The sequence below is a fragment of the Wyeomyia smithii genome, chromosome 3 (assembly GCF_029784165.1).
Source record: "Wyeomyia smithii strain HCP4-BCI-WySm-NY-G18 chromosome 3, ASM2978416v1, whole genome shotgun sequence".
In the NCBI taxonomy this organism is placed as follows: domain Eukaryota; kingdom Metazoa; phylum Arthropoda; class Insecta; order Diptera; family Culicidae; genus Wyeomyia; species Wyeomyia smithii.
The window spans coordinates 82,134,172-82,373,526 of record NC_073696.1 but is presented as its reverse complement, the minus strand read 5'-3'; the positions used below and the strand labels follow the sequence as shown (position 1 = coordinate 82,373,526).

General features: G+C 38.6%; 1 protein-coding gene across 2 annotated transcripts; it reads right to left on the bottom strand.

The window, feature by feature from the left end:
• Positions 1–594: 594 nt before the first annotated feature.
• On the bottom strand, positions 595–180,054 carry LOC129731926 (protein apterous). Of its 2 annotated transcripts, XR_008729122.1 has the most exons (9): positions 178,775–180,054; positions 135,489–135,691; positions 135,201–135,414; positions 134,536–134,675; positions 55,019–55,192; positions 54,662–54,915; positions 13,437–13,633; positions 3,386–13,253; positions 595–3,211 (listed from the first exon to the last, which is right to left on the bottom strand). XR_008729122.1 is itself a non-coding variant. In XM_055692315.1 (8 exons), the coding sequence occupies exons 1-8, from the start codon at positions 178,811–178,813 to the stop codon at positions 13,083–13,085; spliced, it is 1,392 nt and encodes a 463-aa protein (XP_055548290.1). In that variant the 5' UTR covers positions 178,814–180,054; the 3' UTR covers positions 595–13,082. The 2 variants fall into 2 exon arrangements, 1 of the variants encoding a protein (XP_055548290.1); XM_055692315.1 differs by having other exon boundaries at positions 595–13,253.
• Positions 180,055–239,355: the final 59,301 nt, after the last annotated feature.

Sequence of the window (239,355 nt, the reverse complement as noted above, 5' to 3'; positions counted from 1 at the left end):
CCGCCGCAGTTCGAAATTTTAAGCTTACGGAGAATTTACCGCCAATCTTTGCACAAAACATCGCGGTGCATGCGTCGCGTCCCGTCTATCAAAAAGTAGACACGTGGCCTGCGCTCATTAGCACACGGGTGTAACACGATATGTCGTTCGGGAGCTGGCCGCGCGCGGGTTACAATCTACCTCAACAGTTTACAAGCGGTGTTTTTAAAATTAAGGTCAGTTTTGAAAACCTTTTCAACAACAGTCCTGCACTTTGGTGGCACGATGTCAAGTACATTTTGCATGAACTGACATCGAAATAGGACAATACAGTTATAGGAGATTACGTCATGTTCGGAAGTTCAATGGAAATGACATGAATAAAATTCTGGGATTCGCCTAACTTTAAAGGGACTATGTATTTCAGTATTTTAAGAAGCAATAAAATTTGATTTTGGGAGGAGCTTTTGTCCTTGGAAACGTAAAATAGTACGACGCCCCCCATAGTCCTTAATCCCCACTCTAAGAGGTACTCCCACAGATTTGCAGGTTTTCGAGAAATTTCGAGAATATTTCGATAAAAATTGTGATATAAGAGAACAAAAACAAATGACGTCGCAAGTTTCAAAACATTTATTAATAATTAATTTATATAAATAAACGTGAACCGATCACGGTCGATTACTTCCTACCGGCATTCTTATCGATGCATTCACTCGCTTAATTGATCTACACTCTGTTCACCGATCGCTGCTCCCGTTAAACCGCAAATAAAGCAAAAACTTATTTCCAGTCCTACCGTTCATTTCTACTGCTACGCTAAATTTTCCTACCGTCAAATCTGATTGAGCAGCATTCGAAAACAGTACGTTCTTGTTGCATCCTAATTAGTATCCTACACTGCTATCGTAAACCTTCTAATGCTAATAATCTTAACTTTCACGGGCGAAAATTAAGTTTCCTGTCTAGCCTGTTTATTGTTTCGTACAATCTCAAAGAACATTGAAGAGCTATTTTTCATATGTAGATGGACGAAATTTGCTAAGTATCTGCACTGAAATTAAACAACTCCGTAGGGTATGGTATTTGTGACTGTTAATATCATTGAGTTACCACTGAAATGGTTGTGGGAATTAGATGCATACTTAGTACAATTGCTGTTTAGTTTATAATTTTGTGCGTTAAAACTATGGTTTTATTTTACTTGCATATCTACACAGAAAAATCATACACTATGATTTGTATTTCACATTGTTTTGTTACTTTTAGTACGTATACAATTTTTGGGGTACTTGACGGTTCACCTATTCTCTCATCACCAGCAAGCCGTCACAACAATCGGCCGTAGGAGTTCGCATTCGTCAAATTTGAAATTCAATTTCAGTTCAATGTATCGTTTTGCCTTCTCTTGCTACGCATATCTTTACAATTGCTCTTACTCGTATACCCGCAGTGCTACTCTGCTGCCGCTACACCAGCAGTGGGTGGAAACACTCATAATATTCGCATATTCATTCAATCATGCATCAATGCCCGCCTGTCAGCAACGACCCGGCCGTGCGCGCGGTTCAAGCGATTCTTCAAGTAAACTTTCTGCGAAAACTATCAACAGTCTGCAACCTGCGAGAAAACCGTGCCCGGAACGAGACAACGTTGAAATGTCACGGATGGACGGACAGATGGATGGCCAACGACAACGACCGTGGGACGTACCCCACAACGGGTTTCGGTGGTTCGAACGAGAACCGAGCACCCGCAAGAATAGAATGCTGCCGTTTTGCGGTATATTTCCTACTGCTACACATCGGCCCTGCTGGCCGGTGATGATAATGATGCTGGCGTTTCGATCTTTTCATCTTTCAATCAATGCTCTCTGTTTGCACGAGTGTGTGTGTGAGTGTACCGGCATTTGCTCGCCTGCGGCCCGCCTCCTAGCGAGCAATGTTCGATCGCCGAAAGCCGTATTAACCTGTCCTCCTGACGTACATATATATGAGGGGCTTTGGAAGAATGAAAATTATAAACATCGATACTTGATGCGTTTACAATGGAGCACAAGATGAAATGAGAAATCAGAGCGAACAGAAGGGAGGCCGTTACGTGGTGCGAAGTTGAACGGTTTTTTATAGCAGGTTTTATGATCAGGTCCTGAAACTACCATGTCCTTTGAAGCGAATATACACGCAAAGTTGGATAGTGTGAAATCACATGCGAAATCAAAGAAAATTCAGATATGGTTTGAAACTTAGATGGCGAATGTTCTTAGATGTGACGCAGTTCTTGCTCTTCTAGATCGACAAATTTTATCACGAAAAAAAGCTGTAGATCGTGTGATTAAACGTTACTACGAGACTTTGAGCATCAAACGGAAGGAGAAATACGGTAAGAATGGCTGTTCTATTAGAGATCAGGATCACAAGTGTGAAAGCGTTTAAGCGGAGCCTCAATGCTTTGGTCAGAGATGTGACCAAAAAGTTAAATCTGTACAAGTCTATGGTTCAGAGAGCCAGAGAAAGTCACGGGCTCGATAGCTATAAATCCAGATGCTAACGAAGCCTCATTGTCTCGTCATGGATAATGAGACTTACGTCAAAGTGGACTTCCGGCAACTTTCGGAGAAACTGTTCTTCACTGCCCAGCACAAGTTTGTTGTTCCGGAGAAAGTAGAAATTTTCAAAATTTGCCAAGAAATACAAATTTTGGCAAGCGATCTGCTCATGTGGCAAACGGAGTCCGTTGTTCGTGACTAATGAGACTGTAAGCGGGAAGATCTATCTCAAAGAATGTCCACAGACGCGGTTGCTTCTGCTGCTGCAGCAACACTAAAGTCATGTGAGTGTCTGGCCGGATCTAAGTTCGTGCAACTATTTTAGTTATGTCCTGTTGTGGTACGAAGTCTACGGGGTAACTTTTGTACCAAAGGCTAAGGCCCATCGAAAAATACTGAGCTGTTATGAAGCAGGCACTACGGGAGCATCCCCAATCTGAGGAAAGCATGAAGAAAAAGTGAGTATCCTTATCAGAGTCTGACAAAGTCATTTTCATTTGACATTCATAAGGTTTTAGTGACGCTGTGACCTGTCGTTTTAAAGTAAAAAACATTTGTTTCATTTTCGAGCACAACGAAAGAAAACTGCTCGAGTGCTCTTGCTTTGATTTTGACAGCTTAAGGGCTTGAAAAGGAAAGAAATAGTTTTTAATTGAAAGAGAAGATTAACGGCGTCACTATCACCTAGCGAACCTATATATTAGAGAAATGACAAGACACTCACCGTTAAGGCAACTGTCAACATCAAAACGGGCGAGCTGTATAAATTTGCATTGCCGTTATCCGTTCTGATGTTGACAGTTGCCTTAACGGTGAGTGTCTTGTCATTTCTCTAATGTATAGGTTCGCTACTATCACCTGAGGAAAGTCAAGTGGAAAAGACAATGAGCGCTGACGGATATAGGGGGAATCATGATGATATGAAACGGAGCACTCTAATACCAGTTCCACAACCCTAAGTGACAGTAGGGCGCCAGTGATCAACAGCAAAAAATCAAAGGAGGGTTGTGTGCAAAGCCACGACCGCAAGGATGAAGTAGAATACTTTTACAAGAAAACCCGGCTGCTTGCGTGTCAGTCATTTTTTAATTTGTTGTTCAATTCAATATCGGATAAGATACCGATCACATCTTGGCGTTATCACTGACAGTGCGAATAAAGTATTCCTTGTGATAAAATAAACAGTGAAAAGCTGATTTAACACTCAAAACTAGACGGTTCATGTGTTGTCAAAATGAGACTTTTCATTGAATGCATTCACTAGTGCCCGCTACCGCACAAAGACTGCATTTCACTAAAGTGCCTCACTGCATCAGCCGCTATCGATGCTAAGATCCGCTGCGACTAGTGCGCTATCCATAGCCATGCCACAGTTGTGGCCGCTATACACTGCCATTGGTATCCACAGTCCCTGCATCAGCTGGCCCAGCTGCTATCGTTGCTGGGATCCACTGCAACTAGTGCGCTATCAATTGCTACGCCACAGCTGTGGCCGCTTTCCGCCATCGCTGGTATCCACTGCACTGCTAGTGCTGCTGCTAAGGGAGGACGACTGCTGTTGTCGCTGTCTAAAACTGTTGTGAGCGGCTTCGGCTGAAACAGGCTCTTATATAGGGATAAAAAACCTATCGATAGTAGTAGGAAATCATCGATAACTATCGATAGCCATTTCAGTCGATATTTTTCATCTTATACAGACAAATAGCAAATTTAAAATGACAAGGTCTATGATTCTGTCGACCGTGCTTGAAAAGCAATAATATTAACGACTAATCAGATCAGTCGAATTTTGCGCTTCAACAAGGATTGACCATTCTCAATAATAGTTGCTTGTCATGATTTGGACTTGATAATTTTTGAATTTTAATTATGCGAAAAAAAATTTTTAATGCCGATAATGAAAGCTTTTCGGATGTTGTGCTCATGACTGAAGGAAAAGATAATTCAGTACGTTCTGAGACACGGAGATGAAATCAAATATATATCTGTTACAAATTTCTTGAAAGTGTAAATTGATTTAAGAGAAAATATTAACTCTCCAATCAGGTTTTTGTTTCATCCTGAAAAGGACAATTTGTTGTTTAATTCAATGTCTGATAAGATGCCGATCACATCTTTGCGTTATCACTGGCAGTGCAAATAAAGTATTTATTGGGGGAAAATAAACACTTCTCAAGTTTTTCAGAACGTTCTTTTCATTGGATGCATTTGCTAGTGTGCCTGCTATCGCTCAGAGACAGCATTTCACTAAAATGCCACACTGCATCAGCTGGCCCTGCTTATATTGATGCTGAGACCAACGTCAACCGCTGCGCTATCCCCGTTGCCACAGTAGTGGACGCTTCCGTTGCCATTGGTATCTGCTGCCCTTCATCACCTGGTTCTGCTATCGATGCTTAGACACGCTCCGCTATCCGTTGCCATACCACATCTGTGGTCATTATCCGCTGCACTGCTACTGCTGCTATATCCACTGCACTGCTACTGCTGCTGCTAAGGGAGGACTGCTGTTGTCGTAGTCTAGAATTATAATGAGCGGCTTCGGGTAAAACAGGCTCTTATATAGACATCGATAGTCATATAAGTCGATATTTCCCATCCTTACTCTTATACAGACAAATATCAAATTTAAAATGACAAGGTCTATGATTCTGTCGACCAGCCTTGGGAAGCAATCATATTAACGACTAATCAGATCAGTCGAATTTTGCGCTCAACAAGGATTGACCATTCTCAATAATAGAGTTGCTTATCATGTTTGGACTTAATAATTTTCGAATTTTAATTATGCGAAAAATTATTTTTTGTGCTGATTTTCGGATGCTTTTCGGATGTTGTGCTCATGACTGAAGGAAAAGATGATTCAGTACGTTCTGAGTCACGGAGATGAAATCAAATATATATCTGTTACAAATTTCTTGGAAGTGTAAATTGATTTAAGAGAAAATATTAACTCTCCAATTAGGTTTTTATTTCATCCTGAAAAGGACAATTTGTTGTTTGATTCAATGTCTGATAAGATGCCGATCACATCTTTGCGTTATCACTGGCAGTGCAAATAAAGTATTCCTTGGGGGAAAATAAACACTGAATAGTTTTTCAGAACGTTCTTTTCATTGGATGCATTTGCTAGTGTGCCTGCTATCGCTCAGAGACAGCATTTCACTAAAATGCCACACTGCATCAGCTGGACCTATAGATGCTGAGACCAACGTCAACCGCTGCGCTATCCCCGTTGCCACAGTAGTGGACGCTTCTGTTGCCATTGGTATCCGCTGCCCTGCATCACCTGGTCCTGCTATCGATGCTAAGACGCGCTCCGCTATCCGTTGCCATACCGCAGCTGTGCTTGTTGTCCGCTGCACTGCTACTGCTGCTGTATCCACTGCTGCTGCTGAGGGAAGACTGCTGTTGTTGAAGTCTAGAATTATAATGAGCAGCTTCGGGTGAAACAGGCTCTTATATAGGCCTAATAGCACATTTAAAATGGCAAGGTCTATGATTCTGTCGACCGTGCTTGGGAAGCAATCATATATCGACCAATCAGAGGCCGAAGTTTTCGTTTTGACAAGGCTTGACTATTTTCAATAGTACAATCGTTCGAAAAATAAAATTACAATTATCTGCATTTGGGAAGAATCTTAGAAGATTTTCCAATCTATTGCTGCAAGAACGAAGGAAATCCATCGAATACTAACCGATTTACTAGCATTTGAAATTGGACATATTTTTCACTTTTTTCGGTTTTAGATTTTCATTTCACATCCCTATGTAGCCGAACTTCCTGAGAGAAGTATTCTACTTCAAAAAATGTTCGAAATCGTGTTTGGAACTTGCGTGACGTATTTATTGAATACCATTGACGTTGCAATTGGGTGAAATCAATATGCACCAAGTTTACTATAGCCCATTAGTAAGCATTAGTTATTTGTCTGAAAGTTTGAAAACAATCGGTCAACTAGGCAATTCTCTACAGTGTTTTTCTGCGACGCCATTTGATGTACGACTTCCATTAACATCCTAAATACTTAAAAAATGTAACGAAAACTGTCAAATTAGCTGCAAGCTCTTCAATTGCACTCGCTGGATAATCATCGTGTTATGTTTAACGCACAAATTTTGCGTAATGTTCGAACTATTGCATGCAGCCGAAAGCCAAGAAAACAGCAACATTCAATTTCAAAAGCTATGATATAAAGTTATTCAATGTTGCATTTATTAAAAAAAGGTTATTTCAAATATCCTATTCATTATTATTATCATTTGTACATAAGCTGATTGAGTTAGACATCTCAATATCTCAATCTCTAGATGACAAAGTAGAAAATTACAAATTTAGCGATTTTAACCAAACGGAGTTTATTAGTTTAGTTTGCAACATCCTACCAAATTTCAGTGAAACCTTTTGAGTTTGATGACATCGAAATACTCGCAAATATTGTATAAATAAAGTCGCAACTGAAATCTAAATGTTGTCCTAACTGCCATAAAAAATACTTGATATTTCTTACATACTTCCACTAATTGTTGCTGAGAGTTCGACTTTGGAAGTTATTTGAGCGTTAGATGTATTCTCGGCTGAGCAATCTCAAAAAAGAAGAACGACTTTTGTTTTTTACTGTCCAACGTTTCGGCACCGATCAGTGACATCTTCAAGGAAAAACAAGCTTTCGTTCTACTTTTTTGAGACTTCCTTGATATCATAGAAATTGCAATTATGTTTGATGAAAAAGCTACAATTTCTAATAAACCTCAGTCTGTGTGGGAACAATTTAAGATATAATTTAGAAATTGAATTGCATTATTCCACACGAAAGAAAGCCATGTGACACAACTGATAAGCCTCTTGAACGATGAAGAAGAAGGCAAATCTTGCTGAAGATAATAGGGATAATAAAGCAAAGTTATGCACGATTAAAATAAACAACACACTCGTAACCAGCAATTATAACCATAACCAGCAACAAAGTGTCCTCATGAAAAAACAACAATCAGTGTTTTGCAGTGATGTAGCCAGAAATTTCGTCCGGGGGAGGTCTCGATGAAAAAAAAATTGAATTTTAAGGGAATTGAAGAGAGAGGCAGTTTGAGAGACAAGGTATAACCTAAATCAAATACTATCATGTTACAAAACGGCATTAGAAAACAGTGGTTTGGCGCGCTAACATCACCTACTTTCAATACAAGTTACGTTGCAGTGGAGGAATGAGTGCAAGAGATTATTGAAGAGAGAGAATAGGCGAGAACAACTTAGAAAGTGAATTGTTTTTATGCTGTCAATAGCGATGCCGCTTACCGTGCAACGCACCTTCTGCTTTAATTGACCGTTGCGTAGTTCAGTCAACGATCAATTCTGAAACAACCTTCAAACAACTTTTGGCATTTTGTTTAGCAGTTGGTTTGAAAAGTTTCGTCTTTTCGAAAAAGTCCCCATGTAAAATTTCAACTCAATCGTGCAGCAGCCTCTTTCTCAGAGGTACAATCACAAAATTCCATTTCCATATACAGACAGTTGATGCAACCTTGCATAGTCTTAAATAGCATATTTTCATGACATTTCTACTCAAGAATTGAGTGCTGATACTAGACACCTTGTTTTCCACAGGAGAAACAACGACGACCGCGCATGGCAGCGCAATGATTAGGTAACAAAAAAGTATAGCAATAAAGTTTTCAAAACCGAGAAATAAAAAGTTATAAAAGGACAGGTGGAAAATTTGGATAAGAAGATAACTTTTCTCTCAGAGGTTCAGTAAATTTTTTTTAATGAAATCAATCTAGCAAGATTCTCGAATCCAGGCGGTTTTTATTTTTTCCGCACGTATACAGAATATTGTATTACAGGTCCCTGACGAAGGTTTAAAATTTAGCCTTGAAATCGAACTTCCGAATCGAAGTCGTGCCTCAAAGCGGCCAAAGTTTTTTTTTGTCGGGGGAATATAATTACGCTATCCAACGGTGTGAATATTTGTAAGAAAATTTTTGATATCGAAAAAGTTGTTTATTCCAAATTTCTTAGAAATGAATGGATCGTCGAGTCAGTAGGTTTTCGATCTGGAACACAAAAAGTCGATTTTTCTGAATTTTGTATTGAAACTGTACCAAACCTCGAAGTTTCATGCATTGCTATAACATTTAGTTTCAAAAAAAATCGGAATCGATAATTTCATATCGAAATTTTTTTGTCGATCATAGTGAAACTTTAATCACACCTCGAAGTCCCATTAACCCGAAATTTTGCACGGGGACCCCTTTCGAAAAGACGAAGCATTTCAATCTCACTGCTGAAGGAATGCATAGCACTAAAAATAAAAAAAAACGCCACTGGTTTTTTGGTATCTAAAGCTTTATCGAGTATTTTGACCGTTACCTTAGCTTTTGAGTGAATTTTTATTATCACTTTTTTTGTCGTTGTTTAAAAAACTTTTTTTTTTGTAAAAAAAAGATATCTTGTAATACGGTTTGTTATTCTTCTCAATATGTGTAAGAGCAGAACCTTCACCGCTCACTTCTTGTCCAGCATGAGCGGTGCGTGAAACAATTTAGTGCATCATGTTTTTTGCTTCTGCTTAGTGCTGCGTTTCTGCTACTACAGTTGCTGTTTACACCCCAGCTGAGCGAAACAAGAATGGTGAATCACTCTAGTGAGAATACACAGAAGTGCTGAGATAAATTCGATAGCATTCGTAGAGCAAACATGAGTGACGGGGGTTTGGATTTTTTTTCAGTTTCGAGACGCGAAGCAAAAACGAAATCTACTTCCTCACCTAGAGGCTCTCCTTGTTTGATGTATGCTTAGAGACACACAGTAGAAGCACTGCAGTGAGCTTTGCTGTGTAGTTATTGAGCCTAATGTCCTTTCGTAAGAAAAAGCTCACACCAGTTTATTTCCTTTCTGATGAAATATTTCAAATTTCACCACTGTGTTTTTTGGCCTGCTTCTCAGATACACGTGTTTCGCAACTCTCTTCAAGCAAGTGCGTAGGTTTGCCCAACAGTGTGAGAGCAATTGTTTTCGCAGTGAAAGATATTCTCCTGCACGCTAGTGATTCTCTAAGGAGAAAGGGTGAGCCTGTTTGTAAAACAGTTCTGTGAAGAATGCATTTTAGTTGCTGAATTCAATCTGGTTTAGTGAACAAATTCTTCAAAACGAACGTAACATAATTTGATCAATTTTCAACATTCATTATTGTAGGTTTTATAGTTCAATGGCACCACTCGGTGACATCGCTAAATTAAAATCACCCAGTGGCGGAATTGTTCAATAAGGATCCATGTTAAACGTGAGAACAGCTTGCTTTGGTATAAGGAGTTACTTACCAAGCCATTTCCAAGCGATTATATGCTTTGGGAATGATTCAAAGTACGGAACATGGCACAGTGTTTTGTTTTGCCGTTTTCGTGCGATTAACTAAATAGCGTTTCAAATGTTGGTTATAGCCATAATGTATATTCGAAAAAAATTCAAGATATTCAAAAATACATCTTAAGATGAAGAAAGATTAGTGATCAATCCACCTAGAAGTGAGATAGAAAATTAAATTTTTTTTATCAGATTGAGATAGATGCATGGTGTCTTCGGCAAAATTTTAGGTAATCTCAAAACAATAAACTTTTCCGAAGACATCATGTTTCTATCTTTCATATATTACGGGCAACATAAAGTTTTCTATGAAGAGGTACTGAAAATCACAATTTTCGTTATAACTTTTTTCTCAAGTTTTTCCCAATTTCCAAATCTTCTACAAAGTTATCAGTCATCCCAATATGCACGTTTATGCTGAACATTGTTATCTTTTATCTCCTTAAATAAAAAAGTTATTTGACATATTTTGATATTTTTGGGGATTGTAAGTATTGTAAGCGTGGATTCAAATAGTAGCTTTTTTCTCAGTGGACTGCTCCTAAGTCGTCGACTCAGTTTAATACATACGAAGGTTATGGAGAGTATTTGGTGAAATCAGGTCGGTGTTATTTATTATGAGCCACTGAAATTGAACGAAACCATCACTGAGAAACGTTATCGGTTCGATTCGATCACAATACGAGCAGCCGCCCCGAAAAGTGATTCTGCTGCATGACAACGCTCGGTCTCATTCTACCAAAGCCGTTATAGCTTACATAGATACGCTTGAATGAGAAGTCCTCGTACTCGCCATATTCGCGAGATATTACACCGTTCGATTTAAAATATTTTTTGCTGCGTAAAAAGTTTGAAAAATAGGACTACAAATTCAAACAATTCAATTACCCTCATTTTATTATTTGACCAATATTTTAGAAATTTTATCAAAAAAACTAAAAAAATGTGTTCAAGGAATCCTTATTCTGTGTAAAAGTATCCACCCTGAAATATATCGCTCTTGAAAAAAGTATATTTTGAGTTCAACGCCGCTTTTTCAGAGTAAATGTTTTTAAACACAATGTATTTTTTGATAAAAATTCTAACAGCCAATGCAATATTCTTTAAATTTTCGAAATCACCCAATTCAAAAAGTTTCACTGAAACTTGAGAGAGTATTAACAATGTCTGGATTGGAAAATTACTATGAAATCCCTCAATATGAAAAGCCGTCAAAAAAGGAAAAAAAATCTTAAGGAAAATTTCGAGCTTAATCTTGATGTCCGCACATTTCATTGTTGCTGCTATGTGATAATTCTGAGTTGGTGAAGTTGCCTAAGAAAAGGCTTGAAGCGAAAACAGACACACCACAATAGATCTAAGTACTGCTCGCAGCGATACAGTAACACCAACAGGGGGAAAAATATTGAAGTTTCATGAAGAACCACTTACAGATGGCTACTTAGGATTAATAAACCATCTTCAATGTACAACAATTTAGTAGCTTCTGCTTTTGGTTAAGAACGATAACGGCACCGGCTACGTCCTTTTGATCAGTTAGGGAAGGAAGGCGAGTTTATCTCTGCATCTCTAACGACTGTGACGGAAACGAAGGTACTTTGTCACCGTAGTAAGTGACGGATATGATTCAAAACTTTTACCCGTCTCTCCGCGCATAACTCTACTACTCTTCTTTACCGAGCCTCTTTAGTTACTCCTACCATGTATCGGCAATTATAATGGCCTGGAGTGGTTTTATCTCCATTTAACTGTGTGTCAGGTCAGACTTTTTTTTTAATTCTGAGTGAAGTTCTAGGTTATGGGATGGAGAGGAGCCAGAGAATAAACCTATGCGTAAAAGTCCCTCTAACACCAAACGATGTGATACTACTAAGATTCGATCTTATAACCATTTTTTTACAAAGCAGGTTCTGTGATCCTCAAGCTACGAGCTCCCTTAAAAAAATTTAGGGAAAATTTTGCAAATTACAGTCATAAAAGCACGGATACAAACACAGTTTTATAAAGAAAACACTCAAAAAAGCCTATCAAAAAGCTGATTGATTATTTTTTCTAACTGTTCCTAATCTAACACCCGAAAAAGTTACAGTTTCGTTGCATCCTTCCATCCGGCTGTTGAAAAAGTAAACCCGATGCATCATGATGGCCTCTTCGCACCATCGAACGGCAAAACGTGGAAACGTTTACCGGAACGACGGACCTGTCTTTCGTGCGGTGCAAGAGCTGACACGCAACGGCAGCACCGGCTTCGTAAAAAAGGAAAAAAACTCAACACACATTGGCGCAATCGCTGGCCTGCCAGCCAAGCCAGACCAGAATCATGCAATGTCGACAGTTCAACGAGAGACAGAGAGCCGTCGATGCCGGTGACCGGGAGTGGCGGCGGTGGTGGCGGCATTGGCAAATCTAGCAAGAGTAGCAAATAACGAATAAGAGCTAAAACTTAACATAACAAAATCATAAGTATGCAGCATACCTGGTAATCATATGTGCATACGTTATTATTATACCCCGCGCGTCGGTTTTTTTTTTCTTCTTATGAGCTCTCTTTCATACCCCATCATGACGAGTCTCGGTTCTGGCTACTTGTGGCTATTCTCTTGTCGTGCATTTCTGGGTGCCTGTTTTTTTACATCTTTTTACATATATGCAAGCTTTAAAAAAAAAAACAACCGAACTCCGCCAAAAAGTAAATTTTCGAGGGGAGTCTCTAACTTAGATTATTCGAATGTGATTCCTGTAGGTTTTATGGGCGAGCCGGCTGTTACACTCAGAATATGAGCAGTGGCAAAACAGAAATTTGAATATAATGTAATCATTGTCTTTGCACAAATGGTAATAAGCAGGGCGCTTAAACGCAGGTTCGTTTCCGTTTTAGGGCTGCTGCAGGCTTCAGTTTTATTTGCTGAGGGTCTGCGGGCTGCATTACACGCCCAATTAACTTTCGCTGGTAGCTTCCAGAGAAAAAGAGATAGAAATTTGTTGATTTAAATTTCCTTCCAGTCAACTATTCGTTGCAAAATTGGCGGACCCCTGGCTGTTTGCGTTCACCATCCTTGGCTGCCCTGTTTGATGACAAAGCTGTTTCTGCTGCTGCTGCTGCTCCCGCAGGTCATCCTGCCGGCGGGGCTGCTGTTGGCAATGGTAGCGCTCCTGTTGCAGCATCCGCCGAACAGTGACCGCCATCCGGCACTAGTCCAGCGAGGCAGGACTGCCAGGGCCGCCCATGATGTACGACCCGGGGCTATGGGACACGTACCCGTCCAGATCGAGTGAGCCATCACCCTTGTCTGAGTCGATAATTTTGCCCTCCTGCTTCATCATCATCCGGCGCCATTTTGCGCGTGCGTTCTGGAACCAAACCTGCGGAAAAGCGTGGGGCGAAATTGTAAAGATAATCATGAAAATCGATTAAACTGTGAGGTTGGGGGAGAAAGCATGGCGAAAGGAAGTCTCTCTGATTTGATTGTGATGAAGGCAAACAACTCCGTCAAATTATTGGGTATTACTTATGAGAGCATTTCATAGAAAGAGCAAACAACTAACCTGTAACACTCGCTTCGGAAGGCCAGTTTTCTGCGACAGTTGCTTCAAATCTTTCGCGTCCGGATTGTGATTGATGGCGAAATAGGACTTCATGGTGCGCAGCTGGTGATGCTTGAATGATGTTCGCATTCGTTTGGCCCGCGACGACGAACCAAGGCCTCGGCTGAAGCCCAAATCTAGGTACTCGGTGTTGAGGTCTGTAATGTAAGATAGGAGGGAGAAAAAAAATAATACAACAACCATATGACGTTAGAAGTTCGGATCTAAAAGACATGTCATAGCTATAATAGTTCGCTGACTAAAAAGGGTAAAACGTCGACAGGGCAACACAAGGCAATACTTTTTCCTCTCATGACAAAACATGCGCCAGGGATTATGTGCTCAGATCTGCGCTGGATGTGTATAAAAGGCCATGCTCCCAGCACAAGCTTGCAAGCCGTACCGCCTAAGAACACGTGAACGGCTGGAGCCAAAGGGCGGTAATGAACTTCTGCCAAGTGCTTATCCGAAAAAAGCACCAACATGAGTTCAGTACGCTGGAGAACGGTTTACAGACACGGCTGGACGAAATCTGCTCTGAGCACTTTTGCCAATAGTAATAATCGTAAAAGTAATAAGATGTCTTCATCATCAAAAACACGAACCGTGCTGCACTAAGAGAGCGCGAAACCTGGATGCTGTTGGTTGTTGGGGCAACTGCGACAGAGGAAGCTTGTTTTATGGCCGAAAATGTCGCTGTCTACTGAACGACGACGACTACGACGACGGGCGCAGATTTGAGTGTCAGTGGCTTGGAACAACCTGGGAACCGCACTCGCACAACCGGCTACAACAGCTCGTGAAAAAGAGCGGTAATGGTCGTTTGCAACCGGAGATGGGTGATGATCTTGAAGGTCGCTTAAGCAGGAATTTATTGCCGGTTCAGGGGGTCATTTCGGAGTGCGACAAGTGGATACTTTTGGGCAATAAAATTCATGATATTTTTCCCTGTTTATTGGTGCTTGCTTTCGGGTAGAATTTATTGCACCAACTCATGGATATGGCGGAGAGCGGGTCGAGTTCTATGCGTCCGGGAAACAGTTTCGACGGGTGGAGTTGATTATGAAACATAATGCAAATCAAAAGGTAGAAAAATTATGAACTCCATTTTGTTTAAGCAAATTCTATGAGATGTTCGAATGCGCTTTCAGCTTTTTGTACAATATTTTGATGAAAAAAATCAAAAAATATGTTTTTTGACATACTTAAATTTAAAATAAACTAACTGTCATGAGCATCTCTTCAAGCAAGAGTTGATCAGGACCTGTATTGCATCGGAAACCACAAGGTATTTTTTTGGGTAGAGTCAATAATTACCATGCATAGATTTCACGATACCTCCTATTATGTAGAATATAACTCAAAATATCAAACAAATCTAGCGTTTCCAAACGATTTATGCGCTAAGATTGAATGATTATTACTTTATTTCTGTACCCCAACGAATTCAAAATTATCCCAGGAAACGAAATATTTAAAGTCTTCTCAAACTATTTTCGGATTAAGATTTGGATGCTATACTTATCTAATGTCCTTGACTATATATTTTAAAATTCTCTGATTACTTACTTCCCCCATCGCATAGAATATGTAGCTAATCTGGCAATTTTACTAATTATATCGAAACCTAGCTAGTTATTATCTCGATGAGCTACAGAACAAAATCTACAGATGCAAAGAAACGTTTGGCACTGGGAGTAAGGAAAACGTTTCGAATATCAAATTCTTAGCATAACAGTACGAACAACAAATTACTGTCGGTGCGGCCAAAAATTGCAATAACACTGTCTTTTGATGGCATATCAGTCGTCTGTTGCCTTCATTTCTCTATATTTCTCAAGTAAAATGATAAGTTAATGTGACTGTTATGAAATTTTGGGCATCCACCCCAGACGGAACAAGTTGCACTTGCGAAAAATTTTAAAAAAGACTCAACAGCAGCGTCACTTCGTTATTTCGTTATTCCGATGAAAAAAGTATCGTTTTCGTAGTAAATGTCTATCGTCCGGTCGGTTTTAGCCGCCCTCCCGCTATGTGTGATGTTCACAATTCACTAACATTTTTTTTAAAGTTAGGCTGATACAAATTTTGAATAGTTTTTACGTCCACGGTTATCAAAGTTAACTAAAGTGAGGGCAAAAAATAAATAACATTGAGAAGGAAAAAAGGAATAGCTTTCATAAAAAATTAAGTGCAAATTACGACGCTTGTGACTTGCATGCAAACGTGTGTTGAAATATATCACATTATTATCATTATGAATCATTTGGTTTGCCTTTTGATGACACCTTCACTGTCACTGGACACTGGACAGAACGGCTTGAACTTTTTTTCTTCCCCTTCCAATTTTCAACATTTTTGAAGGGGGGGGGGGATGACATTAAATGAAAATGAAATCTGTATCGGTCTAAGTCGTGTTCCAAAAAATTAAACCAATAGTACAAGATGGTATCTTTCGCCTAAAGAAACGTCTATGCAAAGTTTCATCCAAATCAAAACTGGTCGATTAAATTGGTTGCCCGTTTTTTGTGAAATTGCTCAATACTGCTATTGAGGAAAGTGGCATGCTAATTACTAATCCGTGCATGTGTGCACTATAATTTACCCTTTTTTTTACACGCTTACTGCTCTTCTATACCGAGCCTCGGTTATCCTGCCAAATATCGCAATTATATTAAGCAACACGATACAACGTTGCGTGGCTGAGAGCTCTATTAGTCCGAATCCATTGTTTGTCCACACTAAATGACATTCTTTTTCAAGTACTCTTGATGTATACGGAAATATTTTTTCGGATCTTGCGAAACTGAGAAAATTACAAATCTTTAAAAAGGCAGGGCCACTTACAACAAGGGTATAAAAAACATCGCGAAGTGAGGTGAATATTCTTATCGAGTAGTTTCAATTTTAATTGATTAAAATCCGTTGCAGAAACGCTGCCTTGTAATATTCAAAACCCGATATCACTGTGCAATATACAGTCAGTTTTTTACGCTGTTTTCCGCGGATTTTTTTACGAGGATTTTTCACGCAGTTCATCGAATTACGCGGTTTTTACGCGGATTTTAGAATAACTGCGAAACGTCTGAAAGACTTAGCCAAAAATAAACCTCCGTTCTTCGCTACTGGTCGTATGCATGTAGACATTAGAGATGGTCGGGTACGGGTATTTTTACCCGATACCCGTACCCGACGGGTTCGGGTCGGGTTTCGGGTAACGCCAAAAAATATTTTTCGGGTTCGGGTCGGGTACGGGTTTGAAAAATTCTCAATTGGTCGGGCACGGGTCGGGTACGGGTAATTTGATTTTCGTGCATTATGAGAATTTAATTATTAACTTTGCTTGCCTAGGTGTTTTAGCATAGTCTTGGTCTGGGAGGGAGAAACGGATACGAAGCAGCACGAAGTTGCATCGGTAACGGTATCATTGATTTCTATAGAAGAGTGATTGCATTTTTCTTGACCGTGGACTTATTCGAAAAATACTTATTATGATACTATAACTCCATCATAAGTAAAGCGAATAGCATGCTGGGCTTTGCTAAGCGGTTCAGCCACAGTCTTCAAGAGCCCAAACTATTGTATATTACATATGTTAGACCTATTGTAGAATGTTGTAATCTCATATAGATCAGTCCAAAAACAATTCCTTCTTTACGCGCTTCGCAACTTGAATTGGACTGCATTTCCTCTGCCATCGTATGAAACAGGTTGCATGCTCATTAATCCTTCACGGCATCTTAGAACGAGAGAACTTTTTTTCATAAAAACATTGTAGAACTTATTATGCGAAAAATGGTCCCATAAATCGAATGATGTGTCAGTATAATCTACATAAAACCATTGGCGTAACAATGTCAAAAAAAAACAAATCAAAAAGTGTCTGAAATACACTAGAAATATTTAGCTCGTAACAAGAACATTGTAAACACTATAAATAATAACTGTAATGAAATATTTATGTAGTGTACATTTGCTTGACGAAATAAATAAACAATTAAACATAAAAAAAACATCCACACAAGCAATGAAATCAACAAAATTTTCTGAAACATAATATTTCTGTCCTTTGGTAAGCTACGAGCTTTGAAAGTTTGCCGATTTTTTTAAAAGCATTTTTGTTGTTTAAACGTGTAAGCAATGTTTGCAAATAAACTCTTTTCGGCAGACCTCCTACGTAATTATTACTCGGATATAAAAAAAAGTCGTTTGGTAACGGCTTCGAACTATGCACTTAATCACGTTTGAGTCTTGATTTTTGTTCCACAAAATAGTGAGGTATGAAATTGTAAAATTATTGCAACACTGCGCAAGTCTACGTAAATATAAATAAACTCAAAAATCTGAAGAAACTGACTCGAAAAATCTGTGTTTTGCATACAAATTTGCACATTTAGTATTCGTGATGTTCGAGACATACTCGAGTTACAGCAGGAAGATAGTTACACGCTATCAAAAAACGACGAATGTGCGTGTCATCTGTTTCGATAATTTTTTAATGTAGTATTCGTTTCTCCATCCCAGGTCTTGGTTTGCACTGTGACCAGGGATGCTGCATGTACAGAAATATCTGTGTTATACCGAATTTTAGATTCCTGATTGCTATGATGTGCACATAAAACTCTACGCTTAAGGGGTTATATACCTTTTTAGTTGTCAAAAAACCGGAAAATTTTTTATTGTATTATCTTCAAATACAACATCTTGAGAACATTTTCACAAATTTTCATAAAGATCTGAGCAATAGGAAGAAAGTTAGAGCGATTTGCAGCGTGCCTCGCCACGGCCGCATAAGCTAAACTTGAAACTTTACACGCGATTATCTCGGAATAGTGTTTTCCGAAAAATGGCTTTGCCGTGATTCTGATTGCGGGAAAACTACTGAACCGATTTCCTTCATTTTTTTTTTTTAATTTTCGTTATTAAATTCGCCGGTCCTTGAACGATCGATTTTCGAAACATACAGTTACATTTTGCCGCAAAAATAATTTTAATGCAATTTTTAGCGCTCAAACGTGCAAAACGTGCTAGTGAAATAATATGAGTTTTTTTATTTCGGTTGACCCGCTGAGTCTCTATCAGGATCACCGCAAGCCTCTGCAAAAAAAAAAAAAACACGGCCATTACTCCAGTAATAATTGGTATATCTCCATTTGTTTTTTCATTTTGTTGTTGTTGATAAACTGTACTTTCAGAAAAATACCCCTTTGATGCAATGAAAATGTTGCTATGCACTTAAAAATAGATTCAAACTCCCCTCATTTTTCTCGACCAAAAAGGTATATAACCCCTTAATTTAAACTCTACCAGACATGCATTTTTCACCATTCTCCGTGTTGTCCTAGTAGGGCAAATTAACAAAATAAAATTTTTCAGCGGTTTATATGAATCATACGTATGCATACAAAGTTAATAATTGAAATCCCTGATCAATTTTAATATGAGGTAACTAACGGAACTCAAATTATCCGTACACAGTTATGAAAAGATATTTTGCTGCGTGATAAAAAATGATCAAATTTTTCAACGTCAGACGAGCGGACGTTCTCAGTGACAGATGTTACGCTGGATTCTGGGAGCACCAATACATCGCCTGGAACTCTGGTTCATTAACATTCGTTCACATGAACACTCGAGTCTAGCCCAACTCCGGCCATCATCTCGAGAAACCACATGTGACAATTAGTGCATAAAATGTGCGAGGTAATCAGGTATTTAAAAAAATAATAAAATAAAATAAAAATCCAGGACGGGTCGGGTACCGGCAATTTCGGGGTAATTTTCTTTCGGGTACGGGTCGGGTACGGGTAGTTAAAAACAAAAATTTTCGGGTTCGGGTCGGGTACGGGTATTTCAAACAAACTCGACTTCGGGTTCGGGTCGGGTACGGGTTTGAAAATTCTCGATTAGTCGGGTACGGGTCGGGTACGGGTAACAAATTTCCCATACCCGACCATCTCTAGTAGACATGCAGTCACCGTGACATGGTTTACATCGGACAAACTAAACGTAACCTAGGGATACGTTTCGAAGAACATTTCGCAGAAGAGACAAAAGCAAGTAGAGTTTCAAAAAATGCCCCACCACACCTTTTCAAATCAAAAGTGGCTGAACATATTTTTAACGAGGAACATCCACTAACTTCGGATAACATTCATCTGCTCCGCCCCGTTAATAATTTATGGAAATTAGACGTATCTGAAAGTTTAGAAATTTATAACCAACACTCATGCACGCTTCTCAACAAAGACGCAGGTCATCACCGACCGCATAATTCCCTACCTAACGCCAATTAAGAGTGCTAAATTTTCATTTTTACCTGCTACAAATAAAAAACAGGATTTACTCTTTGCTCTTTACCAGTTCACATAAGCACTGAGGATGACTGTATGTCACAGTCGAAATATATATTTGCTCGGACTGAATTTCAAAATTTATTTCCCAAATTTCCAGTAGAGTCTAACGGGAACCGATAGTTACTTCTTTTGATTTCTTAAATCACTCTGCTAAGACGCTCGGTATAGATTTTCCAAATACATGTGCAATGTTTCATTTAAATAAAACATGTTGATTGAACTTTTACATATTTTCAGACCATTTTGGCAGAAAGCGCTTATTATGTTGATATCAAATAAAAAAATTGAAAAGGTTGAGTATAAGACACGACCGCATGTTCAAGTTGGAATTACTATAGCCTGTCTTATGTCAATGGATTTCTCGCAAGAGGATAGGGAATACACTCAATTGTGTTAATTCAATTTGTGATATAAAGCATGAACTTACAGTACTTTTTTTTAGTTTCTTCTCTTTGCAAATGACTTGTAAATTGATTTCGAAAATACTCATTGGGGTGACAATGACTGTATGGAAAAAAATTCATCATCGAATTCGAAGAAACGACCATGAAAATTTTGTTTATTGGCCCAAAACAATGACCTGTGCCAAATTTCAGCTCAATCGAACATGGTTGAGGCACCCAAAGCACTCAAAGTTGTGATATTTTGACCCTCGAAAATCTTTTAAGGGTGGAGTACATGAAATTGGGAAAATTTAAAATTCGTTTTCAAAGCATTTTTAAGTCACTTGGTATCGAAAACAAATTTTCGATTTTCCCGATTGATTGCACAAGGAGTAAATTTCCAAAAATCAAATAATCACAACTTTAAGCGCGTCGAGGCACCCTAAACCATGTCTGATAGAACTAAAATATTGCAGAGGTACTATTTTGGACCAATAAACAAAATGTATATGGTCGGTTTTTGAAATTTGTCATGACACTTTTGCTGTCACCTTTACACTCATATTACGTGATATTTGACCATTTTAGGATGTTTTACGTAAACTGAATGGCCAAATATTGGATTCATGACGTCTAGTGTCAATTTAGGAACCCTTCGTTAATCCGAAAATATCTGTATTTCAAATTTCCGAGAACTGGAAGTTACAACAATGGATTTCAATTCGGTGTCTATTGTTTATTTTCGGCCTCTAAGCATTATTTCGATCTTAGAAATACTTATATTAAGTGGAATTTAATCAATTAAACGCTGTTAGTTGGAATGACTTCTCAGTGTGAGAGATAGAAACGTGCCAGTAAGTTGCCATCTCTACCAGCAGCAACATCGACTGGCACGTTTCTATCTCTCACACTGAGAAGTCATTCCAACTTTCACTGAGGGTGTTGAAACAATAGCCAGCTATAAATAATAGTCTCTACTGAGTAAATGTACGAAGTGCGAGAATTGGATAAGCGATACAAAACTCGATTCTAGAACTACGTCTTTAACGTTCTGCGGTGGTGTAACGGGATTGGAAGCTGACCGGAGATTGGAAGTTGTGGGTTCGAGTCCCACCTGCTGAACTATATTTTTCGTAGTTTCTACAATCATATTTTCAGTTAGTTTAATTTTCTATCTTCATTACTACATTTACTCCTTAAATTAAAATTAAAAATAGCATGACTTTGCTTAGAGTCGAAAAAAGAAAAGTTAAATAGTAGAGTGCCAATAAAAATCGTATTTGTAAGACATACGGCATCAAAAAAAATGTACAATGAGACAATTTCATGTGCTCATTCCGCGTCGAACACTCGACAGAAACGGACGTGCAAAGTGGTCGTTCTATTACAATCCGGTCCGTGTGTACGAATAGCCAAACAAAAAAATGTATTATTCGCGCTAAAGGCCAACTAGATTGTGAGTTGTGTCGATACGTTCTGTACCCGGCTCACAACTTTGGCTGTATTGGTGCAAAATACCAGCTGCAGTTTTGATCTGTGCACCGTGAATAGAGCTTTTTAATCCAAGCCCATGAGTTGACAGTCGAGTCCGTGTCGCTGTGCTGAGTGATCTCACACCCGGCTCACTGCTGGTGGCTGTATTGGTGCTGCTGTACTGGTGCTGCTGGCTGCTTTGGGTGCAGCTTTGAACGATCGGACAACCACTGCTGGAAGGAAGAAGTAAAGAGGTACGTGTTCTTGTCGGCGCTAGTGCGCTAGTGCGCTACATTTAGCGCAATGGATATAGATCCCTCGCCTCCCGTGCCACCATCCCCGAACCCCCCTGACCCTGACCCTTCTGTTACCCCCTCCCCTGTTCATTCTCCAGTCCCCCCTCGCCCCAGGCTTTACCCGGACGGATCTCAACAGGGCAGCTATACTGTTTATTTTCGTCCAAAGGCAGGAGTGAATTCAAAGCGTTTAAACATACTGCAAATTGCTAAAGACCTGACGAAGGGGTACAAGGCCGTGACCGAAATTTCCAAGGTTCGACCAATGCTATCGCTTGCTCTGAGCTCTTCACACGCGAGTATCGCGTCTACATACCCGCACGAGACGTGGAGATCGACGGTGTCATAACCGATTCGAGTCTGTCTGTCGAGTGTATCCTAAAAAGCGCAACCGGTTGCTTCAAAAATACCGAAACACAGGCGAAGATTTTGGATTGTAAGCAATTGCGGTCCATGTCTCTCGTCGGCGGTAAAAAAGTTTACACTCCGTCAGACTCGTTTCGCGTTACGTTTGCCGGATCTGCACTCCCTAGCCACGTCTCGATCGACCGGGTTCGTCTGCCTGTGCGATTGTATGTACCCCGTGTTATGAATTGCACCAATTGCAAGCAGTTAGGCCACACAGCCACCTACTGCTGCAATAAGGCACGATGTAGCAAGTGTGGGGAGACTCATGCGGAAGATTCTTGCAGTGTTAATGCTGAAAAATGTATTCACTGTGGGGAAAACCAGCATGAGCTCTCCACATGCCCGGTGTACATGCAGCGCAGAGATAAAATCAAGCGGTCACTTAAGGAGCGTTCAAAGCGTTCTTACGCTGAGATGCTGAAGAAGACCGTGACCACTTCTACCATAACATCGAACCCCTTTGATCTGTTGCCCTCTGATGAAACCGATTCTGACGATTCATCAGCGGGAACGTCTTATGCCAATCCTGGGGAGTCTAGGAAGAGGAAAAATGTTTCTTCTCCTAAACTTCCCCGTAAAGGTCCTAAGATTTCCCAAAGTGTAATGAAAAGTACGAACAAACCAAACAGTGCTGCGGAAAAACCGAAGCAAACTCCTCCTGGGCTTGCAAATTTAAAGTCCCAGAAGGAGTTCCCAGCACTGCCAGGAACATCTAAAACCCCAGTTGTTCCTTTTGCACATCCAGTTGAGGAAACAAACTCTGGATTAGTGAAATTTTCTGACATTGTGGACTGGATTTTTGAAACTTTCAATGTACCCGATCCAATTAAAATTTTTCTTACAGCATTCCTCCCAACAGTTAGATCATTTTTGAAGCAGCCCAATGGCCCCTCCTTGCAGCGATTGTATCCTTCGATGCCTAATTCAACTGCGTATATGAAGGATTCTATCTCTGTCTTACAGTGGAATTGTAGAAGTATTTTACCAAAAATTGATTCGTTTGAAGTTTTGATAAATAAAAACAAATGCGATGCATTTTCCCTTTGTGAAACTTGGCTTACTTCAAATATTGATCTCAACTTCCATGATTTTAATATTATTCGCCTTGATCGAGACACCCCATATGGAGGAGTACTTTTAGGGATTAAAAAGTGCTATTCTTTCTATCGTATTAACCTCCCCTCGATTCCAGGCATCGAAGTTGTCGCATGTCAAATGACAATACAAGGTAAAGAGCTTTGTATTGCCTCAATATATATTCCTCCCAGAGCACAGGTTGGGCAACGGCTGCTCTTTGATTTAATAGAACTTCTTCCCTCGCCACGTTTGATTTTGGGAGACTTCAACTCTCATGGCGTGGCTTGGGGTTCCCCATACAATGATAACCGCTCCTCTTTAATCTATAACCTTTGCGATGACTTCGACATGACTATTTTAAACAACGGTGAAATGACACGTATCCCGAAACCTCCAGCGCGCCCAAGCGCTTTGGATCTATCCTTATGTTCGACGTCGCTACGGTTGGATTGCACATGGAAGGTAATCCTTGATCCTCACGGTAGCGACCATTTGCCTATTCTTATTTCAATTAATAACGGGTCAACTCGCATGCGACCAATTGACATTCCGTATGACCTCACACGGAATGTCGATTGGAAGTTATACGAGGAAATGATTTCAAAAGCGGTCGAGTCGATTCAACATCATCCACCACTTGAAGAATACAACCTCCTCGCGGGCTTGATTCTCGACGCCGCGTTGCAAGCCCAAACGAAGAAATATCCCGGCGTAACGATCAAAGAACGGCCTCCCACTCCGTGGTGGGACCAAGAGTGCTCCGATGTCTACACGCAAAGATCCTACGCGTATCTGACCTTCCGGGATACAGACGATGCCGACGACTTTAAACGTTATTCGGAGCTTGATACCAAGTTTAAAAGCTTGACTAAGGCAAAGAAACGCGGATATTGGCGTCGGTTCGTAAACGAGACGTCGAGGGAGACATCAATGAGCACTCTTTGGAACACAGCCCGAAGAATGCGGAATCGCGTAACGGTCAACGAAAGCGAGGAGTCTTCAAGTCGGTGGATATTTGATTTTGCCAGGAAAGTATGTCCGGACTCTGTTCCTGAGCAAAACATTGTTCGCGATGCGTCTCCGGGCCACGACGCGATTGAATCACCTTTTACGATGGCAGAATTTTCAGTTGCCCTCCTGTCCTGTAACAATAACGCGCCTGGGTGAGATAGAATCAAATTCAACTTGTTGAAGAATCTACCCGGCAATGCCAAGAGGCGCTTGTTGAACTTGTTCAATAAGTTTCTGGAGCAAAATATTGTACCGCAGGATTGGAGGCAAGTGAAGGTGATCGCCATCCAAAAACCAGGGAAACCAGCTTCTGATCACAACTCTTATAGGCCGATTGCAATGCTATCCTGTATCTGGAAATTGATGGAAAAAATGATACTCCGTCGTTTAGACCATTGGGTCGAATCAAATGGTCTACTATCAGATACTCAATTTGGCTTCCGCCGTGCCAAAGGGACGAATGATTGTCTTGCGTTGCTTTCAACAGATATTCAGCTGGCGTATGCTCGCAAAGAACAAATGGCGTCTGCGTTCTTGGACATTAAGGGGGCTTTTGATTCCGTTTCTATTGACATTCTTTCGGGTAAACTTCACCGACAAGGATTTTCTCCAATTTTGAACAATTTTTTGCACAATTTGTTGTCCGAAAAGCACATGCATTTTACGCACGGCGATTTGGCAACTTTTCGCATTAGCTACATGGGTCTTCCCCAGGGCTCATGTTTAAGCCCCCTTCTTTACAACTTTTATGTAAATGACATCGACGAATGTCTGGCAAACTCATGCACGATAAGACAACTTGCAGACGACAGTGTAATCTCTGTTACAGGAGCCAAAGCTGCCGATTTGCAAGGACCATTGCAAGATACCTTGGACAATTTGTCTGCTTGGGCTTTACAGCTAGGTATCGAATTCTCTCCGGAGAAGACTGAGATAGTAGTTTTTTCTAGGAAGCATGAACCTGCTCAGCTTCAAACACAATTAATGGGTAAAACGATTTCTCAGGTTTTGGTACACAAATATCTTGGTGTCTGGTTCGACTCTAAAGGCACCTGGGGTTGTCACGTGAGGTATCTGATGAAAAAATGTCAACAAAGAGTGAATTTTCTTCGTACAATAACCGGACAATGGTGGGGAGCCCACCCAGGAGACCTTATAAGGCTTTACCAAACAACGATATTGTCTGTTATTGAATACGGGTGTTTCTGCTTCCGCTCCGCAGCAAACACACATTTGATCAAACTGGAGCGAATACAATATCGTTGTTTGCGTATCGCCTTAGGTTGCATGCAGTCGACCCATACGATGAGTTTGGAGATCTTAGCTGGAGTACTACCATTGAAAAACCGCTTCTGGAGCCTGTCTTCTCGTATTCTTATCAAATGTGAGGTCTTGAACCGTCCCGTGATTGAAAATTTTGAAGGGTTAATCGAACTTAATTCTCAAACCCGTTTTATGACATTGTATTTCAATCACATGTCCCAAAATATTAACCCTTCTTCGAATATTCCAAATCGTGTCGACTTATCAAATACTTCTGATTCTACTGTGTTTTTCGATACATCCATGATAGAAGAAACTCGTGGATCATTTACGCGTGCAGCAGATCCCCAAAATTTTTTCCAATAAATATCGAAACATCAACTGCGACAATATGTACTACACTGACGGATCACTTCTTGATGGGTCCACTGGCTTCGGTATCTTCAATAACAATTTAACCGTCTCCCATAAGCTCGATAATCCTGCTTCTGTTTACGTCGCAGAATTAGCTGCAATTCAGTACAACCTAGGGATTATCGAAAAAATGCCCACGGACCATTATTTCATCTTTACGGACAGTCTCAGTTCCATTGAGGCTCTCCGATCGATGAAAGATGTTAAGCACTCTCCGTATTTCCTGGGGAAAATACGGGAACATCTGAGCGCTTTATCCGAAAAATCTACTCAAATTACCTTAGCGTGGGTCCCTTCTCACTGCTCGATACCGGGTAATGAGAAAGCGGACTTTTTGGCTAAGGTGGGCGCAACAAACGGTGATATTAATGAAAGACCAATTGCCTTTAATGAATTTTTCGCATTTGTACGTCAGAATACGATCATCAGTTGGCAAAATTCTTGGACCAAGGGGGAACTGGGAAGGTGGTTACATTCCATAATCCCCAAGGTATCGACGAACCCGTGGTTCAAGGGGTTGGATGTAGGTCGGGATTTCATTTGCGTGATGTCCCGGCTTATGTCCAATCACTATAGATTTGACGCGCATCTCCGTCGTGTTGGGCTCGGGGAGAGTGGTATCTGTGCCTGTGGTGAAGGTTATCACGACATAGAGCACGTTGTTTGGTCATGCCCTGTACACCGTGACGCCAGGTCTAGATTAGTAGCTTCCCTGCAGGCCGAAGGTAGGCAGCCGGCTGTTCCTGTTCGTGATGTCTTGGCGAGCCGTGACCTATCCTACATGTCCCTTATATACGTTTTCCTGAAATCCATCCACGCCCCAGTTTAGTCCTATCCCCTTCCGCCTACATCCAACCAAACGACAAGAACACGTTAAGACCCCGGATCCGGAAACAGCAACTAGACCCGCACGATACTCTCAGGCCCTGAGGGAGACAACCCAATATGCCAGTCCGTGATATCTTGGCCCAGCAGCGGAACATATTCAATATGCTGCTTACCTATGGCGATGGAAAACCATCACACAACAAATCAGTGCTTTTCATGCAAAACATTCTAGCTTAAGTTAGATTTAGTTTCAGCTCGTAGTCGGCAGCGAGGATAAAAAATTTGCTTTTAGTTATTAAGATACTTTAGAAAGTAAGCTACCAGATATAATTGGCGCCGTTAAACATTGAATTGTATTTGTGCCGTGTCAAATAAACTATAGATGAGGAAAAAAAAAAATTTTATGTGCTTTTTTTTCATCGATATTTTTCGTGAAATTTGTCCGCTTTGAGGCACGTGTTTCCGATGTTAGATCGAGCTGAACGATTTTTTTTTTTCATACATCTCATTGGTACTCTATTAAATAGCAATAAAGTTCTTGTCCAGTAAAGTAACAACACAACACTGTCATATGTGTTGCAAGACTGTTAATTTTAAAGAAACACTGGGGAACGAAACAGTGGTGTTTATAATTAGACATTTGAGGCTGACAGGTGAGATTCTGCTTATTTGTGAATAGAAAGGGGACAGGAATAAACCTGATCGTTGCATCAATTCAAATGCAGCGAGTGAAGTCTTTATAACACATGCGTCGCGGTTCTTGGTTGTATGTTCTCCTGCACAAACACATACCAGCGTGTAGCCGTCGTATATTTTGTTACCTTTTGGTTATTACTTTTTGTGCCTAATGCGCGGTAATGAGACACAAAAAGTAATAAAATATTGCTCAAAAGTAACAAAATCTTCCCCGTTTGTGTTGGGTGTAATGACAATAAATACAATAAAAATGTTATATTATACACTAAAAACAAAGTGTCAGCTGATTGAGAGTTATATGAAACCTAGGTATATTAAACTTAATTTGAAACGTTCGTTCGAAGGCCATTCGTTATAAATTTACACTTGTAAACTCAAAGTTTCTTAGCATGATTCTATTATTGCCAATAATTTTCAATTCACACTCATAGTCAGATATGTCAACCGTTGATATCTAGAAAACATGGACTTTTTTAAAAAGAACACATGCCCATTTTATACAAAACATTTACAATTATACATATCTAAAACGGACAAAGGTGTAGTTATGTCGTTATCAAATTATATTGCTAAGGTTGCGTTGAAAATAAAATATGTTTAGCAAATCATTTGAAATGCACGGCTGCCAACTCTATCGGTATATACACCATTTGATGCTTCCTAATCTAGTTATGTTCATGAACCCAAGGATATATTCTGACTCCTCTCATCACCGGCACTGCTTCTTTCAAAGGATTAGATGTATACTATAACAAACTGAGTAATGATTCATAAGTCATATCACAACGACAAATTGTTCGAGATCACACCAGACAGAAACCGTACAGTGCAACTTCTGAGTCTAGGCGGTTTTCCTCGTTCCTTTGACAGCCAGCCAAACATTGACACAACCGTTTAGTGGCGTTGCTGTTGTTCGGCTCGAAACTTTGAAGTGCGTTTAAAGGGTAGCTGCCTATACGCGAGATTACTCCGAGAGACATTATGCCGATCGGAAGCTGTTTAATGTTCAGCACTTGACCGGGAATGGGTCTTAAAAAGTCATAAGCAATCCGACAGGTCGGACGGCGAGCTCCAGCTTCGCTGTTTTCCGCCTGCTTTATATTAATATGTTTAACACTCACCCGTTAACAGCACAGATAATAAAGGAGTCATAAAATCCGTACAAATAATAAAAGAATCGTTAAAGTCCAACCGCGCCGTTTCTGGAAGGTACACAACGGAAGACTTTGCCTAAGAAGGGTGCTCCTTGGACAGGACCGGGATTTTTTGTACTCCAAGAGATTCGATTCTCGGAAACCTGTTTATTTGTACTTTTATTGTACCTTTGCAGCGGTGGTTCATTTTTCCTCTGCCTTCGTTTTTTGTTTTCAAATAAAACTTTTCTGATTCGGAGCAATGCGTGCATCCAACAGGCACTGCCTGAGGGCTTTTTTCGTCTGCTGATTTCGTTTGACCGATGTATTTCCGCGTGTTCATCTGCGCAATGACACGATGTCGATCACAATTTCCTGGAGGAAATACCTAGGTTGCCATGCAATTGCGGCGCCACGTTAGGTACTCAACGAATTGTAAACTAGTTCGTGAGCTCAATTCTATTTTATTGTTGGTTCGAACGAGCTAACTTTTTTAATACTTTTGAAATTTAGTGCACAATATGTGGCAAATGAATATCACCCTTAAACAGAGCCTGAAGCTGGAACCTGCCACAATTGAAGCCCTCGACTCATGGCTCCGATTGCCTACTTTACGATCACCTAAATATACACCATAAAATAAAGATCGGCCGCCGTCGACCGGACCATAAAATCTTCGAAATGAAATTTCGACAGAGTCATGCTCATAAAATTGAAAGAATAACAACGACGGATGGATCGATGAGGCACGTCCCCTGTAATCATCGTGCAGCCACCGTTTGCTCGAGCAGCAGAGGCTTCCGAGAGGGATGAACCTGGCAACCGGCAACCGACTGCACTCACAAAAGACTCGAATATATGTTCTAAATTAAATAATAGAACCGTAAGCCGTTCTGTCCTGTCCTGAGAAAAAGGAAGCGGATCGAGGCTTATCGTTTCGAAATCTCTAATCCTTACGTATGTGTGGAGGTTTGGACTTGTGGCCATACCGTAAATTAGCGAATAATGAACCCCTGCCGTACGGGGACGACCTTCTATTTCTCCCGAAAAGTTTCTTCTCCTTTCCTTTTCTTTTGTTTCGAGTCAGTAGCTGATAGAGATCTTCACCAAAGACAGCAGGCTCGATCCTCGGAGTGTGTGGGATTTCGTAGGCTGTACAGATGGAAAGATAAGGTTTTCTGTTCTTTCTTTTGCGTTTGCCTATGCTGTTTACTGTTCGACTATGAAAGGCCATTGAAGTGTTTTTATGATATGTTTATTAACTTTTTGACTTTGCACAAGGTGCGAAACTTGAAAAAGCAGAAACAGTTTGGAGTAGAGTAGCGATTATCTTCTACTAGATGGGCAGTTACTGTGTTTGGTCCTTATGAAGATAAACGACCGTTAGTTTTGACTGTGTTTTTAGTTTGGAATCGGGACGGACGACAGCAGCGGTTTCCTTGATAGAGTATCATCAAAATAGCACGGATCGTTCTAGACTACCGTTAGCTCGGGTTCATGAACAAATTTCAATCCCCTATAAAGGGACGTCGATTAATATTTTTAAAACGCAAACTGTGACCGGAATTGGCACATTTCTCCGCTACCGAGTTGACCCTGCGTCCTGGGATGAGTTATGCCTTCAGGGTTTTCCTAACTTGTTAAGTAGCACGCAGGTACAATAAAAGTACAAGCGATTTGGTTTGGAATGATCAATGAACTTCAAGATACAAACAAATGTTTATGGGATATTATCATAAGCACCGAAGCTAAAACACGTACATATCAGTTCCAAGCGGTACTGAAGAGCTAGCTTCGATCAAAATGTAGTAATCCTTACATTTTCAATTTCTCATTACATCTTTTGATAGATTAAATTGTAAATTATTAGATAGATTGGAAGTTAATGTATTAAACAGAAAGTATCAGTAATTATTATATAATCTTTTTCCAGCTAAACTGATGATAAATGAACATGGAAGATCGCTTCTAAAATGCTGGATAATAACTGTTCAGTGCGATGGTGTTCGATTACACCTAATTTTTGCTTCAACCTCTATGAACATTTCTGAAACTCTTCTGTTTATCAAAAGAAGTGAAAAGTTCGGCGTTCGATCGACTTCGTTCCTTCAAAAAAATCCCAGCACTAACCAGCAAGGCAAACAGCCTTCCCCGGGTACAAAGCAGCGCCAAAGAATCCCGGACTTGGATTGTTTGCGATTGCCGTTAACGCCTCCCGGTGCTGGTCGTGGCTCCAGTAACCTACACCACGACAGCCGCCTGCCACGTACCACAGTCGGAAGCCCTCGGGGGGCAGTTTCAGAGTATCATTGCGTCTGGCCGATCACTCATTTGTGTGTGCCGCACTACGCGAAGGCCGGTTATTATTTATCTTGAACGGGCGAAATTCCCCGCACCGCCTCTGGCTAGACAGTGTCAGTGCTACCGAATTTCAGCACTCTTCGGTTGATCACACTACCGCCGCCGCCTCCGCATGCCTGTACTGGTGCTTGTGCTTGCCGCCACCATCCGCTGCGAGGGAGTAACCAACAGACTCTGTGTTTAACCAGCCTAGCGATGATCCCAACCTTCTAACATCGTCCTGTATAATTTTTCAACTCTTCATACTGATCGTTTTCTGTTCTTCTACAATGTTGCTAACCTAAGCTATTGAAAAGGTTTTTTTTCTTTCAAATTGCTTCATACGATCTCGGATTCTGAACAAAAAATCACCTCCTTTTTTCTATTTTCCATTCTTGGGTCCCACTCGGTCAGTGGCTACTGGATTCCGACTTTGCTGACTCCAAGGAGAAGCAGCCGAAAAACCGTGGGAACGATCGGCATCGGCTATATATCTCTGGCGGGTGCGACTATAAAATAGCACTAGAGAAAAAAAAACTGTTGGTTACCATTCGCTCCCAAAGCACATTCACCATCGGATAGCAAAGCTTTCTTTAAATCTGAATGAAACGGGATGGAGCCAACGAACGGGGGCAGCCGTTTCTTAGCTCGTCCGCTAGCGATAAACTTTTGTTTTTAGCCGGAATGGTGAATGAAAGTTTTACGTTGGGACATTAAAACGATGAGTGATGTGCTGCCGAGAGCCGAGGTGGTGGTAACAGGTTGTATCAGCAGAATTGTGCGTGGGACTGAACCGTGCGGGCTGTGTGTAGAAGCTGGGAAATCGTCAGCGGCATTTCCGGTAGGGGAGACACTAGGCACTAATTTTTGGAATGACACCGAAGCCATAATCTGACAGTGAGTTCGTGAAACGAAGTACCGTTTCTAGCTTAAAATTTCTATAATGTGCGATATAGAGTTGCGAAATTTGACCTGATAACCTTTTCGCAAGACATCCCCATTTGCAAGTACCTATCTCAAAATATAAAAGGTTTTTCTGTTCAACCAACGCGTTTATGTGTTTGATAATGGTTATGCTTCGACGAAATAAGTCGTGGTTATGTAGCGTCACTCAGAGAAAACTTGCGAAGGTGTTAAAATAATGGCCCCTCAAGCCTCGACCTCTTTTGTGTCTGATACGTAGTTTATTCGGGTGGTCACGACCCTAAAATATGAAATAAACTTCTGAATTTAACTTGGAATCAGAAGAACATGTCCCTCAAATGAACCCTTCATCACAAAAAGGCTCCTTTTGAAGCTTGGAATCGCATCATTCGGGAAGTTTCGTTCGATACAATCGCAGTTAATGCGCTGGCAGCTTTGCGAGGTATCCAGATTTCTTTGGATTATCCAGATTTTTATACTTATATCCAGATAGACAGATTTAAGGTCCAATTACCCAGATTTATCGTAAATGATTTAAATGTTTTTTTTCTGTTTCGCAAAAAGGTCATCATTTCAAATTTTGCGCAAAATTTTGCAATTTTGTCATTTCAAATGTTGCGTACATAATAAATTTAATCCGAAAAAAATACCTGTTGTCACACGAAATGACTGCCAGATTTTTTTTAGATTTTTTTTTTTTGCTTTTTTTGGTCTTTTTTTCAAATCTTTCTTTATTAAAATTGATTATACATAGTCATATAGAATTCTAAATTTTGTACATTTAGGCAATCTATAGGAGTTTCACTAACAAAAATTATGTATCTAACAAACAATCGCAGTATTCTATTAAGTATACGTCTGTTAACTCCTTGTAGTTCCGGAATTTGCAGCCTTTTGAAGAGTGGGTCTCCCCGCATCCCAAGAGAGACAATTGTAACTGCTATACGATTCCACAATGGTTCTATGATTGGACATGTCGAATATTTGTGCTGTATTGTTTCTTCTTCATTACATTAGTCACATGCTGATGTTGCTGCTCGGTTTTCTCTGAATCTAAGAGAGTTATGATCCAACTTTTCGTTGCATAGTAGATAGTACGTGCTCTTCTCTTCCTGTGAAAGAGTATAAACAGAGCCTGAAGCTGGAACCTGCCACAATCTCTTGAAAAAATTTATCTGTCAACGCAGCTCGCAGATGATGAGAGCATCTCTACAGACTGTTCCGAAAATTATAAATACATTTTCTTTCTTGAATAAAACAAAAAATACAGGATTTTTCGGGTCATTTTATTCTGAAATATGGATAACAAGTGTTTTCTTTCCAGTTTCAATTCAAGTTGGGATTATTTTTCGTAGGATACGCGAGCTCTCCAACTTTTCTCTTAACACTACTCATAAGCTTTTGCACAGTGTGTTCTCCGATTTCTTTTGCCACTTTAAGCCAATCTTTTTTAAATTTTTCAACATTGTCCGCTGGTTTGACATATTTCCTCAGCTTTGCCTTGGTCGAAGCCCAAAAAGTTTCAATAGGGCGAATTTCAGGGCAGTTTGGAGGATTCATCTTCTTTAGGACACATGTGACATTATTTGTTTTATACCACCCTAGTGCATTCTTAGAGTAATGGCAGGAAGCAAGATCGGGCCAAAAGATTGGAGGATTGTTATGCTGCTTAACCATGGGTAACAACCTTTTCTGCAAACTTTCTTTCACGTAAATTTTACCATTCATTGTGTCATTTGTAATGAATGGACGAGATATTTTCTCACATGCACAAATGACCTGCCAAACCATTACCTTCTTGCCGAATTTCTCGGTGTAAATGGCTTTCACTGGTCCAGGGACATCCTTTCCCTTCGGTGATATATAAAATTGCGGTCCTAGCAGAGTCTTATAGTCCAGTTTTATGTAGGTTTCGTCATCCATGAAAACACACCCCATTTTTTTGGTCAGAAGTTTGTCATAATGCTTCCGAGCTCTCGGTTTCACAGATTCAGCTTGTTTTGTATTTCGTTTTGGCTGCTTCTGCTTCCGACGGGTCTGCAGACCCATTCTTCCCTTGGCACGCATAACGTTACTCGCCGAGGCTCCAAGCATTTTCGCCACATCTCGTACTGATACTGAAGGATGCCGCTTGTAGTATTCCTTAACCTTTTTGTCCATTGTGGGATCAACAGGCCCAGGTTTTCTAACACGTCCTGGGGCATCAGTAAATGTGCACTCTTCACAATACTTCCGCAATGCGGTTTGAACTGCTCCGACACTTATACCTTCTTCTCTGGCTAATTTTTTTATAGAAAGACCACTCACGGTGCCCCATTGTGCACAATTCGCTTTCTTTGCTCGGGAGAAAGGCCACGCATTTTCAAAATTTCGCACTAAATGTTAGAAAAAATGACAGCATCTGTTTCTTTTGGATGTAAACAACAGGATGCAGCCAACGTTTGGTTGAATACTGCACGTTATTTGAAATGACGGTTAATCGTAAGTGTATTCATAATTATCGGAACGGTCTATACTAAAAGACGTTACCTATTATCAAGTTGAATTAGTCCAAATCTGAAAATTTTCAAAATTCGTAGCCAATTTGATACGCTTTGTGACTTTCGACGTAGAACCACGTCTCTCAAGAAGTTTAACTATATAGGGATGTAGAGTAAAAATTTGAAACGAGGTAGGGAAAATATGTCCAATTTCAAATGCTAATAAGTTGGTTGGTTTTATTAAATTTCTTTCTTTATCATAGCGATCGATTGGAAAATCATCTGTGCATCTGCCCAAATGCAGAAAACTGTAATTTGATTATTCAAAATATTGTACGCAGATTTAAATTTCTTTAATTTTCTTTTTGTATTTCTTTTCTATTTTCTTTTAATTTCCTGTAGTTTTGACCTCTGATTGGTAGCTTAATGCTTTCTTTTCCTACGTGGTTGACAGAATCATATACACTAAAGTTTTTAACGCATAAACTCCGAAATTCGCGTAAATACCGCATAAATTCTGCGAAATCCACGTGAAGGAACTTCATACGCTAAACGCTTTCAATCGTTTCTACTAAATATTCTCGAAAAAAAAAACCTATAGCAGTGTTGTTTCCACCTGCTATTTGAGAGCCTGTCTTTGCTCAAACCAATCATTTTACTAGTAGATGGCGACTAGGATGGTCCTAACTAATAAGCAGCGGATAGCAGCAGCGGTAGCGGGTATCAGCAGCGTCAACAATAGGGGAAGTGGCACTACATCTTTCTTTAGCAAAAAGCTGCCCTTCGTAATGGCAGCTAAGCAATAGGTACCCCGGCCAGCACTTTCTCCAATAGAAAGCTCTACCGTATTTTGGCAACACACAAACGTTTTTGAGATCAAGAATTGTGTTATCAGGAAAATGTCTTTTCCACTGTCCCCCACATTCCCACCATCGAGGATAACACAAAGATGCGATCAGCATCCTATCTGATGATCAATTGTACAATAAAGTGTTCCTTTAAGAACAAATTAAATACTCAATTGAAGAGGAAATGTTTTCGGGTACCAGTAGGTACCAGCGGTAGGTATGGTAACAGCGTAAGCGGTGGGTGCAACGGCACTTTTTACTAAAAAGCACTTCCTTAAGGGGTTATATACCTTCTAGGTGAGAAAAATGAAGGAAGTTTGAACTTATTTTTAAGTGCATAGCACAATTTTCATTGTATCAAAGTGGTATTTTTCTGAAAGTACAGTTTACAAACAACAACAAAAAAAGTTTGATTTTGAGATATACCAATTATTACTGGAGTAATGGCCGTTTCAAAAAACTCATATTATTTCATTAGTTTAGAAGTGTGCCGGGTCCTTGAACGATCGCTTCTATGAGTATTTTGTTTTCAGTGCAAATGGGAACGTTTTTCCCAAAAAATGTACCTTTTGAGCGCTAAAAATTGCATTAAAAAGCGATCGTTCAAGGACCGGTGAATTTAATAACGAAAATTTAAAAAAAAAATGAAGGAAATCGGTTCAGTAGTTTTCCCGCAATCAGGATCACGGCAAAGTCATTTTTCGGAAAATACTATTCCGAGATAATCGCGTGTAAAGTTTCAAGTTTAGCTTATGCGGCCGTGGCGAGGCGCGCTGCAAATCGCTCTAACTTTCTTCCTATTGCTCAGATCTTTATGAAAATTTGTGAAAATGTTCTCAAGATGTTGTATTTGAAAATAATGCCATAAAATTTTTTTCGGTTTTTTGAAAACCAAAAAGGTATATAACCCCTAATTTAAAAGCTTTTTCGTTTTTTTTTGGTAATACACAAATGTTTTTGGGATGCTGGCCATCATAATCTGCTGGCCGTGTCTAGTTTCCAGTGTAAAAACAGCCTGCCACTTGTTATCAGAGTGTCTGAGATTTGATAATTTTATTTGAATCAAATGTTTACAAGATTTTGAAATATTTTGCTTCCTTCCATCCTATTAAACAGATGATTCGATGACTTTGTCATACCAAAATCCACCATAACTCGCGCTATCGGGATAGCACAGAGATCAACCAGCGTCATATCCGATTTTAAATTGAACAACTAGCTGTCCATTTTAGGACAACCAAACCAATGAATTGAAGATTAATATTTTCTCGTCATGCGCTAGAATTAAAAGTGAATTCATTTTTCATTTTTTTTTCATTTTTCATTTAACACAAAAGTCTTTATTTAATTATTTTACAATAACTTGCACTTCCAGTGAGCAAAAAAACACTTCAAATAACTAACTTCAACAAAAATAAGGTAAACATATTAATCTATGGTGATTTGTCCAGAGAATCACGACTGGGTCAGAGCCAACAGGGGCCCTCATAGTGCCTTGTTGTATACGTCCCGGTTGAACTAAGATGGCTGATCGATGGAATTGGAGCTGCTGGACTTGAAGGCGGATCCATTTACACGGTTCTGGAGGTACTGAAACTCTGACAGCTGATAAGGTGGCCAGTGGTGTAGAGGTACTAGATTATCGCGCATGTCGGTTTCCAATTATATATCGATGAATCTTCGTACGTAATATAGATTTTACAGTTTCCTTGAATTTTTTCGCGTTTTTCTCCGATTTCAGTTCTCTGGGTAGAGAGTTGAAACACCCCCTGCTGAAATGTGAAACCGATCTCTTCGCCATTTCTGTTTGTATTGGCCGCATAGGTAGAACTGTAGGGTTTCTTAGTGAATATCTGTGTGATGGCCGTTCCAAATTTTGATTATGATGCGCTTTCTGGTTGTGCAGATTATTGTGAAGCTGGAGCAAACATTGGAGCTCTCGCAAGGCAAGAAATGGTAGCACTGACGGAGGACTAGCATTGTACAAATCCAGAGTTGAGTATAACCTCGGCTTTTTAAGGATGGCTTTCAGGTAGCAGTTTTGGATGGTTTGCTGGGGTTTCAAGCGGGTTTTTGTTGCAGCTCCTCAGATAGAGACTAGATATTGTAGCCTCGATTGGATAAACGCATGGTACAATGTTATTATAGTTCTGGATGGTACAATCTTGGAGACCTTCCATAGTATGCAAAACATTGCTGTGGTGTTTCGCTGCAACGATTTCACATGATCACTCCATGTTAATTTTGAATCCATTATTAAACCGGGATGTTTGAAACTTTCAACTTTATCGATCGTTGTTGATTCAACTACTAGATCATTTTGTAGTGGCATGCTATAACGTGGCGAGTGCAATAACATGTATTTTGTTTTGGATAAATTCAATGAGAGCAGATTTTCTTTAAAGAATGCTTGGAGTATAACCAAATCTTCCTTCATTCGACGTAATATATTCTCAGGGTTTGCTTCCTCGTACGATAACGAAGTATCGTCAGCAAATAACCGGGACTTTCCATGTAGATTGAGTTTGGGTAAATCATTTACGTAGAGGAGAAATAATAGTGGCCCAAGGTTGCTACCTTGCGGAACGCCAACCTTCACTGGGCGAAGTGAGCTGTTTATCCCGTTTACGCAGACGAAATGACTTCTCCCCGAGAGATAGCTACGAATCAGGTCATTTGCCTTTTTTAAGTCCAGGTAGAGAACTTCCGAGAGTTTCTTAGAATCTAATGCCAAGTATATCTCATCAACTAACTCACTAGCTGCAATTTGTGTACTGGAGCCCGTCTTGAATCCATATTGATGACTATACAGGATTTTGTGATCATTCAAAAAGTTCTGCAGCCTAGTTGCGAGCATTTTTCTACAATTTTACTCAAGGTCGATAGTACAGATATTGGTCTGTAATTGTTAACGTCGGTTTTGGACCCAGACTTATGAATAGGAGTTACTCGTGCTACTTTCAAATAGTTCGGAAAGGTACCTGCACATATTGATTGATTGAAAACGTCTCTAATCAATGTTGAGAAAGTCTGGTGATGGTCTTGGATGAATTTTGCAGATATGCCATCTGGCCCACAGCTTATATTTGTGTTTAGGTTTTTTATCTCTATAACAACCTTTTGTTCCGTCGCGAGTCGTAGAATAAACGAGGTATTAAGTGGCGAAGGCGTATTGTATTTGTTGATTTCTCGGCGACTGTTGAATGCATCCGCAACCGACCTTTACATTTATCCTTAACTTTTTGCACCATCCTGAAAACGTGCGTCAGGAGCTCTCTGGGTCTTCTTTCAGACGGTCGTCGCTTACAGCTTGCCAGTGCATTTTCTTTGATGCGTAGAAGCTTCCAGATGTCAAAACTCATCCACGGGCAGTGGCTCTTAATCCTCGCCCGTACAGTAACTTTCTTAGAAAATTTTTCTTTCAAAGCGCAATGTAAATCAATCACTTTGCGCAACCGATCTTCAGCGGATACGTATGTAATTTATCGAACTGCAACCTTGAAGGCTTCATTAAGTTTGTGGAAATTAACAATAGTCTTCTCTAGCGTGCGTTTCTGTATTGTCCTACCCAGGCTGAAGGTCGATAAAATTGGGTAGTGGTCACTTATATCCGTCAATATGGTTTCGTTAATGACGTTACGCTGAATCGCATCGGAACAAACTACATGGTTCAGGATATTATTACTTGCCGGTCGCGTGGTATAGGAATTTGTAACTTCAAAATTGTAACAGCCTAATATACTACAGTACTTAATGACAGAGGGATTGCTTTGTTGATTCACCGGAACATTTAAATCGCCTACGATCACACAGGATGTATCTATTCCTTGCGCCGTTAGTATTGAGTCCATCTTTGACAAAAAACGTCCAAAATCATAGGATGGAGGCCTATACACTGCATGAACATGTATGGGCAAAGCATTTGCACGAACCTTCAAGTAAACATGATGCAAACCATCGTCATGTTCAATTTTTCCCAGATTTGACTTAATAGCTTCATTTACATAGACAGCCGAATAAGAACGACAAGAAAAGAAACTACGGAATCCTCGAATATTATAAAGACTCGTGCGATCCTGTTTAAGCCATGTTTCACCAATCACGATAATGTCTATATTCACCGTATACATTGAGAGAACGTCCTTGATTCTATCAAATTTTTCCAAACAATTCATTCCTCTGATATTTATTTGCAAAATTCTTAGCTTGTTATCATTGCAACTCACGTTTAAATTTTTATTTAAATCAGAGATAGTAAATTGTTACTGATTATTTACTAACTAATGTCATACTTCTATGTGCAAATTTTAATTCGGTAGCACTTCAATTTCTCTTTTTCATTAGAAGAATCAGGCCATTCGGTGTCAAAGAAGGACTTAGAACATGGTTTTATTCTCAGGCTCCCCCTCAACTTACCCTTCCTTTACACCTAATTCTTTAATCCCTTGGAATTATACTTAGCGATATTTAGCAGGAGGAACGAGACTCAGTACAGTAAAGTAGTAAGCGTGTGAAAGGGAGGATAAAACACACACACATACACACACACACACACACACACACACACACACACACACACACACAAATAATAACAATACCACCTTCACTTCAGATCTTCCTCATTTGCCTCCAGGATGCACAAAGTCATTGTTCTGCGATGACACAAGCATTTCCGTAAAACGAAGAAGTCTTCGTGTCATATGCAGTCGATTGCAGAAAAGTTTAGATATTTTTTCTTCCTACTTGCAAAAGTGGAAAATCTCTCCCAATGCTTCTAAAACTCAAATGATAATTTTTTCCCATAAGACTAGGGCTTCTTTCCTCAAGCCAAACAATAATCACGTTGTCAAGATGAATGGGGTTATTTTAAGTTGGTCTGACAAGGTTAAGTACTTGGGAATAATTTACGATAAAAAAACTTATTTTCAAAGAGCACATTGAGAGTATACAAGCCAAGTGTATCAAATATAAGAGATGTGTATATCCTCTCATTAATAGAAATTCCAAACTTAAAGAATAAACTTTTGATTTACAAACAAATTTTCAGACCAGCAATGCTTTATGCTGTACCGATCTGGTCAAGTAGTTGTTTAACAAGGAAGAAAACGCTTCAAAGGATTCAGAATACAATTCTGTAAATGATTTTGAAGCGTCCTCCTTAGGTACACTCGAATTACAGAGACTTACTGGTGTTAAAACATTAGAGGCTATGTCAAATAAAATTATTAACAATTTTCGACAAAAATCGTTGCAATCCTCAATTGCTACGATAAGCTCTCTTTATAGCCAATAAGTTAGCAATTAAGTTAGTTGTAAGTTTACTTCCCTCTCAATTGCGGTATTCCTAACAATAAACGTGTGGGATACAGCCGACACCCGGGCAACAACAAATCTCACAACAGATCTACGATTCTGGTCGCAGTGAGCAAGTCCATACAGGAATAAAAAGCTCTCCCAGTACACTTAAAATATATTTCACGTTATAATTACCGGAAAAGTTATGTGAATATTTTCCACTGTCATTTTCACGTAGATTTTACGAGATTGTCATTTGAGTTCATCATGAATTGGTGAGATGATTTATCCTGTGAATCTTATTCAACAGACATATGCATTTCATGTGAGTTTCACGTAAAATTCAACTGCGGGTAAAGTGAAAAGCATTTGATTATCTGATAGCTAACAACGTATAATTTTTAAATGTGGTTTCCCCAATTCTGAAGAGACAGAAAATAATTTTCAGCAATCAGCGAAATATGTTGCTTGATAAATCGTACGGACATGCATAATCGTCAATTCGTAAATGAATTAAACGACATAAAAACTGATAAATATTACGATATTTGGCGACCATTCACTGTTAGCTGCAACTGTTCATGTTCAGGTAACTCCTTGACCTTTGAACTATGTCTGTATGAAATCCGTAAGCTCAAGACTCGATGTCAAATTCTTCTGGTTTTTCAAAACCTTACTTATTGGCAAGCCATCGGGAAATTCGATTTTATGTTCGTCTGATTCAGTCAGACAACAATGCCAACTTCGCCATTTTGATTTCTATATCTTCGTACAGAGAGTTTACGCGATTGACGTTGACGTTTGACGTTGCCAAGTTCACGTAGATGCTACGTGATTAAACATTTCACGTAGATGTTATGTATGTCACATAAATCATGTAAAATGACAGAAAATGAATACGTACAGGAAATTTTACGTAACATTAATGTGAAAAATATTTTGAGTGAACTTGAGTCTCTTATTCGCGACTATAAATTTGAAAGAGATTTTAAAGGCTGTTGGCACCTAGGCGAACTCTCATATGCAATTGTCAAAATGTGTGTGATGACAAAAGCAATAATATTCCCTTCCTTCTTTTTCTCATGCGAAAACCAAACAAATATCAGCACCTCCGTAGTCACGAATTACTAGAGAGATACTAGTTATGTAACGAAATATAACAAAAACAAGATTTCTATTTTAAAAAATTTGTTAATTTCATCAATTGACGTCATTCATTCGTTGTTTTGCTTTCGTCTTGATTAGACGCAAATTGTTTATCTCCGTTTGATTCGCAAAATAACAATACACGAGTTATCGTACGGGTGTTTTTTTTTCGATTAGTTCTTGTGTGCGATAACAATAGCCTGCAATATATCGGCAGAAACATCTTCTGCACACTGGTAGGGGCAGGCTACCCCGCCAGTGATCCGATACGCAGCTGATATATCAGCAAGAATAATTCTCCCGCACCGCTGTTACCCCGCTAGCCCCCCGCTAGGACCACCATACGATCGAGCGAGTGGAAGTCAACTACAAGTGGCATCTACAAGGTCGCGTGTAGGATACGGCCACTGTGTCACAACACGAAGCTGGATCGTCATTGTTTGTTCTGCGGAGACGCTCGATTAATCCTACTATCAGCCGTGAGGTCGTGACTTAGACGTTCGGTGAAGTATTCACTTTAGAATTTTTATCATTATTATTAATAGTATTATTATTATTGTTATTATTATTACTATTATTACTATTATTATCATTATTATTATTATTATTATTATTATTATTATTATTATTATTATTATTATTATTATTATTACTATTGTTATTAGTATTAGTATTACTGCCTTTTTTTTTATTTTGATCCATTGTAGTTTGAAAAATTGTTTTTAAAATTTAATAGCAACTACTTGACCCCCCCTCACATTCGAATATTTATCGTTTGTGTGCGGTAGAGCGTAACGCTCCCGCAAAATGGACGACATGCAGGTGCAACTATTCCTGGATGTGGAAACAACTGGGGAAGAGATTGAGATCTCCCCCATCAATTCCCCTCTACCTTCCCCGCTACCTAGCCCCGTACCAAGGGTACCGGCAACACGGGTGAAAGCTTACCCAGATGCTTCGAAAGGTCCGTTCGTAGTTTACTTCAGGCCCATAAAGAAGCCTCTAAATATAATTCAAATCGGCAAGGACCTGGCAAAACAGTTTTCGGACGTAACCGAAATTACAAAGGTTAGACCGAACAAACTGCGAGTTGTTGTGAGTAGCTTGAAGCAAGCAAACGCAATTGCTAGCTACGAGCTCTTCACGAGAGAGTACCGCGTGTACATCCCTGCCAAGGACGTGGAGATCGACGGTGTGGTTACCGAAGGAAGCCTCACGGTCGATGACATTTTGCGTCACGGGGTTGGCTGCTTCAAGAACCCCCTGATTCAAGATGTAAAGATACTGGATGTCAAGCAATTGCATTCAGTATCCATCGAAGAAGGGAAGAAGAAATTCTTCCCTTCGGATTCCTTCCGTGTAACATTCGCCGGATCCGCACTGCCGAACTACATCTCTTTGGACAGGGTTCGTCTGCCTGTACGCCTGTTCGTACCGCGGGTCATGCATTGCCAAAACTGCAAGCAGTTAGGTCATACAGCCACCTACTGCTGCAACAAGGCACGCTGCAGCAAGTGCGGAGGCAATCATGCTGAGACCGCTTGCAGTGAGGATACTGAAAAGTGTCTTTACTGCGAGGGAACTCGGCATGACCTTTCGGCGTGTCCCGCGTACAAACAGCGCGAGGAAAAAATAAAGCGTTCCCTCAAGGAACGATCAAAGCGCTCTTTCGCAGAAATGCTGAAGAGTGCTGAGCCACCTTCGACAGGAAACATCTTTTCCTTTTTGCCAACCGATGAGGGTACATCTGACGATCCCCTCGAAGGGTGTTCTTATGCCATGCCAGAAGGATCTAGGAAGAGGAGAATGATCAACTCTCCTAATCTTTCTCGCAAAGGTCGCAAGATAACCCCTAGCGGAATGACCAATAAGCCAACACAAAAAGGAAGCGGTGAAGAAAAACCGAAGCAAGTACCTCCCGGTTTTAATTTTAAATCAAACCAGGAGTACCCACCGCTTCCTGGGGCACCAAAAACCCCTCGTGCACCCATTTCTCGATCAGAAGATAAAAAAGAAACAGGGTTCATAAAATTTTCTGATATTGTGGACTGGATATTTAAAACATTCAACATACCAGATCCCCTACAAAATATTCTTCTTGCCCTTCTTCCTACAGTGAAAACCTTTTTGATGCAACTAGCAGCAACTTGGCCCCTCATTTCAGCTATCATATCTTTCGATGACTAATACGGCGAAAGAGGTTAGGAATTTTATCACTGTATTACAGTGGAATTGCAGAAGTATCATCCCCAAATTCGATCTATTTTCTCATTTAATAAATACATACAATTGTGACGCATTTGCGCTCTGTGAAACCTTTCTCAATTCAAACGATCAACTCAATTTCCACGATTTTAACATTATTCGTCGAGATCGAGACTCACACGGTGGAGGGGTACTTTTAGGGATTAAAAAGTGCTATTCCTTCTTCCGAATCGACCTCCCCTCGATCTCGAATATTGAAGTCGTTGCCATTCAAACGAATATGAATGGAAAAGACCTATGCCTTGTTTCGTTATATATGCCTCCATCCGCGCGGATTGAACAGAAGCATCTCACTGATATAGCAGAGTTGCTTCCCGCGCCTTTTTTGATATTGGGAGATTTTAATTCTCACTGTTCGCTATGGGGGTCGCTGTACGACGACAACCGATCTTCTTTAATCTGTAACTTGATCGACGACTTCAATATGACAGTTTTGAATACTGGGGAAGCGACACGTGTACCTAATCCTCCAGCACGTGAAAGCGTGCTTGACCTATCCCTTTGCTCGACATCACTAGCGTTAGATTGCCGGTGGAAAGTAATCAACGATCCCCACGGTAGTGATCATCTTCCAATCGTTATATCAATTGCTAATGGTTCAACTTCCCCGAACCCAATCAATATTTCCTACGACCTTACACGTAATATTGATTGGAAGTGTTATGAGTCTATTATAGCGCAATCTATCGAGACTCACGAGGAACTTCCTCCGGAGGCAGAATACGCGTTCTTAGCTGGCTTGATAATCGACGCCGCGACTCAAGCTCAGACGAAACCGATACCCGGGGTAACGATTAGACAGCGCCCTCCCAACAAATGGTGGGACAAAGAGTGCTCTGAGCTGTACGCGCGAAGGTCCGCGGCGTATAAGGACTACCGGGAGTACGGCACTGTCAACCTGCTTCGAAAGTACGAGGCACTGGGCAGGCAGATGAAGAGCTTAGTAAAGGCGAAAAAACGCGGGTACTGGCGGCGGTTCGTAAACGCGTTGTCCAGGGAAACAGCGATGAGCACTCTTTGGGATACCGCCAGGCGCATGCGGAACCGTGACGTTTCGAATGAAAGTGAGGAGTATTCAAATCGCTGGATACTCGATTTTGCCAAAAAGGTCTGTCCGGACTCTGTACCGGAGCAGAAAACCTTTCGCGACGCGTTATTAGTAACTACGGAAGAGCCTCCATTTTCGATGTTGGAATTTTCAATGGCTCTCCTGTCGTGCAACAATAAGGCTCCAGGGTTAGATAGAATAAAATTCAACCTGTTGAAGAATCTACCCGACTCTGCAAAAAGACGCTTGTTGAATTTGTTCAACAAGTTTCTTGAGCTAAATATTGTTCCGCATGACTGGAGGGAGGTAAAAGTCATTGCTATTCGGAAACCCGGGAAACCTGCCTCTGATCACAATTCATATAGGCCGATTGCGATGCTCTCTTGCCTCCGGAAATTAATGGAGAAAATGATCCTCTTACGGTTAGACAAATGGGTCGAAACAAACGGGTTACTTTCAGATACTCAATTTGGCTTTCGCCGGGGCAAAGGGACGAACGATTGCCTAGCGTTGCTTTCTACTGAAATTCAACTTGCCTTTGCTCGAAAAGAGCAAATGGCTTCTGCGTTCATGGATATTAAGGGGGCTTTTGACTCTGTCTCTGTAGAAGTTTTAAGCGCGAAACTTCATTCGCAGGGACTTTCACCAAATTTGAATAACTTTTTGCTCAATTTGTTGTCAGAAAAGCATATGTATTTCTCACATGGCGATTCGACAACTTCCCGAATTAGTTACATGGGCCTCCCCCAGGGCTCATGTTTAAGTCCTCTCTTATATAATTTTTACGTCAATGACATCGATGAATGTCTTGCAAATTCATGCACGCTAAGGCAACTTGCAGACGATAGCGTTGTATCCATTACTGGTGGCAAGGCTAGCGATCTGCAAGGACCATTGCAAGATACCTTAGACAATTTGTCTGAATGGGCTCTTAAGCTGGGTATCGAATTCTCTCCGGAGAAAACTGAGCTGGTCGTTTTTTCTAGGAAGCATAACCCAGCTCAGCTGCAGCTCCTACTAACGGGTAAAACGATCTCTCAGGTTTTAGTCGCTAAATATCTCGGGGTCTGGTTCGACTCTAAATGCACCTGGGCTTGTCATATTAGGTATCTGACACAAAAATGCCAACAGAGGATTAATTTTCTTCGTACGATTACCGGAACTTGGTGGGGTGCTCACCCAGGAGACCTTCTAAGGTTATACCAAACAACGATATTGTCAGTTCTTGAGTACGGCTGTTTCTGCTTTCGCTCCGCCGCGAACACGCACATTATAAAATTAGAGAGAATACAATATCGTTGTTTGCGTATTGCCTTGGGTTGCATGCAGTCGACCCATACGATGAGTCTTGAAGTGTTAGCGGGTATTCTTCCGTTGAAACATCGTTTTTGGAATCTCTCTTACCGGTTGCTAATTCGATGCACAGTTATGAACCCATTAGTAAATGAAAATTTCGAGAGGTTGGTCGACCTTCAATCTCAATCCAGATTTATGACTTTATATTTTGACTATATGGCTCAAGATATTAATCCTTCTTCATACGATTCCTCCAATGTCGCACTTTTAGCTACTTCTAATAATGCTATATTCTTCGACACCACCATGAAACAAGACATTTCTGGTATCCCGGATCAATTGCGACCCCAAGAGATCCCTAAGATTTTTTCCAATAAGTTTAAACATGTTAGTTATGATAAAAGCTTTTACACTGACGGATCTAATCTAGATGAGTCCACTGGCTTCGGTGTTTTCCACGAAAATTTTACCGCCTCCTACAAACTCGATGCTCCTGCTTCCGTGTACGTCGCAGAACTTGCTGCTATTCAGTACTCTCTTGGAATCATCGAAACCCTACCCATAGACCACTACTTCATCTTCACAGATAGTCTCAGTGCCATTGAGGCTCTGCGATCAATGAAGCCTGTGAAGCACACCCCGTATTTCCTGGGGAAAATACGGCGGTTTTTAAGTGCTTTAACAGATAAAAATTACCGGGTTACCTTAGCGTGGGTCCCTTCTCATTGCTCGATCCCGGGTAACGAAAAGGCTGACTCTTTAGCTAAGGTGGGTGCTATTGACGGCGATATTTATGAAAGACCATTTGCTTATGATGAATTTTATAGCATTTTGCGTCAGAGAACACTCAACAGTTGGCAATCATCATGGAACTCAGATGAACTGGGACGGTGGCTACATTCCATTTTTCCTAAGGTATCGACGAAAGCATGGTTCAAGGGGTTGGATGTAGGTCGGGACTTCATTCGCGTGATGTCCAGACTTATGTCCAATCACTACACGTTAAACACGCATCTCTTTCGTATAGGGCTTGTAGACAGTAATCACTGCGTTTGTGGCGATGGCTACCATGACATCGAGCATGTTGTTTGGTCGTGTACCGAATACTGTGGTGTTAGGTCTGAGCTTATAGATTCCCTTCGGGCCCGAGGAAAACAACCGAACGTACCCGTTAGAGACATTCTGGGAAGCGGTGATCTCCAGTACATGACACAACTATACGGGTTTATAAAAAATGCTGGCATTAAAATTTGATTTCTTTTATCTATTTGCTAGAATACAATTTCTGTCACAAACTGAAAGAGAATGATACACCCGGCTGGAGACACTAAAATGAAGACTCGGCATCTCTATGTTTACGCAGACACCTCAGACCAAAACTGCTCAAACAGAACATCACTGGTTAGCCACGTACAAATGAATACATTCTGTAATATAAAATAATTAAAAACAAAATTGTAACACCCCTCCTCTCACCTTAAATCCCCACTAGCTCGTAGTCGGCCGCGAGAATAAAGAAAAGGCCTCCCTCTTTTCCCTGCTAATTTAGAATTTAAAAAAAAATGTACTTAGCTCAGTTAAACATAAATTGTATCGTGCCGTGTCAAATAAACTATTTAAAACTAAAAAAAAATTGACGTCATTCCAATTGCAATTGTTATTATTGCAATTTTGCAATCAAAAATGAGCGAAATATTTTAACGTAGACCTATGCCTTTTAGCATACTTCGAAAATTCAAAATAGGAACATGTAATAAATTTTGTTAAATTTCAAATGCATATAACTCGGTTAATTTTCAACGTATTTTCTACATTTTTTTAGCAATTGATTGGGGAATCATTATAATTTGAAAATGTTAACTATTATATCGTAGAATTGTAAGCTGTCGAGCCTAGTTTTTAACAGACACAACCAACAAATATTACTTAATACGCGTATTTCCGGAACCGACCCAGAAATCGAACCCAGATGTAATTTTTTATTTTAAGATTGCCTACTTCCTGAACCCAGGTGATGCCCAGAAACCAAAAATTAACTCAAGACGCCATTTTGAATTTCAAGGTGGCAACTTTCGGTGACTGGAAAACAACCAAGAATGGCCAAATACCTCTCAACATAAGTATATCCCTAATGCCTAGATCCAGGCCAGGCTGATGTCAGGCATCAGCTCCAAATGCGATTTTAAAATTCAAAATAGTGGCTTCGGGTTTCTAGAAAACAGTCAAAAACTGCAAAATACTACCCGATATGGTGATTTCCGGAACCAGAATGATACCCAGAGACCAGAATCCGTCACCAGAGACCATTTTGGAATTCAGGACAAGAGGAAAAGTTTGCTTCAAACGTATCACTTGCGATTACTGGCAAAAACAATGCATTGTAGCAATGCAAGTATTGCAAAAAACAGTTTTCTGTAGTTCTACGTCGTCAACCTTGCGGTCGTGACTTTCGACACAACTCTTCTTATGTAATTTGATCCACTTTATTCAACAATATTGTTAGCATTAGAACCGTTTTATACCATAACTAGCTGACCCGGCAAACTTCGTCCCACCCATTTTCGTGTTAAATTTAATAATTTTAAACATTCCAAATTCATTGATTCTTTGCGATCTGTACGAAGTCTGCAAATGCACGACGAATCGGCCATAGGATATCAGCAAAGTCAAAAGACAAATCGTTTGAAATGATTGTTTTTATCGGAATAACAACATCCTCGACTTTAGGCTTCTGACATCACCTCTAATCTGAAAATATTCTGAAAGTATCATCTCGATTACGGAAATATCCACATTGAGTAGTATTCGGTCATTTTCGGCTGTTTCCCCTGAAGTTGTCATCTTACAATTCAAAATGATGTTTAAGGTCAATTTTTAGCTCCTTGCGTCATTCTGGTTCCGGAGATACTCATATTGGGTGATACTTGGCTACTTTCCGCTGTTCGTCTGAAACTGGAAATTGCCATCTTGGCATGCTTGCTCTTCGAATGCTGTCGAACTTATCTCAGCAGTGCACACCGCGACATACTTCTATGTATTCTTTTTGGAGTGATTTACCACACTTGTCACTCAGCTATGGTGTAAACAGCAAATGTGTTAGTTTTTCTGCAAGCAGCAGAAACACAGCACAAAACAGAGAAGAAAGTGTAGTGCAAAAAAATGCTACACGCAGCTATCATGCTGGAAAAAAGCAAACGATGAATATCCACTCTGCTCTTCTCATATATTGAGGAGACTAAGACTGATGTAGAGTTCGTAAATCGATAGAAATTGAAGATTACACTGGTCAATACAGGTTCTGCCCTAGAGCTCAAACTTTGACCGTTCTTGTAAATTCTGATTTCCCTAGTCGCCTCAGACGTATGTCGAAAAGCCACAGATTCTAATCTTCCTCTTTGTCTCTAAAAATATTTGTGACATCATCAACCCACAGGAATACATTTGCAAAGTTTCTGCCAAATAAAAAATAACTGTTTAAAACAAAAAAACGGAGACATTTTTTATGTAATTCCTTCACTCGGAAAGGTTAACGATCCACTGTGAAAATGTCAAATTTTTTTAATGATGAATATAGTTTACTAATATATTATTATGACAACACACCTAAGAACATTGTTAGTGACAGTAAATGTTACTAGTATAACTGAACTAGTCTACAGGACACGTTGAAATAACTAACTTTTGAATATAAAACTATCCAAGGGGGTAGATTTAGCACAAAATCAAAGCAATTGAGTTAAAGAATAAATTAATGTTTTAATAATAGCTGAAGAGATTGTTTTGTAAGACACTTTGTAGCCGACAGCCTATATTATAGCAATGTATTTTTTTAAATCGGTTCGAGAATACACTCAACTTCTTTTTTATTATAATTTTTATTTTTATTTATTATACTTCAACTCTCTTTTTTATTATTTGATTAGAAACTTTGCAGAGAAGTGTTAATTACGGATTGCCATGTACCGATGACAGGGGATGATTGTAGTACTGTTGTTATTCTTAGCTCCGCACACACTGCTTGCAAATAAGACGTAACGATCATAAACACTTGCACACACACATATATTAGCAGTATCCGAATGGTTGAAAATAAAGAGACGCAAGAGTTTCGAACAAAATTACTAACAAGACCAGATATGTACAGTAGGGATGTTACGGATATCCGCATCCGCAAATGCGGAACATCCGCATGAAAATTGACATCAGCATTCGCATCCGCATCATACCATGCGGATATTGAAAAAAATATCGCTTCATAAAATGTTGTAGAAAAATTTTCCTTGGTTCATTAACTGCTCGCTTAAATAACTTGCACTGGGGAGGGACATGGTCATGTGAAATGAGCAAAATAAAACCCAAGGGATGCTAAGGATATGCATCCGTTATCACAAATCCGCATCCGCATCTGCAGATATCTGAAAAATCACATCCGTAACATCCCTGATGTACAGCAATGCTGTGCAGTCCACCGGTTGGTTCGTCTGCTGTGGAACGCTGTGACCGAATAAGCCACCTAAGGAATCTTTCTTCTGCAGTAATCGGTTAAACATTGAAGACTGAATTTTTGCATGCTAACTACTGAGAGGTAAACTTCAGGGAGCCTGTCCCTGTGGCTTAGAGCGAGTTAAGCGAATCGGTTATGAAGTCGAATCGTTTATATACTTTAGTGTCAGCTGTGCCAGGAGAAAAGACCCCTTTTCATTCTGTACTTTTCAATAAGATAATAGACAGCATCACGAAATCACAATTTTTGGCATTTTGTTAGGCGCAAAGCTAATTTTCCAATGGATTGCTGTAAGATTGAAGGAAACTGACTTAGTTTAGGGCATTTGAAAGTGGAACAACCAAATGAGCAACCGCAGGTCACAATATCCATATATAATATATTCCATCTCATTTTTCTTTCCTTCATTACTGAGAGGTAAAGATTCCATCCGGTGGATCATATGGTAAAAAGCAGCCATTTTTTGCTGGAAGGAATGGTTCGAAGTGCTAGGTATTACCTCTTTTGTATGCGAGAGCTTCCTAAAGATTTCGAATTCAAAGTGGTTGGAGTTTTTAACAGAAACTACATCCAAAAAAGGAAGCCTGTTGTTTTGTTCAATTTCCAAAGTAAACCTGCTGTTTTATGAATACAATTCAAAATTTCTAAAAAATTCTCTAAGTCACCCTGTTTCAAAATGTAAAAAATATCATCCACGTACCTCCACCAACGATCTGGTAAGAAGTCTTTTTCTTTTAGTTTATTTTCCAAATGTGCCATAAATAGTCACATAGGAAAGGTGAAACAGGATTCCCCATCGGTGCTCCTTTTGTTTGTTTGTAAAATTCCCCACGAAATAAAAAATAATTATTTTCCATGCAAAGTCGAGTAAACTTCAAGTAACTGCGTACTTTAGTTTTCCAAAGGTTGTCACATCGTTGGTAGAGAAGCCAATCATCCAAAAGATTTATAACTTCTTTCACTGGAACACTTGAAAAGAGTACTGTAACATCAAAAGAAACCATCATCGCGGCAGTATTGATACCCCCCGAGGATTTTAAATTTTCAACAAAATCTCCTGTGCTCTTAACAGATCGACTAGGAAATTCGAGAAACGATGTCTCTCATTTCATTACCTGGGGTGGCATTGCGCATTTCGTTTCGACTGATTTTTGTTCGTTTCGACCACATTTGACATTGCCGATTTCGATTCGAGCTCGGAACGAGTAGATGGCGTATTATTGCAGTTGATCTTCGAGCAAAACTGGCATTACGTAATGGTTTGATCGAGCATTTTTTAGCTCGAAAGTGATAAAAAATGGTCGATAGGTTGGAGACATTCGTTTGTACCTAAGTTTGTTGACTAAAACATAAATAATTTCACAAAACATCTGTGGAGCGGAAAAACATTAATTTGGTAGGGTTCACTAGCGAGTAGATTCAAAGTAGGGGCTAACTTTAACGGAGCAGGAATTGTACTAGTGCAGTTTGGAGGGAAATATTGTACTTAAAATAGGTTTGAGTGCTCCCCGCCTTATCTTGGAACGTTGACGAAACCATGAAAAAAAAATTCTTTTGCATCAGAAAATAACTAACTTTGTTTCATTTTAATGTAAGCCTAATACTCATGTCTTATTGTTTACGTCTTTGTATATTCCTATAACCATTTTCGTCACTAGAAGAATCGTAGAAAAACATTCAAAGATTAATATTTTGCTTTAAGGACACATCTTATTATAAACGTGAAAAATACCAATCTCTAGGGGCAAGACACTTTTGATATATGGTGGAATATTTCCAATATTAGCTATTACAAAGTATTTATTGTTGCACTATTAAGCGTCAGTGTGATGTCAATGTGTCGGATAAACGATAAATATCAAAATTTATCAGCCGATATCGTAAAATATTACCGAAATATTTTTCATGAAAATAAAGTTGTCCAGCCCCTAGACAAATCTGACATTTATTTTCGAGTCAATGTTTGCTCGAAATAGACTGCAATAAAATTGGGGTGTCGAAAATAATACGCAATACCAACGCCACCTCGAAACGAGTTTGATTTCTCTCGATTCGAGTTACTCGAAGCGAAATGCGCAATGTCACCCCTGGTTTATGTACTTTTGGAAGGCCCTTTTTTCTAGGGAGAGAGGTTTGAAACACGAAGACTCTTTGAAGCATCACCAAAAATGGATTGGCATTCTTTAATAGTTTTTTTTTAAATTTTTCACCATGTCGGCAAGAGGGTCTCTGTTGTCTGTATGGGTCATAATTAATTTTCTCCAACATTTGTTTATCGTAGTCATTTGTGTTCAAAATAACAATGTTGTTCCCCTTATCAGCTTTTGAATAGAAGACAGGTTTATTTGGTAATTCTTCAATTATCTGTAAATCTGTGTTATTCGACAAAACGTGGATTTTTTTTTTGAAATTATCCAAGAAGGATGTACGCACTTCACTAGCTTGTGCGGTTGAAAAATTGCAACTTTTCATCCCACTTTCAATGTCAATGATGGCTTGTTCAACATTTGGTTTAGAATAAACAGCAAAGTTAAGGCCTTTGTTCAAAAGATTTTGTTGCTGGTGTCAAAATTTGTACGAAGAACGATTGACCACAAAATTGCCTATATATTTTCCCTAATTGTCTTTTTACTACTCTTATTTCGTAACAACAATTGGTTAATCTTTTTTGCTCCCAATTTTCGTTTTCTTTCCCCCTCACACTGTTCTGCAACTTTTACTTTTTCGAAAATTCTGGGAACCCAAAGGGAAACTCTTTGGCCAATTTCAAATGAAGGGAGTAGCACTCTAAAGTGATTGAATTTAATTTACTATAGAGACGTTTTATACTATTTTTCATCCATTCCAATTCCATCTTCTTAATGAGAAAAGAAGGAGGTAAAGTTCTAGTTCTAATTTTGACCTCATGACTTTTGGAAGTCAATCGGTATTTGACACATTGCTTTAATGAAAGCTATGTCTTTATGAATTCTTGCTATTTTCTTCCTCAGCTCCAAAAACTTATTCGGTTTCATTTCACATACCTATAACTTTGTATGTGCTGTATCAAAAACTTTTGAATTCTATCTATACTTTTTTATAATATGGAAAGAATCAACATATTCTAGAATTAAAGTCTTTGTAAGAAGGAGAAAAAACACTCGATGATGATACATACCTAAATCGATTGCATGACCACCACCAGCCCGACTGTTACGCTTTCAAACCTCTACAAATACGTTATAAAGCTCCTAAACGTAAACGCTCCTAAAGTACAAATATCCCCATACGGCAAAGGTCAAATTGCCGCTGCGGAACAATTATCGATAGAAATCTACGGACGGCAAGCGGAGCCAGAAATTCCCTTCTGTCACGAACGCCACATTAAATATTTATTTATTTCCTCAGTCTCGAGCCGGCCGTATTTCACAACCTTCCACATTTTTTTTTCTGTTCAAATCGTTACTATAACCACAAACCATTCAATAAATTTGCCCATTCCGGCCGAACCAGTTTGCACTGCTCCCGGGGAACACACGACGACGGGTTCGTAATCAGCGCTCGCCGATCAGAGCGTGACTCCCGAGAGCCCCAGGGCCAGGCAGAAGCTCAACCCGCGCGATTTATTCATGCACGAAATTCACTTTCGGGGAGGTCCATGTAAATCTATTTGGCTGAGTGAGCCGAGAGAGGCCGCTAATAAAACGAAATACGCTTACTCACCTAAGCTGGCAGTCATCGCTTCGATGTCTTTCGGCTTCCGCTTCCGGGGTCGTCCCTTCTGGCGAGGCTGCTGCGGCAGGGCGGTAACGGCATGGTGAGGCGAAAAGTAACCAGCCGGCGGCATCTTGCTGCTTCCGGTCGAATCACTTGGACTCAGTGGTGCGTTTGGGGAGCTGCCATACTGGGTCGGGTACTGACACTGCATCGCCAGTGGGAGTGGCGCTCCCGGGTCCAGAGGGATGTCGATGTGGGATCTGGTGGCAGTTGGAAGAAAGATAAAAATGCGATTCCATCTCGTGAACAGATATGCAATCAGCACATAAAATGCAACCAGTGAATCACTGGAGTATATCCTACCTGCAAAGAACCGCCGAGTCCCGTATCGTAAAGTGGTCGCCCTTGTTCAGCAGGGTATTGCAGATCGCACAGCAGAAGCACCGTATGTGGAAAACTAGGTGTCGAGCTCGCATAACTAACTCGGAGGAACTAATTGAAGCCAGACATTTCGAACACCGCCGCGAGCCGAATACTCTGAAAGCACACAAACATGGTAATGGCACATTTAGAACGGAAGGGAAAAAGGCACAATAACCGAGTCATTAATCTTCATATGATTTTGGTTTTCGGGTCGTGGAGCAACAAGTGTTCCACTCCGGCATCCCATATTATTCTGGATGCCGACCTATTTAGTGTACGACGAGATGTTTTCCGAATCGTTCCGGCCGCTGCTGACATGCGGCGGGAAAAAAACGATCAAACCGAGAGGATCCCACTTCTTCACGCACATGACTACCGGGACAAGGGGGCGTTCCCGAGCGATTCATAACTATCCATATACTGAGAAGTCGGCTCCGCTCGGGACGCGCCAAACATGAAATATGAATAATTGTGTTTAAAATATGCGGTTCACATTGCGCGGGTCGAAGCAATAAATTTTCCGTGAAGACGGAATGCAAGTGATGCGTTTGTTTTTTTTATTTCCTGTTATACTTCATAAGTATCACGACAAGGACGAGCCACTTGCAGCTGGATGATACTGTGGATTGTAGCGTATGATTCGGAGTTCTGTACGCTTTTATATCGACATGTGCTATGCAATATTAGGTATAATTCAGGGTGATAAAATGTCAAGCTTATTATGTTATTAGTGACAAAAATTCAGTGATTTTTGGACAAACAAAATTGCCTAATAAAACTTTAAATATCTGTGGATAGAAATTTTATATTTCAGAATTACAGTTATTAAAAATGTAAAATGTGTTTTGTACAATAACAAAAATTTACAGCTGCAACAATCTCACAAACTTAGCGTTTATCTGTCTTATGAGGCTAAAAGATTATTGTTTATCGTATTTTCGCTTGTAAATTCACACAGTTTTTTCGCGCTTTATAAGGTAAATTGAAATCCAAACATATACATAATTGCTCAACGACCCGCATGCATTGTTAGAATTGTACGTTGTGAATAATACTGATATAATAACAGTCAGTGCAGATGAAAATCATTTTCACTAGCGAAATACTTCGGAATTTACAACCATTTTTTGCATTAGATGCACTAGATCTTCATCCTTATTAGAAGCTGTCATAACCTGATGAAATATTTCACGCGCATCGTTCACAGTCATGCAATAACATTCTGAATATTCAACCGAATGATTCTCCCCGTTCTTTTGATACAGCGAACCAACAAAACTCAAAGTATTCATTTTCAGAAACGGTAAAAATCAAACGAATACGTTTTCACAGCGATTTACGTATTACTTTACTCTTTTTTACAATGAACATTGCATGATAGTGAAGTATTTCCCTGTCGTGGTAACATTGACGTTTATGGTGGCTATTTTCACTTTCATGCAAAAGCACTGAATAATATCAGCCCTGAAAACAGCAAAGGAAACTTAACGCTAATGGGTAAACTTAAAATCAATAATTTATTGCCTAAAAACATATTCAGAGACACGCGCAAGGCGATGACTATAACAAATTCTATTATATCATCAACTTTTGATTTCATACTTCACTCCTTCAGTTCAATTAGGCCGATACAAATATCATTTTCATTTTATGTCACCCCCCCCCCCCCCTTCAAAAATGTTGAAAATTTGAAGGAGAAGAAAAAAAAAGTTCATACCGTTTTGTTAATATTATTGACTTTTCGACAGCGTATATGCTTAATTTAGCAACAAACAAGTCCAGTTACAGTGAAAGTGTCATCAAAAGACAAGCCAAATGATTAATAATGATAATGATGTGGTATTTTTCAACACACTTTTGCATACAAGTTACAAACGTCGTAACCTGCACACAATTTTGTATGAAAGCTATTGCTCCCCTTAGCTAACTTTGATAACCGTAGACATAAAAACTTTTTAAAATTTGTATCAGCTTTATTGAAAATACAAATCAGATACAAAACGTCAAAGAACTTTAAAAACACATGAGGTTTCGAAACCTTATTATTAATTAGTTAAAACAAAAATGAAGTATTATTTTTTTAAACGTGAGAAAATTTCACCCGGCAATATCTACTTCTACATTAAAACCTAACTTTTTTGGATGATAGTTATTTATATTTTTAATCATTGCTAAATATGTATTTCCAATTGGCTGTAAGGCCGTTACAAATTTTATTTTCATTTTATGTCAACCGTTCAAAGATATTTCTTTTTTTCGTCTCGGTGTTATTTATTTTTCGCCACCCCCTTTGCTAACTTTGATAACCTTGGACATAAAAAGAATTCGAAATTTGTATCAGCCTAATTTAGGAAAAATAAAACCAGTAAATAATCAAAATTATTAATGGCCATTTAATTTCTGAACGGCGACTAAACGCAAGTCTAAGTAATAAAGTTTTGTAAACTCATGTGTCGATGCATGTTGCAAACGTAAAATATATCTCAACAGTGTTAAAACTGTTTACACAATCAGACAGCTGCAGTAAAACTATTTTCCCAAAACATGTTTTCCAGCCCACAGTCACGGAGCATTTACGCCACAGCCATTCACATGTCATACGAATCTGAGCTAAATAAGACAGCAAAATGAACTGCACGACCAAATTAAAAAAAAAAACTGAAATAAATAAATAAACTTCAGCCTGAAACGTCAAATGTTTTGACAAACGTAGACACTCGGGCCGGAACTCGCCGTCGTTTCGCATTTTCGTCAAGCGTATCGCGCGCGAAGCGGAAAAATGCGCCCCGGCAGAATCAACTCGACACCCCATAATTCCACGAAAGCGCCGTTTCGACGCGGCCAATTAACATAACCGCATCCTTCGCCTGCTGGGAACAGACCCCTGCGGGTGGAGGAGGAGTTTCCGTAAAAAAAAGTACACACTTATGATTGATAAAGTTATGCATTTTAAATGAGTGCCTCTTCTGGGGCTTGCTGGAACAGTGCACTGCACAAGAGTTATTCTATCGTAATTTGAAACCTCTAGTTTATGGTTGAATTCTACCATCGGCCGGTTCTTGTACTTAATTTGAGACCTATCGATCGCTGAGAAGTCAGACCAGTAACACAACATTTAGCCCAACCCTGGCGAACGCAACAATAACATTTGAATATGTCTGCAGTCAGTAAACATAATTTACTCTTCCATTTGGATCCTCCAAATATTTAATACGATTCTCACCTCCTTTACTCCTGCAATAGTCTTCCCTTCGCCGGTTTCGACTAGCAAAAAAACGCGGACTCAAAAACCTAAAATGCAAATTTTTTACGATGATTTTAAATTCAGAATAAATCATCTTTTACGGTGGCTTCGCTGTTCAAGTCTGGCCTAGTTGGCGGAAGTCTTCTTAACCCGGCCCCGGTTTTGACTAAACCTGCCGTAATATGTGATGGCTAGATTGAGATGTAGTGCGCGTTTTCCATTCAACAAGACCATTTTCGTTTAGACGATTTTAGACTCGGTTCAGCAGGGTGAAAACGAGTTTGCTTTATTTACAAACATTTATTATTTTGCGGTTGGCTGCCGGTGGCAGTTGACGCATCCCACGAACGGCGCCGCTGCGGTTCTTGCAAGCCAGTAAAATTAAAGCATGCATCGGGTAACGCTTTTATGGCACGGGTGTCACAAGCGATGATCTCGCGGGAAACACTCTGTTCCACCTGCCTGCCGCAAGACAATTGGCCTTCACGTGGTATAACTTCGGCAATTGAACGCACGAGACGTGATTCCTATGAAATGATTTATCTGTCATAAACCGCGACTTTTACGAGGCCCGGATACAGCAAAGGTTTTAATGTGCTCTAGCGCTGCTTTCCGCCAGCTTGGCTGAACCATCCACACAAGTTTCCAGCAGTTATGACATACCAATCTGATTATTAAGGTTTGCTTTTGTTGTTATATGCAAGACACTCAATGGAAAATATTTTATCGGTTCCATGCAGTGTTGAATTGCGAAAAAATGCAGATTTGTCTCTAAGTAATGCCATTCTTTGCACGCTTCAGTGGAATTACCAATAAAATGATCGACAGTTGTGCAATCAATAGCTATGTAAAGAGAAAATTTCATCGATAATAACGAGTAACAGTGTGATAAATTACAACTATAAACCTAAAGTCTTATTCTAGAAAAATTCTCGTAATTGGCATGACATGGAACGCCAGGAATGCACTAACAATCATTACAATGCACTCAATGAGTGAAGAACATTCAAATCCATAAAAAACGATTGTTCCAATAATCCATCGGCAATACATGAAAAAGATCTTCATTTTAATTTCTATTATTCAAAAATTAATAGTTGTTTAATATTCTGCCAACAAACGTAATAACTTGGAATCTCGAAAATCAAGAGAAACACTAGTTATTACCGCGAATGCATAATTTGGCCTTGTATTTCTCTTTTACGATTCTCCAAAGCATTTATTACCGATTTCCAATCGTAAGAGGAGGTTGTTTCGTAATCATTCATCATCAAGAGCACGACTTACGCGTGTCGAACCTTTTTGCACAAATTTATTGGCTGTGATGATGGCCAAAATAGATGCATTATTACATCTGGTCCTTTGAAATGTATGTACTGCAGAATAATGACTTAATATTACACTGTGTCATTACTGACTTTGATTATATTTATAGCGTAATTTTTTCTTCATTATCGGACAAAATTTGTATTAAGCAAAAACTAATAAGCTGTTGCTCTATGCATTAAATTAACTACTTTTCAGCGTCATTGATAACATGAAAAAAAAATTCTGTATCAAAAACCAATCTTAAAAACACTTCAACGGCTTTCTCTACAAACTTTTCAAGAAGAAAAATACGGGTCGAAGAACTCCAACTAGTAACTATATGGTTGTTTCCCTAACTCATTTTTAGTTATTGAATTATAGAACTAGAGGCTGGGAGCACCCTCTTAGAATTTAATAAAACTTTGTGGATGTGCAGGCCTTACTAAATTAAGCAAATTTGCATCCTTTTTCGGAAATTTGTCAGGACTAACGTTTGAAAAGAGAGAGTTTACAAGCAACTACTTTCAGGACATCTATGATTTCGTTTTAAAATATTGAAATAATCAAATTTGAGATCCTAAAATTAAAAAAAAAAAAGATTTAATAAACAAAATGTGATTAAAACAACAGACATCTTAGGTTTCGTTTAACTTAAGTGTTTTAGTTAGATATTTTGGCTGCCTAAAACTCTTCTGAGCATTTCAAATTGAGCAACAAAATGGTATGCTCAACTAAAAACTTTACGACATTTCATATGTTAGTCTATAAAATAGCAAAGATGCTAAGTTTATTAAGGTATGAACACCCACAAAGTTCTATTAAATTCTGAGGGAGTGTCGTCAACAGCTTGGCTTGGCTTTCTTGTTTTTGTGTTTTCTTGTTTTCATGTCTTCTTGTTATTTATTTTTTGTTTTCTTGTTTCCTTCTTTTCTTGTTTTTTTATGCCCTTTATTCTCGTTCTCTCGTTTTGTTTTTTTCTTATTCAAGAAGATGTTTTGTTGTTTTCATGTTCTCGTTTTCCTGCTTTCTTGTTGTCTTGTTTTCTTATATTTTTGTTTGCTTATTTTCTCGTTTTATGTTTTCTTGTTTTCTGGTTTCCTATTTTCTTATTTTTCAACGTCTTGTTTTCTAGTTAACTTGTTTTTTTTTGTTTTCTTATTTTCTCATCTTCTTGTTTTCTTGATTTTTTTTGTTTTCTTGTGTTCTTGTTTTCTTATTATTGTGTTGTCTAATTTTTTATTTTCTTGTTCTCTTGCTTTCTCGTTTTATTATTTCATAGTTTTCTTGTTTTCTTGTTTCCTGTTTTTTGTTCGTATTGTTTTTTAGTTTCCTTGTTTTCTTGCATTCTTGTTTCCTTGTTCAGTTGTTCTTTTGTTTTTTTTTTATACTAGTAACGAACTCTGTTGATTTTTGCTGCTTGGCTATCATCTTTCTTTATCATCTGCAATTATGACTAACTTTCCTGCTTTTACAACTTCTGGTTTTCTTAATTTCTAGTTTTCTGTTTTTCATTTGTTTCCTTGTTGTCTTGTTTTCTTATTTTCTTGATTAAATGTTCATTTTCTAGTTTTATAGTTTCCTTTTTTGTTTTCATGTTCTTTTGTTTTCATGTTTTTTTGCTCTCTTTTTATTGTTCTTTGTTTGCTTCATTTTGTTATGTTCTTGCTTTTCTTGTTTTTTGTTTATTTTGCTCTCTTGTTTTCTTCTTATTTTTATTTGCTTCCTTGTATTCCTGTTTTCGTGTTTTTTGTTCTCTTCTTTGCTTTTTTTTTCTTATTTGATTCATTTTCTTATTTTCTTGTTTATTTGTTCTTTTCTTTTCATAGTTTTTTTTTATTTCATTTTCCTAATATCTTATTTTCTTTTGTTTTTTTTTTTGTTTTCTTGTTTTATTGTTTTCATATTTCCTTTTTATTTTGTTTTCTTGTTTTATTGTTTTCTTAGTATTTTTATTTGTTTCCTTGTTTTCTAGTTCCCGTGATTTTTGTTCCCTTCTTTTCTTATTTCCCCTCATCCATTTTTTCTAAGACTATATCACATCCTTAGCCCGTGTTCATTATTGGCATCCTTGAAAAATTACATACATTGCTTACTTCATATTTTCTTGTTTATTTGCTTTGAGTTTTCTTATTTTCTTGCTTTCTTGTTTCCTTATTTAATTGTTTTCTCGTTTTCTTGTTTACTTGTTTTCTTCTTTGCTGTTTTTCTTGTTTTCTTGGTTTCTTGTTTTTTTGTTTTGTTGTTGTCTTGTTTTCTTAATTTTTTTTATATTCTTGTTTTCTTGTTTTTGTGTTTTCGTATTTTCTTGTTTTCATGTCTCCGTTTTTTTTGTTTTCAATCCTTCTTTTCTTGTTTCTTTTTTGTTTACTTTTTTTATTTAAGGAGATGTTTTGTTGTTTTCATGTTCTCGTTTTTCTTGTTTTTTTTTTATTTTCTTATTTAATTTTTTCTTATTTTCTTGTTTTTTTTTGTTCTCTTGATTTCTTGTTGTTGTTTTCTTGTTTTCTTGTTTTCTTGTTTTCTTGTTTTCTTGTTTTCTTGTTTTCTTGTTTTCTTGTTTTCTTGTTTTCTTGTTTTCTTGTTTTCTTGTTTTTTTGTTTTCTTGTTTTCTTGTTTTCTTGTTTTCTTGTTTTCTTGTTTTCTTGTTTTCTTGTTTTCTTGTGTTCTTGTTTTTTTGTTTTCTTGTTTTCTTGTTTTCTTGTTTTCTTGTTTTCTTGTTTTCTTGTTTTCTTGTTTTCTTGTTTTCTTGTTTTCTTGTTTTCTTGTTTTCTTGTTTTCTTGTTTTCTTGTTTTCTTGTTTTCTTGTTTTCTTGTTTTCTTGTTTTCTTGTTTTCTTGTTTTCTTGTTTTCTTGTTTTCTTGTTTTCTTGTTTTCTTGTTTTCTTGTTTTCTTGTTTTCTTGTTTACTTGTTTTAATGTATTCTTGTTTCTTGTTTTCTTGTTTTTTTTTTTGCTCTCTTGTTTTCATGTTTTCTTGTTTTCTTGTTTTTCTTGTTTTCTTGTTTTTTTTTTGTTTTCTTGTTTTCTTGTTTTTTTTTTGTTTTCTTGTTTTCTTGTTTCCTTGTTAACTTGTTTTCTTGTTTTTTCTTTGTTTTCTTGTTTTCTTGTTTTCTTGGTTCCTTGTTTTCGCGTTTTTCTTGTTTTATTATTTCCTTATTTTTTGTTTTTTTTATTTCCTTTTGTGTTGTAGTGTTTGCTTGTTTCCATGTCTTCTTGTTTTTTTTTTGTATTTTGTTTTCTTGTTCCCTTCTTTTCTTGTTTTTTTGTTACCTTGGTTCTCGTTCTCTTGTTTTCTCATTAAAGAAGATGTTTTGTTATTTTCATGTTCGTGTTTTCCTGCTCTTTCGTTTTCTTGTTTTGCTCATTTTCTGGTTAGTTTCTGGTTTGTTGTGTTTTTTGCGCTCCTGATTTCCTAACTTCTTATTTTTTTGTTTAATTTTATTCGTTTCTCCGGTTTGTTTGTTCTGTTTTATTTTATAATATATTTTTTTTCTTAGTTTTTTGTTTTCATATTTTCATGCCTTCTCTTTAATTAGGTTCATGTATTTGTCGTTATTTTTTATTCGCTTTCTCTTTTTTCTACTGTCTTGAGCGCTTTGTTTTATTTGTCGTATGTAGCTGTTCAAGTTTCTCGTTTGCATACCTCTGCTGTTTTCATGTGTCTCCGCTTAGTTTCATTTTTCAGGTTCTCTGGATTTTCGTCTGGTTTTTCATGTATACTGTTCGAATTTCGAATTTTCGAATTTTCTTTTTTGTTCGTTTCCATATCCGTGTTTTTGTTTTTAGGTCTCTTTTGCAATGACGGATGGCAACTTCATGGAGAGTAGTTTGGATTTGAAAGTAGTCACATAGATTAGTACACACAGCACATAGATTAGTAAGTTTAGCATAGATTAGCACACACACCGCATAGACTAGTAAGTTAAAAGTATTGTTTGTTGAAAATAACTGTTGAATTATTTTTTTAATATCAATACTAGCGATGTCGACCGGCTAGCTCTCCCACACGGTTGTGATATCGGGTTCGATTCCCGATCGAGTCGAGGATCTTTTCGAGCTGGAAATTGTCTCGATTTAGCACTGGGGCACGGTGTATCGTTGTACTTATCCTACACATGCAAAATGTGCCAAAAAACCAATATCGATAACGAATTCTCTCAACTAATCTAGTTGATCGAGACCGCTATTAGCCTTAAGGCTAAGCGAGCGATATTGTTTATAGTATATACCGAAAACCGCTCCAATCAGTGTTGACAACATGCTTGAAAAACTTTCAACACTTTTTTTTTCTACTTCGCTATTTAGTTCTATCATTCTCCAAAAGCGAAAGTGATAAAAGTAAAAAGTGAAGTAGGTTAAACATCGACTGGACAAGAAACAAACAAGATATATGTAAGTCACAGATACAATAGCCACAGACATTTAGCTAGACTATATTCATTAGTTATCAAGTTTATTACGTAAAAAGCCTCTAATCGTTAATAAATCCCCACAGTTTCCCCTATGGATGTTAATGATCAGTGACGAAACGTCGGACAGTATAAAATAAATCGTTCTACTTTTATCTGACCATTCAGCACTCAAATGAATTTAAAACCAACGTACATAACATTTCAACAGTCAAAAACTCAGTAACATTTTGTCCGCAATATCACGATTTTCTTGCTTTAATCTATTACTGGTTTTTATTTACTCTTGTTCTGTTTTTGTTTTTCTGTTTTCATGTTATATTTTGCTGTTTTCAAATTTTTCTGTTTTGTTTTACTGTTATGCTGTGTTATTTTTGTTTTGCTTCCTCTTCTTCCTGTTTTCAAGTTCAAGATGTTTTGTTAAAGTATTAAACTATAACGCAAATAACGGAATGAAAAATATTGTTTACTTCATGATATTGTAAAATGCGATTAATCAATAGTAAAAGACTACTGTTACTAGTTCCACCCACTCGCCATGCTGCCGCTAACCTGGTTTCGCTTTGCAGCCATTTTCTTAAGTCACCTTCGTGTACGCGGCAAAACCTAAGCCAACAGTTCGAACCGACCACAAATAAACAATCAATGTAAAAGTAAACATAAATAAAAAGCTACTCTGCACCGATGAAGCACATAAAGAGCAACGGAGCGACCGAAAATGTAGCCGCGGAAAACAAAACGGAGGCGTACAACCATCATTGGCTGGCGAGGACTATAACATGAACGCTGAGTTGAGCTGAGAGCTACTGAATCGACCGTGTACAAACACAGCTGGGTAGCAGATCCGAAACAGATTGGTTGGAAGAAAGAAGACGGTTTTATCCATCGAACACGTACAAACCTAGCCCCGTATATAATATGAATACGTAATGAAGACGGTTAAAAAAAAATCATAAATAAACCATTCTACCGGATCTAATCGTTTGGTTGCGGTAGCTGGGATTGGATGAATAGTGGATCAACTCCCAACAGCCGTCGCGGTCGATCATCGGTTGTCGCGCGTTGAAGTCGCCATCGATTTGGCTTACAGATAGGAACTCGAAATTCGTTCGGAAACATTGGCATGTTGCACACACAATAGCTGTGAACTATTCACATCACAGATGAGATAATGATTATTTAACTTATTAGTATTAACTCCATCCTATTTGTCTGTTACCCATAATTTCAATAAAGGCGCAAAACAGTCATTTTTAGCATTATAGCAAAATAACTCAATTGTTATGAACAGGGATGGTATTCTACGCGATATTTCGGGACTCGTAAGTAATCTACGTAGAAAACTGTATTCTACGTTTTCTACGGTAGAAAACCTCTCGCGAATAGAAAACTCTCAAACACTCAAAAATTCACATTATGAGTCATAAAATGCCATTCGCTGCGCTGATTAGGTATATTTAAGTAACGGGAGAATTCTTATAACAAAAAAAAAGAAACACGAAGAAGCAAGAAAGTGTTTTTCCGGACTATTTTGTGATAATGGTGAAACAAGCAATAATAAAGAAACTCAAAAAAGCAAACAAAGTTTCCACTCAAAAATTTCAATCGTAATTCACGGTTCAACAACATATTTGTTGTCATCCAAAAATGCTAATGAAAGCAAAATCGCATGATATACGTCACATACAAAATCAGTGCAACAGCAAAGGCGCATCTAAGGCTTGTTTTCTACAGAACTATGCTATCGCGGTCAAACCTCATATATTTAGATCGTACCCAATATCTCAATGGTTCATGGTTCCCTTGGCATATATAAAAAACCCACCAAAAATTCCATGCAACTCAAAACGGTTGCAGGAAGAATTCTTTACACCCTCGAGAAAATAACTCTAAAATGAGTAAGATTTGACGCATTTTCGTAAAAAGTGGAACAACTCATAAACTGAGTAACTCCGTAAATACGCATAATTGAGAAACAAGGCGTTTTAAAACTGAGAGATTGTTACTCACTTTTTGGGTACAGTATTACTCAGTTATGAGCTAAGTTTTTTGGGTTCTGAATTGCTACTTAATTAAATTTACAAATTTATGTGAAGTTTCGAACTTTCGAAAACTTATGTTTCGAAAACTTATGAAACACATCAAAAACAAATTCAATCGATGGAGATTAAAAGCAACGATGACATTCAAATCAAATTCGTTCTCAATTCACACGAAATAATCATCACAATTAAAAATGTATAATATTTTCAAACTTAAATTTCGTTTATTCTTCATGTAATTTACCAAAAAAACCTCTTTGCAGGTTTTCGTAGAATACTCGTAGTTGGTTGGGTATTCTAGCAGAGGTATTCTACGTAGAAAACTCGTCGAAAACTACATGAGGTTTTCTACATGACATCCCTGGTTATGAAGCTTATTATTATTTGCAGACTAAGCAACGTGAATCACTTTAAAAAACAAATACAACATGCATGTGTGTGTTGATTGTTTACTCTAGCTTCAGTATTTATTCTATCAATTGCCAAATTTATTCTTAACACTGTACAACTAGCGTGGCAAATTGATTTTACCGCTGCTTGGATAACAATTTTACGCGAATCAAGCAATGTTTAACTACCTGCTCAAATATTGAACGAAACACAAAACAACATGCTCCCAAGTTAACCACGCGGGCCTCTTACAGCTGATTGATCTGCTCAATGGTCACAGTTACATGTGTCGGTAGGTAATCCCTCCACCCACTCGTACAGATCGCCGTTTGATCGTGACCCGTCCGGACACCCCGCGGAGAAAGCGTCCAACCGATGCGATGGCGCGACAGTTAGGCTCAGAAACATATTTTTACTTCTCTTGTAAGGCGCAGGTAAACTGGCCCCTGCGCGGAGTCAGATGGGAAACAGCTGATAATCCCATATAAAACTATGCTTAACACTCGATTAAATTACCATAATTGTTGCACGACTTGCTGCTTAGGTCGAATCTATTGGCAGCCGCCGAGACGAGATGAGAGATTTACGAGCTGTATCAATTTTCTATCCCCAAAGATGTTCAATAGTGTTGCCCTTCCATTGCAATCCTGTATACGTGAATCACGCAACCCTATTGGAGTTTTCGTTTGGCTCTTTAAATATAGCTTCAAAAATAAAATTAAAAAAAGTTAATTGCTTCAATCAATTTGCTTTTAGTGTTAACCATTCAATCCCATTAGCAACTTCAGCGATAAAAAAAAACTGCACGATAAGACCACGTTAATGTGTGCTTACAAATGATTTCAGTTCTAAAACTGTCACCTGGCTATTTCTGCAAAATTCCCGTTTGAGACAGAAGAATGGTTTCGACCGGCAGCCGAAAAAAATAGGGCACCCAGAATGTTAAACACCCAGAAGAGCGGACTGAGATAATTGAAGAATTATGCAAATTAAATGTTAATTTCGTTTAATCAGGCCGTAATTTATGAATATTTGGAAACATTCCCCAAACTAAAATGTTGTATCTTTTTTATTGCGCACACATTGGGTTATTCGGGTGGCTCCTCGTTGTCCGAGAACCCTGCCCAGGGTATCATGGATAATATTGCGATCATTCGGTCCGATGCAGCGACAAGAAGACCGAATTGATGCGATAGAGTCGTATTTTTTTTCGATAAAATAGAGATGGAAGGTGAGATATGCTGATAGTTGGTATTTAAAAACATTCATGTGAAGTATCTTAATTGAAAAGTTTGATCTAAGCTGAGTATAAGAACATTCCGGACATAAATTGAAATGTTTGATAAATATCAAAATTTTGTGACATTTTTATTTTTTTATATTTAGGCCTACACGAATTTCATTTTCATTTATGTCAACCTCCCTCCATTCCCCCCCTTCAAAATATTGAAAATTGGAAGGGGAAGTAAAAAACGTTCAAGCCATTTATTCGTCAAAAGCAAGCCAAATACTTAATAATAATGATAAAATGATATTTTTGAACATTCATTTGAATGCAAGTTACAAACGTCGTAACGTGCATACAAGTTTTCTTTAAAGATATTCCTTTTTTTCTTCCCGGTGTCATCAATTTTCGCGTTGATGAGCGTTATTTATTCCGATTTTGGATTCTAGCATTCCGGTGAATTAGTAGCGAAAATTCTTATTAAGGATTTTGCAATCTCGAAATAATTTTAAATCGGAGACTCTATTTTCTTGTTTCCACAGTTTGGTAACTGGAGTTTGGTTACGGAACTCGCAATTACATTTTCTAAATTGTAGTTATTAGTTCATAGTTTTACATTTCTGACTCCTGAATAAAAGTATTGAAATTCTAAAATCTAGGCTCTAGTTTCAGAACCATTTCAGCGCGCTTTGCTTTAATTTGTGGAGCCGCTGTGCTAGATTGTTAATAGGTCTGTGTTTTTTCTGTCTGTTTGAAATCACTTCATTGAATATTGCTACACTCAGTTTGAATATTGCAGCATTCCAAAAAGTTCAGCATCACCTGAAAAGCGCAGATTTATACCTCGGGATTCCTATAACTTGGAGATTTGTTATCTACAACAAAGTTGTTAACGCAGGGCTAGTGTGCATGTAGTTTTGTGTACACTAAGGTCGCTTTTTACGCGGGTTTCTTTTTACGCGGCTTTTGTACGCGGGTTGCTTTTTACGCGGCTTTTGTACGCGGATTCCGGAATTTACGCGTTTTTTACGCTGATTTCGGAATTTACGCGGTATTTTTTTTTCGCGGATTTCGGTTTTCCTTCACTCGGAATGCAGAATTAACGCTGGTTTTTTTTACGCGGATTCCGAAATTTATACGGTTTTTTACGCGTATTCCGGAATTCACGCGTTTTTTTACGCAGATTCCGGAATTTACGCGGTATTTTTTTTTTGCGCGGATTTCGGTTTCCCTTCACTCGGAATGCAGAATTAACGCTGGTTTTCTTTACGCGGATTCCGAAATTTACACGGTTTTTTACGCGTATTCCGGAATTTACGCGGTTTTTTTACGCGAATTCCTGAATTTACGCGGTTTTTTTTACGCGGCACTTATCCCCCGCGTAAAAAGCGACTTTAGTGTATTTTGAACTTGATATCGCGTAAATTCGACCACTTAGAAAGTAACCGTCTCCAGGAATGATGTTAAGGTCAAGAGCTTCTGATTGGCCAATAGCTCAGTTTAGAATGATGCCACAACGTGGTGCTAGTGTGTATGAAGTTTCCAATATTTTCTACTCTAGACGCCATTTTGAAATAATTCAAAACCATGATCAAATACCACCCAATATGGGTATTTCAGTGCTCGAGATAATGTAGAGAGGTCGAAAATCGAACCCAGACGTTATTTTGAAATCCAAAGTGACAACAGCCGCAGGGTTCAATGTGGGTGTCGTAGTGATCCTGACAAGGCTCAACACGCTTCTCACATTTTTAATGTGAGTACCAGTTCGCACAGCCTAGCTGCAAGGAATCGGACGGGTCGCAGGTTGTGAATAGGAAAACGGCGTCCAGATATGCAGGGTAAGGTGCGAATATAATGAATTAGCACCCCCGAACAAGCAACAGAAGTTAGTTAGGGCCGGGAGATACGTAGTGGGCTCTATATAATCTACTCTAATGACTCCTAAAAGCAAGTCAACGCCGCCATAAGTGTCTTAGCCCAAAAACCCGGTGCATCCGGTCTCCAGGAGGAGCGGCCCAAACAGCGCATCTACTACAGAGGAGCGGCTGAAGTAAGAAATACGGTGTCTCGTCAGCTATACTCAAGACGAAAGTCCCATCACAAAGCTAGCCATCGCCACCCTAGTAAGGTGACATAGTAAAAAACAATTTACTACGAATATTCATGAAGAAGAAACGGATTGGAACAATCCGCATCGATCTAGGCGACGAATAAAGGACAGCGAATGGAAGATCGGAACATGGAACTGTAGATCGCTGAACATCCCGGGTGGCGACAGGATGCAGAAACTTTGTCGGAAAGGAGAAAATGTACGGAGGATGTGTGGCCGCAGGACCCAGTACTACCAGAGCGGCGGCACCACAAATGAGCGGGGTACCGGCTTTATTGCCGCCCTCCCAGCTGGTCTCGAGGTACGATGCTGGCCTAACAAACCAGTCATCGTAGGTTCGAGTCTCGGCTCGGGAAAGACTGCTAGTGTCAGAAGGATCGTAGCGCTAGCCCCGCAATTGTCCTGTACACTTAACAGTAAGCTGCGAAGTCTGTGTATAATAAACAAAAGGTCGAGTACCGAATCGGAATGTAGCACCAAGGCTTTGCTTTGTTTTAACGGCTTAATTGTGTTGGGCAGGATGCAAAGTCGTGTGATCAAGTGACAAGCGATCAGCGACAGGATGTATGTATTGAGCATTAAAGGCCGGCTCTACAATAACTCCATCATCAATGTCGCTGTCCGCATGAAGGGAGACCCGATGTTTAAAAGCAAGCCTCCTACGCACAGCTGGAGGACGTCTACGACAGCTGCTCGCAGCGTAATATCGGGGATATGAACGATCAAATTGGAAGGGGACCTGTATAAACCGGTGATCGAATACGAAAGTCTGCACACCGAGACGAATAACCACGGCTGAAGATACGTAAACTTTGCAGCTTCCCGAGAATTGGTAGTCCGAAGTACATTCTTCTCCAGCAAGGACATCCACAAAACAATTTGAAAATCATCTGACCAACGAACCACAAACAAAATTGACTATGTGCTCATCGAAAGACGGTTTTTCTAGGACTTCACCAACTTACGCACCTACCGAGGGAGGGAAATTAACTCGGACCACTACTTAGTGGCGGTTTTTATGCGCAGCGCAGCTGTGGAACTTATAAGCTGTCGGAGTCTACGGGCAACAGCTTGAAGCGGCACTTCCCACGGTAGAGGAGTTCGACGCAGACACTAGGAACAGAGACACCGAGTGGCAGAAACGACTGGTATGATGGGGAATGCGAGGCAGCGATGACAGAGAAAAGCCGGACCTGGATGAATTACCTGAGTGTACGGAAAAGAGAGAACCTGGTCAAGTACAGACGGAAAAGGAACGGCATGACCACAATCCTGAGACATAAAAAGAGTCAGCAGGAGAATCGTGACCATGAAGAGCTAGAAGCGCTATTCACTGCTAATGATACGCGAAAGTTCTACAAGAAGATTAACCAATCACGTAAACTTCGAGAAACATGTGAATGTCGATGCAACAAACAGAAGCGGAACTGGAACGAACCTGGGAGTGCCAGCAGTAGATGATCGGGTATTAGCCCCCGAAATTCAGCGGGAGATTGAGAGGCTGAAGAACAACAAAGACACCGGCTAAGACGGCCTGCCTGGTGAGCTCTGCAAACATGTTGAAGAAACACTTGCTTGCAAGTATATTGTACAGAGTCATTTCCAAGATCTGGAAAGACGAAAAACCGGCGGATGGAGGCAGTCGTCTGCCTCATCTATGAGGAGAGCGACAAGCTGAAATGCTGCAACCATCTTGGCATTACGCTCTTCAATGCTGCTTATAAAATACTCTCCCAAGATCTATTCCAACTTCTAACACCTTTGACCCGGATGTTCGTATGGTAGTACTAGGCGGGTTTTATGGAAGACCGTGCCACCACAGGTCAGATATTTTCAATCCAACAGATTTTGCATAAATGTCATGAGTACATGTCCACGCTATGGCAGTTCATGCACGAGAACGAGGATGTTTTCCCGGTTAAACTGACGCGGCTGATCAGGGCTACCATGTATCGTGTTATGTGTCACGTGCGTGTTTCAGGGATACTCTCGAGTCCCTCCAAGTCATGGCGAGGATTAAGACAAGGACTGATGGACTTTCCTGTTCGCTATTCAACATCGCCCTCAAAGGTAATATACGAAGAGCAGGCATGACACGAGTGGTACGATTTGCACGAAGCAAGTTCAGCTTAAGGCTTCGCTGATGACTTCGACATCACAGCTCGAAACTTTGCGACGGTGGAGGAGACCTACACCAGACTAAAAGCAGAAGCTAAGTGTGTTGGACGGCTGATCAATGCATCAAAAACAAGGTATATGAAGGGAAGAGGCTCCAAGAAGAACAATGTTAGCCTCACATCCCGGATCATCGTAGACGGTGGTGATGAGCTTGAGGTGGTAGACGAGTTCGTGTACTGAAGATCGCTTGGAACCGCTGACAACAACACCAGCAAAGAGACCGCATTCAAGCGGGGAATCGTGCCTACTTTGTACTTCGTAAGACGCTGAGATTCAATCGAGTGCGCCGCTGAACGTAGCTGAAGCTGTACAAAACACTAGTTAGACCAGTTGTTCTCTATGGGCTAGAGACGACAACACTGCTCTCAGAGAACTTCAACGCCCTTGGATTTTTCGAACGGAAGGTACTGCGAACCATCTACGGTGTAGTACAGACTGAAGACGAAGAATGGCGTAGACGCATGAACCATGAGCTGCACGCACTGCTAGGAGAGACCTCCATTGCACATCTGGTTAAAGTTACCAGATTGCGATGGGCCGGACACGTCGCAAGGATGCCGGATGACAACCCGGTCAAAACGATTCTTTTCAGTAACCCCTCCGGCACCAGAGACAGAGGAGCACAGCGTGCACGATGGAATAAAGTGATGGGACACCGGGAAGCATGGCGCCATACAGCCCAGAACTAAGTGAAATGGCGACGAATTCTTGATACAGCACGAGCCACCCCGGCTCTAGCCTGCTAGGAGAGGTAAGGTAAGAACAGCCTATAATGGTATAATACTTCACAATATGAGTATTTCCACGATTCCACTCTCTGGGAATCATCTCCAGATACCATTTTAGCGACTGCCGTTCCCCGGAATGCAGCCAATAATGGTGTTTTCATGCTCATCAAGACTCAAGACAAAAATGGACTCAAGACGTCATTTTGAAATCCAAGATGGCAACTTCCGCCAAAACTTGCCAAATACTATCCAATATAACTAACCGGACTAATCGAAATGATACCAATAGTCCTGAAATCGACCGAAGACGTAGTTTTAAATTTCAAGATAGCGAATACTGGTTGCTGGAGAAATTACCAAATGCCGCCTGAAATAGTTATTTCCAGAACCAGGACCCAGAGACCAAAAAACGAAACCAAACGATAACCTGGAATCCAAGATGGCGACTTCCAGTTCCTGGAAAACAGACTATGTGATCAAATACCACCCAATATGGGAACTTCCATTATCGGGATAATGCAAGGGGCCCAAAATCGGCATTAAAACAGTAACGACATAACCGCCACTGGTGGCATTGGCTGAAGACCGCAACTTTCTAGTAAGGGACTATCCATTATTGATGTCACGCAAAATTTGGAAAAAAAACTCTCCCGCCTCCCCCTTGTCGCAAACTGTTACAACTTCCTTGACCCCCCCCCCACCACTTAATTACGTCACGTTTGTATACTCCCCCTCCCCCTTCTTTGGTTATAATTGACTAAAAATAGAGAAATTTGTAAAACAGGCTTTTTTATTAGAACGATTTTGCTGAAAGAAAAACTGAAACTAAAAGGAAAAGAAGATTATAAAAAATAACTAGAAAAGGCGTTTAATCCTTAGTCTAAGGGGTCTGTTGATGGAGTCGCATATCGATGACTTAGAAAGCCGAGGCAGTAACTGAAGCATCATTACTGATTTTTGAAAGACTATCCATATTCAGTTTCTCTTCTTCAATCAATCCGTACCTAAAATCTTCTCCACATGTTAGTAGGATTGAAAGATACTGAAAAATGAATGACATCGCGCTGTCATTCATAAACAAACATGCACGGTAAAACAGAACTATCAAACATTATGCAAAGAACAAAAGAAACAAAAAATTTATCATTTAATTTATCATAAGCAAATCTTCAACAAAACAAGGAATCGTCGTCTCATAAATGATTCAGAATTGAATTCTGTGGTTTAGGCATGTGTCTTCTTTCTTTATTTGTTTTATTTGAAATGTGATGTCACACTCAAGCTAAATCCCCCTCCCTCCCCCATATGTCAAAAAAATAAATAGGTAAGAATCGCGGGATAAGTTGAGGTCAAAATAGGAAGAATTGCGTGCACACTAGTGCCCCGTCACGGTGGAATTTCGTACTGAATCGTTCACCTTCTGAACAAGTTTGCTGAAGACCAAATTCAACATTCTAGAAGGTTGGAATCGTAAAATAAAGTATGGTCAATATGCGACGAGTTTTGTGCTTACTAGCGAAAAGTAGTAGTGGAATCCCGCATTGAACTGTCTACCAACTAGAAGCTGAACTGTCTTCAACCAAAAGCTTGATTTTCTAAAGAAGTTTACTGAAAACCGCAACTCTCTAGGTCGTCAGGAATACGAATTATCTACCTATTTAAGAGATGCCTAAATACTGGCAATACTCAATAAAGCGATACCCAACTTATGGCACGTAGTGTATATACAAAAAAAGTTCTCATGTCCGAACTTAGTGTAGAACTACGTTAAATTGATCACTTTCTGCAGTGGACCACCTTGGCGAAAAACTGTTGATTCTATTGACATAAGGCAACATCCATTAATTACGTAACGCAAAAAATCCCCTCTATGAGCGTTACATAATTTATGGATGCCGCCTAAGGTAAAACTACCTTGGAAGGACCACATCCTTTAGTGGACCATCGGCCAGATTAACTCAAATTATGCAAAAAAACAAAGGATTTTCAGAAAACTTTCATCGAGAAACATCTTATCCAGCTAATCGTCATCAGAATCATGAGAAACATGTTTAAATACCAATTTAGGTACGGTAAATTAACTTATGGTGAACCCTTTCCCGTAATGGACCACCCACCGCAGTTTATGCGAATAATCGAAGGATTTTCAGAAAACATCCATCGGGAAACATCTTATCCTACCAACCTGCATCAGAATCACGAGAAACATCAATAATTTGATTCAATGCTAAGAGTTAAACCGACGAGTGGTCCACTATAGGAAAGGGGTCTTCTATAGGTTAATTTACCCTATAAGAAAATAAATAGTTTTTCATCAACTGAATGAGATGGTCTATCCAAGGCAGTTCAACTCCGTGAAGCGATTCTCAATATAGAATAAACTAACCTATAGTGGACCACTCGTCAGATTACCTCAATTTCTTTAAACAATGAATTAGAGTTTATGAATTATTCTCGTGGACCACCTGCCATATTAACTAAATTTTTGCGAAAATTCGAGGGATTTTCAGAAATCTTTCATCGGGTAACATTTTAGCCAGACAATCTGCATCACAAATATTTATAAATTCCGATTTATGTTAAGAGAAATTAAGTTAATCTGGCCCACTATAGGTCTTAACATAAATCGGAATTTATGAATGTTCATGATGCAGATTGGCTGGTTAAGATGTTTCCCGATGAAAGTTTTTTAAAAATCCCTCGAGTTTTTGCAAAAATTGAGTTAATCTGAGCAGACTGAAGGACGTTGTTCATCCAAGTTAGTTACACCTTACGTTGATTAAACGCAAAAGATTATTTCTCTGTGTCGATTTCTTCACCTCGAAAAAACGAACGAAAACAAAGTACCTTTTTTGAAACTACTACCAGTAAAAAGAACCCCTTCTTTGGTAACTTTTGTTTCATAGTTCAACATTTCTGGCCTATAAAAATGTATATGAGTTCTAAATTCAAGGCTCTTATTTGAGAGTTATTTACTGTGCGTGGAGTTAATTAATTTATAGTGGACCCTTTTTCTGTATTGGACAAACTGCCAGAATAACTCATTTTATGCGAAAATTCAAGGGATTTTCAGTAAAATTCCCTCGAGAAACATCGTATCTAGCCAATCTGCATCACATACATTCATAAATCTCAATTAATGTTAAGAGAAATGAAATTAATCTGACGGGTGGTCCAATTGCCTAAATTCTGAAATGATTATGCATGTTTTGCGATCTCGTGGCTGTGAAATGTTTCAGCGAGAATCGTCATACTTGGCATGTATAGTTTTAAGAAAATAATTTTGAAGAAAATGAAAAACTTTTATATGCTCTGGTGAATAGTTGGTCAAATAATTAATGACAAAAGTAACACCACAGTAGAATTACATGGCTTTGTCTAGAAAACTACTGCTAACGACAATAACCGCAGCACTAACCCAACTTCATCAAATAAAGATCCATCAACCCAAATGTACGAATTGATGAAACACTTCACATTTAAAACGTTTGTTTCCACTCTCTCCCGTCGTCCTTTCTCGCCTCTACACAACAGAGAGACGAAGAAAACAAGTTTAAACAAATATTGTAATTATATCATTTGCTCGATGACCCTCCTGAATTTGTTCCGCTCGTTCGCCTCTCAACGGGAGTCGAGTGGCTGGCTGGGCTCGATACAAAACCGACAAACCGATCCTCGATCCTTAGGCAACCCCCCGTTGCGCACCGGTGCCCGAGCCGAGCGCCGGGTGCTTTGCCTAAAGGACAGGAAGCGAATATAGTTTTCCACAACAATCGACACCACACCCGGACGAGTGTGTCGTCATGAGCCTATCGAACTAGGCTCTGTATACACGAGGATTGCATATGCATTGCACAGAAGGGCTTTGAAAAAAAACAAGAAAATTAAGATGCGTTCGAGTGCACAGTGTGATCGTTTTCGCACCGTTGGTGACCAAAAATAAAATTATTAATTTACAAGAATGGTGTATAAAATACAAGGGACAGTATTTCGAGATGATATTATAAACGAAAGATATATTCTATGCTCGAATAAAATTATATCGTATCCATGAAATTACGATTTAAGCAAACTTCTACCACTGTGCTTCCATACATTCAATGAGCCACACATCGGAAGCATATTTTGCTCGAGTGATTAGGATATAGGATAAACGAGAACTATGCCGAAATCGCGCATTATCACAGCGGGCGATATCCATATGGTTAACGCCTCTGGCCCAAAACGGGTGCTTCCCTGTATGCTGTCTGCTGAATCCGAGTATGATGGATGGATTTCAGTGCTGTAACTGGTGGCAATGTCTTGCTATGTGGTGTTTTGTTTGTTTTGAAACCATCGCGTGTCAAATGATGGGAAAATGTTGGAATGCCTTTGTCGATCCCGCCTCGCGGCAAACAAACTCAAGCTGTTCCTAACACATACCGGCTCCCATGGACGAAAAAAAATAAATAACGCGTCTATTGAAAGAACCACGAAAGGTCGAAACTCCGGGTGGCCGCCCATCGATCGATGACATCCCGTCGAATTGGTGTTTCCCATTCTACAGAAATTCAAATCCGTACAAGCGCACATACTCACGAGAACTAGTTTCCGAACTGTTGGTTTTCGGTGAGATTTTTACGGCTTACCTGGAATGAGACGATGGAAAACAAGGACAAAATATTAGTTAGAAGCTGGTAATTTGAATAAATTTCTGATTGGGAGCCTCCGTGACGCAGCGAAGACTGTGGCATTTCCTGACGCACCGAACGACGCTTCGGTAGTAGCGATCATTTAGCATTCTAATCATGGTCCTCAGCCAATGCCAACATTAGTTTCCACTTAAGCGGGAGGCACCCTGATCGGTCAACAAGTTAGCTTAAGATATATGTGCCATCGAGTTTGTCACATTTGGACTACACTGCTATAACATCGTCGCTTTATCTTAATTCCCGATAAATTTGTACGTATCACCGTCGTCTCAGAGCGGACAGTATCAAGAAATGAGACCCCGTTTCGTGCGAGTTTTCCACTGATTCGAAGATCTCCGAACATGGGAAAAGCTATTTCGAACTAAATTAAATCATCAATTAATGACACTTGCGATATAGGATCGAATCGATAAATGTTTGCTGAGGTTGATTGTGAGGAGTTCTCACCACTCTTGGACCGTTTCCAAGAAATAATGATGATGACACTAGCGAGGTGGTTTTCTTAAACTTTTAGTAAGAGCAATTTAAGCGTTGTATGAATAATTTGATCTACAAATTGTCTCTCTTGCCTGTAACCAAACTTAACCTAAAAAAATTGAAATGAAAAACGCTGATACAACAAAGCTTTTGTCTTTTCATATTCTTATTACAATATTTTAGATGCATAACTAAATCTTCAGCAGGAACAACAAAATAATCCCTCGCGTTACAGTTCCACCAAATTTTCCACTGCCCTAGAGTACCATTCTCAAAGTTAATGCAAAACAGAATAAAATTACAGCCCTGCAGATAGTTACAGTAAATTACCACGTTAAACGACCGCTGCATACCGCCGTAATCCATTCATCATCCTTCCTGGGGCCGAAAACGTTCGAAGCGGCTAATGAAATCCGACGACAGCTCCGATCACTGCGATCTTACATACAAATGATCTCATGAATTTTGAAAAGTGGATCCCAACCTTTTCTCGGGGCACGACGAATTAGCATTTTTTTCTGCCTTTTCCAGCTGACCTGCCAGAATAGTGAGCCAACCAGTTAGGATTGTCTCCAGAAGGAGTACGGCACCCATGCGGAGGAGATTTTAAATTAAGATATTTTTTATTAATTTTATAAAATAATAATGTAAAAAACCCTAGCATTTCCTCTGCGCGAGTGTCGTACGAGGCTGTTGCGTAGCCGCACTTTTCTTTGGAAAAGATACTTTAGTCACCGTGTGAGATGGTGTGGAGAGATACAGGACAGCCCCAAGCTGACCGCCTGGCATGGCAGGTACTGATGGGTAGACAAAGCAGATTTGAAAGACACACAGCGGAAGATCGTTCGGCGATAAAACTAAACGGTTGACTCTAGGATGGCGACTGCGACTGGCAAACATCTCCTTGAGATGGAAGCTACATCGATGAGAAGCGATAGAATAAAATGAATGTTATATTGAGTTATAAATTAAGTTTATAGAATCGTTTCGATTTAATGTACGTTAAGTGTCCCAGCCAGGTTGGTGAGATTTTCCTGGGAATAATGCACCCATGCCAGTCCGGACTTTCGCTTCCCGCTCGCTAGTAGGTGTAGTGACAGCTACAAAGATGAATAGTTGTGCGTAAAACGTGTATTTTATGGGGAAGACCGAAAGCAACACGACAGCCATCAGCGGAACAATTTATTGGTTGCTCTTCGCTGGATTCAGAACAGAACGCAAAACAGCATCGTTTAATCTTCAAGCAGAAATCTGCCGAAAAACATAACCCAAGAGCCGGAGTTCTCTAATCGAACGAAAACAACTTCACTTGCCAATAAGGTGGACAGCCGATGACGATGGCATCCGTGTCTTCCCTGTCGGTGGCGGCGGAGGCTGAAATTCGATACCAAAACATTTTAAACGGCTGCAGCGGGGGATGCAAATATACTGCCGGAAGCCCCTTCTTTCGACGGCTAATAAACCATATCGCAGTGTTCGAATCGGTTGGGCTGAGAAATTTTTGCTCCAAATACAATGCCGTGATGGTCACAACGTGACTTAAGCGGAAGTTTGGAACAATGACATGATTGCTTGCTTTCAACATAAGCGAGTAAACACGGTAACGGTAGTCTGTTTTTGTGCTCAACTCTCACTCCTGAACGACGGTAGCGCATGAAAACCACAAGGAACACAATTCAAAGTATCTCCACCCCGAATCTGATCCATCATCGGCTGGAATTTGCTACCGTATGTAACAAAACGAATAGATTCATCAGTTACACACTTTTTATCCTTGAATACCGACGCAGCAATGCAGAAAAGTTGTTCCCGACACTGACTCACATCGATGCCGATGTTGCGCACGTCGTTGCGTTGGCAGCCAGCGCAAAAAGAGTTGTTCGCTGCTGTTGTCGATCGCAAAAATCAACCTTGAGGTAGATCGCAAGATCGCAACCGTTGCGGCATTTTTGCATAAAAATTCCACTATAAAATCGAGCTGCAGAGTAAACAGAGAGAGTGTGTCTGCGAACTGGTGGCTGCAGCAGTGGCATGTTTGCAGGCAGCCCTCTAGTACCCGCCGCCGGTGCAATAAAACAATTCCCAGCTCATGCCGTAAGTCGAGCCTCCCGGAGCAGAAGCGGTTGTAAATCATACTTTGTAGCTGAGCTGTGCCCCGTAGAAACACACTGGCTAAGAATGATAAAAACAAATAAAAATGCATCCCCCCGCAGTCGGCCCAAAACCGCACCAGCCCCGGGGAGTGCGAATTTTCCATATATACATGTAAATTATATTTACATATAAAAAACACTCCGTAATAATAACACATGATATATTAACATATGTTCGTATCATAACATGCAACTAAAATCTGATAAGGTATTTTCGCTTCGAGATATCAGATTACCGGGCTCAAAGACAGCGTGCGTTTGGTGTCCCCGGGCAAATAGGCAGGCATTGCTCCTGTCGGAACACGGCATCAGTGTACTGCGTTGCATATGAGTTTTCGGGCCTTTATTTGCTCGTGTTTTTTGTTTTGCCGTTATTGTGGCACAAAGTGCAAAATGCGTGATTTGCGGAATGATAGCCAAGCTAGCTCGTTGGCTGGATCGTTCGTTGACCATGTGTTTTATTGCTGGTGGTTTCCATGCCTTTCGGATGGGACGATTATGTGTGCTGATGCTGGATCAGCCGATGTCAACTGCACGATAAAACGAGATACGCTTGAGAGAAAACATAACGTGATGCGGGGAAAGTTGCTGAGTGCTCCAAGCGATGCGCGAAAGAAGTTAGTGATAGACTGCTGCGCTATTTACGAACCCCCGTTGTCATTTGTTTGTGAATACAGTAATTAATCGACGAGTAAAACTCAACCACGATTGTAACTTCAAGAGTATGCTACTCCCATCTTAATTCACAGAAAGATTTTAAGATACTCATCCGAACTTTTTATATTTACTCAATATTGCAAGGGAGCAAGATACAAAATTATGGCTTCAAGAAGCTCTCTAGCGATTCTTAGATTACATGGAATTGCTCCACTATTGAACGAAAAGTTATTTCAAATATTAACTAGTACCATCAAACAACTTCTCCAGATGATGTTTAACAAGTCTTATTAAGATTTTTAAAGTAATGTTTCCAAAAGAGCGCATAACCGTACGCGGGTGAAGGGGCATCCTGCTAAAACTCGGTCAAGACTATTGAACCAGCTGTTGACAAGAAGTCCGCTGGCCCGCGAACTCTATGCCAGAAACGAGACACCTAGGACGACAGCCACTGAGGTTAAGGAACGTCATACACAACTGTGGCCAGCACAAAAAGGTAGCGCCGAGAATCAACCAGGCGCGCAGCAGTGCAACTATGGATTGAGGGTCCACAAACAGCCGAGTAGGCCCCCGCTGACCTGACGCTCCATCCGCAAGAAGTAGAGTACGCCTTACAACAGTGCAGCAGCGCGAGCAAATGTGACGCTCTGGAGGAAGGCCCGCCTGATCATATAAAAGAGGAGGCGGGATATTCAGCAGCTACGTACCACGTAGGAGTACTTTGCTGTGTAAACCAGATATAAGATGTAGATATATTCCTATAACAAAAATTCAACTAACCCGCGGTACTTACCGGTAAAGCTCGACGCTTCACGGGAGCTCTATCATCGGAGGCGGGCATATGTAACGGCCCCACGCGTCCTGTAAAACCCTATAGGGCTCCGTCACATTAGGTGACACACTTAGAATCCAGAAAGAAGCCGGTTTTCTACCGCATTCTTTCGACGTTGGCACAGCCTTCAGCTGTGCATAAAAAGTAGGTCAGAGCTTGCTTACTGTTGAAGCCAAGTCTTCCGCTTGGCTTGGGTGACGAAAACCGGCACCCGTAAGCCCAATTAATTAAAACAAAAGCCCGCGGTTAGATACTTGATGGGCCGGTAACTCGTCGCCGCACCGCGAGGGTGAGTTACCGAAAAAAATGTGTGTAAACAAGATAAAGCGGTGAGCGCACGGCTCACCACCCTCGGTAGACTTAGACTAAGTAGGGTTAAACGCACGAAGAAATGTTCTAAAGTAGAGACAGGCCGAGAAAAGGCCATTACAGAAATAAGGATAGGCAGTGATTTCGCGAGGGGAAATTGTCTCTCGCGAAAACTCTCTAGGGTTACTAGTAAGTTCTTGTGTAACACCTTATTCAATTGGAAAGTAATAGAGATTCCGTACGATCCGTCTGACCGTACGTACAGGAATTCGGGAGATCGTTTATTTTAAATTATCACAGTTCCTGGTAGGGCAACAGGAGAATCACCTTTTTGAGCTAAGTTTTTGTCTGATTTAAGATCGTTTTTTTTTTTTTAAAGATGGATAAAAGGTGCTTATATGTGGACAAACTCTTAGAATTTTGATTTTTGGCTTTAAAACAAAATAGCGTCGAGAAAACATCGAAAATTTCTGGATTCTCAAAAATTCAATATGGTGCCATTGTTGCCCCTTAAGTTGAAATCAGGTTTTGCATCAAAATACACAAAAAAAGTATATATAGAAACCAAGCCAGAAAAAAAGACATTTTTTGTTGCACTGTGTTATGGAATCAAATATTCGAAAAATACAGTATATTTTCAGCAAAATTCTTCTATAACATCTTAACTGGATGTAGAAACACTTCTTGTGCAAAATATTTGTTTTAAAGTTGGAGATACTGGCGGCATGCGAAGGCCTATTTTGTTTTATGATCGCAACAGCTTACTTCTGAGGCTTCACCGCTTTACTTTGCTTGTGCTTGATTGATAAGGAATTTCGCGTAGGTACAATAAATGGAGAAGTTTTTGTTAGAAAAACATTTTTTTACTTGAGAGTGCCCATTTTGAAATGTTCAAAATAGTTTCAGGGAATTAATTTACTTGAGAGTGCCCATTTTATAATGTTAGAAATAGTTTTAGTTTTATGTCTACCCAAAAATACATGAATTCTAATGGATCTGAAATAAAGTGGCTGGTCGGATTGTGATACATTTTTCATTCCCCTGTTCACCCTCTTCCGAACAAGATACAAATTCTGTGATCAGATAAACGATATATTTGAATAAATTCACGTCGGATTTGCTATGAGTTATTGTTTCTGTATAATAAACAGACAAATTGCTTCGATGAACGTAATTTTATTCCATGCGATAGTAATGGTGAAAACACGACATGAAAATCTATTTATCATGAAAATAGTCTAAATTGTTCCAATCGTGATACATTACCTTAAAAACGTTCAATGGGAATTAGAGGATTATTGTGAGTTTGGCCTAAAATGGAACTTTGAAGTACTGTTCAATCCGAATAATTCTGGATTTTCCTCATTCTGAATTTAGCAATTTTCAAACTGAACTTACCAATTCTAAAATCAATTGGAGTCTTTTGCCATTATACGTCTCTTATAAACTCAGAATAAATTTCAAGACAAAAACTCTATAATCTAATTTGAAATCAAAATTCAGTTTTTTAGAAGCCTAGTTTGATAATATTAAAAATTAAATGCGTTCCCCGATAATGTTAACCCGAATAAAGTTGGATAACAAAATGATGTGATGCCTAGCTATCGAGTAAGTTAAATCCTATAACTCGATTTTCTATATTTGATATCAAAATGATATCAAAAATGCCAAGATTTGTTATTCAGATGCTCTGAGAGCTGTTATCCTACTTTACTCGGGAAGCCTTACCTGAGATTTTTTTAATTGCGTGTCTAAGAGTTCTGAACACATTTTAGGATAATTCACTTCTATAGTTTTTTTATAGGTTAGGGAAATATTTTATAAAACATCTGAGCTCAATTTGGGATCATTTTTTTTTTGTACTACCCTAAAATGCAATATCAGGCGTTTTAAACCTAATAAGGGGAAACAATTTTTTGCTTAGTTTAAGATTATTCGAAATGCTTTCTTTTCGGATGTGTAAAAATGATTTAAATTTAGGATCCTATCCGAATCATCGGTATTTCAAAGGTCAGTTTTGGAATTTTTTAGAGCGGTTATGAGTGATGTTTGACATCATTTTTTTCTTTTTCACTTGTTCCAGTCATTTAAAAATATCGATCAATCGTGGCTTAATTTGTGATTGTTTTCATTTTGAACCTCAAAGGAGTGTCCTCATCAAAGCAAAGCCTTGGTGCTACATTCCGATTCGGAGTTCGACCTTCTGTTTATTTATACACAGACTTCGTAGCCGACTGTTTAGTGTGTACAGGACAACTGCGGGGCTAACGCTTCGATCCTACTGACACCAACAGTCTCTCTCGAACTGAGACTCGAACCTCAGCCAGCTGCGGGTCGATCTAGTTTCCAGTAATCGTCCTCTTGCTGCAGTAATCGGTTATACAATGTTAACTAAATTTCTCCATACTAGCTTTTATACATGACTACTGAGAGTTAAACTTGGCGGCTTGTCTTTGTGGACTAAGGGAGTTAAACAACAACAACAACAACAATTCAGTTCTAAAGTCATATAGTTTGTATACTTTAACGTCGCCTGTGCTGGAGAAGAAGGCGCATGCGTTTAACAAGGCCTTAAATTTTTCAATAGTACAATAGTTAGCATCACATAATCATCATAATTTTTCGTATTTTGGTGGGCACACAGCTAATTTTTGAATTGATTGTTAGGAGGAATGAAAGAAATCCATTGGAAAATAACTGCTTAACGAATTTAAAGAGGATAAATTTCGTGACGCTATCGATGATTTCGGTTTTTCAATTCATGTTGAAACATTTATGTTGCCGTAAGACTTAATCTACATCAAAAAATGTAAGCGTTTACAAACAGCATTAATATGCGAAAAAAGTGCGACTCAAGACCATATTGATTTTAATTTTTTAAATTTTGATTTAATCTAGAATTTTGTAGCAGTCCTAAGCAGCCAAGGAGAAAACCTGCGAAGACCAGTGTAATCTTCGGAAAATTCGTTCAAAGTTTCAACAATTTATATGTATTTAACGGTGTTTCAAATTTTTTGCGTTTTTAGGAGTTCTAAACATAATTTGAAATCTATTCAAATTTTCCGATGCGTGGTAAATGTTTTACCAAAAAGAATTTTTTAACTCAATCATGCATCATTTTTTTTATTTTTACAATCTCAAAGAAATCTTTACGAGCAGGTGTTTTCTTCACTCTCGTTGAACACTGTTTCAGAAGAGGAGTTTTTTTTTGCTATAACGAATGCGAATTCAGTGCAGTTTTCACTTTCATGATGCAGTTGCGGTACAAAAATTATGTTTCAAAAAAAAAATTACGTGTTCAAAGGAACTAAACCCAGAAAAGTTCAGTTCGCTCCCAAGGAGAAAGTGGAAGCGGAATTGAATCGGCTAGAAGAATTAAACATCATTCCTATGGCGCCATCATCAGAAGCACACTGCTGGTCCCTTCTCCAGTTATTGATGAGATTTTTGCAGCGCTCCAGGGTGGAAAATATTTTTCGAAGCTCCCATCGAGTCACCTATCTTGGTCACATCATTGATCAGAACGGCCTACACAAGAATTTAGAGGAGGCAAAAGCGATAATTGATGTCAAAACCCCGGGAGAAGTCAAGCAAACTAAGCGTTCGTTGGTCTAGGAAATTATACTGCCAAGTTTTGTACAAGTTTGACGACATAACATGAGTTTTGAAGGACGATACAAGGTTTTCTTAGGCAGACAACCGACAGAATGCTTTCGAAGCGACAAAGAAGTTGATTTCGGAAGATACGTTTTGGCTTATTACGACCCGGAATTAACGGTGACGCATTTAATGAAGGCATCGATGCTGTGGATGTACACGATTATTCTGACAGAACTGAGTGAGAGAAATATTAAATATGATACTCGGTTGTTGATAGAGAAGCATTGGTTATCTATTACGGGATCAATAAGTTCAACAATTATCAGTATGGTCGACATTTCGAGCTCATGACAGACCACAAGCTTTTGACCAGTCTGTTCGACTCTAAGGGAGTGCCAGAAACGACGTCTGAGTGTTTGCAGAGATGGGCGGTCTTCCTGTCGTATTACTCACTTTGCTTTTCACTTTTATAGCGACAATTCGTTGAGATCCTATGCCGAATCCAGAATTCGCCTCCACGAAACTCGGTCTTGGGCTGTTCCACTCCAGTCTCCCCTTACACCTGCATCCTCCTCGACAGCACACATCCAGCGCGTGCGAGGTCTGCCTCAAAGTCCTATGTTTCTGTTCTCTGCTAAATATTATCTCCGTTGGTCGCTCATCCGCCATCCGTGCTACGTAGCCAGCCCACTATAACCTGCCTTTCGTCGACCACTTCGAAAGTATCCCCTTCCATCTCCACCACAGCCAGCGTTGCCAGGTATTCAAATTTATCTGGATTATCCAGATTTTTGAACGTCCAATGTCCAATTCCCGAGATTTTCCATAAATTAACCATATTTTTTTTTCTCTGTCGCAGGATAAGGTCATCGCTCGTCAAGAATTTTATCCGAAAAAATACCTTTTCTCCCAAGAAATGAGGTCCAGATTTTTTTTACTGTTTCAGATATTCACGAAATCGATCGCTGACCACAGCACCAACACTCGTAGAACTACCACGCTCTCTGGCAGCCACCATGTGCTTGATTTTTGCAGTTTTAATGGTGAGTCCAATGCTCGCAGCTTCCCTTCTGAGTGCCGTAAAGGCCTCCTCAACAGCTCTTAGGTTAACACCAATGATATCAATGTCGTCCGCGAAGCCGAAAAGCATGTTAGACTTCGTGATAATGGTGACGCTCCTCTGCACACCTGCCTTTCGTAATGCACTTTCTACAGCTATGTTAAACTGCAGGTTCGATAGCCCACCACCTTGCTCAGACCTTCCATCGTCACAAACGCGTCCGGAAATTCGCCCGCTATCCTGACGCTTGATGTGAAACCATATTCAAGCATAATTTGCTCGTTGCGATTCACTGTATCGTACGCCGCCTTAAGGTCTAGAAACATATGATGTGTCTGCAAATTGTATTCTTGAAACTTGTCGAGGATCTGTCTCACGGTGAACATCTGGTCCGTTGTAGATCATCTCGCTCGGAAACCGCATTGGTATTCTCATCACGTAAAAGAACTCCAAAACGCTCCAGCGGACTTTTTGTCACGATATCCTATTGGAAGCAGCGACGGTAAAGAGGACGAAGACGATTCCGTAAGTTTCTTGAATCGGAGTAGAAACTCGATTACTAGTCGAGCGAAAGCAAATTGTTATGGAAAGCCGTTGTGAGCGATTGTTGAACCATATTGTAGAATACATTTTGTCTGGTTGACAAAATGGTTAATAAACAAATTTAGGTTAAATGAGGTCCATCTATTCTTCCTCAATCATTCTCTACAACCTTTAGTAGCAAGTGTTTTCAGCCGAATATTACAAAAAAAATCTCTTTTTTTTGTTTTATTTTACATTTTAAGTGAAACACTCCATTTGAAATTTGAGTAAACAATTTCTCAGTTATGATTTTTTTCTTAGATGCTAGCAGGTCAAGAGTACACGATATCACGTCCCGAGATCCCGATCTTAACAGTAATCAAAACGGTATGTATGCAGGAGGAGCCGATTATCATGCACAAGACGTAACATTCCGAATCCGAGGTCCGCAAGTTTGTGCCTTTGCATATGTGCCCATAAAAATCGCACCTCTTCGGTGCGGTCCTCTCTTTCACCAGAAAGCCACTGCATCGGTCGCTGGAAATTCTTCGTCACATTTTCCCTGCACACCATAAATTACGGCAAATATTAATAAATCTCCGCATCGCAGCACTGCGCCGGAGGAATTACCGGCCACAAAGTGCTTATAAGTGTTTCTTCTCGACCGCGCCACCATACCGGGCTGGTGTGAATCAGGTGAAACACATCCGAACCTCTCAATCTATGCTGTTCTGGTTGTGTGGAGCCTAAGCTATAGAAACCAACTGTGAGAGATTTATTTACGCGACAATAAACCTTATGATATATGAGCTTATGTTTTGGACCGTCATACATATCCATTTTTACCCGCTCCGGATAGAATTGCTGCGGCTCAATGATTTAGAGGTCTGAGTTGAAATTGTGAGGAATCCTAGTGGAGTGTGTTTGTTCACGTGGTGAAATAAATTGCATTTTATTGCCTAGCCTACAATGTTATCATAGGTATGCATTATATGGAATCATAACAAACTTTCGAATGGATTATATTACTCCTAGCAGCAGTAAAATCCGATGAAAGCTTTCATATTTATCACCTGGTAATTAGCAACCACACTACTGGTCATAGTAATAACAATCATTCGGGCAACCGCGAATCATCCACGTGGCACGAGCTAAAGTACGTTCGGAAGGGCCTATTTACGCGTCCATCATTCACACTTTCCGCATTTCGCTCCACTACACTCGCCACTAAGTTACACTTAACATGTGGTTATGGTTTTTCAATTGAAGGTCTGTTTCCCACTATGGACCCTATATCGTGGCCGTAACAGCCGACTTGAGCTGCCGGTCAAGATGTGGTCACCCATGTACTCTGTAATTTTACACCTTACAGATACCTTTCCCGCGGCAGTCTCAAGGCTGCTAAACTGGGTCTCTGCCTCGCTCTTCGTCTGTTCGAGTTTTCGGTGTATCCGCCGAAGATCCGTTAGAATTATTATCATTATCCATAAATGAACATGTTGTGTTTCTGCTGCAGCACTTTCGAGCAGGCGGAGATTCTTCAGTGCTTTAAATGTACGCCGGCATATTTATACCAACGGTCGCGCCGGCAACTGGTCACATGGAAATGGGTTACACCGGTGACGGCTTAACCAAGTAGCACTATCAAGATGCGCCCGCCAAGCAGCGACAACACTAAAGAAAAAAACACACGGTAGCACGCGTGACATAATTAAGGTGACAAATTTGATTACGGTGATTTCCGCAGTGCCGGGTTTCTTGTTAGACTGGCATCCGCTCTCGTGGAGGCACTTGCAAACAAAGAAGGCTCTTGATGTGTTGTTTTTTTTTTCGAATATTACTATTTTTGTCTAGGATATTTACACTGACGGTATCTTACCTAGCATTTTTTTATAACTCTTTTGCTCCCATTCCGAGTTAAATATCAATGACTGATCATTAACATTTCTCCTGATTACCAACTGCCAAATTGTTTGGAGAAGACCCCCACAACCTTTCAACAAGGAACGCAAACCGCTGGGCAACAGCATGACATATGTTGCCCCCAGCTGGACATCATCGTGTGGCCAGAAAAGTAAGCGAGCGAGAGAGAGAGAAACAAAACTTTTACGATCGTGTATAAATTTCGGAAAATATTCATTCCGCTAACCTAAACCAGCAGGCAGCGAAACTCCTGCGTATACTCCGAAGCAGGCGTGTGACAGTTTGCGAGCTCCAATGGCAGCAGGCCTCAACACGCAGAAACGCGCGCGGCCCGATCGCCGCTGGAAGCTGGTTTTATGAGGATATGATTCAATCTAGACAATCGCCCGTTGGTGAGCTTCAGCAGCCTCTTCTTCCACTAGTTCCGTTTTATTACGGCACTGCAGCCGATTCTAAACACCTACAGTACGACCCAAAAAGGAGACAATTCAGATATGAAGAATGGAGGTATTGAAAATTTAAAGCATTTCATAAATAGAGACATAAAATATTGGATTTTAGTGTTATCGCCTGAGCATTTCGGAATACCCGTTGAGCCCCGCGAGCGTAGTTTACGCCATTTTTGAAATGGGGTCCTAAATGTTTTGTTTGTTGATCGTAAAAATTTCAATAATATCGGATCGCACGCGGGGGGTGACTTCGTGGCGTTTTATTATTTTGCTCGTTCGCTGCGCTTTTCTCATACCATAAGCGCCCGGCCAACATGCCGGCCGAGGCCCACGGCGCCTTGAAACTGATCAGATCTCTGACATGGAACCCCCGGCTGGTCCCGGTTTAACCGTCGAGCCCCAAGAGGAAGTACTGTTGAACGGAATATGTGGACGAATAAAAAAAAAACACACATTCGCAACTGTTTAGGAACCCGACTAGCAACGGGTCTCGCTGAGTTCTCTGATTAGCATCGCGAATGCAGCGGAATGACGATTTTCATATCCGATAGGGATCGAAACATTCGGCATGGGACAGAATTTCTCGTTGGCTGTTGTGCTGCAACTGTGGTTAGTGTTCCTTTTTGCTTCATTTGCTCTCGTATGGTGGAAGTAACAGTATCATCAACAACTCCATGGAAACACTTTGGAGCATGACAGGACACGGACGACGGCTGGATTGTGAGTGTGTATGGAGAAAATGATTGCACGTCACAGCAGCAGCGTGCGAATCGCTTCCCCAGGAATATAATTCATATGGTTTTATAAAAATGAATATTTTTAGCTCCCGGGGTGCGCTGTGATAGCTAACAAATTTACTTATTTATTAGCAAGCCGGGTATCGGATGACATATTACGGTTCTAACTGGCAGCGAATGTTTGCGTCCATCCATTTGAGATTATGTGAGGTTAGATTTCGTGCAAATTGAAAATATCTTTTCAAAATCTATGAATGACAGAATTTAGTTTTTTTTCTCCGCAGAGATAACCTTTTAGTTCGATAGTTTTGTGAGCAATTCTCGCTGAAACCAGATCGCGTGCATTGAATATTTTGAAACTTCATTCCAAAAATTCGTTCAATTATATAATTCGTTATAGCATCTTTTCTCAGTTCTCCGATGCTGGTGTCAGATCGAAAATCGGTAGTTGCGAACTGGGCCGAAAATGCATTTTTCTGATATAACCCAAGTTGGCGGCCAAATTCAAGATGGTGGCTAAAATTCTGATTGCTCCAAATGTAAGCTCTATCATTCCTCTTTACAGAGAAGTGCTTTTTGTAGTAGGTTCCATAACCAACTTCAGAGATATAACTCAAACAAAATATCAAGATTTGCCAAAACTTCAACTTTTCTAGAAACTATTTCACCCCTTGGTGACAAATTCGATCAAACAAATATGGAATTATCATTTTTTGCCTATTTCTAATAAATCTGTGCATTTATATCACATTTGAAAGGCCTTGTGCATCTAGTGGCCTGGTTTCAGTGAGAATTGCATTTACATCCTTGAGTTACTATACGTACTTAGATTACAAGCTCTTAGGTAAAAAAACTGAATAGAATAGAGAAAAATAATTTCGTCAGAAGTAAAGGATATTTTTCGAAAAATAAATAGGATCTTATGGTGAGAACCAGTAATGGCCAATAGAGTTCGAAATAAAAGTTTGAATAATGGATTAAAAAAACATCTACTAACTCTTTCCAAACCTAAGAAAGGCAGAAATATTGATTAACCCTGAATAATAACCGAAGCAGATTTACTTTTATGATTTGAATCAGTGGCGTCTCATACGTTTGGATATTGACTGTGCACTCGAGGCTGTCCCATACAAACCCCTTCCCCCTTCCCCAGTGTGCAAAATTAGACGAATTTTTGCATTTATCTCTGGTGATTTAGTATTGGTTTTTCTTGTGTGGTATTCTGTGATTAGCTATGTCGCATGTAAAATTAAATTTATTTATGAAAACAGCGTTTTCGAACACCTGATTCTTTGAAATTCTTAAGGAAGCATTTAACAATTTTAGGACAATGACAGAGTAAGCGCGAATAATGTCGCGCTCCCAGTATTTGCTCTTATTCTCATCAAGTACACTGACGGGAGTGCACGGAATCAACACTAACACATCGGTTTGTAAACCAAATCTGCGGACCACATGCGTACACGCTCTGTGCGTTATTACATGATAATACGATGTACATTTAAAAGTGCACTGGGCTGATAGGTTTTTAGTGTTTTTTTTTTTGACGTAGGACTACGTCTATTTGGAAGTTATGCGCCTGAATATGAAAATCAAGAAACTAAGCGCCTATGTTTCAGTCCATTTTAATTAGATTGTTGAGGTTTAGGCATCAATCGATCAGAAATTTTATTACGATTGAGTTTTGTAACAGAAACAACAAATTTTTTGGGACACTATTGAAAAAATTGGTAAATAACATGGATTGTCTAAATCATACCGAGCAACCAATCACAAACTTTCTTTCTCAGCACAACCAACTCTAAAGTATACAAAAAATCAGATTTTGGAACGATTTGTTATTGTTGATTCACTCGCTCTTGTGCCACGCTTACCGGAAATTTATGAAAAGTACCATTCAAACATTTAACCATCATTTTCCTTCCACACTCGTAGCATATAACATGGACGCTAAGAGATGATCGTCAAAAAGAAGAAAAGACAAAAATTTACCGTTCATCTAGTGCTGGGTTTGAATATAGAATGGATTCGAATTGGATTTGGATTGGATTTTTATTGGATTTGGATTGGATTTGGATTGGATTTTATTTGGATTTGGATTGGATTTGGATTAGATTTGGATTGGATTTGGATTGGATTTGAATTGGATTTGGATTTGGATTGGATTTGGATTGGATTTGGATTGGATTTGGATTTGGATTGGATTTGGATTGGATTTGGATTGGATTTGGATTGGATTTGGATTGGATTTGGATTGGATTTGGATTGGATTTGGATTGGATTTGGATTGGATTTGGATTTGGATTGGATTTGGAATGGATTTGGATTGGATTTGGATTGGATTTGGATTGGATTTGGATTGGATTTGGATTGGATTTGGATTGGATTGGTTTTGATTATGATTCGGATTGGATTTGAATTTGAATTTGGATTTCAATTTGATTTATTTTTATTTATTTTGAATTGGATTTCGATTGGATTCAAATTGATTTGGTTTAAATTGCATCCGATCATAATTGGAAGCAAAAATGTATTGGAATCGGATTAGATCTGGATTTGAAAAAAATTGAATTGGATTGGATTTTGATTGCACTTGAACTGGGTTTAAATAAAGTACATATGAGATGTGGATTTGACACTGGTAAACACGGGTTTTTTCTTAGAGCTCAAACTGGAAAAAAATGAAATATTATAGCTCTTCAACCTTTTTTATGAATTTTGGTGCCCCTAGCTGAGATAACTTTTTCAGATACTTGAATGAATGTTCTCGTAAGCAAACGTAAAAGGCGACGAACCCGGCGAGCAATTACTCTGCAGCCTTGAAGCGCACTTCATAAAGGGTGATTTTTTTGCTATTTTGGTTTTTCATGTATTCAGATCGGACAGTTCACGTGAGAATTCTGACAGCAGTCAAAGTCTAATGTACTCAGTTTGGTTTGCCATTTCACCATGAACAGACTTACGCCTGAATAACGCTTACAAATAATCGAATTTTATTACCAAAATTCGTCCTCTGTAAAAATGTGAAAAATGCACGGTTTTGTGCGGTTTACATGCTGGAGGCATCATTCGTCCGTACTTCTTCAAAGATGATCAAAATCGCAACGTTACGGTCAATGGCGCTCACTTTCGCGCGATGATTTCTGATTTTTTTTTGCCGGAAATGGAAGAGCTGGGTCTTGTTGACATGTGGTTTCAGCAAGGCGGAGCAACGTGTCACACATCGCGCGAATCAATGGACATTAGGGTGGGGAAAAATGATCGATTTTCCAGAACCAAGATTTTTTGGTTTCTTTTGGGGTCCCAAACAACCCTAAACTTATCTGAAGTCGATTGGTTTTGTCTCCGCTTGGCGCATTGCATTTCAAATTTGTATGAAAATTTATATGGGAAAAACTACTTTTTTGCATTTACCTTCCTAGAGAGCTCAATAATGCTCTAATAATGCACTACATTATGTTAAAGTATAGTATTTCAGATGCCTAACAACTTTGCAGAAGACACTGAAGAGCTAGAATGTCCGTAAGAAGAGCTATAGCTGTTCAAAGTTGAGTATGTCGATTTAAATGCAGAAAATCTTGTTTTCTGCCAACATTACCAATGTACTGGCGTCAGTAAGATTCCCATCAGAAGTAACCTGTCGTAAAGAGTTTATACACTCTGCTGGACCAAGCAAACAAATTTAGGTCAATATTCTAGGCGTAAATAGAATCTACAACGTGTTCAAAGGTTACTTCTGATGGAAATCTGACTGACGCCGGTACATTGGCAGTGTTGGCAGAAAAAATGATTTGCAACATAAATTTCGACATACTCAACCTTGAACAGCCCTAGTATTTTTTTGGCACACCCTAGCTCTTTAGTGTCTTCGGCCAAGCTGTTAGGCGTCAAAAAACCTACCATTTGAAGTCATGAAACCTATGGTTTGAGCCATTTTGAGCTCTTTAGAATGGAAAATGCAAAAAAGTTGGTTTTTTCATACAAATCTCCATATAAATTTGAAATGCAATGCGCCAAGCGGAGACAAAACCAATCGACTCCCAATTAATTCAGGACTGTTTGGGGCCCCAAATAGAACGAAAAAAACTTGGTTCTGGCTTTCTGCTATCAAGTTTCGTTTCTTCCATATAACGATTCCCCACCCTAATGGACATATTGCGGAATGAATTCGGTGAGCATTTCATCTCATGAAATAAACAGGTGAATTGGCCGCCTAGATCATGCGATTTAACACCGCTAGATTATTTTTTGTGGGGCTACGTTAAGTCTCTCGTCTATGCGGATAAGCCAACAACAATTCCAGCCTTGGAAGACAACATTACACGCGTTATTCGCGAGATACCAGCCGAAATGCTCGAAAAAGTGACCCGAAATGGGACTTTTCGTATGGACCATTTTAAACATAGCCGTGGCCAACATTTGAATGAAATTATCTTTGAAAAGTAAATGGCATAAACCAATTTATCGGCTCAAATAAAGATTTCATACAGTTTTGTAATTTTTATGCGTTTTTTTAAAGAAAAACCGAATTTTAAAAAAATCAGCCTTTAGTAATAATTAAGAAGTTGTAAACTTTAATTTTTTACCAGTATGAGTTTTAGGACAACTTTTTTTATTGCAGTGTAAAAGCTAAATTTGGATTAGATTCAGATTGAAATTTATTGAAAATTAGATTATATTTGAACTAAACTTATGTTGGATTTGGATTGGGTTGAACTCGCGAAAGTTGGATGGTGGGAAACCACAATAAGATTGTGCGAAATTATTTAATTAAATTGAAACCTGAAAAACTAACGTGTGAATTGATGCTTTAGCGTATTTCCTATGTATTAGGTGACTGCAAATCAACACACTTATAAAATATTACCCGATGTTGGCATCGTCATGTTGATTTGTACTGGTATTGGTATGGTTTTTAAGAACGTTACGCTACCATTGAAGCAGTGTTAGGGATGGGCGAGCAGTCTAAAATAAAATCACTCGGCTAGGCAAATTCAGATGCAAATACTCACGTTTTTTATATGAAAGCTTATAGCCGACACCGCACTCTTAATAACAAATGAGGCTATCACATTTTGACAGAAACAGACACCTCCTTAACAGAGCAAGGTGAAAAATAACTAAAAACAAACTTATCAACGAAATCAGCATTACCCGAACAAACGTCAACATCAGAGCTTGAAATGAAACATCATAACCCTCTAACCTGCTAAGCACTTACTGTAAATCTCCAACCGTCGCTCATCCGCCTATGGATCGTAGACGCGACCGTGAATGTGTCTAATAAATGCGAAGCAAATGGTTGTACCGTTTTGTTTCCGGCTAGGAACAAAACATTGAAAAATCGTATCTCTTCTGCTTTCCCGCTCAACCTGGCCGGTTGTTGTTTATATTTATTTCACCCACCTAAGCATTCATTCTGCCAAGAAGTATGCGCAGACTAGCTATGCGGTAGCCTAATCGCTTGGAATGAATAACATTGTTTATTTTTACAACTATTATATTTTTTCTCGCTGGATAGTCTGGCATTAATACTTCCTACCTAATCGTCTTTCCTCGCACTCCAGTGAGCTGCCACAAAGCGTAAAATCGCATTCCAGCTAGATATGAACTACATAGTACCAATGAGTTTTTGTTTTTCAGACAACGCAGAAAAAGTCGAACAAGCTTTTTTACTGCACAGTGCAAATCACTTTCTGATAACTCGTAAAGCTAAAGTTTACTGCAAGGTATGGTTTGGTAAACAAACATATCTGGTGAGTTTAAGAGAAAATCAGCAACTCATGCTTTATCTATAAACAACTCAAAATAGTTTTAACAATCCACTCGTGACTAAGGCAGACGGATGATGGAGCTAACGAACGGGAAGCAATCTAGATTAGGACGCTGGCTGGTTTTTCTTTTGGCGCAGGTGCAGCAAGGACCCGTCAAAAAACAACCAAACATAATTTGTCACACCAGGTTAAGCTTTGACGGACAGATATGCAGATCACATTTAATGATAACTGTCAAATACAGGAGCGAAATCGTGCTCAGTCGCGTTATGCATTGTTTGCTGGACAGCTGGAATTTTGAGACCGTTTCGAGTACAATCGAGAAATCATTCTTCCGTCGGAGGAGAGAGCTAACGCTTTGTGTTGTACGATGTGCGTATCTCTCAGTGATGTTTTTGCTCGGGGGATATCTACTCAGTTGTCGATCTCATACAAATGCAAAAACGTCAGTTAAAGTCGGTTAAGATTTCGAGCTTTGGTGTTAAGGTACGTTCATAGTCCAAATTTCCGAATACATATCCAAACGTGTAAAACCCGCAGTCATGTATCACGGTGACGATTACTGTGCGAAAGTTGCACATCACCTGTGTAACTTGATCTCCAAGCGGGTCAACCTAAACACTTGCAACCGCACAGAACCGCAGTGCAGCCTTCAGAAAGAGGTCGCTGTGTTTATGCTCCGAAGATGAGCTCGCATGGCCCGCGGCATGATGGGCTAAATGTACCGGGCCATGTCCGTCTCGAGATTCAGCAGAGCTCTCCACCGCTGAGCGGTAAGGTTATCTGAACGTTGAGACCATTAAGTTGGAAGTTTTATATCATTTCTTTAAAATTTTGCCGTAATAAAACTGTATGGGGTTCTTCGTCCGTTTGGTTCACTTGGTGCTACCTGCTTTTGTCGTGGCCCTCAAGTTGAACAAATAGGATGCACCTTTAGTACGTCACTGGGTATAAACCTCCTTCAATATATTTTTCGTCACAAAGGGCTTACGGTCTCGTCAGTCGTTTTTGATAGCTTAATAGCTATATTTGTTAACTTGTAAATTGTTGTCGATAGAAATGACCTAATGTTTGAGAAAGATTAGATCCAAATGAATTTGTGAGCAAAAATAGAAGAACTATTCGCCAAATTTCAAAAACCAAGCTCCGCAAAACATAGCGAATCTCTACAGCAATGATTTTTGATTCGCAACGGACCGACCGGGTTTCTGTTTCAAACTGCCAAGGAAAGCAGGTCACACACGACCTAAAAATAAAACATGACGAGCGAACCGATTCGATTCCTTCCCGAGATGGACGGTGATATGATTGATTTCCTCGCCATACCTGACTTGTCCTTACATTCGCGTGACACTGTCTTATAATAATAATACGTACCAAAAGCACACAGGGGAACAGAACCCATTTGCATGTCAATCTGACGGAACCAGTGACAGGTAACACAATCAACAGTAAAATAACTATCATATCATGCTTGAACGCAGGGAAAGATATGTGTCAGCATTGCGTCCTTCCCAAGCTCCCACCCCCGAGCCTGGACAGTGCGCCAACTGGTGCCACCTTTCTCACAATGTACATCCAAAGGAAACTTGTCCAACCGGAAAGCCGAACCTTCGTATCATCTCCACCTGTTTTTCCCCTCTTAGTTCGACCTCCACACTTCAAAGCAACTCAAAAGAGGTTCACCCGGGAATAATAATTTATTGCAGGCCGATTGGTACTTGTTTCTGCAAAGTTTTACACTCTTCCGTCTGGGCGTTGATGTAAGTTTGGCTCGTAACTTACACCTTTTCGCGGTAAAATTGTAATTAACCACAATATTATCACCGTTTTTTCATCGAGAAAAAGCGCAAGAAAAAAATGTGTAAAAAATAAATGAGCCTAAACGATGAGAATGTATGAACAAATTTTGCGTTTCGATTGATAACATAATTAAATGCTTGTGGACAGATAAGCCCAACGATGCCGATGCTACCAAATGGTGAAGGCTGCCTTCCCCTGGGTTAGCTATCATCATCTTCGATGGTGCCATCATCAGTACTGTAGTTTCCAGTGCTGTTGCTACTGCCACTACTTACCAACACAACCGCATTAAGGCATATATACAACACAAGATCATCATCACGTGGTGCGTAGCGTGAAAAATTTACGCATGTCAGAACCAACCTGACCGCCGCTGGCGGTAATAAACAGGTTGATAATTGCGTTTTATTGCATTAATTTTTAATTGCAACGTGAAGGAATTACTCTGTAACATAGTGGTGTGAGAAATACTTGAGAGCGTATTACAAGTTGCAATTTGTTCCCAGTTGTACGAGATAGTGGGAGTGTGTATGTGGTACGCAATAAAACTATTTGCGAGAGTTGCGAATTTAATGGAAAACTGCCATTTTATCTCTTCTTCAGTAGAGCAAAACCAATTTTTACCTCAACAAATCGCAGTTTAACTTCTATTTCTCATTAATCACAAACCACAATTACTATAAACGGTGTCTCAAAAGAAAGATCGATCTACTCTCTACAACACTTAATAACAGTTCTCTACAGTCCTTAAAACAGTACAGTCCAATACTGTTTGGACACATATTAAAATGGGATCTAATCATTGTTAAATTTTAAGCAAAACTTCTACTCAAATTCCTCCTCTCAAATTACTGAGCGACAACTGGAATGTTCTTTCGTTCCCGTTTTGTGCTGATAAACTCCGAATAAGCACTCATTTCGAGTCATAGTTTATGCAGAAAGTATTGATAAATCAATCTTGAATTCGTAACCTGCGCGGTTGCCAATTCAGCAATGAGTATGAAATTACTTTGATTTTTGTTACCGCACCACTAGCGTGTAACTTACATGACAACTACTCACCAATGTGCGCTGACCGTAATATCGTTCGCTGACCTAAATCTTGTTCACGTGAATTTGTTATTTCCAATTGATTTTTGTTTGTGAACCATTTAGTTGCGTCAAATAAGTGTAATAATTAGTCATGTTTGTGGATGAATCTCTAGGGATAGATAGGGCGTGAATTTCCTCTCACTGTTTAAAACCGGTGCTATATTGAAAGTCTCGGCGGCTTTGTTTTGGTCGGTAGTGGAGGCCGTCATCGCAGGATAGAAGTTTAGCCTCGATCATCCAAAGGGACACGAATCCCTTGCAGATTAAAGCAAAGATTGTTCCGTTGACCGTAGATCGAGTGCGTCAGTTTGGGTCTAGTCAAAATTTTCGCATAACAGAATTGATTCTATCCAGTGGTGGGCACCGCTAACCGAAAATTTAGCGACGCTAATCGCTAAGTCGCTAACCGGAAAATTTAGCTCGATAATCGCTGAACGCTAAACGCTAAACCCACATTAGCGGAACTTTCGCTAATCGCTAATCGCTAACTTTTTAATATGTAAATAGACTTATCACTATATTTATCGCTCATGTTTTGTAAGATTTGGACCACTTTGATCTGTTTTGGTTAAACAAACGAAAACAATTACTTTTTAAAGCTATTTACAGTAAGAGGTTCACGAAACGGTATTCATATTTGATTTTGTAAAAACAAGAATAACAAAAGTTATTTAGCTTGTATTGAAAATAGATACTCTTAGGAATGTTTTCATGAAAATTCAATTATTATCTGAATCGAAAAAGTAGAACCAAAGTTCTCATAATTTCAAGCGCATTGCAATTTACCAAAGTTCTTGGTGAGCCAAAAATTCAATCTAGACCCGATCAGAAGAGCATAACAAGAAAATTACAAAATTCTATCAACACGAGATACAAATAACATAATTTGACACGATTTTGTATTTTCCCATATGCTTTTGATATCAAAATATAATCTGAATGAGTTTTAAAAACAAATCCTGAAACAAAGTTGTTTTGAGACAAATCTCACATTTTTTTCGTCTCTATCAAAACCTGTAGTTTATAACAATGGTTGTTATTATACTGTTCCATATGCTATCTCATTTTGTTAGAAAGCTGATACGTTAGTAACAAAACTTGATATAGGTTTGATATTAGTAGAATATTTATTGTTATAATTTCTGTTATTTTAACACCTAACGGGGTCTAATTTGAAACACAACCTGAAAGGTTTTTTGTATAATAAACTAACAGATTCTGTTACATTTTTGTTTAGTCTTTCTGATCGGGGACCTTGTGCTTGTTCTTCAAAATGCTCCTGTGGCTTGTACGATAACTGGAACTCCATTCTAGGGTAAAAAAACTGACAAAAGTAACTTTCGCAGTAAAGTATGTTCATCTTTTGAAGTAATTTACGTACGCCATCAGCAATCCACAGTTTTTCTATATATTTCTATTGTCGCTTCTCCACAAAATTTAGCGAATTAGCGATTAGCGTTTCGAAGGCCAAAATTTTAGCGACGCTAACAGTTTCGCTAACCAGCTCAAAAATTAGCGAAATCGCTAAATCGCTAACTGAAATTTAGCGTCGCTAATTAGCGAATTAGCGAATTAGCGGAATGGTGCCCACCACTGATTCTATCCAACATGCTAATCAAACTCTCACCAAATTCCGCTAGTCTGACAGTAGATCTGCGCAGAAAATGAGCAATTTGTCAAAATACCTCGGCAAAACAAAAGGCGTCTGTTCTTTATTTAATTCAAATTCAGGTCAAACAGAAAATAATCCCTCGATATCAGGAAGCGCCCAATCTAAAGTAAGTCCATCACTCCCGTTTTGTCTATCGGTATTTTACTCCAACAACATTATCAACAATCGCCTCTACCACTGACAGTAGCACAACAGACAGCAAACTGAAACTGGTTACACAATCGAAACGATATATTTCAACATTGTGTGGCACGGCAGGGACTATCGGAGCTGGCTCCCTTCGCAGTGCGAGCATGAAAAATTAAGTCGAGCACCGCCAGCGACGTTGCACACACAGCACCTGTTGATTGCGTCCAGCCTTTTTTCTTTTTTGTTTTTTTTTTTTCTCATCCGACTGCAGCACTGTTGCGGGCTCCGAAATTTATGACCCATTTATCAGAAAATTACAAAATAATGAAGATATGAATGTATTAAGACCACAATTTATTTACTTCTCGTATGCACGAAGCCACAGACTAGGGGGTGCTACGGAGAATTTATAAGCTGTTTCAGAATATTTATAAAGTGTAGCGCGATCGTGTGCGTGCAGGAGCGGCATCCTTTCTACCAGCCACAGTGGCAGGACAGTTGTATACAATTGACTACTTTGCCAGGACCTTTTCGGGTTCGGGCCTAACAGTCATCAGCAGCAGTGACGAATGTCTTGCGAGCAAGTTCGCCATTAATCTCGATGTCCATTAAGCGAAGGACGTGATAATGATTTACGAGTGGGCATCCTTTTTTCCACCTTGTTCGGCCGATAATAAGCAGGACGATAGGATGATTTATAAGGTCTAGGAAACCACGTGGTTGCGCCCTTCGGCAGCGGAAGAACCTGTCTCGCTATCGGAACGTTGTTTGTTCTAGTTATTATTAAGACATTAATCAACTGGGAAAGACTAAGAATTTTACAAGAGAAAAATAAAGAATTTATTTTACCAAGTTAACTCTTACTATCGTCTCAGCGACTGTTATGGTTTCTTTCAACCGTATGAATTTCAGACAATTTCGGTTTATAATTTTCTATTATACTTCTGTGCTATTTGTCAATAGACGGCGCCAGCATATTTCGAAATATTTAACTCATGATAAACCAAACTGAGACATGTGGTTAACAAACCGCTTTGACACGGTAATGATTTCATTCTGGTGTCATGAAGGGTATACGGAATCAAATTGCATTATTTTCAAATGGTTGTAACTTTTTACTCATTAGGTATTTTCCATTGAACATTCGGGTGGAATTTGTTCAATGTGTTGTTGACACAGTGTAAGTAAGTTGCACTTAGCTAGTGCAATCGTTGCGAAGATGGCGTTGGGAGAACAGAAGAATCGGGAAAAAATTTTGCGCACATACCTCGCATTTTTAATCGGTACAACGAGCGTTTGACCATCGACCGGAAAGAAAAAAGTAGTCGAAATGGATCTCCATATAGTGTTAAGGATCACAAGCGGGTAGTTCAAGCTTTTAAGAGGAATCCGAACAGTTCAGTTAGAAATTTAGGTTAAAAACTGCATTCGAGTAAAACTTTCGTGCAAGATGCGAAAAAATGTGAAGGATTGACACATGTACAAAGTTCAGAAGGCGCCGAATCACAATGAACGGCAGAATACGGTGGCGAAAACACGTGCACGGAAGCTCTACACCCAGACTTGGCGAAACCATATATCCATATATAAATGGCGATACATATGTAAAAGCAGACTTCCGGCAGCTTTCGGAGCTCCATTACTTCACCGCTCATAATAAACTCGAAGTTCCTGAGGACGTTACAAAGCAGAAGGTGTCAAAGTTTACCAAAAAGGACATGGTTTGGCAAGCAATTTGCTCGTGTAGAAAGCAGAGTACCCCATTCGTGACAACCGGGGCATCCAACAGGCAGGTATACTTAAGGAAGCGTTTACTTCCACTTCGGAGGTCACACAATAATCCTACATCTTTCTGGCCGGATTAAGCCTCATGTCATTACTCGAACGATGATACTTTTCTCATGTCAGTCAAAAAGAGGTTGGTTGAAGCGCATCGAGAGTTGAAAAAAAATTACGAAAACGCTGCTCTAGGTAAAACATGCCGTGATTGGTTTCGTCGCATCAAAAACGGTAATTTCAATTACTGTTCGTGTGAAAGAAAGCCACAAACCTGCGGAGACGCGGAGTTGGAGGAGTTGCTCGGTGAGGTTCCATGCCAAACGCAGGAACAGCTTGCTTCAGTATTAGGAGCTACCCTCCGAGCCATTTCCAAGCGATTACGTACGTTAGAAAAGATTCAAAAACAAGGAACTATGGTTTCTCATGACTAGAAGCCAAAGGCGTCATTTTTTCGCTCATGTACAACTGCTTCAGCGGCAAAGAGGAAGAGTTTTCTTCATCGCATCGCGACGAATGATAAAAAATGGATCCATTACAGGTTATGTTTCTATGTCATTGGCTCAGCCGAACATACACGCTGCGAAGATAATGCTGTGTATTTGATAGGACCAAATTGGTGTTATTTATTATGAGCTGTTAAAACTGAATGGAACCATTACTGGGAAATCAATTGATGCGATTAAGCCGGACACTGCGCGAAAAACGGTTACAACATGAACAGAGGCACTGAAGTGATTCTACTGCATGACAACGCTCGGCCTCATACTGTCACGGTCATTAAAACTTACACAGAAACGATGGTACATGGTTTAGCAGTTCTATTGATATGAACACATTGAAAAATGGTTTGATTCGTGGATAGCTTCAAAAGACGAACACTTTTATCATAACGGTATTCGAGCTGTGCCAGCGCGATGGGACAAAGTTGTAGTTAGCGATTGGCAATACTTTGAATAATTCATAATTTTAAGGCACAAAAAAACAGAAGACTAAGAAGATAATTGAACCCAAATTGAACTAAGATTAGCAAGCAAACCTTGCTAGAAAAAAATGATAAAAAATAATACACCTAAAAAATGAAATTAAATGACATCAGATTGCGCCCAGATGATTAATCTGGAACTAGAAGCAAGCACATAATCCTGGATTCAATTCCGTATATCGTGCAGTTTATTTATTCTCCCTTCTTCTGCTAGTTAATTAGTGGAGTGTATACGATTACTCGTTTCTGACTATATCTCATTCAGTGTGTGAAATTCCGTTTATTCCGTTGAATTAGGTTGTATTGCAACGTGTTTTAGTGAAATTCTTTTAACATTACATCGTTAGAAGTGGGATACGAGATGGCCAACCGTTTAAACAAAGCCAAACTGATGAAGTGACTGCAGGAGAGGAATATCGAGTTTCGGAAAATTGTCTCGGAGCTGCCTTTCTGGGAAATCATGCAATCGACATAAAAGATGAATTTCCTATCAATCCAAACTTGAAGAAGTCCATCAACCTGCTTTAAACGATCATTGAAAATTACGTGGGAACATCGCCAATTCCGGCGCGGGAGCATCCTTATGCAATGAAGTAAAGGCTGACTTTCGATACACTAGTAAGTTTCGATCCGAGACGATTATCGTATTTCGATAGAGTTGAAGTTGATAACACAATGCTGAGCTGCACTGGCGTAGCCCAGGGAGGGGGGAGGGGAAGGTCCAAACAGTTCAGAAACGCTTCTACAGACCAACAAAGGCTAAACAAAGAAATGATTTTCATTCTACGCAAAACGGCGGAGACGCCAGAAAAGGCAAAAATATGATCTCAAATTAACCATGAATTAGCAAAAAAACGCTCTCGGAAGATAGAAAAGACAAAAATATGATCCCGAATAAGCACAGCCAAGCGAAAAAAGGTTATTGAAATAATATCAATTTGAGCTTAGAATTTCGAAACTGAATCCGCCGAAAAGCCTCCAAAAATAATAATTAATCTCAAATTACGGCAAAAACGATCTACGAGATATTACAAAAACGATTCTAAATTAAACTTAGAATGATAAACACTTCTAGAAGCCAAAGAAAGCCGAACGAGGAAATACTTCCAAATTGAGCTCAGAATGAAAATAGTAAGATGTTGTATCCGAGACACGACCGCATAACTGACGTAGAATACGCACGCTTCCCGACAAACAATTTTGTTGATTTATAGTTTTTAATGCTGCTTTTAAATGGGTTTCGGCTGAACAACAACTTAATAAGCTGTTATATTGTTATTATATTGTTCGTTGGGTTCATTAAATAGTCATAAAATCTATTATTATTTGTTCTAATCAAATAACTTCTCATTAAATAGCCCACATTAATTTGCAATTCGAATTTGTTGAATAACGCAAATGAAGCACAACACAGTGGACGAATCAATGATGATGTGATGTAAGAAACCCGTCGATTTGTTTTAAATACCTACGGAGAGGACTAACGCGGCAAGTGGGTGGGGCCTCGCACTCGGTATTATGGAAGAAAGTATAAAAAAGTTTGGCCTTACACTGCGCGTTTTTTTTAGGTATAAAAACGCGCAAAGTGCGTTAGTTCTCTATCACTTGTTCAACCGTCAACAAACTCGTTATTAAGATGGCATCAAAAACACAAGCGGGCCACGGACAAGCGGCAAAGCAGCCAAGTTCAGCCTCTCGTACTATTGCTGTTACCAGGAGAGCTAGCCTAGTACGCTGGGTACAAAGCTAAAGCTATAACGGAATACACTAGCTTAAAGTGCATTGTTTCGCTACTCCTGCCAACTAAAAATCACAATCGGCCTTTCTCAAGGCCAAAAAAACGTTCCTGAAGTTATGCTGGATTTCTTAACCTTGAAAGTTATGAAAAATGCAACTCTACATTTATTTCAAGCGGTTAGTGATGCCAAAATTGTTTCACACTAAATGCGATTATATTTTAACTATGGAGATATTTTGAATTATGTTTGTAGTTATTATTGAGTCGTTGAGTATGTGTAATACAAATCAAACAGCTAGATAAAAGCAACTACACAACTCGAAAAAATCGTTCTATAAATAAGCTAAAAAAAGTTTTTTTTTGGTGTGTCACAATATAAAAACAATATAGACACAGTATAAAAATAAAGACGAGGATTGGTGAAGAAATAAAAACATTTTCGATCGCTGCTTTTGATGTGTGCGGTCGAAAAATGAACACTAAGAAGAAAAACGAGATTTCAAAGTTTTTATCACTATCAAAAACGTTCTGTTGAGTGGTAGAAGAGTAATAATTCCCTACTTCAATTGGATAATTTTGATACGCTAAAAAACAAGACGCCTTCCGCCATAAACATAAAAACTGACAGCGATGAGTCGGATATGCAAGCTCTTGACAAACTTTAAACTAATGTGGTTTCGAGATAAACATCGGTGTTAACTCGGGAGCTGCCCAAACTACTGAATTAACCTGAAGTGCTGCGGCACGAGTAATCAAGAAGAACTTACGACGACTCGCAATGGAACTTTTGATCGTCAACTGCGTTTAATAACCCGAATGGCCCGGAAAGCCCAGGTTGACCCCAACATCTGCGGCTCCAAGTGCTACTGAGTAAAGCGAAAACTTCAACCCTCCGTATGCACTTCTTTGATATCAAACGTTTGCTGTGAATGACTGATGACAACTTACCATTCATTTATGCTCAGATGAACCGTTTCTATGCAGTAAAACGCAGGTATCATCAAGCAAGCATAAACGGTTGTGAACTAAATCGTTAGGCTTTTCGGAGTGCCTGCCGATATTCACTCTACCATGACCCGCGCCCACTGGTGAAGTGTAATCTGTCCGGTGTTTTAGATTTTTATTATTCTTTCTTGCGGATGTTCAAAATACCGTGCCGCCTTATCGACACAAACAAATCAGTTGCCTAATGTTGTGATAATATGACACACGAGATTTATGATTTCAACTGTGTTTTTCGCGTTGAAAGCAGTTTCCTCGCCGTTTTGCACGTTCTACCCAACAGTAAACAGCATTGTCTAAAAATAGTTCCGCCAGTGGAACGAATCGAGTCAACTGAATCCATCTACAGTGTGTCAGGTTATGTTTCAGCACTGAAGGTACGATTTATATCTGATCTAGTCGGCTGAATTAGAACGTGAACTCGTGTAAAAAATAACAGTCATCTGTATTTTCATACCTAGTTCCTAATGTTTATGACAGGTCCAAAACATTTGCTGCGATTTTAAAACTTTTCCGTGTACGTTGAAGCGAAGTTGTGGCAGCACGTTATCAATTTAGACTAATCTCTTTGGTCTTTCTATATGTTTTAAACATTTGTTTTATCTTCCTCTCTATGTGACGGAGTATAGCCAAGCAGTGGGGTTTTTCATTCCGCTCGATTCCGAATGTTGTGCTGTCGTTTGAACGGACCATGTAAAACATGCCGAATTCGTGCGTGTTGTCTGGTCCCGAGCTGGTCCCTTATCGACACCGGCTGATCTCGTTGTCTGTCTTCTATCAAAACGTTTGCCCAAAGCCCGATAGACAGCAAACAATGTGATTGCCGCATTAGGGTGCTCTTTGGCTCTAGCTTTTCCCGTGGTCTTAGTAAAGCTGAAAACTAGTTGAAAAATGAAATTCTAGTTAGGCCCTCTCTAGGCACACAAATTGTGCAATTCTGTCATGATTGCGAGCAGATAACCTGGCATACTAACGCTGCACAGATTAGCCTTTTGCCATGGTCCGGTGCCTTACGATTAGGAAAGCAAATTTTCCAGATATCTAGCCTAAACCCTGAAGTTAAAGTTAATCGAGCATGATTTGCGCCGACAGAAGTTAAATGTTATATTACTGGAATCCTAATCTGCACCGTTTATGTATCGCGGGTGTAGGAATACTTTATTGCCGATTTTTTCTTGAATAATTAGAAAATCGCCGTTTAATATATGACTGCTCGAGTCTGGGGCACTTTCCTAGATGAAGAATTCAGCGAAACATGACGAGCTTAGTAGTAGCCAACCGTTACATACTGTGTAGGTTTCAGAATAAATTTAACCCTTTCCCGCTCATGGTGACTCTAAAGCACCAAGAATTATAATCATCATATCTTGACATAAAATAGTATGTTGTGCTTACGATTGTTCCATTAACTTTTATATGCTGCCTCAGAGCATCACTGGGCATTTCCTTCAAAATACTACAGTCGACAGTAATTTTAGTTAGTCTATAAAGTGTTCAGTTTGAATTTTCTCGTGAAGCTATAAATTTTAATGATAAACCTCGTGAGCGGGAGAGGGTTAAAATAATTTGGTTTATTCACACTTTTTTAGGTACAATCGGTACAATACAAATAAACTTTCACAGCATGTTTACGCTTTACACACGCTTTTCTTTTGCCGTACCGGTCCCAAAAATAGTGTCGTCAAGCGCCGGAGTGTGCCCAACTTTCCGTCCGACGGAAACGGAATACATTTAAAAAGACTGAAGTAATTTCGCACCTGGTCGAGAAACTTTTGAAGTAATTTGCTGATCGTGACGCTAAGCTAATTGTTTTCCAGGGCCCTCCGAAGAAATGATAGCTCACAGCACTAACAGTAAATAGTTGCACTGCTGGTGAAATAACTACTTCATTAAGTTAATTTATTTACTGCGTTAATTGATCAATTATATCGGGCATCGCTGTCATTGTTGCGGTGATACCTTCTGCGGTCTCACCGTAGAGAGCACCGCCCCGCAGAGCGAGGGCGGCTTGGGGCGGTAGAGTAAACGCAGGCTGCTTACCTTCGACGATTTGACCGAAATGCAAGCATTCAGGGAAAACAAAACATGATCGCGCGTGAAACGATTGTACATCGAAATCCCTCTCTTTAAAGCCGTAGCCGCAACTGGTAGTAAGATTTGAAATATTAGAGCTACCAACTTTGTTTTTCTTGATTTTATACTTTTTTATCTGTGTGTTGAAATTTGACAGATCCTTTCCAACTGATTGTACTTACGATTCTAGTTACCAGCAGAAAATTCATGACACGCATCTTCTGCAGACACTGTTTACATGAAAAATATGCAGAGCCTTGTTTTATATTTTACCCCTAGTCAATGCATTGAAAGCTGCTAGAAATTAAAAATAAACACAAAGGCAAATGGTAGGTAGGGCCAGCGAAACGTTCGATGTTTATCTTGCGTGAAGCATGCGAGCATTAAAGGAAGAAACAATCATAAAAATTGCGCTTCTCCGGTGGACTCTGGCCGTCAAAGTGATCAGTTTGTAATCATCAGGGAAGGTAGATAAATTAAGAAATTTAACGTGACCTTTGAAGATAAAACTGAATTTATTATACTGCAGCCTGATATGAGTCGCATCGTGACGTTAATGTCCGCGCAGGAAAATGCTAACCGACAGCCAGCTCTGGAATTTCCATCTTGGTACCGGTTACGGCCGAGGCTTCCGTGAATGGGGTCACAAAACGATGGCTGGATTTTTTGTATTTCCGTTTCTTCCAACGCAACGCACGACGTACGATCGGTGACATCCATGATTATGTGGTGATAATTCTGCTGTCACTAAAGCGTGTTATTTTCCTATCATCAATTACGTTGATAATCATATCTTCTGCTGTTGCCCCGGGACGACACTCGGGGGCTTCTCACCTGGTATGCTCTAAATCAGGCGGAACCTAGCTACTGTCCAATCCCTGAAGCATCGATGCGTACCGAGTTGACTCGAACGACCCTCGGGGCTTATGCGACGAGTGCGGAGCCGTACAAACTGGGTGAACCATGCATGACAGATTCACACTTGGACAGCAGCTTGTCGCTTTATAATTAGCGCTAATTTACTAACTATTGGATTGTGGAAAGCAGTAGCTCGCCTATGACAGTTGTTGTGGTCTGATTTTCAGTTACTGGATATTCAACAGGTATTTTTGGTTAGAAGTTCCATAGACACTAAAAAAAGGAGACACTAAAAAAATGTTACTTCTGTGGACAGCCATGATGAAAGCGTAAATTATAATAACCTTCCTCCTGACACTGAACGGATTACTAAAACAGTTCTGACCTCGTGAAATGATTTGTATTTAATTGTACATTTGCGGAGAGTTGAAATTCAACAAGTTGAGCAAAATCCAACCGAACATAGGCTCGACTCCTCTTATTCACTTGCAGTAGCCTGCTGGTTTACTATGCAACTAGCAACAAAAGTTTGCGATAAATCAATCTCAAGCTGGGAGATGCAGACGGTCAGAGCGGAGCGCTCTCAGTAATGCGTTACTACAATTCGCTCTTCAGTGTTGCATCATTTAACTACCATGGACAGCAGTCTACGGGTTAGTGCTGGGACTATCCGGATTAAAATATCCGGATATCCGACCTCGGATATCGGACAAATATCCATAATCCGGATCAATCGGATATTCGGATATTATCCGACAGGATATCCGGATTTTCGGATAGTCGGATATCCGGATATTGTATCCGAACATAATTTAAAAAGAATTATGTAAATAAATACTTACGAGGGGATGGGGTATTGTGGAAAAAGCCATTTTTCGCGTTACATTTCATTCGAACGGGCCTAAAAGCTAGAAAAAAAATCCGGATATCCGGATAGTATATCCGGATATCCGACTATTCGATTATCCGTATCCGGATATCCGGACATCCGAAAAGTATTCGTTTACACATCCGTGATCCGAGCTTCGGATAACCGGATCACGAATATATCCGGTTAAAAGTCCCAGCACTACTACGGGTAAGGTTTATACAAGAACCAATTTTTATTCATTTTCATGTTGCTCACAACATGGAGTCTACTGATAAATCGTCATTTTACAGCCTGTTCAATTTTCTGAATGAAGTTGAATATTTTTAACACGAACTTTTCACTCTCAGCCGAAATCGAATTTAAATTTCGTAGGTATACAATATTGCAATTTTCATCAGAAAAATAATATTAACGGTATCAGAAAAATAATATTAACGGTATTTTCAGACCCCAGTAAGGTTTTATTATTTTATAACAATTGGTACAATTGATAGACCCACAAGCTATTATTAAAACTAAAGAACTCATGTAACTTTTCCCAGAAAACTCCAAATGGAATTTATCAGCATCATAGTACAAGGTCCAAAAGCAGTATCTAAAAAGCCCCGAGCTTTTTCAGATAAAAATATCTTTTTCATTCATATAGGGTATCTACAATCTTCGTTAATTGCTGGATTATCGGCCAAATTCAGTTTAGTTATCTCTACTGACTTCATAACTCTTGCAAAATCAATATAATTGATTGCATTTTAAACATCACTTCACAACCAATTACTTCTTTCGTAACTCAACATGTTTATTGTTTTTAAACCGGAAACGCATTTTAACTTAAACTCTTTCAGCTATTTTATGCTACTGAAAAAAACTTTCACGAAGCACATCTTCGAGGATGGCGATATTTGATCACGATTTTCTCTAAAAATATTGGAGCTTCAGAATGCATACCTGCTGGAATGGCATTTAGCTACAATAAACTGGTACTTTTTTTCGGTTCAACATATGTTGCCAAAACGAAAGGGGACTTTATTATTGTAAAACGAGCGTTAAACTTTTTTAATTCTGGTTTATGACAAGTAAAACCATAGTTTAATGTTTATTAAAATGCAAAAACTTTTACTTCAAATTTTATATTCTTGCACCAAAAAGTAGGAGGTTGCATCCAGGTAACGACCGCAAAATCGACGCAGAACTACGCACACGATTGACAAATGTATTGTTCAGAGTGTCATAAAATCTACAATTGATTGCTCAAATCAAGAAACTCTTCATTGAATAAACGCTGAGAGTCTACTGTATGAGAATAATACACGTGTTGTGTCGTGCTGAAGTACGAAATATATGTCTGTGATCGGGAACCTTCACGTGGTTATGAAAAATCTCATGCCTATCAACCTATTTCAACTAAGCAATATCCCAAATCGTCACCATGGCATCAATCTCCGTACTTTTCACATGCTATACACTTCAAATTTTTTGCCGAGTCTCGGAAATTTATTGCCAAGAACGGCATCACTGAGTGCTCGGTTAAAAAAATAACAACTGTTACGTTTTTTCGTAAATCTCGATTCAACCTAATGAAATTTCAGCACAAAATATTACCGAGCCGAAATTTCATCTAGGTGAACCGTGATTCACGAAAAAATGTTCCAGCTGTCAATATTTTTAAAACAGAGCACTCAATAGTGACGTTCTCGGCAATAAATTACCGAGACCCGGCAATAAGTGTAAGCTAGCGGTCTACCATCTAAGCTACATCCACGATGCTAGAAAAGATTTTATTATTGCTGTACTAAATGTTGTCAGCTGAACATGAATCGCAACCTTGGTGCTACCCCGACAGTGAGGGGAATATAGGCACTGTGATAACACACACTAAAAAATACCACGCTACTACTGCAATAGTGACAAACCAAGCAAATGATTTGTTTAAGCCGAAAGCAAATTCAGCGCAACCCGTTACGTTACGACTAATGCTAGAGCTCATCTTCCTCTTAAGAGTGTAACAAATTTTGCCAGCAGCACTCTTTTATAGCCGAAGGGGGCTTTGAAATCAGCCCCGCCTTTTTTTAAGTTAACCCTCTAGTGCCCAATGCCGCCATATGGCGGGCTTCAGTCAACCCTCTAAAAAGTTTTAATAAATACTTAAAAAGTGTTTATAATGATTCATAGTGATTTTACCGAAGCCCGTCTTGAAATTAATTTGGGCACTAGAGGGTTAAGTATAAATGAGAGTATGTGGTGATATCATCTCCTTTAGACGAAAGATTCCATAATACGCATATAGTTTTTGTAACCAGCGGAAAAATACCGATAATGCTCTCACACACGCAACGATATAACCCTTATGCGGCTTGAGACATGGAACCTAATGTGATTTATTTTGCTCGCTGATGCATGTTGCATCATGTTACAGCTGAGCAGCTGGAAGACGACAGAATTTTGTTAATGCTGATTGATGAATCGAATTTGAAATCTTGCTGTAAAGCCGAATTACCAGCCCGTGTTTTTTTCCTGTATGGACTTCCTCACTGCGACCAGCATCGTTGAACTTTTGTGAGATATGCCCGGGTGTCTGCTGTATCCCGCACTTCTATTACTAGCAACACCGCTATTGAGAAGTGGTATGCTTATTATTATTGTTTGATCCGTGCTTGTGTGTAATGTTGCTCTACCCTTCCTTTTACCTGCTATCGGCTATACTATCACGCAAAGGCATTATAGAACTCAGTGTAAAGGAAGGGTAAGAGTGGGGTACCCATAAACCCATACTTAAGTCCTTTTTGACATCGAACAGACCACTTGTTAACGCATTCCAAAATTTTAAACCAAAAGTTGTATTCTCGAGTTTTTGTGCAAACAAGCTGTTGGAGGACCATCGGCTTTTTAATTCGCACATATAAATATCACTGATTGAACAGAATAAGATAGCTTTTACTTCCAAAGTCTAGCGCTCGAGACCTTTGGAAATATTGATTAATCTTTAATTACTTGTTCAATTGCCTTGAGAACGACAGTCTGCTGTTCAAAATCGGATATGCTTCTGACAAATTTTGTGCTACCCCGACAGTGAGGAAATTAGGCACTCTGACAGCACACTGTAAAAGCTGTTATCGCACTTAGTAAATTAGACTCTGATTGCTAGGGTCCAGCACAGAATGCTTGCTTGTGTTGGCGCTGGAATAAGGTAATGCTCCATCGCTGGGAAGAAGGCCGAAGCCTTCAACCGGCAAATGGAAATGTTTGCAGCTACCACACTGCTGCAGAGATATGTGACCAACCGGCAAATGATTCGTTTAAGCCGAAAGCAAATTCGGAAAACCAGCTGATACTAGCGTAACCCGCTGCTTCTTTTGCCGCAATCCGCCACGATACGGCTAAATAGGTATACTTTTCTAGACCTTTTTTAAGAAAGCCAGCAAGGGACTTATCAGAAGGCGTAATTTCTGTTTGAGCAATGCTTGATATTTTTCAATAGTACAATAGTTCAGATAATCAAACAATTTTTTTCTGCATATGGGCGGATGCGTGTATATTTTTCCAATTGATTGCTTCAAGAATGAAGGGAATAAGCATTTTAAAAGGGACAAATTTCGTACCTTTCCGTTAATAAATTTCCATTTTACACCCTAGTCTAAAGAAAAACGTAGTTCTACGTAAAAAATCACACTATAAGTTGAATAAATAAAACAAACAATTTGAAAGCTTGAACATATCTAAGATAAGACAAAAAAAGAGAAGGGTACGAGTCAAGTTCGGGCTTATTAAAAAAAATATTCGGGTTCGGGATGGTAAAAAAAATATTCGGGTTTTAATCGAGTTCGGGCTTGGAAATGTCGGGTTTGGATTTGAAAAGGTCAAACAAAAATATTAGTTAAGGGCAAGGATGGTCAAAATCATATCAGATAATTATCATGAGAAAATCCTGTTGGATCACACCAAAGATGACTAGAACAAGATACCTGACTCTTGCAGAATTCATCGGACATGATTGTCGCTGCGCGTGAGCAAAAGTCAAACTAATTTATATACTGTTAATATGATGTATACTTAACGTCAAAATCAACTGACGACAAGGCCAAGACATGACTGCTGAAAGGTGAAAAATTTTTTTCAGTATCCATGTGGACGACTGTACGGTGCTGCCATCCGAAAATTGATAATAACGTGTACGAATGTTTAGTTCTTGAAACTTGGCTTGCGTCATATAAAACTGTATGTGTTGGTAGAATGGGAACCTGAGAATAAATATAACCCCTCAATATAAACTCCCACTTTGACAGTCAATTTCACACTTTTCTCTCGTACTTTGAAGTGCAAAAAATATGGCAATAGCATTAAAATGACAATATCAATAATCTGCATGTTATCTTAAGCAGAGCTGCGAATTTTCAATGTCAGCAACAGCATATCAGTTGAAATTGAAGGCTGTGAATATCGATGTCAGCACAAACGAGCTGGAAATGAAATTCCTTTCAGGTTCAATCGGTTGACAGCGGTAATACTGACTACTGCGATTTCGCACGAGCTGTGTTGTTTAAGCGATGTTTATGTGTTTGAGAATGTAGATGCTCATTTTTTTCATCGTTTTTTTTGCATAAGATTGGCTCAGATCAAATATATTCAACATATTCATATAACATATTCAATATCATTTTTTCACTGACATGATTTTCAATGAGAATTGACAAGGGTGGCACTCAATATCAGTTCCAATCTGAGAGAATGAAATTGCTGTTGTGTTTTATTCATTTCGCAGTTTCGAAATTTCGCAGCTCTGATCTTAAGCGTCGAGCTGACCAAACTGCTGAACCTTTTTCATATACAATCTTGAGCAGCTCAACTATCGATGACGGACTATGCACGATAAATCGGTTTTGCTCATAGTGACAACTTTATGAGAAGTTAAGTCATCAGATGGCAGCACTAACCGTCGAAAATCAGTCGTATGAAAAATATGGAAGTTAGGTATCTTGTTCTAGTTATCTTTAATCACACATAATACGCGATGTTTTGTATCGTCTCTCGAGAAGAGAACTTATGTGACAAATAAATTGCTGAAAGAATACGCTGTGAACTTTACAGCCTGTTGACTGTATGTGAGTTCATCGTCATACGTCTTGTTCATACTCTTTTTCGATTCTCTCTTCTGCTCCAATCGGTAATTAATTATCGTCTCCCGATCCGATCAATCATTTTGTGAGTGAGAGTGTCCCAATAAACGTATAATTGTATCGCAAACCTAAAACTCAGAGTGGGAAAAAACTGCAAGCGGTAGAACAACTAAAAAGTAGTAAAAAACAGGGGAAGCAGATTTACAGATTTGTCTGTGAAATGCAGGTTTTCAGAGTCCGTTAATTTTCAAATGTTTGTTGTTGCTTTTTGCATAGCTTGCAAACTTCTTTCCGAATCTATTTATATTTGCGCAATTTTTTTCCAAAATGTGTGCAGATTTTTACTTGCTTAAACAAAATTTTTCGACATCGACCAACACACATCAGTAAACGAACCTGCGATTCGAACCGACAATCAAAGGTACATTGAGTTGACAATGACAATAGCAAGCAACATTTTGTTAAACGATGAAAAATCTATTTAACCGTCAACACTTGCGAGTCAGAAAGAAAAGGGGATGTTTGTTCAAGCGATCGCAATAATTTCTCTTTTCCGATGATTATCGTCTCGCGGTTTTTCTTTATTGTTTTGACACTTCGTTTCTATCACCGTCCGGTGGGCACCCGGGGGTCATGGTCCCCCTGGACCACCCCCCTCCCCCCTTCTCCAATTCGGCCATGACACCAATACTTCGCAGAAATAACTAGCGAGGCTTGGTAAAGAAGATTGGAAGAGTCAAAAGTGAGGAGGGAATGGCGAAAGTATTAATATCTGTCGCCACGGGTGACAGAAGTACCTTTTTTCAATAATAGTCGTTAGAGATGCAGAGGTAAACTCGGTTTCGGGGGTGAACTAATATCAATTAGAATTCTACGGGTCACAAAAAAGGAACTACAAAATGTTCGTCGTCAAACTCACCTCAGCTCAAAAAATCAGATCTGGAAAAAAGTTTTTTTACATTTAATTTATAATTATAATTTTGTTTTTTTTTTGACGTGGGACTACGTCTTTGTTTTCTATACTGGTATGCATTCTGTAAAATTGGAAATGAAACTGGCAAATATTGCGTCAGATTTCAAACGATAATAACAGCATAACCACATGATGGATAACAATAACCAATATGTTGTTGGATAGATTAAATGTTGGACAATTATTTAATGCTCTAGTTATTACTATTAATTCATTGCTCGGCGCTGAAAATTGGTAAAAAGTTTCAAGGACAAATTTATGCGAACAAGAACCAATCACATACAAGCATTCCTAGCACAGACAACATGAATAGACACCAACCATTCCCTCTCCCTATTCTCTTTCTCAATATCAAAAGAAGAGTTTCCCCGTCCCAATAGGTCAATTTATGTTTGCTTCCATGAACATGGACAAATGTGATATCTTGGAGGTGAAAGTTTTTCGAAAAGTTTGAAACAACCCTTTTTCTTGAACAATTTCTAAATCTACTGTTAGAACGTAATAAAAACTGATGTCTTGAAAGAAAACATGCTGGTGAAAGCAACAGTACCGTACAGTATATGTGTAGCAGAGAGCCGCAGGTCTCTCGTCGTCTATGATTGCAGCGGTACACTTCTTTTCGTACATTTCAGCGGTACACCTCTATTCGAACTGCAGCGGTACTATTCGTATTGCACCTGTACACTGCTATTCGTACATTTCTATACGTGTGCGATCCAGGAAAAATTGCATTGCTGATGGTGATTAAAAGTTTATCTCAAGACTATGATTACCATCAATTACCCAACAAGAATTGTACATTTTTACAACGGTCATAAGTTAAAAGTTGTTTTTATTTCATTTTAGTTTCGATATCCACTAAATTTTGGTGATGGCTAATATCGAAAGAGTAAATATCTAAATATTCAAATTTATAGAAGAGTAAGAGCCGACGATATGAGCTGTCCTCGTAATACAGTGAATGTAATTGCTAACAAAAGAAAAAAAACTTGGCGAACAAAAGAACGAAAATGAATATTCTTGAACTTTAACTTCGTTGTAAAAAAACCTCAAATTGCAGTGTTTAGTCCCACGTCACCATTTCATACAACCCTAGGGCTGTAAACCTTCTAGTATTCTTGAAATGTTTCGTCTTACGGTGTACATATGTTTTATTCCTCGAAAAAAATATGCGATTCACAGTAGTATTCACAGTGTGGTATGAAATGAGAAATGAAATTCAACCCTACTTCAACTACTGTAGGTTTCCGAGAACTGAGTATTTCACATTCAAACATGACAAAACAGCAATTTCATTCTCTCAAATTGACCAGTGTCAATTTTCAATGAAAATCATGTCAATGAAAAAAATTATATTGTCTAGGAAGAGGTTGAAATTATTTGATCTTAGTCAATCCAATGCCTAAATTAGATTGAGTAGACACAGCGCGTACAAAATCGGTAATCAATGTTACCACTCTAAACTGATTAAAGCTGGAAGTAATTTCATTTTCAGCTCGGTCGTACTGAAATCAATATTCACAGCTTTCAATTTCAACTGATATTCTGTTGCTGACAGTGAAAATTCAAGGCAAATATAAGACATTTTCCCGTTCTGAATAAACCAACATCTATTTATATTACGAATTTTCGATGCTCGCGAATGTTACATTTCGAAGCAATAAATCACCACCATTTCCCTCAAAAACCAGTAGTCATGTAATTGTTCCAAATTCATCATTGGAATGCATTGAACGATTTTTATGTTATTTCAACAACTTAAACGCATTTTCCGATCCCATGTAAGAAACCACAAACCCACGATCCAGTAAATTATTAAATTTTGAGCAAAAACATCTAAACTAAAACAAAATTCGTTGGTTAAAAATGCGAAGAAGAAAAAATCATTACCCAAAAATGCCCAAGCGGTAACTATTTTAATTTTAATGATTTTTTATGGTTGTAATTCTGATCAATTTGAAATTCAGAGCAGCCAAACGGGCGCTGTAATCCCGACAGGTCAGTACCTACAGGCAGGCACGCTCTGTAATCGAGTTACCAGCACAGGTATCCATTGACAATCGACGAGGCTACCGAACGTAACTGCGTTTCCCCGACTTTTCAGCTTCGGTAAAATAAATAAAACTAATGCCATCAATAAATTATGTGCTTTGAAATATGCTTCACTAACTGTGCAATCCAACCAATGGTTAATTTATACAAATGTTTCACTGAGTTTTCGTTACCGTTGTGCGCTAAGGAAAAGCTTTGTGATCATTAACAAATAGAATACAAACCACCCTGGTAGCCACAACAAAACAGCTCTAACTCACTGCTACGCTGATTCATCCCAAGTGCACCGCTTTTCCAATGTTATTCAGGGTCGATCCACTGTTTCATTCATTCATAAATTGAAGCGCACGGGGAAAAGCTCCGAAACAATTCTTGCGTTTAGATCAGCGGTTCTCAACCTTTTTTTGTCCGCGTACCCCTTGGCGATATTTTTATATCGATTGTACTTCCTGGCAGGCCCGAATTTATGAGGGGAAGGCAAAAGGGGCAAATGCACCGGGCCTTCCGAAACGAGGGGCCCCTAGTCTTGGGCCAGACGGTGACGGCAGAGTGGAGACCATTTTTTTGCTCGTCACCTTCCTGTGAAGCATTAAATCGTTTCAAAATTAAAAATTTTCTTGCCTCCAAATTTTTTGAGGAAAGAGGGCCCTCCAGCATCTAAATCCAGCCCTGCCCCCTGGCCCAGAATGTTCTCGCAGAGTGGGAGAAAGTAGGGGTAGATCATATTGTGGTCGTCTAGCTCAGGTTTCAAATTGAACTATGTTTTGTTTGATTACTATAGTAATGTTCTAAGAGCACGATTGAACAACAAATGAAGTATTATTAAAAAAATTTCTTTGTCCGCCATTACTGATTTTTCTTCCGCGTACCCCCTAAAGGCTTTCGAGTACCCCCAGGGGTACGCGTACCCCAGGTTGAGAACCGCTGGTTTAGATCATCGAAAATGGGTTACCATAAATATTGTGCTAGTTGGACTGTTCCCAGCGCCTGTACGGAACGCGGTTCGCAGCGCTATCCCCCCCTCATCCCCCTCTCTCATTGTCGTAAATAGTCTTTTATTCGCCTAAATAAAGCGAATTGAAATTCAGTAGTCCTCCCAAAGCGATGTGCCACGGTGAAATATATGGAGAGCAGTTCATCCGTAGCATTCCAGCTACATGTTTTCAAATTAATTTTTCATAACTTGAAAATGTTACTCCCATCGCACTAATGAGAATTCCCGGCAGGTCGCCCAAAGCCGATGTAGTCAGTTTTGTTAGGAAGGTACAAAGTGTAAATGATATAGGTTTCTAGTAGAAGCCACACTGAGCCCGGTTAAAGCCAATGGAAATTAGGGGAATCTAGGAGAAAATTACGGCACGCCGGTAAAGGCAATCAAATGCGGAACATAGAAGCGAAGCGCCAGTCCTATGAGGAGCCGTGCAGGTTATGATCCGCGTTCGACAGCTTAGCGCCGCAAAGACATCCATCTATGGCCGGCTGCACGAAGAAATGACTTCATCGTAGTGTGGTGATAATTATATAGCTATCTGGTTTGGAATTGAACGGATAGTTGGACCGGATTAAGGAAACATGGTCTGCTCGGTATGAACAGCGATCGGGAAAAAATAAGCGGCATCATCTATAAGGTACAGCACAGTGAGCCGCCGCCACAGCTCTTGCGAGATTATTACTCGGGGGCAGGGCAGATTTATGATTCTTAATTAGAGCTTTTAAAACTCGATTCCGCAAACGTCCACTTGTACGTATCCGTTTGGCTAGTGACGAACCGGGCAGCTGCTAGCGGAGAGGCTAGGTCAAATGAGGATTTTTTTTTGTGAATTACTGAATTTCTATTGGATCTTCATTTGAAGAAGCTCCTTTATTGGAAGCATATAAGCGGAGATTATTTTTTGCGCTTTATCAATGTTCAAGGGTTAAATCGCACATTGCATTCAAGCACATTATCAAACAACACAAATGAAAAAGGATTACAAAATAATTAGAGGTGAGTTATGAACTACAAGCCATTTAAATGATTAGATTTTTTACGTTTCATTGCTACTGAAACCGGCTTTTTTTCTTCCTAGATGTTTCAAGATTTGTCTTTAATTTAGACGGCATCCATAGATTACGTAACGCTCATTGGAGGGAGGGGCAGTATCCTTGAGCGTTACAATATGTTACATAGCGGAGGGGGGGCTAAGATCAGCGTTACGTAACAAAATATCTCTGGAGAGACCTTTCAAATCGAGCGTTTCTATTAAGCAAATTCTTCTACAGCGTTACGTAATTTGTATGAGGGGGTTGGTGTTTGCGTTACGTTTCGTTACATATCGGGGAGGTGGGGGTCCAAAAAGAGGGTTTTTTTGCGTTACATCTCTCTGGTAATAAGATTGCTATTATTTATCTTATATCACATTGAATTGCACTAAAATTTTCTAAAGCTAATTGTTGTATATCAGTGAATAATAGTCAGTGTCAAATTTAGTTTACATGACATTTACATTCTGTGATTAAAAGTTATGAAAACTTTCATTCCTGATCAGGGCTAATATTCTTCAGCGCTTTTAGCATGAAAGTCAAAAATAGCCACCATGTGTTGCCTTGTCGAAGAAATATTTCATTCGGGGAAATATTTCACTCAAGGAAATATTACTCTCATTTTTCATTCGTAATAACAAAGAATGTCAAGTCATCCATCAGTCGCAGTGAGAACGCGTTCGTTTGACATTCACTGTTTCAAATATTCTGAAAATGTATTACTCTGAGTTTCTTGTGTGAACTGTAGTTTGGTAAATTCGTTTTGTGTACCGTGAACCGGGGAGACTTTGATCAGCGGGGTAACTTTGATCACTTTAGCTCTTTTTTGAGTTTGTGATAAAAAGCGCTCGTAGAGCTTGGGGTTTGTCGTAATCTTCACGGATTGTGTTTAGATATGTGTATATTGCCACTATTTATGCATTTCCTTCTATTTAAAGTTTTTTTTTTTCATGCTAAAATATAAATTGAAATTAAAGTGTATTTTGAGTGATTTTTATTGCATACAAACAATCGGGTCAAGCAGATACAAAACACCAAGCTGCGATACGTAAAGTTTTTTGATTTTGTTCCCAGATTAGTTATCAAGATAAAAAAAATATCACAACGATTTTCATAATTATTTTTGCAATTTTTTCCTCAAAGGCAATGCTGACTCCCAATAGCTGCGTATTACATGTTTTCATCTCAACAACAACCCAAGACGTCACGTAACATGCAACTGTTCAATTCATTGAAACAATGAAGTGATAAAATTCACCCCGGAATGATGATTGATGCAAATTTTTTTAACCCCTTAAGGACCAAGGGAAGCATTTTTCCCAAATATTGAATGGGTGATTTTGTTATCTCACTTCAATGTTTTGTGTAATTTTTGCATAGAAATGTGAAGTTGACGCCAGTTGCACTGAGTGAGTTGTTCGATTGATTGTGTCGTGCATTTATAATATTTTGGTGATTTTTCACATATTTTATATTATTCGGTGAGTATGATTGAGCATAGTCACAAAACATACATGATCAGATAATAATTAATACCTTATTTAGGCAAAATAAGTTTTGGGAAAAATGCTTCCTTATGGACCGTGAGTGAAATATTTGTTGACAATGAGTTACATGTTTCAGAAATGAACAGGGGAGGAGCCAGAGAATTCCACGTTCCGAATTTTAAATGGAGAAAGCATTTGACACATTCTACCGTGACGTTACAACGTTTTGACTATTCTGTTGGCATCATTTTAATTCTAACTTGTATTTTTTTCATGAAACCTTTTGATATTATTACAGATTCGGAAAGTGAACAAAATTTCCTATAAGAATGATGTATAAGATATTTGTTTACTTTGTTTATATTACCTTGAGGAGTGAAAATGTAGCGTGACGTTACAACGCGCGAGAAATTGAGGTATCGGGACTTTTCTTACAAAAGTCAAAAACTCTGCTTTGTTTGGAATTTTATAACAATTTCTTCTTCCACGATTTGATAACAAATAATAATCGAACATTTTGCCATGTTTAGAGTGCCTATAACTGGTAACATCTATATTTGAAAAGCTTTTATATTTCGTGACGTTACAACGCTCATTTTTCAGCAAGGGGTATTCTCACTCCGTTGTAACGTCACGAAAATATGAATCAGTCGATATCCATTATTTATCACATATTTCTTAGACATTTTCATAAGAAATAGTTCAATATCTGATTTTATATATTTCTACTTCTACTTTATGCATTTGGTTAGTGGGGTTATCCATAAACTACGTAACGAATTTACTTTGTCGTTTAATGTTTGGGAATGCAGAACCAAACTTAAAACTTTCAGTGAAGGAATGTGAGTTATGATCAAATCAATTCTTTTCATAAGTGACATATGTATCATAAATTTCTCAAAAGTGTCTTATATGACATTATGTGTAAAGCTAGCTTTTTTCGCTCCCGTAATATTTTCTTGACTTTTTTAAAACTCACACTACTTATTCATTTCGTTGTTTTGCTTTCGTCTCGATTAGACGCAAATTGTTTATCTCCGTTTGATTCGCAAAATAACAATACACGAGTTACGGGTACGGGTGTTTTTTTCGATTAGTTTTTTGTGCTGTGCGATAACAATAGACTGCAGTATATCGGCAGAAACATCTTCTGCACACTGGTAGGGGCAGGCTACCCCGCCAGTGATCTGATACGCAGCTGATATATCAGCAAGAATAATTCTCCCGCACCGCTGTTACCCCGCTAGCAGCACGGACCACCATACGATCGAGCGAGTGGAAGTCAACTACAAGTGGCATCTACAAGGTCGCGTGTAGGATACGGCCACTGTTTCACAACACGAAGCTGGATCGTCATTGTTTGTTCTGCGGAGACACTCGACTGATCCTACTGTCAGCCGTGAGGTCGTGACTTAGACGTTCGGTGAAGTATTCACTTTAGATTTTTTATCATTATTATTAATATTATTACTATCAATATTATTATTATTAATATTATTATTATTATTATTGTTGTTATTATTATTATAATTATTATTATTATTATTATTATTATTATTATTATTATTATTATTATTATTACTATTATTACTATTGTTATTAGTATTAGTATTACTGTCTTTTTTTTATTTTGATCCATTGTAGTTTGAAAACTTGTTTTTAAAATTTAATATCAACTATTTGATCCCCCCACACATTCGAATATTCATCGTTTGTGTGCGGTAGAGCGTATCGCTCCCGCAAAATGGACGACATGCAGGTGCAACTTTTCCTGGATGTGGAAACAAATGGGGAAGAAATTGAAATTTCCCCCAGCAGTTCTCCCTTACCTTCCCCTGTACCACCACCGCTACCTAGCCCCGTACCAAGGGTACCGGAAATACGGGTAAAAGCTTACCCAGATGCCGCTAGCGGTCCCTACGTTGTTTACTTCCGGTCCATAAAAAAAACCTTTGAATATAATTCAAATAGGCAAAGACCTGGCAAAACAGTTTTCGGCCGTAACCGAGATTACGAAGGTGAGGCCGAACAAACTGCGAGTTGTCCTGAGTAGCTTGAAGCAAGCAAACGAAATTGCTAGCTACGAGCTCTTTACAAGGGAGTACCGCGTGTACATCTCTGCCAAGGACGTGGAGATCGACGGTGTGGTTACCGAAGGAAGCCTCACGGTCGATGACATTTTGCGTCACGGGGTTGGCTGCTTCAAGAACCCCCTGATTCAAGATGTAAAGATACTGGATGTCAAGCAATTGCATTCAGTATTCATCGAAGAAGGGAAGAAGAAATTCTTCCCTTCGGATTCCTTCCGTGTAACATTCGCCGGATCCGCACTGCCGAACTACATCTCTTTGGACAGGGTTCGTCTACCTGTACGCCTGTTCGTACCGCGGGTCATGCATTGCCAAAACTGCAAGCAGTTAGGTCATACAGCCACCTACTGCTGCAACAAGGCACGCTGCAGCAAGTGCGGAGGCAATCATGCTGAGACCGCTTGCTGTGAGGATACTGAAAAGTGTCTTTACTGCGAGGGAACTCGGCATGATCTTTCGGCGTGTCCCGCGTACAAACAGCGCGAGGAAAAAATCAAGCGTTCCCTCAAGGAACGATCAAAGCGCTCTTTTGCAGAAATGCTTAAGAGGGCTGAGCCACCCTCGACAGGAAACATCTTTTCCTTTCTGCCAACCGATGAGGGTACATCTGACGATCCCGTCGAAGGGTGCTCTTATGCCATGCCAGAAGGATCTAGGAAGAGGAGATTGATCAACTCTCCTAATCTTTCTCGCAAAGGTCGTAAGATAGCCCCTAGCGGAATGACCAATAAGCCAACACAAAAAGCAAGCGGTGAAGAAAAACCGAAGCAAGTACCTCCCGGATTTAATTTTAAATCAAACCAGGAGTACCCACCGCTTCCTGGGGCACCAAAAACCCCTCGTGCACCCATTTCTCGATCAGAAGATAAAAAAGAAACAGGGTTCGTAAAATTTTCTGATATTGTGGACTGGATATTTAAAACATTCAACATACCAGATCCCCTTCAAAATATTCTTCTTGCCCTTCTTCCTACAGTGAAAACCTTTTTGAAGCAACTAGCAGCAACTTGGCCCCTCATTTCAGCTATCGTATCTTTCGATGACTAATACGGCGAAAGAGGTTAGGAGTTTTATCACTGTATTACAGTGGAATTGCAGAAGTATCATCCCCAAATTCGATCTATTTTCTCATTTAATAAATACACACAATTGTGACGCATTTGCACTCTGTGAAACTTCTCTCAATTCAAACGATCAACTCAATTTCCACGATTTTAACATTATTCGTCGAGATCGAGACTCACACGGTGGAGGGGTACTTTTAGGGATTAAAAAGTGCTATTCCTTCTTTGAAATCGACCTCCCCTCGATCTCGAATATTGAAGTCGTTGCCATTCAAACGAATATGAATGGAAAAGACCTATGCCTTGTTTCGTTATATATCCCTCCATCCGCGCGGATTGAACAGAGGCATCTCACTGATATAGCAGAGTTGCTTCCCGCGCCTTTTTTGATATTGGGAGATTTTAATACTCACTGTTCGCTATGGGGGTCGCTGTACGACGACAACCGATCTTCTTTAATCTGTAACTTAATCGACGACTTCAATATGACACTTTTGAATACTGGGGAAGCGACACGTGTACCTAATCCTCCAGCACGTGAAAGCGTGCCTGACCTATCCCTTTGCTCGACATCACTAGCGTTAGATTGCCGGTGGAAAGTAATCAACGATCCCCACGGTAGTGATCACCTACCAATCGTTATCTCAATTGCTAATGGGTCAACTCCAACGGATCCAATCAATATTGCGATATGAGACCATAATATCGCAAAGAATCGAGTCCCACGTGGAACTTTCTCCGGAGGAAGAATACGCGTTCCTTTCTGGCTTGATCATCGACGCCGCGACTCAAGCTCAGACGAAACCGATACCCGGGGTAACGATTAGACAGCGACCTCCCAACAAATGGTGGGACAAAGAGTGCTCTGAGCTGTACGCGCGAAGGTCCGCGGCGTATAAGGACTACCGGGAGTACGGCACTGTCAACCTTCTTCGAAAGTACGAGGCACTGGGCAGGCAGATGAAGAGCTTAGTAAGGGCGAAAAAACGCGGGTACTGGCGGCGGTTCGTAAACGCGTTGTCGAGGGAAACAGCGATGAGCACTCTTTGGGATACCGCCAGACGCATGCGGAATCGTAACGTTTCGAATGAGTCCGAGGAGTATTCAGATCGCTGGATACTCGATTTCGCCAAAAAGGTCTGTCCGGACTCTGTCCCCGAACAGAAGACCTTTCGCGACGCGTTTTTAGTAGTTACGGAAGAGCCTCCATTTTCGATGTTGGAATTTTCAATGGCTCTCCTCTCGTGCAACAATGAAGCTCCAGGGTTGGATAGAATCAAATTCAACTTGTTGAAGAATCTACCCGACTCTGCAAAAAGACGCTTGTTGAACTTGTTCAACAAGTTCCTTGAGCTAAACATTGTTCCGCACGACTGGAGGGAGGTAAAAGTCATTGCTATTCAAAAACCCGGAAAACCCGCCTCTGATCACAATTCTTATAGGCCGATTGCTATGCTCTCTTGCCTCCGGAAATTAATGGAGAAAATGATCCTCTTGAGGTTAGACAGATGGGTCGAAACAAATGGTTTACTTTCAGATACTCAATTTGGCTTTCGCCAGGGCAAAGGAACGAACGATTGCCTAGCGTTGCTTTCTACCGAAATTCAACTCGCCTTTGCTCGAAAAGAGCAAATGGCCTCTGCATTCTTGAACATTAAGGGGGCATTTGACTCTGTCTCTGTAGAAGTTTTAACCGAGAAACTTCATTCGCAGGGACTTTCACCAAATTTGAATAATTTTTTGCTCAATTTGTTATCAGAAAAGCATATGTATTTCTCACATGGTGATTCGACAACTTCCCGAATTAGTTACATGGGTCTTCCCCAGGGCTCATGTTTAAGCCCTCTCTTATATGATTTTTACGTCAATGACATCGATGAAAGTCTTGCAAATTCATGCACGCTAAGGCAACTTGCAGACGATAGCGTTGTATCCATTACTGGAAGCGAAACTAACGATCTGCAAGGACCATTGCAAGATACCTTAGACAACTTGTCTGAATGGGCTCTTAAGCTGGGTATCGAATTCTCTCCGGAGAAAACTGAGCTGGTCGTTTTTTCTAGGAAGCATAACCCAGCTCAGCTGCAGCTCCTACTTTCGGGTAAAACGATCACTCAGGTTTTAGTCGCTAAATATCTCGGGGTCTGGTTCGACTCTAAATGCACCTGGGCTTGTCATATTAGGTATCTGACACAAAAATGTCAACAGAGGATTAATTTTCTTCGTACGATTACCGGAACTTGGTGGGGTGCTCACCCAGGAGACCTTCTAAGGTTATACCAAACAACGATATTGTCAGTTCTTGAGTACGGCTGTTTCTGCTTTCGCTCCGCCGCGAACACGCACATTATAAAATTAGAGAGAATACAATATCGTTGTTTGCGTATTGCCTTGGGCTGCATGCAGTCGACCCATACGATGAGTCTTGAAGTGCTAGCGGGTATTCTTCCGTTGAAACATCGTTTTTGGAATCTTTCTTACCGATAGCTAATTCGATGCACAGTTATGAACCCATTAGTAATTGAAAATTTCGAGAGGTTGGTCGACCATCAATCTCAATCCAGATTTATGACTTTATATTTTGACTATATGGCTCAAGATATTAATCCTTCTTCATACGATTTCTCCAATGTCGCACTTTTAGATACTTCTAATAATGCTATATTCTTCGACACCACCATGAAAGAAGATATTATTGGTATCCTGGATCAATTGCGACCGCAAGAGATCCCTAAGATTTTTTCCAATAAGTTCAAACATGTTAGTTGTGATAAAATGTTTTACACTGACGGATCTAATCTAGATGAGTCCACTGGCTTCGGTGTTTTTCACGAAAGTTTTATCGCCTCCTACAAACTCGATGCTCCTGCTTCCGTGTACGTCGCAGAACTTGCTGCCATTCAGTACTCTCTTGGGATCATCGAAACCCTACCCATAGACCACTACTTCATCTTCACAGACAGTCTCAGTGCCATTGAGGCTCTGCGATCGATGAAGACTGTGAAGCACACCCCGTATTTCCTGGGGAAAATACGGCGGTTTTTAGGTGCTTTAACAGATAAAAAAATACCGGGTTACCTTAGCGTGGGTCCCTTCCCATTGTTCCATTCCGGGCAATGAAAAGGCTGACGCTTTAGCTAAGGTGGGTGCTATTGATGGCGATATTTATGTAAGACCAATTGCTTATGATGAATTTTATAGCATTTTGCGTCAGAGAACACTCAACAGTTGGCAATTATCATGGAACTCAGATGAACTGGGATGGTGGCTACATTCCATTTTTCTCAAGGTATCGACGAAAGCATGGTTCAAGGGGTTGGATGTAGGTCGGGATTTCATTCGCGTGATGTCCAGACTTATGTCCAATCACTACACGTTAGACACGCGTCTCTTTCGTATAGGGCTTGAAGACAGTAATCACTGCGTTTGTGGCGATGGCTACCATGACATCGAGCATGTTGTTTGGTCGTGTACCGAATACTGTGGTGTTAGGTCCGAGCTTATAGATTTTCTTCGGGCCCGAGGAAAACAACCGAACGTACCCGTTAGAGACATTCTGGGAAGCGGTGATCTCCAGTACATGACACAGCTGTACGTGTTCATAAAACACGCTGGTATTAAAATATGAAACTCTTCTATCTTTTTGTTAGATTACCATTCCCGCTACACGCTGAAAGAAGATGATACACTAAACTGGAGACACTCAAACGAAGACTAGGCATCTTTATGTTCACGCAGACACCTCAGTCCAAACTGCTCAAATAGAACATCACTGCTTAGCCATGTACAAATAAATAAATCGTATAACTCAATATAGTTAAAATCAAAATTGTAACTCCCCTCCTCTCACCTTAAATCCCCACTAGCTCGTAGTCGGCAGCGAGATATAAAAAATGTGCCTCCCTCTTTTCCCTGCTAATTTAGAATTTAAAAAAAAATGTACTTGGCTCAGTTAAACATAAATTGTATCGTGCCGTGTCAAATAAACTATTTTAAAACTAAAAAAAAACTAACACTACTTATTCAAGAAAATTCGAGTGCATTTTTGCCGCTGAAGATTTTTTCATCTAGACTTGCCCCAAAAATAAAGATCTGGCTTATTCCACGATATGGTGTTGGTCGTTCAAAAATGTTCTTCTCATCGGTAAATGTGGTGATGTCACGTCCCGTAATTGCGAAAACCATCACATTCGGAAGATTGGCTTGAGCGATGCGGACGAAGTATTCATTTCATTAGTACGGTTACCTTGCATCAATAGTTTTTCTCTTAGGGAACATTCGCATGTTACGTAACGCGGAAGTTGACAATTTTCAATCCCCCCTCACGCAATGCATTGTAATATAATATAATAGAATAATATTAGAATTTTTCAGAAAGTAACGTTACTCATGGATGACCCACAGTTTAATAATTAAAAACATTAATCCATTTTACAAAATTTATTCTCTGTTATATAACAGATGTAACGTGAACTAATTTAGACGCATCAAGTATGTTTTTAAACATAGACGAATATTATATAAGGGAAGAAAAAAATTTCGTGACGTTACAACGCAAACTAAACCCGGTTGTAACTCAAGTTGTATTCAACCTAGCTGCGATCTTTTAGAATCAAATAAAAGGTATTTTTGAGTATAAACAGAAAACAAAATATTATTTTGATTAAATGTAAGGAGTTCCCATGAAGTAAAAAACTGTACTTTTTTCGTGACGTTACAACGCTAAATTACCCCTGTTTTCATATTGGCCTAAGATCAACATATTTAAACTTTCACTTCAAAACCCTTTAGGCATCGAATAAAGCACTTATTTCACAGTCATATAACATAAAAAATGTATTATAAATACATACTCCTGATCATTTGTAACCATTCACAAAATATGCAACCAAAAACGCTTGTTTTTTGTTAATTTTGCTTGAACTTTGCAATTAGTTTTCTACAGTTTCCTAAACACTATAAATTTGACATTTACGTTTTTGGAAGGTTCAAACACTATAGAATCTAGGAAAAATATTTACATTGCTGAAATATGCAATTCAAAAATTGGTTTGTTGGTGTAGCTTCGCAGAGAATGTGTCATTTGTATATTCCGCATGCATTTCGTGATAGTGATAATGAATTTGGCCGTATAAATTTAAACCCCAATCGACATGATATATTGACACCAATGTACATTTTCGATCGAGTGTCACAATTGGATAAGTTAGTTTCTGACATTGTAGTGAAAGAAAGTATTAGATACGCACAACAAAACGGAAGAGTTTTCACGATTGATCAAGAGGAAATGAAGGCATTTTTAGGTATGAACTTTATAATGAGCTATCATATATTGCCAGCATTAGGAAGTTACTGGTCTACCGATGAAGATATGGGTGTCCCATACATTGCTAACGTTATGCCGAGAACGAGATTCGAAAAAATACGTCAAAAATTACATTTTTGTGATAATGAGAGTCAGTCACGAGCGAATGACAGAGCATACAAACTAAGACCAGTCTTACAACACTTCAATTTATGTTTTTAAAAGGCTATGAACAATACTAAGAGGCAGTCAATAGATGAACACATGATCAGGTTTAAAGGTCATAATGTTATGAAGCAGTATATCAAAAATAAACCCATAAAATGGGGCTTCAAAATGTGGTGCAGAGCCGATCCTTCCACAGGTTATCTATTTGAGTTCGATTTGTATACAGGTAAGAAAATAAATGCTGAAATTGGATTGGGAGAATCTGTCGTACTAAGCTTAACGGAGCAATTAAAAGGTCTTGGATGCGAAGTTTACTTTGACAATTTTTTTAATTCTCCATCTTTGCAATACAAGTTGATGAAACAAAATATAAAAGCCTGCGGTACTGTTCGTTTCAACTGGAAAAAATTGCCTAAATCCTTGCCTTCGGATAAAAGTATGCAGAGTGGTGACATACCGAGAGTTCAAATGGCATATCATTTGTAAAATGGAAGGACACAAAATTGGTTCACATGTTAACCAATTTTATTTCTCCGCTTCTGGGATCTGCAGAAAAATAAATGTTACATGCCCAGCTGTCATCATATCCTATAATAAGTACATGGGTAGGGTCGACCTCATGGATCAGCGTAAAGCATGCTATGAAGTTGACCGTAGAAAATCAAATACTATCTGCTAATCTTTTTTGATATATTCGACATATCACTAAATAATGCATATGTTGTATATGTGAAATTACATGAAGCACGACTCATGGAAGGACCGCTACTGACCAGCCTCGAGTTTCGTCAAAACATAGCTCGTTGCCTTATTAATAACTATACATGTCGACAACGGTCGAGAGCCACTGTAATCACTACTGACAAGAAACGTTTTGAAGACGCATTCTACCAGCACATAACATGCAAAAAACCGAACGAATGAAAAGATGTGCGAATTGTGCTAAACATTGTAAAGAAAATAGAACGTTCAATAAATGTTCTGCGTGCAACGTACATCTTTGCTTCACTGCCAAAAGAAATTGCTTTCAGGAATATCATAATCAACATATAACTTGTTTTTGTTCATTTTTGTTAAAATAAATAAGTGAATAAAAGATTTCTACTTTTACGTTCATATACGTTCATATACAATATATTACCTTTAACGACCAGTGGGAAAAATACTTCCCATAAAATTTAAGCTATACTACACATTGTAATGTTATTTTCTGGAGTTTTTCGTTTGTTTTACATCTAAACAACATAAAAATACCGAATACATACAAAAAATTACTGCCCAAAACCTTATGGTCCTTAAGGGGTTAAGCATATTTAAAAACAGCAGAATTGTTGCTAAACTTTTGAAGTAGTAACTAGATCTTGATCAATGCATACCAGTTCTCATTTTAAAAATATCAAACAATTTTGTATTCAATATATTTTCAAAATATTTAAGATATATTCAAAAAAGTGATCAAAGTCACTCTAGTTTACGGTACTGTGTTTTGTGTACAATGAAGATCATTTGGTTAGATTTTCTGTATTTTATTTTTTAAGTGACCATGAACGATGGCGTGAGATGTTCATTAGAGTATGACTGCTCGTTTGAAGGACGAAAATCTAGTGTATTTGACAGGGTGTTACGTTCATTGGATGTAAAAATTGCGAAAGATTGGTTGTAATTTTTCGAAGAATTTCGCTATTAAAATTTTTTTTTAAGTACTGTTCCTAATAAACCGCATCGAAAAATTTATTAACCCTAAGTTATTCATTTTTGCCTTTTAGATATCGTGCTCAAGATCGTTAGTAACCTATTATCACAGTCGAATAGTTCTCCCCGTACCTGTGGGCACCTCCTCGCGGAATGGCACGTTCATGCTGGAAACAATGTAACTTGTTAACGTTAGCGCACTTATGCTTGAGTCAATGTCTGCTGATTCAAAAAGTTATTTGCATAGCAACTTCTGCCTAGACTTCACACAGCAAAAAGCTGCAAATTTGTAGCACCTCACCCGTCACCTCCTTCTGCATGGGACACTGGTCTGGCGGTGTTCATTAAGACCTCCTCATGACCCCCTCGCCCGCACCCAAACGCAAATTTACCCTTTGTGGGTGATTAAAAAACAAAAGAAGCTGACGTGCTGAACTTAGCAAACCGTCCGTCCAGCAAACTTTGATGGATTTCGCTTCTTTTGCAACGCTGCTAAAGATATTCAATTTTTTAATCTGCATTTCCAAACACGCGAACTGGTTCGGAGCGTATTTCTGCTCTTTTCTTGGCTTTTTTCGGACTCAACACTTATCGGTTCTTGAACTGCGGCGTCCTTGGATAGCATTTCCTGCGCATAATATTTATTAGCAAGCCCTATCCAGCCTGTCACGTCAGCTTCAGCGGTGGGCTCCAACGAATCGTTCCGGATCACGGTTTGGATCACACGTCCCGAGACTTCTTTCATGTTTATCGATATTATCTGCCTAACCTCAGAATGTTCCGCTGAGAATAATGCCACCTCCCTTGCGCACACACAATCCATGCTGCCGACAACCTTTCACACACATTTCAGGCGCATCTCAACCGGGATATGACAGTAAAGTTTTTATTGTGTGCAAAACATTCCCAAATTCGCGCAATTTGATGCCTGCCCAATTCGCGCCCCAAGCCCGCAGCGAAAGCGTTGCAATCATGAAAACTATATAACCCGGAAAATTTCAACTCGAAACACCGAATGTCTCTCTAAGCACTCTCCCGAAGCACCAAGGTGATGGCCATAAAAATTATCGTTCGAAAATAAAAACTTGTTTCAGTCATAAATCTCGCGCTTTGAATTGCAGAAAATTTAGCCATTAGCAGGCCTTAGCGGGACAGGTCGAAATTTGCGCCACCTGCCGGAATGGGGGGATAAAACTATCCACGCATTAATTCCACCCTTTTTCTATCAATTCAATCAGCGTATACTGCGTCGGTTGTGCAATAATACATAAAAAGCAGACCGCGGGCAGTTCAGGTTAGTGCCCCTGCGAGAACCGCGAGAACCACGGTTTATGTTTCCCTCAAACCGAAACCGACTGTCATCGATTGTAAAACTTTGCCGAATTTATTCGTTTACACCTTTATAGGCGTTGATGTTTCACGATATTTCTCCGCCGAAGCCGCCATCGTCAACGCCACTTTCTGCGGGGTTTGCTTGAAGTTAAGAACACTTCCGCCACCCGTTGTGGAGATTGATTGGAGGGTTTAATTGAAGCGGCAAAATGGAAATCGGTATCATGCAGTAGAAAGGCAAAATAAAACAGATTTTCCAAACGAATAACGGACTTGTTTCGGTCCGTAATAAGCGAAAACTGAGAGCTAGAAAAAAAATTATTCGTGTTTGAACAAACTTAATATTTTTATGATGAAAATCATTGACGGTTTCTCTTGAAACCACTGGAGAAAGTATTCACAAATTTGAAACCACTGCTTGTCGTTTTAAAATTCCTCTCCAGAATGCACTCATTTATCCGAAACTCTTATTGAATTGTGCTGTCATAATCAATTATTCAAGAGTATTAAACTGCCTGAATGGCACTTTATATACGTCATAAGTATTGGAATTCTTCCTATCATAAACACCATCTCAAAGAGATGTAGTGCGCACCAGAGTAGGCAGTGTGTCTTTGCCCTCATATCCAAGTGAGTTTTAAAACTTGCTTGCACATTTATTTTCGGTTTGCACGTAAACCTTACTAACAGTGCATTACACTTGAGTTGGATTTGAGTTTTAATCCTGCATAACAACAATTGCATAAAAATCGAAATGCGATGAAATTCGCGCCGCGTCTGCTGCAACAGTTTGTTGCATTGTCCTTTGAAAGCATAAATTCGATCTAAAAAAAAACTCATCGCGTTACATCTTCGCCTGCATCGCTGGATACATCGTGCACTGCATGCATTGCACGCATTTAAACTCAATCGCTCAGAGTGTGCGGTGCAAAAAAAACTCAAACTATCGAGAGGAAGCAGATTCAAGTTGGATTCAAATCTGGAAAAGTGTTACTCAGTTCAACTTTGCACGAGTTCATGCCATCACTGGTGCGCACATAAATAATTCGACACCTAAACGAACGTTCAAGGTTCTCGGTAATAACTGCTGAACCTCTTAGAACCGTAAGACGAACAGAACAATCATTTTCGGCATCTGACACCGTGTACCAAAGAAAACCTTTTATCCCGAATATTCGGCACCTTCTAACGCCCTTCGGCAGGTTTATGATTTTTTAACACTTGCTCCCGGTTGCCGATCGCCGGCAGCCAGCCCGGTTAATGCTACCGCTGTCGGTGCATTTTTGCATTGATAATTGCATCAATTTTCCAACCTGTTGAAAAGTAGCAAAAACTAACTCACCTGTAGTAGTCTGTTTTGCAGTAGATATTGCCGTCACGTGAAAAGCAGGAGTTAGCACCTTCCAGCGTTTGCCGGCATATGCAACATTGTAGACAGGTAGCGTGCCACTTGCGCTCCACAGCTGACAGGTAGAAACGGTCCTATATTTTGCGGAATCGACGGAAAGATAGAAAACAGAGAACGGCGTTAGGTTGAGGTGTTCTTTTATCTCAAAATCAGTTTTTGCATGTTCATTGATATATTCCCCCGGAAAACCGAACAAACCGCACTCAATCACGTTAAAACAACATTTGGATTTTTGCTCAATTAGACGTGTGGTCTGGAGCTCAATCAATTCAGAACATCTCCTTGTAATGACAGTTGACTACCACTGTTGATTAGCCCAGTAAGGTCATTACATCGCAACGCATAAAGGAAACTGATATAAATCAATCCTGGTTGCGGATTGTGGTTTGCAAAATTTCAATTAAGTTCATCTGTTGTTGGAAAGTCGGTTTTCACAAGGTGGTCCCATTTAATGAGGAAAATGAGTAAGTCAATAACGAACACAATGAGAGCTGCGGTCAGACCAGCAGCTGGGCTATAATTATCAACACTTTTCTCTGAACGAAACGCATAAATACAGTCTCTGTTGAAACGGCAATCACAACCTGAACAAATCTCACCTGTATAGGCATATCACAGCCAGCGCATTCTTCTAGTCCGGAGGGAGGTAACTCACTGGAGGATTCGGGACTACTTGGACCACCCGGGGGTTCAGACTTCAGTTGTATACAGCTATTGAGCACACTACTACTAGTATCCGAGCAGTCGCTTCGGTTGAGATCGGTGTAGTAGTTGGGCCGGTCGGCTACCAGCCGATCTGGGACAGAGTCGTAACTGCGGAAACAGCAATGAAAATGGCGTTAGTTACCAACCGCACGGGCGCAGAAAGATATCGTTTTGGGACAGACCTGTGACAACTGTCATGGTAAAGATGACTGGGACCTAGATGGACTCCGCCCACGTGGTTCGCCTTAAGATTATGCTCACAGGTATCCGTGCACGATATGCACGTTCGGTGGTTGATGTTGTTATTGTTCGCGTTGATGTGGCAGGCATTGGTGAGATCTGGACTTCGCTCGCGGGGTGGACCAAGAAACCTAGCGCTCTGGTGCTGAAATTAAAGAGAATAAACATCACACTTACTAAAAATATATCAACTGACGTAGCATTCATCGCGTTTTTGTTGTTCTACTATTACTGGCGTGAGAAAGCGTTTTAGTTTTCATTTAATGTTGATGAAGGTAGAGATCCCTATACCCTACTGCTCGATTTAATCCTTGTATATCACAATTATTGAGTTCTCTTCAGAGAGTTGTGATTGTGGTGCAGTTTCGGCAGGGTAAAGGAAGGTTTCGATTGTCGATAATGTAAAATGCGGAATAACTACATAAAACACCTGGGCAATATCACAGTTATTTTTCGGAACTTCTTCAAAACTCGTGATTATCTGAGATGTTTTGAGTAGATGCTTTGGAAGTTGCTTAAGTTTTTCGATTAATGGAAAAAACGTACAAAATTTTTATCTGGTTTTTCGTGGTTTTAAGACTGCGAGGAATCCAGATTCGCGTATTAAAATTAAGAATTATCTGTAATAGCTTCCCGATCAAACGATTATAACAAACGGGTAACACAAATATATCTAAAATTGATAGAAATAACAAAGCCTGTAATATTCTTGATATGCCAGCATGATAAAAAGTATAGAATTATATCAAATTCTGTTATCATACACTTGAATGTCCAAAAGCGTTCTTTTTGAAGCATATTTATAACAAAATTTGTTGTTAAATTAATAAAATATTGTACATTCTAGCTGATTCTGATCTTTTTCTGCCAAAAACCTTACAAAACATGCTATAATTTGTAATAATTAGTGAGAAATTTCGATAGGAATTTTGATATTTTAACTATTAACGAGAACAAATTTAGAACACAAGTTGATACAAAAAGTTCGTAATAAAATATCAAGATTTGTTATAATCCTGATACTTTTGACTGATCGGGTTTCATACAATGAATTCACAATTATGTGGCAAGCATGAGACAAAAGTTTTAAGGACGAATTGAAGCCCGCTTTTGAGCTGAAGTTTTGGGTGATGAAATCAGTAATACATCGAAAAACTGGATTTTGTTATGGCAGCCTGGCTGTGAAAATGATATAAAATGACTTTCACTGTGTGAATATTTCATTTGGTGTCTTCCTGCTGACCCGTACCATTGTATATTACAGTGGGGCAAAGTGAATAATTTAGCTTTTTGGTTCCTTTCAGGGCCAAACAATTCAAAACCTACTGAAAGTCGATTGGTTTCTTCCCCGCTTGGTGCATTGCATTTCAAGTTTGTGAGCAAATTTGTGTAGGAGAATCAGCTGTTTTACATTTTCCTTTCTAGAGAGCTCAGTAATATTTCCGGAGTGATTCGCGATTACGGCGCAACTAACAAAATGTAAACAAATAGTTTTATTACACTATTGGTTTCAAAAAGACTAACGAAATTCATAGCAAGAATCCTTTCTTTTGTATAAATCGATGAAATATTCAAATCAAGCTTTTAGTGAAGGGCGATAAAGCAGTTTACCCAAAACAAAAGATACTTTGGAACTAGGCCCTTTACATTGTTTTGAAGTAACGGGCTTATTTGCGAAATATTTTGTAAACAGGCGACATTAAAGGGCGGATCAACTTTTGTTTTCAAAATAAAGGCGCATTTAAAGGGGCGCTACTGAAGAAAAAATAAAAACAAGGCGAAAGAAAGATGGGCGTATCTCGTTGTCAGAATGCTTTAAGGCGAAATAGAGGTGGGCGAATCTCGTTGTCAGAATGCTTTAAGGCTCATTAGAAAAAGGTTAGAGGAAAAGCGCATATTTAAGCCATAAATGCACAAATTTCATGTAGTATTGTTAGGAAACTATAAGCCAGGTTTATTTTACGTCGATTTTTGGTATTGATGTTAATGTCAGTCACTTCCTTTGAAATTACGATTTGAAAATGTACTTGCAAATTTTCAAACTGATATTCCCCAATGCTTATCTTTTGCCAGTTGCGCCCTTATCGCAAATCACTCCGGATTTTATTAATGCCCTACATGACGTTAAAGTTTTTTAATTTTTCAAAGCAAAATTTATATTTTTTTCGCTGTACTAGAATATTAATTAAAAATTTTGCTTAACCAAAGGCTTTTAGGGATATTTCAAACGTTCCCGTTTTTCTAGGATTGCTAGAAGTATACAATATTAATTTGGAAATCATTTTCATGTAAACGAACCGCGAAGTTAGAACGTCTGCAGAAAATTCTGTATTAATTTGTTGAAAATCACCAAAACCCATCTATGTAAGATCTGCAATAAGGTTAACCCCGTTTTTTTGTGAGAAAACATCAAAATACATTTACAACAATACTTCTTTTGAACAATCTTGCTTCCAGAATGTTATTTTTTACATTTATTCAGACATAACAATAACAATATCGCACGCTAGCCTGGGGGCTAATGCGGTCTCGATCAACTAGATTAGTTGAGAGAATTCGTTATCGATATTGCTTTCGGCACATTTTGTATGTTGTAGGATAAGTACAACGATACACCGTGCCCCAGTGCTGAGTCGAGAAAACTTCCAGCTCGAAAAGTTTCTCGACCTGATCGGGAATCGAACCCGATATCACAACCGTGTGAGAGAGCTAGCCGACCGACATCGCTAACCACAGAACCACGGGGACCATTATTCAGACATGTGAAAGCTGTATCTAGTAGAAAATATCCAGCTTCCAAATGAAACTAATAGAATTGCACTAAGTGATATGCACTCAAAGTTAGACCCACTTAATGGAACAGTATTCAAGAAATTTAAAAGTTGAATAACTGAAGTTGAAATGCGCAGAAGAGTTTTTTATCAAATATGGCCTTTTATCAATCCGAGAGTTACTCCCAACAAAAAACCAATCACCCTGCATTTATTCTCTACAATAAAAAAATATATAGACACTGTCTGGATTTAAAACCATAATACTTGATTAGATATTGATTGAAGAGTATATGCTTGGTTTCACCTTGTTTTCATGCACACAAAAATTGGATGTACGCAAAAATGTGACTCGTAATTTTAAAGGTAATAACAAAAAATTCTCCCTTTTGTAACAAATTTGTTACCTAAAAATCAATCACAGTAATAACATGTGAAAAATATATCGTTGTATACTTTGCACATGTTATTAGTTTCGTTTGGAAATTTATTGGCTTAATCATTCCGTGTATAGAATCCAAAACGATTTTTTGTTTCTTAATTCGACAGTTTCGGACTTTATTTCACTATTTTCAAGGAGTCTAAAAATATACAATACGTGTAGTTTTCCTTTTTTTGTTCTGTTTTGGTTTTTTTTTGTATGTGTTTGTTTACTTGCAGAGAAGACTATCGTTTTATTGTTAAGTGTCTCGGTGTCCAACATCGGCTGTCTGATGTGTATTGCAAATTGCGTACTACTTTGGCTATGTGTAGAAAAAAAGACAACAAACATGCTTGAACTAGACCCAGCGGTCATCGAACTACGGGAAACAAACTACTACAATCAGGTTACAACGCAACAGATTCATAAATTAGTTTAGGTACTTGAAGAAAAAACAGCATTAATGTATCACAGCATCACACAAAATCACAGATTCGATTTTCACTTAAGAAAAATTATAGATAGACACGATAAACCACACACTCTACAGTTTATCGAAATACGCCATATTACTAACACAGAAAAAAATATCAACAAACGCACAGACACTGAGTGACTCAACACTGTAAATGCTGGTATTATTCACATAATAAGAAATATCAATCAAAACAAAACCGATAAACACGACAACCATTATGCAACCACAACCTAAAGTTTTAGCGTAGCTCTCCAACACACTCACAACTAACTGTCAAGAAACAGTAGACTACAGAGGAAAACGCACAACCAATAGCTCTGAATAATTAATTACCGCTCGAAGTTTAAAAGCGCTAGAAAGAGAAGTGCTAGAAAAAAGTGTTAGCTGTTATACAATATAGTGCAGAAAATCACCACTATGGCATTCATTCACTGTCATTCGGTATAGAGTGCCAATAGCTCGACAAAAATAGACCCATATACAGTGTGTAAGGTTTGCAAAGAAACAGTCCAATTTAAATTTAAAAAAAATCTTTTTTACACATTGCCAAAGTAGGACGCCATTTGCAATACACACCAGACAACCGATGTTGAACACTATCACACTTAACAATAAAACGATAATCTTTTCTGTGAGTATACAAACACATGCAAAAAACACAAAACAGTACCAGAATAAGGAAAACTACACGTATTGTGTATTTTCAGATTCCTTGAAAAAGATGAAACGAAGTCACCTAAACTGTCGAATTAAGAAACCAAAAAATCGTGTTTGCGTTAATAACGGACTGACCAAACCAATAAATCTACAAAATAACCGCTACAGTCGACAAACAAATATGTTATTAGTTTCTCCAATTCATCTGGCATACGTGTATTAATTAATGCATATGATAACACAGTTCAACAATTTTTTTGCCTTGGCTTCTATGTATGATTTTTTGATGAAGTTTGATGCGAAAACAAATTTCCCCGAGTTTGAACATATTTCAACTTAAGGGGCAATAATGGCGCCATTTTGAATTTTTTAGAAATCGAAAATTTTCGATGTTTTTTTGAGGCCATTTTGTTATAAGATCAAATATCAAAATAATATGAGTTTGTCCACATATTAGCATCTTCATACCCATCTTTAAAAAAACAGCTCTTAAATCGGACAAAAACTGAGCTCAAAACGGTGATACTACGAAACCGGTTTTGGCATGGTTTTAGTATATTTCACAGAGCACAATAATATCGAGTATGTATGAGCATTAATTGTAATGCGCTAATATCTAAAAGTGGTAGTCAAATTATATCTTATATTGAGTGAAAAAGTCTCCGAAATCGATTGGTAGGTGTCTGATCTACGTAAAATGTCAGCAACATGTCGATTTTGCTCCAATTCCCCTACAATACTAAATTAGGTTTATCTCGACGTTGAATTAACTTATTTGATATCTGTTTAATGAAATATCAAGAGTGTAAGCGATACTCAAAGATACAATAACAATTTGGCATCACATGATCCTCGCCCTTTTGCGGGGAGGGGGTCGCATTTGACTTTATCGAAGACGCGATGATTTCATTTCATAGCTGAAGCGAGATTTTTATGTTTTGACCGGTCCTGGCCAAAAATCCAACCCCCTCCCCGCAAGAGGGGGAGGATCATGTGATGCCAAATTGTTATTGTATCTTTAAGTATCGCTTACACTCTTGAAATAACATTAAACAGATTTAAAATAACTTAATTTAACTTCGAGATAAACCTAGTTCTATATTGAAGGGAAATTGGGGCAAAATCGACATGTTGATACTGTGACACTACCACTTTTAGATATTAGCGCATCACCAATAATGCTCAGACATACTCGTCGATATTATTTTGCTCTGTGAAATATACTAAAACCATGCCAAAACCGGTTTCGTAGAATCACCGTTTTGAGCTCAGTTTTTTTCCGATTTAAGAGCTGTTTTTTCAAAGATGGGTGAGAAGATGCTAATATGTGGACAAACTCATGGAATTTTGATATTTGGTCTTAAAACAAAATGGCGTCTAAAAAACCTCAAAAATTTTCGATTTTTCAAAAATTCAAAATGGCGCTGTTGTTGCCCCTGAAGTTGAAATATGTTCAAACTCGGGGATATTTGGTTTTGCATCAAAATACACAAAAAATTATTTATAGAAATCAAGGCAGAAAAAAAGTCAATTTTTGTTGCACTGTGTAATGAATTCAACCATTCATATGCTTTTAAAACCACATTATGATCTGTAAACTCTTTCCATGAGAGAAAAACACAAGCATTTGCTCTCTTGCTAGTGGATGCAAGCCATGTTGAAAACACAGACTCATCGGTTTATGGAAACCAAACGGGTTTAAAGTTCCGCATACGCAGGGGATACGTATCACGTGAAAAAAAACCCGCGTAAATTCTGGAATCTGTATAAAAAAAAATAGTAAATTCCGAAATTCGCGTGTAAAAAATTGGAGTCAATTTACTCATCGGACACTCAAAAAAAGCGATTTGAAAATGAAATAACAGGAGCGTTGTGTGCAAAGCCACGACCGCAAGTTTGAAGTAGAATACTTTTACAAGAAAGATAACCTGGTTGCTTGCGTGTCAGTCATTTTTTCTAGTAATTAAACGTTGACTAATCAGATCAATCGAATTTTGCGCTTCAACAAGGATTGACCATTTTCAATAATATAGTAAGTTGCTTGTCATGGTTGGGGCTTGACAATTTTTAAATTTTGAGATGAAATTTTTTCGGATGTCGTGCTCATGACTGAAGGAAAAGATAATTCAGTACGTTCTGAGACACGGAAATGAAGTAAAATTTATAACTTTTACAAATTTAAAAATGTAAATTAACTCAAGAGAAAACATTAACGCTTTAATCATCAGGTTTTTATTGCATCCTGATAAGGACAATTTGTTGTTCAATTTAGTATCGGATAAGATGCCGATTACATCTTTGCGTTATCACTGACAGTGCTAACAAAGTATTCGTTGTGATAAAGTAAACAGTGAAATGCTGATATAACACTCAAAACTAGACGGCTCACGTGTTGTCAAAATGCGTCAACTTTTCATTGAATGCCCACTATCGCACAGAGACTGCATTTCACTAAAGTTCCTCAGTGCATCAGTCGCTATCGATGCTGAGATTCGCTGCAACTAGTGCGCTATCCATTGCTACGCCACAGCTGTGGCCGCTTTCCGCCATCGCCTGTATCCACTGCACTGTAGTGCTGCTGCTAAGGGAGGACGACTGCTGTTGTCGCTGTCTAGAACTATTATGAGCGGCTCCGGCTGAACAGGCTCTTTTATAGGCCAAATAGCATGTTTAAAATTGCAAGGTATATGGTCGAATTTTCGTTTGACAAGGCTTGACTATTTTCAATAGTACAATAGTGTGAATAATAAAATCACAATTATCTTCTTTTGGGAAGAATCTTAGAAGATTTTCCCATCTATTGCTGCAAGAATGAAGGAAATCCATCGGATACTAACCGATTTATTAGCATTTGAAATTGGACATATTTTTCACTTTTTTCGGTTTTAGATTTTCATTTCACATCCCTATGTAGTCGAATTTCCTGAGAGAAATATTCTACTTCAAAAGTTTTTTGCAGCGGCTTATACTCAAATGATAAAAGTCAGTTATTTCAAGAATGCTTCCAGTAGTTATCAGAAAATGTCCATAACAGTCTCTGTGCGAGTAAATTATAGGTATTTAAAAGCTTATGACTATATTTCCCATAGGTAAAGAGTATAGTTTTGTTAAGTTAAGTTCGCTGATAGTTAATCTGATCCACAGTAGACCTAAGCATTCGTTTTCCATCAATATATTAGACTATTATTAGCTGTGTATCAATGCATTTTCAATAGTAAAAATTTTTATTCTAAATAAGCTTCGATCTTTGACATGTAATAACTGTGTAAAAGGAATCTTGCATTGTATACTTTCAAAACAATTACAACCAAGAAAAAAAAATGCCAACACGACTTTTATCAACCCTAGTTGCCACAGAGGTTGTAAACGGAACCAACAAACTACAGTTGTCAGAAAAAAACAGATCTTCATTGCACTGATTTAAAAGTATAATTTGCTTACACTTCTTTGTATCTTTGTTAATTTTGTCCGGGGATAGCAAGAAAAGAACTATATTTCTTCAACATATTTACAGTTCGTCATTATCCCATGCAAATATCTTGTTTGTTTGTTTATCATTTTTTTGGTTGGTTCCCTAGCCGTAGCGTTGAGCAAACCGAGCCTTTAAAAAGTATTCATATATAATTCAACAAACCCATGCCTATTTGCATTCATACTGTCACATTAAAACGTAAACGCGAATATAATTTATGGTAATCCCGTTTCGCATTTTTTATTCCTCTTCATATCCACCTGACAACGATGCATTTCTACTCGGTGGAGCTGCTGCACACTGCATTGCAAGATTCATTATCATTTTGCAGTGTATTTACGCTCTCAGGTCCCTCAGTCTGGTTACACTAGGTCGTTTCGCCAGCCGACACCGAGGGGGAGTTTACGCTGCGTCTACCAACGTCAACCGACCAATGGCTGCACAGACTATCGATGATGCATTTGTGGCTGCCGTAACGGATCGCTGCACGGAGGTGCGAAAGAGAGAAATGAGCTGCTTCCTTTTGCGGGGTTGTGTTTTTTTGCCCGCTATTCACTCTTCCTTTGCTGCACCGGCGAGCATCGCTGCTTTAAGGTGCAATCATGCAGTACATGCCATTTACCCGCCCTTCGCGACACTCCAACCGGCCGTCGGTTGAAAGTGAGTGAAAGAGCACTGGTTCGGAACTTAGATTTGAACGTGCAATTATCTGCCGGTTGCCTCATTGCATCTTCACAGCAGTGTCGTGCAGCTGCGGCCTGACACAGGAAAGGCAACTGCCAGCAGTGCTCCGACCAACGCTTTGGGGTGGTGCATGCGTTCAAACGCTGACCTTGTCGCCTTGTGTTAAGTGGATGCTAAATCCTCCACCATGTTGCAGGACCAGACTAGGCAGACCAGTGGAACCCCTCTCGGGAAGCACAATCGCACTACTCATACATAAATCATGCGACTGTTTGCATAGGACTTCACTAAACGCTCACCTGAACGGTGCGGTTGGACAGGCCCGCACAGTGGTCATGTTCGAAAATGCATTAAATTTTCCGGTCTGCTTGTGCGGTTGAATAGGTGACAAAATACCCAGCCTTACGGTACGAGCTTCAATAGCTTTTGACGGGTGTTGAGTTGGAAGTGATAGATCGGAACCCTTGGCAGCTGTGTTTCAGTGCACAGACGAAGCGACAAGTACTATCACTCCTACTCTTGACAACATTGATTATCATCAATGGAAAACGTATCTATTCAATGTTCGCTGTAATCACAGTACCAAAAAATAAACCATATTGGACAAACAAACTTTGTCACAAATCTCAACAATCCAAATCGGCTTCCGACTTGACATTTCCGAATGTAACGAAAGCGTTTCCTTTATTCCAAGCCGCGCGGTCTCGTCATTATTTGCCTTTGCTGATGTCGAACATCTGTTTCTCAGACGAAGGGAATCTATGCGCGGCAGAACCACATACAGAAGTTGATGCATTATCGTTTGCCGACCTATGTATGATGTCGCGCATTCACTTGGCGCGGACTTCCCTTCGGCTTGCTCGGGACGCCTCGTAGATTTCCCGCAGCCCTTCCATCTCAGCGGCAGTGTAAAACAACAGCAGACAATCGTGACTCGGCGGAAAAATAACAAACAGCTCGCGACGACTGCTCGCATAAATAATTAGATGACACTTCACAAATATTTATATAGCAGTTACTGTTGTGATTTCATGGTTTCGTCTGATAGGGTTCTCCGGAAAAGGCGAGAATCAGAATCGCTCTTCCCGAGGCATGGCACAAGACAACCTTCACTGGGAACCACACTATCCTGGTATCAACAGGCGCAGAACCTGACAAATCAAAGTTAAATAAAGGGTGTCCGAAAATAATTATTCACTCCGGTCGCAGGCGTGTGCGCACAGCGTACCTTACTTGCTTGCAGCCATAAACAAACGGAGACGCTTGGTTTTCCGTACGCATGAGAACAATCGGTCTACGGAAAAGGGGGTTGGGAAGCTATCAGCATAATTTGCCAATCACTAAGTGATTATCGACGCGATCGTGGTAAACCTGATTAAGCCTATTCCCGGCGGGTGTTTGCGGTGGAACGATGGTTTATTACAGTGGTAGAAAAACAGATGGACAGAAAAGTTAATCAGAGCCATAGATTCTGCATAAAAAGTCAATCCATAATGGCTGAAATGGATTCAAATAAATTGGGTATGATAATCCGAATGAGACCAAATGAGAGGAGCATTTAAGTAAGGTAGTAGATTGCGTTTGATACGCAACTCAAAACCAAAAAAAAAATAAATCCAAGCGCCACTCCGCATCACTTTCTTGTACGAGAAAACTCAAGTTGTCTCTGAAGTATGGTCTCAGAATTCTTGCCAGAGTGATTAGCAGAGCTGTATGCCACCACGGATTGGCGCGTGGCGATCGCCGAGGTCATGCAATATGTGTGTGACCACTGACAGTACCCGATAGTACTGGACCAGCAACGAGAGATCACCTAGGGCTAGTGAGGGTCAGACACTGGGCTGTCAACTCCTCGCAAAAGCCACAGGTACCCGAAATAGGATGTCCCAAAATAACGTTTTGTCAGATAGTCTAGGAGCTCAACCCGAAAATGATTGGTTATGGTGTTACAAAAAACTTTTGTATGGCGACAACTCTGGGAAATGTTTGGTCGACGTGCTAACTTGAGTTTTATGGAAAAAATCAGTTTTTCACTTTTTTTTTATTCCAAATATTTTTTTCACATAAAAATTTTGTAAAATCGAACCCAAATATATTTTTTCCGTATTTTTTGGAGTCTAAACTAAGAGAAAAAAATGTTACGGGTTGTTGTGGCTCAAATTTCATTGTTAAAAGTTATTTAGCTGTTCTGAAAATTCCTAATTTTGGTGTTTTCCGAAATTAAACCTTAAAAAACGTACCAAACTTTACGATAGAAACCATCACATACAACCGAAAGATGGAAAATTTTTTGAGAAAAAACTTCCTACTTCCTAGAAGACACAAAAATCCTATCTTCATTCGTTGTTGAACTATTCGAGTTTTATTATGGAGAGAATATTGTAAAATGAGATAATCTACAATGTGTGCAACATCGAGTCAACCATTTTTGATTACGGTTGCTTAGCTTAGTTAGTTCGTTTGAATCTACATCAATATACATAGTAGACGCTGCAGATTAACCAGTATGTACCAACTGAACCAAGCAGAGACCTACGGTTAACAAAACGCTTTGACACGGTAGGGATTTCATTGTGACATCACTGCCGTGATACAACATTATGACGTACATCCGTTTGATCAGTTTTTCAATACGGCCCAAAATCGAACGGGTTACTTGTCACTTTTGTATTGAAATGGAGCATACGTCAATTTGTTTTCTTGCTTTTATACAACGTACGAATAAGTAACAACTAAAAAAAAGATACCAAAAGATGGGTCTTCGAATAATGAAAAAATTGGCATAAGAACCCCATATTTGACAAAATGGCGCTTACGTCAGTCTGCGAGATAACGGCAGATCATGTATTCTTAGTTGTGTGAAAATGTTTGATTTTTAGTCAATAAACGTTATTTGTTGCAACTGTCACTTTTCTCATTTCATTTAAAGAAAACGTCGGCTGAAGCGCATCGAGAGTTGAAAAAAGTTCACGAAAATGCTGCTCTGAGTGAAACAACGTGCCGGGACTAGTTTCTAGGCGCTTGAATGATAGCGCTTGATGATAGACCGCATGAGGTCAAAACCCATCGAAGACCCTTGATCAAAGGAATTGCTCAAAGAAGATCCATTCAAGCGCAGAAACTGCTTGTCTTGGTATTAGGAATCATCCGCTAGGTCATTATCAAGCGAATCCATGATATGGGAAAGATTAAAACACAAGAGACATGGGTTCCCTATGGAACGTGGAAAGCCAAAGGACGTTGAACGTCATATTTTCGCCTATGAACAACTGCTCCAGCCTCAAAAAGGAAAAATTTCCTCCATCGCATCGTGATGGGTGTTGAAAAATGGACTCATTACAGTAACCTAAAAACGAAAGTGATGGGAGTTACACGGTAATACGGTAATGGCTTGACTCGGGGATAATTTCAAAAAAACATTTTTATCTTAACGGGATTCGAGCTCTGCCAGAAAGATGGGACAAAAATGTAGCTAGCGATGGACAATACGTTGAATGATTTATAGGTTATTATCTTTTTTTTTTTCAAAAAAAAATTGCATTTCAGTTCAAAAAATAACAGCAAGAACCAGTGTTATTAGTCTCGCTCATAAACAGCATGCAACACCTCAAGTGAGGTTCTCGTTGCTACCGATATCACACACTGGAGTATTCTTCATTCAAGCTAGTTTGCGTTCTTTGCCGCTTTTTTCCTTGCTCGCATTCGCTCCCGAAATCATATGCACACACTCGCGTCTACTCTTCTACCCGCGTCTACTTTCCTACTCGCGAGCACGCCCAGCCGAAGACAGCTCTTTCAAAATACATTGCGATGATTGCGATGATTGCGAAGGGACCAAAAATATTTCGAATGGGGTATCGGACTACTTGGGCAGTGGTTTGCTTCGGCTAGTTTTGCATTAGACTGCTGTAAAAAAAATATCAAAGCAGTCCGATACCCTGCACGTTCCAGTATGCGATACTCTACAGATTCTTTGCTTCACTCTCGGCTGTCGGTGCACGAGGCAAAACCGGGTAGATGAAAAAAGCATTTTCATTTTCGAGCGCACTTTTTCAAGCATCCCTAGCCGAGCAGTTCTAGCCGAGTTCTCGCAAACAGAAACTCGCATATTTTTTATAGTCACTGTCTAACTAAACAAAAGAGTTTTTGTGTGCCGGTGCACGTTAGTTGCTGCTCCGGCGAGTGCGTAGAGAATAGTAAGCAGGCTTCGTTTTGCTCCTTTGAATCTTGAATAGAAAGCATCTCCCCTCTTAACAACTGTAAGCTTAAATTCAATGTACATCACACCATCTGCTGTAAAGAGAGAACTCAAAGTAATAGTTTCTCTGCCGAATAAACGCTCTTAATTTGACAGAGTAGAATCCCAAGGAAACTCTTGTAAATAACTCATCCCCACACGCAAAATAAGTGAAATAAATTGCTCAGCGAACATCTTAGAATTGCGTTACTATTCTTGTTGCTCTGCCCTAGTAACAATATTGGTTTTATCAAAGTTTTATAGCGCTTGATACAGCCGAAACAGCGCTATAAAACTTTGATAAAACCAGAATTGTTACTTGGGTGGGGTGTGACAAAAACAGTATGAAATCGAACGTTCTGTAGAATACGCACCCATGGTGAGTTCTGAATCTTCTTACAATGTTAAATTTAAAATCTGTTAGAATATGGCTTCAATGTGAACCTACATGTTTTGTTCTTTGGCGAACTTCTCTTTTAGTAACTGAGAAGCTAACGAAAACTGCTCCCTCTCAAACTATAAAAAAAACAATTGTAGACCCCTCACACGCGATGATTGTGAGTGGAAATGAACTCTACGACTAAATGTAGTGAGTTACTCACTCTGCGTGAGAGAAAATCTAGTTCTCCAAAACGTTTGACAGGCAGAGAACGAAATGTGAGCAAAAATCAAGAGAATGGATGAGGTCGGATAAAGAATATTTAGGAAGCGTGTGTGCAAAAGACTTAAAAAGCGTAGCGTTCTCAAGGTAGAAAGAAAGAGAAAGGTTTTGCTTCTTGTTCGCTTTGCAACGCTGACAAGAACTTAGTTGCGCACTTACATTCCCTCTACAATTATGGGTCAGTCAACGTGTTGTCTGAATGTTCAAAAATGGATATAAAATCGGAAAAATTATCAACTACGAATGTTTTACTATCTATCTCTGTGTTCTGATGTTTACTTTAGATCAGCAATTAGTTTCACTGCGGTTGATGCGTTTAAATCGGTTGAGAAGAAAAATATCACTTACATAGCAAGAAACACAATTATGGGTCACTTTTGGCATTCAAAATCATTTAGTCTATAAAATCGTCAAAATACATAACGCGAATTATTTTATTGTTGTGAAAGCTTGATAACAAGTTATTTCATTCAGTCTTGATGCATTATCATGTAAAAGTAATAAAAATTGCCAAAATATGGACTGACCCACAACTGTGCACCACAAAATGTAACAATACTACAATCACAGACTAACAGACGTAACACTGGAACCTAGCTCCATCGCCATAAAAAACGATTATTTCAAATTTCCAATCGAAAAACAGTCATCGCGCGACAACACCGTCGCTGTCATGCAATCTCATACATATTTTGTAGTTCGCTATTTGACACATGCAGTAACGCTAGTGCAGATGACGAAATACAAGACGCAGCGCGAACACGGCAGCAGATGGTGCTACTGTTACTAACGTAAAGTACTGGAATCATCAGAACGATGATTCTATTGAAGATTTGTTTGAGGTGTTATGCCTGTTAGTCTGTGCTACAATTATGGGTCGCTTCACTAATTGTTTTTAGTGACATTTTTAACTTTAAATCATTTTAATCGTATAAATAAGGTTACAAGTGTAGCTGACCCATAACTGTGGAGGCACTGTATATCGGTTTAGAAGAAAAGGTTCTAAAACATCAAGCTTTGTTTGAAGCTTAGTTAAGTAAGGCCTACACACCCAAAAAGTTTTTTTGGTTTCAAAGAGAGTGCTGCTAACATCTCGAACTGGTGCGAAATCTGTCAATATTGAGCTTATGATTTTATTAAACTTTGACTAGAAGTATTTTACGTAAACTATTCAATGTTCTCGAGTGAAATCACCATTACTTTTCAGTCTTTTTCGAAAGTATTTGGCAGACATGATTAAAAAATTTCATGTGATGAAGTTCTTATTTACGCTACGTATTCTCCGCGTAAAATGTTACTTTAGTGATATATTTTACAAAATTATGTTTGTTACCTTTTTTTTCTAGCGCCAATATTATTCTACAAAATTGGAAACATTGCAAATTGGATATATACTTATACATATTTTTATGATTTTCCGTTTCCTTCTTCTAGTTTGAATCCAAATATGTGTATTTTTACATCATGTCATCATGTTGTTCGCGTACTTCGCGTACTTTCATCCTAGCCGAATCCAACACAAGAATATTCTTGGAACGTATATTACGCAACAAAACTGTTTCAAAACTGCAGTCTAGTTATATCTTGCAATTTTTCCAAATATTTGTTTTTTTCTATTATAAATTCGAAAGAATTCTAATTAGAAGTGAAGGCACGTATTATCGAAAATAAAGACTCAATAAATCCAAACATTGTGCGATCGAACCATACTTGAATATCACGAATATAAAGTAATGACAGTAGTCGTCATTGTTCAGAAGTTTAGCAACAAATGTTGAATGCTTACTGAATCCTCCTTCGTCGAACTAGGGTGACAACCCGATTAGAAGAGCATAACTAAAAAATTACAAAATTCTATCAACGTAAGATACAAATAACATATTTTGATACAATTTTGTATTTTTCTATATAATTTTGATAACAAAATTGAATCTGAATGAGTTATAATAACAAAACGTGAAATGAAGTAGTTCTGAAACAAGTCTAACTAATTTTTCGTTTTTATCAAAATCTGTTGTTTCTAACAATGTTTGTTATTATATTGTTCTACATACTATCTTGTTTTGTTAGAAAGCTGATATATTAGTTACAAATTTTGATATGTGTTTGATACTAGTAGAATCATTTCTGTTATAATTTCTGTTATTTTAACACCTAACGGGACCAAATTGAAATCACAGCCTGTAAGGTTTTTCCCGTAACAAACTAACAACTTTTGTTACATTTTTGTTTTTTCTTTCTGATCGGGAAGAATGATTAGATTGCATCGATCTTTGTATGGGGGCAAATTCTATTGATCCGCCATGGCAAGTTTCATAGAGCAATTTGGACAAATCGTCTCTGAACTCTTTCGAATCGTAGACTCCAGGTCAGTGGATATGGAAGCCTAACTAGTGAAGCAATCCCTAAGATAGGTCGCACTGACGAGCAATATAAAGCTTTCAAGCAACACGGGGCATAGAAATTTTGGTTTTAAACCCCAACTAATGTAAATCCTTAGCAATGACGACTGATCGGTGACTGCCAAAGAAAATTTTTTTATTGAACTAGTATCACTCCCAAGTCATTATTCTCGTCAACCCTGTTGAGCCTCCATAAAAAATTATAGTTTTAGAGCATCCGCGTAAATAAGATTACATGCATCACTAAACAAAATACCGACATTATTTGAAATATAGTAAAGAGCAACAGCCCAAGCTACTTCCTTGAGGTACAAATCAATAAACGAACTTGAGATACACGCTCCCAATTTCCGTCCACTTAGTATCTCGCTTCCACTTGTGTAAAACATATAAAAATTAGTTTCGTTCAAGAGTTATTTCAGAGTTGCTCTTATTAGTAAAATTATTTTGTCAAATTTAATCAAATAATCATTCACTGTTTGTCCAGGTGGAGCTCATAGGCGTAGCCAGAGGGGGTCAGTTGCCCCCCCCTCTGAATGTTGACATTGGTGCAGAATTTTGTTTTCAATATTTCTAATAGCACAAAACGACATCTTTAGCCCATAGAAACATCTGTGTAAAGTATCAGCCAGATCAAAAATAATTGATTGAAATGCTTGCGCTATGTTGTGTGGAATTGCACAGGTTTTTCAGTTGATCCACCAAGGATATTGCAGCGGCAAAAGTACCGGGCAAATTCGCCTGCATCAACTAGCTTGGAGTATTGGAACCGAGCTGTGACAATTCCTTACCTTGATTTTCTTGTAACCTCACTGGAAACACGGTTCGATGAAAAAAGTGCAGCTGCCTACGCGTTGTCCTTGCTGCATCCCGCTAACGTAATACGCATGTCGTTGGAAGAGTTCACGCGCAAAACCGAAAATTTCGTAATCTTTTATGAAGTTGACAATTTTGTTGGAGAGGTGGAAGTTTTGTATTTACGTTGCAGCAGTATGAGAGCAGACCGTAAGAACTTGGAAGAGTTGGATCTTATAGACCTGCTAGCTAAAGCCCGTTCTTTCTTCCCTGTGACTGAGAAAGCAGTTAAAATTGCACTTGCTCTACCATGTAAACATGCACGATTGATCGTTCGTTCAGCACATTACGTCGGGTGAAAACCTGGCTGAGGTCAACAATATTTGAACAGCGGTTGAGTGCTCTCTGCTTGCTGAGTGTTCATCGGCAGATGGTCAACAACAATCGTGAAAAGACACATGAACCGCTTCCGGAACGTTTGACGTTTGATGCCCGAAGATTTTATTTAGAATCTTGACTGTGTCTTTGATCTTCACGTCCTTGGGAAGCTTTGACAGGATGTAGTTGAGATAGCGGCTGTGCTAATGGGTGTCCAGCTTCCGGAGACGTAAACGTACCTTCGCCGCATCATTCAGCTGGCCTGCATCGTTCTCGAAGAGGTCCTGGTAGCGGGTAAACAACAACGTCCGAACGTAACTCCGTTTTCTTCGTCGAAGACAAACTCGATGATGTTCCACTCTAATGTCAAGGACAACTTTTCACTGGTTGCCTTGATGTAACAATCACTAAAGACTAGTATTTATTTCTATTTTTCAAAACACACTAAAATCGCTTTTTACGCGGGGGATACGTGCCGCTTAAAAAACGCTTAAATTCCGGAATCCGCGTAAAAAACGCGTAAATTTTGAAATCCGCGTAAAAAAACGCGTTCATTCCGAAATCCACGTAAAAAAAGCAGCGTAAAAAGCGAACTTAGTGTACCATTTTTTCACTTCTAAAATTTTGAAGAGCTTGCCCCCCACCTATTTGAAATTCTGGCTACGCCCATGCTGGAGCTTGTTTAGAAACCTCAAAATCGGTAGAAAAATTTTGGAGAATTTGTTTACTAGTTTATATTTATATACAATTTAAAAACAATAATTCTTAATAAAAACAAATTAGAGGTGAAAAGTAAATAAACATATATGATTTGTCAGTTTCAGAACTGAATATTGAAAAAATATTTCATAAATAACGCGTAATTTTACTATTTAGCATGCAAAAAAAGCATACTACAAAATAATACTAATAAATAGAATTGCTTTACTAAAAGGATAAAACTTTTATGGGTCACATTTCACTGGAAACAAGCACCACGTTGTGACAAAAGAATAATTGACTATTAATGACTATTAAAGTGAAATTAGCTGGAAGCAAGCGAAACATTTTACATGTGACAATCAATTTCAGGGGTAATGAAAAAAAAGTCCAACGATCCGACAAAACCCGAACCTGACAGCATTTAATTAGTCGGCCAAACATTCCGCCGCACCATCATCAGTGTCAGCAAACGTCAACCGCAGCGACGTACATACATATGTCAGAGTTCAATTCGAACGAAACAACGCACGGTCGAACGGTAGCGGCAGAAGTGACGTACGTGCTGATGTGCGTCGTGGTAAAAAAGGTGTCTCAACTGCCTACACTGATATAGTTCGCATGTTGCGCTGTCAACTTTTGCCGCACAAAACCCAACGCGCGGCTAGGAAAATTCAATGTTTTCTCAACAGCGACGGACAAATCCGTAGGCAGCAACTCGTCAATTCGTGTTTGTGATGTATGATATTTTATTCCATTCCTAAAATGTTTCCACTTCAACCTGCCGCCTTGGGCCGAAAATGCCAAGCCACTGACAGCAAAAGGAAATCTACACCTTCGAACGTGATTACACTTATGATTGCAAGGCTGCCGCTGGTCTTAACATGTGGGCTGAAAAGCGAAGTGGAGGGGAGAAGGGTTTTGAGACGCTGACCGAAATCGGACAAAACGGGTGCAATTTTAGAGCCTTTTTTTTCAACACTCGATCCATCTAGGCCTAATCACCCAATATGGAAGCAATCGTGGCGCGTTACGCAATCCGATTGCTTCAATTCGCGGGCCGGTAAAAATGGCCCGTTTCCATTTGTGCGATGTCATGTCAGCGAAGGCCCAGGGATGGCCATAAATGTTGTCATTTTGACGGGCTTGGAATGCCAGAGTGCTTGAGTTCAGCGTCAATCCGACTAGCAGCAGCATATTGTTCAATATCTGCAGCTTGTGTTTTTGTGAAGATTTTTCTACTTTTATATAAAAAAAATTAAAATTAAAATTACTCGAGCTCCAAGATGTTGCAAAAACTGTATGGATTAGAAATTACCGCAACGAGTTTAACATTCGAAAAGCTACAAGATGAAACTTTCTCCGGATTCTCCGGCCACTAATTAGTATAATTTCTCTTCATCCACATCCAGAGCACATTCCTACGCAGATGCACTTTGCCACTCGCGACGTATTTCAGCTGAAATCATCCCAAACATTGAACTCCTGAACCTTGCCTGACATCCAAATAGAGCAACTCGTGAATGCACTCCCCAGCATGCATCCGAACCTGTGCCTCGTGATACATACATCTTGAATCGTGATCAAACGATACGCACGAAGTGAGGAAAATTCATCAAAATATGTTTTGTATTATTTTCATTCTTAAAGTATACCCGTCTCCCTCGCTCATCGCTTACCTCGACACAACAAGCAGAACGAGCAGGGCGGAATACGACCCACATTCGCAAGAAGTGAGACGCAGCCTTGCGGTAGCCGCCTAAGCGTCATTTGTGAAACGACGAAAATCTGGCACAAAACAGAAGAAGGTCAATTATATTAGCGCAGTGAGAGAGGAAGATAAACTTTTCCCGGTTTTCCAAAAGCAGGATTTTCCCCCGAACCTTGCTTCCCCTTTTGCCGTACCCACGGCCACGAGAACAACAGCAGCGGTAGAACGCAGGAGACGCAAGCTGGAACCAACCAACGACTGTAGACATAGACCCAGGGTGGTCGGTAAAAGGGAGTGGTGGGGTATTCGAAAAGGTACACAAAATTATGTCGCATCATTCATTCTTCTGGTGCTGCCTCTGTGCTGCAGCTTGGGTTGCCGTTTGCTACTGAAGCTTCTGGTGATGGGCCCAAAAATGAAATGTTTGTAATTTATTGTGTAAAAATAGACGACGGGGACGGTTTCGATTGCTTGTGGGGAATGTAGAGGGGGCATTCCGGGGTTTCATACGGTGAGAGAGCGTTCTTTGCAGACTAAGAAATCTGGGATACCGTTCCGAAGGAAGTGCGTTGTTGATGATCAGCAATCGGACTGTTAGCTAATAACTCAAGATTTATAGACTTTATGTTGTTTCATGAGCAATTGGTGATGCACAAAAAATTCCTGATTTCCATGCATTATCGTGCGAAACCACATCCATAATGTGCGAATGATGATCAAGTTTTAGTAATATTTGTGTTAGTTCGTAGATTTCGTAAAACTGTCAAAATGCTTTAAACAAGTTTAGTTGATTTACAGCATAACTTTTCACACAGTTTTTGGCGCAATCAAATGGTAATCGGAGCCAACTAGAAATACGCGTTTATCCCACGTTTAATATTACTACATTACCTCCCCCCGCAAAAAAATCGAATAAGCAGTGGGGACACAAAATGCGCCCATTTTACGCACACATGCATTCCTAGATATGCGGTATTGCGCACTTCATTTACTAACCACAGCGACTAGAATTCACAAAATGGAATTAAAAAAAGAAAAGCAATGCGTACGCAAAACGCGCTCCACGCTCACGCTGCCAGGCAAATCCGAGCGAAAATTTACGTTCCATATCCGTCAAATGCGCAGTCCATTTCACTTTGGCACATATTACTCCACTCGCGCTCATTACGAGGACACATCTCTTGACTGCTGGCCGCGTCTGGTAATCTGGTGTGGAAAACCGCGAAGGAGGTACGAAAATTGCACTGGGTCATGTCCAATTTGCCACGAGCGGTGGAAGCGTGTCGGGATTGCTTTAATGTAGCGCTTCCCCCTAAGGTAGCATGCCGTTAAACGCAAACATTTTTGCTTGCATCGCGGGACTTTTAAAACAATTGACCGTTGCCTGATTCGCTCCGACCGAGTCTATCAAACCCCGTTCTGACCTTTTCGGCTATCTGGCAGCAATAAAACGGCGCCTGTTCGCATATAGTATTATTCGAGCAAAAATAAATAAACACGTCGAACGACACTGGGGCCACCGCCACCGACCGCCCGGGCGCATAATCTGTGCGGAAACGATGACTACAGTGGTCCTCTAATGTCAGTTTGTCGTGATTACCGCCGTTATCATTCGAGTCCGAAATAGCTTGTATGGATTTTCCTCCGCCACGGATGGTGCCGCGTAAAGAGGCTATCAGCGTGACATTGTCCCGAGCAGTGAGTGACAAAGCTGGCTATTCATGAAGCGCGGAATAAAACCAATGTTCATTTTCACAGATTTGTTGATGTTTTGTGTTTTTTTATTGCTATATATACGACTGAAACTAAAAAAAATATAGATTCCGACCTTTGTATCCGTGAAGAAGCGGAAGCTTAGGCCTTATTTACATAGATGACATGCTCCAACAAAAACACACAGGCCTGTACATTCGAAGATGACCGAATTTTTTATGACACAGGATGTGAGAACACTTATATCGAATGGGAATCTGAATATTCTGGTTCTTCACCCTTAAATTCCGAGCAAATAGAAGCAGAAGAACACAAAAAATGAAGAATAACGTTTTGCTGCGACACGGCCTTTTTAGCACTCATAATTAGCCACATTCACAAATTTTGTTTCCAATTCCATTACCAGTAATGTATGTAGTTTGCGAATATCGTCCCTGTTAACCTAACCTATAACTATTAACATAGAAAATTGCTAATATTTATTCCTCTCGCCTGTTCATTGGTGAGTACGTTTAAATCGTAAAATTCTATTACCAATGTAGCGTAAATCGTTAGCAATTGTGTCCAATCCAAGTACAATTTTTTTCGTTATGACTGTTTAATAATGCAGTTTTTCTTCAATTGTGCACGCTCAACTAATCTCACATTTCTATGGTTTTACGGTTTTTGCTAATTGTTGAAAAGAAAAATATGATGTAAAATTAAACCAATTAACCCCGATTTTTTATTTTTAGTGAAATATTTACAACGCGTATTTGTTTCACATTTCATACACACTTTTCATCGGTACTGAATATAACTATGCGAAGGTAGTCCATCAAATTTTACAGATGATAAAATGTAAGATTCGAGCAGCAGACAAGCCACATGTCGTGTGTTCAAATGATGAAGCTATAGGATCGTAGCGCTTGCTCCAATTTTTTTTAGATTTAATATGGTTTATTTGACACGGCGCGATACAATTTTATGTTTAATTGAGCCAAATACAGTTTTTATTGATTCTAGATTAGCGAGAAAAGGAGGGAGGCACTTTTTTTATTTCTCGCAGCCGACTACGAGCTAGTGGGGATTAAAGGTGAGAGTGCTCTAAAATTGTCCTGTATTATTTTTTTATCATAATTATTCAGGTTACATACGATATTACTAGACTGAATTTCAAACCGACATATTTAATTCTAGCGCAGTGGAATCCTGACATATTTGGCAACACTATGTGACAAATGTTTAAAGGTGTTTGGAGAAAATAAAAGAGATGTCAAAAATAAACAAACAGCAAAACAATGTAGTGGATCGGTTGTCAATTTTCTTCGCACACGAATAAGTGTCGATATGATTATTAGAGATCAACAGTATATTCAATTCAAAAGATCTGAGGGATGGATAAAATGGCAGAGACTTGTTATAAAACTATAAGAAGAATAAAATGAAACAAACGGAAAATGGACCAGAGTTTTTGGAGAAAGAAGTGTGGCCGCCAATCCGATTCCAAACTGAAATATATCTGATGACTCTGTTTTGATATCCACTGTCATTCCTTTTCTATTTATGACTCCACTAGCTTTTGAATAATTATTTTTACTCCATAGCAAACTTTTGTTAAATATGCTAAATTTTCATAGACGCAGATCCGAAGCGGTAAAATGAAAGTGATGTTTTCAACCAGAGAGTACTGGTGTGGTTTATGGAATTTGGAGTATGGTGCATTGATGCTAGTCGAAGTCGAAATCTTATGATTCAATTTTTTCGAATTTTCTAGCTTTTGAGCGGAGGTTTTTGTATACTATGTCCCAATTATGACTAGTTTGGAATTTTGTCAACAAACTTAAGATATATATTTTAGTCAATTTGCATATCTGCACTTTTTAAACTATTGGGGCTTTGGATGCATTAAACTTTGCCAATTTTTCTATTTGACAGGCAACACTCGTCTCCGTCGATAGGCGTGGATTGAGCGGTCGTGCATAATGCTTCGGTGTAAGCGCGTCTCCGGCCCGGGAGAGTTCTGCTCATATAAATGTTTTCGAAATGTAGTGACCCAACTCTATTATATGTTAGTTAAAATCGTTCACATAGTGTAGTATAATATTTTGCGTTTCACTAGAATATACCACACACACCTTGGCGTGGCCCTAATAACTCTCTGTTGTTTATTTCTGCTTTAAATCGGTCTCAAATCAGGAAATCGCTTTTCAAGAACAGACGAACAATTTGCAAGAAACGTCGTTAGTCGACCTGTTAAGCTCAAAGCCAGATGTCCGGGTCACCGAATATCTAGAGACTTCGCGTCGATACCTTTCATGAGGTCGTATTTTCTACAGATCGGTTATAACCGTGTTATAATTTTCGGTATAAAGAGGGTCACTTCACGAAGAAGTGATAAGAGTGGCGAGGCGTTAACGTAGACTCAACTCTCGTAGCTTTCGTTACATTGTGTAGTCAGCTGAGATACATCAATGAGAGATACGATTCGGTAGTTGCATAATGACTTCATAAACAGATTTTCGAATCTTTGAGTCTGTCTTGATTGAGTCATAGGTCCGGCATCCTCGCGTGCGCTTTATTTTTGCGGTGTTACATCATCAACCGGAAAGAGTTCGGATCGCGTTATGATTTCCGTAGAAGATATAATGAACTCGTACGCGCGATATTTGTTATTATGAACCCGGTACTAGAACTCAGCGCATCGTTTACCAAAACGAAACCTGCTGCAAACCTTACCCTTTTCTCCAACATCCCAGTGATTCCTCGTGGAAGTGCAGAGGTGTTCTCGGCTTCCAATAAAGCGAGTATCACGTCAACATATTCCTATACACACTCCTTCTTTGACCTGCATTCGGATGCGGCCGGCGCTGGTATTGCCTAATATATAGATTAAGGTCACCAGTTTTTACACATTGAGGATGAATGTTAATCCCAAGCATCATCCATTGGTTCTCTGTGTAATTACAGCCGATCTGGCAATAACGGAGTAGCAACCGCAGGCGGTCAATCATGCTCATGCTCATACTCAAAGAAGTGTGGCCGCCAATCCGTGCTGACCTTATTTTTCTAGAATATTTCCTGTGATGCGTCATTGAACGATATATCAATAGAGCTCTTCACACAACAATCGCTTCTCTTGAGTCCAAAAACTCGAAGATAAAAACGTTACTAACCGCGACATGATGAATGAAGCCTGCACCAGTTTCCGGAAGCGAATAACTACAGTTATTTGTTTTATTAAAGAATGATTACTTGAATGTTTTTAGTAGCATAATTATTTAGTTTAGAAATATCACTCGCACTCTGTGTATAAACAGATATCGGGATATTTCGGCTCAGCGGTGTTTTAATTTTGGAACAAATAATTTGATTTTGTCCAACGTTTCGATACCGGTTGGTGTCTTCCCTGAGGAAAAAGTTAAAAGACCACAGGGCTGAACTGTCCCGATATCAATAATATGATCTATTTCCATTTTACATATAAAAAGAAAAAAATCTTTTTGAATTGACAATTGATTTCTGGTATTCTACTCAATTCGAATTTTTCAATTACATTTTTTGTCAAAACCACGTGCATTTTGATAAAACAGAAATTCGAGATTAAATCTCGAGATTTTCTTTCAATTTATTTGCAAAATTGCCTATCAGAATTCAATTGTAATCATTTCACTCCTAAACTCCCAATCCTGAACAACTGACATAATTGCTTAAAATATGTTTAGTAAGTTTTTTTTCTTAGTTTTAAGCAAAAACAAGAAATAGATTATCTCCATGTTCATAAAGCAGACAATGTGTGCAGCAGGGGAAGCGAAAAATAAGCGAACTGAAATATAATACAGATTTGGAAAATATACCGTATCCCGTCACACATTGTCTACTTAATGAACTTGAATGTTAACAGGTAAAAGCCGTTGTTAAAAATAGAAATTTAGTTCGAAAAATAGCTTATCTGTTTATACGAATTTCAATTCAACTATATATTTAGTTAAAGTAACGGTTCGTATTATCGTCAGGTTTGTCCTATTATCGTCTAAGGGGTCTTGTATCGATTAGAATACCCTCCGCTCTGTGAGATCCCCCTATTTGTTACAAAATAATGCATTTTTGTTCAAAACCTTTTTTTTCTTTTTCTTACAATTTACAGAAGTACGACGTCCGAAAAGCAATGATAAATGATTCCAGAAAAATATATAATTTTTGACCGGAAGTGTTGCAAGATAGTTTGTATTTATTAAACTAAACTCTTTTTTTTTTCGGCAAATGTAGCCAATTATATTCAAATTCGAAAAAAAAAGCACCTACCATTCCGAGGTATTATGACCCAATCCCGAGATATAACATTTATATGAAAATAGTTTTAAATTTTCTAATTTTCATCATATCATATTTATGTGGAAATATCTGTTAGCTTTCTAAACCAAAGAAATAAATAAGCAATGAATTTTGGTATTTTCCGGTTATACTGGAACCAACAAATAGTAGGAGGTTGTATCCAAAACACGACTGCATACCTGAAGCAGAAGAAGCACACTTTTCGATATACAATTTTATTAATTAACTAGTTGGCCCGTAGTGGCTAGCCACTTTCAAATGCGTTTTGAACTATTGAAAGTTGGTTTTTATTCTAAAATGAAAATTTTTGTTTTTGAAATATCAAATTTAAGTTCAAGATGTAACTATAACACTATCGACAATTCGATGCAGATGGCCAGCGCTGGTTTAAAACCTAATTAATTATCTGAACTGCGATAAATCCTTCGTTCAGTAGACCGTGGATTGATTGCTTACTCGAAAACGAATCTGCATCTCTCTTCTTATACGGATCCACTGCACAGCTTATTATTATTATTTTCGAAAAATTGTTTTCTAACGATTTATTTTTTTTTTAAATTACATAACTTGAATAATAGGTTATTTTCTCAATTGTTTGATGTTACATATGTAATATTCAAACTAAACTTACAAAATAACTAAAAATGAATGTGATTGAAAAAAAAACAATTTACAAAAACTATTGCTCATGAAAAAATACTGGATTGCTCAAAAAAATATTCACACATGCAAAAGTTTGTCTCTGCAATTTGTTATTAACGATAGCAAAGCTTGGAACAACGAAGTACTGCCCTCTTTTAATCATTGATGGGTAGTTCAAATCCCTCTCTAATACTCCGATATAACTTCACACATGATAAATGACGCGCATGAAACATCTGTCATCTGCGTTCCATCACAGAAACCTTTTATAGTAGCAAACAAATATTATTTGATAAAAAATAAAAAAAAGTTGGCTTAGTTGGCATTTGCAGGATAGTAGATAAACCTATGTTTAATTTTTAAAACTTTGAAAATTTTATGTCGATATATCAAAATATCTTAAATCAAAACTGTTGTTCAAATATAATGGCCAATAGCTTAACCTGATCCCGGCGCAAAGAAATCAGTTTTGACCTCAAAAAATGAACTTCAAACTCTTATTACTCATCAACTATAAACATAATTAACACAAACTGTATTGCAAATTAAAGATCAACCAAAGATTTCATCGTGAAAATTTTCAAGTATAATTGTTGAACTTGAATCAAAGTTTGAATGTCACTCGTCGGAAATGGGTTTATCTTATACTTTAAGTTTTTTTGATACAGCTGAAATTTTCACGTATCAGCAAAATCATTATCCCTTTCTCCGTACATCTTGAACGTCGTAGTATACTTAAAGAACTAATTTGGGGTACAATGGGGTAGCATGTCTTGTGTAGGTTAAATGTCTTTTCTATTTTTAAAAATATCGAAAAATAATTATATTGCTTTATCTTTGAGTACAACTTCTTGAGAACATTTTGGTATATTTTGTTAGAGCTTTAAGTAATAGGGAGAAAGTTGGGTAGATTTCAAGTGCGGGTTGTTACGCACCATAAGCTAAATTTGAATATGGTGTTTTGCATAAGAGGGCTTTGCCGAGTCACAGCCGGTTTTCTTTAATTTTTTAAATGTTCGTTATTAACGTCTTCGGTCGTAATTGATATTTTTAATAAACAAACAACTTTTTGCTATCGAATAACTGTACTATTGAAAAAATAACAATTTCAATGCATATAAAAATTGCTACACGCTTTAAAGAAACCAAACTGCTTATTTTCTCGAGCAAAAAGGTTTATAATCCCCATTATTTTCTTGACTTTTTCATAGACTATCCTCAATGAACTACAACAGGTACTGCCTTATTCCATCACTTGACAACCTAATTTTGATGGTAATGCCATGACATTACAGAGCTTATTGGACATGTAACTATAAATTAACGTTCATAGTCAACTGACAGTGGTTTGGTTAACTTAAAATATCATTTACATGCTTGATATCTTTGATACTATGTCTTTCTTACATCTTAAAACTGCCTTCCGCCCTTTATTACGTTTTTGGCGGTTTTTGCCGATGCACCTGCATCAGGACCTATACTACCTATAATCGCATATCAGTCCCATCTGGAAAATCATCGAGTTGAGAAAACAGCGCCAGAAGATATTTTCTAGTTTTGGGTATTTTACCTGTTTGGGGTGGGTTATTCTTATTTTTTCGACATGATGTTGTGAAATAGACCTTAATCATAATTTCTTCATTGAAGAATTTGCTTTTTCGTGGAAAATACAATAAAAAACAAGGAAGAGACTGATATGCGATTATTTAGGCCGTCGAGTAGCAAAATAATCGCATACCAGTCTCACTTTCAACCGCTCGGTGTAGGAATAGTCATATTTTTCTCAAGTATTTTGAATGGGCAGACGTTCATGGCCGCAGACAGCTTCCAAATATGCTGCATAAAAAATGGCGGAGACGTCCATCCATTACTTACCCCGACTTTAAGGTCGTCGTTGAAAAAGCAAATAATCAAATATAAGGTTAAAGTCTTGGATAAGCTACTGAATAATTTCTTTTCTTACGTCTTCAGTGTTTCGCAATACGTGCTGAATAAAATTATTCCGGATAAGCCCGAGCATTTAGCATATTGGAAAAGTGGTATTGAGAAAGGAAAGTTTCCAATTTCATCACAACAGTGATTTGACGGAAGACGACGGCGATGAAAAGAGGTACAAACTGTTTTTAGCTAAGCAACTGAAAGAGTTTTCTTCTGAGTTTTGACAATTTCAACTTGATCATTTGAAGTGAGCAGATCATCCGCAGGAAATAAACTCCTTACAGAAAGCAGCATTGCTCAGGCTATCATCCCTCTGATTGACGAAACCAATAACCTTTCGGGAACGAACCCTCTGAAAAAGCTGCAGTTTCAGTGTCTATTTAACATTAACTTTTGTATGGAATTTATTCGAAACAACCTTGCATTTAGTAATTATTTGATGATTTTTAACAGCAAAAAGCTTGAAAAATAGCCCCAAATATTTGTTATATGGATTGAAGGAAAAAATATGGCCATACTCAGGAAAAACACTTGGTGGGACTGATATGCGATTATTTTTAAGATGGGACAATTTTACCTCACTTTTTTCTGACTTTTTCCAAATAAAACATACTTTTTTGTTTCCTTAATCGATAGTAAAGTAAGAAATAGATGGATTCTGATATTTAACTCAAAAACGATGAAAATCCATATGGGACTGGTATGCGATTATAAGCAGTATAGCCATGTGCTAATTTAACACGTGTGCCGAATATTAGTTAAGACGCAGTTAGCTTTGATTTCCTTACGACTGGCTTCATACCAGGGGAGAAGAGGAGAGTGGAGGACTAAAAGCAAAGGTAACTTGTAGTCAGAACAGGAGTGCTTGCGTTGCTACCCACAAAAAAATAACAAACTTTAGTGTACCTCAGGTTCAGAGTTTGCTTGGGAAAAAGGTAATTTGAGTAAATTTCGTTTGTCGTGCGCGTGACTGAAAGACAAGCAAACTATATATATTCCGATAGCTGGAAAACTACTATACATTGAACGGATTTCGGCAGAACTACAGCATAATAGGTTGTTGCGTTGATATTAACAACTGCTTTGTTTACAGTGTTTCATTAATGGATCATAAAGTCTACTATTGTTTGTTCAAATCAAGTAACTCTTCATTGAATAGTCCACAAGGATGTGTGCCTCATAGGTATATGTTCACGATGCTTTTAATTGATTTTTTTAAGTGTGATTAATTCAAGAATTGCGTTGATTTTCGCTATTGATAGTAAGCTCACGTGTACTGTATAGTACTGAGATGTGAAAAATTAATTAACTGTTTCAATTAAAAGCAAGCGTTCGTGTTTCAATCTATACGATTGATATATGTAAAAACTCATTCGGAGAAGTTATAATGAAAAATATAAATTTTCAATCAAAATTTTACATTAAACGTCATCTTGTGTGAGGCAACTATGAGATTATTATTTTTAACCTTCGTTGTCTGCTTTATTGTTTGTTTCAAATTTTTTCGGTAAAGTTCATAAACTTTCTGGAATTCGTATGTTCTTATGCTTCCACATACCATTTTGAAATCTAAGACGACTTCCTGTATTATACCGAAAGTTTGAAGAATAGGTAGTCTTCTTATTAAGATATTTGGGTTCTAGATCTGTTCGGTAAAAGTAAGCTTTAAATAAATAGCATCCTTCTGACTTCTGAGCATCAATCTGATACCGGAAATACCCATATTCGGTGGTATTCGATCAGTTATTTCGATCAGTTGACTAACAGTAAAACTGGACCGATGGACCTTTCAACAACGCAACAGAATAACAAGTTGTATCGTGTTGCGGCTTGGAAAGCAAACAATCAAATTGATCTCGTGTTGGGTGGAAGCAGCGAATTGTTTTATGATTCTAATGGTCGTTTGAAATCAAAAAACTTATAATGATCGACTTTTCATACACATTCGTTTCGAAATTATTTTGAATTTATGTTTATAAAATTGGAATTAATAATAAAAATAAACCATTTCCATAAGTTATTCGTGATTCACTAGCTACAACTATAAGTTCATAGATATCATTTTAATCAATCCTCTGGCTTACAACCAGACGATTAGGCGCCGAATTCTCAAGAAAAAGGAATAGAATAAGTATATGATTAAAACATTTCTTATATTTTAAAAACTTATTTTCAAAGAGCACATTGAGAGTATAAAAGCCAAGTGCATCAAATATACGAGATGTTTATATCCTCTCATTGCAAGGAATTCTAAACTTTGTTTAAAGAACAAACTTTTGATTTACAAACAAATTTTTAGACCAGCAATGCTTTATGCTGTACCGATCTGGTCAAGTTGCTGTTCAACAAGGAAGAAAACGCTCCAAAGGATTCAGAATAAAATTCTGAAAATGATTTTGAAGCGTCCTCCTTGGTTTGGTACACTCGAATTACATAGACTTACTGGTGTTGAACCATTAGAAGCTATGTCAAATAAAATTATTAACAATTTTCGATAAAAATCGTTGCAATCCTCAATTGCTACGATAAGCTTTCTTTATAGCCAATAAGCAATTAAGTTAGTTGTAAGTTTACTTCCCTTTTTCTGACAAGTAGGTTTAAATCCCTACGAATGACAAATTTCTAACAGTGTTGAGAAGTCACCATTTGTGATTGGACACACATACTCATTATTTACTAATATTTATCATAAATACTTAAGCTACTAACAAATCCCCCCCTAAAAAAAAAAATTTCTTATATTTTCATTCTTACTTTTTGGTCATTCTGCTAGAAAACGACCAAGTAAAAGTTCAATGATAAGATCACAAGCGCTATTTTCGGTTATTTTTAAAACCAAAATGGAATGTACATTTTTTGTCTAGCATCTAAGCATACTTTCTTCTGATGTATTGATTGGCAAACTCCACAACACAATCGAAATATTCATCGGTATTTATAATGGTCTTGACTGTTTGTACTACTGTTTACGAATGTTAGCTTTTTTGTTCAATTTTTGGGAAAACTAGAATCGAAATTTGTACGAGTATGAAATAAACCAAAATCTTCAAATTTGTATTTAAAGCTTTGCCATTGTTTAAAATTATAAACAGTCGAACAACTAGCATGCTACAATATAGTACTAAGCTATTGATTAAACATAGGCAGCATGTCTCGCCAGGGTTATCAAAAGCTTTGAACCCCGCAGCTCAATGGCGATTGGAAGTGAGCTTGTGAAAATGCGTCACAATCACACAGCACAGATTACACTATTGCCTCACAAAACGGTAATTTTGTAATCAACGGGTGTTATACAATTAGTTAATTTTATTAACATCGTACGTGTACCATAAACCTGACTATTAGCAATCACTCATGAATGGCTCGTTTCCGCTTGTCATTTCAGGATGCTAATTGATCTCTCAGCGACCACCGGAAAGATTTTTCCTGCAGAGCCGCAGAAACTTTGGCCTTTTCCATTCATTTTGGCAGCGGACGCCGGATAAGATGACACTCAAGAAAAACTACTAACAATAAAACGATAACAATATTTATCGTTATCGAAACAGAGCCCTGCTCGTAGCACCGTTTTGTTCTGAAACACTAGACCTGGGAAAGGAAACATCGTCTACATACACTATATATTTTACTCTATTTAATATTTGATCGTAAATTATCGTGATCGTTAGCTGTCATACTGGCCGAAAGCTGGCGCACTCCTCTCGTAGTCCCGCAGTCAAATCAGCATCCCAGGCTACGCAAAGGGAAAGCCAAGCGGGAGAAAGGCATGAAAAATGATTATTTACGACCACAAATTATGTGTTCCGAAAACCTCAGAAAGCACCCCAGCCAAACTCGGTGCACCACATGGCATGTCTTTTGCCCAAATCTGGTGGAGACAGTCATTATCAGCGTTTGTTTGTTTTGCGTAGGTCGAAAAAGAATCGGCTATCCGAACAATCGCACAGGATCACTACTTTGCGCTTCTGGAACATCCCAACGGTTGATGACACCCGGGTTAGTGGACATTATTCTCCCCAAATGGTGGTCATCCGTTTTAAAACGAGTTAATGCTGATACCGGTCCGGCCTAATTTATTCGCTCAGCTATCTCAAATCGACCAATTTACATATCAGACGAACGCTTGCTACCTGCTGACAGAAGCCGTGATGGGATATTGATATCGCTATGAGAATTGTATGGTTGTTTTCACCAGTGAAGAAACTGTTGTTCTACTAAATTATGTAACTAGAATGAATATTCTATTTACAAGCCACGCGCTACTGTACAATATGAAAATTCTACTTGAAGCGAACAGCAATCGCGGCCAATCAACAGCAACTCGCGAATTCCAAATGCGATTGTTAAACTATCCATGTCAAAGTGCGCAAAAGCTTCAGATCGCCATCGGTGGTCCCTCGTTATCCACGAAAAGTGTTCGCCTAGACAACTTTAATTGGTTTAAATGTGTGATTTATACCAGAAAAAAAGCAATCTAATAAATTTGCCAGGTAATAATGCCAACTGAGGGGCCAGTGGCTATCAGGCTCATTAGTGAACTTAAAAATCGTAACTTTAAAGATGAATCCGCACAATACAATTCGATAAACCAACGAGAAACATTGCTTTGAAGTCATAATTTTCGCTAGCCCGAGAAAATGTAATTGTCAATTCAATGAGCGAAATAGGTGATTTCGAAGACATTTACGGTCCCGAAAATGTCCTCTTTAAATTCGTACTTCGATCTCGATCGCCATTCAAGATATGTATACTCGATATCCATCCGTAGCACCTTTCTTCATCACCAGGATTCATCAACTCACACAAAAAATGCGCGTTGACTATGCTTATGCGAGTATGTGTCTGTGGTTGATTAGGCTAGGTTGGGCGCATCAGTGCGTTCATATATATTTATATGAACCGGACATGACACGGACGGCCTGGTCACCGCTTCACTGCTCAGCAGCATTTTTCAACACCGGAAGCGTTCGCGAGATATGGAACGGCGCGAAACTGTGGTCTTCATTTGACGAAATATTCGCTTGGGTGCCGTTCCGTAGTGGCATTTTGCGATGCTGGGCGGCTAGCGAAGTGAATGTCACGCCAACAGGCTTGATTTTTACCCCGCTTTTAAGGTTTTGGTCACTGCGAGCGAGCGTATTATTATATTAGAAATGAAGTTGAAATTGCAATTGAAATGTTAAACAAACTGAAATCGCATAACTAGATGTATTGTCTTTCGATTTTATTCAGAAAGAATTTTTTTGCTGAAAAAAACATCGAGAGAGTTAAGAGCAATAATAGAACTAAACCCACGAAGTGGCCGCAATCAGATGGAGTCAAGATTACGGGTTTAAAACATTTTTGCTAGAGAAAATTTCAATCTTTAAAATCGTCTTCACGAGTCTCAGGAAAGAATCTAAACAAAACAGTTAAGAAAATTCTCTGTGACCGTATGTTATAAACTTTCGGAAGTTTTTTAAGAAAATACCTTAAATGTGGGTAACTTTAAGCGTGATAAAACTGCATGCTGGAATTAGATTTCGCGTAACATTTCAAGCAAAATCGCACTCCAAAATAATGTAATTGAAATTTAATTCCAAAAAAATGTATTGGTTCTCTCTGAGCTACTTACCAAGCAACCACTGTAAAACTTGGGTTGTAAACTAACAAACTCATTCTTAATAATTTGGCTCCAAAAATTAAACAATAAAATAAAACGAAAAGAGATAATTAATTTCTTGATAGCTGGTTAATAGCTGCTATGATTACCCATTGTTGTTGATGAATCTATTGTAAAATCTAACCACGACATTGTTTTTGTAACGAAAACCTTAAATGCGAGTAAACTAGACCGAGTTTTGTTGGGAAAGCACGCTTTTCAATATGCAATGAAACTGGTGAACTTTGTACATTCGATTTTTCCAGCGTTTTAGTTTCAATTTACTGTGATATATGATATTACACTGAGTGTCTCACACGATCTCTTCTTCTTCTTCCGTTATATAAAAACAGAATTCCGTAACGCACTTGATCTTACTGCTAATGCAGTTGATCTTATGTCATATTGTAAAATCCTAAATTTTTAAATTCACCACTAACTCAAACATGTTTTTTCTTACACTAAATTTTTGTTGATGTTTAGAAAAGAAACAAGCATAATAATAACTTTGATTGCTCAATTTGCCTTTGAATCAAAATCTTAAGCGATGACATGTAGTTTTTTTACATTAGAATGTTCGTTGATATTCAGGAAATATATCTGAGGAGAAATAATAGGTGTTTGATATTAAGCTATCAAATAGATATATAATTTGTAAAACTGCGTGTAACACGCAAATGGCCCCCAAATTGATAAACATTTCAATCACATCAAAATGTTTGAATCAAATGTGCTCATGCAGTAATGTGATGATTAAATATCCATATTTGGCGTAGTAAATAATTGTACATCATACATCTCTACCATATACGATGCTAGGCTATGTGTGCAAATGCCGTTGCTGAAGATATTGTACGTATCGTGGTTGACCCAGTTGACCTGAAGTCAAGAACGATTGAGAGAACCTAGAACATCTGTAACAGAGCCTTGACCTTGAAACTCTGATATGTACAACCTTACCTTTACTTTTACTTAAATATGTTCTTTGTACTTTATCAATTTAACGTTTGGTAATCCCAAGTAACAAAACTGGTTTTATCAAAGTTTTATAGCGCTGTTTTGGCAGTATTAAGCGATATAAAAATTTGATAAAACCAATATTGTTACTAGGGAATGGCTTCGTAGTTTTGTCAATAGTATCACATTTTATAGGATTCAGATTTGTTTTTACTTTCGCTCAAGATTTTTGAGCATGCCATTTTTTGGCTAGAGGAAGCCCACATTTCTTCGGTTCAAATATCGATTAGAAGGTGAATTAGGCATCAAAAGTTATGATTTTTTAATTCTCATGCCGTTTTGTGAATTAAAGCACAATTTTTAGTTATCAGCAAACCTTCACTTCTCCTTTCACGTGTTCCTTGAACACCAACAAACTTTTTTGTGTAAAAACGTTGTATAGGATGTACCAAAAGTGACGTAAAGAGGTTTAACTGTACACGACTGTAGAATGACCCGAATACCACCCAATATACGTATTATCGGGACTGGGATACACAATCTTGAATCACAAGATGCGGTCTCTGCAAAACAGCTCTGAATGGCCACCCTATGTTTGGTGATATACGGAATTGGCATGATTTTTAGAAACTAGCTATCAACTCCAGCCGCCATCTTTAATTCCGTAATGGCGACTTCCGTTATCAAGAAAAAAGCCCAAAGTGGTATTCGGACACTCACTTCGCAAGCCGCTCAGCACTTCCGAAAGTAGTAGATCTCCAGACGTTATTCTGAAATCCGAAATGATGACTTTCTGTTTCTGTAAAACAGCCAAAAATCACAGAATACAATCCGCTTTATGCGTTCCTAGAATTTTGATGAACGGACGTGATATTTCTGAAATGAGTTACGTTAACAAGGCAGTGAAATATAAGAAATGATTTTCAATTTTGAAACTTTTGATCCCGAGCAACGTTGGGAACGTTTTACAAGTTGTATTATAAAGTAGAACAGTTTTTGGTAAATAGTATCCACCCACAAGTTCTGTTTATAATGAGTTTTAAAAAAGGTCGTCTGAAAAACTTTGTTGACTTTGACAATCGAGTCGAATGCACAATCATGACGTTTTTTCATATGCCATTTTTTTACACTTTTTTACCCGGTTGCATTTGTAAAATGGTTTTTTTACGACGATTTTCCAAATAACGCGGCGTTTTTACTTCATTTTTTCGAATGACGCGATTTCTTTTTGGCACGATTTTTCGTCTTCGCGTAAAAAAGTTACAGTGAGTGACAGTAACAAACTATAGTAGGGTGTTTTTTTTAACAGTTACATTTTTACACGTTTTTTACACGATTTTTTATGACGTTTTTCCAAATAACGCGGTTTTTTACGTTATTTTTCCAAACAACGCGTTTTCGTGTATAAAAATACTTCACTGTGTCGCAAGTATGAGAAATATCAATAACGTTAAAATTCTAAATTTTATGAGTGAGTGGCTAAACAGCAAAGACAGTAAATGAGAAACTGATTACTGAATAAATTCGATGAATATTATACCTCAAGTAAGAACCAAAACAGCAAATCAAGACATTCTTTATATACCACATTATCTTTATAAAATCAAAGCTAAATTTTCATAACTTTTGAGCAAGATTTTCAGGCTGCAACTGTTAAAATCTATGCAAAACATTCTTTCAACTTTGACAGTGTGATATCATATTATAAGGAATTGCTGGATAGAATACCACATACACAAACATGGTGAAAACGCATAAAATCTTGCGAGTCGAATAACAGTAAGCTCGAGCTTCTTAAATCCAACTCAAACGGCACGACGTTTGAAAGAAACAAAGCGGTTAAGAACCTTTTTTTTTGGTCATGGTTAAGGCGGGACCCTACTCTGGAAGGTCGAAAAATAATGAATTTTCGTGATTTTTTTTCTCGAACGTTTAACGTATAGTGAAGTGTTCGGGTACTTTGGCTATTCATTGAAGATTTGAAGATGTATTTTGCATGTCACATGTCGTGGATGCAGATATATTGAATATTACGCTGTTGGCAGCTGGCAACGTGAATGCTTTCTCTAAATTAGTACCTAACTGGTGGTAAGTTTTTCTCAGCATCGACTGAACCGATACGGCTGAAATTTTGTCTGAGCAAGTAAAAATGGACTATCTAACTTTTTACATAGCCGTTTTTAAAAATTATAAAAATTGCCAAAATTTCGGCCATTTTAGTAAAGCTTGCTTTTTTCATGAAAAACTACTATTTAACCCTCTAGTGCCCAGTGCCGCCTTTAGACAATCTCCAGTTACACCTCTAAAAAGCTTCAATAAGAACTTAAAAAATGTTTATAAAGCTCCATAGTGATTTTTCGAAGTCCGTTTAAAAATTAATTTGGGCACTAGAGGGTTAAGAAGCCATAAAAAATTGCAAAATTCAAATATCGGAAAACGGCTATGTACAAGTTAGTTAATCCATTTTCACATGCTCAAACGAAATTTCAGCCAAATCAGTTCAGTAGATGCTGAGAAAAACTTACCACCAGTTGAAAAAACATGATTTCGAGAAAAAAATTGCCAACTGCGTAATACTTATTATATTTGCAGCCACGACATGCAAAATACATCTTTCAATATACTTTAATCAATAGCCAAAATACCCGAGTACTTTATCTTACTATAAACATCCGAAAAACAAATCAAGAAAATTGATTATTTTTCAATCTTCCAGAGCAGGGTTCCCCCTTAAGAACTTGTCCAAATATATGTGAACCGCGACGGTTTGTGTAGTGTAAATTCAAGCAAAGTATAAGAACAGAAATATAGTAAATTGAGAGCTTATTTTAATATAAATATCAAATAGATATCATCAATGATATTCATCAAAATAACTTGGCCATTTGCTATCGAGCTTTGCTCGGACATCTATAACGTGTACAACTTTTGCCACATTCCAGTAGATGTCTCTACTGGTTAGTGCTGACCGATATGAATCGTATCGATACACAATAGTCGTGGACAACAGTCAAAATTCTCGCATCGAAACATCTGTTTAAATATGATAAACTATCATAATTTGCGGGAAATGTTGTTTAATTGCTGTCAAATACTTACGATGAAGAATCTTTAAGTGAAAGAACGTGTCGCAAGTGTTTTCATTGCTTTAAGAATGGTGATTTGCGATGTCGAAGACCGGCATAGTGGTGGAAATGAGACGGTTTTCGAAGATGTCGAATTGCTACTGAACTGACCACAATACAAGAAAAGTCACAAAAAAGCCATTCTCCAGTAAGACAATAATAGACCCCGTGATCTTAGATGTTACCTCACCCAGACGTTGCCCCATCTTACCACCACCTGATCCGATCAATGGCACACGGTCTAGCTGACGAAGTCAAAATTTGGATTGATACTTGTGTCACCTCGAAAAATGAGCTGTTTTTCCGTCACGGAATTCACGTACTGCCAGCTAGATGGGCAGTAGTAGGTAACAACGGCCAGTGTTTTGAATAATATGTATGTGACGTTTTTTCTACAACAAAGCCTCAAATTAATTTCTGTGAATATCGTGATTTTATAATCTAGAAATTAATTAAAATATATAATCCATACAGGCACTGAAATACAAAGCTTTACCAGAAAATTTAACATTAATCTAGGGGTTAAAAGTCTATCTTATCTTGTAAAGCAAATCTATCAACGGATCGAATCCGAAAAGCCAGGTTTAAAATCAAATCCGCAGTAGGATCGGATAAATTCTTGAAGTCTAAAATGAAGTCAAATCATGCTTAAAAATCTTTTTTTTTTTTTTCAATTTTATAAGCATGGATCTAAAAAGTAGCAATTTCCCGTCATGTACGCATTTTGATGGAAATGTATGCAAAAACTCATCCAAAATTCGTAGCCTTTTTGTAATTTTTTTTTCAAAAAGCTTATAAGGTAATCGCCTTTTTAATCAATTTATCGTAGAATTTTACTATATTTTCAACGTAAAACTTCCAACCACTTCAAAAAACGAGAAGCAAGTAGATTTACTTTCAAAAATTTGTAGAAATTTGACGGTAAATTGGACAAATGAAAGAAATAAGCTGAATAGAGGTGCAGCTTGCTGTTGAGATTAATAATGGAGCGATTACCCTACTACATTCTACTGCATTGTAGAATTTGCGTTGCGTTTGCGTTTTGCGTTCATCCCCGATATTACTAACAATATTAACCTACTTTCTCAACACGAAATCTCAAAAGCACTCTAAAACTGAGGGCCTAGACCTGACAGAATTACTCCCATGTTTCTGAAGAATCTTTCTGAAGAACTTACAGTTCCATTAGAGCGTCTTTTCAATTTATCTTTGAAAAATATGATATTTCCTGAAGCCTGGAAATCTTCTTATTTGGTGCCTACTTTTAAACCAGGTGTAAAATCTGACGTCCGTAATTGTCGTGGAGTTGCCATTAGCTCTCGCATCCCCAAACACTGTTTTTGGTACGATTTTTATTTACACAAAATAAAATCTGTATTGAAAAATAACAAATATTTGCTTCGTCTAATACCTGCTTAAGAGACAAAATTTTTCAGCAAGTAAACAACCATATCACTAATAAAAAGCATGGTTTCTTTAAAAGCCGGTCAACATTCTCTAATGTTTTGAAATTTGTAACTTTTATTTTCAACGCAATGGATTATTGTAGACACGTAGAAGCCCTTAACACTGACTTTAGTAAATCATTTGACCGAAAATTGGTCAATTTACAGGGTGAGGAAAAATTATCCGTGTTCAATGGTTTAGTCATAACTTCATTCTTTCAATATTAAACAACAACATATTTATACAAAATGTAGATACATTAGCATGGTTTGTAATATTTACATCACGGACTCGAAATGTCCACCCTTGGCTTCAACGCACGCCTTCAATCGTTTATGAAAATAATCGACGGTGGACGATAGTTCTTCCACAGATATGGCATCCCAGGCTTTGTTTAGACTAGCTTTCAAATGATCCAATGGTTTGTGTGGTTTAGTACAGGCTCTGGATTCAAGAATAGACCAAACGGAATAGTCCATTGGATTTGAATCAAGAGAGTTTGAAGGCCATTCATCTTTAGTTAAATATCTCGGAAAAAGTCTGCTACAGAGTTCCAGTGTTTTTTCGCTCCATGCGATGGACCCCAATCTTGTTGTAATGTCCATTTAGTTTCGGTTAAAAGCAGTTGGTGAACAAATTGATTGATTTTTACACTCTTTTCAATGATTATTAAGGGGGTTTCATCGGTAGCCGTAATTCCCGCCCAAACCATCACCGAAACTGGATGATGTGATCGAGCTGCGTTCCTACGCTTAGAAGAGCCTTTAGGCAAAAGCTGACGGTCATTTTGGTGGTTATGAAATTGCTCCACAGTGAAAATTTTCGCATCGGTGAATAAAATTGTGCGATGGTGTCCATCGATAAATTCTTTCAACAGAATATGCGTAATGGACTAGACTTCTTTATGACACTTAATGCACACTGTTTCAAAGGAGATTTCATGGTTTGATTTACACATAGCCAAGGTTAAAAATTGCATAGGTAAGCTCATTTCAACATCTGTCAAATCTTAGTTATACACTGAAACAAAAAACATGGATAATTATTCCTCACCCTGTATTCTGCACTTGGTGCAATAAAAACCTACTCCAACGTAATGACAAAAAATAACATTTACTCAAAAAATTGAGACACCACATATTGTAATATCTCTCAGAAATCAGACTGTACAAAAATGACATTTTAGATCAAGAAAACTTTTTTCCCGAAAAACAGTGCAGAACAAACTATGCAAACATTAATCAGTAATTGGTTGATGAGTCACCCATTAACATAATAATGTCGAAAGAACAAATCGAAAGCTGTCTAAAATACTAAAGATATAATGCTTAGCAAGTAAGAAAAAAATTGTGAACGTTATAAATAACAACTGTAATGAAATACTGTTTGTAATCATTTACTTGACGAATTAAATTAATAAATAAAAAAATAGAAAATAATTTCAGAAAGAATTATTCGATTTCATTTCAGAGCGTCCCGCAGTGGCTGGTTACGAAACGTACGAACGCTTTCGGGATCCAGATAAGTTGTTTCAGTTTATACTAAAATATCGATTTTGATGAAAATCACAAATTTATTCAAATTTAAAAACCACAATATCCTGGTAAATTAGTGAAATTGGAACTGTAAACAATATTAAAACACAAAAAAAATGATTTGTGACCGCTCTAATCTATTTTTAAAACTTAAAGTTACGGACCCGAATGACGGTTAGTTGAAAGGTCCTTGAAATAAATAGTAATAAAAATAATAATAATCTCAAGGTCATTGCAGGTACAACTGGTAAAAAGTTATTTATGTGTTATTTAGCTTGAGCTTGACCTTTGACTCATATTTTGTTATTGTTATAGCGCCAAAGTAATAAACAATTCGATAAAAATATACTCAAGGATAATTATCAGAGAATTTGATTTTTTCAGGGAAAACCTATAAAAGTCAGGGTTTTCTTAAAACAATCAGTGAATTCCAAAATTTGCCCTGGGGTCTAATTTTGTTCAGATTCGAATAATCATCTCTTTTTCAATTCTTTAATTACAACTTTTTGTCTCCCTTTTATTCCAATGCTAGTAAGCCAATTTTATGGCAGTTTATTCCAAACTACATACCTGGTGCAAAAAAACAAATTGAATCGAAACACAAGACATTTTTCAGAAGGAAAACTTACTCCAAATTTAAAAACTGGAAATAAAGTGACAAATATAAAAAACCTGAGCATACAACAACATATCAAGTCTGAAATATATCTAATCTTACCTTCGTGGAGATTTGAAACAAAGTTGAAATAGAAGTATAAAAACTCTATGCATGAGAAATCGTATCACTTTTTATTCGATATTTTTACCAAATCAGAAGGTGTTACAAAATGGTGTAAATTCGAAAAGCAGTTTTTGTTGCTAAAAAAGCCATCAGATTGTGATTCGGGTCCCAATTACTCTTTCAGTTAAGATTGAATCATACGATTGAAATCAATTACTAATTTTGATTTTGAAATTATTTCAAATTTCGGTTTTAGAGGCAGATTTTGTGATGAGCATTTGAAAATTACAGCAAACTCGAATAAATCGATTTTTGACCAGTTATTTTTAATTCAATAACTTTTAGCAGGCCTCGAAAATTTAGTTTTTTGGAGAAAAAGCTTGCGGATAAATTTTCGATGGAAATATGAGACACTTTCTAATTTATTTCAGTTAGATTGCCAATTTACACTAATGCATTATTTTTGTCACTCGGATTTCTCCTGATATATCTAAAATTTTGAATAATTTCAAAAATAAATTCAATGCATTTCTATATCTGTGAGAATAGTTTTTTGAATAAGTATTAGTAAAATTTTTACCTTCTAGAGAAATCAGAGAATTTTATTTTAAAACCTAACTTGAAAGCTTAATACATTCCAAAACAATACATAAAAGAAATCGCAAGGAAAGAAAATTTAAAATACAATTCGGGAAAACTATGCTGAAGATGGTGAAAAACATCGAAAAAACGATTTGCGTTTAAATTATACAATTTTAGTCCATCTGAATTAAGAGTCCGCAAAGCGAAATTTACTTGTTTTCTATTGAATTTTAGTACCAAAACGAGCAAAAAAACAACAATTTTGGTAGTTTTCAAGCAAAGATGCACGACATGCGGTTAGTATTAGTATAGTATAGTTGAATCAAGAACAAAAATTGAATCATCCTGTAATTTTTGTGAAGCCTTTATTAATTTTAGTGGCCCAGAATTGCTGAAGATACTTTGCTGTAAATTTGATATGCAAAAGTGAATTAGTGAATTTTGACTGCAAAATTAGTTTAACATTGCTCTGATATATTCCGCCATTTTCGAAGCAGTTTTCATTCTCAAACTTTGAAACAGACCGGAACTAAAACGGAATTTAGAGTTCATTACGATTTGGACCCGAGCACAACTTTTGGTTACGACGTCCATCACTAAGCTACAGCTACAAAGTAATAAACTAAATAATAATTTAACAAATGTTTGTCGGATTATTTTAAAAAAAATCTGTACTGAATAGTAACCAATTGTTTTTGATTATCGTTGTTAATATTTTGATCAATATGGTTTCGTATTCTATTGCTTATATGTAAAATACTGTCTGTTAGAATGATGTTTGTATGCATCTTAAAAACATTTATATTTTTTCAACACTTTGAAGCGTCACTTTGCTTAAAATTACATGATTGCGTAAAATTACACGAATTTATTCCTTTCGATTGCTAATGGAATGTCTTTATTGGTATTATTTTAGGTATCGTTCACTAAAAATATACAATATTTATCGAGCCTGAGAATATTTACATAATGTGTGCGCCAGCATTTTTAAAATATTCATGTTTCTTTAGCTTTTATAAAGATTATGATCGGTCATATCTCATTTTACTCATCATAACAAACAATACTTTTAACTTAGCCCAATAAAATACTAAGATGACAAGCATACAAAAAGCCGACCAACTAACACTGTTCCGCTAATCTATTCACTCCCTATCCATTTGCTCCCTTCACTTCGCAGCAGGGCATATCAGATAAGAAACAATTGGCACACAATGTGTGGCAGTTCAAGATAGACCAAAAACTCACCCAATGCATTACAGGGCGCTCCTCCGTGCAAACTCCCATGTGAAGCGGCGGCTGGTTGATGTTCACCGGTACTACTCCCAGCGGGGTCCGCGCACCGGGTACCCCGTGTTCCGTTGAATGCAACGTCACCGTTGTAGCACTGAACGGCAGTCACAAAAAAATTAAATTAAAGCAAACTGCACTTTTTTTTACTGCACTAAAGGCACCCCGATTGCAACTTAACGCGGCTACTGGAACGGTACTTGGCTTTCCGACATCCACAAATCATTGACTAACTTGTACAAGTATTTCTATGAATGAACTTCACTGTCCCAAAACCGATAACATCACAGCTAGAGCGGTCTAGTGCCTCTTCACAAACGAACTCTTCGCTTCGCTACAGAGTTGCAAGATTTGGGCATAGCAACTAATGCACTCCAAACTGTCAATACAATCCGGCCTAGTCTATACCTGTCGAATCTTCGGCCGTATTCAGGCGATGGATGGATCTAAAGCTAGATGAAGTTGTATTGATAGCTCTGCTGCAGATCGCACCCGGCCATGCACGGGGTATCGCTTTTCACTCCCACCGTGTCGAATCGTTTGTGTCCCAAGTCGTTAACGGAAGGCACACGGGCGTCGAGTCGACGGTGGACGATCGATCTTATCTCGATTGTTTCAAGAAAAGAAATTAAACAACACCGAAAAGAAGTGAATTTCACTGCTGCCTAGTCCACGGCAAGTTTCATGCGTTCCCGCGGTGATCGATTTATCCCGGTAAAGCTGGGGACCGATCCGAGATAAGAAGCAATTTTCAAGAATGGCTTTCTCGGCCTGACATTTGTCTCCTTAGTCGTGCTCGATTCCAAAACCGGTCAGCAATCGATTTCTTTGCCTCACTCGTGATGTTTTTTCATTAACTTAAAAGGCAGTTTGCACTTTCACTCTTTAACACCACTGAAGTAAATCGGCGTTGAATTTTATGAAAACAAGCTCCACTCGAAACTATAGAATCTACGAATATTATCGATTTTGGCACAATAACCGATTCTCGATCGAACACGTTACGCACTTCCGCACGAACACAAATATAAATCACAATGCTTAGACACCGCTGCCTAAGGTTGTCCGAGTATCCTTACAAAAATCCTTGGATGCACCTCACGAATAGCAGCATCCCATGCAGAAATCCGTACGCACACAGATCGCCTAGAACAAACATACGCACGAAACGAATGAGAGAGCGCACAACGATACGAAATTCTACACGCATGCGTTCAACGCTTTCGACTGTTTGAAGAGCGCGGTACAACTGCGGAAAATTGTGCGCCGGAACGGTTCGGAAGCGGTTAAGAGCGAGTTTAACGCCGGCACTGTGATAACGCGCGTTCACCTACACACGCACACGCCACTTTGTCTGTGCTCGTATTTCTACGTGAGCAAGAGAGAGCCTTCCCCAATCACGAGCCATCGGCAGCTGGGCGGAGCATGCAACAGGGGCGTCACCCAAATCTACAATAACTTATTCTCTAATTCCCTACGCTCCGAGCGGCTTCTCTTTTTGCACTTCCACATTCTCACGGGAGTTTTGAGTTTGCTCATCAAACTGCACCAATATACTCACGGTATACCTTTCGTACTCTCCTGCAAAACCTCTGGTTCAAAACCAGTTTTCACCCTGCCTCTCGCGACTCATCTTTGCATAAAAAAAAACTAGAATTTATGAGCACCCAAACATAACCACAACAATATGAATGAATTTTACGTTTCTGTCATCATCCTTCTGTTCGCCTGTTTGCTTTGCCAAGGAAGATATTTTTTTATTTATCGCGCATACTTTTTCCACTCTCCTCCCCCTTCTTCCTCACACATACCAACTCCACACGTTTGCAGCGATGTTTGCTTCTGCTCGTTGACTTTTGCATTGTGTTCCCTTTTGTTGTTCGCTCTCGCACACCTCTTCACACAGATTTGTAGCTTCTTGTGAAAACCGCATCACCCGGTCGTGTCTTCTCTGTCCTATCCATGCAGCTTCTCGGTGGCTGTGCCGCCGTCCCGCTGTACGTACCTACATCCAATCTGTCTACCGTAGTAGACCGGTAGTAGGCAAGCACCATGGGGAGGCAATTACAGACAGGAGAAGATTAAACTCGTTTTGTTCGCTTTGGAGGCCGATTTTGACGATTGTCATGCTTGAATTTGATACTCGTTTGTGTGTTTGTTCGATCCGTCTGTTTTGGTGCAACTGTTTTGCTTTTTTTGGTTATTCGTTTGATTTTCCTAGCGACGATAGACATAAGTAAAAAAACACTTGAACTAGTGTTGATAGGTCATCATTTTTCATTTCATAGAAGTTAAATTCTTCTGATGTCACCAGGGATAAAAAGTATAACAAATATGACAGCTTACTTCATCGAATAAACTTAGTCGATAGTAATCTGTGCGAATGGGGAACATTTTTAGTTTTACACAGCTTTGTAGTAACGAGCAGTCGCGAATTGGATTTCTTTATGGCGTTGGACATCAATTTGCTGTTTCTTGGCGTCATATCAGTTACGAAAGTTCTAATATTCGGGAGTATATGAGAATTTTCTTCAACTTTACCCAGCTTTTTCGAAATTCTCCATCTTAGATTCAAAAATGGTGTCACATATCGGTGTCAATATTGTGGGCAATAATAACCACATTTTCAGGAATTTCATGAAACCGGAAGTATTCACGATGGATCGAGAAGTACCCATATTGTAAGGTTTTGAACAGAATGTAATGTTGGCAAATACATGCATACAAACCTTGACTTTATATAAATAGATTTATTCCAGACAGGAAATTGACATGAATTAGGAATACTACAATTCGGAAATTGAGGAGACTGTCGCGGAAAACAACCCTAACCTGGCTAAACCTCTGGACACCAGTTTCCAATTTTGGATTGTCGGTTCTAAAAGAAAACTAATATCAAACTAATATTCAATATTTTATTCCGCTTTAAACCGCTATTTAGAAACCAAAAGTCGTGACCATGAATTCCAAAATGGTGCCGGACACCGGTTTTCCGTTTCTGGATATAATCTGGGTTGTTTCCGCGCCACTTTAATAGTTAGCGCTAGTGTCTTTTCAACAGGTACTTCGATATTTGAAAAATAAAATTTTATATTCACCAGTCTTCGAAATGAAAAGAAACCATCCGGTTAATTCGCTTCAAACTTAATGAATGAGCTGCAAAACCGCTGCGTGCTCACTTTTTATACCAAGAAACAATATCCGATTTGAAAATAAAGGTTTGAGAAATTTCAAACGTTTCATAGAAATGAAAATGTAAAAAAAAAAATTGCAACGCTAATGTTCCAACACTTTTTCCACTTTTATATGTATTTATAAAGTGGAAAATCTTTGACTATTAAACTGTAGATTCGTTTGTTTTGATAGAAACAGTGTTTGCATTGGAGCAATTACCCCAATCATTAAACAAAAACTTAATGAGCACTTTTCCTGCTGAGGCATTCCATGAAAAAAATATAAAAATTAATATTTTTTCAGGATGTCCCTGCCGATTTCGCTGAAACTTTGCACAGTTATTCCCAGTTGATAAAGAGGTCATTCTACACTTTCAGTTCTTCATGTCACGACTGCCGTAAAAAAATTTTTTTTTGGGCCAAACATTCCAAATTGTCACAAAATCTATAATATCCTAAAAAGTACTTTTTTTAAAAATCAAAAATATTTTACGCATTGAAGACGAAGATATGTACTACTATCTGTCAAAATTTGGTGATGGTGAAATGAAAAACAAAAAAGCTATGAACGTTTGAATATTTTATCATTTTCACTCAGAACTTATTTTTGAGGATTTTCTTCTGATGTTGTTATAAATTAACGCTAAGAGCATGATACAAATATTTTTGTGGTAAAATTACCTATTTAATCGATTATACCTGCCATGCTGTCATACCTACTTGCATTATTTCCCAGCCAAATAGCTGCTATAACTACACGCAAAAGTTTAACTTATTATTCGGACTAAACTTCTATTTTTAACAACGGCTTTTACTCGTTAACATTCAAGTTCATTAAGCAGACAATGCGTGCAGTAGGGAAAGCGAAAAACAAGCGAACGGGAAATATGATACTTGAATCCGCAATCTCCCAACTTGAACCCGTAAAACCGCAATCCCGGAGATTGCGGGTTCATGTCCCGTCGGGATGCGGTATATTTTTCCAAATCTGTATCATATTTCCAGTTCGCTCATTTTTCGCTTTCCCTACTGCACACATTGACTGCTTTATGAACTTTAACTTACTATTTGGAGAGTAATTAAAAATATTTTCCTTCGTGTAAAAAATTTATTACTTTACAAGTAATAAAATACTTCTCCTGTTGAGTTTGTTACTTACCTTGTTACCTTACTGTCATATAATTTGCACATGTTGCAAGATCACGAGTATCTAATAATAATCGTTACAACTACTTGCAAAACTCTTACTTACTACTTTTCTCACCTTCAGTCGATTTACAACACACACTGTAGTAACTTAAATGAATTAGCACAGCAAATGATGTCTCGCTTACACATGCAACGTGGCTCTTGCTTGTATGTTCCCCTGCAAAAATGTAACAAGCGTGTAACTTTATTACTTTTTGGTTATTGGCATCTTAGCAGTAGCAACAACTATACATAAACTAATTCTGAAGTGAATAAATAAGTGGTTGAGTGAAATAACTGTTGGTGTTAAGGTTCAGCAAACAATATGAATAACACTACGTACAAAATTAAATGTATGCGACCTTTCGATAGTAAAAGGTGTTCGAAGCAGCTGCGGAAACTATCGGATAATTTTTTTTTCTTCACCTATCGTTTATTTGACACGGCACAAATACAATTTAATGTTTAACGGCGCCAATTATATCTGATGACCTAAATTCTTTAAGCAAATTTTTTATCCTCGCTGCCGACTACGAGCTGAAATTAAGTCTATCTTAAAACTAGCATATATTTTTCAATCAATGTTTTGTAGTTGAATGGTCGTCTGATGATCGTCGAATGGCCATGAATATGCAGCATGTATGGATTTGTTCTGCTTAGCCACGATGTCATGGACTGGGACAGGGGCATGTAATCCTCGGGGCCTGGAAGTATTGTGCGGGGTTCAGTTGCTGGTTATGGTTCGTTGTTGTTGTTCGCTGTTGTTCAAGCCAAGATATCGCGAAAGGCCTCGGGTTCTCAGGTCCTAGCGGATTCGTGTGGGGTTCAGTTGCTGATTCCAAAATCGAGGTCTATGACGTGCTCTTGCCGTTTTGTTGAATGTGGATGGAAAGGAATGGGACTAGACTGGGGCGTGGATGGATTTCAGGAAAATGTATATAAGGGACATGTAGGGTAGGTCACGACTCGCCAAGACATCACGAACAGGAACAGCTGGTCCTCTACCCTCGGCCCGGAGGGAAGTTATTAATTTAGACCTGGCGTCACGGTGTACAGGGCATGACCAAACAACGTGCTCTATGTCGTGATAACCTTCACCACAGGCACAGATACCACTTTCCTCGAGCCCAATACGACGGAGATGCGTATCAAATCTATAGTGATTGGACATAAGCCGCGACATCACGCAAATGAAATCTCGACCTACATCCAACCCATTGAACCACGGGCTCGTCGATACCTTGGGGATAATGGAATCCTATCGGATAATAATATCCAAAAATTGAACTAACGAGTTTCGTATTTATACGTCATGTCGTCTGCATGTAGAGAAACTAGCTCTCTCTACGCGTCTTATTTTTAAAACCGTCTGATAGCGGGAGTCGTCGATGAGTTACGCATTTATCAAATGATTGATTATGTTACAAAAACAGCGCGTTGGATTTGTATCATGCACTTAGCGATAATTTATAACAATAACAATTTTGCTATTTCGCAATCGCAATTTTATTACCTTTAACTTTGCTGAAGACACCATTTCAATCAAACAAGTCGTTTTTCTGTTACAAAATATTTCATTCATCAGTTACATTTTTGGATAAGCCCTTTTGAAACTTTGTCTTTTCTGCAGTCGGGAACTATATTCTGCTGCACAAGAAATGAACCGAAAAACAAATAAGGCACAATCCGATCCCATTCACTTCTCCCGCCATTTGCTTCCACTATCTGCTCCTTGGTTCGAGTGCGAGCTGTTTTGCACCGCCCGCTTCCCTTGCCGCCTGCTTCCAACGTTCACATCTGCTGCTACTTTTTGCTCCTTTCCATTCTCTGCTGCTGCTGCTTCTGCTTCAGAAGTCAGATTGAAAATAAACGCACGCCGCATATCTGTACCACCTTTATGTATGGAAAGAATCTTCAGACTATGTTCCTCCACCAACATTGCAATTGAAATAAACGCTCACTTATTTTCTTCTCTCACCAGTAGCAGCTCTTGAATACCTTCCGAGAGATGATGCATATGAAGCGCATACAACTATACAGCATTCTCAAGCTCCGTCATTCTCGCTTCTACGTTTACGAAGCTAGTCGTTTTCATTGCCTTAGAAAAAAAACGACCAGTTTCGTGAACGTAGAAGCGAAAATGACGGAACTTGCAAAAGTTATATGGTTCAAAAGATATTTAGGAAATGCTGTTGATGCCGGCCCAGGACTAGGGGGCCCCCTATGTCGGAAGGCCCTGGACATTTACCCCCTTTGCCCCCTAAATCCGGGCCTGTTCAGAAGCCAGATTGGAAATGAACGTAAGCCGCATGTCTGTGATGTTTCTGCTTCTATGCATGAAAATGAGACTATCTCTTCCACGGAAACCAATCACCTGGTAGCGATGAAGAGGCGAAGTGTAAAGGCATATTGGTACATTTTTGCGATATCTGTGTATGGAAAGCGTGCTCGTGGTTTGTTGGAAGACATTGATTTTGAAATAAATTTGGACTTGTTGCTGTTTTTTTTTATTTTTGAAATAATAACTATTATAACATATTATGTCGTACTTTTGATGATAACAACAAATCTTATAAAATACAGATATCGGATGATACATAAACCATAAACATATGTGTCGATTTATACATCGACATACATGATTGAAATGTTACATCTAAAACGTTTCCCGAAATGCGAAAGAAATCTTAAAATGGATCCTTACGGAAGGACGTAGTCCTACGTCAAAAGTTTACGGAAACACTGCTTCAAATGACACAATGTGGTTCTTACGCTTTAAAGATGATAATTTCGATGATGACGACTGTCCGCGTGGATGAAGGCCAAAAGTTCGAAGACGCTGAATTGGAGGAATCGCCCGATGAGGATCCATGCCAAATGCAGGAACAGCTTGCTTCGGTATTAAGAGTTATCCGTCAAGCCATTTTCAAGCGATTGCATGCTTTGGGAATGATTCAAAATCAAGGAACTCGAGTTCCTTATGATTTGAAGTTGAGGAACATTGAGCGTCGTTTTTTCGCGTGTGAACAACTGTTCCAGCAGCGAAAAAAGGGAACTTTGTCTACGTCGCATCGTGACGGGTGATAAAAAATGGACTCATTACGGCAACCTAAAAAAAAGAAAGTCGTGGGGACTGCCCGGTCATTCTTCTACGTCGTCGGCTCAGCCGATTATACACGCTGCGAAGGTTGATACGCTGGCTATTTGGTGAGAGCAGATCGCTGTTATTTATTATAAGCTATTCAAACCTAACGAAACAAACACTGCACAACGGTTTAGACTTGACTTAATGCATCTAATTCGTTTAGTATTTTAATGTTTTACCCCTCACCCTTTCTAATACGTCTATGACCACCTCCTTTGTAAAAGGAACTCATACGCCATATCTAGTGAAAATCGGTTCAGGCATTCAAGAGTTATGCTGGAACATGCAACAATAGAACTTGTCTTTTAAATAGATAGATTTAGGTGTATATACTTTTTTTGAGGTGTGTAGCCTTTTGTCACATACAGGGTGTTCAATAAGTTTGAATGCAATCTTTCATCCTTGTGTAGGTGCGCACCATGTGCATTCTGTGTATTGGCATCGGTGTCAGCTTTAGCCTCATACCGATGCTTATGGTGTCGACTTGCTGACATTTGTTGTTTGTTCACCGTGCACAATGAAAGAGTACCACGACGTCGTCGTAGTCCGTATCCAGGCGTGGGAAGCTCCCACTAGTATTCATCGAGGAAAACGTGAAAATCAACGCCCCATGCTAAAAGGCCGATAATTAAGTCCGTTGACATCGAATGGCTTGGGCTCTACTGAGATTACTGAGCGGACTCTGTAATCTTTCGGTTACTAGGCCGAAGTTAAAATAATGACAATTAAATTTTCGGGCTCCCCAATAACTCTTCCTTTACATTGAGTTCTACAAAACCTCGACAAATACGGCTGGGATTAATCTGGCTTTCTCAGACTTTTTTGAAGATATTGTATGACAATCTGTGTAAATTGTCTAACGTTTCGTCCGTTTTTGGTGGGTTTTTCCAGGGGAAGCTGTATTTTATAGTAAACATGCTTAGGGACGTAGTACAATACAATGTCATGCAAAAGTCATTACCATCCATATAACTAATACCAGTCGTTAATAATACACAATATATTCCCTCGACAAAAATAGGACGCTCTTACAATAAAACTGGCCAGAAGGACAGTGGATACCTCTCCAGGGAATTGTATTTGACGATAATATTGGCTTAAGGCCGCGTGGCTTGGAGTAGCAAGCGTTAGAAGAGAGGGTGAACAATCATATACCGTAAACTGGGGTGACATTGATCTCTTATTTGAATATATCCAAATACCATCAGTGAAGATAACGACAAATCTCAAGCTCTACGAGAGTTTTTTATCACAAATTCAAAAAAAGGGGTAGAGTGATCAAAGTCACCCCGCTGATCAAAGTCACCCCGGTTTTCGGTACATAAGTACGAATTATAATAATAATGTCACCTTTTTCCTGTAGGGCCCTGTCACTTTCTCTCTATAGTGATAGTACTAAGCTTATAATAAGAATGCGGAATACAGCAAACGTTCGGACCATATCACAAAAGATCAATATTTCTGGTCGCAGTGATGAGTCCATACAGATATATATTATTGTATGTATGTGTGTATGAGATACTTTATCCGTCATGTATCAAAATGTGAAAATCATGAAACTCTATTATCTCAGAAACCGAACGAAACCAACTTGAAAAAAATTAATGCCGAAATAACAGGCTATCTCTCAAACCATTGACTAATAGAGTACATAACGATTAGACTTGTAGTTTGAAAGTTACGGAGAAAAACGTTTTAAAAACCAGTTAAAAATCAAATTTTTCAAGACCTATTTAAATTATTTGAGAAGTGACAGTACACTACTACAATTCATTACATACAATTGATCAAAATTGGACGTTTATGTCGAAAACAATTTAAGCTTAAATAAATGGAAATAAATCTTAAATCGTCGAGAAACGAAAAAGTACGAGTACCTGGGGTAAAAAGCACCGTTAAGGGAAGATTCACCTTTTCGGATTTACAATGCAAAAACATTTTGATAACAAATTTCCAATTCGTCAGAATCTACGTCAGAAAATGTTAAAAAATATGACAGTTGTCACATTTTTTCGTTAGTCTCGGTTCATCTAACTGAGATTTCGTCTCAAAATATCTGGATTCACGGTAATGATAGCTACGTGATATTTTGTGCCTAAATTTTAGTAAGGTTGAACCGAGATTTACGAAGTAATATGACAGCTGTCAAAATTTTATCAAACCCAGCATTCGGTAGTGCCGTTGTTGGCAATAAATCACCGGGACTCGGCAGTCAATTTTTAGTGTGTATAACATTGGTTTTATCTCTCAGCTTTAACAAGAATAAACGGTGCGTTCTACCCAAGGAACCCCTATATCAAATTTTATTTTATTATTTTTATTGACATTCAGACAGACAAGTCATGCCATTTTTTTTTTTATTAAGGCAGTAAATTTAGGTATGCTAATGGAATTAGCTGAAAATAGGTTGGAACTTCAAAAATATAGTACAGAAGGTGGGACTCGAACCCACAACCCTAATCTCCGGTAAATTTTATTATGTGTTAGTATGAATATACTTCTTACACGAGAGTGCGTGTAGACCGCATATTTGCATCTGTGAATGTATGCTCGTATGTGAGATTATGTGTGTTGGTATGTGTGTGCTCCTTTGCGTGAAAGCATGTATGTTCGTATGTGTGTGTGTTAGGGTGTCCCTCGAAAAAATCGATGTTGAAAAAGTCAAGGTGCTCAGCCTTAAATTGCATGATAATGTTATTTATAGCATTTTTGTAGAACATTTCGACTTTCTAAAAAATTGTTTTCAGGTTGCCCAAACGTGATTTATGAGAAAATGACTTTTTCAAGCTACAAACCCACTCTTTTGCACATTTTTCAATTCTGTTCGATTCCTAAATTTTTCCATATATTTTGTTATTTTTTTGGGGTTGTTTTTGAATATTTTGCATGGTTCAGCTCAGCATTGCATTCTGATTTTTGACTCCCAGAGCCCATTAAACATCACAAAAAAAATATTTTTTCTAATAATTTTTAGATAAAACCTTACAAAACACAAATAAAAAAATGTTTGATCAAGAAATGAAATTTTCATTGCAAAGCGGGATTTACAACGAAAGTTTACATGCAAAAAGATACTTGATATCTTAACGGGGAGATGAGATATGGCATTTTTCTATGTGATGGAAAACTATGCATTTGAACAAATATGGTGAATAACTGTTTTATTTTGGGAAATAAAAAATAACAATGCTCAGAAAACAAATGCATTTTTGAATGGCTGATAACTTAGTAGAAGGTTTAAAAATTCGCAAAAATTTGCGAAAAAAGTTAGAACGGAAATTGTGATTTTTAGTGCATTCTATTAGAAAACTCAATGTTGCTCGTAATATATAAGAGATAGAAACATGATGTCTTCGGTAGAGTTTTTTGTTTTAATATAACCTAAAACTTTGTCGAAGACACCTTGCGTCTATGTTATTATGATTAAAAAGTAAATTTTTTATCTCACTCATAGGTGGATTGATCACCTATCTTTCTACATTAAAAGATGCATTTTTGAATATCCTGAAACTCCTCCAAACATATCTTATGGCTATAATCAATATTTGAATCACTGTTTAGGAAATTATACGCACAAACATGGAGAAATTGAGCTTTAGTGGCATTTTTGACAAAATGCATAGTTTTCCATCACATGTATAAACGCTAATATCTCAGCCCCCCGATAAGATATCAAGGATCGTTTTTCATGTAAGTTTTCGTCTTGAATCCTGCTTTGCAGTAAAAATTTCGGTTCTTGATCAAAAAATGTTTTATATGTGTTTTGGAAGGTTTTATCTGCAAATTATGAGGAAAATTCACTTTTTTGTGATATTCAATGGGCTCTGTGAGTCAAATAACTGAATGCGATGCTGAACCAAACCATGCAAAATATTCAAAAACAACCCCACAAAAATAAAAAAATATATGGAAAAATTTAGGGATCGAACAGGTTTGAAAAAAGTGCAGAAGAGTGGTTTTGTAGCTTGAAAAAGTCATTTTTTTCATAAATCACGTTGGGGCAACCTGAAAACGATTTTTTAGAAAGTCGAAATGTTCTACAAAAATGCTATAAATAACATTATCTTTCAATTTAGGGCTGAGCACATTGACTTTTTGGACATCGAATTTTTTTGGGACAGCCTATCCTGAAACATGGGGTTGCCATATAAAAATTCAAAATTGTGTCTGGGGTATGTACCCAGATTGGCTGTTAGTGGGCCATTCTACAGTCACTTACACAAAATTAAAATTCAATTAATGTATTTCGCTGTCTTGTAAGCACAACTCGCTTTACGCTATTACATAATATTTTTCATACTTTTATTATTGTTTTTGCAGTTTTTCATTCAAAAGTTATTTTAAGTCTTAATAAACTCAACCCCGTAATCAATGCTTTTTTCAACGACATCACATACTGTGCAACTTTGGACTATTGGACAAACCTTATTTCATGTAGATTGGCTTTTTGATTTCAGATATCTCCATCCTTTCGATGCTTAATTTTCTATAAAAATGCCGTCTTAACTCTCAAGCTTCGATAACTGTAACTGTTATGGTTTTTTTAAAAGGATAGTAATAAAATGTCGAAAAAAATGTAAAATAGAAAAGGTTTAAACTAGTTTAAATAAATGTTCTTTTTGTAGTTTCATTAGAAAAAACGATCGCTGATCACTTTTATATCAGATATCAGTAGATGATCTAACTTTGTTTTTTGTTAAGTAACAGAAACCGCCTCAAATTCGCCTTGAATAATCTGCGAACACTGTTCGTGGCGTGCGTTGGACTGGAACATTCAACTCTATCGGCATTTTCACGAACTCTATAAATTTTATCTTAGCCAGCTGTTGTAGCCTTAAACGAATAAATTAAAATTTTGCCCAACTTTTTTATTGTTTTACCATCACAACATTTCGAATCAATATAAAACGTTTGATCAATACCATTATCGCGTGCAGGTGATATTTCCCAATTTGCAACATTATCGCGCTTCCACGTATAAATGTTTATCGGGACTGTTTATTAAACGGAGAACGTTCTTTTATTTTTTATAAGAGAACTTAAGCACATATTAATTCAAGTCGATTCTTTTCGATTTTGATGAGGATCATATTACCAAGCTCACATTTCATTGTCAAAACCAAAAAAACATTTTGTCGAAATATCCACGTACCCGCCATCGTCAAAAATTCTAACATCTGCAAGCGATAATTTAACTTCAATTCGAACGCTTAACATGCATTGTTTTTTATTAATAATACAGCCTATTATATGCTACCCATGATTGCAACCTCAAAACGGTTCAAACATCTTCCGGATTCCATCTGCAGAAATCGTCGCATTCGCTGCTGGGCCCAGACAGAAACATGATTTTAATTGCACCATATATTTTATTTTTCGACTTATCCTTCGATTATAACCGTGTTTAGAGTTGCCGTCATCGCGAGGAGTTTTTCGTTGCGGCCAACAAATTCCAAACGAAACAAAACGCCAAAACGCGACATCGAGAAAACCATGCGTTGGAGCGAAATTTTCCGTTTCCAGAGAGCTCTTCTCGGTGGCTTGTTCTTTCATGTTCCACCTCGTCAAACCCATCCCAGACCTCGCGGATACGAAGCGCAGTATGTTTTTTTAAACGCATCGAAATTTATAGCATATCGTAAAACAAGTGAATATTTTTACGACAATTCACTTTTATGTCCCACAGTTTCAAAACCGTTTACAATCATTGAAAGCTCGGCGCTGGCTGGGGTGAGCCGAAAAATATACAATTTGTCGAAAGTCGAAACTTGGCACCAAATCTTCTCGCCATTACAGGACATAAAACGAGGCACAAAATTGTGAGCTGTTAGAAACATTCTGATATGCATTTAATATTGAGAAAATGTCTGTATTCAGAAAAAAAACTGTGTTTGATACGCTACATATATATCATATTTGAAACCTAAGTTTCACGCTAATTTATCTGCTGTCCCTAGAGAAATTATCGACAAGATCAAACCTCCCATATCCAAAAAACTACATCTCATTCGGGAAAACTGTCCGATAATGAAGCTATCCATGTCATCATCTATCAAAAAAACGACTCCGGCACTTCCTTTCCGCCGTATTTTCCCCCTGTTTTGATCCTAGGCTTCACGTTTGTTCGCACATAATAGTTTATGGTGAGCATTACCGGTAATAAAAAACGGAAAACCCCTGGCAGCCCACCGTTTGTACGCATACGCACGGCATACGAGCAGGCATTGTTTACGAAACAATTAAGAGGGCATCATCAAAAGCCATTTAGCGAACCGACCAACAGTGGCAGCGGTGGCCGGAAGGGCACACTCCAGACTGCTTTCCGGAATTTCGGATGACGCTCGACGGTTACGCGACGGGCTCACGCTGAAATTTTAGCACTATTCCTCCACTCGTCACTGCATTGGCAAGGTATTTACGCAAGCGAACGTGTCACGTGCCGTGCCGGGGGTTGGAATAATGTTTACAAATCACTTCAAATCTCTTAATACTCACGTGTTTCTTTATTTTCAATTAATCATATTGCGGGTCGGATGGATTGTTGGTTTTTCTCTTCTCATAGTGCTGTGAGGAACGGTAGCGAGGCAGTCACCCACTTGCATATGCTGGTGGGTTTTATGTGTTTTTTTCTTTCCCGCGAGCTATCCTGAACCGAATGCGAGAGCAATGGGAATATTCGTTTTGTACCCAGTACAGCGTTTCCTTGCCAGATGATCTGCAAATACGCAAAAATACAACCGATCATGTTTTATTTGAATGACACTTTGTCCACATATTAAAAAACAAAACTTTTTTCGACCAAATATATCATATATCTAAATCTTAGTTTATAAAAACTAGTGTTTTTTTTTATTTTTTCAAAAGAAATTTCAAGCTATAACGAAGCTTAAATTAAGTTTCAAATTGATTTTTGATTTTAATATTTTTTCCGATACTCAAAATTTTCAAATTTACATTTCGCATAAAATACCACCATTTAAGTCCGCAAAAACAACCAGAGCGGTCCTTTAAGGGTCACCAAAAATATCCCTGAAAACTAATTAAAATGACAATTTGTAAAGTGGAATCGTGTCTCAGATACAACTCTCTACTTTTTCTTTGTCACTTCATTTTTCTCTCATTTTATCTACACACGCAGGTGAAAGGTATCATATTTTCAACGATGTTAGGATGATTTAAATCGACAGTTCACTCTTTAGCAGACATATTAAAAAGCTTGTTAAAAGCATGTGTTGAATGTTTATTACTATATAATGTGTTGCAAAATTTAATACAAACGACACTGATCTTTTCGACCTTCTTACAAATTCACCTGCGGTAGGATTACTTCATTTACCACGGAGTAAATCGATGCTGGAGCATCACCGAGCTCGGGACACACCCTTTTTTGCGCAAAAGAATCAAGATTTTATTCGTGCCAAAATTATGACGTTTGATCCCGTTACTCGTTTATACAAATTAACATTTCATACAAGGTCCCTCGCAATCAGAGCAATAACATCCTCCCGAGGGACGTTATTTTCTGTTCACTTCATATTTATTCCACAGGGGCTGAAGGCGCCGTAACTATAGGATATAGGTTACAGTGAGCGTATGCTTTCGGATTTTTTTCTGGTTCTCATTGCTTTGTCAAACATATTTAATTCGTAGCATGTAATGTTTAGTGCGGTTTGTAGCAGCACCCTTACGTTGGAAATTTCGACCTAATAACAAGCATATTTGTAGCGCTCGGTTACTGCTTTACTGCATATTTCAATATTGTTTTATGGAAAATATATGATAATGAAAGTGCTAGAAATTGAGAGAGGGAATATTTTTCCAGTCCTGCTTTCGTGAGGCGTAAAATACGTTAATGTAATCACGTATAGTCACGATATTATTTGGATCAAAGTGCTTGAATAGATTTATAAAATACAATAATTTTTATTTATTGCTGTTGAAACTCGTGGGAATTTCATGAGCAGGAAAGGAGCAATCGTAGCCAACAATGAAGCTATCGATGTTGGCTACGGAGCTCCCCTTATATTAGAGGATACTTTAACTCATTTTTCTACTAAATCAGAAGTGTACGACCTCTATATGAAAAAGTTTAGCATGGGCATTATGGAGATTTATGGTAACTTTTGAAGTAGAATACTTCTCTCAGGAAGTTCGGCTACATAGGGATGTGAAATGAAAATCTAAAACCGAAAAAAGTAAAAAATATGTCCAATTTCAAACGCTAATAAATCGGTTAGTATTCGATGGATTTCCTTCGTACTAGCAGCAATAGATTGGAAAATCTTCTAAGATTCTTCCCAAAATAAGATAATTTTAATTTTATTATTCACACTATTGTACTATTGAAAATAGTCAAGCCTTGTCAAAACGAAAATTTCGACCTCTGATTGGTCGTTATATGCTTGCTTCCCAAGCACGGTCGACAGGATCATATACCTTGCAATTGAAAACATACTATTTGGCCTATATAAGAGCCTGTTCCAGCCGGAGCCGCTTATAATAGTTCTAGACAGCGACAACAGCAGTCGTCCTTCCTTAGCAGCAGCACTAGCCCTGTGGTTGGTCACCACGTCTCAGGAGCAGCGCGGTTTTTCTCAGCGTGTGTCGCCAGACAGCCATTATTCCCCCCGTGTTGGGGCAGCATGATGATTGCCATCAGGAAATCCAATTTCGGAAATCAAAATGCCTTTTTTAAGGCAAATAAACAAGTCATTGAAAGTTAATAATTTTTGTCAACGCAAGCAAGCATTCTGTGTTGCATCCTAGCAATTCAAATTTGTCGCACCCGTCTAATTTACGGAATGTGAAATAGCTCCCACAGTGCATGTTGTCCGTGTATCCTAATTCCCGCAATGTTAGGGGAGCTCAAAGGTTGTAATTAGCAACCGATTTTGAACCGCAACATGCTTTTTTCAAGGCAAATAAAAAAATAATTGAAGGTTAATAATTCTCTGGCATCAACACAAGCAGACATTCTGTGCGGGATGCAATCAAATTCTGTTGTAGTTGTCAAATTTTCACTTTATTTAGTTAACCCCCCACTGTAGGGGCAGCGCAAAGGCTGCGATCAGCATAACCGACATTAAATAATTAAATTCCCTGTTAGTACGCATTCACAAAAGCAGTTAGTTCGACTATGCAGAGCTAATATGAAGTCGATTCAATCAATCAGCATAAACAGAATTTCGTCGTCTCCCAGCTGCCAAGTTGCAACATGATGCAACACGCAACAGCGAGCAAACGGAATCGCTTGATGTTACAAACCGCAATAAGATACGGGTTAAAACCGTTGCGTGTGTGAGAGCACCATCGGTGTTTATTCGCTGGATACACTATCTACTGTCTACTGAACGCAATAATCTGCTTACATGCGACACGGGGACGGGAACATTTTCTTCAACTAAGCTGCACAACACGACACAAAACATGTTATTTTGTTGCTTCAATGAGAGTGCTATCGGTCCGGCTCGACAAGGAATCATTTTTGTGCATCCGTGCTACGAAACTGAGGAAAAACTTTAGAAACTGAAAAAAGAGGTGGAGCTTATCAAATGATCACTCTGAGCCGGAATGAAGTCACTCATATTTTTCAAGTTATATCATTCCACCATGTACGAAAAATAATTCATTCCTATTTTCATCCCTATATAAGAGCCTGTTTTAGTCGAAGCCGCTCATAATAGTTCTGAACAGCGACGACAGCAGTCCTCCCTTAGCAGCAGCGGGAGCGAGCAGTGGGTACCATCGATAGCGGATAGCGGCCACAACTGTGGCATGGCTGCGGATAAGCGTAGCAGTTTCAGCGGATCTCACCATCGATAGCAGCAGGGCCAGCAGATGCAGGTACAGCGGATACCAATGGCGGCCACAACTGTGGCATGGCTTTGCATAGCGTAGCTGTTGCAGCGGGTATATCAGCATCGATAGTAGCAGGGTCAGCTGATGCAACGACACTCCCTTCACTAAAATGCTGTTTCAGTGTGGTAGCGGGAAGCATCAGCAGCAGGCTTGCATGAAGTGAATACATCAGCCAGCAACTTTCTTTAAGGCCTCTGCCATAGTAGACGCGAAAAGCGGCGCGAACCGATTCGCTAGGCCGTAGGTTAATGTACAGCTCTACTGATGGCTTTCCCATTAGGTTGTGACCTTTCCCATTAGGTTGTATCATTTTGTTTAGAAGAATATTATTGTCGGTAATATTACAGAGATGCGATTGCGTAAATCCGATTTTGAATTGAACAACTGTTTTTTTGAGAACAAATAAGACACTTATTTGAAGAGTTAATAGCTTTTGGTACCAATAGCAGTATAGTGACAGCCTCAGCGGTAGATGCAGATGCAGCCGGTACTTCCCTGAGGCCGATGTAAAGGTAAATGGGACCAGCACGGCGTAACAGTTCGGGTTATGCTTAGACGCGCGTCATTTTTCGTTTTTGATATTCCCCACATGAAACGACGCGCTTTCGTATGATAGCGGTGGTATTAGCGGTAGATGCATTTGCCAACACTTCCTCCAGTAAAGCCGTTTCTAGTTTTCAATGTAAAAAACACCTTTCTCATTGTGTTGACCGTGCGCCTTAGTCCTCACTATCAAGGTAACACAGAGATGTAAGATAAACACTACATCCTATGATAAATTGAACAATTGTCCTTATAAGGACAACAAATGAATTAATGAAGATTTAATTTTGAATTAGAATACTTCTCTCAGGAAGTTCGGCTATGTAGGATGTGAAATGAAAATCTAAAACTGAAAAAAGTGAGAAAAATTTTAAATGCTAATAAATCGGTTAGTTTTCGATGGATTTCCTTCGTTTTTGCAGCAATCGATTAGAAAATCTTCTAAGATTCCTACCAAATGCATGAAATTGCAATTTTATCATTCGAACTATTGTACTATTGAAAACTTTTAAGCCTTGTCAAAACACAAATTTCGACCTCTGATTGGTCTTTATACGATGGCTTTCCCAAGCACGGTCGGCAGAGTTATGGACCTAGTAAATTGGGAATGCATCATTTGGCCTATATAAGAGCTTCATCAGATAATAAACAAACATTTCATCGGATATTAAATTGAACAACTGAAATTTGAAAAACACAAATGATTATTTGAAGAGTTAATATTTTCTCGTTTTGCGCTATAATCCAAAGTTAATTATCTTCATCTACATGCATACTCTGATTATTATTACGTGTTTGCGTCGCTTAGTGTTTGGCTACGGTCATGCAGAACGCAAATAACGGCGCGATGCGATTCGGCAAGACGAAATCTGTTGAAATGTATAGCTCTACTTCGCCTTAAAAAGAGCTGTACATTTCACCACGGTAAGGCGAATCGCATCGCGCCGGCATTCGCGTTCTGCATAACCGTAGCCTTTGTTCCGTTCCCGTTTAATGATGTCGTATTAAATGTGCATGTTACAATTCGGCAGCACTTCAACTTCTCATTTGCACAAAATTTAAAAATATTTAATGAACTTCATTCAATATATCAGACAAAAAGAAATTACAATACTGCAAATGAACGGTCAACGTTTATTTACTAGAAAAAATGACTGACACGCAAGCAGCCGGGTTATCTTTCTTGTAAAAGTATTCTACTTCAACCTTGCGGTCGTGGCTTTGCATACAACCTTCTTGTGATTTTTAATTCTTTTATCACCAACATTTAATGATTTATTTGTGAGTTCAAAATCCAATTTTTGGTTAAGTGGTTTCCGAGTAATTTTCAAAAAACTGAGTCAGGCCATCTTGAAACATGATTTTTCTTCAAATGAATAGAACAACGATGATATATTAGGGTGGGGAAAAATGATCGATTTTCCAGAACCAAGATTTTTTGGTTTCTTTTGGGGTCCCAAACAACCCTAAACTTATCTGAAGTCGATTGGTTTTGTCTTCGCTTGGCGCATTGCATTTCAAATTTGTATGAAAATTTATATGGGAATACCTACTTTTTTGCATTTACCTTCCTAGAGATCTCAATATTGCTTTAATAATGCACTACATTATGTTAAAGTATAGTATTTCAGATGCCTAACAACTTTGCAGAAGACACTGAAGAGCTAGAATGTCCGTAAGAAGAGCGATAGCTGTTCAAAGTTGAGTATGTCGATTTAAATGCAAAAAATCTTGTTTTCTGCCAACATTGCCAATGTACTGGCGTCAGTAGGATTCCCATCAGAAGTAACCTGTCGTAACGAGTTTATACACTCTGCTGGACCAAGCAAACAAATTTAGGTTAATATTCTAGGCGTAAATTGAATCTACAATGTGTTTCAGAGGTTACTTCTGATGTAAATCTGACTAACGCCGGTACACTGGCAGTGTTGCCAGAAAAATGACTTGCGACATAAATTTCGACATACTCAACTTTGAACAGCTCTAGTATTTTTTTGACACACCCTAGCTCTTTAGTGTCTTCGGCCAAGTTGTTAGGCGTCAAAAAACCTACCATTTGAAGTCATGAAACCTATGGTTTGGGCCATTTTGAGCTCTTTAGAATGGAAAATGCAAAAAAGTTGGTTTTTCCATACAAATCTCCATATAAATTTTAAATGCAATGGGCCAAGCGGAGACAAAACCAATCGACTCCCAATTAATTCAGGACTGTTTGGGGCCCCAAATAGAACGAAAAAAACTTGATTCTGGCTTTCTGCTACCAAGTTTCGTTTCTTCCATATAACGATTCCCCACCCTAATGATATATACACCAATCGAAAGCTTATAATTTGTGGTTCACGAAAATGTAATTATAAGGTCATAATTGCTAGTGTTTGTACAAAAATTTGTGTTTTATTGTTCACGTAGTTCTACGTTTTGTTTATTTGTTGTTTGATTTAAATTTTTACATTGGTCTAGATTTATGGTTTACTGACTAGTAAGTATAACAAAGGTTTCTGCACCAGTAGGTGGATTAATTCTGGTTTTTGTTTTAAGTTGAAATTTAGTTTTAATTTTCAATTTCTTTGAGTCATAAATTAATACATTAATACAAATTAAGAGCTTTCGATTGATGTATATATCATCGTTATCCGATTCATTTGAAGCAAAATCATGTTTCAAGATGGCTTGACTCAGTTTTTTGAAAATTTCTCGGAAACCACTTAACCACAAATTACCACAAATTGGATTTCGAACTCACAAATTACCCACTAAATATTGGGGCTAAAAGAATTAAAAAAAAAATTTTATCAAGCCATCTTGATACATGCACTTTATGCAATGGCTCGGCTCAGATCAAATAATTCTAACATTTTCTTGGCCAATAATCATTCTTTTCACTGATCACAGATTTTCATTGAGAATTTACACGGGTGTCACTCAATATCAGTTTCAACTTGGAAAAATAAAATTGCTGTTGTTTGGTTTTCATTTTGTGGTTTCCAAATATCGCAGCTTTGCTTCGCTTATTTAGCATGATCTACCAGCTACATTCTTCATTCCTCCGGTTTATAACATATGAACCAAAACAGTCTCAAATATTTTGTCAAAGAACACAACTTGTCATAATTTAAATACAGTACAATTCTTTTTTAATATTTAGCTTTTCTTGTCGATATACAGCACTCGAGTTTCAAGATCAAACACAAGTAAATTTCGCTATCAGATATGTTACAGTTGCTGTATGATTCCGCCACGTTTCGTAGCACCTTTTCCTCCACCTTCTGCACCAAACTAATAATGCCACGAAAAACCAAGAAAAAATGCGATCGAAATTATGACACTGTTCACAATCACACACGATTTAGTTGGTGCTACTCCATTCATTTGTGTCGCATTTTCACCTTATTTTGAAGCCACTGATAAGGTGTGGTGATTTTTTGAATTTTGACAAGACAAGAACTCAGAAAATATCGCGAAAATAGCTTACGAGAAATTTCCTTCAAGTCTCTAAAAAAGTGAACTTTGCTAGGGGCATTCACAGGAATGCGTGCGACCAGATCGATCCAAGCGCCATTTTTTAAAAAATCGAGTTTTTTCACCAGCGGATGTTGAAATTGATAATCTATCTTTCATGAAAAAATGAAATCATTTGAACAGTTTATAATGGTATTATAACAAAATTTCTCTGCGGCAACTTGCAGGAAATATACGGGGTTGTTAAACTTTGATCGCCAATTACTCGAAATAATGTTTTTGGCGCTTGGTTAGGTTTGGTCGCACGCCGACCATCTAATGCTCGAAAAACTAACCAAATAAATATAACCTATTCTCAATATTCAAACTTATACATTTTGAAAGCAAATTTCTCACACTGAACGAACAAGAAATGAAAAGATGATTCGATAATTTACAGAAAAGATTAGAAGAGAGATTGCCTTTTCCAGATTTTCTTTCAAGTTTTCCTTCACTCGAGAACTATGTTGATTTTTTTTAAAGATCATATTTTCATATTTCATTCGTTATATTTCGACATTTTATAGCACCTATTGAAGACTCGGCATCGGCATCGGTTTATTTGCCAAACTGTCACTGTTTTGTTACCGGAAACTTTCGTTTCCAAACTACAGACTGGACTTCGACACGGAGTCAAATCGACACTAGAAATGGATTTTGGCGGCATTCTGTCTCTTTAATTTAATGAAATCTTTGTAATTAGACAGATGTGTTAATAAAATTTTGAAATTTTGAGAAGTGTCATTAAAACTCTCTTCTAGGACCAGCCGTATTTTTTCTTTATTAATAATATAACATTCCCTCCTTAAATTATGATAAGTTCTAAGAAAAAAAAAATTGTTTAAAATTAATTTAGCCCTTTTCTGTTGGTTACATGGTTTTATTTGCAAACATACCTTCTCCGATATATCATTTATTTTAGATAAAGAAAACTATAATTTCTTATCTCTTTTAATATACCTATTTTAAATTTGATAATATTTTAGAAACCATCCAAACCCTTCAATTTGAGCCAAATTTAAAAAAAATTTGGTTTTACCCGTTTTACGGAACAAGCGATAAACCTGTCAATATATCGTAAAAATCTCCCATAATGTGAATTCCACTCATTGCGCCCAAACACTGTCTCCATGCATTGGTTCCAATATTTTCAATGGGATTCAAAATCGAATTGATCCTTCAAACATGCAATAAACAGCAATATTACAGCCATGATATTTACACAATCAATAATCAGTAACCGAGTAAATTTGGCTACGACCAGCGAAATTACACCCTTCTGACTCCATTGCATTTTGTTCTACAACCCAAATTAGGACACTGTACAAATTTGCATCATTTCCTTCATTCGCCATTTCAATTTTTTCAAAATCGCTTCTGGACAGAACAGCCACTGTGCAATTACGCATCACGCGCGGCACGGCCTCACTTTCGTAAATATGGTCCACGGCTACCGCCGATACGCGAAAAGCTAACTGCCGGGAAAAGGAAGGGTTAGCGTCGATCACGTACGGATAGTTCAGAACTAACCACAAACTCTGCTGCCAGCTCACGCGGATTGACTGGTTCAGCACGATACGGTGGAACAATTCTCCTGAAGGGTAAGGGTTGCCATAGATTACGTAATACGTAATCCGTGTAATCCGCGAAAAAAAACCGCGTAAATTCCGGAATCTGCGTAAGAAAACCGCGTAAATTCCGTGATGCGAAGAAAGAAATTCCGGAATCCGCGTAAAAAAACGCGTAAAGAGTGACTTTAGTGTATTTCGTTGAACGAACAAGAAATGAAAAGATGATTCGATAATTTACAGAAAAGATTAGAAGAGAGATTGCCTTTTCCAGATTTTCTTTCAAGTTTTCCTTCACTCGAGAACTATGTTGATTTTTTTTAAAGATCATATTTTCATATTTCATTCGTTATATTTCGACATTTTATAGCACCTATTGAAGACTCGGCATCGGCATCGGTTTATTTGCCAAACTGTCACTGTTTTGTTACCGGAAACTTTCGTTTCCAAACTACAGACTGGACTTCGACACGGAGTCAAATCGACACTAGAAATGGATTTTGGCGGCATTCTGTCTCTTTAATTTAATGAAATCTTTGTAATTAAGAAGATGTGTTAATAAAATTTTGAAATTTTGAGAAGTGTCATTAAAACTCTCTTCTAGGCCCAGCCGTATTTTTTCTTTATTAATAATATAACATTCCCTCCTTAAATTATGATAAGTTCTAAGAAAAAAAAATTGTTTAAAATTAATTTAGCCCTTTTCTGTTGGTTACATGGTTTTATTTGCAAACATACCTTCTCCGATATATCATTTATTTTAGATAAAGAAAACTATAATTTCTTATCTCTTTTAATATACCTATTTTAAATTTGATAATATTTTAGAAACCATCCAAACCCTTCAATTTGAGCCAAATTTAAAAAAAAATTGGTTTTACCCGTTTTAACCACAAACTACATTATATGAATTTCAAGTTTCAAGTTCATAAACTGTTATTCATTCGTGACTTATTTAACCTTTTCGAATGTTACAAGCGATTATTAGTATCGGATGAAGCATCAGCATTCATTCACAATTCTTTCTTTCTAGACAATTTCTAGACAAATTCAACCCATAACTTTGATGAAGATTGTAATACAAATCTACTTCATGATACATATCACTGTATCACAAACTGACTGTGCGAATCAACTTAGGTAATCATAGTGCATAAGCTTGAAATTAGCTGATTTTGAGAAGATTGTTTGAATTTTCTCCTCATTCGCCTTCAACCTCAAGTAACTGTGGGCATAAATCATTCCGAAGAAACATGAGAATTACCGCACCGATCCGCGAATGTTGGAATTAATTATCAGCTGACCACGGAATAACAACCCCGAAAGCAAGCGATAAACCTGTCAATATACCGTAAAAATCTCCCATAATGTGAATTCCACTCATTGCGCCCAAACACTGTCTCCATGCATTGGTTCCAATATTTTCAATGGGATTTAAAATCGAATTGATCCTTCAAACATGCAATAAACAGCAATATTACAGCCATGATATTTACACAATCAATAATCAGTAACCGAGTAAATTTGGCTACGACCAGCGAAATTACACCCTTCTGACTCCATTGCATTTTGTTCTACAACCCAAATTAGGACACTGTACAAATTTGCATCATTTCCTTCATTCGCCATTTCAATTTTTTCAAAATCGCTTCTGGACAGAACAGCCACTGTGCAATTACGCATCACGCGCGGCACGGCCTCACTTTCGTAAATATGGTCCACGGCTACCGCTGATACGCGAAAAGCTAACTGCCGGGAAAAGGAAGGGTTAGCGTCGATCACGTACGGATAGTTCAGAACTAACCACAAACTCTGCTGCCAGCTCACGCGGATTGACTGGTTCAGCACGATACGGTGGAACAATTCTCCTGAAGGGTAAGGGTTGCCATAGATTACGTAATACGTAATCCGTGTAATCCGCGTAAAAAACCCGCGTGAATTCCGGAATCTGCGTAAGAAAGCCGCGTAAATTCCGTGATGCGAAGAAAGAAATTCCGGAATCAGCGTGAAAAAAACGCGTAAAGAGTGACTTTAGTGTATTTCGTTTTGAATTTGGAAAACCTAAATTTAAATTCCTGTTTTCATATCTAGCATTTAGGTGTAATTTGAAATTTTCGATTAATTTTAATAACTCTCATATGATTATTTTTTTGAATCACTACGGGAACTATGGCCAATCCCTAGCGCACACAAACACAAACCTCGGTTATCCCTGGAAGAAACTGCAGTAGAATTGACCATAATTATAGTGATTACACTGATAGTATCCAATCGTAATGATAGTGAACAATAAGGTGCGGCCTTTGTTCCGAGAAGGTCGCTCCGATTCGTTCGATTGCCAGATATCCCAGCGGTCAGACTCGAGGACTCAAATATGCAAAAGAAGTCGCTCCTGAATGCACCCTTGCATACTGAATCGTATCGTATAGTGCAAAAATTTCACTGCCCCCCTTGCACTTGGTTTCAGGATTGGTCAAACACTGAGATTATGCGCAAAAGATTCAGGGCGATAGTAATTATGTTATCACGCACGCAAGAGGCCACAGAGCAAGTGCGGGTATTTCCAAATGAGGCGCGGTTTAAAGCAGGATCTTTCCGCATTGCTGGTTGGTTGGTTACTTACAGAGAACCACGAAACTGCAGATATGCACTGCCTCTTCAGCGTACCAAAGGCTGTGCATGAAAAATCGTGAGTACCGAGCTCAATCGGTAGGACCACACAATTGCTATGTGTAATTGTAATGAGCAATGCAAACTGCAACGGCTTATCTCTAGATGCACGCTATCCGGTCAGCCAGTCTGTGATAGCAGCTTAAAAATAATTATAAAAGAATTAGCGACATTATCCACATGCCTGAAGAAATAAGATATCCAAAATGCTGCATTTACAGGGCTGGTACCTTCAATGAGAGGCATTTGAGAATCATTGCGACTACGTGTGCCAGGGGGTGAGGCAAACACGCGATATGCCACACATTATTTAAATATAAATATAACTAACCGTAGAAATGCGCAGTCTAACTTATTGGTATTGGCAAATATAGTCTGCTGAGCGTCAACATTTTCCTGTACCACATTTATCTTCGTCAATCAAGTTGAGTGGTTGCTGAGCTGTCAAACTAACAAATCTTGAACGATTTATATCCTCATCCCCGTTGCGAACGTACAGATGGGCATGAATACATTCTAAAAACTTAAATATAACTATAGAATAGAAATTTTACGAACTGCCCTTCGTTTGGTAGCTGCAATAGCAAAGGTTTAATTACGGATTAAATATTCCGGTGATGAAATGTGACTGTGTGCTGAAAGCCATCCGCAACTGAGACTCAGCAGAATGACGTATCGCACCACGGCACAGAGTGCAGCGTCTGTGTCTAGTCGCCAAATATCAAACTTGTCGCTCAATTTCCCGGGAGTGTGCCGGTCAGTGGTTGGTCACAGCCATTCCGACTTGGACCATTTAAAGTTCACACTTTATATGTATCGGATAATAGACTTGTTTATAATGCGAAGCAGCTCTGCTGCTAGTAGAGTGAAACTATATTTGTTGGGTTTTATCGGTTGGAAAGAAAAGGACTTCACAATGGACACTCGGTATCTGGGAATGATGTAGTCATCGCTCTCGGATACCGTGTCTGTGTTCACGTTGACAGTGACTGGTTGGCGCGCTGCCAAATACTCATTAGTGCATTTTAATGTAGAATTCCATGGAAATGTCACAAGTGCCACCGTGGTATGGTTTTTGCTTTGTAAGATGCGGTTTGATTCTAATCGTCATCGTGTGTGTGTGTGTGTGGCTGGTTATCAATGCTGCTTGTTTTCATCTCTTGTTCTAGCAACAATGAAGCGCATGCTATGACGAATGATGTACTGCCGGCACATTAAAAATAGACTCTGTATTAAAATTATTCCATTTAATGGTAATTTTCACAACCAAATCAAAGCAAAGCCTAGGTAATAACATCCCGCCGTCAAAACTTGATCTTTCTGTTTTTTGGACACAGACTTTGCTGCCAACTATTAATATATAGGACAATTGCAAGCCTAGCGCTACGATCCTCGTGATACTAACGGTCTCTCCCGAACCAGTTTGTTAGACTCGGAGGCCTTTTTCCAAACCAAATAACTACATCTCTCGTATTATATTATTTAATTTCATCCTTCATTTTCATTCCATAAGCAAAGCAAGCCTTGGCAAAGCCTTGGCGCTACCTGCCGATTCGGAACTTGACCTTCTGTTTATTTATACACAGACTTCGCAGCCGACTGTTTAGTGTACAGTACAATTGCGGGGCTAGCGCTACGATCCTACTGACACTAACAGTCTCTCCCGAGCCGAGACTCGAACCTACGACGACTGGCTTGTTAGGTAAGCATCGTACCTCGAGACCATCTGGGAGACTCCATTTTAATAATTAGGTTATATTTGTACTTTTTATTATAAAACTTTTGTTGATTATCTACACTGCAAATCACGTTTTGCTGAAAACTTTTGAAATTAAAAAAAATCGTTTTTTTTTTTTAATTTTAATATAATATCTGAAAAATGGTTTGACTAGAATTCGAACCCACCTCGGACAATCGAGAAGACACCGGTAGTGACAGCGTTTATTACTATACCATACAACAATAGGATTGACATTTAAACGGCGTGGAGAAAACTTAAGTCAGAAATCCCCTAACGACGTATACTTGTGGTCCCCGTGGTTCTAGCTAGCTCTCCCACACGGTTGTGATACCGGGTTCGATTTCCTTCATCTAGTTGATCGAGACCGCTATTAGCCCCCAGGCTAGCGTTTTTTTAAATTGGGTTTCGATTATGTTGAATTGTTTTCGTGGTAATATCAAATCAGATACAGTAATGTATATGCATTCGTTTCCGAGGCATTTTGAATTTAGGTTTAGGATTGAATTCTGTGTGAACATACGCCTTTTTCCTCAGTATAAGACGAAATTTGAAATCATACTTGATATTATTTTGCTCTATAAAATATATTAAAACCATGCCAAAACTGTTTTTGTAGTATCACCGTTTCAATGTCAGTTCTTGTCCGATTTAAAATCTGTTTTTTTTAAAGATGGATAAGAAAATGCTATTATGTGGACAAATCCTTAGAATTGTGATATTTAGCTTCCAAAAAATGGTGTCGAAAAACATTGAATATTTTCGATTTCTCAAAAATTCCAAATGGCGCCATTGTTGCCTCTTAAGGCGAAATAGGTCTAAGCTCGGGGAAATTTGTTTTTTGCATCAAAATATATCAAAAATCATATAAAGAAGCCAAGCCAAAAAATTGTTGCACTGTGTAATATAGCCGGGGGTAGGGGGGGGGGGGGTCACCTTGTGATACCTGAAAAAAGTTTTACGAAAAGTCGACAGTGCATCAACAATAGGGTGCCAATGGAATGTTAAAGAGAAATTAGATTTTTGAATTTCGTTCAGTTGTCATGTTTCCCATTTCCCAATGGAAGGCGATTATATAGGCTCATTTGCAAAAGTAATTCCACGCCCTTGTGAGTGGCTTTCCGAGAGTTTACCGGAAACACTCGCCATGGTGGACATGCGTGTAGACATGTTTTTGAGTTCTTTCTTCGGTCTATTTAACAAATTCCTCCTCAATTTTCGCGCCAAGATTGTTGAGGTAGGTCTCACGCTTTTGGTTTGTCCAGAAACTCTGGATGGGATGTAGCTGGGGAACGTTGGGTGGGTTGGCCGACGTGGGTACCACATCGATTTTCAGCCGCTCCATCTCCTCCAACGATTGCTTCGAGTAGTGAGCCGACACCAGATCGGGCCAGAGCACCGCGTCTTCGCCCTTACGGTATTTCTTGATAAACGACGCAGCTTCCGGCAGGCACTTCGTACTATAAATTTCTCTTTTCACGGCCAGTACGGAGCTTCTCGCTGATTGTCAGCCACAGCAGCACCTTCTTTGGAAACTTGGTGTGTGAAATGAATTTCACCTTGTTACAAATCACTTTCTTCTAGCTGCTTTTTCTTCCCAGCTTTGGGTCGTTACTTTGGTCTCCTGTAGAAAATTCAATTTGGCGGACTTTCAACCCACCTCAACCGTTGGTCACTGAGCGAAATTGACAGATTATACACTAACACTGACCGGAAACAAGTCAAAAGGACTCACAATTAACTTAACAAAGAACAGCTTGAAAATTACGAGACCATACAAAATTTTTATTAAAATTGCTTTTCGCGGGAAGGGAGAGTTAGTAGGGATTTAATTTTTCTTGCGCATATCTTTTTTCACGATGAGACGTCCTGGCGGCGGGTAACCCGGAGGGTGTCACTGTTGCACTCTGGATGGCTTCAACTGGCTTTAACTCGCCTTTCACCACGGCCGCGGTTTTCAACGACGCGCCAAAACTTAGCGTACAAAATGGCCTTCCAATTTGGCCACAAAAGGGCTCACTTAGGGCTTTATTCCGCCAAAACTTCGACACTGGATCTTTATCGCGCGACTACACTCCTCCGGGTCATAATCAAAAATTCTTCCGCATATTTGCTATCCGACCTTTTTATTTACTACCTGTCCGCTTTCCATCGTAGACCCTCCCTGCCGCGTAGCGCACCACCCCGTTGTTTGTACCCGACGACTCGAAGCTTTTATAAACTTATCGTTTATTTTGGTGCCAGGGTTTTATTTATCATTATTTGATTTTTTTAGAACAATTTATTGATTTTACCTAATCTATGACTTGTTTTCTCTTAAATTTAAATTTCATATACATGCAAAATACAACAAAATAGTTTAAATAAATAATTCATATAAACAAACAATAGAAATAATTTATATACAAAAACTAAGCAAAATGGCACCAAACGAAGCTATTAAACAAAAATTAAACATAACATTGGAGTATGTAATTTTTGCTTAGACATTTACTGACAATTATTTATACATGTAAACAAACAACTGGCATCGTCAAACACAAATTGTAGACCTGGCACTGCGGTTTGCCAACACAAAAAAATACAATAAAAATAGGAGTAAAGATCAAGCTGGCTCAGCGACCAAAGGATTTTATTGTGACCGTCAAAGAGTTTGGTCACAACCTCAGAGGTCACTTCCTTCGTGGGTAAAGTAAAATATGGAGTGCCCTGCCAGTTGTTGTCATCCAGGGTGAGATAGGTCTCGGCGTGTACCCCCATCATCACATCGCGATTCGCCGGGAAAATCTACTCGACCATCCAGCAGCTCCGAAACCAATGAACGGGACTCCCGCTTTCTGATGTCCATGTTCGCCATGTACTTTTCCACTGTTTGGCCGGTTGAATCGACCTTCCGATCAAGCGTACGCAGCGATGTAGCCGCTTCCCCCTCGGTTTTCCTCTTCAGAATTTTTTGGAGCTTCTTGTCGCTCAGGGTCGTCGGCCGTCCGGAACCAGTCTTTCTTTCGATGCTCTGATTGTAGTCCAGCAGTGCCAAGATGTTGTAGATACCGGAACAAACGTAACCGGCGTCCCTTTTCCGTACGATGTCTGATTTCGACGCGACGGGGTAACGTTCTTTGATCGCGCACACTTCTGAACGGAGTAGCTTCACTGTTTTCGCCGTTATGGTTAGAATTTGAGTCAATTTTTTTCTGCTGACTCATAGGTTACTATGATTGATGCTTCATGGGTAGTTCGGCAGTGCGTGTAAAGGTAAACTCATGAAAAATCGGCCTTTTTTGAGTATTTTTTTCAATGCTCACGTTAGGACTCAACAATTTTGTCTTCTCTAAAAAAGATTCCATCCAAAATTTGAGCTTAATCGAACTTCTGAGAGGGTTTCACTTACAGTCGTGAAAGTCTTACATTTTTTAACAACCTAAAAATGCACAAGAGTAGTTCTTGAAGTTTCAGAAATTGATTTTTTCGAGAACTGATGTTGTTTCATATAAATTTGTTTTAAAAAACAAAAATAAATTCAGGAACATGGAAACTTTTGCGTTGAAAGACTCGAGCTACACTAGAACACACAAGAGACACTTCCAGCTCGAACAATTCCTTAATCGATCAAAAAACTATAACTTTGACCGCTTTGAGGCTCTACTTCCCAAAGTCCGATTGAGCTCAAATTTGGCATGGAAAATTTTTACGAGAAAACAAAACTTTAGAACTCTATCGTAAATGAAACAATTAAAAAAAATAATCCTTTTCTCTGAGTAACGTTACAACTGTACATAAGTCTGTAGATTTATAACCTCTCGCTCTACGATATCCATCAAAAAATCTGTCGCTGTTTTGTCCAATAGTACCCACATGGATATTTCCCGAGTGGGTACTACTACCCATACTACCCACATGAAACGCCGGCCCTGGCGCCAAGATGAGGGAAGACCCACCAAGAGACCACGATGGAATTTCCCAGACCAACCAAATCCAGAAACAGTTGACGGAAATGATTTCAAAAACAAGGAACTTGGGTTCCTCATGATTTGAAGCCGAAGGACGTTGGACGTGGTTTTCTCTCCTGTAAACAACTGTTCCTCCCGCGAAAATGAAGAATTTTCCTCTTCACTTTGTGACGGATAATTAAAAAACCTAAATTATTTTAATTAATTTGTAAAAATAGATTTACGTGAACGCTTCAATCCAATAAATGTATATTCACTCTTTAGGTTCTAAAATATTGATGTTGTAATCTTCACATATAAAAATGCAGTCAAGTCTGTCTGTCTGTCTGATCCATATAGGCCCGAAAACTACCGAACCGATCGACGTGAAAATTTGTATGTAGGGGTTTTTGGTGCCGATAAAGGTTCCTATGATAGTTTGAGACCCCTCCCTCTTCTGGAAGGGAGGGGTCCCATACAAATGAAACATAAATTTCTGCGCAACTCAAGAACAAACCACGCAAATGAAACCGAATTTGGCATGTGGATGTTTTAAGGGGTAACTAATATGTCCATAATAGTTGGATGAAACACAAATTTGTGCACATCTCGAGAACTAATCAACCAAATGGAACAAAATTTGGCAGGTAAATGTTTTTAGTGGTAACAAATATGTACATAATGGTTTGAAACCCGACTTCTTCTTCTATAAGGGAGGGATCCCATGAAAATGAAACACAAATTTCGCACAGCTCAAGAACCAATCAAGAAAATACAACCACGCAAAAGTTGAAGTCTTGTACAATCATTGTGTCTTCCCGATTCGCACAAACGTTGCACAGAAATCGCACAATAAATGTGTGAAACGCATAACGCAACAGTTGTACTGCGAATACATTGACATAGAATGAAATCAGAATATGTATCATACACCGACACTTTATTTCTCACGTCGAGTGTATTAGTGACTGCACGCGCATTTTTCTCAAGCGACGAGAGAAATTTCTCTCTCGCTCGTAGAATTTCCATGTATGTGCGACAACTAGACACGTCACATACAATTTGCAGGTTGCTCTTTCGCTTCTCTTTCGGTTCGGATTGCGACGCGCAAGGCGATATCTATCGTTGCTTCACGAAATGAGCGAGACACCCGTGCTGTACATACTTGATACCAGTGCTGTTAGTCTCTCACTCATACTGTCGGTGCGTGCTTGCTGCTATTCAGAGGAATGCATGAAGAAGAAAAAGTATCTCGAAAGCGTGTGTGCAAAAGACTTGAAAAGGCGTAGCATATGTCTCGTCCTCAAGCAGAAAGGAGGAGAATGGTTTTGCTTCTCGCTCGCTTTGCAATGCTGCTCGATACCAGCTGAAACTGTTTAGGTGTAGTAGTTTGGAGCTGCCAAATACATTGGAGAAACGCTAGAGCATTAATTGCGTTATGCCCAACACGCAATCATTGTACTGGTTCCGAATTACATCAACAATTGCGCTAAAAACGCACAATTTTGTACTGGTTTCGCACCATCCAACATTTGCGTGAATGTTTTTAGAGGTAACAAATATGTCCATAATGGTTTGACGCCCCTCTCTCTTCTGGAAGTACTTGTTTCTTCACAAATTTTTGCACATCTCGCGAACTAATCAACTAAATGGAACCATATTGGCAGGTGAATGTTTTTTGGTGGTAACAAATATGTTCCATAATCGACCTCAGACAACATTTTGGATTGTAAGATGGCAACTTCCGGTTTCAGGAAAACAGCCGAAAATGGCCGATTTCCACCCAATATAATAATATCCGGATCTAGAATAATACACAGGAGCTAAAATCAACCACAGATAGCATTTTAAATTCTAAGATGGCGACTTCCGGTTTCTGAAAACAGCAGAAAATGACCAAATACCATCCAATATGAGTTTTTCTTTAACGAGTATCCTAAATACCATTCTGAAATCCAAGATGGCGACTACCGGTTTGTGAAAAACAGCTTAAAACAAACAAATACTATCCAATATGAGTATCTCTGGAACCAGAATGATGCAAGGAGCTAACAATTGACCTCAGGCACCATTTTGAATTGCTATATTGCAACTTATAGGCAACAGTCGGAAATGACCGAATAATACTCAATATGGATATTTCCGTAAACGTGATGATGCATAGAAAACAAACATTGACCCTGGACACTATTTTGAACTTGAAGACGACCACTGTTAGTTTCTGGAAAACAACCAAAAATACCTCCCAATATGGGTATTTCCGGTGTCAGATTGATGCCAGAAAGTCTGCTGATAATGACAGAATACCACCCAATATGAATATATTCAGAATTAAGGCGATGTACAGAAGCCAAAAGACGAGGATGTTGTCATTTCGAAAAAACCAATCATTTCAAACGATTTGTTATTTGATTTTGATCATATCCTATGGCCGATTCGTCGTGCATTTGCAGACTTCAAACAAACCGCAAGGAATAAATGAACTTCGAACGTTCAAATAGTACGACACCACATTTAAATTATGTTGAGGCCACATATATCGATCAACGCAGGTATAGTTTTAAATAGTCTTTGAATTTCTCTTCTTTCCATAACTTTTGAGCCACATATCAAATTGTTATGAAGGTTGTAATTTGTAAGTTTGAGAGATGACTCGTTCGTATGGCACTAGTTATGTTCAAATAAGTCGTGTAATCTTCGAGATAATAGATTTTTGTTGTTTTATTAACAATTTAATACATAACGGTTGCTTAAGTTCGATTATAATCAAATGAAATGGGAACGTGTAGAGCAGCCAAACTTTGAAACCACGTGTTCAATCATAATTCATCAGTTAACCCCTAACTAGCCCGTTCAACTGATAAAAATAATCAAATCGGTTGTGTAGTTTCTGAGATAATGAAGTTTCGTGATTTTCACAAGTCGGCACATTACAAATGAAGTTACAGTTCGATTACAGTAAAATTCAATAGGGTCTTCTGAGGCAGCTAGACCATTCATTTGACACTAATTTTGTGGAAATCGGGGCGGCCATCTCTGAGAAAAGTGAGTGAGTCCAAGTAGTCTTCGGAATATGTTCCTTTGCATAGCTGGATTTCACATTTTTAAACATAACAGGCAAAGTAATAGTCCGACTGCAAAACAAATCAATAGGGTCTTATGGGGCAATTAGACCTTCCACTTGACACTGATTTTATGAAAATCGGTACAGCTATCTCTGAGAAACATGAGTGAGATTAAACAGTCTTCAGAACACGTTTCTTTTCATAACTTTTGAACCACAAGTTCAATCTTTATGAAATTCAAAACTTATGGGTTTTTTAGGTAGCCCGTTCTTTTGAGACCAATTTTGTTCAAATCGGTTGTGCAGTTTCTGAGATATTGATGTTTCATGATTTTCACATTTTTAAATATAATCTCTAAACTTAAAAATCTGATTACAATGAAATTCAATAGGGTTTTACGGGACAATAAGACCTTTCATTTGCAATTAATTTCATGAAAATCGGTCCAGCCATCTTTGAGAAAAGTGAGTGAGAATAAAAGTCTGCACATACACACACACACACACATACACACACACATACAGAAAATGCTCAGCTCGTCGAGCTGAGTCGAGTGATATATGCCATTCGGCCCTTTGGAGCACTTTTATACTTTCGGTTTTGCAAGTGATTGCTATACCTTTCTAGGAGAAAGGCAAAAAGATTCATTATAGCAACCTAGAATAAAAGTATCTAAGTTATGAGAACTACCCAGGCATGCTTCCACGTCGTCGGCTAAGACGAATATAGACGAAGGTTATGCTGTGTATTTGATAGGATCAGGTCAGAACAAAACCATCATCGGGGAACAGTATCGTTATTATTGAGCCGAGCACTATGCGAAAAAGTGATTCTACTACATGACAACGCTCGACCTCGTATTACTAAAGACGTTGATACTTACATAGAACCTGTTCATATGAATAACCTTTGATCTATTGTGATTTTGCCCAAGTGTTTTCTGTACTCCCCACTTCATGTTATTGGCAGTATCACTTTTGATGATATGCTTATCGTTTATACTGTGCATGTGTGTGATGTTTTGCCCTTTCGTTTCATGTTTACTGCTCTACTATACCGAGCCTCTTTTTCATCCTACCAATATCACCAAATTACAGTTCCCTGGAGAAAGACTCCACCTAACGTTTCTCTCTAACCAGGTCTATTCTTATTATGTCAAGAGGAAGGAGTCTTATCGAAATCTCGTTCCCCGCGCCAATATCGTCAATTACAATTCTCTGGAGAGAATTAATATTCCTCTGATCAGTTTTACTTTAAAAAGAACTTATTTTGTCAAGAGAAATGTGTCTTATCGAAACTTCGTTCCTCCAGCCAATATTGAACCAAAAAAACGATTTCCTGGAGCGAACTGTTATACTTCACTCAGGCCAGTTTTATTATAGGAGGCAATTATTTTGTTAGAGAGAATGTCAATAGGGGTACCATAAAATTCAGCTTGAAGGCAGGTGGAGAGCCTGAGAATAAACCCATGTTAAAGTTCTTTGACAATCAAATGGCCTGATACTAAGATTCGAACCCACGGCCACCCGCTTGTCACAGCGCACTCTGTAACTTTGCGACGGCCAAGCTCCTTTTAAAAATGTCTTATTTCGTGGATAACCCCAAAAGACGAACACTTTTTGCCGGTTTTCGAGTTACGCACCTGATCCATTATAAATGCTTGATATTTCTTCAGTTAAGAGCACCTTTTGTTCAGTTTTCTAAAATTGGAACAAAAAAGAGGTATTTTTGTGAACGGGTAATGATTTTCAACTGTTGAGAAATATTACTTCATTCTACTACTCTCGTTTCGTACTCATTATGTTGTGCCAAAAATAATGACATTTTTTATGAAGCTTTATTACTTTTCTGATTATCCCAATCATACAATTTTTAGCACTCGTGATGAGAATGTTCATGGGTTTTAGCCGATCAAACGATTATAACAAACGGGTAACAAAAAAACATCTAAAGCTGATAGAAATAACAAAGCCTGTAATATTCTTGCTATGCCAGAATGATAAAAAGTACATAATTATATCAATTTCAGTTCATCTGGCACTTGAACGTTCAAAAGTGTGTTTTTAAAGCATATTTATAACAAAATTTGTTATTAAATTAACAAAATATTGTACATTCTAACTAATTCTGATCTTTTTCTGCCAAACACCTTACAAAACTTGCTATAATTTGTAACAATCAGTAAGTAATTTTGATATTTTAACTATTAACGAGACCAAGTTTTGAACACAAGTTGATACAAAAAGTTCGTAACAAAATATCAAGATTTGTTATAATCCTGGTATTTTTGACTGATCGGGTATACTCGCCAAGCTCGTTGTTATTCCCAATGACTCTTGTCATGAAAAGTCACTAACAAATTTATGCTTAACCCTCTGGTGCGCAAGTTTATTTCTAGACGGACTTCGGTGAAATCACTATGAAACATTATAATCACTTTTTAAGTATTTATTGAAGCTTTTTAAAGGTTTGACTGAAGCCCGCCAAAAGGCAGCATTGGGTACTAGAGCGTTACCGTTTTCAATAAAAAAACGGACAAAAATTGCCGATTTTTCATAGGTTCACCTTCACACGCACCAACATCGCTATTACAAGTTACACATTCTCACGCATGCAAGAAACAACTAAGAGCAAAGAAATATATGGTGGCTTTCTTTGATGATTTTGTTTCAGTATTGCCTGCTTTAGGTGGAGCGAGCAACATATAGCGAGTGTTTCACGAAAAAATCGTAAACGATTGCACTCAAGCGATCGCAATGATTCTTTCAAATGTTGGTTGCTTGTAGGCGGAATTCGGCTACTCCACGTCGTGTTTACACCGTGATATACCACGATGATTCTTGGTGATTTCAAGTATCACATGCTAATGCACCATGCTTCAATTTTTGTTAGCATTGATGATACCTGCTTGCTCCGATAAGCAAACAATTGAATGCAATCTAACGTTCATTTGGATTCATAATTTTATATCAAAGCAAAGCCTTGGTGCTACATTCCGTATCGGAACTCGACCTTCTGTTTATTATACACAGACTTCGCAGCCAACTGTTAAGTGTACAGGACAATTGCGGGGCTAGCGCTACGATCCTACTGACACTAACAGTCTCTCCTGAGCCGGGACTCGAACCTACGACGGCTGGCTGGTTAGGCCAGCATCGTACCTCGAGACCAGCTGGGAGACTTATAATTTTATATCACTGGCGATAATATCTCAAAGATTCTCGCGATAATGTTAAACGCAAGTGAACTTGGATACAATAAATACTATCGTGTTTGAATCATTCAGTCTCCTTCTATGGTATTCGGAACTCTTAGAATAGAGAAACAATCAGCAGCGTTTCTATGGAAAACTTATACGCGAGTGGGAATATAGACCGTTCCGATAATTATAAATACACTTATGATCAACCGTCATTTCAAATAACGTGAAGTATTCAACCAAACCTTGGCTGCGTCCTGTTGTTTACATCCAAAAGAAACAGATGCTGTCATTTTTTCTAACATTTAGTGCGAAATTTTGAAAATGCGTGGGCTTTCTCCCGAGTAAAGAAAGCGAATTGTGCACAAATGGGGCACCGTGAGTGGTCTTTCTATAAGAAAATTAGCCAGAGAAGAAGGTATAAGAGTCGGAGCAGTTCAAACCGCATTGCGGAAGTATTGTGAAGAGTGCACATTTACTGATGCCCCAAGACGTGGTAGAAAACCAGGGCCTGTTGATCCCACAATGGACAAAAAGGTTAAGGAATACTACAAGCGGCATCCTTCAGGATCAGTACGAGATGTGGCGAGAAAGCTTGGAACCTCGGCGAGTAACGTTATGCGTGCCAAGGGAAGAATGGGTCTGCAGACCCGTCGGAAGCAGAAGCAGCCAAAACAAAATCCAAAACAAGCTGAATCTGTGAAACCGAGAGCTCGGAAGCTTTATGGCAAACTTCTGACCAAAAATTGGGTGTGTTATCATGGATGACGAAACCTACATAAAACTGGACTATAAGACTCTGCCAGAACCGCAATTTTATACATCACCGAAGGGAAAGGATGTCCCTGGACCAGTGAAAGCCATTTACACCGAAAAATTCGGCAAGAAAGTAATGGTTTGGCAGCCATTTGTGAATGTGGGAAAATATCTCGTCCATTCATTACGAATGACACAATGAATGGTAAAATTTACGTGAAAGAGTGTTTGCAGAAAAGGTTGTTACCCATGGTTAAGCAGCAGAACAATCCTCCAATGTTTTGGCCGGATCTTGCTTCCTGCCATTACTCTAAGGATGCACTAGGGTGGTGTAAAACAAATAATGTCACATGTGTCCCAAAGGAGATGAATCCTCCAAACTGCCCTGAAATTCGCCCAATTGAAACTTTTTGGGCTTTGGCCAAGGCAAAGCTGAGGAAATATATCAAACCAGCGGACAATGTTGAAAAATTTAAAAAAGATTGGCTTAAAGTGGTAAAAATGGTTGGAGAACACACTGTGCAAAAGCTTATGAGTAGTGTGAGAAAAGTTAGAGAACTCACGTATCCTACGAAAAATAATCCCAACTTGAATTGAAACTGGAAAGAAAACACTTATTATCTATATTTCAGAATAAAATGACCCGAAAAATCCTGTATTTTTTGTTTTATTCAAGAAAGAAGATGTATTTATAATCTTCGGAACAGTCTACAGTTGAACGATAACTGATGAATCAAAGAACACATTTGCATGAAATATTGCTAGTGATTTCTATGCTTGTCTACAACTTCTTGGCACTATTGGACAACAATCAGAGTATTGAAAGAAAGCCCGGACAACCGACGAGAGTCCAGACAACCGACGACCCTGAGCGACAAGAAACTCCAAAGGATGCTGAAGGGGAATACCGAGGGAAAGTGGCTACATCGCTGCGTACGCTTGGCCGTGAGGTCGGGGCGGATCAAACAGCGAAAATGTACCTGGCGAAGGGAGCTGCATGCAATGACGTAGCGTCAGCGGCTGAATAAGATGGTCAAGTCGATTTTTCTGGTGAATCCCGACGTGGTAGTGCTGATGGACGACGAGATATATCTCACCGTGGATGGCAACGACTGGCAGGGCACTTCGTAATTTACTTCCCCCACGAAGGACGTAAGCTATGAGGAGAAGTCCATTTCACACAAGTGCAAGTAAGCTAATATAATAACCTTCCATGAAAAATTTATTTGAATTATGTTCACATTCACGGAGATACTTTTGAATCATTCATCCAACCTTCGTGCTATCATATAGTGAAATGTGTAATATTGACCACACATTGTTTCTATGAGCCTATGGTTGTTACTGAAGAACCACAAATAGCTCAGTAAAAAGGCGTATTTTGGAAAAAAATCGTTTTTTAGAAGTTGATAATAATTTCTTTTTAATTGAAAATAACCACGAAAACCATTTACTATAATTGGAAATCATTTACTATAAGACCGTTACAAATTTTATTTTCATTTTATGTCACCCCCCCCCCCCCCCTTCGAAAATCTTGAATATTGGAAGGGGAGGAAAAAAAAGGCTCAAACCGTTTTCTTATCATTGGTTTTCCGACAACATAAATGCTTAATTTAGCAACAAACAAGTCAGGTGACAGCGAGAGTATCGTCGAAAGGCAAGCGAAATAAATAATAATAATAATAAAGTGTTATTTTTCAACATTTATTTGAGTGCAAGTTACAAACGTCATAACTTGCACACAAACTTTGATCAGAGATATTTCTTTTTTTTTTCGTCTCGGTTTTTTTTTGTTTCTGCCACCCCCTCTGCTAACTTTGATAACCTTGGACATAAAAAGAATTCGAAATTTGTATCAGCCTAATTGGAAAATAATTATGCATAAAAATTTTCAAACATTGAATAGTCTTCTGATATTACTCTCACTTAAAATAAACCAATTTCAGTTTGTAGAATTATGTGTTTAGACTAAAAATTAGTGAATAAATCAGATTTTCTGAAACGATACATACCATTCACTGACCCAGCAATGTTTTATTAGTAACATTAGTTAATAACATTTCATAATTGATTACACAGTGCAACATTTTTTTTGCCTTGGTTTCTATCTATGATTTTTTGACGATGTTTGACGACAACCAAAATTCCCCGAGTTTGAACATATTTTAACTTAAGGGGCAACAATGGCGCCATTTTGAATTTTTGAGCAATCGGAAATTTTCGATGATTTTTCGACGCCATTTTGTTTTAAAGCCAAATATCAAAATATTAAGAGTTTGTTCACATATTAGCAACTTCCTACCTATCTTTAAAAAAAAAAAAACAGATCTTAAATCGGACAAAAACTGAGCCTGAGACTTTTTAACTCAATATAAGACATAATTTGACTACTATTCTTAGATATTATCGCATTTCCATTAATGCTCAGACATACTCGATATTATTTTGCTTTGTGAAATATACTGAAACCATGCCGAAACCGTTTTCGTAGAAACACCGTTTTAAGCTCAGTTTTTGTCCGATTAAAGATCTGTTTTTTTTTTAAACATGGGTAAGAAGATGCTCATATGGGGACAAACTCTTAGAACTTTGATATTTGGCTTTAAAACAAAATGACGTCGAAAAACATCGAAAATTTCCGATTTCTCAAAAATTCGAAATTGCGCCATTGTTGCCCCTTAAGTTGAATTATGGTCAAACTCGGGGAGATTAGGTTTTGCATCAAAATACACAAATAATATTATGTATAGAAACCAAGGCAGAAAAAAGTCAATTTTTGTTGCATTTTAGTTGTATTTTAGTTGTTTAGTTGTTGTATTTTAGTTTACAAACCAATCTTATTTTTGAACTCTGATCGCAAGTCTGTTATGGTTGTTTCAATGCACATGACGTTCCTTGATGACCGCAATTAATGCATTTGAAATTATTTGGAACTAACAAAAAATAATTTTAAGTTGCAAGCTCCGACGTCAAGTTGATGTTTACAACCAACATTAATTCCACCCATCTCACTGTCTACGTAATACAGACCCCGTTTGATATCAGCAACATGCACAAATTTTTGTTGTCGAACCGCGCCACAAACGAACGGGGTCTGTATTTCAACTGCTCAGAACACGAATAAAGATATGTGGGGACATATCATGCTTTTAACATTATAACATATCTTGCGCCTCCACTCGAAGATAGTGCAAACGTACGAGGTAAATAAAATGCAAGCGAAAAGCACACCGCAGCCTTCAGTAGTGCTGCCATCTAGTATTTCACTGCGGAGTTACAGTATGAAGCGTAAGTTGCACAGTCTGTGGCACTTTGGTCAGATCATAAAAAGCTTTCGTAACATACATCATACTTTAGTGCTCATAACTTACACTGCTTTATTGTCGCTTAAAGGATAACATCGTTGCGTACAGTAAAACCATTGAATATAGCAGGTATATAGCGAAAAGCAAGAAGAAACAATACACAGTGAAAAAAAAACCTAATATTACGCGTCACATAAAATATTTTCTCATTCAAATTTCAGTTGCTTCTGACGTAAACCACGAGTTTGTTTGAAAATTATGTATTGCACATAATTTAAGAAAAATATATGAAGAATTGCCTCCATCGCTTATGATAGAAAATTCCATAATATTTCACGCAAATTTAAACAATATTGCACATAATTATTAAACGAAATCGTGGTTTACGTCAGAAACAACTGAAATTTAAATGATATCGCACATAATTTTCAAACGAAATCGTCGTATACGTCAGAAGCAACTGAAATTTAAATGAGAAAATATTTTACGTGACGTGTGAAATTCAGAATTGTTGCTGTGTATATTTTAAACTATAAATGACGTAGTTTGAAAAAACCTGACCTCAAAAAAATGTTATATTACAACAAATATTGCAAAAGTTGTCAACAAACTAGCAACCCTGTGATTTAAGAGAGATTTTTTCACAACATGTATAGTACAATAATCGTCATAAGGACAACCAAAGCTATCTCTAAAATTAATTTAGTGCATGAAGGTTGAATGACAGTATAACAAGGTCTATCAGAAAAATCACATACGAATGCTAAAATACAAACAATTATCGACACATTTGAAACGTTAATTTGATTTGTACTAAATTTACACAAACAGTTTTCAATTATTCGTGTCGCCATACTGCCGTTAAATGACTAGACAAATAAAACATCTATTTACGGGTGCAAACGGAATTAACCCATTATACCTTAAACACAGATTACCAGGACGACTACTCATTCAACTGTACCAGAAGCATGCGCTATTCAAGTGACTCGAAGGGCTTTCCGCAGCTTCTTTGTGGGAGGTGATAATCAAGGTTGGCTGTTCAAATTAGCGTTTTAGTTATTCTGATCATTTGCGATGTAAAATACTGGTCTATATTGGAATTCTCTTTGTATTTTTTCATTACTTGATATCGAACTAAACTAAATTCTAAATAAAGACTTAATCATTAGTATACAATAGGAAAAAACTTAAACCTATTCAGCTCCTCAGGCAGCATAATGGCGGACGCTTCGATGTGTGTTCGTAATACGGAAACAAATTAGCGCAGTATATTTTAAATTGGACATGGATGAAATTTGAAACTTGATTATATTAACTAGAAAAAAATATAATCAGGGGTACAGTAATAGTGTATATATGCATAGGTATATACTATTTCATCCGCGCACACATACTAATACGCAATCTATAGAAAAATGGTCGCATGCCAGGGGGTGCCCAATTTTGTTAGTAACAAAACAAAGTCACCATTTCGATTGCTAAATAATGACGACAAACCCGCACAACATTTGATATGTGGTTGCTATATTGAGGAAAACCGTGAATAACGAGATTGCCGTCACATCGTCAACAACACTACAGCTGAACTGTATCGCTTGAAAATGTTGAATTCGTAAAAACCCCAAATGCAGTTCTACTGTAATAACCTTTTCTTAGTAATACAAAACAGATTTCGTGTCGTTTTAAATATAGCAGGTAATTCGCATTTATTTTCAAAAGTATGGCGATGAATGTATTTAATTCTCTTAGCAAAAAGTGTTATGTTCTGCATATAGAATTCTACAAAATTAATGATTACATATCTGTTTCTATTCTTGAGTTACATTGGCATCTTTTTTAAAAGTAGAAAATCATGCATAACAGCTGTAAGTAGACTATCATTATGATACGGAAAATGTTTAGAACACGATACTAAGATTTAACCAATGATTCCGGAAGATTAAAAACAAAAAAAATACCTGTAAATGATTAAAACGAAGCTTAAGATAATACTTATAGTCAGGAAAATAATATATCTAACAATAAAGAGCGTTACGGTCAAAAATGGGTCAACTTTAATTTGCCGTTTCATTTTTATCGTGTAGGTATAAATAATAACCTGAACACCCTTCAAATTAAGGATGCATCTGTATAGTATCATGCCTTATGTTTGGTTTTGACATTTGCTCTTCGGTTGTGAAAATGGCGTCGAAGCAAGATAAGCAAAAGGTCAAAATTTTGCTCGCGCATCGCGAACTACTCGCACGCCAAGTTGGCAAAATTGTTGAATGTGGCCAAATCGATCTCGTTGGATCCAATTTCGGCACTGCAGCAGTAGCTGGAGGAAGTCGACAAACAAACTACCGAATATCTGGTCTACTGTTCTCATTGTGGTGATATGAACCGAAGTCCATAATTAAAATCACTCACCGGAATCGGCAATTGCTTCAATTGCAACCAGGAGAACAAAATTTCAAACGACTCGGAAAAATGTCCGCTTTTGAATTTTGACAGCTGTTTGTTGCTGAAATCAAAACGCGCGTCCAAGCTTAGGAAAATGACTGGGAAGCAACAATATACTATATCATAATCACCTGACATCCCGCTCGGATTCGTGCTGAAGGATGTCGGAAGATTATAGGCTGTCATTTGCGACAGCTTGGAAAAACCAACAGACATAAGGAGATGAAAAATAACAGCCCATTTGGAGTTGCATGTATGCTGTCGTCAGTTGCTGTCGGACTGCCTACCGAACGTGTGGGGAGCAGAGAGAATGATGATGATGGTCCCACCTCATACCCTTACATCGGTTTGAGCTGGACGATTTATCTATATGAGATATTTTTAAAAACATGCAATGTAACCAGTTGGCAAACAAATAACGGACTGGTTATTAATTTCAGACATAGTAACCCTTCAAATGAATACCAATAATTAAAAAAAAAAATTTGACGGATTTCCAATCCAAGGCTCATTCAGAACGTTTCCAACCCGAAAATTATCTGGACTTGATTAGGAATTGAACCTAATGTTTAAGAGCGTGCACTAATCAGAATTGGTTCTAGATAACGATCTAAAACTACGAGAGAGATCCAATGATACTATAGTTCTCGATAACGAGCTCTACAGATCACAGGCAAACTCAAGCCTTTTCAGTTTTCGCTCCTAACCCTATTTAAAATTGTGAAAACAGATGAATTGTTAAAAAGAAAGTGAAATGATTTAGAAAATATTACAAGCCAAAAAGCAATTTGTCAACCCGATATGCTTTTTGTTTCCATTTCAGGGGTTTAAACCTGATGTACTCATATCAAGATTGTCTATGTCAGTCTCCGCGCGCGTGACTCAAACATGTGTAGCCGACTCTTTTTTTTTTACTCTACTATTTAATATTATATAACTATATTCAAACAAAAAATCCATCATCATCAATGAACATAATAACTTAATGTACCAAATAAATTAAAAAAAAAATATTTCAATTTTACAATCTTCTTTATAAATTTACAAAAAATCTATGCTGTCTACAAAACAGACTTTATCTGTGAAATACAAAGCCGTTTAAACTCTGCCATTGTTGCTGCACGTTTTACTTGCCTGGGCATCGAATTGAAAAAGTTTATTCCTTTGTACAACAGAGAGTTCTGTGATCTTCCAAAAAGAAAATTTGGTGTTCTGGCATCTTCCGCGTTTCTAGTGTTGTACCTGTGCAAATCTCTTCCTCTATCAATCCGGTCACACAAATATCGAGGCAACATATTATTAAAAATTTTATATAGAAACACCATTGTCAAAAAATATACTCTTTGCTTCACAGAAAGCCATCGCAATGCGTCCAGCATAAAACTCGAGGAAGTGTATCTATTACATTTCAATATTAATCGCATAATTCTATTTTGTAAACGTTGCAATCTCAATATTTGCGTATTGTTTGCCAGGAATAAAATGGATGAGCAGAAATCTATATGTGGTGGAATAATTGACTTGTACAACTGAATTTTACTTCTAATAGTCAATTCATCCTTTAACCGGCACAAGACACCGTATTTTCTGGCCATTTTTTTGCTGACATTATCAATGTGAGACTTAAAAGTTAATCTGTCATCAATAATTACTCCAAGATACTTTATTTCATTTACGCGATCAATCGTCTCACCATCAATTTCAATATTTACGTCTAGTCTGGAGTTGGCTGAAGAAATTATCAAGTACTTTGTCTTACTAATGTTTAACTTTAGTTGCTTAAATTTTAACCAATTCGCTAGATAATGTAAATCTTGGTTTAGAAGTGCTACAACATCAAGCGGATGCTTCGCTGCAATGAACAGAACAGTGTCATCAGCGAATAAATTAACATCACAGAACCGTAAAACTCGCTTCATGTCATTAATGTAAATAATGAATAAAATGGGCCCTAGAACACTTCCTTGCGGTACACCAAGTGTATTAGCAATGGAATCCGAATCAAAATCGTTAAAACGAGTCTTCTGAGTTCTAGCACACAAATAGTTTTCAAACCATTTGTATGCTGTCCCTACGATACCAAAGCGCTCCAATGTTTGTAACAATAAGGACCTAGCAATTGTTTCAAAAGCGCGTTTTAGATCCAAAAACACCGCAAAAATAGTTTCTTTAGCCGCGATTTTTTCTTTCCATTTTGCTAACACCAGATTCAAAGCAGACTCACAAGAGTGACCCTCTCGATAACCTGATTGCTCTGGGATTAGCAAGTTATTACTATTTAAATAATTCATCAGCTGGCCTTTTACAACAAGTTCTAATATTTTCTCTAATGTGTGCAACATGTTAATGGGACGGAACTCTTCGGCTTTATTCGTCCCAGTAATCTTGGGGATAGGAACCACAAGAGATTCCTTCCAAACTTCAGGCACGTGCCCCGTTTGTAATGATTCATTAACAAGGTCCAGCAGGTCGTGTCCAATAACATAAAAGCAATCTTGTATTACTTTTGCGTTGACATTGTCGTTACCAGCCGATCTTTCAATTTTACAATCAATATCTTTCAACTCTGCAAAAGTAATAGGAGAGCTGTGCAATACAATGAGAGCCGGATCTGTTGAAAATTTGCTGTCATTGTCTTGCAGTCATTTTCATAACTCTGCGCGCGTCAATGAAGCCAAAAGAAGATACAGGGCAAAACAAATGAATGCGTATCCAATGACGTCATTGTTTTTATTGAATTGTTGCCTTGTTGAAGTAGATTCACAATTATTTTGGTGTGGTCGATGAAAGGATTATTATTATTTAAAAATTTCCAGTAGTGCTGGGAATATCCGGATTAAAATATCCGGATATCCGACCTCGGATATCCGACGAATATCCAAAACCCGGATCAATCGGATATCCGGATATCCGGATTTTATATCCGAACATAACTTAATGAGAATTAAGTAAATGATAACTTACGAAGGGATGGAGGATTGTGAAAGAAGCCATTTTTCGCGTTACGTTCCATTTCAATGGGCTTCAAAAGACAGAAAAAAAAGCGGATATCCGGATAGTAAATATCCGGATATCCGAATATCCGAATATCCAGCTATTCGATTATCCGTATCCAGATAGCCGGTCAATCGAATAGTATTCGTTCATCCATCCGTGATCTGAGCTTCGGATAACCGGATCACGAATATATCCGGTTAAAAGTTCTAGCACTAATTTCCAGTCCTCTAGTGCCAACTGAACAATTTTGAGAAGCAAAATAAGTAATGGTATGATCAACTCTAGGAAGAACTACAGGAATCCTAGAGGGGGCTATAGCTCCCCGTAGTTACACCAATGCATTCTCATGAAAAAACTCTTTTTTGCCACACTTAATTTTAAAATATCTCAAAACCGTAGAGTTGAATCTTGAAACTTAACTAGTAAGTGAAAAATTTTCTTGCAATTTTCCATCTTTAACTTTTCTCCAAAAATGTTGAAATAATGTCCAGTTTCAATAATAATTTAGTTAATTTTTTCCTTTAAAAATATTTGAAGGAAGAAATTAACACTTAGTTAAAATAGTTACATAACTTTAATATGTTCTTAAAATCGAAAATTTGGAGAAAAAGGGGCAGGTTGCTCAGTAGCATTATGTAATTTTAGGGGGAGTCATGTGAAACTTTACTTATTGTACATACAGAGGAGACTCCCTCCGCCCATAAATTTAGATTGACGTAAGAGCGCTACGGAATTTGTGTACGACGTCTTATTAACTATTAAAACATTTTTTAGCAGGAACGTGCATCGGAGCAACTTCCACTTTTTAACTAACTTAGAACCTTTTTTCCTGTGTGTACTCATCACCGCGACCGGGAATATTGATCTTTTGTGATATCGTGTTTTCTGTATTTGGCACTTCTATTATTATCATTATCACTATTGAGATCAAGTGGCATTATTACCATAATTTGTGCTTGTGTGTGTGCTTTGTACCTTTCCTTTTAACGTTGACTACTTCGAACCACGCTGGCTCTGGCCAATATTATCCCCAAATGCAGAGGAGAGGTTTCAATTGAATGATCCTCTGACCAGTTTTATTGTAAGAGGGACTTTTTTTATCAAATATTTATCGAGGTGTTGTAGAGTTCAACGTAAAGGAGGCGTTAGTAGAAAAGCCTGAGAATAAACCCATGCTTATGTCCGTTGGCATCGAATGGCCTGAATTCTACTAAGATTCGAACCCACGACTAGCCGCTTCCCAAAGCGGACTCTGTAACCTAGCGACTACGGAGCCACAAGATTACAAAGTCCGCTTAGGAAAGGTTTTAGAAAGGGTGCAGTTTTAGAAAAAGTTACAACCGGTTCGAGGAAAATTTATAACAGCTTTCATTAACTATATTTCGATTTTTCTTACTTTCGATGTGTTTTCCCCCTTAATATGTTGTTAGTCTACAAAGTTGTACTCACGATTTTTTTCTTTTCTTATGGACTTTAGGGATATTTTTAGCATAAACTTTTGTTAGCTTCCTTTCTACCTTTAAGTGACGTTTTGAAGTTTTTTGAGGTTAATTTGGGGTAAATTTTTAAGAGTAGTCTTCGGTCTTTTCCTGACGCTTATTTTTTTGGATTTTTCTGTTTTCCTAAGAACTTGTTGAACTGAAATTGTTTTTTTTTAATTTCTTTTTAAAATGGTTTCAGTTAGACTGCTTCTTGGAGCTTTTTCTTGCAGGCATAGAGTTAAATTTGGTGTATTTGTTTTTTTTTTTTTTTTTTTTTTTTTGAAGTAGAATACTTCTCTCAGGAAGTTCGGCTGCATAGGGATGTGAAATGAAAATCTAAAACCGAAAAAAGTGAAAAATATGTCCAATTTCAAATGCTAATAAATCGGTTAGTATTCGATGGATTTCCTTCGTTCTTGCAGCAATAGATTGGAAAATCTTCTAAGATTCTTCCCAAATGCAGATAATTGTAATTTTATTTTTCGAACGATTGTACTATTGAAAATAGTCAAGCCTTGTCAAAACGAAAACTTCGGCCTCTGATTGGTCGTTATATGATTGCTCCCCAAGCACGGTCGACAGAATCATAGACCTTGCCATTTTAAATGTGCTATTAGGCCTATATAAGAGCCTGTTTCACCCGAAGCTGCTCATTATAATTCTAGACTTCAACAACAGCAGTCTTCCCTCAGCAGCAGCAGTGGATACAGCAGCAGTAGCAGTGCAGCGGACAACGAGCACAGCTGTGGTATGGCAACGGATAGCGGAGCGCGTCTTAGCATCGATAGCAGGACCAGGTGATGCAGGGCAGCGGATACCAATGGCAACAGAAGCGTCCACTACTGTGGCAACGGGGATAGCGCAGCGGTTGACGTTGGTCTCAGCATCTATAGGTCCAGCTGATGCAGTGTGGCATTTTAGTGGAATGCTGTCTCTGAGCGATAGCAGGCACACTAGCAAATGCATCCAATGAAAAGAACGTTCTGAAAAACTATTCAGTGTTTATTTTCCCCCAAGGAATACTTTATTTGCACTGCCAGTGATAACGCAAAGATGTGATCGGCATCTTATCAGACATTGAATCAAACAACAAATTGTCCTTTCCAGGATGAAATAAAAACCTAATTGGAGAGTTAATATTTTCTCTTAAATCAATTTACACTTCCAAGAAATTTGTAACAGATATATATTTGATTTCATCTCCGTGTCTCAGAACGTACTGAATTATCTTTTCTTTCAGTCATGAGCACAACATCCGAAAATCTTTCATTATCAGCATAAAAAATAATTTTTCGCATAATTAAAATTCGAAAATTATTAAGTCCAAACATGATAAGCAACTATATTATTGAGAATGGTCAATCCTTGTTGAAGCGCAAAATTCGACTGATCTGATTAGTCGTTAATATGATTGCTTCCCAACGCTGGTCGACAGAATCATAGACCTTGTCATTTTAAATTTGATATTTGTCTGTATAAGAGTAAGGATGGGAAATATCGACTTATATGACTATCGATCTCTATATAAGAGCCTGTTTTACCCGAAGCCGCTCATTATAATTCTAGACTGCGACAACAGCAGTCATCCCTTAGCAGCAGCAGTAGCAGTGCAGTGGATATAGCAGCAGTAGCAGTGCAGCGGATAATGACCACAGCTGTGGTATGGCAACGGATAGCGGAGCGTGTCTAAGCATCGATAGCAGAACCGGGTGATGAAGGGCAGCAGATACCAATGGCAACGGAAGCGTCCACTACTGTGGCAACGGGGATAGCGCAGCGGTTGACGTTGGTCTCAGCATCAATATAAGCAGGGCCAGCTGATGCAGTGTGGCATTTTAGTGAAATGCTGTCTCTGAGCGATAGCAGGCACACCAGCAAATGCATCCAATGAAAAGAACGTTCTGAAAAACTTGAAAAGTGTTTATTTTCCCCCAAGAAAAACTTTATTTGTACTGCCAGTGATAACGCAAAGATGTGATCGGCATCTTATCAGACATTGAATTAAACAACAAATTGTCCTTTTCAGGATGAAACAAAAACCTGATTGGAGTGTTAATATTTTCTCTTAAATCAATTTACACTTTCAAGAAATTTGTAACAGATATATATTTGGTTTCATCTCCGTGTCTCAGAACGTACTGAATTATCTTTTCCTTCAGTCATGAGCACAACATCCGAAAAGCTTTCATAATCAGCATTAAAAATAATTTTTCGCATAATTAAAATTCAAAAATTATCAAGTCCAAATCATGACAAGCAACTATTATTGAGAATGGTCAATCCTTGTTGAAGCGCAAAATTCGACTGATCTGATTAGTCGTTAATATTATTGCTTTCCAAGCACGGTCGACAGAATCATAGACCTTGTCATTTTAAATTTGCTATTTGTCTGTATAAGATGAAAAATATCGACTGAAATGGCTATCGATAGTTATCGATGATTTCCTACTACTATCGATAGGTTTTTTATCCCTATATAAGAGCCTGTTTCAGCCGAAGCCGCTCACAACAGTTTTAGACAGCGACAACAGCAGTCGTCCTCCCTTAGCAGCAGCACTAGCAGTGCAGTGGATACCAGCGATGTCGGAAAGCGGCCACAGCTGTAGCGTAGCAATTGATAGCGCACTAGTTGCAGTGGATCCCAGCAACGATAGCAGCTGGGCCAGCTGATGCAGGGACTGTGGTTACCAATGGCAGTGTATAGCGGCCACAACTGTGGCATGGCTATGGATAGCGCACTAGTCGCAGCGGATCTTAGCATCGATAGCGGCTGATGCAGTGAGGCACTTTAGTGAAATGCAGTCTCTGTGCGGTAGCGGGCACTAGTGAATGCATTCAATGAAAAGTCTCATTTTGACAACACATGAACCGTCTAGTTTTGAGTGTTAAATCAGCTTTTCACTGTTTATTTTATCACAAGGAATACTTTATTCGCACTGTCAGTGATAACGCCAAGATGTGATCGGTAACTTATCCGATATTGAATTGAACAACAAATTAAAAAATGACTGACACGCAAGCAGCCGGGTTTTCTTGTAAAAGTATTCTACTTCATCCTTGCGGTCGTGGCTTTGCACACAACCCTCCTTTGATTTTAATTTTTCCAGCTTGCACATAAGCTAGACTAACTAGAATAACTAACTATTGAATCCCTTTTTTTGGTCTCTTTTGTGATTTTTACAAGCGGTTTACAACCTTATTAGAGATCAATTTCTGTTTTGGTAATTTCATGGTTTCTTTTTTGATTTCAAGAATTTTGCGCTAATTTTTGGCTATTTTTTTAGCCCTCAATTCTGTTTTGCAAAAAGTCATTTAAGAGTCGATTTTGTTGTCTATTTATTTTTAGGTTTAAATTGGTTTATTTGACACGGCACGATACATCTTATGCTTTACTGAGCCAGATACAATTCTTATTATGTCTAAGTTAGCAGGAGAAAGAGGGAGGCAATTTTTTTTATTTCTCGCGGCCGACTACGAGCTAGTGGGGATTAAAGGTTAGAGGAGGGGAGGTACAATTTTGAATTAAAACTATTTAGCACTTTGTTTTTCAACTGGTAGAACAGTAACAGTGATGTGGCGCAGCTTTGGTCTGAAGTGTTTACATAGATGTTGGCTCTTCGTTTTCGTGTCTCCAGCATAGTGGTATTCTGACAAATAGACAAAATAATTTTAAATTTTAATGTCAGCATTTTTCAAAAAACAGTATAACTGTGTCATGTACTGGAGATCCCCGCTTCCCAGAATGTCCCTGACGGGAACGTTTCCACAAGATACGAAAGAGATGCGTGTTTAACGTGTAGTGATTGGACATAAGTCTGGACATCACGCGAATGAAGTCCCGACCTACATCCAACCCCTTGAACCATGCTTTCGTCGATACCTTAGGAGAAATGGAATGTAGCCACCGTCCCAGTTCATCTGTGTCCCATGATGTTTGCCAACTTTTGAGCGTCCTCTGACGCAAAATACTGAAAAATTCATCATAAGCAATTGTATTCATCATAAGTATCGCCATCAATAGCACCCACCTTAGCTAAAGAGTCAGCCTATTCATTGCCCGGAATGGAACAATGAGAAGGAACCCATGCTAAGGTAACCCGGTATTTTTTATCTGTTAAAGCACTTAAAAACCGCCATATTTTCCCCAGGAAATACGGGGTGTGCTTCACAGGCTTCATCGATCGCAGAGCCTCAATGGCACTGAGACTGTCTGTGAAGATGAAGTAGTGGTCTATGGGTAGGGTTTCGATGATCCCAAGAGAGTACTGAACTGCCCATAATCGCATATTTGTAACATTTGCAAAATTGGTTGTTCGAGCAATTCGCACTTTTATATTTTGACCTTTAATGCATTGTTACTAATATATTCTCGCAAATAGACACTTTAACTAAACTTAGTATCATGAAGAAAGCACTACTTTACACTATGTATACATTGAATATTACTTTTGAAGTCATATTAGTTGAAATTTTTGCAATGATACATTTATGCCGTCACTTTCAAGCTACTTTTGGAATATATCACATGGAAGAAGAAGTTTTTCATGTATTCAACAAGCATGAGCTGAACATCAGAAACGGATCACCGGTGGTTGGTTACCGGACCAGAATAACTTCCGAGTTCCAAAGGATGCAGATGTGGATTTGGATGGAAACTTTTTCGACAAAAAAGTTGAAAAAGTTAAGTAGTGTGACAATTATGCGGTTATTTACGCTATGTGACAAAACAACTTGGTATTTTTTACGACTTTTTTCACACAAACATAAGCATATTTTTCCAGATGTAAAAAGTACATACTATTCTAAGCATTTCCCAATAAAAAGCACGAAATCCATAAAATGTCGAATGTTACAATTATGCGATCACAGGCAGTGAATGGCAGCAAGTTCTGCGACGTACACGGAAGCAGGAGCATCGAGTTTGTAGGACGCGGTAAAATTTTCGTGAAAAACCCCGAAGCCAGTGGACTCATCTAGATTAGATCCATCAGTGTAAAACCTTTTATCCCAACTAACATGTTTGAATTTATTGAAAAAAATCTTAGGGATCTCTTGCGGTCGCAATTGACCGGGATACCAGTAATGTCTTGTTTCATGGTGGTGTCGAAGAATATAGCATTATTAGAAGTATCTAAAAGTGCGCCATTGAAAGGAGCGTTTGAAGAAGGGTTAATATCTTGAGCCATATAGTCATAATATAAAGTCATAAATCTGGATTGAGATTGAAGGTCGACCAACCTCTCGAAATTTTCAATTACTAATGGGTTCATAACTGTGCATCGAATTAGCAACCGATAAGAGAGATTCCAAAATCGATGGTTCAACGGAAGGAACCCGCTAGCACTTCAAGACTCATCGTATGGGTCGACTGCATGCAGCCCAAGGCAATACGCAAACAACGATATTGTATTCTCTCTAGTTTTATAATGTGCGTGTTCGCAGCGGAGCGAAAGCAAAAACAACCGTACTCAAGAACTGACAATGGGTGGGTGAGCACCCCATCAGGTTCCGGTAATCGTACGAAAAAAATTAATCCTCTGTTGGCATTTTCGTGTCAGATACCTAATATGACAAGCCCAGGTGCATTTAGAGTCGAACCAGACCCCGAGATATTTAGCAACTAAAACCTGAGTGATCGTTTTACCCGATAGTAGGCGCTGCAGCTGAGCTGGGTTATGCTTCCTAGAAAAAACGACCAACTCAGTTTTCTCCGGGGAGAATTCGATACCCAGCTTGAGAGCCTATTCAGACAAATTGTCTAAGGTATATTGCAATGGTCCTTGCAGTAATGCAAAAGCATGCAGTAATGCAGTAATGGAAAAACAACGCCATCGTCTGCAAGTTGCCGTAGCGTGCATGAATTTGCAAGACATTTATCGATGTCATTGACGTAAAAATTGTATAAGAGAGGGCTTAAACATGAGCCCTGGGGAAGACCCATGTAACTAATTCGGGAAGTTGTCGAATCACCATGTGAGAAATACATATGCTTTTCTGACAACAAATTGAGCAAAAAGTTATTCAAATTTGGTGAAAGTCCCTGCGAATGAAGTTTCTCGGTTAAAACTTCTACAGAGACAGAGTCGAAAGCCCCCTTAATGTCCAGGAATGCAGAAGCCATTTGCTCTTTTCGAGCAAAGGCGAGTTGAATTTCAGTAGAAAGCAACGCTAGGCAATCGTTCGTTCCTTTGCCCCGGCGAAAGCCAAATTGAGTATCTGAAAGTAAACCGTTTGTTTCGACCCATTTGTCTAGCCGTAAGAGGATTTTCTCCATTAATTTCCGAAGGCAAGAAAGCATAGCAATCGGCCTATATGAGTTGTGATCAGAGGCAGGTTTTCCGGGTTTTCGAATAGCAATCACTTTGACCTCCCTCCACTCGTGCGTAACAATGTTTAACTCAAGAAATTTGTTGAACAAGTCCAACAAGCGTCTTTTTGCAGAATCGGGTAGATTCTTTAACAAGTTTAATTTAATTCTATTCAACCCTGGAGCTTTATTGTTGCACGAGAGGAGAGCCATCGAAAATTCCAACATCGAAAATGGAGGCTCTTCCGTAGCTACTGAAAACGCGTCGCGAAAGGTTTTCTGTTCCGGTACAGAGTCCGGGCAGATCTTTTTGGCAAAATCGAGTTTCAAGCGGCCTGAATATTCCTCGCTCTTGTTCGAAACATTACGATTCCGCATGCGTCTGGCCGTGTCCCAAAGAGTGCTCATTGCTGTTTCCCTCGACAACGCGTTTACAAACCGCCGCTAGTATCCGCATTTTTTGCTTTGATTAAACTCGTCATCTGCCTATCCAGTACATCGTACTTTCGGAGCAGATCAAGAGTACCGTGTTCTCGGAAGGCCAAATACACCGAGGACCTTTGCGCGTACAGTTCAGAGCACTCTTTGTCCCACCACTTGTTGGGAGGACGCTGTCTAATCGTTACCCCGGGTATCGGCTCCCAAGCAACAATTGAAACATAATAAAAAATAAATTGCGAAAATTTGTTACACTACCGAAATTCTGAGGTTTCAAGAAACATTATTTGTTACTACGATGAAATTGTTAAGATACAAGTAACAACTAAAGCTGCATCGCTGCTTCAAAAAACTCAACACCAACAACGTAATTCGCGATGTTGGTTTTGTTGTTGAAACGTGTAAACGGCATTTGAAAATCTAACTTTCACTGGATAGATCTAGTGGGCGGAGTGTAAAAGTTGCCAACGTGATGCTTGCGAGATACACAAAACAAACACAAAATAATACTTCTGAAAGTTGCTGTCGTGTTCGCAAGTTTTGTAACAGCAACTTTTGCTCTAAACAACGTCTACCATGGAAGGTAATAGTGTTTTAGGTGGGCATCAGAGCGGCATATGGAAAAAAGTGATAAGGAATGGAAGTTTTTATAAGAAAAAGAAAATAGTTCTTTCAACTCAATAAGTGCTAGTACTCTGTCCACGCCCTGGGCTCGGGAAGATACCAGAGCTTTATCAACATCTAACAAGTCGAGGCTGACATCATATATCACCACCGATCAACCTATTTATTATATTTTTTTCTTCATATATGAGCTATTTATTATATTGGTGAATCAGAAAAGGTATATATGCCGCATAAATATGAAAAAACACAACCCGAAATAACACTACCGGAAATTTCAAAACCAAAACAGTGTATGTACGAGTTTCGAAATGAGTTGAAAAGTTGGGCCACAGCTCATCAAATAAAGCACGACGCACTAAATCCACTCTTTCCCATTTTAAAATGCTATATTCCTGATAATGTTTTACCCAAAAACTCGATGACGCTCGTAGGAACACCAAATAAAATTGAAATATCGAAGGATGAACGTATCGGTGGTGAATATTGGTACTACGGTCTGCAAAAAGTTTTGCAAGATGCTCTATCGAGCTGCCCAGGAACTCCGGTTGAACTCTCCTTAAACATTAATATTGACTAAATTTGATGCTAGATTTATCATGTTGTTATCAAATTGCATGCATTAGACCATACACATTGCTGTTTCATTCTTGAAACTTGTGTCGAAACAACGAAGATGTTGCAGTTAGCTCAACCTCCTGCGCTTTTTTTGTCGTTGTATAATATGAAATGTAGCTGCAACTTAGTTTCGCATAAGAATTTGTTGCTGTGATGCACAAAGTTCATAATTAGAAACATGTTTTGCTGCTTGGGCTTCGTCTGAGCTTGGGTCGCGACGTCGATGATCAAGCCAGAAAGGAACGCGTATTCTTCCTCCGGAGGAAGTTCCTCGTGAGACTCGATGGATTCCATTATGATCGTCTCATATGACTTCCAATCAATATTACGAGTAAGGTCGTATGAAATATTGATTGGATCCGGGGGAGTTGAACCATTAGCAATTGAGATAACGATTGGAAGATGATCACTACCGTGGGGATCATTGATTACTTTCCACCGGTAATCTAACGCTAGTGATGTCGAGGAAAGGGATAGGTCAAGCACGCTTTCACGAGCTGGAGGATTAGGTACACGTGTCGCTTCCCCAGTATTTAAAAGTGTCATAATGAAGTCGTCGATCAAGTTACAGATTAAAGAAGATCGGACGTCGTCGTAATGCAACCCCAATTGCAAACAGTGGGAGGTAAAATCTCCCAATATCAAAAAAGGTGCGGGAAGCAATTCTGCTATATCAGAAAGTTGCCTCTGTTCAATTCGCACGGATGGAGGGATATAAATCGAAGCAAGGCAAAGGTCCTTTCCATTCATATTCGTTTGAATGGCAACGACTTCAATATTCGAGTGCGAGGGGAGGTCGATTCTGAAAAAGGAATAGCACTTTTTGATCCCTAAAAGTACCCCTCCACCGTGTGAGTTTCGGTCTCGACGAATTATGTTAAAATCGTGGAAATTGGGTTGGTCATTTGAATTAAGAAAAGTCTCACAGAGCGCAAACGCATCACAATTGTATGTGTTTATCAAATGAGAAAATAGATCGAACTTGGGGATGATACTTCTGCAATTCCACTGTAATACAGTGATAAAATTCCTAACCTCTTTCGCCGTATTAGTCATCGAAAGATAGCTGAAATGAGGGGCCAAGTTGCTGCTAGTTGCTTCAAAAATGTTTTCACTGTAGGGAGAAGGGCAAGAAGAATGATTTTAAGGGGATCTGTTATGTTGAATGTTTTGAATATCCAGTCCACAATATCAGAGAAATTTATAAACCCTGTTTCTTTTTTATCCTCTGATCGAGAAATGGATGCACGAGGGGTTTTTGGTGCCCCGGGAAGCGGTGGATACTCCTGGTTTGATTTGAAGTTAAAACCGGGAGGTGTTTGCTTCGGCATTTCTTCACCGCTTCCTTTTTGTGTTGGCTTATTGGTCATTCCGCTAGGGGTTATCTTGCGACCTTTGCGAGAAAGATTAGGAGAGTTAATGATTCTCCTCTACCTTGATCCTTCTGGCATGGCATAAGAACACCCTTCGACGGGATCGTCAGATGTACCCTCATCGGTTGGCAAAAAGGAAAAGATGTTTCCTGTCGAGGGTGGCTCAGCCCTCTTAAGCATTTCTGCAAAAGAGCGCTTTGATCGTTCCTTAAGGGAACGCTTAATTTTTTCCTCGCGCTGTTTGTACGCGGGACACGCCGAAAGGTCATGCCGGGGACCACCGCAATAAAGGCACTTTTCAGTTTCCTCACAGCAAGCGGTCTCAACGTGATTCCCTCCGCATTTGCTGCAGCGTGCCTTGTTGCAGCAGTAGGTGGCTAAATGACCCAACTGCTTGCAGTTTTGGCAGTGCATGACCCGCGGCACAAACAGGCGTACAGGTAGACGAACCCTGTCCAAACGGATGTAGTTCGGCAGTGCGGATCCGGCAAATGTCACTCGAAAGGACTCCGAAGGAAAGAATTTCTTCTTCCCTTCTTCGATTGATACTGAATGCAATTGCTTGCAATCCAGCACCTTTACACTTTGCATCAGGGGGTTCTTGAAACAGCCTACCCCGTAACGCAAAATGTCTTCGACAGTGAGATTCCCTTCGGTGACCACACCGTCGATTTCTACATCCTTGGCAGGGATGTACACGCGATACTCTCTCGTGAAGAGCTCGTGGCAAGCAATTGCGTTTGCTTGCTTCAAGCTGTTCACGACAACTCGCAGTTTGTTCGGTCTCACTTTCGTAATTTCAGTGACGTCCGAAAAATTTTTTGCCAGGTCCTTGCCGATTTGAAAAATATTCAATGGCTTTTTAATTGGCCTGAAGAAGACTACGAATTGACCGCCAGCGGTATCTGGGTAAGCTTTTGCCCGTATCGGGACCTTCGGTACTGGGCTAGGTACAGGGGAAGGTACAGGGGAAGGCAGGGGGGAACTGCAGGGGGAGATTTCAACCTCTTCCCCATTTGTTTCCACATCCAGGAATAGTTTCATCTGGATGTTGTCCATTTTTGCGGGAGCGTTCTGCTCTACCGCACGCAAACTATAAATATGCGTATATAGGGGGGGGGGGTCAAATAATTTTTGTAAAATGTGAAAACAATTTTCCGTCTACACACAATGCACAGTAACCACACCGCTAGGGTATAGCCGGCGCCCAGCGGCGCGGGGGGTTTGCTCCAACTACTGAACGGCTTTTGATTTGACTCCAGTATCGGTACCGAAAACACAAGTAGCACGTGTATCGTCTGGAGACAATGCACAGTCTTCTGTGCCACAAGAAGTAACCAGCGCCCGGCGGCGCGAGAATTTGCTTCGACTGCTGGACGTCTATTGTATACTTCACTATACCGAAAAAAACAAGCCACGCGCGCACCAAACGGTATTGTTTGTTCGAGCGAGCAAAGAATAACGGAGCTGTGCTCAAATGCTTCCTATCGCAACGGTAGCAGAGAAGCGAATGATTTTTTTGTTGTCTATGCCAGTCAGTCCTTCAAAGCATAATTTGTTAATATATTTCTGTCGGTTCCTTCTGGACTACACAGCCGGGTGTTCCAAAAAATCGATGTTGCAAAAGTCAAGGTGTTAACCCTAAATTGAAAGGTTGTGTTATTTATAATATTTTTGTAGAAAATTTTGACTTTCAAAAAAATTGTTTATAAGTTACCCAAACGTGATCTTTCAAAAATTACTTTTTCAAGCAAAAACTCTAGTTTTGAGATAAAACCCTCCAAAACACATACAAAAAAATTTCGGTCGAGAACTGAAATTTTTACTGCAACGCGAAATTTATGACGAAAATTTGCCTGAAAAGGTCCTTGATATCTTATCGTGAGGCTATGATTTTGACATTCCAGCAGCTTTCAAAATTATTGTTTATGAAAAAGTCTCTTCAAATTCGTAACCATAAACAGCCTAATTTAGATTCAATTTCTCCTCATTTTCTTTTCTGATCTTTTGATGCTTGTTTGGCTTAATTTGTAATTATTATTGTGGTTCTGTCAATGTCTACGGCTATATACGTGGGAGGCTGGGAATCTAAAATAATGATTTACTTGTCCACGTGGAATGTCGACAGCCTCTAAGGATGTTAGTTTTTCACTGCTGATGTCTGCGTTATAGAAATGAGCTTATTTTTTTTTCAATATCCACCATGTAGTAAGAATATAGTAGTGAGAGTTATCATGTCTAGAAGTATTATTCATTTCAGCTTCCAACGACAGATTTATTATCACATTCCGTAAAGTTGTAAAAAGCAATCAGTATTTGCATTACGGGTTCAATATAGTTTACATACACTGATCCAATCGGTATAGTCTACCAAACATGAAATTTTATATTTTTCAAACATGCACTTCCATCTTCACTGAGCCACAACGACGAACTAGTTGCATATGAAATGAAGTATAATTAAGCCTTGGTAGAATAAAATGAAGATAGTTATCTAAACCTGCGTCGCTTCACAAGGCCTGTAAAATTTAATTCAAATAGAAAAAATTTCTATTTCTTTGGCTTTGCTAAGCTGGCAGAATAAGCTGATATTTGTGACAATAAGACATTTCATCATA

What these genes read in the sequence shown, in the direction of transcription:
- LOC129731926 (XM_055692315.1), bottom strand. Translation starts at nt 178,813, where the DNA reads ATGGGAGTTTGCACGGAGGAGCGCCCTGTAATGCATTGG. An exon ending in AGCGCCCTGTAATGCATTGG is followed by an intron (nt 135,692 to 178,774) that starts GTGAGTTTTTGG and finishes CTTTAATTTCAG; the next exon opens with CACCAGAGCGCTAGGTTTCT. An exon ending in TGCAAAACAGACTACTACAG is followed by an intron (nt 55,193 to 134,535) that starts GTGAGTTAGTTT and finishes GTGTGCTTTCAG; the next exon opens with AGTATTCGGCTCGCGGCGGT.